Source organism: Megalops cyprinoides, chromosome 25, assembly GCF_013368585.1.
Source record: "Megalops cyprinoides isolate fMegCyp1 chromosome 25, fMegCyp1.pri, whole genome shotgun sequence".
NCBI classification, from domain to species: Eukaryota; Metazoa; Chordata; class Actinopteri; order Elopiformes; family Megalopidae; genus Megalops; species Megalops cyprinoides.
Window position 1 is genome coordinate 3,616,752 of NC_050607.1, and position 288,358 is coordinate 3,905,109.

The 288,358-nt window shown below is 43.0% G+C and overlaps 13 protein-coding genes across 36 annotated transcripts in view; 7 read left to right on the top strand and 6 right to left on the bottom strand.

Annotated features, from left to right (window-relative positions):
- Nucleotides 1-47,350: 47,350 nt before the first annotated feature.
- Nucleotides 47,351-53,416, top strand: LOC118771773 (troponin I, slow skeletal muscle-like). Of its 2 annotated transcripts, XM_036519799.1 has the most exons (9): nt 47,351-47,414; nt 49,863-49,894; nt 50,023-50,026; nt 50,468-50,509; nt 50,889-51,020; nt 51,220-51,309; nt 51,664-51,834; nt 51,989-52,095; nt 52,918-53,416. In XM_036519799.1, the coding sequence occupies exons 2-8, from the start codon at nt 49,884-49,886 to the stop codon at nt 52,073-52,075; spliced, it is 537 nt and encodes a 178-aa protein (XP_036375692.1). In that variant the 5' UTR covers nt 47,351-47,414; nt 49,863-49,883; the 3' UTR covers nt 52,076-52,095; nt 52,918-53,416. The 2 variants fall into 2 exon arrangements, with proteins under 2 accessions (XP_036375692.1, XP_036375693.1); XM_036519800.1 differs by lacking the exon at nt 47,351-47,414 and having other exon boundaries at nt 49,048-49,894.
- Nucleotides 53,417-53,469: 53 nt separating this feature from the next.
- Nucleotides 53,470-60,782, top strand: LOC118771772 (troponin I, slow skeletal muscle-like). 3 transcript variants are annotated; one of them, XM_036519798.1, is made up of 9 exons: nt 53,478-54,001; nt 56,383-56,414; nt 56,532-56,535; nt 57,274-57,315; nt 58,530-58,661; nt 59,008-59,097; nt 59,660-59,833; nt 60,028-60,117; nt 60,319-60,782. In XM_036519798.1, the coding sequence occupies exons 2-8, from the start codon at nt 56,404-56,406 to the stop codon at nt 60,112-60,114; spliced, it is 540 nt and encodes a 179-aa protein (XP_036375691.1). In that variant the 5' UTR covers nt 53,478-54,001; nt 56,383-56,403; the 3' UTR covers nt 60,115-60,117; nt 60,319-60,782. The 3 variants fall into 3 exon arrangements, with proteins under 3 accessions (XP_036375690.1, XP_036375691.1, XP_036375689.1); XM_036519797.1 differs by having other exon boundaries at nt 53,470-53,534; nt 56,383-56,535; XM_036519796.1 differs by having other exon boundaries at nt 56,383-56,535.
- A 15,778-nt stretch (nt 60,783-76,560) lies between these two features.
- On the top strand, nt 76,561-79,637 carry LOC118771917 (troponin I, slow skeletal muscle-like). Its single transcript, XM_036520087.1, is given in 6 exon segments — nt 76,561-76,575; nt 77,091-77,132; nt 77,428-77,559; nt 78,304-78,393; nt 78,785-78,958; nt 79,551-79,637. Coding segments are annotated over 6 exon segments (540 nt in total).
- A 1,757-nt stretch (nt 79,638-81,394) lies between these two features.
- Nucleotides 81,395-83,667, top strand: LOC118772113 (bisphosphoglycerate mutase-like). Its single transcript, XM_036520375.1, has 3 exons — nt 81,395-81,468; nt 81,978-82,636; nt 83,244-83,667. The coding sequence occupies exons 2-3, from the start codon at nt 82,036-82,038 to the stop codon at nt 83,420-83,422; spliced, it is 780 nt and encodes a 259-aa protein (XP_036376268.1). The 5' UTR covers nt 81,395-81,468; nt 81,978-82,035; the 3' UTR covers nt 83,423-83,667.
- A 9,867-nt stretch (nt 83,668-93,534) lies between these two features.
- Nucleotides 93,535-146,490, top strand: LOC118771819 (non-muscle caldesmon-like). 6 transcript variants are annotated; one of them, XR_005004627.1, is made up of 18 exons: nt 93,536-93,881; nt 114,492-114,575; nt 122,237-122,343; nt 130,372-130,515; nt 131,592-131,988; nt 133,212-133,256; nt 133,340-133,384; nt 133,489-133,589; nt 133,919-134,177; nt 134,835-134,975; nt 136,441-136,484; nt 136,792-136,867; nt 137,055-137,192; nt 137,283-137,378; nt 139,929-139,997; nt 140,522-140,571; nt 141,740-141,776; nt 143,359-146,490. XR_005004627.1 is itself a non-coding variant. In XM_036519891.1 (17 exons), exons 3-17 carry the CDS (start codon nt 122,270-122,272, stop codon nt 143,370-143,372), a joined length of 1,683 nt encoding a protein of 560 aa, XP_036375784.1. In that variant the 5' UTR covers nt 93,535-93,881; nt 114,492-114,575; nt 122,237-122,269; the 3' UTR covers nt 143,373-146,490. The 6 variants fall into 6 exon arrangements, 4 of the variants coding, with proteins under 4 accessions (XP_036375784.1, XP_036375786.1, XP_036375787.1 ...); XR_005004626.1 differs by having other exon boundaries at nt 93,537-93,881; nt 143,356-146,490; XM_036519891.1 differs by lacking the exon at nt 140,522-140,571 and having other exon boundaries at nt 93,535-93,881; nt 143,356-146,490.
- Nucleotides 146,491-147,492: 1,002 nt separating this feature from the next.
- On the top strand, nt 147,493-162,011 carry LOC118771815 (troponin T, cardiac muscle-like). 11 transcript variants are annotated; one of them, XM_036519877.1, is made up of 23 exons: nt 147,493-147,578; nt 150,178-150,243; nt 150,403-150,410; nt 150,509-150,529; nt 150,725-150,745; nt 150,847-150,867; nt 151,065-151,085; nt 151,287-151,307; nt 151,502-151,525; nt 151,912-151,935; nt 152,112-152,132; nt 154,884-154,889; nt 155,003-155,026; nt 155,139-155,150; nt 155,245-155,266; nt 155,485-155,545; nt 155,777-155,893; nt 156,004-156,081; nt 156,340-156,453; nt 159,001-159,113; nt 159,350-159,440; nt 160,141-160,181; nt 161,830-162,011. In XM_036519877.1, the coding sequence occupies exons 2-23, from the start codon at nt 150,197-150,199 to the stop codon at nt 161,873-161,875; spliced, it is 954 nt and encodes a 317-aa protein (XP_036375770.1). In that variant the 5' UTR covers nt 147,493-147,578; nt 150,178-150,196; the 3' UTR covers nt 161,876-162,011. The 11 variants fall into 11 exon arrangements, with proteins under 11 accessions (XP_036375770.1, XP_036375771.1, XP_036375772.1 ...); XM_036519878.1 differs by lacking the exon at nt 160,141-160,181 and adding an exon at nt 160,433-160,470; XM_036519879.1 differs by lacking the exons at nt 152,112-152,132; nt 154,884-154,889.
- A 677-nt stretch (nt 162,012-162,688) lies between these two features.
- On the bottom strand, nt 162,689-177,461 carry LOC118771814 (dynamin-1-like protein). Of its 4 annotated transcripts, XM_036519873.1 has the most exons (20): nt 177,243-177,461; nt 175,013-175,157; nt 173,688-173,723; nt 172,736-172,782; nt 171,927-171,998; nt 171,593-171,679; nt 171,199-171,361; nt 170,505-170,625; nt 170,130-170,261; nt 169,350-169,556; nt 169,096-169,216; nt 168,855-169,010; nt 168,103-168,192; nt 167,879-167,971; nt 167,565-167,618; nt 167,005-167,079; nt 165,482-165,640; nt 165,074-165,183; nt 163,167-163,326; nt 162,689-162,880 (listed from the first exon to the last, which is right to left on the bottom strand). In XM_036519873.1, exons 1-20 carry the CDS (start codon nt 177,342-177,344, stop codon nt 162,824-162,826), a joined length of 2,187 nt encoding a protein of 728 aa, XP_036375766.1. In that variant the 5' UTR covers nt 177,345-177,461; the 3' UTR covers nt 162,689-162,823. The 4 variants fall into 4 exon arrangements, with proteins under 4 accessions (XP_036375766.1, XP_036375767.1, XP_036375768.1 ...); XM_036519874.1 differs by lacking the exon at nt 173,688-173,723; XM_036519875.1 differs by lacking the exon at nt 167,005-167,079.
- Nucleotides 177,462-177,861: 400 nt separating this feature from the next.
- Nucleotides 177,862-182,402, bottom strand: LOC118771980 (dnaJ homolog subfamily B member 9-like). The gene is made up of 3 exons (XM_036520191.1): nt 182,326-182,402; nt 181,034-181,263; nt 177,862-180,719 (listed from the first exon to the last, which is right to left on the bottom strand). The coding sequence occupies exons 2-3, from the start codon at nt 181,248-181,250 to the stop codon at nt 180,286-180,288; spliced, it is 651 nt and encodes a 216-aa protein (XP_036376084.1). The 5' UTR covers nt 181,251-181,263; nt 182,326-182,402; the 3' UTR covers nt 177,862-180,285.
- An 8,447-nt stretch (nt 182,403-190,849) lies between these two features.
- On the bottom strand, nt 190,850-192,246 carry LOC118771644 (arg8-vasotocin receptor-like). Its single transcript, XM_036519652.1, has 2 exons — nt 191,394-192,246; nt 190,850-190,929 (listed from the first exon to the last, which is right to left on the bottom strand). The coding sequence occupies exons 1-2, from the start codon at nt 192,244-192,246 to the stop codon at nt 190,850-190,852; spliced, it is 933 nt and encodes a 310-aa protein (XP_036375545.1).
- A 10,797-nt stretch (nt 192,247-203,043) lies between these two features.
- Nucleotides 203,044-216,238, bottom strand: LOC118771645 (USP6 N-terminal-like protein). The gene is made up of 14 exons (XM_036519653.1): nt 216,176-216,238; nt 215,773-215,842; nt 215,189-215,410; nt 214,224-214,231; nt 213,449-213,529; nt 210,132-210,239; nt 209,698-209,807; nt 208,195-208,243; nt 207,716-207,836; nt 207,174-207,268; nt 206,402-206,467; nt 205,900-205,999; nt 205,272-205,424; nt 203,044-204,349 (listed from the first exon to the last, which is right to left on the bottom strand). The coding sequence occupies exons 1-14, from the start codon at nt 216,236-216,238 to the stop codon at nt 203,265-203,267; spliced, it is 2,331 nt and encodes a 776-aa protein (XP_036375546.1). The 3' UTR covers nt 203,044-203,264.
- A 1,976-nt stretch (nt 216,239-218,214) lies between these two features.
- Nucleotides 218,215-260,146, bottom strand: LOC118771957 (receptor-type tyrosine-protein phosphatase zeta-like). 3 transcript variants are annotated; one of them, XM_036520150.1, is made up of 30 exons: nt 259,820-260,146; nt 249,036-249,104; nt 241,391-241,570; nt 240,975-241,126; nt 239,882-239,977; nt 238,701-238,767; nt 237,881-238,038; nt 235,373-235,523; nt 233,740-233,924; nt 233,153-233,279; nt 230,744-230,796; nt 229,916-230,492; nt 227,865-228,009; nt 227,331-227,422; nt 227,141-227,226; nt 226,076-226,096; nt 225,753-225,849; nt 225,527-225,609; nt 224,930-225,064; nt 223,778-223,912; nt 223,315-223,478; nt 222,948-223,083; nt 222,052-222,198; nt 221,482-221,575; nt 220,945-221,018; nt 220,721-220,849; nt 220,275-220,433; nt 219,790-219,932; nt 219,149-219,284; nt 218,215-218,867 (listed from the first exon to the last, which is right to left on the bottom strand). In XM_036520150.1, exons 1-30 carry the CDS (start codon nt 259,881-259,883, stop codon nt 218,724-218,726), a joined length of 3,999 nt encoding a protein of 1,332 aa, XP_036376043.1. In that variant the 5' UTR covers nt 259,884-260,146; the 3' UTR covers nt 218,215-218,723. The 3 variants fall into 3 exon arrangements, with proteins under 3 accessions (XP_036376043.1, XP_036376044.1, XP_036376045.1); XM_036520151.1 differs by lacking the exon at nt 226,076-226,096; XM_036520152.1 differs by lacking the exons at nt 229,916-230,492; nt 230,744-230,796.
- An 8,944-nt stretch (nt 260,147-269,090) lies between these two features.
- LOC118771894 (dihydrolipoyl dehydrogenase, mitochondrial-like) lies at nt 269,091-276,182 on the top strand. Its single transcript, XM_036520039.1, has 14 exons — nt 269,091-269,195; nt 269,875-269,950; nt 270,390-270,469; nt 270,860-270,928; nt 271,172-271,241; nt 271,671-271,771; nt 272,153-272,296; nt 272,647-272,748; nt 273,183-273,373; nt 273,650-273,820; nt 273,898-274,087; nt 274,194-274,331; nt 274,872-274,961; nt 275,064-276,182. The coding sequence occupies exons 1-14, from the start codon at nt 269,157-269,159 to the stop codon at nt 275,127-275,129; spliced, it is 1,527 nt and encodes a 508-aa protein (XP_036375932.1). The 5' UTR covers nt 269,091-269,156; the 3' UTR covers nt 275,130-276,182.
- A 2,233-nt stretch (nt 276,183-278,415) lies between these two features.
- LOC118771646 overlaps nt 278,416-288,358 on the bottom strand; it is an 18,862-nt gene continuing 8,919 nt past the window's right edge. Inside the window, exons 13-21 of the mRNA XM_036519654.1 lie at nt 283,107-283,206; nt 282,794-282,984; nt 282,314-282,477; nt 281,682-281,801; nt 281,363-281,445; nt 281,081-281,174; nt 280,520-280,600; nt 279,625-279,766; nt 278,416-279,046 (exon numbers count right to left, since the gene is read on the bottom strand). Of these exons, the coding sequence (XP_036375547.1) occupies nt 278,916-279,046; nt 279,625-279,766; nt 280,520-280,600; nt 281,081-281,174; nt 281,363-281,445; nt 281,682-281,801; nt 282,314-282,477; nt 282,794-282,984; nt 283,107-283,206 (1,106 nt within the window). The 3' untranslated portion in view covers nt 278,416-278,915. The remainder of the gene's footprint in view (nt 279,047-279,624; nt 279,767-280,519; nt 280,601-281,080; nt 281,175-281,362; nt 281,446-281,681; nt 281,802-282,313; nt 282,478-282,793; nt 282,985-283,106; nt 283,207-288,358) is intronic.

Consider the following 288,358-nt stretch of genomic DNA (forward strand, 5'->3'; position numbering starts at 1 on the left):
CCTCCCAAGGTGATTATTTACTCCTCAATGATGCCAAGCATGAGCACCTCATATTTTAATTCTGTGACTTACTCTGTAATTTACCATAAGAAACAACAATGTGATCATTTGAATCATTACCAATTAACAAGCAGAATATTTTTCCACTAACATGCATTTTCAAAAGGATTGCGTTTCCTCTGTTATACTGGAGTGTCATTGAAAATTCGTTAATGCGTTCTTGGCAAGACTGAATATTTGTTGTCCAGTAAAGTAAAAGTGCAGCCTGAGTTTTGAACACATTCCTATTGTAAGTAGTGGTGAGAACACAGAAAATGTCATTTTGTTAACATGAAAAATAAGTGAACTTCCTTCTACTCCAGCAAGCATGCAACAGCCATGACAGACTCCATTCACAGCTTGCTATTATTGCACAGTCTGTCTTCTTTCCATTTGTGTTAATTAACACATTCACAGTAAGACCTGCTGATCACTTTTAAGATATTAAAGTGTTACTGCTATAGCTTAAGCTGTCATTGTGGCAGCCTGACTATGAAAAGAGATGCGTAGGCTCTAATTTTCATGCAGTTATACTCCTGTTTTGTTCTGTAGCTCTGCCAACATCTGCAGTGAAGGCAGAAGGTTAAATTTTCCTCCAGGGCAGCCATGTTGTTGAGCTTTTCCCAGCATATGCTGTTTGCGAGCTGAGAAGCAGGCTGTTAGTGTATCCAGTGTTCAGGCTCAGAGGTTTTTGGGGAAAATTACTAGAAAAGGTCATCGATAGAATCTGTTTCATACAAAAACAGTGCTGTGTCCACAGAGAGAGGTAAGGAACATGAGTGAAAAGTCATCAAAGATGGCTACCATGTTGCTAATCAGCAGCTCCACCATGCTGATAGCCATGTGTGTGCGCACACACACGCTTTATACAGTAACTGTGTATGAAATTACATTCACTGCTAATACACTCTGCCTGAGTTAAGAAACTTTATTCTTCTCTGAAATCTAACTAAAACAGCCAGGAGGAATGGAGTTTATACAAACCTTCATTAATGGCCTCTATGTTAGCCAGGGTCTAGTCTGTCATAAAAACACATTCAGTAAGGAGTTTTTCTTGCCTGATTCTGTTACGGTCATCAATTCACTGACATGTAGCACAAGCCACTCCTGAAACTGCCTTAAGACTGTAAAAATGATTAGGCATGGAAAACATCTACATTACTGAGACTGACACACACACAACTACTAACTGGTTTCAAGAGCTTATGTTCACACTGCATTTATAGTTTCACAGCCTACCTACTTTCTGAATTTCAACAAACTCAGCTGGTGTTTCTCCACATGCAGTAGAGGGAGAGCAGAGCATGTGGAGACATCTTCACAGAGGTGTATTTCATGCACTTCAAACACCTGAGAAGAATGTAAAGAGTCCTGCTTGATTTACCTGAGTTTAATCATTGATGCTACATGAACAGCTTGTTTCTCAGCTTGATTTATCTGTGATAAATCAACACCATGGTGTTTTATCTGTAACCTGGTGAACCACATTTTACACAGACGTAACATTATTAAAGGTTCTTACACATCAACTTCAGCTGACACTAAAATTTAATGAAACATAGAGCAAAAATAACAAAAGCAATATTTCCATAAATCCACAGTTCACAGCAGCACATGACAAAGCACCATAGTGTTTAGATTGATCCCCCCTGTCAGACAGACATATATATATATATAGGCCTCTCAATGGAGTGTTGATGTGTAGATTAGCTTTGCTCCTGCAGTGTCTTTCTCTGCACTCCCATATTGCAGGACTCTGAGGGTTAGGACCATCATCTTCTGTTCATCACGTTCGACGCTGTAGTGTTTAGTTCCGAAATCGCTGTTTAGAGCAATCTGAATACTGCGCTCTGCTTCACACTAAATCCTGCCAGGGGAGCGTGAAGCAAGGTTTGATTTAGGAAAAGCCAGCTAGCTGAAATGGTCAGTCCTGAGGGATCCGTAACATAATTCTAATATATGCCAATGTGACAGTTTTTTTTTCCCAAGGACAGTGCACCACCTGCTGAGAAATTTGATATTATGTGCATGTTTATGTCCATTTTGGCACCGGAGAGCCTGGAGACTGATAAATTGCGGTGTCTTGAAAGAAATCGGCCCCACCAACAGACATATCGCTGCATCCATTTATCAAACTGTCACATCAGATAAGCTGAAATACAATCTTTAGCATACAGAGGCCAGTGTGTTTAAAGACAGAAAAGGTATTGAAATACATTGATACCATACACCAACAGACAGATATATACACTGAGAGTAAGAGTGGCAGGCGAGCAGACAGATTCATGAATAGGTGGATATATGGACGTGTTAGAAAATGGTGAATTCATTATTTCTGATAAAATATGCAGAAGATTTTAGAATGTATATGTTTGTGTGAGTGGTAAATATGTATATACTGGTAATTTATATATTTTTTTAAATGACAGGCGCTCAGTGTTGTGTAAGTAATTGGCCTCATGTGGCTTCTTCCTTATTTTTGAGGCTCCTCCTTGTTCCTTGAGTGCTCTTGATGAACTTTGTCCTTGAACATTATATGAACTGTGACTGATGTCTCCCATAAGACATCTCTGTGCTGAAGGGAGGCAGCCAGGGAAGAAGCTCATCCTTCACTATTAATCAGCTCATCAGCCTCGTCACATCCCCTGCCCTGATTGACAGCAGGATATTAGATATTACTATGTGTAACGCATGAAAACATAGGTCACTTGTGTGTAAATGAAAAATACCTGTATCTGTAAGAGTACGACAGCCACTATCTCATGGTATGTTGTTACTAAAATGAAATTTGAATGACCATACATTACTCTGACGATGTGGAGCGCTACTCGCCAAGACATATGGTTTAAAATCAGTGTGATATAATAGGATGATAACTTTCATCACAGGATAAACAGGAATTTAGATGTATTTGAGATGGCACCCTAACCGAGTGTGCTTGAGATGTAGCCTGCTGTGTACAGATCAGGCTCAAGTGGAGAGAGGGAGAGGGAGAGAGAGAGACAGAGAGAGAGAGAAGGAGAGAGAGAGAGAGAAGGAGAGAGAGAGAGAGGGAGAGAGAGGGGGGAGAGAGAGAGAGAGAGGGAGAGAGAGAGACAGAGAGAGGGAGAGAGAGAGAGAGGGAGAGAGAGGGGGGAGAGAGAGAGAGAGAGAGGGAGAGAGAGGGAAGGAGAGAAAGAGAGGGAGGGAGAAAGAGAGAGAGGGAGAGAGAGAGAGAGAGAGAGAGAGCGAGCGTGCGCGCGCACTGGTAAGACTTACCCAGCCATGTTTACAGCAGTTGAAAATGATACAACACGCAGACGCTCTTATCCTGAGGCGTTTGCTTTGCTTACATTTTTTTACATTTATACAGCTGGGTATTTTTGCTAAATCTATTCAGGTGGCGCACCTTGCTTAAGGGTACAACACCCCTTACGCACTGTGGAACTGACCTGCCTGCAACCTTTAAGTCACAAGCCCAAGTACTTAACAAATCTACCAAACTGCCAAACACACACATTTATTCTCATCTCCACAGTACTGGTGGAACATAAAACATTCACTACACAGAACAAGCTCCTCCCAGCGAGACACCAGAGTTAAGCAAACAAATGTTACTTAAATGTACCCAAAATGAAAAGAGCTGCAGCCTTGAGCAAGACATTATTCCTATGGCAGTAGACCCAAATTAGGAAGGAAACCTTGGTATGGGGAAAAAAATCTCCACCACTGTGGTAAATGTGAAATTTTCTTCCAATACAAGGTCATACATATTCATAAAGGGCACACCCTTGCCCTGACACCCACCTCTCCCCATACATGTGCTCCTTTAATGAAATCAGGAGGCTGACTTAAATGCTATATGCTACGCCAAACCGTTTCCATTGTTCCTGCCTCGCAACCTTCTAGAATGTTTTGAAATGGAATTATGCAGATCTGAACAGGGTCCAGGGTCATCCTTGGCACTTTGGCTTTTCAACTCCCCAGGGAGCGCGGACACTTTAAAGCCTACAGTTTTTTGATTTTTTTTTCCCCCTTTGATGGTAATAAAGGAGTGAGTGGGTGGTGTGGATATATGGCAATGCTGTTTTCACCTTGGCTCCTTGGATGCTTTAATGAGCGTGTGTACATTTCAGGCATGCTTTCAGCCCTTATAAAAAAGGTATTCTGCTTTTAAATTAGCCTCTACGCTACGTGTAGGGAAATTATTCCAGCATGAACGTGAGCCAAAACTAAGCTATTAAGAGTTCTTCCGTTATACTGTATATTTAAGCCAGGATCTGACTACATGCTGAAAGCATCAAATTGCTGCATTCATCATGTTCGGCAAAGCGACACAAATATTACAGTAGTACAAACCCCTGCCTTCTTTACAGTAAAGAGAGTCCACCAAAAGTACAATTCTGTTATTACATATTAAACATAGTGAAAGAATTGTGCACTGGCATTTGGTTATGTATGAACACATGATGTCTTAATAACTTAGACTCTACTCCAACTGATTATGCTCTAAACCATAACACCAAAGCTAGACCTTACCCAAACCGTGAAATCACTTCTAAATCCAGCATCAAAACCTGAAGCCGAACCGTTATTAAATCCCACAGTATTTGCTTACAAGCACTTCGCTCCCTTGAATGTGCAGTGTCCCCGCTGCCCGCTTAAAGCAACATGTGACCAAATGCACATTTGGCATCTCTGGGTAAACACTTTTCATATTAATTATAATGGCGCTGCTTCGCAAACACATTGCTTTTAAGCTTTATGTTTCAGCCACATCTGGAAACACACACAGTCTGCAAGTATAATTTTCTTCAGGGTCCAGTGGGTTCACACTGGTATAATTACCTCCCAGTGTTCTGAGAGGTCTATTCTTGGATAATTATATCGTTGGTCTCACTGCATGCCGGTCTGAAGTGTGAACCAGAAAAATCAGTTTGCCCTTTATTGTGCTTCTACACCGCTGAGGAAATCTGGGTCTTAGAAAGCCAGTCATGTTTTAAGAGGTAGCTTGCAGTAATGAAAAGGAGTGGGTGACTAAATACCTTTGTATTATAAAAGAGACAGCTGAACAGGCAACAGCAATACAAAACATAACATGGCTAAAGGTTATTCATATATGTTTAGAGGCATCAGAAAAAGAATTGCTTATGGATTAGTGAGTGTTTTAACTGTGGAGAATTCAGCCAAATTGAGCTCATTTCACACAAATACAATTTACAGTGAAATGCAAAAGTCCATCACTATTCTGGCCCCAGAAAAAGAGGGTCAGTTACCACATGGAATGACGCTGAATAAGATTAATGAGAATACATTTTTAAAAGAACACTAAAAGTAACATTAATTACATGTTAATAAAAGGCTAATTATCTGATACCCTCCCAGCAACTGTGACTTTAAATAGTTTAACACAAGTAAGGCTACCTTCTTCAGTACTGAAATTAAAAATGCATCACTATTATAACTCAAATTATTGCAAAAAAAGTTAAAACTGAAATAATTTTCCTTAGAGAAATGAGGCAATGAAATCTATGGAAACAAAACCCTGGATAGTTGGACTGAAGTGACAGTCATTTTCTATACCCTATTTTCCATACTTCACTTCAGACATCAGGATTTCTGCCTTCAGCCATTTCTTGGCTGGGATGCATAGGATTTACACTACAGAAGTGTTGACAATATGGAGTCTTTTGAGAATATATAGTCACGTATGAGGATGTGACATGCACTTAAGACCAGAAAACACAAACAAAACAAAGCCTCACCAGTTTAGGGAATCATTTTCAATGAGTGCTTGTAAGATAATCATAGATGTTTACTTGTTCATCAAAGCCCCAGACTATAAGGTGAGAAGATGGAGTAACATAGAGCTCCATAGAGAGAGGGAAAGAGCAGCATCACAGAGGATGAGGCTGTACATGCCGCTGCATCTGAAGACCAGACTGTTTCTGCTGAAGGGCACAGAAAGGGCACGTTTCCATCTGGGCAACAAAAACACACGTGTATTTGAATTCACTGGGGAGGAAACAGGGAAACTGATAGATAAGCTTATGTTTTTGGGAAATGCTCATTTGTCAAGCACTTTGGATTGCAGAAAACTGAAAAGTGTGATATAAATAAATTCATTATTGCTGTTGTTATTCTTTTTATTACTATAACTACTAGTACTACAACTACTGTTGCTATTACTACTACTACTACTACTAATAGTAATGGCATACAAAAGCATATATTCTTACTGTTTTTTTTCCATGATTTCTCAAATGGAAAGACCTGTCTGCATGATCCTCTCACATTATTCCATCTTTATGTTTCTGACACTCAGATAAATTTCTGGTATTCTTCATCAAGCGGAAATGCACTTGCAGCTCTCAAAACTTTCACCTAATGCGCAAAAATACCCAATGAAGAAAATAGTACAGTACAGTAGTGTATTACATAAAGAGCCATAGAGTTTTAACAGCTATATATAGCAAAATGATCAGTCCTTAGAGCAACTCAACAGATGTGTCGTCCAATGGGTGACAGATCGCGGAAGCTGAAACGCTTAATTAAACTGTCAACTTTCTCCCATGTGAAGCGCTCTGTTTTAGAATAATGCGGTTGATTCATGGGTCATGGTGTGTGTGTGTGTGTGTGTGTGTGTGTGTGCGTGCGTGTGTGTGCATGTGTGTGTGTGTGGAAGCATTTGTGTGTATGGGTGCGTGTGTGTGTGTGTTTGTGAGTGTGTCTGTGTGTGTGTGTGTGCATGTGTGTGTGTGTGTGTGTGTGTGTGTGCGCTTTTGTGCCTCCTTTAAAAGTAGAATCTAAAAAAGAGGCACTTACATCAGCAGTGCTTAATACTGACGCATCTTTCATCTGCGCAGGAATGTGGGGACAGCACCGGTCACCACAGGAGACTGCTACTGGAGCACTCCTCCACGCTGCCCAGGCTCAGAGCTGCCTGTGGAAGAGTGTAGCAGTGCAAATGCACAGCCTCATCAGGTATTTAAGACATTCCATTCTTTTCCTCTCACTTAAAGATCACAACAGCGATCTCTCCTCAGTAATTCACTCAGCTCTGACGATAAGCAAAATCTAAACTTACAGTGTTACTGAAGAACATTTTACACGCTGTGCGCAGAGATCTCAAAGTCATTAGAGTGCAGTGCCGTTAGGATGTGGGAGGCTGGAGGTAATCACTCATTGAGCTGATGTCTCTTTTAAACAATTAGGAAAGTTACACTCACATGGGGAAGGACATTTGGGACATTTAGGGCCTGTATGAGGTCTGAGTGTGACAGTGTGAGTCACTTGAGGTGGACAGTGCACAGGTATTGTCAATCCTTAGATAAGACAGGTGTGAACAGGGCAGTGGCAGTGTAGACTCTGTTCTCAGATTGCACATGCCATCCTGCAGCATATAGATTGATTTCCTTTCATGCACACACAGAGTATTCACTTGTCGCTTGTTCAACTTTTTAATTAACCAAACCAAATGATAAAACAGGAAGGTTATTTTGGAAGTTTCACCATGGGTAACATTCTTGTGCCAGACAGCAATATTGTATGCGTACCTTGACTTCACTAAAATGAAACGGGCCACCTACAAGATGTGCCAACAGCCCAGACATTTCTATGTAGACTGAGTAAGAAGAGGAGGCTCACTTTTATATGTCACATTGAGCATGAGCTGACCTTCTCATTGTTGGACTGCTTCCCTGGCCTTTCCGTTGGTAACGAGAGAAACTGCTCAGGAAAGCACTTTTGAAACCCTGGGTTCAGATCCCTGTGGGGTGCAGTGTGAGGGACTCCAAGTAACTGCACCAGTGCCAGGGAAAAACAGTGGACATCAGCTGCATATTTTGTCCATTATATAGAGGAGTGTAGTGAGAATGGCCTGGGAATCCCAACTGATAAGAATGTCAGAATACTCCAGCACAGGTTTAGAATCCTTTATTCATCAATCTGTACCAGCAATTATAGAGCTCTGGGGACTCAGTCTGGTCACGTCAGGTCAGAAGTGTGACTCAGGGTCTGTAGGTGTGCTCTTTGTATAGTTTGGGTTTGCAGAATCAATCAGTGGCATTGTGTGAATGTGATAATCGGCAGTCAGGTGTCTGGGCTTCAGTCTTCCTCATTAGTCAGCAGTCTGCACTGTGTCTGGGGGTCTTTGTGTTCTTGGTGCTGTTTGTCTTCCCCTTTGGTACTTCTTGAGTGATTATTGGTTCTTTCTGATGAGTCATCTTCACCTTTGCTCTCATCGATAAAGGCTTTTTAAAAAGGTTTGACTCAAAAAGCAGAGGAACCACAACAATTTGCTTTTCATTTAACACATTTCCCTGACCAGAGCATATCTTGAAATTATGACATTTCAAAAAAAAATGTATATGTATTTAATGGGAAACCCAAGAGAAAATGTTTACTTAGAATGTACTACCAGGCATTTCCCTTTTATTCTGAGAATGACTTGAGGTGCTTTTTACCAGTGCAACTCCATCTGTTACCAATAAGAGATTGCACCAATGCAGAGACCCATTTCCCCCTCCAATCAACAGCCACATCGACTCAAACCGTGAAAATCCTGGTATTACTTGAAAAGAAATAAAAACTGGAATGGAATGTTGATGATAACTTTTTTTTGGGGTTACTTCAGGCCATTATTATTATGATAATGTGTTTACAAGCACACTCACTGTGGAATAATACAATTATTTTTGTTTATGTACTATATACAGCTGAGTGACCCAAATAGTCAGTCTGTCCTTGGCAGTATCTTAAGCTAAATACATGTAAATAAATTTTTCTGTTGAGCAAATTCCAACAACTCTATTAGGGGAACCAATTTGATAAGGCATAAAACTAAACCATATTTTCATCCTTAAGGATGCACCCTGAATTCAGGGTGAATTATGTTGATGATAAGTTTAAGATAACAAAGACTGAATTAACAAACATGGATATTCCTTTTTCCGCACAAATCAGACAGGTCATTGTCTGACTAGCATGAAAGAAATGTATGAATGTGAATAAACAAGTCCTCTATCTTGAAATAAAAAAATGACACTTACATTGAAACTATGAAAGCCAATATAATCATAAACAGGTCCAGAGAATTGTACTTTGTAGATTACCTGTACAATTCTACAAGTTCAAACTTGTCCTTTATTTATCATTATTTACTGTTATTACTCATTACTTAGTGTTAAAAATGATTATCAATGCAGTATTACCATTTTCCTTAATGGCCTTTATGTCACCATTATTAATCTGCATCTGAACTAGGTTGCTTTCCGTGGGTTTGTTGAAAACCTGTGTACAGTTTTTAAAACTAGCATTTTTCTACTTGTTAACTTTAGCAGGATTCAGACATATTAAATGCAGGCACTGTCGCTTAGCCAGGCAGCTGAAATATAAGTTCATTCAGTCGCCATCCCTTGGCTAGGAGTTCATTAACAGGTAAAAAGCTACATAGCATAAATTGCTAGGCAGCTGACTATATCCATTGCATTTTGTTCTTTGAATTATTATCTCCTAACCAATGCACTTTACTGCTGAAGAAAACAAAATATGTTTTTGGCTCTCTTGATGATTGCCTTGCCATTTGTAATTGCCCTGTGCAATGTATAGCTAGCTGCTGAGAGTGATGCCAGTGAAAGCCACAGCTAGGTGTTGATGTTGTTAACTGGACAGCTTTCCAGACCAGCGACAGGTTATCCAGTTTGCATAGCAAGTAGCAAGCTGTAGCGTTGCCTGCTTAGTGTAGTTTCTGTTGGTAACACAGCTCTCAACCTGTTATGTTTAATAGCGTACCATTGATTTGTATCGACAGACAGGTGGACAGACAAACAGGTACACTGGGTAATTACAGGGCCTCTGCTCCCCCTACTGGTTGCAAATGGAATGATCTGCAGTCCAACAGGTCTCGGCTGTCAGTTCGTAGTGCCACGTTTGTGAGAGAATATTTAAATAATTTAGTGTAGCGTAGTACATTGACCACAAATGATTTACTAACTCATTATTTTGCCTAAAAACAATTTCTTTCCCAATCAGTCAGTACTTGCCACTGTGGCGTTACGCAATGGTTTTGACTTATTAACTTGATTTCTTTTTGTGTCACTTCCATTGCTGTTGAATTACCTCCTGCTCCATTTGGTTTATCTGATTGATATGTTCATTGTTCACTTGGTGCAGGGGGAACCAGAATTGCTTAATGTACTGTAGTGCATGGACGTGTTTTATACTTTCCGGGATTTAATGGTCACTGACAGCAGCTTCCTTCTTCAGTGTAGGGCAGTGTAGTGGTTTTCTCTTGCCAGCAACTGGCATGTTTTCCTTCTCTCTTATAATATTTAATTAGCTAATAATTGCTCCTTCAGATGGAAGCCCAGTGTGACTTCTGTTAGACTTCTCTCATCTTGAATGGTCTTTCAAAGAGCAACTTTCAGTTTGTTTTTGCAGGTCTTTACATTCTAAAAGGTTTTTTTTTTTCAGTAATGTAGGCCAAAATCCAGTTCAGTCATATATTTTTCATGAGCTACAGTGCTGCGTGCTGTTTGGGGAGCAAGGCATGTAACCAAAAGGTGCTGTTGTACTTCTGAGAAAAACGCTTGCATTGCTTAAGGGAATAGCCTGCTGAATGAAACACAGACATGTAAGCGACAGGAGACTACAGAGGATGGTTGGGAGAGTCTGTTGAGGATATGAATAAGTGAAACATTAAAGTGGAATGTTATTTTAAAAGAAAAAGAGAACATCTTTTCATAATGCTACCAGGCTCTCTGCATCTCAGGTGCAGTGAAAGAGAGGCCATTCACATGCGGGCAGAAACAGGACATAAACGGAGAATCAGCCAGCGCGGGTCTGGCCGAGGTCACCGCGGTCACACTTAGCATAGCTTGGCTTGACAGCTACTGTTCTCCCGCCTGCCAGGAGGCAATGGTCCCTCCGATCCGAGGTGTTGAAATGCAGATGTAGCTGTTGTAATTCGGAGGCCAAAGGAGACTACATCAGTGGGACCATTAAATGGGATGAAATTGCTACATTTCAAGCAAAACTGTCTTTTTCCCATTCTGTTTAAGTAATTTTATTCAGGTGCATAAATTACCACTAATATATACAATTTATAGAGCACTTCTTATATTTGGTTTGCAATTATAAAATTGTAAAACTTGTAAAAAGACCACTTCTGCTTCAACCTCAAGCAGACAGCTGGTAGAGTTTTGCAAATATTTTAAAATCATTTATCTTTGGTATTCAGTACTAATTAATACAGTTAACTGCATGCATGAACTTTTAGCCTTAGTTATAACTAGACGGCTTGTGTAATGACGTAGATGTTCACAATATCAGATCTCATCTCCCTCCCTATCTCTGCCCACTCTCACCACACCCATCAGGAATGATATTCCCTCATTCTTAGTTATAGGAAGTGATTTCTCTCAGAATGATTCAATTTTAACTTACGTAAGTGTGACTCAGTCAGGTCATATACCATTGTAAGGAACTGAGGTTTCCCGCCTCGTGGTTTGGCTGTAGTAAGTGTTCATCATTATAGTTCCAGTCTTGCATTAAGTAGCACAATCCCCGACAGTGCCTGGATTGTGAACTGATAGACAGAGAGCAGTGAGAATCTTCCTGGAATTATTGCTTTCATTTTTTCCATCCGCAGACATTTAATTGCATTCAGTTAAGCTTGGAGGAAAGCTGTAGGATGATTTATAAAAGCAATGAACGCCATTTGAAAAGAGTAAATCTACCGCAGCCCTCATTTGCAAATGTTCAATGTATGGTGATTATGAATGCACAATTTACACAACAGTAATGCGGATTCATGGGGACAGTAAAATGTTTCCATTGACTGTGGGAAATAATGGCTGAAGGAGCTGGATGTGCTGTTATCTGGGTGGGCTCAGAGTGTGAGATACAGGACAGAAAGCGCTGGCAGTCAAAGGCCTGTTTACACTCTACACATGTGCAAATTTGTTTTCCAGCCAGTTTAAGGCATTCAATTAACTGTAAGGTTAATGTAATATACGGCCTCTTCCATTAATCTGTGGCCACTTAGAACATTCCACAGACATGGGGTTTGCTGTACTGCTGAGAGGAAGTGAGAGCCTCATTACATGGGGAATGTTTCAGCGGTGTCAGTTTTGCACGGTAGTTCCACACTCCATCGCAGGAGAGCATTAACACGCTCTACAGGTAATGCTAGACAAAAATAAAATGAATAAAAATAATCAGAAAAGAGAGAACTATTCCCTCATACTTGCAAAAGGTAAAGCACCAGATGTTAACACCTCCCATTCTATCTCCAAGACCACTCCCTTCCCCACCAAGCTCTCTTCCTCCAGCAACCTGCCCCATTAGAGAGGTTCAGAGGAGAACACCAGAACACACATTCACTGGGAGGATGGCCGAATGAGGGAGCCCTTATAACCTCTGCTTTAATTATGGCAGAAATTTAAAAAAAAGTCCTGTATGTAGTAGCCATATGAGTTATGCACTATAGAATTTCATCGTGGCATTTTCATGATTGTGGGAAACATGAAATCCTCAATTAGATGGCAACTTAGGGAATATTACATTGTTAGATTGCTTAACTGCTTAAGTTAACTTACATCTCAACTCCACTGCAGATAGTCAAGTTGAGATGCAAAATAAAGCCATAATATAGTGATTTGAAATGCCACTTTTGTGGAAAGAATATTTGAGGAGGAGATGGTCCTATTTTGGCAGTACTATACATCAGGCACTGTAGGGATGGGTACACTGCTGCAGAGTATGTCATGTTATTGAGAATCTGTTGAATGTAATACCAGGCCATCAGTACCTACTTCTTCTCCTCAAGACTGATGCAAAAACATAGACTTCACTTCAGAGTCAAACTGTACTCACACCCAGCAGGAAGTTTCATTCACCTTCTGGCCTGGCAGAAATAATTAATAAATAAGAAATAATTATTTTGACTGCGGGGGCTTTAAATGACAGTGTTGCATGGATTTAGATTATCATTTTGTGTGATATTAATAGAAGTTGATATACATTACTCGTACAGTATCTCAGCCTCTCTTTGTTTCGACCCACTGCCAGCCTCAGCAATGCTGGGATGAATTCAGTGTTACCAGTGTGATATCTCTTAAATCTTTGACAATGAAAAAATATTGAGAATATTGAGCACAAATGAAAGAAAATAACTTCATGGAAATAATGCAAAATCTCTGGACTCCTGCAGTTTCCCCTCTCCTCTGGCTGTTGCTGTGACACAGTGCACTTACACAGTGATAATATGAAACATCAATGAAACTCGCAGGGGGCAAATTGTCCTTGAAACAAGTAACAGTGGCATAAAGTAGAATGTATTATCCACCTCCAGGGCCTGGCAATATTAATTTATCTGTCAATCATTCTGTGGGCAAGGACCACTTGGGCACTCCCTTGAGTGGGTTATAATTAAGGTGCTGTCGCACTAAACTAAGAAGCATTTGGTGCATAACAAGACAATATCTCCAAAGTAATTATCACGGACACCAGCTTGCCTTATACGATCATTAAAGTGACACTTTGGAAAGACTCCACAAAATAAACTGTTGATGTCATGTCATGGCCCATAACTGAGAGATTGCTCATTCATAAAATAAAGACAGATCAGTACACTGTTAGGAATCCAGATATTCAAGTCTAATCTCTCATAGCACCTACCCCCCCCCCCCCCCCCCCCCCCACACAAATACATACGGATACACAAACACAAAGTTACACCACACATTTTTAAAAGACAGCCTACCATTAGTAATATTAATATATTAATATTTTAATCATTCAAAGCTGACAATCAAAGCATATAGTCCTTTACCAGCTTCTATTACAGATGAATGTGCAGGTAACTCCTTTGTGTGGTGCTTTTTGTACTAGAAGGTTATCTTTTCCTCTTTGAATATATTAAGGTTTGTTCTGTGCATCTTGTTCTGTATAACCTGACAGTAAAATGAGGCTAGCTTCCTCAAGGGCTCCTGCCTGGTTCAAGTACTAATTGAAAAAAATAAAAATAGTATTGTGCAGCAGACAGGGGTTAAATCACAGAAGACGTGTTAGGGCCTTTCCCTCTTATTTTAATTTCAGGAAGATTAATTACTTTAGGGACAGCTGGTGGGGAAAGTCCTGTTGCACAGGTAATGAATTTCAGTATCTAGCTACCTAGCTTGACTGAAGTAAACAGGTTTCACATGATCAAATAAATTCCATTCTCTCAACTAAACCAGCAGACCATGGTTTATTTTAAGGTGATTAAACAACAAAGATTATTCCATAAAGTTTTCAATAGATTCATGTTAGGCTCTCTTTGCATACTATCCTGGTATTTTGATTAGTAGAATGATGGTAGAATAATCAATTAATGGACTAAAATCTAATAGAGTCCCACAGACTTTTTTTTCTCTCTCAGCCCCTGATTTGATGACGGTCGCATTTCTTCATAAAGACCCTGTCAGCATGTCACCCATTTCTCCAGACATGAAGGGTTGATAATTAAATTATCATGGATTTTGAGATGGTAACTACTCAACTTTCATCAACTTTAGAACACACAATGCAGTCATGAATTTATCATCCCGTTTAAAAGAATCAACACACAGAACAGTCCTTTCAATCCATAAATGATGTAATGGATTTCTTACAATAGTCTGTTGTATAGTCTCTGTTGCCTAAATTTCCAATGTAATAATACTTTGAAAATGTTAGTAGAATAGAAATTGTAACAAGAATGTCCATTGCAACAGTGTTCAGTGAGCAGTTTTAAGTATAATCATCCCTTAACCCTTTACACAAAACCAAAGTGCATGGTGTAAAACCAGTGTTTACAGTATTTTGCTCTCATATTTGTAGTGGATTATAAAATGGAGTTTGTTGCCATGGACACAAGGAGAGCATAAAGTATCTCATGCGTCAAGCCTCAAGACTCCCAACACAGTTGCAATTCCAGACTGCAGTTCTGCATTAGAGATCAATAACGTGACCAAGTGAAGGACAGTGGTTGGGAAAAGAACATAAGAACAAGACGTTCAGCCCTTAGTGTGTCATCCATATTTATGACAGAATTCATTCACATGGGCGTACTCCTGCATCATAAATGGCAAAATATGACCTTATGCATGGAAAATAAAACGAGAGCAATGCAAAATCCCGTACACTTAATACTAATGATTAGAAATCGTTTGAGAAATCCATAAAAACAATGAAAAGGATTAATGATTAGGGTAAACGCATGACTTCATCGAAACTTTTAGAGCCAAATGTGCTCTTGGAGGATCCAAGGATCCCCTTCTCTTTAACCACCCCAAAGGGAGGGAATTATCCAGATGGAGTGAGGCTACTTCAGGCAGGGAATTCTCTGGGTTGCTAGGCACTGCCAAGTGTTATTGCTGTCAGCTGATTGGCTCCACCATCCTTGATTTCATCCTTGATCCTGGCAACATTACCCTACTGAAAGCATTCGGAGTCTAAACGTGTATGCTGTCACTGATGTGGCTGGCTCTACCAGCTGGATCAGAATTTGAGTCTGTTATCAGCAGCTGGTTGAAAAGATCCTCAAGGTCTCCAGAAGCAGGAGTCGATGACACTGTCTAACAGCCTTATCCAGCCCAGGCATGTGCCTGCAGCTTAGCAGATACAGCAGCTAAAAAAGCTAAATCAGTGCGATGCAGTGCATTGTGTATAAACCCTGTACATGTTGTATTTGAAAACCGCTGCAGTCCCTACAACATAACATGGCAAAGCTGCTATTCAGCAATAGCCAAGGCATGTGAGTGCCTGAATAGATGCTCTAGAGCTTAAGGACAATAGGGGACATGTGCAGCCTCATGCCATTCTTAATGGCACTGACAAGCACCCAACAGCACTAACTCATTTCAAAAATCCACGACAGTTCATCGACATTAAAATGATGAACATATGGCCTGACAGCTTCAAAAGGATGTATGCTACATGGAAAATAGCTTCAGATTTATCACAGTGCAGTAAATGGGAGGTTTTAGACAATCAGTGCTTCCTGGGAATGTCACGGGATTTCATTATAGCTGAATCCCTGTTAAATGTGAACAGATGTCCAACACACTAGCAGATAAATCATGCGTTCATAACATTATAATATGTCAGCTACTGGAGCATATTTATGGATTTATGGATGGAAAAAAACGTACAAAAGAGTACCATGGAAAATGTGCTGCAAAAACAACTATTTGTGATACATTTTTATTTTATGTTTTAAAATAACTGTAAATAACTGAGGAAAACTATAAATGACTATTTGCATGGCCGATGTGTATGCATAGCTTACATTTTTACACACCATGCATTTCTGTTGCTGGATTTGCACCCCCACCCATGATTTGATCTGGTCCTTAGCAGTCACAAGTACACAGACCACAATGTCATCTCCATTTCCATGACTTACACATATATGTGTCCAATCACAGCCCTCATGAAGCTGGTCATGTGGCACTTGTGCAGCAGGCAAAGTCCTTGGAGTGTATCATGATTAGTCAGGAATGATCATTTCATTAATTGGTCAATACATAAAATGTGTACACATGTATGACTGTGTATGACTCTTCAATAAGACCAGTAAAATGATATTGTTTGCTTTTTGGCCATTGCGGTTTCACCTTTTTATTGTATCTCATTGGGCTGCTGCCATTGCTATCTTTGCCATTCATTTAAAGACCAAATTTGACAAGGAAATTGTCAGTAGCAACAGGCATGATTGCATGTGGTTGCATCTTAACCATGACTGAATCATTTAGTGTTAACCACTGCAAAACCACTTCCTCATCACACATCAGAGGAATGCTGCTAGTTCTAGGCATGAATCTGAGAAATTCTATCTGTGGCACAATATATGTGGGAGTAAGATTAATTATAAATTTAGAAGTAAATTGCCCTCTCTTTCAAGGGTTTCTAATGCATAGTGACAGGCAACACACTACATCATTTAAATACCTCCTGCTTATTTATGGCCTTTAAATTCATAATGTGTTTCTGCTAAACAAAGCATCTGTTGTCTCCTATAGAGCTTCACGCTGCATAAAACAGCGCAGCTGGCTATTTGTGGAATATTTTATATTCACAGCTTAGCTGAAACAGTTGGAAGATACAGCAGAAATGGCTGCTAACAATCACTTTCCCTCCTGGAAGTATTAGCCCTACTGCCACGTCAGCTGTAATATAAACGGAAAGGCTGTTGATGGTACAAATGTTCATTTAATTTAGTCTTTGAATTATTCCTTACACTTTTGGTAAACATTTGAGGAAGGATCCAAACCTCCTTAGTCTAATTTGCTGATACATTCAGGTAAAAACACTCAGATCTGTTTGATTACTTTTCATCACTGTGTATTTTAATTCATTGCAGGGAATGATGATTTAAAAAATGGGCCATCAGTTTTGTGAGGGAACAAAGCAATCATTCTTCATTCTTTACAAAGTATGAAAAATCTGGCATGATTTTACAAACAATCATATAAGTAATTAAAATAATAGATTTTTCTAATTACAGTGATATTTTGAATGAGAGAGACTGCTTTAACTACAAGATCAGTCTGAACTACATATTTTAGTGTAATATCTATATAGAAATATCAGCATATTATCTTGTGTGTACTTAAATTAGAGAGAATGTCCTTACAATCCCTTTCTGCACATTGACCTTCTCCAGTAATGCATGTAAGCTTATGTATTATCCAGCATCAGGGGGCCCTGTGGAAATGATAATCAGCAGCAGTTTGAAGGGAGAGCTCTAAAGATGTGATCACATGTACCTTCTGCAAGCTTTGCTTCGCACCAGAAGTCATTGATTTCCAATTGGAGCCCTGTGTTGCAGCTTGAAGCCCCTGTCATTTTGATGTCAGACCTCACTTTGATTTTGGGCGCCAGAAATGGGCACTGGGATGGTGTTTTGGCCCTCCCATCATGCTTCAAATGCCCCATAATGCCAAGCAACCAATCAGGAGATAGAGAAGGATGTCTGTTATGATGTGTTCTGTAGTGCTAGTTTGTGAGTGATGGTAACTGATATATGCCCACAAAAGCAACGTCTCGCTTCAACTGATGCTTTTGATCTTTTTGAGTACAGGACACAGTACATTTTATAATTAATAATACTGAATATCCCCAAACCCCAAGTACCCTTCCCAGTGTATCTGACCTGAGCAGCCCCAAAAAGGAGAGGCCTACCTCCCCTGCAGAGAAGCCTTATTTTGGAGAAAACATCAAGCACTAAGGGACTGTTTTCCACAAATTTTGAAAATTCAGCTGTGTTAAAATCAGTGTCTGTAATGTATGTGACAGACACCTAACACTTGGTACTTGTCAGCTGACACAAACACACACACACACACATATATATATAAAATGTATAAAAAATGTCCCCATCAGAGGCAGCTGGTAATCCTCACATGTGCCCTTTTCCAACAGGCCTGAATAACAGGCTAAAGCAGCCGCATGCCCGCACAGCCGTTTCCTCTTTGCCGAAAGCACACGGCATGTGCCATGCTGATTTATACAGTCCATGAAGGACGAGGCGCACGCAGAAACGGTGATCTGTGCGGATGCGTTTTCCTCAAAACCTCCGTGTGCAGAGTCTTTGGGGTTTTAAAGCAATTTGTTCATTCAACCACAGGCTAATATTGTTTAACAGTATATAGCGGTGGCGGAAATCTAGCATGCAGCATCTTGCCTAAGGCTTTGTTACTAGAAGAAAAATGTTTCTGCTTATTGCTTAAACACTGAGGCAGAGATGGTGTAGGCTTTATTATTCATGTGAGATGGGCTTGTGATTCCCGAGATTAATTGGCAGTAGAGCCAAAATAAAAAATCACTTTGGTGGTTGGTTCCAGGGACTCAACATGAAACCAAATCTTTAACACAGAGCAAATGCTGTGTAATTTTTGGTTTATCTTTGGTCTATCTCGCATACAATGCACACACTCATTCACTCACTCACACATACACACAAACGATCTTATGAATGGATAACAGTAAATCTTCATCCACAGAGAAGAAGAATAGCCATATTGTCTATGTACAAAAAAAAAATCACTCTTAATTGTCTATTAATCTGCAATTCATTAGTATCAATTATGGTGAAATTAGATAAGCAAATGTTACATTTTCCATGTATGATATCGTATGGTGTGATGGCCTAATTTACAGTCAGTTGAGAACTTAATGAAATAGCGCTTCTCTCCAAACCTCTTCATTACTAGTAGATGTCAGCTTGAGTGGGAGGCTGTAGAAATTCATATATGTTCAGTTACTCCCAGCTGGGTAAGAGAAACTGGTTAAAATGGAAGCAGAGAGAGCCGTGGAAACGCAGTGGTGTGTGGATGCAGTGGGGACATTTAGGTCCACAGTCAAAGCTACTGCTACAAACACAGTCCTGAAAGATGGTGCAGTATTATCGTTTTGGGAAGAACTACTACTGAACTCCAGCCATACAGCAATTAAATATGTCAGCATTTCCCAACCCTCTCCTGGAGGACCCCCTGCCCTGCATGTTTTAGATCTCTCCCTGCTCCAACACAGCTGATTTAAATGATCAGTCTGTTGTTAAGCAGCTGGAGTGAAAAATCAACAAAGAAATTTAACAAAAAAGAAAGTTGAGCCCCTACCTGCAGTAAAACGGTACATGGGGGGGGGGGGGGGGGCAATGAGAATAAAAATAATTTTGGAAAGAAAGTAAAACCAAAGAAAGAGTTACACCTGAACAAAACCCAGCAGCGGTCCTCACATGCTAGACTGCAGGTGAACCATCCCAGGCAAACAACAGTTCCCTGGTTGCTAGGTAACACCCTAGATCAAGCCATCCAGCAGCTGAATTAATTTGCTAATTAATTAAGAGGATGCACCTTTCACCCGAAGCAACAGTACATGTAAAAACGTTACATAGCAACTTTAACACCCTGACCGTTAAGAAATTGTAACACCATAACAGAACATACATTCTGATAATATTGGCAAAGGGTACATACACACAATCCAAAAAGACTTACTGTAGTCTTACAGCATACAGCTGTGCTATGCCATCTAACATGCACAGATGTCATTATAAGATCTGTGCTATAACTGCTAACATCCTTCCAGCTATAGGGTGTATGTTACCCAGTCATTGCAGGGAATCAAACCAGCAGCCTTTCAGTTATACGCCCTGTGCCTTACCAGTACGCCACACTACTGAATATGTAGTACATGTTGGGCATGAGAAACACACGGTCAGTGTGGAGGGGTCAGAAAAATGCTGAAAACAGGGTTCTGTCACACAATATGCCTTTGGATTTCCTCCATTACTTTCAGTTAGCGGTAGTCCAGCTCACATAGACTCCTTTAGATAGACGCCTTTTGGTCGGTCTGCTGACGTTAGCTTGCGTAAGACTTTTCCTTAGTGAGCTTGTGGGCTTATTCTGCTCACGGATATGACTGTCAGGCAGAAAAAGGAGTATAAAGAGAGACGAACGCTTACAAAAGCCATATCAGAGGAATCGTTTCGAAAAAGCAGAGTTATTCATAATTTAATACCTGAATGGCTTTTAAGTGAGCCCAGACATTCCTGATAATGCATTCAGGATGGTGATACTGCAGTTTACAGCTGTTGCGATCATACTGGGGTATAATGAATGCATGAAGGCCTTGGGATACATTATAGAGCAAGAACAGACCTTGAAAAAGATAACCTTGCAAAAATACAATACAGAGGTACAGTGTTTGTATAGGCTTTTATGCCAGCGAAGTGAAAGCTCTGTACAGTGAGTAACTCACCTCAGCCATTTAAAATGAAAATAATTCACAGTCCCCTGACAAAAAGCATATTCCCATTCTTACCACCATGTTCATTTTAAAGAGGAAAGCATGCAGCAGACCTGACACAGTACCTACTGTATAAAATATGGATAATTATACTGTCACCAGTAGTGACAGCCAGGAGCCGTGGTACTGTGGTCAGTGAACGCATGTATAAATATCACAACCACATTTTAAACATATAAGTATATAAGCCTTCATATTTTCCCTTGCTCTTGTCTACATCTGGACTGTAAACACACAGTTTAGCACCAGGAGGTTGCTCGTGCCTGTAAGTGTAATGTCTTAATGATGTAACTCTGCCTTGTTCCTGAATTATGACGGTTATGCCCAGTCCCCATCACAGTTGGAGGTGTTGTTTAATTTCCCCACACACTGCTTAAAGCAACAGAAACTGCTGCACGCCTCTGATTGATTTCGCAGATTCAGAGATAATCGCTAATGAAGGCCCAGCTGCCTGCTGGCTTTTTACAACTGGGTGTTTCATTCACATCTAAACGACAATGAAGCACAGCATTAAGACAGGCATGAACAGAGAGTGATAGCATCGGCTCTGTTTCCGGCCCAGGGAGCCAGCCGACATAACGAGACCACAGGAAAAAAGAAACAAACAAACAACAGCATAAAGCAATACTTCCATAAAACAGCGGTGGTGCTCCCCACCAAATCCTCACTCTAATGTACATTTACTTCGGTTCATTTTTACCTCCTGCGTATGTATCATTAATAAATAGTCACGGTGTGTCTGAGGGGCTGTATTATATGTAATATAATATACTGTATTATATGTAATATAATATACTATTAGTATAATATACTAATATATATACTGTATTATATATTTTGTGTAATTTACTGACTGTGTTGTAACTTCATAGTGTAACTGCATAAGGGCTTCGTAAAGCATGCAAAGCTTGAATTGAGCTTTGAGGGTGAGTCTGATGAAGCAGTTAGAAGCACATGTTGTTCTTCCAAATGGCTGATACAATGACATGGTTTGTTTTTAAAGTGCATCTTGTATTTTTTCTATTGCATGCCATATGTCAATATCATCCACCACAGAGCACTACCACTGATTATGAATACATTATAAATTAGTAAAGCCATTCACATGCAGATGTTCCATACATTTGTAAGCTTCATGAAATTGATTATGATATATGTTATGGGGAGAGCCGACATGAAGAAATTAGTATTTCTCTTTTTTTTTTTAAGTATTAAAATGTGGGTTATTATTGAGTATCCCATTAGGGTAGAACACACTTCAGCTTTTAATAAAAATCTCAACAAGTGAGAAGAATGTATCGCTACACATGGTCCATCGAAGCAGACATGCACTAACCAGCATCATTAAAAGATGACTTGATTGGAATGGAATTAAAAAGGTGAGGGGGAAAAAAGCCTCAAAGATACGCTGCCAATATAATGAGAAAATTATGTGCAAATGTATGCAGATTACATTTTTCATTGGTGAACAGGTGAACGTAAACAGAGGAAAATCATTTATGGGCAAATGTAGATGTGAAGGTAAGGCTAAATGCATACCCCATGCATACATAATTTTTCATGTGAAAATCAGCTTTTGACAGTGAGATTAGCTCACAGAAAGGTGACATGTTAATTAAACTCTGACATACCCCTTACTACGGTCATTGATTTCCTTGGGCACTATTAATAGCTTCTGCTTGGCCTCGGTAATTTAACATGCAAAGGAGCTTGTAAAATATTTTACAGTATTGGTTGGATCGCCAAAGCAATTTGCATCCACCTTCAGGACTGCCAATCTAATCAATTACTTTCTGGGCTGAAATACAAGCATGTTAGATTGTGACTTCAGCCAGAAATGACCTTTGCAACAATGATCCTTTGAAGCACTCGTTGGTAACCTAATTAAAAGGAAATGTCACGGCAGTAATTACGGTGCACACTGTGAATAATCAGGGCTGGAGCCTGCAGCTGGAGTCCTGTGGAGGGTCAGGGGGTGTGGGGAACTCTCTTACCCTGTGTGGGTGTGATATACATCATGCTGTACAACCTGCCCGCTTGTGTATTTATTGTATTTATGAGCAAATAATACACTTTTGAGAAATTTGCTGGAGGAGCTGGATCTCAGATGTCGAAGTTGTCTAGTAAAATTAATACATAAATACATTCAACATGATATGATTTCACATGTATGGAATATGGAATTCAGCGTGGAGTTTTATAGATAGTAGCTATATACACTGATGAGCCAAAACATTATGACCACTCACAGGTGAACTGAATAACGTTGATCATCTCCAAACAAGGGCACATGTCAAGGTCTGGGTAGATCAGATGGTAAGTGAGCAATCAGTTCTCGTAGTCAATGTGTTGGATGGGTGGCCATGTACATGTGTACCGTTTACATGGGGAACTGAGGGCACCGGGATGCACTGTCCGGCCCTGGGCCCGGCCATTCATGTGGACGTCAATTTGACACGTGCCACCTACCTAAACATCGTTGCAGACCAGGTACACCCCTTCATGGCAATGGTATTCCCTGATGGTAGTGGCCCCTTTCAGCAGAATGCGTCCTGCCACACTGCACACATTGTTCGGGAATGGTTTGAGGAGCATGATGAAGTGTTCAAGGTGTTTCCCTGGCCTCCAAGTTCTCCAGATCTCAATCCGATTGAGCATCTGTGGGATGTGCTGGACCGACAAGTTCGATCCACGGCGGCTCCACCTCGCAACTTACAGGACTAGATGGATCTGCTGCTAATATTGTGGTGCCTGATACCACAGGACACCTTCAGGGGTCTTGTAGAGTCCATGCCTCGGCGTGTCAGTGCTGTTTTGGCGGCACACAGAGGACCAACAGCATATTAGGCAGGTGGTCATAATGTTTTGGCTCATCGGTTTATGGCTAAATGCCTGATGCAGCCATAACTTCATCTAACAACAAACAGAATTGCCTGGTTCAGGGGTCTACGAGTTGCACAGCTGACTGACTCGATGCACCACTATCCAGAGCTAAAGATGTCCTGTACTTGGACTGCATACAGTCCTCGTCTGAGGGTACTGGACACTCTCTTCAGCTGTGGAGTATAAAGCATTTTACGGCTCTATCATGCCATACACTGCTCATTTCCTCTAGTCGTTTCTCTAATTATTTATTTCTCCTACAAACCCCCTCAACAAGAGGGACACCTCGCTCTCCTGTCACTGACTGCAAGTGGTTATTTACAGCACAAGTGACAGCACATTTACATAATCATATAGGGTACATACAGTTTAATTTTAACAAGTCCTGGCAATAATAACTTAGATCTCCCTTTAGTGCAACATGCATGGTGATACCGTTTATAACAATAAACACAAGAATTTTCAGTGCTCTCTTGGAAAATATCGTGACAGGATTTTTTTTCTCCCCTGAATGTGTAAGAACAGCACTCTCACAGATGGTCAGGCTACTTCTGTCTTCCAGCTTGGCAGATGGGAGATCTCAGCTACAGTACACAGCAGTAGATTTAATTTATTCCCAGTTCCGCTTCTGAGTTAACTTTTGATGCAGAAAACCTTGTTTTTACTTCAAAACTTCGCACCCGCTGGGGGAAGAAGCACGCAGATGTCGCAATCTACGTCTTTAAATGAAGCAAACCCTAAAACTACGCAACTCTGACCTCACAATGTTGTGTACATCAGTATATCCAAAAATAGTCCAATAAACAACACCAAATCCCAAACTGACCACATATAGGACAGTTACACAACATGAAAAGATTGCCTGTAATGCCCGTTTCCAGACCTGATTTGTACTGTGTGTGCAGTTTATATTTAAGGCATGATTTGACCCTATGTTGATCTTTGTTCCCAGCTGACATCTTGGGGCAGGGATCATTTGAACATTTTCAAAGTTAAAACACAGGCACACAGGCAATGTTGTATTTAACAAACGAGTCATTGTCTCCAGCTGAATATATTCTGTTCACTTTGAATATGACAAAAATCATGTTTTTATGATATCCTTTTCCTTACTTATTGTTGCTGTTTGTACTGACCTATTCCATTCTAGGAAAATAGTGCCATCCGTCGTCTGATGTACTGTACATTGGGGTCAACATAACCCAGCGGAGCAATGAATACATGTGACATGGTACTCATTTTAAAATTCCAAATCCCATTATTTTCTTTGCATTCAGAGTTTTCAATCTGAGCCTTGTGTAATGTTATATTTTCCAATTTTTAATGACCTAAACTTTGCACACATTAAGGCCATTTCCATGCTAAATGTACAACTGACACTTACATGAGCTACTTCCAGAGCAGTTGAACAGATAAGGTCAAGTATGTGACCAAAATAATAATACAATATAATATAACAATGACAATCTATGCTGCATAAATTAAACCAGTATATGACAGGCTTAAAATCAGCACCAAATGTATAGTTACCGGAGTCAGTGTGAATATTCAAACGCAGTTGAATATTTCATAACTGCAGATGAAAAGAAGCTCATGACCTAACTCTGTTACAATGCAGGGAGCACATCAGCATGTATGTTAAATTTGCACTTTGTCCCTACCGCTCAAATTTAAAAATGGCCCCAGAGAAGAACACAGAGTGAGCAGATGTAAGCAGCTCATTTAGCTCTGGCATAAAAACAGAGCTCGGTTTGGGGGAGGGGGGGTGGCAGAGTAGGATAAAGAGGACCAGCGTTATTTTAATTGCAAACATATTCAAAAAAGGTGGCATTTAGCCGGGTTCACATTCTGAGTTTATAATCAGAGCAGCGCAGCACAGCACAGCAAGACCCCACTCTGATTTGGAAAAATGTATTTAATGGGTTGATGCCAGATCTCAGTTCACTGGAGAATAACAATATTTCTATCAGGGACGAAACAGTAGCACTTTATTATTCAGTGACCAGCAGTTGAACAGAGCGAGTTCAGCATGACTGAGGACAGGGAGCCAAAACTCCTGCTGCAGTAATTATAATTATCAACTGCCAGTTGATACTTGGACACAAAGTTTACATGACGGCTTGTATTGTGGGTGGGTGTGGCAGTGTGGCATAGTGGTAAGGAGCAGGGCTTATAACTGAAAGGTTGCTGGTTCAATTCCCCGCTGAGGGCACAGCTTCTATACCCTTGGGCAAGGTACTTAACCCAGAATTGCCTCAGTAAATACCCAGCTGTATAAATGCATAAAACTGTAACCTATGTAAGTTGCTGTGGATAAGAGCATCTGCTAAATGTTTGTAATGTAAGGTGATTGTCAGTCAGAGAGGGAAGACAACTGTTACTACTGACATGCAAAAGGGGGGTGGGGGGGTGGGGGGGATTCAGACAGGTAAAATCAGCGCAGGAGAATGGAACCTCAGGGAACAGGCATGGCAGCGGACAGGAAGCAATCAATCTGACAGGCTGGAAACCATGGCAACGGGCAGGTGTCCACCTGAGGGCATGTCCAGTGGAAACGACAACAGTACAAGTAAGAGCAGCACCCTCGGTCTCAAGGTCATTCGAAGGGGCTAATCGATTTTCTGCTCATTTCAGTTACCGTCGGACTCACAGTGTCATGTCCTTGCATTAGTTAATAAGACACTGCTCAGAAGAACAATGGGCATTGCAGTGATAGCATCATAAGTACAAAGTATTTAAAATTTCAAGAAAGGCATCACAATTTAGCACAAGTGATTATGCATGCTGTCTGTTCCTCTCCCAGGGAAGGTAGAATAATGCAAAACGTCCCCAGAAAAATCAGTTTGCCTTCGCATCTGAAGCATAATGTCCAAGGTGTTCATACACGCAGGAACGGCCCAATCCATTCCCAGTTTATTCAGTCTTAATTACTGTAATTATTTCCCTCCTGAATATGTGGAGAAAGAATGTAACCCAGCTTGCATGAGGTAAAAATCAGGTTTGTGTTTTCAACAAAAGGCAATTATATCCAGGGGGAAAAGCGCGCGGCATCCGCAACGCTCCCAGCCCCTGTTGACTGACAGATGCGTTAATGCTGGCAGAAGTTCAGTAAAATGGATTTGACTTGGGGGCATTCGAAACCCCTTTCTGTTTTAATTAACAGACAGTGGTGATAAATATTTAAACCTTCAGCAGTGACATTGCCACAGTAGCAGACTAACAGCCAAACAAACTTGTGTTTTTCTGCGTTTCGGTTTTAGGTGCGCAGAGGGCACCATTCATATTCACACTTTAAATCTGAGGGTTTGCATTGGGCAGTGATAAAAATCTTGCTTTAACATTTTTATAGTACATAGTCAGACTCCAGACAGTTTAATCTTTCTACATGTTTGGCTTTTGCTTGTCCTGATTATACATTTGGGAGAACAAGAATTGGAATTCATTTGCAATCTGTCACATCGAGCTTGAACAACCATGTCAACAGTGTACTCCATCAGAGACATTACTTTCTCCACCAAATTGAAGCATAATTTAGACTAATTTTAATGATCAGTGTTTATGAAGTCACTGGGGACACTCCAGACAGTGGCGCAACTCTCAAAGTGTGTGACAGCTATTAGTTTCCCTTCTCCTTGGTGGGTTCTTTTTGAGCTGATGACTCATCTTCTCTTGTAATACTGCCTCTTTGAGCCATAAGCCAACCTCTTGTTATGTTCAACAGTCTAGCTCTCTACACGCACGGTTAGCCAGACTGAAAAAGGCAAACCTATCCTGGGCACACCTCAGTGAGAAAACATGTAGGAACACTCAAAAACACAAGGGAGTGTTACTGAAATACTCCTGTGGGTGGGTCGGAAAAATTTAAACAAAACTGCATTTTAACGGTCATTTCAGTGATTGAATCTGTCTGTTATAATGTGGTTAAACAATGCCATTGTGACCTGTTCCTGGCTCCAGTCAATGCTCTCTATGAGCAGGCCCCTACCGGACCCTGTTCCCAAAGGTGAAAACTGTACTATGTGTGTGCACAATACAATAAATTGCACAAAGACCTTTTCAGTTACAGTTCAGTAATTTAGCAAACGCTGTATATATGAATAAGTGCATGTATTTATGAATAGCGAGGTAGCTGCATGATCCTGACCCTGATCCGAAAACCAGTCAGTAAGAAGGCTGTTTAGTTCTTTTTAATTTTTTGGGGCGAATGTAAATGCGTTGTGTTTTGTTTATCCATGGGTTGTAATGTAACCACCAATGGTCAGCCGGAAGTCCTACCTTCTACATGCACCTGTCTGTAACTTGCTATGGATATGAGTCCCTCTTACCTTACAGTCTGTGACAACACTGGTTCATAACCGCAATATCATGCATTATGCATGTACTGTTATCATACACAGTTTTTCAAGGCTTATAAATTTATCACATGCAGTTGTGAACATTACAAAAGTCAATGAGTACTGCTGTGAAGGCTTATAAAGGTGTACTGCAGCTGGTATTCACATTTCCTGATGATCTGTAAAGATGTACCTAAGCTGTTTAACATTAATAGTGACGCTGTAGTGTGCACATGATGTAATGCTCAAATTTAGGTTGGGCTGCCAAACAACTGACATTAATTTCTTGAACAGACTGCAAAGAATAAGTCAGTCCCTTCATCATATCATCCTTGACTGTTTCACATCTAAATTCAAAGCTAATTAACTAATTAGACAAGTTAGTGAAGGGAAAAAAAGCCTTGTCCCGCTACGCTCAAATAACTGCCAACTGTCATCAGTTCTCTTCGGAACAAGAGCAGAGGGACTCTCATCCGTGTCTGACTGCAGGGGTTCCCTCTTCCACTGTAGCTCTGCATTAACTCAAGCAGAGTTTCACTGAAGCAAGTCTCGCTGCACATCCAAGAACATGCCAAGACACTTCCGAGAGGTTGCAAATGATCACTGAGCTCTCTGGCTGCGCTGGACACATGAGAAAACCTACATAAAATACATCCTTTCATGAGGAATAAGCTGTGAGAAAATATCAACATATATGCATGGCAGGTCTATATTATTATTATTATTATTATTTTTTTTTTTAGCAGTAGTATTAGTATTAGTATTAGCAATAGTATTATGATTACAGTTACTTATACTACTGGGAGTAGTATATTGTCTTACTACTGCTAGATGTTGCAAGAATAAGAGCACTGGTACAGAACAGCAACTGACACACCAGCAACAAAGCAGCCACCTAAAAACCAATTCTGAACAACAAGAAGCACTCAGCCAATCTGATACAACTGTATACATTCAGTAGTGATCATAAGGAAATATGTAATGAAATATTACATAGCTGTATGGATGTTCACCCAGGTTCACCCAAGATGTGTATTTGGGGGTAGGTGACTGCATTGATAGGCTTGTGAAATGAGACAGTTTGGACCCCGCACGTATTTTGTCTTGTGAACAGTTTATTTTAGAAGCATTCCTTATAAGGCATTCATTTTAAGGAACGTGACTTCCAGAGAGTTTGCTGATGGTGAGATTTCGTCAAGAGTTTCTGACGTCAGTGTTTCGGGCATGTGTCCCCGCTGATTGAATGCTATCTGACATGTCATTTGGGGCTTATAAACATTGGTTGCTGATGGAAGCCAGCACTCCTCAGGGAGATCCAGAGGGGAGCCCAGCTGTATGCATGTCGGTGTTTTGAAATAGCAATATGTTCTTGGGACAGAAAAGTCACTGGAAGGTAGAACCAAATGAAAGCACAATGCATTCACATATGACATCCATGTGATAATATACAGAGAGATGAAAGCCGTATCTCACTGAAGTATCTGTTGTAGCGCAGCGGGTGATTTATAAAGGGCTTGTCTGTGACTGGTCTCTTCTCGTACATAGCCTTCCACTGAGATCTGAAGCATCTGAAGCCTCTGTGTTAAAGGACGTTTCTGATTTATGCACAGCAGGTTTGTAACAGTGTAACTGCGCTCTCCTGCATGCCTCGCATGTCTGCTTTAGCCTTTGCAGCAACACGCGCAGGTTCAATTCCTGCATTGTATGTTTGGCCTTTATTTATCCGTGTGTGTGATGCAGAGCCTTGCTCTTTCCTAATCTCACTGGAAAACTGAACACTCTTTACTGCCTTGACACAGCACCTGAATTATGATTGCCTGCCAATCAAACAACTTCTTATGAGAAAATAGACAAATGGAGATTTATTAAATCACAAATTAAGCCATGGAATGGGGACTTGATTAGCCCACTCCTAAATTGGTGTATTCTGGGTAACTTTATAAATATTGTGTAAATTTCTACACTACATGTTTTGAAAAAATATATAGATGTTGATTGTTTTTTGCTTTTCTAATTGCTTTTTATGTGCTATGTGTACTTGAATGTCTACTGCATGTCTTTTGAATAAAAAAAATATTATGATATAAAAGGTGAAACTAAAAATGAGCAGCTAACATGAATTAGTTTTGCAGATAACATGGGTATACATGCTGTAATATAATGGCTTCTGTTATTGAAAATGAGCCGAGTGTGTAAAGCACTTGGCACAGTGGGCATGGCTGCCGTAGGCACCCGCTTTAAGCTGCATGCCAGAGTGCTGTTTTCTGCCCGACACCTTTCACTGCATATCATTTAATGAGAATCACATTTGCACGTTTTTGCACTGAATACCACAAGCTGCCTGCTCAAAATTAGGACCCACTTTGCACAGTTGTGATATTCTGGGGTCACCTACATCTGGATGAATCTGTCCAATAGTAGAAGATGTCAGCAAAGGAATCTGAAGAAATTCACAAAAGTGATCACTGAGACTCAAGACAGAGAGGCAAAATAGAGAATCTATGAAATATGAAAATCATTTTCAATGAAACACTGCCTGCACTCCTGCTTGAGCCAAGTTGAGGACCCATTTATTCATCTCAAATAAAAAATTCTAATTGGATTAAGAGTTCAGGGGGGGATTTCATGAAGTGGAAGTAATAACTTAGCTGGCCAACTTTAGTAATTGTTTTTTTAAGAACAATTTAGTCTTTCCAGCTTCACTAATTCAAGTGTTTGCCCAACCAGGCTCATTACACATCTCTCATTACTCATCATGTTTGAACCATGGTACCATTTTGTTGGTTGACTAGAATACTGAACTATGTGCACATTGTTAAAATTTGATAAAGAAGACACATTTTTTTTTTCCTAAATTAAAATCCCTGAAACTGTAGTAGTGTTCGTACTGGCCCAAATTCTCAGTGATTATTTGTCATATACATTCCACATCTCCCACTTTCTGACAGCCTGTGGTGATATATTCTGCCCAGGCAGCTGCTGCTGTGTTTCCGTGTATTTATGATAAGATGGACGCCAGTTCCTTGGATCTGCATATAAATTCACACCGAAGCTGTCGAGGTCTCTCCTTTCATTTACTTTCCTTCTTTTTTACCCCCTTTTCCCTAACTGGTGATCACCATCTAATTTGCTGTTAAAATGTTAGACACATGTACACAAAGTGCATTTAACATGCTCGGCATAAGATAGCTTTGATCATTTTAAACTAGTTTCATTGAAATGAAAAAAAAAAACCCGCCTTGGATTATCATGTTGATTGAAGGCAGATGACTTTATGTCTAAATTTGTGAACCAGCTTCATAGGATGTTCTGTTCTGAAAAGAGGTTTCAACAGTAATGTGTATGCTTATATTTAACAGTGCCACATAAACTTAAGTCTTATCAACTAAATGAAATGACACATTGTCACAAATGTCCTTCCTGAGAAGGCATTTAATTTATTACCAATCAAATGGTGCCCAAGGATATTTCAGGAGTACCAGGCCTTTTTGTTAATGTTGAGTGTGTCTGTCTATTTTTCTGTAATTTATGAACAAGGGGCATATATGAGCCAGCACTGTAACATTGCATTACAGTCATTTAGCAGATGCTCTTATCCAGAGTGACTTAGTGTGGGAGAACATAAGTGCATTCATCTGATTTATATGAGAAAGAGTGCCAGACATGGCTAATAACATTCCTAGACCAGCGAGTATATATGGGACATCACTAAAGCCCTAATACAAGTTAATTTTGCTGACCAGAAGTCACCCTGAGCCCTGAGCACAACCCTGAGCACAAACAGTAACAATAATACGCCCTAATAAGAAAAACATAAAACTATTTGAACCATACGATTAATATTCTGTGACATCATACTGTCTGCACCCATGGCATCGTTCACCTTGATACTTATTTCACCATTTCACAGAATGATTAATATTCTGAAAGAAACGCTGTCTAGTATTACCAAATAATCAACTACAGTATCACATGAGGATCATCTAGTCTCCTAAAGTAGGCAGAAGCAATCTGAAGAATAAATACATTTTGAACAGCGCAGTAATTCGATTCTCGGGCAAAGGTTACTTCTGTCTTGCTATGTAGAAAGCAGGTCTAAATTCAGATCTGGGTAGTCCCCGGGTAGGTGAAGAAGCACTGAGGCACGTTCCTCTCCTTCAGGAAAGTCAGGCTTGATAGGAACGTGATCATGTTTGACCCTAGCATGGGTCGGGACACAGGTCAGTACCGGTTTCCAAACCTGGCTGTGATAAGTTCAATGCCAGTCAAATCGTAATGAAGAGAGACATCTTCTGGGTTTGCATTCACTGGAGAGGTGCCTCTCTGGCCCTGGCTTCGCCAGAACCATCCATATCATGCATTTGGATTTATGACCCAAAGCACGCCCTTCAACTCGCTATTTTCGGGGAAGGAGAAAGCCCTAGAGATGTGCAGTAGTAGGTCACAACATCTCCGTATTTGCAAAGGAGAACGTGCTCAGAGAAAGGTATCTGCCAATAATCCTCTGTATGCACAGGGCATGTATAAGATTACATTCTCTATAGCTTTGGCAAATACGATTTTCCTCTTGTCTCAGTTTATGCTTTCCTGCCATTATGGTTAAGGTGTGGTTCGGTGTACAACAACACTGACAAGCTACTGTTACATCATAATACATATCATCATACATCATAATGGAGAAGTCATGAGAGAAATTATTACCATAGGTAACCTTATTCAATGGGAATGAAGCCTCTTTGGCTTACTGCAGGACCAATACATTACCATCAATCCTAAAGAGGTGTGAAGCGACATACTGCGGGGCCAAGCTCACACATAATGACAGAATCTCATGCAGTATGACATTTAGAAATCATGTTGTCATATTAGAAATGCAATTGACTGTTTATTCTACCCATCCTTTAAGTCTATTTACCGATTCATGGCACAATTTATGATATTATTGTGACACATATTACTGTGTCCATCACCATCAATTACTTCAATGTAGGGCTCTCCCGGCTATCACCAGTCTGTCTAAATGATAACTCCATAAAACGCATTGCAATAAAACGTGATTGGTTCCGTTTATTTTATTGTATTAGCCAGCAGCTCTTCAGAGAAAATTAATCACTTTTATGGTTTGTTGAAGCAATATAAACCAGGGGCTGGAGGCCACACTTCATGGAGATTGCATGGTGCTGTCCCAGCCCAGGTTCACTCTTCTGAATCCCCCTTCAGCTCATGCCTGCTCTCACGCCTGAATATCACTGCAGCGTCTGCGTTCGCAGCTCCCTGACATGTGCGTTTGGATAGAAGTGGTAGGAAATGGTAAAATGTTTGAATGAGATCAGGCCATGCTCATGAGCGTACAGGGTTCTTTACTGCACTTGCATGTTAAAAGGGTAAAGCGAGCAAGATGCGTCCCATTAAAAAACAGCCAATGCAAAGCCCGACAGCAGCACTTAGCGAAAATCCCCTCTGTCCGCGAACAGATAACGTGTTGGTTTTTGAATGACCAATCACCCTTCAGCCTGGTGCGGGGACGTGATGTAAGGCGAGGTGTTTGGCTCCCCACTTGACATTTCGTAATCTCTCCCAAAACCCTCTCAATGAGGTGAAAGATTAGATGTTCAAAATCTTGTGTTTTATTATATTCCCCAATTTCAATTTCGAGGGAAAACACACTCCCCAATGAGCCAGTGTCAGCTCAGTGACAGCTCTCTGAGAGCTGAATTAATATGTAGACTAAAAGGGAATTCAGTGTGAGACTGCTAGGATTGATTAATGTTGAGCGTGTCTGTCCATATCAACTGGCTGCAAGCTCATTAGGGCAGCCCCACTAGAGATTTAAAATTATTTTACCCTAAATAAATACTAGATCCCTAGATTTATGTCGATAAATGAAAATGATACAGTACATATCTCTGATTTCAATTCATGTATTTCGTCTATTGATCATGGGATAGCATGGCAATTTAGCTTTAAATAAAGCGGGAGATTAAAGGATTTTTGGGATTTATATTCTCTTTCCCCTGACAGTGACTTAATTCATTCAGATTCAAATTAAGTTGAATGCCGTGACAGTGGTGTGACGGGGGCATCATAAGACACAGCCACACATACCACTTTGTTTGAAGTACGAGGATTACATTTTTAACCACAATGTTCAACAACCTTAGTTTAATATTTAAATGTTTCTAAGTGAGCCTGATTAATGTTCCCACCAGAGAACTGCATTGTAATTTCATGTTAATCATATCATTATTTAAAGCTGCATGCATTAACAGTGAACTGAGGTTTCATGAAGACCTGTGGGGGAAAAGACCATCTCCCAGAATCTCATACAGTGGTACCCTGAGGAAGTGTTTTTTTTATTTAGCATTGCAAAACGGTAACTTATTTATCAGACTCGATCAGGAAGTGTTAAAGTTAAGGTGATGCAGTTCATCCCTCTGGTCCTGTCTGCTTCACAGAGCTGTTTAGAATCTGTGTGACACACATTTGAGGGAAATAACGTGCACATATGGTCAGGCATCAGCACGTTTGGTTTCTGAGCAGAAGTCATCTCTCAAGGGCCTCTGACTGAAATCCAGCCCTGCTGTACTTTTGACCCGTGTAACGTTATGATCACATAATCCACATTGTGGATTCTTGAGGTGGGATTTGGTGCCTCAGGGAAAGATATGATCTCAGTTTGTGCATGATGGACTATATGGTGAAACTAATCAGAACTGAGGAGGAAGATCAATTAGTGAAATATCAAAGAGAAATCGCTTTGGGCCCCCTTGACCGAAACATTAAGTACAAACATGTACAATGTGTTTCTGTGCAGTGCTGTAGAAATGTCCTGTCGCTCACTTGAACTGTGCATGTGACATTTAAAACAGGATCAGATGTTGCGATGGCCTCTGACACTTTCATGAACATGCGCTTGTTGTGACCATTTTATCAGCAGCTGTCACTGTTGATGCAAAGTATTTTAATGGGCACCAGCTACACCCATCACAGATGCAGATAACCATGTGACACAGAGCAGTCCGTTAGGACAAGCTGCCTGCCCAGGCTGTGCATCAGAGCACGTGAATGTGCTCAGCACCGAATGGAAAAACCTCAGATATGAAAATAAGCAATGCTCTTTACCCAGTGTTCAAGCAGAGGCTTTCTCCAAGCAGGTCTACATGATGGGGCAGCAGAGTAGTACAGTGGTAAGGGGCAGGGCTCGTAACCGAAAGGTTCCTGGTTCAATTCCCCGCGGAGCACCACTGCTGTACCCTTGGGCAAGGTCCTTAACCCACAATTGCCTCAGTAAATATCCAGCTGTATAAGTGGATAACTTGTAAAAACTGTAACCTATGTAAGTTTCTCTGGATAACAGCATCTCCTAAATGACAATAATGTAATGTAATATTCGGCCACTACTGAGGGCAGGTCCACTGCAGACACACAGCTGGCAGGCTGACGATCGTCCTCAAGCGGAATCACACTGACTCCAGAAGACATCCCGGTCAGCCTGACCTTTCCGCTGCTTCTGACCTTCAGCCCACTGCACTGGGCTTGTCAATGAAAGGTCAATGGAGGCAAATTAAACTTGTAACGATCCTTAATTAAGGGTCTGAGGGAATGGTGGGGGTCAACATTGGAAAAGAAGCTTACAGCTTACGGGGTCATTAGGCTGGTGTTATCAGGAAACTCTCTAACGTACACACAGTAGCATTACAATAAGACAAAAGTTCTCCTTACTCTGTTGACAATTTTAAAATGTATTTAAAATATTTTAAAATAAGGTAGTGATCTTGTAGGATGTCCCAGGCATTTGAGCAGAAATGTGTAGCTCTATTAATGCAACTCGGGGTCTTGACTTTCTGTCGAGCTAAATTCCATCAGCAGTGCCTCGCTCCGAAAGGGATGCACAGAGAATTCAAGAACAAGTGGTGGTGTTGGAAGATCAATACTCTACACTCCTTATTAGAGCGAGAAGTCCAAACAGCACCACCTCATTAAAATAATGTGTGTCTGAATTTAGTCTCAGTTCTCCGAGTTGTAAATCTACTCCATTAGAGGAAAGATGCTTAAAAAGTTTTGGTACCAAGTGCTCTGTGACAAGATAGAAGCTAATTTTGGTATTAAGAATGTCTCTCTGTGCACACCAGTTATGCATCATAATGAGTAAATATACATTTTGTCCTGAATCCTTAGTCTAACACACACACACACACACGTACACGTCTATGTTACTAAGAGGGGACTATCACCCTATACCTGGCAAGAGGGGACCATGGTTTCTAAACATTTTTATGAAACAGAAAATTACATTTAAGTTAATTGTTCTTAATCTTTACTGAGATAACATTTTAAATGTTTTTTTAAGCTGCCACGAGGGGACCTGAACCATCCTGCATTAGGCCTGTATCTATGTCTGTTCCATGTTCTCCACAAATCCTTTGTTTACTTTAAGAAGGGATAGTATTGCTTTACATTTTCCAATTACACAAATATTTTGATACAATAGGTTTAGTTTGAATAAAAAATAAACCACCATGAACATTCTCTGATTTGTATAATCCATATATATTAATAATTCTAAATTCAGTGATGCCAATAACCAATAAAATAAATAGTATAGTGTTCCCTCTAAAGGATGTTAAACATTGCAGATATTTTTTCAGTGCTTATGTATACACGCTGGAGTGTGAACGTCACTCCACACCACCCAAGAGAGGACCTGTATCACTCTGTGCCAGCAAAGAGGGGATGTCATTCTCAGCATCCAAGTATGGACCACATTATTAGGAGAAATCACACACTCTGACCCTGGTTGAGATGTACTGTAGACTGATATAATCTTAAATATGAGCAGTCACTGTTGACCAATGATAGCCAATCAGTCATTAAAAAAATTAGTTGACTAAAGAATCAGTATATTAATCAGATGTTGTTTTCAGTTGTTTACCATGGTGTTTGTTATGAAATTCCTTCATTAATACAAAAGGGCATTAAGTGTAGAATAACGCAGATTATGCTGCTCAGAACACGGAAAGTTTTTATAGATATTTGAAATTGTGACGAAGGAACATTTTTATCTTAAATATGTTAGTCGTTACTGTCAGAGAAAAAAATACTTCTCAAAATCTCACAGACTTTCTTCTCTGTCCCAATTAGGTCATAGTTTGTAATCTTTTGGGTATTTTCAGAGAGTCCTAAACCAAGTCATAACAACAACCAATAAAAATATGCTTTAGTTATAATTTAAACGGTGCTCATATATACATGCTGGAGTGTGAAGGTCACTCCACACCATCCAAGAGAGGACCTGTTTCGCTCTGTACCAGCGCGCGCACACACACACACACACACACTTCATTTAAAATATATTCAGATGTAAAATGGATAATGGGAACTATGCCAGACGTTAGAGACAATTATACTGCAAGGCAGGTGACAGGACTATCAGTATGCAGATCTTAATACATGGATATGCTCTAGAGAAATGTTTCAATATTAATGTCCTAAAAAAATGCAAACCAATTCTGTCATTTGTTTCGAGTTGCTATTCTATTATTTGTCTATATAATGAATTCAAAGCCTTAATATGGAAACACAATTGTATGCTGCAGCATTTCAGGAAAAGTTATGTTACAGTAAGAGACAAATTTTTTTTAGGAAAAGTTGTGGTCTTAGGAAGTTTTGAGCATAAGAGTCAGAGTCAGAGCTGTGTCCTGCTTCAGAAGAGACTGGGATAGGGTTCAGCTCAGTTTATATAACATTTGTGTCAAAATAAGTACATTGATTCATCTTGATTCTTTAATTAGTATTTAGGTATTACTTAATAAGCATATTTCTCCTGCTTTCAGACATGAAAGCATGTCGATGCTAAGTGATCTCCTGAGAATGCAAGATGTCTTGTTTACATGAGGGGAAAAAGACACATAATGTCAATAAGCTTTTAATCTGCACAAGAGTGACAGTAAAGGACATTACTGTCAAAGACAGACTGCAGCACTCTCTTATTAAACATGGCAGTCACATTACAAATAAAGCAATACAAATTACTAATTGAAATTAAATAACAGAGATGATGTGGCATTTCTGCACTGAAAAATAAAGGAAATAAACTGTTGTGTCAAAATCACAGGAAATACTTGTGCTGTCAGCTGCATGGCCTTGATATGTCCAACACAATATACGGACAAGTTTTTACTGAAACCTGTTTGAAAATTCATTTGCTATGTGTGCATCATGCCTTTGTGTTTTTACAGTGGAATGCAAGGATGGCTGAATACTGACACAGAACATGAAGATGACTGTGAAGGCCCTCAAGCTCAGAATTCCTTCAAAGCCGCTTTGTGAGTAATTCTCTTTGCAAAAGGTGTTACACGAATAAGATTAGATTGAACTGAACTGAAGAGAGATTAAATCATGCAAAGGCAGACCTTTGCATGAACGCATGTCTGAGAAATTCAGCCTTTTTCTTTAAATAACACATTGCACATAGCCATGGCATTGTATTGCTTGGTTGGAGGATGGGACTATTCGTACTGGCCATGACACTCTGAATGCGAAAGTGAGTCACCGCTGTCCTTGGTGCTGAAATGTAGTGACAGCATCATATAGCAGTTGCCATAGGATCTCAGCACAGTGAACTAAAGACATCACCCTCCCTTTCAGGTGCATGGATCTATGAAACGTACTGACTGTTCCTCCAAGTAAAAGACAGCTTTCAGCTTTTTCAACAGTACATCTTAATCTGACACAGTGTTTGGGTAACAGGTACTGTAAATCCATATAACCACAGCACATTGGAGGATCAGTACACATTTATTTGGGGGAAAGGTATAAAAAAGGGCATTAAATTAAATGATAAAATATTGATATTTTCAGAATGAGAAAGGACCACCTCTTGCATACACGGTTCCTATTTCAGCTGTATTCAGATAAGGCCGTGTTAGACCATCTGTGCGCGCTGCTCAACAAGCGCTCTCTGATCCACAAATGCACGGTCTGACTTCTCACCAAGCAGAACGCTTTTCCTGCTGTTCAGCGAGAGTCTATCACTCACTGTCTAACATTCCTCTGCACGGCGGACTGAGACTTCTCCATCACAGCTGTATAATACTTAGACAAGCTTAACTGGCATAAAGTGGCACGCTATTCATGTTAAAGTATAAACCCTCACAGCAAACCAGTCTTATACCCTGAATTATCTCTGCATGTGTTTACACCAATATTTTATTCTCTAAGACTTCTGTTTGTCTCTGTCACTGTAGGGAGGTATACATACCCCCATGGTTAGCATTAGCAACTTTCACAGCAGCAAAGTCACTCTCACCTTCTTGGTAGCATGATCTCAGGGATCAGAAAAAGCCCACATATCCACTGTTATTTAGATCCAATATTATGACAGAGTAAATAACCATAACAGAGATAAAACAGAGTAAAATAGTCACTGGAGTCTGACTTTAAGATCCCTCTTAATGTTCCATTATTTTAGCTTCCCTCGCCTGACCTGAATTTTACAATAACGATTTTGTGGTTAACACAGGGTAAAAAAAAATGAATCTTGCCTGATAAGAATACAGCGATCAGAGATAAAAAGCAAAAATTCAAAGGCTTCTAAAACACAGTTCTGCAGCCTTTTTACAGGATAAAAGCCTTGCCACTGATGGGAGAGTCGTCATTATCCTTGAGAAGCTCATAGTTCAAGGCCTTGACGAGAACAGAATTGATGATAAGTGGTAGCACACTACGTGGAGAGACAGGCCCCAGCTGTGGGCAGCAGCGGAGCTGTGGGCAGTCTGCACCTCTGCTGAGGTAAGGGGGTGCTGTGACAATTCTCGGGGTCCTGTGAAAGGCAGACACAGCATTTGTGTTTTTCGGCAGACTGGCCACACCCTCGCGCAGGAATCTTTGAGAGGAAAGCCGCTGTTTGCTGCAGTTGTTTCAGATGAACCCGAGCGGTTTTCACAAAAGCGCGGCTGCGAGGAGGCTCCTCTGGAGGCACCATTTGAGGACTGCTGTAGTGACTCAGGCTGACTCATGGAGGATTATGAGACCTTGAGAAACAGGATTTGCTTTCTATTCCAAACTGTCCTCCCACCACACGTCCCCATTAACCTCTTCCGAGCAGGGACACACAGGCCACTTTCATCTCCGATAATTGCAAAACCAAGGGAAATAACAGAGGAAGAGAGAGCTTATACAGTCTCCTGTGTTGCCTGGAGACATCACTGTACATGCTGTCATTATATATGTATATGCAGTGTGTTGTGAGTATGGCAACCGATCTTCAACAGTGGGAGTGAATTAATTACTTAATTATTCATTTACAGAATTTCACAGTTGAAGTGAAGAAGTCTAGAATATATAGGGTTGCACAGTTTATATGATTAGCCTATTTATAGGTGTAGGTGAACATGTGTACTGCTTCTCATTAAATAAAAACAAGCATCTTCCGTGGCCACGTATTACATGTATCAAATATTCATAAAGTGCACAAGGAGTTCTAGGGCACATGTCAGTAAATGTGTGCCTTCTCAAAAGATCACCTCCACACAAAGACGCTGTGAAGAAGGTACTGGGTGCTGAAACTGTTACTGATAATGATAACATACAGTAGCTCCTGTTCCACACAGCAACATTAGAGGGTGTAAACTGTATAGCAGTGTGGTGTAGTGAAATGGAGAAGGGCTTGTATTCCCCACTGTGGCACTGCTGCTGTACCCTTGGGCAAAATACTTAACCCTCAGTAAATATCTAGCTGTATAAATAGATAAAACTGTAACCTACTGTATGTAAATTGCTCTTGATAAGATATGGAGTTGGTCCCCCAAATGACAATACTGTAATGTAATGTATACTGATAGATATCACATATAGTATCTCCTGTTCCGTACATCATCTTAAGAGGGTGTTTTGAATCAAGCCGGCCTCTTCACAGAAGCCTCGACCTGGGCGAATAGAGAGAGATTGCTGCTGCTAAATTACTGCTAATACATTACCGCTCATTACGTTACATAAAAGCATATACAGCAGCAATGACACCATTGCTGTAGGCGGGGCATCATACCATGCTTACAGAGACACCCTATGGAGAAGGTCAGATTTCAGACTGCCAGTCTCTAGCAGGACGTCCTAAACTGTGGCAGTGACGGTGCATCAGAATGTGTGTGTGTGTGTGTGCTGTTCAGCGTGTGTGTTGATGAGCGTCTGGCTCCAGCTGCAGCTGTGCTTGGGCAGTTCGCACCGCTCTCCACAGGACTCATCAGAAGGCACTGGCTCACGCCATGCTTCCCATCAGCACTTCACTCTCTCCTGAAGTGGCCTCTCCTCACACAGTGGCCCACAGCCACGTCCAGAGGAGCTTCACGTATCAGAACCGCTCCAAACCCAGCTTCAGATCGGAGGGCTCGTAATCTCTCTCAGAGCTGCTCGGTTCAGATGGGGAAAGCCGCCAGATTAAGTGCTTTCCCATGTAAACGCTCAAAGGAACAGAGACGGACGCTCGTTACGTTTGGGCGTGAAAACAGCGGGGAGCCAGAACAGTGCGGCCGCCGTTCCCGCGGTCTGCAGCCCGCATTGTAAAACCGACCGCGATGCAGCCGGGCTGACCCAGTGGAGCTGCTATATAAATTGGACCGTGACCCAGGTCAGGCCCGGATGGCCCTCGCCCGGGCATTCTGAGGGAGAGCTGCTGTCACTCCAGGCCTTGGCCCTGGTCATGCTAATTATCTTCCCTGGCTGTGAATGTCGTGTGTGTGTTTACCTCATTTACGTTGTAGCTCCCACGTTCCAAACCCTTAACAAATTACTGCACAGGACCCAGAACACTGAGGTCAGGGGGTTCTTAGCGATCGCTGCTTTCAGCGCGTCCCTGTGTGCGCTGTTTTTACAAGCGGCTCCGGCGATGGGTTTAACCAATTAAAAATCAATAAATCCGCTCCGGGTGCTGCAGTGGAATAGACAGCATGGTCTGGCTGATAAGAGGCTCTGCAGGTGTGCCAGCTCCACAGCCTTCCCGTCTCACTGTAACACTGCTGCTAAACTCTCTGTATCTGCGCTATCGGCACGGGAAGCAGGCAATTTAGCCGGGGTTAGAAGCTAATTAAGCGACATCTCATGCTCCTCTCCCAAATGAAATGTGGAAATATCTATATAATTTTATCTGGCGCTTCTGCCTCGCCCGGCGGGCGTCCGAGCCGGCGCGTAGGAATGGGTCCCTGTCCGCACAGACAATGCCCAATCAGGCGCTCCGACCATTATCAGCGGAATTCATTTGATCCGCCGGCTGATTGCATTTGAATTGATCTGCATTCCGCTCCGCCAGCACGGCGGGCCAAGCCAAGCGGCAGACAGACAGACTCTCAGGAAGGCGCTTTCCCTGGTGCATCCTCCCGCAGCCCGGCGTGTTCCACCCGCCCGCAGGGTTGAGGGCGCTGACGGCCCCTCTGAGGCCCTGCGGGACCCGTGACCTCGGCCGAACCCCCCAGGCCGGCACACCATCCCGAGGGCCGCCGGTCCCTGTGACAGCACAGAGCACCTCATCATGGCGGGACAGCGGGGGCCTGTGAGGGCCAGAGGGGTGAGCCCTGCCACTGACAGCCTGGACACAGCCATGCATATGCAGTGCAGACTGCAGCACAGCCCTGTAAAGGGAATAAAAACGGCAGGCGAGTACGCACTGCAGTGTAACAGTCGCCTGTGTGCGGATCAGAGCCCGAGGGCGGAAGGTCGTATCTCCTCGCGGGCGTGACGGCTGGCGCGGGGTCAGCGCTGCACAGCCCGCAGCCTGCCCGCGGTGGACAGGTGCTCCTCTGCCAGGGCCGGGCTCCTCTGCTGTACCTCACAGCTCCGAGTCTCAGGCAGGAGCACTGAAGCAAACACATCTCAGTGCAGAGCAGTGCATCAAAGGCAAAAAGGCATATAACAAGAGTGAAGCACTTTTGGAAAGCAGAATAGCTTTTGTATGTTCAGCTGATGGATAAAATAAAAATTTTCCATCTTTCTAAATAAATCAAGTCCAGTCTCTCCGGTCTGGAGAAGCTACAGCTTTCTGTACAACTGTACACTGATGGCAGAGTGTTCACTGGTATCCCTTTATTCCAAATACTGTAAATCAGTATGTCTGAGAGTTCCCATCTTCACGATAACCCAATATTTATTCAGCTCTGCCCCCTTGTGGCCTTACATAGTAATGCATGTCTGTCACTGTTAAATCACTCCTTGCCCATGATAAATCCATTAAGTGTTGCAGAAGAGACACATTGCTTTTGAATGTGTTGCCTGTGTTAATTACATATGCTTGCAGCAGACTCTGAGAGGTGAACACATGTATACTCAGTAATGAAAGCATTGGTAGACCCACACACATTCCCACCAGCTTTATTAGCTACTGTTGGATGGCTTTGTATTGCTCTTGAATGTGTAATCAACAGCATTATCCTGAGCTTGTATATGGCGCACAGAGGACCATTATGTGCCGCACTGATTAAAATGAAATTATATTTCAGGGTGGTTAGCTGCTTGATTGATTTTCAAGTGCATCAAAAATAAATTAAAACAGAATTTTAATGAACAGCTCTGAAATAAAAGTCTATACATCTCCACTAGTGATACAGGGACAACAGGCAGATGTGTATTTACGCCTTTTGATGCATGCCTTCCTCTCCTTTGAGCCTCGTAATTACAGAAACAGCAGTAAAGATTTACAGCATACACGGTATGCCTCCATGAATATATTAATTGAATGCATTCAGCTAATGAGAAGAGAAGCATGTTATGCACTGCATACATGCATGTCTTCACGGTGGTTTGCTAGCTGAAGGCTGTGGATAGTGTACTTGCATCAGAGGGATTTTTTAAAACTCTCAACTCCATTTGAAGGTCTTTGCCAAAAACGTCCTTTGTGTAATGATCAAGTGAAACTTGTTGTAAATAATTCAATGCTTGACCCCAAACTCTACCTCACAGATCTCATGTGAACATGTTTCTGGGTCAGTCAGACCAGAACAGAACTTCATATTTTGAAATCAGCATTAAAAAAAAGCAGCACATATCTAAAAACAAGCTAAAACCATTAAAAACCCACCGTTGAAAAACCCACAAGCACATGGAACAATGACTGAACGCTCTCTGTCTTCATCTAGTGAAGAAATTTTCACTCAATCAAAAGCAAGCATTTCTGCATGTTAAATCATACCTGTTCTGTGCAAAGAAGTTGTTCAGTTCAGTGTAAAATGTGTGGCACAGTTAATCTGTTGTGTGGTACAAACTGCATTTCATTTGATTATTCAAACAGGCCTGCTGAAGTACAAAGGAAAGGGGGAATGTTTTAATGTTTAAATGTACAAAGGGCTACCTTACTTTCTTTGCAATAAAGCCACCATTATTAATCTACTGCCTTTTCATGCACAGAATTTCACTGATCTGCACATATGTGAAGACTGAATAGTGATAATAAGGTGGGGTGTCATTCTGTGTCGGCTGGGAGTAGCTGTGTTTAAAAATAGACACCAGTAAGCAGCTGGTGAAATTCAGCTTCTCTGGTCCTGACACACTGTTAGGAAGTAGGGAAGCAAAGCAGAAGAGTGTTCAGTTCAGCTTTAAGTCCGGTGCTGAATAATAATAATGTCTGTGTCTGATCCCTGTGCTTCCTGTGTGCCCATACAAAAATGAAATATATTGTAATATACAAAGACATAAGATGTTCGGCCCAATCTATTGCAAATATATTTAAAATATATTAAAACAAGGTAGGAATATATTGCAGTATACCAAAAGGGCAAATGATTGACCTATTCTCTGTATATTTATGGAGATAAAAATTGCAGACATGTTTTCAGTGTGACCTGACTGCCACCCACTTGGTGCAGCAATCAGCTTGGACACAGTGGGAATAGTGTCCAGGTGAGTCAAAGGGCTGCAATCTCCCTTCCTGACAGCAGAGGGCACTCAAACCAAACTGGACTTCCAAGCATACGTAATCGTTAATGCCCCCCTCCCAGCCAATTACCACAACACCTAAACAGGCTAAGGAACTATACACAACCCATACAAACTATTCTGAAACACAGAGAGTGGTGCAGTGCAGGTAATTAACCAAGGCCAAAACTGGAATCACAAATTTCAAATAAATGAACTGATAACAGTATGAAACCAATTAAAGAAACCCATCTTACACCAAAAATTGATTTCCACAGACAATGTCCTACAGAATAAACTAATACCTCAAATTAAAACACAATGAAATCAAAACAAAACATATCCACTGGTGATCCATAGATGAAACTCTGTACATTATTGGTCAGTCTTGGTGTTGAATCCTAACTGAAGTAAGCAGTAGCTGTGCAGAAGTTCTGCTAATCCGAGTGGCCGTTCCTGTGGATTTCTAATGGATTCCCAGCTGATGTGGTGATTAGTTTGCAAACCTTCTGCGGAGGATCCACGCCAGCATGTCTTCTCACAAAGGAAGACTGATCCACAAAAGGCACTGACGTGTTTGCATAAATTCAGCGCTGTCACATTGCACATACATTCAGTAGGCTATTCCAACTATGACAGCTTGAACTGACAAATTCCGAAGGTTCATGAATGTAAATGTTTGGGTTATGTGTTGGATCAGGCTGAATAGCCGGCATGATGACAGGTTTCTGCGATGAGCCGCGGGTATTTTTGCATTTGCTCGCTGGCGCTAAGGCTTAGTCTCTGGGAATAAACGTGAGCCGGGGGCAAATAATTTGCAAAGAAGGGTACGCACAGTTCAAAGATCCCTGTGTACAGATCAATTTACACCGCATCAAGGCAGACTTACACCTGCTCTGCTAAATAAATCACGTGGCAGATTCAGCGGATTTGTTCCAGGTACTGTGTGTCCGGCATTAGGCTTAGACACCTTCACGTGATACATTCTCAAAATCATTAATGGGGGGAAAAAAACATTACGGTGTCTGGTTACAGGACGTGCCAGTACTGGACTGTCTCTGTCCTTGTTGTGAGCACAACTGTCTCATGTATTGTAGTGTGGCATTTCAGCACTGCTGACTTTACTGGCTTGACTGTGCTGTCTGTATTAGAATGGGAGGCAGTGGTAATGAGTATAACTCTTAACCGAAAGGTTTGTGGTCCGATTCCCCGCTATAGCCTAGCTGATGTATCCTTGGGCAAGGTACTTAACCCAGAATGACCTAATAGCTGTCTAAATGGATAATGTGTAAAATTGTAACCTGTGTAAGTCGCTCTGGATAAGAGCGTTTGCTAAATGACAATAATGTAATGTAAGGTGATGAATGTTTTGTCAATCCGCTGGTATTCTCTGTATAGCATCACTCTCCAGCTCTGTAGCAATGTGGCAGCTGAAATATGAATGCCACCTACGTCATTCAGAACTATTTCAACTCTCTGTCAGACAGACAGACAGACAGGCCCCAGAGTTAAGTCTGGTCCCGTGATTCTGACCACATGTTTAGGAATGTTTCCCCTTTACCATTGACCAACGGCTTACCTGCCATTGTGTTTCATAGCGTCACAGATATATTTATCTGAAATTATTTCCACACCACTGAACTCAGAATGGGAGAGCAGCGCAATTATCCAGTGTTACCAAAGTAATTATATTGATTTACCTCTGAAGCACCTTATCATCAGGAAATGAGAATCATAAAAGACAGGTGTGTGTGTGTGTGTGTGCGTGTGCGCGCGCGTGTGCGTGTGCGTGTTTGGACAATTTTTATACTTTATTTTTACTATTTTCCACATTTTAGAATAATAGTGAAGACATCAAAACTATGAAATGGCACAAATGGAATTATGCAGTGACCAAGAAAGCGTGAAACAAATAAAAAATCAAATCTTATATTTTCTATTCTTCAAAGTAGCCAGAAAATATTTTTGGAAAGAAATTCATACATAGGTATCAACTTCAGTATTTATATTTGTCGAAGAAACAAATTTCAAGCATTTAAGCATAAATTAATAAAATAAAATTTAGATGGCTTTGAATGCATGTTTCCCATTATCATAATCAGGTGTGTCCAAACTTTTGTCTGTGTGTGTGTGTGTGTGTGTGTGTGTGTGTGTGTGTGTGTGTGTGTGTGTGTGTGTGTGTGTGTGTGTGTGCGCGCGTGCGCGCACGCGCGCACATATTTCTGAATCTAAGTCAGAGGTCCAGGACAGCGTCAGGGAAAGTGAAACAAAGGTGTTCGGATGTTCTGTGGCATAGGTCAGAACAAGAGGCGTAGCAGGGGGTCTATTTTAGTGAGCCATTCACATGAGGGACAGAGGCCATAAATCTATCATTCATTATCATAAAATGACTTTTCTGCTCCGACCTCCCAGCACTGCTCACTCTCCCTGACTGTCTTCACCTTAAAGGTAAGTTTGATCAGCTAATCAGGCTCAGCTTTGGGGTACTCTACAGGTAACACAAGGCAGGAACAATTGGGGAAAAAGAAGGCAGGAATGTGTTCAGTTTACTTTATCAGTACTATATTCAGTCAGGTCTAGAATGGCTGAGGAAGTTAAGAAGTATTGCTTCTTATTACCATTATTATGTATGAGATATTATGAGACTGTTACCCAAGGCAACGGGAAGTACAGCACAGATAGTAATGGGACAAGTTTATCTTGTTAAAAGCAATTTCAGAGGACTTTCAGAGAAATGTTTGCCAGGAGCAGCCGCTGGCTGACTGAATTTGTGGCTCCCTCGGCCTCCATGTGAAGGGATGTGGCATAGCAGTGTCTCCATGACACAGAGGTCACATTACTGCTGATATTTCAGCTGAGGAAATTCTTGTAATAAAGCAGCTTTTATTGTTCTTGGAGCACGTGGTTGCGCAGTGTAATGGTGTTAGACCCCTCTAACCCCTCCAACCTCTCCAACCCTGCAAGGAGTGCAGTCTGAATCTGGCAGGTGTCCTCTGAGGCACCTGCTCTCCCCTTTGCATGGAGAGGCTCTAGGACAGATGAACGGTTTAAACAATGGGAGTATGGACAGGTCAAACCTTGTCAAACCTACTGCTGTTTGCTACACACTGGCAACCTGCTCTTACTGACACAGGCATGGACGTCATTCACTCTTTTAGTAGAGTCCGTGGCCTTAAGGACATACACATCTTAAGATTAAGCCATTAGTGGTCTACATCCCAAATAACTTTAAAGCGGTCTACAGCACCCCTGAAGAACCGGTCCCAAGTCCTGGAAAGGAACTCTTGAAGACCTCTACACTCTTCTGATTGGAGCAGGGGTGTACTGCAAGACTGCCACCCATATGAGAAGGCCACTCCACAGACCCGCCCGGCCTTTAAGGTGATAATCACAGCTCACCAGGCACAGGTGACAGTGTGTGACACCAAAGCCCAAGTGGTCCGCAGAAGACACTCATCTGCAACATTTGGAATCATCTAGAGGCATTTGGGCTGAATACCTTGGACTTGGATCTCTTGGTATCCAAAAGGACATTTTGCAGGCAGACCACTCTGGAAGTAAACCCAGCACAACTGTCATCCTCGCTGGCTTCCTTTGGGCTGCCTTCTGTCCTTTACAGGGCAGCGGCAGAGTGACCACTCCTGAGCTGTTTGGCACACCACAGCAACGGCCTCCCGTCTGAAGCAGCAACCGCAGGAAACAAGGGTCTCCAGCTGGCTGCTTCTGGGAGCCTGAACCCAGCCACCCAGAGGTGGCAAAGGGTCTGCTGGCATCAGAGGGCTTTCAGGCCTTCTCCTGCCACTTACTGCCTGCTCTCACACAGCAGGGCCTTGTCTGGAAGAGGCCAAGGTCACAACTGCCACTCAGAGCGTGAACAAAGCAATGCAGCAGTGCGTTCAAATATAGCAGCGGCCGCGCTTCATTCCAGCCCTCCGCAGCAGGGCCGGACAGAAGCGGAGGTCGCAGGCCGCAGCTGCCTTGGCAGGTATATGAGGCTGTTTTATGAGCGTATTCCATATGTGACAGGGCTGCCCAAACTCAGTCCTGGCCCTCCCTCTGTGTGCTGCTATTATTTCCTACCTATGTTTTAATCAGGAGGACTGGAGAAAGGAATTTAAGTGCCTCCTTGATTATTATGGGCTTCAGGCTCACTGTCTTTAAACGGAATGTAGGTTTGCCTCATAGCGGTCTGCCTCATTTCTGCACTCTTGTTTTGTTAAGCTTCTCTCATTGGGCATCCACACAAGACTCAAGACTCCTGCACCACAGTACCCATCAATCCGTCTGTCTGTCTGTCTTTTTACCCACCCACCCATCGAGACGTTTTAGACTTAAGTCTGAAAACTGATCTGTGTCAGTCTATGCACAAATACCTAGAGAGCAGGATAGAGATCAACCGCAAAGTACCTCTGGGGAATTGCAAGAATGGTTGGATCTAAAGTCAGCATGCACATGATGGCCCAGGGAAACTCTGGCAGACAGTCACCCTTTGGATAACCATAAAAAGTCTGAAAGATCTGAAAGATCTTTTTGTTTTCCCCCTCCATTTCCCATTCTGCACAGAACTGATCTTCGTGGCTGTACAGTTCCTGGGCTCTTCTATTAAGTAAATAATGACAGTGTCAGGGTCATGCACTTGATGTCCTTGTCCTGTCTATGAATAACTGTAATGGTGCCCTCTCACCAGCAGCAACACCCTTCAAAGAGAGCGCAGACATCTTATTTACACAAGTGATAACAGTATGACAAAGATGTTTGCCTTCTGTCATCTTTGTCCTTTGTGTGCGATCTTTCACGTTTACGTTACAGTAATTTCAGTTAACAGGTCATGCGACTTTCAAAACATTTTCACCACTGACTAAAATTTCTTTCTATCTCTCTCGCTCCCCCTTTCAGGGCACATAAACAAGTGCAGCCATGTCTGAAGGGTAAGCGCTTTCGTGAAATTATGTGCTTCTTAATCACCTGTTGACATGTTACTGCAAGTGCCTACAGCTGAATTACAATCTTGTTTCATTTTGTTTATCTGTTCTATGCCAACCCAATGCGGAAACAGACCAGTAAGTCAGTTTGCATTTATGTGTTGAGATATAACTGCCTGCTCGTTGTGAATACTGAACACCCAGTCATGTAGTGAACTACTAATCCTTTACAAATATGCTGACCTGTTCATTTGAGTCAGCAATGGATATGGCTTCCATGTTAAATCCCTCTGCTAATTTTCTGTTCTATTGCCAGTGATCTCTCATTTTATTTCTGAGTGATGGTCAGAGCCAGTGGAAACCAAAGTCAAAATAGGCATGATTTTATGACTCAGTGTGAAAAACCAACAAAACCCAGTTTGTCTATTGCAACCTCTTAAAGCTTATCCGTACTTAAATTTCCGCAGGCCAGCATGAAAATATTAAATACTGTTGAGTGTTATAAACGTTTTGAAAATGAGCTTGTCTAGACACAGTATGAACTTTATCTCTGTACTTAGCGGCTGCTCTCTCTTTCAGAAAAAGGCAAAGTTCTCTGCAACACGCAGACTGCTGCTAAAGGTAAGATTTCCATTATTTGGAGATACGAGAATCTCCATCTATGTTGTAATCTCCTGTATAATATAGCTCTTATAGCTTAGGCAAATTACTAGCTTGTAGCCATATCAGATTGTGCATGTACACACCACACATACATACACCAAACAAATCCTTGGCATACTAATACTCAATGTATGAAAGTCAGGCCTCGTGCTCTGATTACAGTTATACCAAACCAACTTCTCTTGATGATGCTTTAAAATCCATTTATCTTCAGGCACTGCACCGTCAGTATTCCATGCATTTTTAAGGACAAACAGGTTACCAAGGCTTGATTATGATGGGTGCACTGTGAATTCAGCACTGTTTCCCTGAAATTTCCTGCTGCTCTTTATCACAGGGCAAACTGCTGAAGAAAGCAGGGGCCATGCTGCTGGCTGAGAAGGAGGAGAAGAGGGTGGAGAGGGAGAACACCCTGAACGAGCGCGTTCCCCCTCTCAAACTGGCGGGGTTATCCGTACAGGAGCTACAGGCAGGTTGAATGCAACCCCACCAAATATACATATATAATATACAGTACATATACAACTTTAAAGCTAACAGCAATTTGCTTCCTTCAGTGTGCAAACCTCCATTACTCTATTAAAAACAGTGAATTTAACAGGCTGAAAAGTTCAGGCAGATACCTTTCTTTTCACAAATTGACCTTTCCAGTCTTCTCCTCCTCACAGGAACTCTGCAAAGATCTGCACCGCAAGATTGATGTTGTGGATGAAGCTCGCTATGATCTTGAAGTTAAAGCGGCCAAAAATGATAAGGAGGTAAAGAATTATTATTCATAAGTTATGTTTTTAATAATGAATGTCATGGATGTAGATTAATTCCATAGCTGTATTTGAATACATTTTATCGATGGAACTTCTGAATAGTGTCCAAAATGTGGTGTAGGAAAGTGCAAACAGCCACACAATCTCATAAATTTATCCCCAGTCACTTAGTGCAACCTTTGTGCCTCAGAACGACGATGTAGTATATATTTATATATAGTAGACACACACTATACGCTAATTAAGCCCATACCATGTTAATGGTTAAAAACCAGTGTCAAAAAATGTATTTTGTGTGATGTTTTTCTTGAAGACCTTACGTTATTGAAAAAATATCCTTTGTGATAGATTGAGAATCTGACTCACAAGATCTGTGAGCTGAAGGGTAAAATGAAACGACCCAACCTGAAGAGAGTGAAGATCTCTGCCGATGCCATGATAGGGGCTCTGGACTCAAAAATCAAGAAGTCTAATGACTTCAAGGCCAACCTCAAGACAGTCAAGAAGGAGGAGGAGAAGGTAGGGATGAAGCAATGTGTATTACTGCCTGCAGTCAGGAAGAGCCAAATAACCTGAGTAAATACACCTGGTTTCTGTTTGAAACTCATGCAGTGAACAAGGTCTGATGATCCAGCCAATCCATACATGTAATCACAATTGTCTCAATCCACAGAAGGAGGAGGTGACTGACTGGCGTAAGAATGTGGAGGCCATGTCTGGCATGGAGGGCAGGAAGAAGCTGTTTAATGCTGCCCAGTAAAAATGAAGAAAATCAAACAGGTAGGATTAAACTCTTAAAAAACAGAAGGCATTAGCTTTTTCCATTGATACCTACTTTGAAGGAAAGCGAAGTCCATATATGGAAGTTGATTTGTTTCAGTTTAAAACTCAGTTTAAAGGCTGGAATTGTTTTCTGTAGCAAAATTTTCACAGTTTACATCAGTATAATAGGGGGAAAGATACTCTAAGGATTATTCTCACTCTGGACACTATAAAAAAAATGTGCAGTACATGTGCTACAACATGACAGCCAAGGGAACACAACATCACAACACACCCACTTTTGCTTGTCATATTAGTGAATGTAGGTGAACCAGTGACAATCATATGCAAAGACTGCCAGTGCTTATAAAAACTAATTTCTGTGTTGGCCTCAGTCCCAATCTATGGTATGGTCACTACATTAGCCTGTTAGTGAAAACACCTCATTCCCTCATCCTCATTTTATTGTGATAGTAATAGGCTCTTCTGAAGTACACCTCCCAAAAGACTTAGGCTTTGTGTTTTTCTCAGACATAGGTCAGTCAAAGCTGACAACGACCACAAAGATTTAGCTACAGCCTGTGCAGAGCGCACATCCGAAATCTCCTCCATGCTTTGAGTCAGAGACCACTTTAGCCCCTCAGATGCCACACTACTGAAAGACATTACAAATGGAGGTCAACAGCAGGAAACAGACAAACCAACAGAGGGGATATGACAAGCCAACAGGAGGCGCTGTGGCATTTAGCAAGGAGAGATTGCCCAGATCTCTGTGCAGTTACCACCTAGGAGTCGACTGCCTCTAAACTGGATCTAAATGACATAAAATATCTTTTTCAGGTTCTACAGAAAGTTGATACCTGAACCTGGAAGAAAAAATTTATCAACTGCTGGGGGAGACATTGTCAGGAAGAGTATGACCCTTTATCCTGTGGAGAATGACATAACGTGTTCAAATATTGTTATCTTTTTTAGTTTATTTGTGCATTTTGTACAAAATCATTGTCGTGCTCTGACTGACCAAATGTCTGCTGAATGGAAAAAAAGAATGTAAAATGATGATGCATTTGTATGTAACTGATCCTTAGAGTGTGTACTTCTTGTTGCCAAACCAAGGCATATTTTATTGTACTAAAACCTAGTCTGTGTTTGCTGTAGCTGCGTACTTCAGCTACACACTGTATCTAGTGCAGCTGTATAGGTGTATGTAATGCAAGTATGTATGATAGTGGTAAGCCTAAAGAAAGATATTTATTTAAAAGTAAGGTGTTTCTGTGGTGCTTGAGCTGTTGTTTTTGACTGAATGGTGTCATAAAAATAAATATATTGGGTAAATTCATAAATAGTCATTGTTTTTTGTGTGGCATCCCACAGCTAAATGTTACTGCTGCATTTAAGGTTGGCTGGCCCTTCATCGGCTGCTCCTTGGCATGGCTCACAGATTGAAAGAAATTATGGTAAATACCCTGCAATTCATACCTTACATGTAAATGTAACAAATACTGACCACTTATTAATTTCACCTCTGAATGGCTTACTGTATTCTGTGTGTATCTGAGTGCTTTTAACCATCCTACCTTTGACTGGCGATGAGCGAGACCCTTGTTTGCCTCTTGTTTACTTGTGTTGGTAAAGTGTAAAGGGGACAGCAGCAGACCTCCTTCTGACCCTTCCCTCCATACAAGGCCAAACCATGAGCCGTGCGAAGGTTGAGGACCTGGCGAGAGAGAGGGAGAGGGAGAGAGAGTGCCGAGAAGTGTTTTATGCTACACACTAAAGACAAGGGCAAGGGTGTCGTAGACAGGGGTCTATTTTAGTGAGCCATTCAGATGCAGGAGAGGAACCATAAAATATGAAGCAGTTCCCCGGTCTGCTCTCAGTCCCCCTCACTGCTCACCCTTACAGGTATTCCTCATCAGAAAAGGTATGTCTCCATTCCTGTTCTTTGGTAAAATAGGAATATATGGTTATACATACACTGAATTTTATAATAATACATAATAGAAATGTATATATATATTGAATGAGTTTTACCATCAGCTGAATGACATGTTTGACTTCACAACGTTGGGCAAGGTTAATTTATTAATTTAAGAAAGTGTTCTTTCAGTTGATTTTGCTTTTGACTTATTGAGCATATCAAACCAATTGCAATTATACTAATCACTAGCATGGTTTGCCTTGAGAAAATGGAAATTCGAAAACTAGAACATGAATTTTCTTAAAATAATAATATCAAGGAAAACTGTCAAGTAAGTGCCCTGTTTCTTCTATGAGGAACAGAAAGTAGTTTAGCGGGTCTGGGGCTGAAGTTAATTGTGGAATGAAACAAAGTCAGAAACGGATGAGAGAACAGTGGTCACTCTTGTATCCACGCCAGAAGAGATGGGGTCGGACCGTTTTCACTTTTTATTCTGTAGTAATAATGATGCTGGATGTAAAACTGCCTCATCAAAGAGCTCAGGCTGTAGAGGGCACACTCCAAATGTGGGAGGACCAACAGTGAGTGGGATTAAAATTCACAGGGTCCTTCTTTGCTCATGGCTTATATTATCCCTATTTTAATTAAAAGGAACCAAAACATATCACCAATTTTAAATTTAGCCTTGGCAGGATTTAATTTATATTGTTAACTGTGGTTATCACATAAGTTCAACTGCCCGATGGGGGGAAAAAAAGAGATAAATTAAAAGACCAGCTGAAATTCCTACAGCTGTATCACATTTGGTTAGAAGGCCTCTGGCACCAAGAAACGAAAGACATTGCATTTTGGAGTTTTGAGATTCTCTGTGAGTTTGACTATTTTTGCTGGTGTGGGGCAGCTGGCTTGGTTTCAAACGCTGAGTAGATTCCGAAGGGAGCTGAGATATGGAGCCCTTTAACAGGCTGGGCCCAGCTGAGCCAAATTGCAGTTTAAGCAAGCACTGCGTTCCTGCTATGAGTACAAATGAACTCATTTTTAATAATCACTGCTCGTAAGGACAAGCCAGCTGTGATAGACAACACCATCGACTTAAAATTTAACGCTTACTTGAATAGCAATCAAAATGCATAATTTTATATGCAGGATAATATGCGGTAAATACTTACATCCACATTGAAACAACGGGATGAGAGCCGCCACACTCCTCTTGCACTGTGTGATGCGTCTGCGATGTCTGCTGCATCTTCAGCTTCTTTCTGTATGAATTCAATGAGAAGAAACTGATGAGTCCCACAGCACCCGTTTTTTGCCTGTGACGTTGCAGCCCTGGAAATAAATACATCACTGTCTTCCCCACTGCCTAACTGACTACTTGATAGAGGAGCTCCCCCAAAGTAAAAACAGTACCTTACTTTGACCACTAGACGATCAAACACCAGTAATAACTGGGCAATAACCCAAGTAGTCACAGGCCCAGAATGAAGCCTGTGCTTTTTATTTTTTTCTATTGACAACTGGTCCCAAGGACAAGCATGTGTCATGCACATATATCAACAACACGCTTTGTGCCTTTGAGTACAAGTCTTTCTGCAGAAATATATACTGCGGCAAATTCTTTTTTAAAACCTGTCACATATCTCTTCTTGTAGGATATGTGAGGAATGTATCCCTCACATATCCTACAAGTCATCAAATTTTAGATTTTGACCAGTTCACAATCACATCCATCAAAGTTTTAAAAAATAAAGACAGGAAATATTACAGATAACTTTCAGAGGTACAGAAACATTTGGAGTGTATCTTTATCATAGTCATGATTGTGATTTTAGATACTTTATTAGAATTCTTGGCTGTGCTCATCTGTCGTCTAACTGCACCATTTTACTTTTTAAATATGAGCTTCGCACAACTGAATGCTGATGAGCTGATGTTAAAAGGATCAGGTTTTGAAAGCATTTTTTTCTTTCAACTTTTGAACTTTAGTTCCCCTGCAATTATTTGAAGAAACAAATTTTGCCAATATGAAAGCTTAGTTTTTGAATATGTTTAAATACAGTAAGTTAGTATTTTAAAAATAAAATGCTATATTTGATTCAAGCCTGTGGATCCCCTGATGTGTGTATGAAGACACACAATATCAAAAGATTTAATTTAACACCCCACAACAGAATCACTTCCATGTGTTAATACTGACAAAGTAATTACCTCTGTAGGCATGAGTCATTAAAATGCACTGAATTGAAACTGTACTACTTTCAGTTGATAATGAATGGTAAGACTTGACCAACAAAACATGTTATGTAATAGGCAGGATACTTACTGATTTTTGTTTCCCTGTAAGTTTTGAACACTTGTACTGAATGCTTCAAACTGTCTTGCAGGAAAGATAAACCAGCACTACCATGTCTGAAGCGTAAGTTGGCTACATCTGTCATCATGTATGCTTTATATGCAATTTTTAATGTTTTATTTGTCGAAATGTAATGGCTCATGCTTGTTTTTCTCCCCCATTTCATCCAATGCCAAACAGCCCGGTGAGTCAGCTTACCTTTCACTAAAATACTATCTATTGGAAGAGAATGAATTCCTATTGTCAATACACGCTGTCTACACACTATAATAAGAGGCATATTACAAGAAATCATAACAGAAATATTAGGCTATTATTTTAGAATTATTACAAAACATGTCTAATGTGATTTTTCCTGACTGGGATCATTGATTTTGCACAATATGAAAGTGTCTACAGACAAGAGACTTTACTCCTTACATGGCTTTTAGCTTGTGTTGTACTCTGCCTCACTTGTAAGTCACTTTGGATAAAAGTGTCTGCCAAATGAATAAAGGTAAATGGAAATGGAAATGTACTCAGAATCTTGAAAAGACCACAGTGAATATGAAGCTACCTGAAGAATTTGATACTTAAGGTTATTAGCACATTAACATAGTATTTCAAACAGCACACACATGTACTTCACTGTACATGCATGTCTTTAGTGTCTGTGTCCCCATTCATATTTGTGTATATTTATCAAGTCTCAAGACTGGGAACTGACAATGCGGCATACTAGCTAGTAAACTGTTGGTACACCAACTGTCGTGCTGTTGAATGTATGTGTTAACTGACAAGCCTGCACTCTCATGTAAGTTTTACTGTTTTACACTGTAAACTGTGATTATGACATTGGAGAAAACAAACTGTGGAAGCGATTAAAATGCAAACACATGCATTTCCAGCAGTTCGGTAAACTGTATTCCTGTCTCCCTTTCAGAGAAAGTCAAAGATCACTGCATCTCGCAGGCTCTTTTTAAAGGTACGTTACCAGTCAGCAACTGTAAAACACATACAACATACTGAGACAGCAACAGAGCTTACACAGACACACTACAGTCTAGAGACCCGCAATATCACAGTTGTATTAGATATATACAGAGAGCTTTGATGTGGGAAATATACTGGCATAACTCTGTTCACACTACTGCAAATCTCCCCTTGTGTTAAAGGCAAAGGAGCTGCACCCTCCTATAAAATGAACACAATGTAACACCCCTGTTGCTTCAATTACATGAAGCATTTTATTAAATAACGTCCAAGTCCAATACTACCCCCTGCTGAACAGTAATCATTATTAGTCATTTAAAAAACTGAAGTGAATGATCTTGCCTCACCTTCCCTGTTCTAGGTAAAAACTGCTGTTTCTAATAAAGAGGTATATTACAGAGATACAAATGTTATTATAGTATTTATAGAAGAGGGGTGAAATGATCATGCTGGTGTGTAATACTGTAAGTATCCTCTTTGTTCTACGTTTGTAGGGAAAGGTTTTAACATGGGATTAGATACTGGCAGAATCTAAGGGGGCACCATGTTTTTCTTCTTATTTTCTTGTTTTTTTTTTGAAACACATGTATAAGCAGCAGTGTCAGAGAGCAACAGGTAGAAAATAAATTTAAAAATGCAATATGCAGTGAAAGGAAAGCAGGCCACTGCAGTGCATGGGAAGCATTCTGGAAAACACTGTGTGCATGTCTGAGCCATGCCACTTTGTAAAATTCACCATGTGAAGGTTTCCAGTAGATCTGCATTATGCTTGCAATATAAATGTAAAATCATATGAAAATGAATTCTCTGCTGCATCAGTTCCAAATCCTGAGAAGAGTAAACCGGGCATTGCTCCATGATGTCTGTTATCACACAAAAGCATCTTAGTTTTTGGTTTACATCAATACTGAAATTATAGATGCAGCAAACAAAATTTATGCTGGTATATATAAATAGCTGTAAATATATAATATATATATATATATATATATATATATATATATATATATATATATATATATATATATATATATGTAAATATATTTATATTTTCAAAAATGTACATGCAAGTAATTGTAAATTTAGTCTTGTACTTACAATAAATGGTGTATAGCTTCTACCATGCTATGTGTATGGGGCATACTGTCAGGCCAGCTTGTGGGGAAAGGGTGAAGTCTGTATGAAGGCTGCTTTGTTTTATCACAGACCAAACTGCTGAAGAAAGCAGGAGCCATGCTGCTGGCTGAGAAGGAGGAGAAGAGGGTGGAGAGGGAGAACACCCTGAACGAGCGCGTTCCCCCTCTCAGCCTGTCGGGATTATCCGTACAGGAGCTGCAGGTATGCTACAGATGTACAGCTGCTGTACTTGTCTCAAGCACACTTGCATGTTACAGGCACACCAGATGCAGTCATGGTTTTATTGTTTTATCTGCTTATCAGCCGTTAACTGATATAAAATTCAAGACATTTCAATAGTTTCACAGTTTAAAGAGTCTCTGTGTTTACATGGTGAGGATGCAAGTCCCAGACTGAAAGCTTTAAACATGTTTTAGTGTGCCAGTTAAACATTACCAGACTTAATATGTATTGCTTCACAAGCATATAAAAAAGCACTAATATGACTCATTTTGTTACTGCTCTAAATGTTATCTATTGCCTTTCCTCAACTGTTTTCTCTTTGCAGGCTCTCTGTAGAGAACTGCACCACAAAATTGATGTTGTAGATGAAGAACGGTATGATATTGCTGCCAAAGTGGCCAAAAATGACCAGGAGGTATTTCATGCACTTTTATGGCAAAATTAGGCCTCTCTTCAATCCTCTGCTTCACTGTTAAATATTGAATAATAAGCAAGCTTAGTATGTTACTTCTGACACCTTTTTTGATCATTTCAACTGACAAAACCATAAATGTTGTGTATGAAAATTAAAAAGGAACAGAGAATAGTGTGTGAAACGGGGGAATTCAAGTAACAAAGCTAAATCAGGGACAAAGCTCATTGCAGACAGGGAGCTATACATTATTATAAAAGGTATACATGTATAACAGGTTCAGATAAATGCAGTGACTGCCACAAAGGTTAATGAGGTTAGGGTAATAACATTATGTACAGTATAGAGGACATTAATCAGTTTTAAGATCACGTTAGTCTGGGCTTGTAAATTTACCCAGAATCCTGAACTACACCAGTTACACTGTAAAACAACTAACACAAGTTCGACTGTAATTCCTAAAAATTGGGTGAGGTGAATTACAAATAATTCACAGGCAGTATTTGTAGTCTGGCTGTACTAAGGTGTCTCAGTCTCACTGAAACATGAACACATGTTGCTACAGATAGAAAATCTGACTATGAAGATCACTGAACTGAAAGGCAAAATGAAGAGACCCAACCTGAGGAGGGTGAAGATCTCTGCAGACGCCATGCTGGGGGCTCTGCTCGGCTCCAAACACAAGGAGTCCATCGACTTCAAGGCCAACCTCAAGACTGTCAAGAAGGAGGAGGAGAAGGTCAGGCTGATGAGACTGTTAATTAAGCCTAGCTTGGCTGGCCAGCTCCTCAATTTCACATCCAAAAAACTTCCTCTTGCTTAGAGATTGAAACATTTGACATACCTGTCTTAATTTACCTGGTCGTCCCCCAAAACTACACACCAGTCATACTGATTTTCTCTTGATATAATCATAATTGTCTCAATCCACAGAAGGAAGAGGTGACTGACTGGCGTAAGAATGTGGAGGCCATGTCTGGCATGGAGGGCAGGAAGAAGCTGTTTGATGCTGCCCAGTAGAAGGTGATACTGCTGAGTCATTTCCTGTCTATTTCACGAAATACTGCCCACACTTTGCTTTGTTGACTGGATGCATTCAATACATTTAACTTTCTGATTTATATGACCAGCATAAAACATTACAGTTTCTATTCTGGTCATTTTAATATTTACTGTATGTGTCAGGTTAACCAGTCTAAAGCTGAACCAATTGTTCTTTTTCAGACTTAAGATGAGTATCAGAGTGTTCAAAGATTAAAATGGAAGCCACAGCAAAGAAGAAGGTGCTGCTCTGCTTTGGAGAGGGACACAAAGGGCTCTTAAATCTCTCTGTGATATTTACTACATGTGAGGCACTGAATAGTTACATCCTATGCCATCCAAAAGGGAATTTTTAGATGACCTTAACAAGTGATGTGTAAAAGTCTTAGCACTGCATTTCAGCTGTTACCACATATATGTTAAAGCCTTTTGGTCTCTGCTTTTATTTACTTGCTTTGTCAGTATTTTACGTAATGACAAGACTATACAGTACAGTCTTTGCATTACATTACAGTCTCTACATTAAGCTTAATTAAGCAAATATGCAAAAGAACATGGGCAGTTGTTTACTGTACTTGAAAGATTCTTGATACCGCTGCCGGTGTAGTTTAATATGGTACTCCCTGTGTAACTGTGTAACATTAAGTCCTGACATATCTGAAACCCTTTCCTTATGCAAATAAAACATGTGATTCTACTTTGACATTTTCCTCAGGTTTGGTCTTTTTCTCATGATTTTTAATTACTTTTTATGGATTCAAAGGGGCCCCTCTCATTTAGATTTTTCTCAAGTATCCATACCAATGAAACACAATACCAGTTCTTTTTGACCTGTTGTGTCACAAAGCCAAAACAACTGAATCACCTTTGCTTGCACTCCTTACTACCTCCTTTTTTAACAGTTATCCAATATGAATCTCAGTTCTTTGTTTTGTGTAAGTTGTAGACAAGCCATTTCAAAAGCGAGAGCCACGCTTTTTAAACATGTCTGCGCATGTGTCAAGAGCTCAAACTAAAGGTAAGAGGAGACAATTCCTCTGGAGGTGCCTCTCACAGAGAACATGTCCACACAGAGCACAAAGAATGGACTCCTGGCAGATCAGTTTACCATGAACAAGGACAGAGCCACACCTGTTAGCTATTTTAAATCAGGAAATAAATCATGCAGCAGATTTATACTAATGTGTTTCTCATCCCCGGACATAAGCATACCGTGTTTGAGCATTAGCAAGTTACTACACTTCCACCTGATTATATTCAAACAAAATTAGTAATTTAAACTGCAGGGTGTTTGATAACAGCAAGGTGACAGTGATCTATTTAAGAATGTGATTCTGAGGCCAAACTGTCACATGCTTGAATTGGCCTCTGTTAGACTGTCTATGCTGATATGAATATGCCTTTTATTCCTCTGGAAATGCAAGACTTCAAAACAAGAAGTCAAGCACAGGCACAAGAAGTAAACATCTCTTCCAAATCCCAATGTCACTGTAATGTCATCTGCATTTGGTGCTGTCAGATTGTATTGGAGTGTTAAGTTCAGTCATCTGATCTCATGTTTATTGACACACTAATCTTTGTTTGCATTCAGTTTTACCACACAATATTGCACCTGGGTTGATTTACACTTGAGACTCAGCACTCCACATCAGCTGTTTCAGGTAGGCGCACAGATTCAAATATATGATAAGCTGCACATGAAGATTAATCAATGCTGTAAGTTAGTAAACAACAAGACCATGTTTACAGTCTGTCCATAAAACTCACTTTCAATAATGCAAAAGCACATTGGCCATTGGTGTTAACTTGTATTATTGATTTGGACACATCACTAGCTCGCTTACCCCGTATTGGCCAGAGGCAGATGGGCTTCCCCAGGCTTCTGCTCAAGGTTTCTTCCTTATAACTCAAGAGATTTCCTTCCCCTTATGAACTTGGGCTTCCCCTTCTGAACTTCTGGGTGTTCAGGCCCAAGATCTCTGTAAAGCTGTTCTGTAGCAAATGTCCTTTGTGAGGAAAAAAAAAGCTACATACACATTTTATACTGAACTGAAGGATGTTCCTCATAACATGGTTTCACTCTTATATTGACAAATGCCATATTTATGATCAATGCAAATTACTGGCTCTTTATACCACTGATGCTGTGCACTGATATGAAAGTTCATAATTAAACATATAATTACGTTCAACTCCAGAAAAATCAAAGACCCATTCATTAAGCACTTGCTATGATCCGACTAAATCAATTATGTATCTTTTCAAAATGTTCTACTACTGCCCCCTAATGGACAAGTTGTGATCTGCTTCAACACTTGTAGCTAAGCCTCTTCATTATCACTTTAAAGTTTTTAGCATGCTCTAATTGTTAATTATGTTACAAAACATCTTAAAACTTAAAACTATTTGATTAGCTTTTGAGACTTAGGTTTAACTATGATGAATGAGCAACAGGAGCCACAGTTCAGGAGTGGCTCAGTGGATTAAGTGGAGTTTGATTCCCATGTAAACTGTACTTCTTGTAGTGTTTTCCCAATTGTCCTTTCAGTTTGCAACCTTAACTAAGATGGATGAGCAAGTGGTATCAGAGCTCTGGTGGCTCAGTGGATAAGTACTGGGCTTGCCCCTCAGGAAATTCTGGGTTTGATCCCTACCTTGTCCTTTTTGCAACACTCCTGTTGGACTGTATCTTCAACTATGATGGACAAGCAGTGAGTGTTATGGCTCTGTGGATAAATACTAGAGTTTCCATTCAAGAAATTCCGAGGTCAGTGCTCACTTGACTCTTTTTGCAATTGGCCTTTCAGATTGTAGCCTTAACTGTGATGGATGAACAAACAGAGCAAAGGACTTCAGGTGGCTCACTGGGTAAATGCTGTGGTTGCCAGTCAGGACGTCATGGGTTCTAGTCCTGCCTTGACTGTTTTTACAATTGGGCTTTCAGTTTCTGGCCTAAATTATGATGGACCATACTGTGGGTAGCCCACTGAACCACTAGAGGACCAAGGCAAAAATGATAGATTCTCCTTGGATGGTGGTCAGAAGCACTGTTCTAATTAAATTGTTCAACCACTAGTGGGCCAAGGCTGAGAATCAACAGGCTATAACTGCAAGGTGATGAGAAGCACTGTTGTAGGTACCTGATTCAACCACTGGAGGGCTGAGGCTGAGAAGGAACAGGTTTTCACTGGTCACTATCAGATGTTAAGTTTGTAGACAAGAACTTAATCCACACAACTCAAATCCACAAAGTTCTTGGGTGGCTGAATTTAAAAACCAGTTACAAACTGTTTTCACTGACCTACAGATTTGTGTTGATATGACACCTAAGTAATTTAATTTGGAGAAAGGCAAATACTTTTATTTGGATCTTAAGCTGATGTGGAGAGGGTGAGCTCAGAGCTGCAGGGCTGTGGTGTGGCTCAGGCTGAGTATGGTTTACAGAGATGTGTCATAGAGCTGCTCAGATGGCATAGGGGTAAGATCACTGCCTTACACTCAGTAGATCCAGAGTTCAAATCCAGTTACGAAATTTTAAATGTTTCAAGTTTCTTTTGTGTTGATCATGGTAGATACTGAGCAGAAAGCTAAAACTCACATGTCCCAGGTAGTGCAGAGGTAAAATGTTGGGCTAGTACCCAAGAGGTCCTGGGTTCAATCCTGACATTTTCTTTTGTTTAAAACATGGTCGATGTTGACATAGAAGAAGGCAAGCAGAAAACTACACTCTACATCTATCAGGTGGTGCAGAGACAGCATGTTGGGTTTGTGGCCAGCAGGTCCTGGGTTCAATTCTCATTGGTTTTAATTATAGCAGATGCTAAGAATGAAGAAGGAGAGGAGACACAAATACTCTGCATCTATCAGGTGTCATATAGGTAGAACACTGGGCCAAAACACAACAGGACAGACCAGGACAGAATCATAATTTGCCCTTAGGTTAGTATCTTCCACACCTGGACTCTATTTCATTATACAATTGGCTCATTTCAAGAGCCTATATAAGGTTGGGTTGCATCAGGAGCAGCTTCCCAGTCAGAGCATACTTGAGGCAGGAGAAGACACAGATGGTACTCTGTTGAGGAGAACCAGAGAATAAGATTAGTGAGATCTGATGCAAACAGATGGGTGCATTGCCATCTTGCTTTTCATTCTAGCCTACATCGTGCTTGAGCATGGTTTTAGTATGAGGGCTATTGTTTCCAAAGGTCATATGATTAGTTTATTGAAGTTTAGTTGCCTCCACATAAAGATGCAGGACTACCTGCTTACCTCATGAGGGTCCGGTTTACCTGTCGACTTGCTCTTCCCAAGCAGGATTACACCTTCAAGCTGCTCTGGCCTTCATTCCCCTCTGCTGAACACGCAGACCTGGGAAATCCAGTCAGAGGAACAAGGCCATGAACTGAAACTGGTAGCTTCATTTCAGTGGCCAATGAGTAGCACAAAAGCTCTGAACAAATTTCATTTCATTTAATTTAAACTGCTTGCTAAATTGAAGGATTGATATAAACATGTTAGACAGCAGGACCACTTACCCTCCACCCTGCAGAGGTGGTCGCTTGCTCTTCCCTTAATACCTGTCTCCAGTAATTTCAGGGCTGTTGGCCTACTTCGGCCTGGTTATCCGTCGGCCCAAAAAGCAAAGAAAGTGATGTTACCTCCACAGCAAGTGCTCTCAGAAATGTTCCCTTTGAAGAAAATTCAAACAAGGATATTTGCTTATGATTAAGTCAAACTTTTGGGGGAGAAAATCTAACTGACGGTTCAGTTCTGTAACTCGATGCAAAACCAGTGAAAATCCAGCTAATTTGGCTGGAAAGAAGCTAAACTTAGATCCCTGGTGCTAACTTGATTCAAAACCAGTGAAAATCCTGCTAATTTGGCTGGAAAGAAGCTTAACTTAGATCCCTGGTGCAAACTTGATTCAAAAACGGTGAAAATTCTGCTAATTAGGCTGGAAAAAGCTAAACTAAGATCCCTGGTGGTAGCTTGACTGAAAAACCTGCACATTTGGATGGAAAAAAGCTAAACTTAGATCCCTGGTGCTAACTTGATTCAAAACCAGTGAAAATCCTGCTAATTTGGCTGGAAGGAAGCTAAAGTTAGATCCCTGGTGCTAACTTGATTCAAAACCAGTGAAAATCCTGCTAATTTGGCTAGAAAGAAGCTAAAGTTAGATCCCTAGTACTAACTTCATGCAAAACCAGTGAAAATCCTGCTAATTAGGCTGGAAAGAAGCTTAACTTAGATCCCTGGTGCAAACTTGATTCAAAAACGGTGAAAATTCTGCTAATTAGGCTGGAAAAAGATAAACCTAGATCCCTGGTGGTAACTTGATGCAAAACTAGTGAAAATTCTCTAAATTTGGCTGGAAAAAGCTAAACTAAGATCCCTGGTGGTAGCTTGACTAAAAAACCTGCACATTTGGATGGAAAAAAGCTAAACTTAGATCCCTGGTATCTTGTGCTGAAAGATTAGGGTCTCTCAACCACAACTGCTCCTGGAACAGGTGATATCCATTAACATCTAATCAGTGGCTCCAATGAAGTAATTAAGACCTGAAGAGACCAGAAACATGTGACATTATGGGAAAGATTTCACTGTTGTCTCCCCCTGCTGGTACAATGACTTGTGTACAACGAATGAGTTATTGAAATCAGCCTTCACTACCCTTAACAATGACAGATACTTTAGATCTCTGGTGGCTCAGTGGGTAAATGCTAGGGTTTCCACTCAAGAAATTTTGGGTTCAAGCCCCACCATGACTCTCTTTACAAGTTGGCCTTTCAGATTCTAGCCTTAACTATGATGGACGAGCAGGCTGAATCAGAGTTCTTGTGGCACAGTGGTTAAATACTAGGATTGCCACCCAGGAAATTATTGGTTCTAGCCTCACCTTAGCTCTTTTTGCAGTTGGACTTTCAAACTGTAGCGTTAACTACGACGGACGAGCAGCTATACAAAAAGCTCCGGTGGCGCAGTGGGTAACTGTTAGGGTTACCACTCCCTATATTGCAGGTTCTAGCCCCACCTTGACTATTTTTACAGTTGGACTTTCAAACTGTAGCCTTAACTACGACGGACGAGCAGGCTGAACCGGAGCTCCTGTGGCGCGGTGGGTAAGTGCTACGGTTACATCCCGAAAAAGCGTGGGTTCAAGTCCCGCATGTGCACTAACCTCTCGGTGTTGTTCCTTCGCAGGTGGCGGTGGTGGTGATGCTGAGGCCGGACCAGGCGGTGTCGGAGAGGAGCGGCCAGCCACCAGGTAAGTGGGGAGGGGGGGGCCCCCCTGGGGGGGTTGGGGGGGAGGGTAGGAAGGGGGGCGCTGGCCCCCCGAAGGTGGGAGGGAGGAACAGAGGGGGTGTTAGAGCAGGGTGGAAGGAGAGGAGGGGGTGTTGGAGCAGGGAGGAAGGAGAGGAGGGGGTGTTGGAGCAGGGAGGAAGGAGAGGAGGGGGTGTTGGAGCAGGGTGGCAGGAGAGGAGGGGGTGTTGGAGCAGGGTGGCAGGAGAGGAGGGGGTGTTGGAGCAGGGTGGCAGGAGAGGAGGGGGTGTTGGAGCAGGGTGGCAGGAGAGGAGGGGGTGTTGGAGCAGGGTGGCAGGAGAGGAGGGGGTGTTGGAGCAGGGTGGCAGGAGAGGAGGGGGTGTTGGAGCAGGGTGGCAGTGGAAGGAGAGGGGTCTTGGGGTGGTGGCACAGCTCTTAGGGTTTTGGCCCTGGGGCCAAGTTGTTAATAAGCAATGGGCAAAACTATTACCAGCTTGGCCACCACCCCCCTGCTCTAACACCCCCTCCTCTCCTTCCACCCTGCTCCAACACCCCCTCCTCTCCTTCCACCCTGCTCCAACACCCCCTCCTCTCCTTCCACCCTGCTCCAACACCCCCTCCTCTCGGTCCACCCTGCTCCAACACCCCCTCCTCTCGGTCCACCCTGCTCCAACACCCCCTCCTCTCGGTCCACCCTGCTCCAACACCCCCTCTGTTCCTCCCTCCCACCTTCGGGGGGCCAGCGCCCCCCTTCCTACCCTCCCCCCCAACCCCCCCAGGGGGGCCCCCCTCCCCACTTACCTCCTCTCCGACACCACCTGCTCCACCACCTGGTCCAGCCTCAGCATCTCCACCACCGCCACCTGCGAAGGAACAACACAGAGAGGTTAGTGCACACGCAGGACTTGAACCCACGCTTTTTCGGGAGGGAACCGCAGCACTTACCCACCGCACCACCGGAGCTCTGGTTCAGCCTGCTCGTCCGTCGTAGTTAAGGCTACAGTTTTAAAGTCCAACTACAAAAACAGTCAAGGTGGGGCGAGAACCTGCAACATCGGGAGCGATAACTCCAGCACTTACCCACCGCGCCACCGAAGCTCTTTGTGTAGTTGCTCGTCCGTCATACTTAAGGCTACAGTTTGAAAGTCCAAATGCAAAAAGAGTCAAGGTAAGGCTAGAACCCACAATTTCCTGAGTGGCAATCCCAGCATTTAACCACTGAACCACAGCAGCTTTGGTTCAACATGCTCATCCATCACACATAAGGCTACAATCTGAAAGACCAACTGGAAAAAGAATCTACCAGAGCCCCTTCTGTACCTCCTCGTCCGTCATAGTTAAGGCTAGGATCTGAAAGGCCAATTACAAAAGGAGTCAACATGAGATTCGAACCCACAATTTCCTGAGTAGTCATCCCAGTATTTGTCCACAGAGCCACGAAAGCTCTGGCTCCACCAGCTTGTCCATCACTGTTCAGGTTGCAATCTGGAAGGCCATTTAGAAAAAAGAATGTATAAGAAGTACAGCCGACATGGGAATAAAACCCACACTTTGTTGGGAGGTAACACCAGCTTTAACCTGCTGAGCCACTGCAGAGCTCTGGTTCATAGCCTATAGTGGTATGCACAACGCACAGGTGGAATCAAACCCACACCATTGTGGCCTCACCAACAGTACCTCACTCTACGATCAGGAAGGCAAACAGGAAAAACATTTGCTTCACGTGCATCCAAAGAAGGAGCTGGAACTAAGGTCTCTCCAGTGAGAGACAGGTACCTCAGTTCAACGCTGGAACTAACGCTGGAACTAACGCTGGAACTTTTGTGTTGATCATGGTAGATACTGAGCAGAAAGCTAAAACTCACATGTGCCAGGTAGCGCAGAGGTAGAATGTTGGGCTAGTACCCAAGAGGTCCTGGGTTCAATCCTGACGTTTTCTTTTGTTTAAAACATGGTCGATGTTGACATAGAAGAAGGCAAGCAGAAAACTACACTCTACATCTGTCAGGTGGTGCAGAGACAGCATGTTGGGTTAGTGGCCAGCAGGTCCTGGGTTCAATTCTCATTGGTTTTAATTATAGCAGATGCTAAGAATGAAGAAGGAGAGGAGACACAAATACTCTGCATCTATCAGGTGTCATATAGGTAGAACACTGGGCCAAAACACAACAGGACAGACCAGGACAGAATCATAATTTGCCCTTAGGTTAGTATCTTCCACACCTGGACTCTATTTCATTATACAATTGGCTCATTTCAAGAGCCTATATAAGGTTGGGTTGCATCAGGAGCAGCTTCCCAGTCAGAGCATACTTGAGGCAGGAGAAGACACAGATGGTACTCTGTTGAGGAGAACCAGAGAATAAGATTAGTGAGATCTGATGCAAACAGATGGGTGCATTGCCATCTTGCTTTTCATTCTAGCCTACATCGTGCTTGAGCATGGTTTTAGTATGAGGGCTATTGTTTCCAAAGGTCATATGATTAGTTTATTGAAGTTTAGTTGCCTCCACATAAAGATGCAGGACTACCTGCTTACCTCATGAGGGTCCGGTTTACCTGTCGACTTGCTCTTCCCAAGCAGGATTACACCTTCAAGCTGCTCTGGGCTTCATTCCCCTCTGCTGAACACGCAGACCTGGGAAATCCAGTCAGAGGAACAAGGCCATGAACTGAGATTGGTAGCTTCATTTCAGTCAACAAAGAGTAGCAAGAAAGCTCTGAACAAATTTCATTTCATTTAATTTAAACTGCTTGCTAAATTGAAGGATTGATATAAACATGTTAGACAGCAGGACCACTTACCCTCCACCCTGCAGAGGTGGTCGCTTGCTCTTCACTTAATACCTGTCTCCAGTAATTTCAGGGCTGTTGGCCTACTTCGGCCTGGTTATCCGTCGGCCCAAAAAGCAAAGAAAGTGATGTTACCTCCACAGCAAGTGCTCTCAGAAATGTTCCCTTTGAAGAAAATTCAAACAAGGATATTTGCTTATGATTAAGTCAAACTTTTGGGGGAGAAAATCTAACTGACGGTTCAGTTCTGTAACTCGATGCAAAACCATTGAAAATCCAGCTAATTTGGCTGGAAAGAAGCTAAACTTAGATCCCTGGTGCTAACTTGATTCAAAACCAGTGAAAATCCTGCTAATTTGGCTGGAAAGAAGCTAAACTTAGATCCCTGGTGCTAACTTGATTCAAAACCAGTGAAAATCCTGCTAATTTGGCTGGAAAGAAGCTAAAGTTAGATCCCTGGTGCTAACTTGATTCAAAACCAGTGAAAATCCTGCTAATTTGGCTGGAAGGAAGCTAAAGTTAGATCCCTGGTGCTAACTTGATTCAAAACCAGTGAAAATCCTGCTAATTTGGCTGGAAAGAAGCTAAAGTTAGATCCCTGGTGCTAACTTGATTCAAAACCAGTGAAAATTCTGCTAATTTGGCTAGAAAGAAGCTAAAGTTAGATCCCTAGTACTAACTTCATGCAAAACCAGTGAAAATCCTGCTAATTAGGCTGGAAAGAAGCTTAACTTAGATCCCTGGTGCAAACTTGATTCAAAAACGGTGAAAATTCTGCTAATTAGGCTGGAAAAAGCTAAACTAAGATCCCTGGTGGTAGCTTGACTGAAAAACCTGCACATTTGGATGGAAAAAAGCTAAACTTAGATCCCTGGTGCTAACTTGATTCAAAACCAGTGAAAATCCTGCTAATTTGGCTGGAAGGAAGCTAAAGTTAGATCCCTGGTGCTAACTTGATTCAAAACCAGTGAAAATCCTGCTAATTTGGCTAGAAAGAAGCTAAAGTTAGATCCCTAGTACTAACTTCATGCAAAACCAGTGAAAATCCTGCTAATTAGGCTGGAAAGAAGCTTAACTTAGATCCCTGGTGCAAACTTGATTCAAAAACGGTGAAAATTCTGCTAATTAGGCTGGAAAAAGATAAACCTAGATCCCTGGTGGTAACTTGATGCAAAACTAGTGAAAATTCTCTAAATTTGGCTGGAAAAAGCTAAACTAAGATCCCTGGTGGTAGCTTGACTAAAAAACCTGCACATTTGGATGGAAAAAAGCTAAACTTAGATCCCTGGTATCTTGTGCTGAAAGATTAGGGTCTCTCAACCACAACTGCTCCTGGAACAGGTGATATCCATTAACATCTAATCAGTGGCTCCAATGAAGTAATTAAGACCTGAAGAGACCAGAAACATGTGACATTATGGGAAAGATTTCACTGTTGTCTCCCCCTGCTGGTACAATGACTTGTGTACAACGAATGAGTTATTGAAATCAGTCTTCACTACCCTTAACAATGACAGATACTTTAGATCTCTGGTGGCTCAGTGGGTAAATGCTAGGGTTTCCACTCAAGAAATTTTGGGTTCAAGCCCCACCATGACTCTCTTTACAAGTTGGCCTTTCAGATTCTAGCCTTAACTATGATGGACGAGCAGGCTGAATCAGAGTTCTTGTGGCACAGTGGTTAAATACTAGGATTGCCACCCAGGAAATTATTGGTTCTAGCCTCACCTTAGCTCTTTTTGCAGTTGGACTTTCAAACTGTAGCGTTAACTACGACGGACGAGCAGCTATACAAAAAGCTCCGGTGGCGCAGTGGGTAACTGTTAGGGTTACCACTCCCTATATTGCAGGTTCTAGCCCCACCTTGACTATTTTTACAGTTGGACTTTCAAACTGTAGCCTTAACTACGACGGACGAGCAGGCTGAACCGGAGCTCCTGTGGCGCGGTGGGTAAGTGCTACGGTTACATCCCGAAAAAGCGTGGGTTCAAGTCCCGCATGTGCACTAACCTCTCGGTGTTGTTCCTTCGCAGGTGGCGGTGGTGGTGATGCTGAGGCCGGACCAGGCGGTGTCGGAGAGGAGCGGCCAGCCACCAGGTAAGTGGGGAGGGGGGGGCCCCCCTGGGGGGGTTGGGGGGGAGGGTAGGAAGGGGGGTGCTGGCCCCCCGAAGGTGGGAGGGAGGAACAGAGGGGGTGTTAGAGCAGGGTGGAAGGAGAGGAGGGGGTGTTGGAGCAGGGAGGAAGGAGAGGAGGGGGTGTTGGAGCAGGGTGGCAGGAGAGGAGGGGGTGTTGGAGCAGGGTGGCAGGAGAGGAGGGGGTGTTGGAGCAGGGTGGCAGGAGAGGAGGGGGTGTTGGAGCAGGGTGGCAGGAGAGGAGGGGGTGTTGGAGCAGGGTGGCAGGAGAGGAGGGGGTGTTGGAGCAGGGTGGCAGGAGAGGAGGGGGTGTTGGAGCAGGGTGGCAGTGGAAGGAGAGGGGTCTTGGGGTGGTGGCACAGCTCTTAGGGTTTTGGCCCTGGGGCCAAGTTGTTAATAAGCAATGGGCAAAACTATTACCAGCTTGGCCACCACCCCCTTCCACTGCCACCCTGCTCCAACACCCCCCTCCTCTCCTTCCACCCTGCTCCAACACCCCCTCCTCTCCTTCCACCCTGCTCCAACACCCCCTCCTCTCCTTCCACCCTGCTCCAACACCCCCTCCTCTCCTTCCACCCTGCTCCAACACCCCCTCCTCTCCTTCCACCCTGCTCCAACACCCCCTCCTCTCCTGCCACCCTGCTCCAACACCCCCTCCTCTCCTTCCACCCTGCTCCAACACCCCCTCCTCTCGGTCCACCCTGCTCCAACACCCCCTCCTCTCGGTCCACCCTGCTCCAACACCCCCTCCTCTCGGTCCACCCTGCTCCAACACCCCCTCTGTTCCTCCCTCCCACCTTCGGGGGGCCAGCGCCCCCCTTCCTACCCTCCCCCCCAACCCCCCCAGGGGGGCCCCCCTCCCCACTTACCTCCTCTCCGACACCACCTGCTCCACCACCTGGTCCAGCCTCAGCATCTCCACCACCGCCACCTGCGAAGGAACAACACAGAGAGGTTAGTGCACACGCAGGACTTGAACCCACGCTTTTTCGGGAGGGAACCGCAGCACTTACCCACCGCACCACCGGAGCTCTGGTTCAACCTGCTCGTCCGTCGTAGTTAAGGCTACAGTTTTAAAGTCCAACTACAAAAACAGTCAAGGTGGGGCGAGAACCTGCAACATCGGGAGCGATAACTCCAGCACTTACCCACCGCGCCACCGAAGCTCTTTGTGTAGTTGCTCGTCCGTCATACTTAAGGCTACAGTTTGAAAGTCCAAATGCAAAAAGAGTCAAGGTAAGGCTAGAACCCACAATTTCCTGAGTGGCAATCCCAGCATTTAACCACTGAACCACAGCAGCTTTGGTTCAACATGCTCATCCATCACGCATAAGGCTACAATCTGAAAGACCAACTGGAAAAAGAATCTACCAGAGCCCCTTCTGTACCTCCTCGTCCGTCATAGTTAAGGCTAGGATCTGAAAGGCCAATTACAAAAGGAGTCAACATGAGATTCGAACCCACAATTTCCTGAGTAGTCATCCCAGTATTTGTCCACAGAGCCACGAAAGCTCTGGCTCCACCAGCTTGTCCATCACTGTTCAGGTTGCAATCTGGAAGGCCATTTAGAAAAAAGAATGTATAAGAAGTACAGCCGACATGGGAATAAAACCCACACTTTGTTGGGAGGTAACACCAGCTTTAACCTGCTGAGCCACTGCAGAGCTCTGGTTCATAGCCTATAGTGGTATGCACAACGCACAGGTGGAATCAAACCCACACCATTGTGGCCTCACCAACAGTACCTCACTCTACGATCAGGAAGGCAAACAGGAAAAACATTTGCTTCACGTGCATCCAAAGAAGGAGCTGGAACTAAGGTCTCTCCAGTGAGAGACAGGTACCTCAGTTCAACGCTGGAACTAAGGTCTCTCCAGTGAGAGACAGGTACCTCAGTTCAACGTTCTATTTCTATGCTAGGTCCAAGCGCATGGCTGTCATATTTAAACCTTCACTTCCAAACGTGAAAAGGGAAAAACACATAATGTGAACCCACAGCTACCTGCATGAAAAACTAAAACTTACCCATCAAGCTACACAAGAAAAGCACCTAGGAAGCCTCGTCTATCATATAATAACCTTTATTTGTAGAGCATCTTTAATTCCAAGCAACAAGCTTGGAAGCAACAAGGTTCAAGTCCAAAGTTTTTCACAGTGAGATAAAAAAGACAGTAAAATACAAATGAAATTACTTGCAGCACCCAACACCAAACCAACCCATAATCACTTGTAACATATCCTTACAACTAAAACACTATGCAGGTGTGTGCAGCCTTGCACCAATCAGAAGTTTAGGGCAGGTCTGAGTTACTCAATTCCAGGTGCAATCTGATGAGGTCAGGCCTCAGAAGGCTTTGGAAGGTGGTGAGTGAAACTGTTGCTGGTAGCTCATTCCACCACTAGGTGGTGGTAGCTGAGAATGAGCATGCTCTGGTTGAAATGTGGTGAGTGGCACTGTTTCACATAATTTGTTCTACCACCAGGGGGCTGAGGATATGAATGATCAGGCTTACCTAAGATGCTACTATCACCACTAGAGGATGCAATAAAGAGCCCGCTCCTGCCTGATCCTGGGAAGGAGTGGGCTCTGGTTGGAAGGTGGTGAGTGGCATGTCAGAGGTTACCCTTTGTGTGTGTATGTGTGTGTGTTTTAAGCGAATTAGAATCAGAATCCACTATTAAACAAACTGATGATCAACTCAATTCTGGGAAGGAGCAGACTGTCATTGTAAGGCTGATGAGTGGCACGATTGTAGGTAGCTTGTTCCACCACTGGGAGGCTAAACCTGAGAATAAGCAGGCCTTTGACGGATGGTGGTGAGTGGGGAGGTTGTAGAGAACCCATTCTACCACTGGGAGGCTAAAAATCAAAATTCAAGAGCTTCTCCTTAGAAGGTGGTGAGCATCTCTGTTCTCCTGCTGTGCTCCAACACCAATCTGTTCCTCCTGCTCTAGCATCACTGTGCTCTCTTTTCTTAGTTGATACCTCTCACATCAGAGAGAGGGTAAAACCCTCCTAATGTGCCTGCAAAAAGCCTGGTTTTCCATACATGAAAACATCTGCAGAAAAGTTCATGATGTGACATCAACACCAGATGGCGCAAAAGTGTCAAACAACACAACATCTCACACAAGGGCAATAAATTACAGGCAAGCAAACATATACCACTGAAGTAAAGGAATTGTTTGTTGTGATTCATTAGCTTTGCACCCCTTTCATTCTTACCCCCTATACACACTCACAGGAGCTTCTCAGCACCTACAAGCAGAACACGGTTTTGACCTTCACACAGACTGCAATTACTTCAAATTCTAACAATAAAATACAGAGTTATCACAGTGCTATTTTACATCACATCACATCACACTGCATTCCCATTATAAATGTGGCAGTGCAGGAGGACAGATTCTGAAGCAATGAATGACAACCTTAAAAGCAATTGTAATCTGCAAAGAGCCTATAAGCCAAGTAACCTCTTCGTGTCAAAATGCTCTGCAGAATTCTGTACCCGACATGTCAGCACGTCAGTCATTTCACCCCTCTGAGCACATGACATCACCACACAGTAATTCGTACGGGACAGGAGAAATTCAGGCCGTAACTCAGGCATATTCATTTGGTGTGTTCGGTCTTGTTCTTCAGTTGTTGCAACCCTGGTTGACACCTCCGTGACTGTGGTGTAAGGAACCTATTTTTCACGCTCTCCGCCTGAGCCATTCCTCCCATATAAGGCCCAACAGCGTGCGGACTCAGAGGCTGAGGAGCAGATCGGTGAGGAGAGAGCTCACACAATTCCACACTGTTTGGGATGTACAGCATTTCACAGTAAGACTGATGGAGACAGGGCTCTATTTTGGTCAGCCACTCACAGGAGGGATAATAGAGTATAAATCTACACCGTTTCACCTGCCCGCCATCAACCCTTCCAAACACTCTTATCACCTAAAAGGTAAGTGTGAAATACATGATGCAGCTGTGTGAGATAGAGCTTTCCATCCTTACTGCAACACAACTCACTCTCTGCCTTTCCTCTATTAAGAATTTTTTTCAAGGATATTTAGTATGTTGGTCAAGATTTAAACAGTTCTTTGCTCTGGTTTATCAATGGCAGGTAGCTGAAATGTCTGTAAATGAGACAAGCGGAGTTGTGGTAGTTAGGACCTACTTTTTCAGAATAATTATTATTAATTTATTGTGCCATTTGTATGAACCAGGGACCGAACCTGCAAACATCTTGCACTGATTTGCTTCAAATTGCTCCTCTGCCTGTCTTTATTTGAAATCATATTATTTACAACACAATATCTCTTACAAGCACTTTTACAATATGATAATGTGGTGGGAAAAAGGTTTGGTCATGCTTACCTAATTTAAAGATAATTCTAAAGTCATTTTGGCTCATTGACAAAAAACTCAGGTGTTTTGATACAGGTTGCTGTTGGCACAGAGATGAGTTAAGATAAGATGAGACTCTCTCCTCTTCGCTGTTGTCTATGGCTGAGAACTACTCAGCTGATGTTAGATGCTTATATGAACATGACACTGTTACACTGTTACACTAACTGTAATTCCCTTTTCAGTAATAGTAACAATAGCTGCGACTGGTGACTTCATGTTAAGGTGTCATAATGTTGCCCTTCAAACACAGCAATGTTTAACTGAATAAACATTTAAAGATTTAAAAGTAAAAGAAAATATGTTCCCCAGTAGTTCTTCAAAGCAAATTGGAGAAATAATCACAACCATTTTTGTGCTTGGTCCAGATTCTGAAAACCTCTCAAGAAGTACTTGGGCGAGTTAATTAAAAATGTATGATCCAAACATTTCACACCAAGAACTGTGATCCCTGAATGTAAATTTTGCAATTTTGCGCAAGTAAAAATACTTATCTAAGAACCCATCTAAGTAATAGAATGTTCCCAAATATTTAATGTTTAATCTTCCACATCTGTTGAATCCTCCATATTGACACGGAAGATTAAACATGGAACATTTTTGGAGAATTGTTGTAAAACTGTGCAGACTCTATTCTTAGTACTGAAACCTTTTCCTTTGGCCATCAGCTGTTAAAAGAGATTATCTATCTATGATTTTTACCAATAATCCAACTAAGGCATGCGCTCTGAAGACAGTTAATGTTTCTGACAAAATAGATACTATTGGTTTCTCTGTTGGTACCGGATGCTTATACTAACAAATATTCTGACTCTTTTAGGGCGCGAAGGAAGCACAGTCATGTCAGAAGCGTAAGTATTTTTCTCACTGTCTGCTATGCAGTCAAATGCTGACAGAATATTCCTGTTGAAAATAATACAGTATGTGATAATCTCTTATTGTTTTTCTTTCCTGTCCTTGGGATGCTGAAACAGACCGGTAAGCCAGTTTTTATTTTACTTATATATATTTTCTAATAAAATGGGGAACTCCACGTAATGGAATTGGCATAGACATGATTGCATAAAATCCACAGTGAAAAGTGCGCTCATTTGACACACGGTATTAATCTGCAGAAGATTTTCCCTTTTTCTCAGTGCAGACACTGTTTTCCATTATCAGCAAAGCTTTCAGTCCCTACAGCTGACTCAGGTTATGCAGTGCAGGAGTGGCTTCAAAGTAGCAACAAAGTACTGTCATTAAAAGGAACAGGCAGCACTCTGGTTTGTCCTCTGCCTGCTATAAGCCTCTCATTAATACAGAAATATTAGAGATAAACTGCAACTAAAAGTGTATCTCTCCCATCCCCCCCCTCTCTCCCCCTCTCTCAGAAAAAGCCAAAGATCTCTGCGTCTCGCAGGTTGCTTTTAAAGGTTTGTTTATCTTTAGTTTTAATGGAAAGTTCCATTTTTTAATATTAATATGATTTTTTTCATGTACAATGCATTTATGCCAATGTTGAAATTCTATAAAGTTACTTAAGTATAGATAAAAATGTTTCTCTGCACAAACAGATATAGATCACTGCAGCTGAATATTGCATCTTTGATCTTGCATTTGTAATGCAGGCTATTGTAAGGTCTACCATTCTACATGTGGGACATACTGTCAGGCCAGCTTGTGGGGAAAGGGTGAAGTCTGTATGAAGGCTGCTTTGTTTTATCACAGACCAAACTGCTGAAGAAAGCAGGAGCCATGCTGCTGGCTGAGAAGGAGGAGAAGAGGGTGGAGAGGGAGAACACCCTGAACGAGCGCGTTCCCCCTCTCAAACTGGCGGGGTTATCCGTACAGGAGCTGCAGGTGCATTTTATAGCTTGCTGTCCCACAGGTACACTAGCTTTAGTGATGCCAGGATGTTCATCATAACAAAGCCTAGCTGTTCGGTTAATTTAAAATTGCTGCTTCTGTTCTTTTGTCACTCTGGATAAGAGCATCTGCTAAATGAAAATAACGTAATATACTTAAGAAATCTGCTGCTGCATATTTGTTGTAGAGCGTGTACGGCAGCCAATTACAGGTGCACTGTGTGCTCTGCTGTTATATCCACAGCTACAGACCCTTAGCGCCACAGTCACTCCTTTTCACTGAAATAAACTGAAAACAAATTCTCTGGCAAATTAACTGCCTGCATCTATAACTTACACTTACTGTAACGCTTAATATCGGATGAGATTACTCTAGGAAGCCAGGAATTCATATACAGTTAACCTTCGTGACTCACTGGCGGAATGCTTGTTTAAAACAGGACTCCACAGAACAGCAGACACCAAAGAGAGATGCCAGGGGCAAGCATAGGAAATTATTTTGGTACATTAGTGTTTGCTTTAAAAGTTTTCAAGCCAAAGACAACTAGGATATTAAACAGTACATTATGGCCAAAGGACATACAGCAAATGGTTTGACTGTTCTGCAGTGTCCCTCAGTATGTAGTGGTATACTACTGTATACTTTTTGTTACTAAACTTGCGAGGTTGTACATGTAAGTGTTTAAACCAGATGCCTACCAATGATGCATTGCTTGTTGTTTAATCTTTTTCTTTACAGGATCTTTGTAAAGAACTGCACCGAAAAATTGATGCCGTAGATGAACAGCGCTATGACATCGCTGCTAAAGTGGCCAAGAATGACAAAACGGTATTCACTTCTGTTTATAAATTATAATACATCTATGCTTTACTTAATACTGTGTTTTAAATCGAAATTTTCCAGAGGAAGGGTATTCATTACAGCTGTCCTATACCGTTTAACTACAGAATGTGTCCATTGTCTTTAGAACATTTAGTTACTTTCATACATGTACAGACAGATAATTCTGCAAATCAGATCATTATGGTATATTAAATAGCAAAAGCCACCTTAGTACATTGTTCTTATGGGCAATACAGCTATAGTATTGGATGCAAAACATATACATATTGGTGTCAATACTAATAGTCTGCCTGTTTATACTTGAAAGCTTCCAATTATGTCTGAAGTTTTAGTCATGTTTCATTGAAATCTGACTGATGAATGCGTGTTGCTTCAGATAGAAGACCTGTCTCAGAAAATCACTGAACTGAAAGGCAAAATGAAGAGACCCAACCTGAGGAGGGTGAAGATCTCTGCAGACGCCATGCTGGGGGCTCTGCTCGGCTCCAAACACAAGGAGTCCATCGACTTCAAGGCCAACCTCAAGACTGTCAAGAAGGAGGAGGAGAAGGTCAGGCTGACGAAAGGCTGAGAAATGCTGTCAAAATCAAGATATCGTGACATGATAACCACAACTTTAGTGTCGTGTATGTGTGTCTGTCTGGCTGGGCACTAATGGGGGATGCAACATTACACATATACTGAGGAAGATGAGCAGTCAAGACTTTGTATTCTTGGCTGGAGGAGAAAGATGAAGTTAAAAGTGGTCCACCCTCACACCAGCGTAAAAGGACTATTAACTGACACCTGTCATGTGACCTGAAAATGATTCTTTCATTCATGACATCAGCACTGTTTTCCAAAACCACGATACATCTCCACACTATCCCAAAACTCATCTCAACGCTTGTATGTTGGGGCAATGCTGGTGGATTCCAGAGTAAGTTATTTAACAAAAATTAATGCAATAAACATCCAGCTACGGTATATAAACGGATGATATATGAACTATGTAAGTCATGGAATAGTGTCTGCTGAACAAATATGTAGCATAACATGAAAGCATCTCAAAAACCAATATACAGTAGATACAGTTCTCCTCCTGAGTACAGTATAAAGAATCATCAGCTCTCTGTTGCTCTGTGCTCTGTTCATTACCACAGAAGGAAGAGGTGACTGACTGGCGTAAGAATGTGGATGCCATGTCTGGCATGGAGGGCAGGAAGAAGCTGTTTGATGCTGCCCAGTGAAAGGTAAAAATGTTCAGTACTGAAGTGTCACTATAACGTAGATCTCAAGGCAGAACATAAATATTTTATTTATTCAAAGTACATCCTGCTCTCTTCCTTGTACAGTGTATTTATGCATTAATTAATCTTAATTAACGAGGGGCCTCTTTTATGCTGCTGTTTTTCAGCACTTAAAAGGTTTGCTGCAATAATCCTGTTCACAGATAACCCGGTTATACATGTATGTGAACAGACAAGCCTTACATGACATACAGCTTTGTCTTTTTCAGATACCTGAAGAGGGGAAAGGGGAACTACATCTACCTTCCAATATATGTTGTACAGTCATTACAGTGTCTTGTTCTAATGGATATATTTAAATAAAGTAGGTAGTATTGGATAAATATGCCTTGTCTTAATATATACCTTTATTGTTTCTTTTTAGTAAAGACATACAGTTGTAAAACAAAAAAAAAGTAAAAAGGGTCTGAGTTAATTAACAGTGTGTGCATGTGTATGTTTGTGTCTGTGAGAGAGAGACAACACATATTTACATATTGTATACTGTACACCTGTGTGGCAGCTCTACTTGTTCATTAATGACAAAAGAGGACCATGCCAACAGTTCATGAAACTAACGGATGTTGCTGTCTGAATGGTTTCATTCATGAAAATAAAAAATAAAAATAAAAATATGAACTGAGGGTCTCTGTGTCATCATTTATGGTTTTATATAGCAGTCAGTAGTTATTGTTGTGAGTGAAGACTATAGCTATTTTCTTTGTGTTTCTCTGAATGGGATATGGTGAATGTATTGTAATTTGGATTAATGTCATTATAAATCTGTATTTCCATTCTCGTTACATTCACCTCATTTCATATGTAACAGTGCTGACCAAAGTCTTTTTGTCAGCCCACAAAAACTGAACCTTACAAGTCTTATAAGTGAAACACACTTAGTGGGACCTCTTGAGCACTTCTTAACAAAACCACACAGTGACCCCAACAACTCTATTTGGGCAGGAAGTGTTTTCCAGATGAAAGGAACTCATCTCTACAGTTGCATTTGCAATTGTTGTTAATGAGCACAATGCACGATACTGGAAAGTTGCAACGAGAAGCAACCTGGGGCCCACTGTCATACAGCGATTCTGCAGAATTATTAGTTTCCCCTCTGTGAAATATTCTGCTGATATCTGATTATTTATGAATAGCTACCAGCAGAAATGCTGATGCATTAGAACATTAGCCTCTGGATTCAGGGCAATGAGAAAGCATCTAAGTATGGACATTTGGGTAGTTTTTCTAAGGTCCAGCATCACTTTTTTTCTCTTTTTTATCTTTTTACTGAATTATTAAGTATGTGAATAAAAAATGACTACCATTATACTGACTAGGGTGGAAAGATATTTATGATTTACTGTGTGGCATGGTTGTTATGCGCACACAAACGCAGCCATCTGGCTTACTTTTTTTGCAAAGAGTAATCTGGTGGAGTGCTTACAGTTTGTGGTTGCAACTGGAAAGCCTGCGACAGCAGTTTGGGGAATCTATTGCATAATCAAGTTTCGTGGCCCAGCTTTCAAATATTTCTCTACACTCCAGAATAAGCGTTAAGTCGAAGATCCCCTGCTTCCTCACTCCTACTCTAACTTCTTCAATCCCTTGGATGTGCCGCAAGCTTTATATGGCAGAACAGTAGGAACGATACCGCCCCTGTGTGACGTTTACACTCCTGATTGGTCTACATTGCGTGCCTATCCAAGCACAGCCGAATACTAAAATACATAACACAAATTCCTGTCAACGGACCGCACCGATCTGAACCGGGGCGACCACACAATTTTACTCGGTGAGCTACAATCTTAACAGATGCATGCATCGCACTTTATCTGTGGTATAAATGTTTGCAGAAATGCTGCTTTCTCTTCGCAAGTGACGAATATATATTTTCCGGTAAGGTTGCTAGTGCCGGTCACAGCTAGCAAACTGCTCGATAGCCACCTAAATAGTTTGACGGGTCAGAGCGTCCTGATTGACTGCACGATCAACTAACTGTTGATCATGCAGGCACGTGATCTTATTAGCTAAAGATCAATAATGAGCATTTTCTGTACAACGCCATTAGTTCCCCGCCTTTAAAGTTATTACACAGCCAGGTTTTTAAAAGGACAATGTATTAATAAATACTGCAATAAATAATGCAGCCACATATGTAGCTGCCGGTTTTGTTGCTAAGTATATGGTTGCTATTTTTTGTTGCTACTTTAAATAAAATAAAAAGTGCACATTTACTTATTTTTGATGTACTCTGTTGCTAACATGAATGGGTATTTTCTTTCTTTGTGTATGCGCTGAAAGTGACTCTGAAGCCAAAAGGCAGGGTAGGCTTCTGTGACAGGCTCAGACAGGCTCTGTGATGTCCCAGCACAAACTGTTTCTCCTGAGGCACGGAGAAGGAGCGTGGAACAAGGAGAACCGCTTCTGCAGCTGGGTGGACCAGAAGCTGAGCGAGGACGGGGTGAAGGAGGCGCAGGAGTGCGGGAGGCTGCTGAAGGCGCAGGGCTACAGGTTCGACCTGGTGTACACCTCCATCCTCAGCCGCTCCGTGCAGACGGCCTGGCTGGTGCTGGAGGCCATGGGGCAGGAGTGGGTGCCCGTGGTCAAGTCCTGGCGTCTGAACGAGCGGCACTACGGGGCGCTGATCGGGCTCAACCGGGCCGAGATGGCCGCCATCCACGGCGAGGAGCAGGTGAAAATCTGGAGGAGGAGCTACGACGTCACACCCCCTCCCATCGAAGAATCCCATCCCTACTACTGTGAAATATACAACGACCGCAGGTACAACACCTGTGACATGCCCAAGGAGAATCTGCCGCGCGCGGAGAGCCTGAAGGAAGTCCTGGACAGGCTGCTGCCCTACTGGCACAATGTCATCGTGCCGGAGATCAAGAGCGGCCGCACCGTGCTCATTTCGGCTCATGGGAACAGCTGCAGGGCCCTGCTCAAACACCTGGAAGGTACCGCCACGAGCAGAGAAAATAAGCCATGCTCCTCCAACTGCTTACACATTGTTTCATTTACATTGACTGTTTTATATATGGCAAATATATCAATAGCTTTCATATAGTTTCATATATTCCATGGAAATCCCGGGTTGTGTTTCAAGCACAGCTTTTACGTCACCTTGCTTTCCTATTGAGGACCTTCTGGTCACTCAACTAGGGCCACCACTTCAGGTTCCTAAAATGGCATCTGTGACCTTATCGCAAAGGGCAAAAAGCTAGTATTACATTGGGCCTGTGCTCTTGAGACACATTCTGACCTTTAAGCTCAGATCTAGTGCTTTAACTGTAAATGCTGAAGTGAATGACACTAACTGTACCTCACTGACAGCTCCTATGGATTGACATAACAGGAAAAGTTGAAATTAAATCTTTACTCAATATTTAATGAGTTCGCTTTTTTATATGCACCAGTGAGTGCCAGAAATAAAGTGATCCTTGTGTACATTAAAATTACTGTATTGTACATTCATCTGAACCCAGTACAGCACAACCCAGTACAGAGGGCCCATGACTCTGAATGTGCCTTTGTTCAGTTGTGCACCTGTTTTATTTTCAACAGGGATCTCGGACGCAGACATTGCTGGTGTAACTTTACCCACAGGGATACCAGTTTTGCTGGAGCTGGATGCAGATCTGAAGCCAGTGAAGCTGCATGAGCTCCTGGGAGATCAGGCAAAGATTCAGGCAGCTATCAAAAAAGTGGAGGACCAGGGGAAGGCCGCGCCAGCAGGCAAATAAGGGACGCGATGGCAAAGAGGCGTCAGAGTGGTTTCACTTTTCACGTACAGGTGCTTGGCCCTGTTTAGTTCTCACTATATGTATGTGCAGGTGTTTTATGAAATAGTTTGTCTAAGCTATACCTTACTATTATTTTTCAGCAGTACGGTACGTGCTGCAAAGATGTGTAAGGACTGCAACAAAATGTTTACAGTAATATTGTTTGGTTACACTTTGGTTTGTCTTGCACGCTGTTGTATGTTAAATCTGGCCATATTTATTTTTGTGTGTTAATATTTTAATGTATTTTTCATTTTCTGGGTGAGGAAGTCACATTTGTATGCATTTGTTGAAATTCTTGAAAAGCTAATTTCAATTGTATGTGATGTATGAAGTGCAATACCCAGGTCATGAGGGATGGAAAGCAACATATTTTCATCTTTTTTACAACACTGGGTATATTGGTTTATGTATGTTCAGATATGTTTGTTTAAAGAGGTCTTATCAGGAGGATGACAGGTGCTATTATGCCTAGTTATGATGACTTTGAGGGTGAAAGGCCTTGTTTCTAAGTCAGTTACTTTAAGGGGTTTTGCATGTAGCTTGGAAGCCGCTGCAGCATCATACAGTGTAACCCTTTACTGGCAGCTGTCCTTATACGTTGTCATACGGAACGTCGTATACACTAAAACCAGGAAGTGATGCGCTGATTTCAGCCTGTGGTGGAGAAAGGGAAGTGTATAAAGCTGCCATGTATCAGTTAATGACTGTGATATATTACCTCTGTAGTACATTTGGAAATGGGTAGTCAATTCTTTTTTCCAGTTGTTTCCATCTGTCTTTCTGACAAAAAAAAAATATATATAGATTAAGTCAACAAATTCTCACTGTTGAGATCCAGCACTTACAATAAACAGTTCATTAAACTGAGACAAAATATTTGAATATAAGAGCACTGAATGAACAAATAACGCCTCATTTGTAATTTGTGGCCACAGGGATTCTTACAAGAAAAATATATTTATAGCGTGTTTTGCATATTTGACCATGATTTATATTTATATAACTTAGCCTATTTTGTGCCACTGTTGAAATATCAGTACAAAAAAATATTTGGAATTTTAGTAGTAGGGAAAATCTAGAATTCAAGAGTTATTCCTTATGAGGCAAAACTGAGTTATCAACAGATTTCATGAATAATACTTGAAATTACTCGTAAAATTCAGTTTTGAAAGTATTTTTATTTCATGTCTGATAAAAGATTTATTTTCCCATATGATTTAATGTATTCATTCACAGATGTATATCTGTATGTGTAGCTATTTATTCACACAGCTCGTATTGAAAGGGGCTCTGTATGTCTGCTGTTGCTCACATAGATAGGGTTATCTAAAATTGCTTTAAATTCATGTGTCTTCATTTGTCTGTAGTTAAGTCATTAAACATTTGTTTTGTTGTATCGTCTTATAAGGGAACCACTGTGACTGTTTTATGCAGAATAAACTACTGTTTACTGTTGATGTGTATTTGATTTTCATGTTGTGTATCATAATACATTAGAGACCGTGTCTAGCAAATAAACAAGAACAGAACCTGTGATCACTTTCAGCGTTGCACAGAAAAGAAGTGTAGAGAAAAAGTTTTCACTCAATGCCAAAGCAACATGTCTCCACCAGAAGACGTTTTGGGTGAAAGCTGTTGAAGACGGTAGGGGGCAGGTGTATTGAGAGAAATACAGTCACACAGTCACCTACATTCAAACTGAAACAGAACGTTCAAAATTAAAATACTTGTACCTGGAACAGTTTCAATGAAATTATTTGTTGCTCTTTTATGAGCAAATACTGCTGGTCAGAAATGGTCCAAATTACCATAAGGAGGCGCCAAAGTACTGAGCTTTGTTTTCCTTTTTTTAAAGTAACCCACAGGGTACCTGTTTTATCTAAATGCTTGTAACATAATTCATTCAAAGTACGAGTGCGGTCGGTTCACAGAACATAAATGTCTTTAATGACGTTTGAGGGTTTCTTCTCTACCAGTACAGTGCAAAACATTACTATGACATCACACTGGTGGCAGAATGTTTTTCACTTAGAGTGGAATTGAAAGGATATCGCTCCCCACAGTGTAGAGAGGACAGATTGCAAATAATGATGCATTCAGACACCCCTGTTGCTGTCCCAGCCGATAAAGAGGCGTTCAGTTGTACAGAGGTTTCCCAGTGCGCATTAGCCTCGCAGCTGAAGGGCGGGGCACAGCCATGTAAAGGAAACGGGCAGAAGGAAGGGAGTGTAGAATATTGCATCCTCTGCTGCATAGACACAAACACACACACACACAGGCTGCTCAGACACGCACACACACACATGCACACACGCTGCTCAGGCATACAAACACACACACAGAGGCACACACATAGAGGCAAGCTCACACACACACATAAAGACTCACATGCACACATGCTGCTCAGACACACACATACACACACAGGCACACACATAGAGGCACACTCGCATACACACGCATACACACACACACACACACACACACAAAATGCTGGTCATGCTGAATACAAGGTGTAAACCTTGACAGCAGACCTTGATAGCCATGTTATTGGGAACACTGGTATACATAAGTGCCTTACTGTGTGTTATGATACAATAAGTCACCTAGCTAAAAAGAGGATGCCAGTACAAAGAGCTTATACCTTTATTTTATCTTTATCTTTGTATTATGTTGTAATTCTGAGCATTAAAGAAATCAGAAGTTTAATCTGAACATGGAGCCAGTATCTGGCAGCTATATGTTGCATCATTTTGTAGTCCTTATTTGCAGTATGCTTTGCATGTCCAGAATCTACAGATCTAAAGTCTTTCATGGGTAGCACACAGACCTACATGAACCATTTCCCTCCAGCCCTTTACACAATAGGCCACCGTAAACTCTGGGCAGTGATTGGTTTGGCGCTTCTGCAGGTGCATGTGATGTACGGTGTCTGTGTTATTTCTCACTCTGAGACACCTGGAGAGGCCGCATAGATTCTGCTGTTCATTTCCATCATCTATCACAAATGGATTTCTGCAAACTCTGAAACAGTGGGCACACTGCCTCGTGATCCAGCTATCTGGCAGCTGAACAGTCCGTTTTAATAAATTATAATTTTAATATTGCACCATGCTCACTTGCCAGCTAACAAGCCTGGTTCTTATTTTATGACACATATAAGGGGTACAGTTAGCCTGTTCTTTTTCAACTTCTGCAGATGGCAGAGCCGTGAGTTTTATTTTAAAACAAACACTGTGTTGTTTGATCCAAGAGGAATGATTTTTCTTTGGCTCGCTGCAGCCAAACAGCTGGATATGCAAAAGCCTGATGCACAACAAACATTTCTCCAACTGGTATTACAGTGTTTTTGAGATTATGTCATCAAATAACAAACCATTACATTTATACACAGATCTACAGTAATGATTGAGGTATTTTACTAAGTAGTTTTTGATTTGATGAACAAGATTCTTTGTCCCAGTGATTTAATAATCATCTCAGTTAATAACAATTTTTTTTTAAATATTTATTGTATTATGGTATGTCCCATTGGTAGTTATGTAACTAGGAAATGGTTCAAATTTTCAGATTCATGATTGAGTCCAGATTCTCTCTCCATGGTCACATTAAACATAGTAAAAATACAACAGTTAAATTATCTTATGGTGCATCCAAAGTTTTTTTGTACTTTATGTAATGTGGTGTCTGTAAATTTAATTTAGGTCAGGAAACTCAAGAAACAACCTTGAAATAAGTCTACAGTAAACTTCCCAACATTCAAATTCCCCAATGTTACAAGTCCTCTGGATCAAAAAGTAGTGCATATTATATTTTGTTCTACCTTGCATCATACATTCCACACAATAGAAAAACTATGGAAATCTTATGATGTTATATAATAACCAGAAGAAAACAACTGGTTTTGTTTCTATATATACATATTTTTGCCATGAAAACTATATGCATAAATTTGTATGTAATATATAAAATTGTGGGACAAAACTGAAATTACGCATATATAGTAATCCACGACAGTATGACTGTCCATTTGATTACTGCAGATCAAATGTCACAGCTAAGATATAAACTCTGTATCGAGCAAGCCTTGACTAAAAAGAAAAAAAAATTGACACAGTTGCGAAACAGCACTGAAAAATGGGAAGAGGCTGAATCTTTATATTAGCTCTGTGTCTATTTTAAGCTTGTTTTGGAGTCATTTTATAACATAATATTTTGTCCCAGGCAGCATTCTGGATCTATCACTGGGGAAGAAAGTCAACTTTGCTACAGTAACAGTGACCTGGTAAGATATGGAGAAAAGCCACAAGGAGTGAGGCCCAGAGCCCAGGAGACTGGGGACTGGAGGGAGGGAGAAATGTGAATGATAAGATACTTTACTACCCCCATTGGGACACTCCTCGCGTAATCATTCAGCAACATAAACGTAATGAAAACAGAAAACACAATAAGCACAACCACATCGTGACACACCAGATCACTTATGCGCCCAAGCAAAACAGCCAGCAGGCACTAAGCATTAACAGCAGTAGCTGCTGTGTGCTCCTTTGTTTTGGAGTGTGTTAATTTCATAATGTGAAACATGCCTTTGTCCCCTGCCATAACTTCATTCTGTAACTACACGGCAGATACTGTATGTACAGGAGAGGACATACAGTGGCGGGGATAACTGCCTTTTTTGCCTTAATACTGCTAAGTTTTGGGGTGTATAAGCATCTCCTTGAAGCAACACTTTCATGTTGTTGGCATAGGGGGTGTTTATCTGGGCCCCGGGTCTCTCACTCTTGGAGACCACTGAGCGTCACTGGCGACCACAGTTGGATGCTGGGGGGAGTGGCCCTGCATTGCTGGCATATTTTAACAGGGTTTCTGACAGTGTGCACAACGAGAGCGTGCCAGACTCCATTGCTCCTGACAGTGAATTTCGGCCTTTTGTGCGAAGGAGCACACTGTGCAAAGATGAATCTCCCCTATGTCTCCGTAATGGCTCCGGATGCATGCTTTCCAGTCTGACAGAGATGCTAATCAAAGCTGGTGCCATAGTCCTTTAAAGCAGTGCCTTATTAACAGACTGTGACATTGTGGAAAGAAAGAAATGTAACATGTACAGGGAGTTTGTGTATAGCCTTCACGCCAGTTCACTTTCCTTTTTTAAATAACTTAATAAGGCAATGGGCATGTTGTAATTAAAGTGAACAGGGAAAGTAAAAAGGGAAAAAGACAGAGAACAGAAGGGGGTGAGGGTGACGAATCGGCTGTGAAGGCTGGAGACTGCAGGGAATGCATTACTGCCTCAGCCAAGCACCTCGTGCATTTTAAACACGGCACCTGGAGAAAACTGCCTCCACAAAGACCTGCGTGCACAACCAGGTGTGAGGCTCTACTGAAGCTCACCGAACACAGCAGGACTCAGGTCACGATACTGTACTGTAAAAACTGGTATCGGTACTTGCCATTTACACTAAACACGCTTTAGTCGACATGTGTAAATGTACTTACTGTATAAACTCACTCGATGATATGACACAGCTGTAGAGGCCTAATAATCTGGAATGGGTTTAACCTATGGTGTTTCCCTTTAAACTCAGAAAATGGCAATGTTTGTGTAGTGTGATCCAATGTAATAAATCTAATGGTAAATTCAACTACAGATAGGAGTTATGGACTAAGAGGTCCTGAAAATCTAACAAGCCTGAAAAAAAGACCTGTACATTTGGCATGTATCTCCTGCCAAAATGTGTGTCATCAGATGGGTCTGAGGTGAGCCGTTTCTGTTTCCAATCACAACTGCAGCCTGCAAATTGACTTCTGCATGAAGATTTGAAAAGTTCTAAAAATAAAAACATGTTTGAGCTTAACAAATATCACGATTTCCTATTATGGTGGAGTTCTTTCTCCGTTTCTTTTTTTTTTTTATTTAATGTGGTCATAAGTTGGCAGTGGTTACTTGAGCATTGAGAAAAAGCACCTTGCTGTCTCTTTAACTTTTTTCTCAGATTCCATTTTGATGACAAATACTTGTAGTTACCATAACTTCAAGTTGACTTAAGAGTAATTAGATTTCATTTGATAGCGCACTCCAGTTGGCGTTTGCCAGTAACACTGACTAATGGTAATTTGTCATGCAACGAACGCAATAATATCACCTAACAGCTACGGTAATTACGAATTTAACTTTTTCAACTTAATTGGATCAGTTACAGTCATAGCTCAGTATTTTTCTTTTTTCCTTCGAGGCTAAAATAACATTTGCACAGTCTGCTATTAAAGCCTGCGCGTAGAAGTGCTCGTATAAGTAAATGGACATGTTTTCTTTAGGCTTAGGCCTGCCGTTGCCTTACTCCCTTTGGGTCAGAACCATGAGCCCTCGGACAAGAGGAACAGCCAGATCCTTGCCAGGTGGGTCAGAGTTCGGATTTAATCTCTCCGCGGCCCAATAGCACGCAACACATAATTGATCTTAATAAATCATTTCTTTATTATGGAATGGAAATTATTACCTATCAAGGAGGTCAGAGGGGCTCGAGCAGGAAAAGTTCAAGTCCTTATTCATCACGCTCCTTTAATCCCAGTGCCCACAGAGGGTCTTCTATTTCACACAGCCGGAGGGAGATTTATTTAGCGGCAGAACAAAAGTTACTTGCAAATTAAATAAATCTGCAATGTATTTTTTGTTTGTTTTCTCACTCTATTTCATAACATTTTCTAATCAATTTTAAGTGCGAAATGAGGTTTTTATGCATCATATTCATGTTCAGATTTTCATTTTTATTGTCGAGTGCACCCACTGCTCTACCATCAGCCATTGCTGCCATTGCATTTCAACAGGAGAATAACACTGATTTGGCATCTGAGGTCCCATCCAACCAGCTGACTTCCTCTAACTGATTATTCCTTTGTGTTCTCACCCTGACAGGAGGGCAAATAAAACCATGCATTAACAGCAAAGCGATGAAATCTGTGTCAACTACAGAGGGGAAAGCAGGACACAAGGGTTTCATCACTGACTGTAAAAGCTCTGCTTTAATGCAGGCCTGACGATCAGCACGGCCAAAAAGGGAGCCTCTCAAACATACTCTGAGAGAACAGCTGCAGGACTTCTTTCAGAAAACTGCCAGTCACCACACCTGCACTACCTCAATGTCCCAATACGTGTCAAAAACAAAATAATAATCAGTGTGAGGATGGGCTGTGATGTGATGTAGGACCAGAAGAATAGGGTAAGAGTGGGAACACAGTTGTGCTATTTTTTTGCATTGTTTTCTGTTTTCTTTGCAGTTTCTTTGCCTTGCACAAACTTTAAGTATTTTCCTTTCTAACGACAGTCTGACTCCTTCAGCCACACAATAACCAAATAATTGTTCTGCATTGTTTTACATTTAGAGGGTAAAATGTTAACACAAATCCCCCTATTTCCATCAGGTCTGCATTTTGCAGTTAGTGGGTAATTTAATAAGGCTGCTAGAACAAACTGCGGTGAAATGACTGAATTCTTGTTCAATACTTTCAGTACTTGTACATTTTTTGTTGTTTTTTGGCAACTGGGGAAAGCATTGTTTGGATAAAACTAAGTGCTATGATAAATATATGAGAACAGGACATAATGAGAGACTGAAAAAGAGTCTCCAGAGCAAAAGGATTAAATATACAAACTAAAAAGGCTTTTTCACAGACTCGATGTATTCAGTATAACACCCTTCATGTGATATTTTCTGTGATACATGACATTGCAGATGTTGGAGTGCCCCATATTTTGCAAAGGGTGTGGAGCAGGCTATTTTGACGCTTGAGGGGGTGATTATGAATAGATGACATAGTGAAAACTCCTACTTTCTCAGCTCCATGCAAAGACAGAATTAATTTAATTTAATTTAGATTAACTCAATTTAAGTATATCTGGACCTCCTATTTCTGTTAACCTGTTAGCAATCACATTTATATTTCTCTCAGAAAAATGCCCCATAACTTTTCAAGTTATGAAACAACATATGCAGAATAACATATATTTTGAATTATAACTGGAATCACACTCCCACAGATGACCATAAATCTGTGAGAATGGGTCATGATACTAACTCTCATGTAGTGTACTGTTTATGTAGAGGTTACTGTGACTTCTTAATATTTCCCTTACACACAGAAGGCAATAAAAGTGTATGGCATTGTAGTAGCACATGAACAAGAATCAGTGCCAAACAGAGCTAGACACACATCTGTGATCTCAGCGCTATGTTTGGCACTGATGCTCGTTCCTATGTGGTTAGTGGTGTCTTGTGGTTAGCGTATGTTCCCCTGGATAAGAGCATCTGCTAGATTACAATATAATGTAATCTAACAGTACGGACACATTTCAGATGGAACTGAAGCCTGTTGAGACCCTCTCATTGACCCAAAGGTATTGATTCCGATCTCAATCTCAAACGCGTTACCGCTTACAGTGAGTGGTGAAAGTTACTTATTGAAATTTATGGTGTTATTTATTGAAATGGCTAATTCATACCTTGTACCAGCCCAAATGATAATCTAAAGCCACATCCGGCAGCGAAAATTACAGATGTGATTCACTTCTTCCTGTTCTTGTTTACCAAAACAGCTTGTTTCAAAATTACGGATGCCTCATGTAATCATGTAATCACCAATGGTGTGGGCAAGACGGTTTCTGCAGTGTCCTGTTATAGAATATGTTTTCACACATGAAAAGCCGTGCTAATTGCTGGTGGTCTTTCGAGTATTTAATTATCTTGTAATTACAGTTTACGCATGGCGAATGGCATAAAACAAGCAAAGGGTTTTGAGGAATTTCATTTGTCTCAATGCCATGTCTCTTTATAGAAATAGGAAACATAATTCACAGAATGTTCCTCTTCAGAACACAGATGTGCACACATGTGAGGCAGAGCAGTATACATGTTGGGAGAAAGAGAGGGAAAGTGCATATTAAACTCTCTTATGTCTTATGTCTCCTATAAGCCACTTGTAAATTAGAATAACTGGTATTGCATATTAAATGGCAGACAGTCACAGTTACAGCATGGGTGTCCTTGTAAATAACATATATAATACACATATACATAAATAAGCATATCCTGAAACTTGCACATCAGTGTAAGGTCAGGGGATCGGGTCTCTCAACCATGTTATATATTATTTCATTTTAAACTGGTGATGGCAGGATCTCCTGCTATGCACTCCATTCTTGCACTGAGTCGCTTCCAAAATGACAATTGTTATTTGAATGGACAACTAGGCCTTGCAGAGGTTGAGGACCATTCATTGATTGCTGAAGACGCATAAGCATTCACTCATTTTTCTTAGAAAACAGAAAAACACCACAAAAGCTTGTGCAATGAAATCAACAAAGTATGTCTCCAAAAACAACGTTCTCAGACTGAGCACTAAAAATGACAGTTCTCATGATACTGTGGTGGTCATGATTATAACCACTACCAGGGTTAACCTTAAACAAGCGAAATTTCAAAAACCTACAGGCTCTTGCTTCTTGTTGAGAAAGGAAAGCGGAATGGATATTATGGCAGCATACATACAGTTGTTGGTAACAGCAAATTGCTTCAGTCTTGCAGGTAAGGGTTTTCCAAACAAGTTGCTTCAGACATGACACACTGTCATGTGCAATGCTTAAAAAAAAGCGATGGGGGGGCGCTTTCCTTTATTCCATACTATACATACATATATATATATATATATATATTAATGTGGAGAATAAATTTTACAGAATATATTTTGCCTCAATCAATACATTTAAAATATGTACATAATTTCTCTTTTGGTATATTGTGATATATTACTGACGCACATTAATATATTTAGTTGTATCTGCTCTATATTCTTGGGCTAAACAGAATATGTCTCGATATATTGCAATATGTTTTACTTTTGTATGGGATTTCTGCTCACAATCCCCCCTGCTTTTCAAAGCGTGGAGACTGACACACCCTCCTCCCCTCCCCTTTTTTAACCAAGATTAACATTTCATATGATTGTCCCTGACAGAGGATTTTCTTTCAGAGGCCCCGTGAAGGATAACCAAAAAAGGGCATACTGCAAGTCAGAGTTGGCAGCTTGCTCGAATTTTCAAAGCTTTTTAGGCCTTGGTATTTTTATTTATTTATTCCCTGCAAACTGAAGAACGGCTTCTTGACCTGGCCGGTATAACTGTAGGCACTTTGATGCATTCTTTAGGTCAAACCACAGAGCAGCTATAGGCTGGAAATTAGAATAGCGTACAATGCATGTAAACATAAGGAGATGTGACTCAATGATGTTTTCAATGGGAGGGGCTAGGACTCGCCTGCAGTTTTATTGAATCAGTCTCCTGCGTCTGACTGCGCTCCTCTTCGCTCTCTCTGCGCCTGTTTCCAAACCCGTCCAAGCACAAATTTGTTCCACGGCGATCCAGGTAAGTTTACTCCTCATAAGTATTCCGGTATTTGGGGACTTCATACTGAACGTTTGGACATAAGCAGATTCGTTTTGCTGGGATTCTTTAAATATTAGATTAGGCACGTAGACAACGCAGTTCGCATGCTCATCCAGATTCCTCGTTACATTACTGCCAATGCCAGTTGTCTGTTGAAATCGATGCTTTGGTGCGCTGGCGCACGAGAGTGATATTACTTGGCATTTTAGTGAATCTGAAAAGTGCGACCAAAGCAACATCCGAGTCATTAGCCGGCTTTACATGTGTAAGATTCTTTTAAAGTAATGCATATGAAATCAAGTAAATGCAGGTGATGCTTTTATTGTCCTGGTTGATCTTATAGCTGGTATAAACTTGTGGTACTACTTATTTGTGGTAAAAAAAAAAAAAAAAAAAGTCTTCAACCTACAATGCAACACATATTAATGTTTTTTTACGAGTTTGTGTTTGCACTTTATAGTAATCATTCTTCTACTGATGACTGTGCAAGTAGAAAAGTTGTGGATAACCGCTATGGCGCTATCGAAAGCACTGCGCTTACACAGGCGTTCCGTTCGGAATGTGATGTTTCTGCGCTCCCACTTTCACCAACGCGAGCGAGAGGAAACGGTCTGGCGCCCCGGTCTGCCAGGCCAGCTCAACGTCAGCTCTTTATGCGCGATCGGGACAGTGCGAGCCCCTATTCTTGCAGCACACCAGGGGCGCTTCTAGGATCAGACCTTTAAGGGGGCTCAGCCCCTAATGACAATGTGACATCCATACAGTGCCTTGCAAAAGTGTTCAACCCCCCTGCTAAATCACTCATTTCACTGGATAACAATTCATACATTAATATTTTTCTATATATGATATTTTAATCTACAACAATAATACTTTTAATGTATAGTAAGTAACATGAGTTTTACTCCACAAAATATTTTTCTTGCTTTCTCTCTCTTTCTGCTGACTCCATCCTGCTCTCTCTCCCTCTCTATCCTCCTCTCTCCCTCTTTGTGCTGTCAACCAAAAGGCAAATGTAACAACCACACATAGAATTTATAATCTAATAAAAGGTATAAATTGATCCATATCAATTTATAACAATGTTCTAATTGAATATTGGGTTGCTGTGGGCAATGCAGTGAGGTAACATCATTTTGACCTTACTCCTGGCTGTTTTCTTAAAAAAAAAAAAAAAATCATATATCCATCTATGGAGAAACAGTCATTTCCAGTGAGTCAGGGTTAGTTCCAATGCTTCAATCCACTGTCCATAAATGTACTGTAAATATACCATAAAGCCCAATTCTGTCATAATAAGAAACACTGTGATTACTTTAACTAAAATAATAAAGTGCATCAGTTTGCTCCTTAGCTGGCAACTGTGCAAGCAGATAACCAGACACTTTCTAAATAAGGAATAAACCACAACAGGGTGGTGTGATGCGGCCCCGCGGCAAAGCCAAGGGGCCGTTAACCACCCTGAAGTGGTTTATTTCCTTAGAACTGCACCGCCAGGAGTGGTTTATTCCACTTATACCATGGCTACTTACCAAAGAAATAATTCTGCACTCAAATTAGGCTACTATTTTATTATTTTTGAACAAAAATATATATTACAATATGTGCACATCTGCAGAATATAGTCCATTCATATAGCTAGCTTGACACATCCAAACTTTATAATAACTTAACTTAATAATTTAATTATTTTAAAATGTACTATATTAGCCTACATTAACTATCACTATACATTATGCATCTATGCTCCGGCCACTGAAACTACAGTAACTAGAAATTTCTGATATAGCCAGCTACACAGTGTCTGCTTAGCTGGTGAAGTGGATACATTCATGTGACTATAAGCTACATCGTACTCATTTATTGAAATTAAATCAAACGTTTCCATTTATTGTAAAATTTGACATTGAAAATGGTAGATCAAACGAGGTACGTGGGAGAGTTGACGTTTGGAATTCTGATCTTGCTGTGGTGGTTGCCATTGCTTCATGACTGGAACTTGAAGGGTGAGCATTTGTTTCTGTTGATGACAGTACTCGGCTCCAGTGTTTCTCTCTGTGACAGGTGGTGCCCAGTAGCCCTCCTCTCAAGGCCAAAAAACCTGAGACTGTGTACTCTTGTCCAGTTGACGTTGAACTGTTCCGTAAAAGGACCGCAGCATCTTGTTAAGACCCTCAGCATTTAATGATTCAAAATCATGTTTCTCGTTTTTGACTACCCAGTCTCTTAAAACCCAGATTGCCCATGTTGTTGATTTCTTTGTGTTGTCCTCGTGTTTCCCTTCCTGTTTTATTAATTTCATCTTCATTGATGGTTTTATGTCTTTTGTTGTATTTTTCCATTTGTTCCCTAATTTTTCTTTTGACAGGCGCACCTCCTTGTTTTGGATTGTCCAGTACGTTGGTTTTCATCCAAGTCTCAAAAGTCTCCATTCTTGCCAAAAAGGTTAAATGTTATTTCTGAGAAATTCTCCATTTTAAGTGGCAAATGTCACAGTGTATTGGCGATGTGACTTTGTTGATGCTCTAGCTATGTTGTTGCTGTTAACTGTAACGTTATTTAATGTTATTACAATATTGCCCTCTAACGTGAAAGGGCTAAAAATGACAGGTGTGCTTGAGCACCCCTAAAAAGAGTCTAAAATCGCCAATGCAGCACACCCCAGGGGCCAAGGTTTCATTACACGTTTAAAGTAATATTATGAATGACAGTATGAAACAACACTGAAATGCCTTTTTTGACTTATTTGAAGTGGCATCACATGGAGAATAATTTGCGCGCGACTGGCCAGTTATCCCGCGTGTGACACTGATAATCACAGCGGCTGAGCGACAGAGTTACAGTTTAATACAACTAATTACTCCGTTTAGATCAGCTCAAAACACTCTATACTGTAAGGCCTATGCCACTGGTCTTTTATTCGACATAAAAATAACATGCAGCATATATCAATTAAATATGTTTACTGGGGAGATAACATCTCGCAGGGAAGTATTTTTTGGGAGATCAATTTTCATTTTACCGTCTGCTTATATGAAATGCAGACATAATGTCTAAAAACATGATTAGATCTTTGTCAGACAGTCAATCAATAGCTGTGGCATAACTAAATACAAACTAGTAGTCTGTTAAGTATATGCTTTACTGCTCACAATTAATGACAGAAATTACCTGAACAACGGTAAGGTTCACCATATCCTCCTCCTCTAGTATAAACCCTTCCACATCCTTAAACACCATAATGCACTGGAGTTTCCTTCATATACATAAAGCTTTTGTTTGTGGGTCCAATATTTATGTGAATACAAATGCACTACATGGTTGCATTTGATGATGCTGTTTTGTGCATTTTAGAGACAACATCTTATTTTCATTTAATCTGACCCATGTTTCAACTCAATGGATAAAATCTGTCTCCTCCCAACAGCCTATTTCTGTGTTTTGCTGTTGCCAGTAATATATGTATTACTGTTTGAATGCATCACTTTTTAAATTTTAGTCTTCAGATTTTCTGCCATGTAAGTGCCATACGTGAGAAATGTGAATCAGAGCACAGTTAAAGTATAACTTACACTTTTATAATTTATATTAAAGCATTAAAGGTTCATGTAAGACTGCATGGAAATAATATCAGGTAAGTCACAGGAATATGATAACTGCTTGAGGAAAAAATATGACTTTTGTTTGTTTACGCTTCAGCAGACATCATTGAAATGATTGGCTTTTTCTAAATCAATGGTCTATATGTTTTCTGTCTAGTTCCATATGGAGAAACCAGTCCGATTTCTTTCACTTCTGTGATGAAAACCATTAATTATGATTACTTTCCAATGTCAGACATTGAAACAGTATATGTATTCACCTCCTTGTCAAACATCATTATATTGGTACTTAGTGGTGGGCAAAGACCCCCCCTCCCTTTATGCTTCTAACATTATTTTATGTTCATTTAATAGCAGTGAACATTCCGATCCTATTTTCAGTTTGCACGATGAAATACTCAGACATCTGGCTTCACTTCACCCTTTGTTTGAAATAACTTGCATAATCCTTGTCACAAACCACAGAGACGTAAGTCACAAAAATGCATGTTAACACAGGCAGCTGTAGCAATCATTCAGACTAGTCGAACTAGACTAATCTATAGCAATTTTGTCCTCAAAAACCAGTATGTCTTCAGTATGTTGTGGGCATGGAGTCAAGACTTCTGAGCTTGCTTTCTAAATGACTGCCTTTCAGTTTTGCTTGGCTGAAATGTCTTCTGAAAATCTCTGGTAACAGTACAGTCACGCAAAATAAATCCATGCGCACTTTCCCCCGGCGGAGTCTTCTCTCTTTCTGAGGTGAACAGTAGTGAGGCTTTGACCCAGGAGGCTGGCACCTCTCCACTCAGCAGGCTGTACCTCTGTCCGCACCCGAGGCCCAGCCAGCAGCTAAGCCAGCTCTCAGGGACCAGCTACACCCGACATAGCACTGCTGCAGTTATACAACTGAGACGGAAAGTGAGAAAGCTCCCCATGGACTTACTTGTTTAGACCCAAATGCAAAAAGCAAAAGGCTTTTATTAGTTGAGAGGGAGGAAACAGTTCTTTAATAGCCCTTTTAGCAGTTGAAAGACCACCATGCCTTTTTTTCCAGCACGCCAGTATGGAACAGTGTGGATGTGTTTTAACTAGCACAGAAAACGCTAGAAAAATACATGGAAATGTATTTAGTCATAATATGACGAGATTATAGGCATCATAATGCTAAATGATGTAGACAAGTGTTCCAGGAGACGATAGGCCTCCTAATTTATTGGTTTTCCTCTATGAATTTGCATTTTATTATGACTTATATTGTGCATAATTTCATGGAATAAGAAGTGCCCCCATCTGCCTGGAAAGAAAACCACACTGGTGTTTTTTTTTTCAGCCAAATGGCAGAGTATGAGTGAAATTGTACCTGATAATACGGTGGTGTTTGGAAAATATGAGGAGAATGCGCTGGCCTTATAAGGACCAGATTGAAGCCGGTGACAGATGATTGGAACAGCCTTTGGAATGCTCAGCAGAGCTGGGGTTTGCCTCTGTGGGTTCTGCTCCACAGAGAGGAACCTAGAGCTAATTCTGCAGGGTGATAACTAGGGCTTGGCGCAGGCTCGGGTCCAGGCAGGATGTTAGGAGCACGGCCCTACGTTTCCGGAGTCAGACGGCCTGGCTGCTGGGATTGGAAATGGGACTCTGATGGATGCTAGGCCAGAGAGTGTGGGAGGCAGGGCTACAGTAGCACCCCGTTCCCAATATGAGCACCCTCATGTGCCAGCTCCCTCTATGCAAAGCGTAAAGCCATGCCTGGGTCAAGATCCGTCCTGTTAATTGCTTGAGCGCTTTGCCTTACACAAGATGGTTGTGCTATTGAGGCTGCCAATAGGAAGTCTTAAGGGTTCAGTCAACTGGAACCTGCGTCTGATGCAGTGAGTGTGAAATTTGTTGAGTTATCTATTGGAGACGTCGATAGATGTCATGTTATCTGCTGTCCGAGCATCAGGTTGACATCCAGCCTGGAACCAAATGATGTGGCACCTTTTTGATGACCTTTCAAAGCTAGGCTTAGTTATTATAATCAGTCATTGTAACCCGTGTGAAGTAATGTATGCATTATGACCTGTGGACCTGACACAGCTTTAATTTAGTGTGAGAGGTCAGGTCTGGAACAGACTGGCAGTGAGCAATGTCAATGAAGCAGGATGCCAGAAAAGGGAAAGTATGATTTTCTATGAATTATTGCCTTGTTATTGTTATTATAAGTCTTATATAAAGCACAGTAACTTGCGCTGCTTATAAATGCAGTCAGCGCCTTGTTAGAAACTGTTGAATTTCACCCCGGTTATTCAGCAATTTCCCTACAGCATCCTGCCATTATGAATACAGTATCGCATTCATCACCCTCCTCCATGTTTCCCTCTTTCTTCCTGGCCACTTTTCTCATTCTCCTTTGTTTTCAAAATTCCTGTAGTTACACTGATTTTTGGCTTTATTTGCTGACTACATGAGAAGGCTTTTAAATGTTTTTCGAGTGCGGCTGTTTGTCTGTATTACTTCACTAACAACAACCATTTCAAACATGGCCTCCTATTTGTGCATTCAGCATTCCCATCATTGCAGATATTTTTAATAAGCCATATGATTAATATTTGCACATAGTTGTATGCCCTCATTTTGAATGGAAGTCCATCATTTCAGATTCTGATTTTCTCATTTCTGAGTTGCAAATTGACCACCTGAGGGCCATTTTTAGACCTTTAAGCCAGAGTGAGGGCCATTTCTTTCTTGGTTGCTTGCCTCCTCTGTAATATTTTGTCTGCTTTTCCTCCCTTGAATAACTATTCACAACATTCTCAGATTTATCTCAAATATGACACACTTGCTGGTCGTTGCTGGCTATAGTCTGTAGTGTGTAAAATACATTTTGTTCCTTTTGTCCTTGATCCAGATCCACAAACACCAAAGGCATTTTTCCCATTTTTATAGCACTCATTCATTCAACTAATACTAGCCATATTTCACTGTCTCTAGATTTACTCTTGACTATAGATCATGTTCTTTTGACATTTGACTTGAAAGGCTCGTGGCGGTCTGCAGCCTCTGCTGAAAAGTTATTCTGCAACTCTTATTATGCCATTCTGTCCCTTCACTTGAAAAAGCAAACCCAAAAATGTTCCACATAAAGTCTGTTAAACCTGTTTGACAGTTTCAGCATGTTTCAGTTTCTTGTTGCCCTCTAAAAATCTTGGAAAATGTCATAACGCAAATTGAATTTCCCCCCACACAAAAAAAGTCACAAAGAAGTACATCTTTTCGCTCCAGTTCAAGAATGTCTTCACGAGTATAGCTGTTTGCCCTACTATAAACTGTAGCATAGTTAATGCTGTCCTGACAACCATCATTTTAAGAACTTTAATATAGTGGCTGTTGTTGAGTTAACTTTATTTTAAGTATTCCATGCTAACATCATGCATTCACGCTCAATCTCAGAAGCATCTTCTGGCACATTGTGTTCTACAACTGCACAGTGGGTTGCACAGCTACTTGGAGTGCACTGGAAATGCGGGATCTGCATAACTTGTGGGATTGTCAAGAAAAATGGGAGCATTCCTCAGTAGTGAAATAAGAAGCCCCTCGTTTTGTTTATGTACAGTAGGTCCCTGCAAATATGCAGTGGGTGCTTTGCAGATGCTTTGTTTGTAATATAACATTGTGGAGTTCCTCTGGTTTCCTTGAGGTTTGTACCTTCAAGCTTTCCTTCCTCAGGAAAGGAGCCCATGGTGAATTTGGACTTTATGTACTACCGGTCATACATTAGGCGGGCAGCCCGCTGTGGAAAGGCTCTGTGGCGCAGCAGTAATGCCAAGCCAGGGCCCTGCTCCTTACATGGTTTTCAGTTTGGCTCAAACCAATTGACAGAAATCTACTGCTTTCCATTTCAGATTTCTTTTCCTATTTTTAATGTCTCTGTAATTAGGCAATCAGTTAGGGCCTTGTCCTCATGCTCCAATCTCTGTAGCCCTCACAATCCCAGACTCCCACATGGAGTGGTGGTACTCTTAAAACAGGGCACTTGTAAGTAACAGCCATGTTGTCAGATTAGGTAATGAGGAACACTAAGGACAGGTACCCAATGACAATCCACAAAATTGCCTTTCAATTGTTGCTATCCTACAACAAACAAGTTCAGAGGTGCTGAATTCCAATTACAATGTCAGTGATAAATGCATGAAATGGAATGAGCAACCTTCCAACAGTGTGTATTAGATGGGCATTTGTAGAACAGGACCACGGAGGTACACCAACAGTTGTAGTTTTACTCACACCTTGCGGTGACACTTACAGTGGCTTCACCCCACAGGCACAGTCTGGCTCTTGTCCACACAGGTTGAGCCTTCAAAGTCCAGGAATGACCAGCACCACATGCATGATATCCTCTCTCCTAAAAATGAGAAACACGCCATACAGCTGAGAAGGGGGTTGCATGTTCCCGCTTCTGTTGTGAGATAACAGCACAAGTTTGGCAAATGGAAATACAAGTACGGTGTTGCATTTAGTGTTGCCTTTGTCTTATTGCGTGATCTACACGCATGTGACACACACAGTCTGCGGGTGAGGTCATGGGCTGTGTCCTCTCTGCCTGGGTCTCTTGCTGGGTTTCTTCACAGCCAGATTAATGTCAGAGGAATGCAGTGCTCTGCTGAGGGAATAAATCTTAACTTCTACCCCTCTGTGCTGTGATTGGCTGTCATACTCAATGGATTGACCCAGTGAGACTTCCATCAATATGTTTGTGATTAGTACTGTTAATTCATTAATGTGTTTATTTGCCTGACAACCACTCCAGTCTGACTTACAAGACTAATATGGCATGAAATATTAAATATCCTTCACTTAAGAAACAAGAACGATAGCATGGGTCAAGAACAGCCAAGTAAATGGGCAGTGAGCTGAAAACCAGTGCCAGAAACACGCAAAATACAAATGCACAACAGCAGACACACTGGCTTGCAATTATCCTTGAGAGTTGCACCCATGCATCATGCGAAAGTGAACACATAGTCTAACAAATGGTCTTTAAATAGTGTTTACATGATGTCAAAGGATACACAGGAGCAACATTAACTTTGCATTATGCTGCCATTTGCAGTCTAACCTTGCCTGCTGTGCTGGGATTCAGAATCAGAGATATTGGACTGGGAAACACTGCCGTCCCTTTACTGTTCTTCTTGATGTAGTTTTTGCCTGATATTACTAAATGCAGGAGTTCTATTTTTCATTTGTCACTGGTAAGATTTTCATTCCTTCAGGGGAACTGTGCCCTTTGTCACTCCCGAATGGTTGTAATTCATATTCATATTCTTTTCCAGAGTAACACAGCACACAGGACATTAGTAAGATGGCTGGGCAGGACTTTCTCCCAAGGGCAGCTTCTTAATCTGATAAAACAAGTACAGGAAATGTCTTTGTGAGGACGTTTGCTCTTTATTTTCCTTTAGTTTCTTCCCAGGAGGATCCCATGAGCTCTCCTCACATTTACCTCTCTAAAGAAGAGAGTTCATTTTGATTTTTTTACCCAGAATTATACAGCCACCTTAGCACCATTCTGACTAGTGTCTCTTGGTGTTTCTAAAAACTGGGAACAATAAGAGCAGTACCTGGTAAAGAGATAAGTATAGCACCACAGACACAACATGGAAATCCAAAAGTCTGCATACAAGTGTGAGATTTGCTACACTATAGTCAGTGTTATTTCGGAGTGCGTTACGAATCTCCAGGATTCCTCTGGGACTATGAAAATGCAGGAGGTGAGAGTGGCAGTGTGGAGGTGCTGGGTTTGTGCTGAATGCTGCTTCTCGGGGACTGCAGCGTGTGGTGCACAGACTCTTCAGTAATCACATTTAGTTTGTGTGTTATACTGCAGCCTGACGCTGTGATTCAGTATGGTAGGAGAGGAGTGCTGTAGAGATGAAGACGCATGCAATACCAGTGCAATGCCTCACATACTGTATACCCTGATTCATTCTAACCACACTGCCCTTTATACTTAACTTCAGTCGAAAGTTTCTTACTTTGTAATTTACAGTATTAAGGAGTGTCACCTTTTATTTCTTTATTTACATTTGGAAACAAATGAAAAAAGGTTGTGTAAGAAACACCAAAAATGCCTGAAATTCAATACTCAAAACTAAGGACAAAGCACACACAGAAGCCTTCGCTGTCTGAGCACACAGTCCCTTCCCACTCATGTTTAAAGCGCATGTGAATAACCAGAACATTGATGCCCTGGTTCACAGCTCTTGCGCTGAACTGAGACCAGTGAAATGAAACCAGTGCTAGTCTCCATGACCTTGATCTTGAAGACCTGAATGGGACTTGTAGTTATGTCAATAAGATTAAGGACGGAGAGGACACATATGACTCGTAACTTTTGAAATGGAACATCTGTTGCATATCAAGGCATTGCACATCAAATCGTCTTTGAAAACGATATGTACAATATGCAACGCTGTGATGTAGCAAGAGCCTTCTTCCTGCCTTGTAATGTTCTCTACCTTGTAATGTTTTTCTTTTATGAGTTCATTTATTCAGAGCAGGCTCTGGTACGGTGTAATCAGAAACATACTCATAACTTACGAGTCCTCCATGGTCTCTCCGGAATGTATTACATGCAGCACGGGAATGCGTCCGACCCGCTCTCCCGCTGCACATGTCATTGTGAGGCACTGGGAAAAGGCAATTTAACTGGAACATCAAAGCCTGACACTGGGGGCCGAGTGGGCTTCCCAGTGGAGCATGCTGGTGCACACCGGCATTGTGATGTTGGATGAGTACATTCGGAAGACAGGGTACACCACTGTGTGTGGCAGGCAGCCTGTGTTTGTCAGCCTGGACTCGTTCAGTTCCGGCAAATCAATCATCGGCTTACCTGACCGTGTCCTGACAGAGCAAGCAGAATAACTGCTGTCAACAGCACCGACTTTAAATTGGAGTATGATCAGAAATTCAGCACAGGCGCATATGTTGGCACAGGGGCGTTTCTGTACCTTGTGAGAAGGCTCCTACACCGCATAAGATTCGGTGGAAGGCACCTATTGATGACCGTACCGTTTCATAACTGCCAATGCTTCTGATGTTGGTAGAACGTAATTCCAATGCAGCTGGAGGCATGACAGTGTCGTGGATGAAGAGAATCAATAGGAGCAGAAACCTCTTCGTAATGAAACGAGAGTAAGCCAACTGTGGAACTGTGTCAGTAGCCGAAAACCACTATTCATTACAAAATCAGAAAAGCTGCTGTTGGTCATTCCCTCTCTGCAGACTGGAGCACATAATGACAGGATGCATATGGATGCCATTACGAGTGTTATTAATACTGTCGATCAGATAATTAATTCCATTCTCATAAGGACTAATAACTTCTCATATCGATGTAGACTCACTTTAGAGCCATGGAATGAAATTCTACAATGCAAGCCAGTCTTATTCCTGCAGTTGTGTGGAGAGGGCTGGGGGAAGCAAAGTGGCAGACCTGCTGAGGGTGTGTTTAAGGAGTACCACAGAGAAGCAATGAAAACGGTGAACACTTGTTGAGGCTGTCCATCAGGAATGGTGTTTTAAGTGAGTATCTGGCTTTCTGCAGAGCTAAGGCAGAAACACGTCGCTTTTTATTAGCCAGGCCTGTGTGGGACCACCTGGACCCCTTTCACAATTCACAGCAATAATGAGCAGTAAAGTTAGGCCTACATTCTGCATTCTGCGGCTTGGACCCATCTGAAATGAAACGACAATCACCCAGTCACTCAGTAGACACAGGTAAGCTTTGTTCATCAGTGCCATGTGCGACACCACCACATGTGAAGGGAATTATTTTTTACACATACAGACAGGAAGCAGCAGCCAGTGTGGGCAATGTGATTAAAATGTCATTCGTTTTAAGGGAGCAGTCTTTAAGTCTTGGCTTGTGCCTCCAGGGTCCTGAGGTTTCATAATCTCATTTCCATTTTGCCATAACAGAGAAGCCCGGAGGAAGTATACTTGCTGCAAACATTTAAAATTTCATGTCAGACTTACAGTAAATACTAGTTTTCAGATTAATGAATCGAAGTACCATGTGGTAACTCAGGGCTCTACTTTTTCTTATAATACTCTGTATAAAATTAAGAGGAGTACAAACAAACATGAAGTGATATGTGACTGCTTTTTCAGATTTTTTTACTGAGACACCAATAGAAATGGAGATAAAGCAAACATTTACAATTTACAAATGATAATATGGAGCACTCTGACCCAAAGACTACACTTTGTGGAATATGTAATCAAATGTCTCATCACATAAAAGCTTTCATGTAAATATTATTGGAACCAGCATGTTTTAAGGTCATTAAGAATGATAATTTATATGTGTAGAGCAATTTTAAAGCTCTTAAACATCTCCTGGGTTTCTTTGGATCCTGAGTATGTTGGACTCCCAGGACAGTGATTTTAATTTATTAAAGACACTTATCACTCTTGGAGAACTTCCACGGTGGATTTCCTACTTATTTCTGTGCTGTATGAAACAGTATTACTGGTTCTCACTGCCTTTTAAAAGTTCACGTTTCTGCAGAGGTCGATAATGCAGCTTTCAGAGAGGCACTGAAGGACGAAGGAGAGCAAACTCACCATGAAAGTTCCGAGACTTTCCAAAAAGGAACAATGAGAGGCAGAACGCTTTGTTTTGTCTGACAGAGTCCTGTCTCCAGGAATTCCTGGCAGCAAGTCGATACTTAAAGCCACAGCGGGAAAAAATGGTGAGGTTTCTGGAAAGATAAATACAGCGTAGGCCTATTTATTAAAAAGAATTGCCTCAATACCTTTGATTGATTTGAGCAAAACTGTTGCTGGGCTAAAAGGAGTGGTGATAAGCTCTACCAAGCTGGCTGCTTTGACTAGATTCTCCTGCCTCGGGGCCGTGAGTTTGCTACTCTTGAAAGTTGGCTATCTGCCAAGCTAATAATAACAGCGAGCAGAAATATGCAGAAAAATTGGATCTGGTAGCGTGGCGGCGGAGCTCTGAGCGCTGAGGGCTGGGGGCTGGGAGCGGAGGCTTTGGGAAGGGGGACGGAGAGCCGCAGGCAGGAATGCGGGGTCTGCACAGATTCCGTTCACATCCACGGAAACCGGCCTACCCGGCGAGTGTAGCAGGGTACCCTCTCCTTTCACTGCCCAGTTTCATATCCTCCCGGTCAGTGTCAGCTACACAGCCCTGCATTCAGTGCGTCACGGTGACAGGCCGAGCCGAAACAGACTGCTAATTTACAGGAATGTGTTTTAGGCCGCTCTCCAGATCTTCCCCCGATCTGTCATCCCTGCTCTCGTCCTCAGTAAGGAGCAAAACTCACCCCTGGGCTCCAAAGACATTTATCCTAAAACTTCAACTTACCCTGAATAAATGCAGCCGCACTTTTTCGATACATCACAGTTTTGGTCATTATTTCGGTGATCTCTCACTGTGTCATGCTTGTCAGTGATGTAATCTTACTGTGTCCAGTCCTCTCTGCACAGGCCTTGAGATCCCTACTACGAAATGCAGCCAAAAACACTCAATCCTTTCTCCCCTCTGTTGGTGCTTCTGTCCAGCCAGGGGGAGACTTATAAAAATATATTTGGATAACCACCTACAAAAATCTAGATTGTTGTAAAAATGAAAACTGAATATGTAAATATTTAACCAGTAAATCCACTGGCTATGCGGTGAGCACTGTGTTAACAGCACAGAGGTACAGTGGTACTGTCATAGGGGCACATGGTAATGGTACTAACTATTTTGCAAGCTGATTAACTTTTTGCTGGTGCTAGCTGGTGCTGATGGTGCTATAAGGTAACTATGATTACTGAATGAAACAAGACTTTGCCATTGATTAATATATTCATGTAACATCGGCTGTTATACTAAGGAGTCGGTGTGAGGGCTTCCTTTTGTCCAGGAGACTGGGATAAAGAGAAGATATCTGGTATATCTGGTACATGCTTGTTATGTGTCAGATGCATGGTTGTAATTTCATCTGTTTTTAACAATGTGTATGTATGTGCACAGGAGCACAGAATTTCCTGGGGTCATTTTTTATCAGTTGGTTTTCTCAAATAATGACTCATTTTTCCACACTGATGCAAAAGTATTGTTAAAATGCATCTCTGATTTGGTCGTTGAAACTGAGTGTAATGTCCACAAAGCACAACAGACAGTATCTTAGATACTGATGAAAACCCTTTCACATTTGTGAACAGATACACAGTGGTAATCTGTGAAAATTACTCCATCGATGTTATATCACAGCCTGCTAAAGAGGAAATGCATCATTCCTGAATCAGCCTCTCACATTATAAAAACACAAGAAATATTCAGTCAGCCTTTTCGACATCTGTGCTTTCATACCGGTATTATTACAAGCTACAATGATACTATGACAAATGCAGCTCAAACATTTAGCAGAGATATCAGGAACCTCTCAGTTTTATAAGCCATACATTTTATGTTCCATACAACATGCTCCATAAAATGTTCCAGACCGAACTTTATATTTTGCTTTCATGAATGCATATGGTGCCTGAAGTCTGACTGTGCATGGTTTACAGAAATGAGGCAAAGAAAGAGAGAACAATTGAAGCCATTTAATCTGAGAAAATATTATAATGCTCTCTGTTTATAACAATAAAAAATAAAAGAGTCATCCTCATGCAGTGATAAGAAACACTGACACATCATCATGAATCATTCCTATGATAATTTGGTTTATATTTAATACTCAACTAACCTTAATGGCATGTAATAGGAGGAAAAAGAAAGAGTGAATCTGGTATGACATGTTCATTTCTGCCGACTAGAGACAAAAGGTTATGCAGTTTATCTCTTGGCTAAGAGCCTAGCTACCAGTCAAGAGAGCAATAAAAAGAAAGATACTTTCAAAGTATCTTTTTCAAAGTATTTTAGACAAAGTATTTTAAACACACCAAAGAGAAAGAGCTGAGAAGTTGGCCGTTACAGTCTATATGGTTTAAAATTCTAAAAGACATGAATAACAAAGAAGGAACAGAAATGTGAATAAGCAAAGCAACTTAGAATGAAACGGACAATATGAATTTACACAAGTCCTGTTTTCCCTGTTGATTGTTGACGTGTATACAAATGACAGACTAAAATCTAGAGCTGACTTTGGAGGGCATGGGTGCATTTAAAAACTAGTAAATATGGATGGTGTTACAGTGCTTTAAGAGGGCACCAGAGAACCTGGTCTGCATCAACTTTGGATATTTGCATTATAAGCAGTCTCATGTTAAATATCACAAATAATCTGACTGTTTTATATTAAAAAATGCCATACTGAACAAAGGTGTCCAAAGAGGGGAGGTGGCAGTGAACTTAAAGAAGTAAGACAGCCAGTTGTGCTGTGAGGAACAGTAAGCGTGGTGCTCACAGGACAGGGGGCTGAACCTGCCCAGCAGATCCCGGGGGTCTTAGAATGACTCACGTCTGGCGTGATCTGCACACGCTCCTCTCGGGCTCTCCCACTGGGCTCTCCCAAGGAAAGCTGGCTTCCGGAAAAAAAACGAGCCCCTCAATCATTCAAAAAAGCTGCTTTTGCAGCCATGAACAAATGACACATTCTGGGGAAGGGGGAACGCGAAAGAATGCGAGGGAGGATCTTGTGAAATGAGCGACTGTTCCTCGTAGCCGGAAACATGGTCCCGGCCATTGCCCATTTCCCCTTCTATTGGCCGACACACTTGACAGCTTCTCGCAGTCTCCTCAGCAATTTCTCACAGCAGTGCACGGCTCCTGACTTTATTTTACCAAAGGCAAAGCGTTGAGCCATTTCCGAGTGTGAGGAAACACATTCTAAAGGCAATGTGTGCTTCCATTTGTAAAAATGAAAATATAGCATAGATGCATGAGAACCCCAGCCAGCTATAAGAGTTAAACCGAGAGCACTGATAAGCACACTTTCCTGTCTGAGGGAGCAGACACAGAGGAACACTCATGCATAACATGGAGCCACTTGTATGGTTTGCCTGCACAGTATGGTAAGAACTGATCACAGAATTGTCTGGCATGTTGTCTCTGGTTAGACCTTCTTCTCTGGACAGTGCACAGGGGTGAGAGTCATGTGACACAGTCTTTTGTAAACTGGATGGAGTTTGGCTTTTCTTACCATATTTGGTCATGTGGAGCCAGGCCAGTAGGCAGCGGCCTTTTGATGTACTGTACACACATCCCAGAATTCCCTTTTTTTTTTTTTAGGAGTGTGCATTCTGTTTCTGTCTGATAGGGAGTTTGCTCATTAGCACCGTCTGAGGGCGCATTTTGAGCACCATGCTTTGAACAAACCGCAAACAAAGCAGGGAAAGTCTTTTGTAGCTGAACATCTGTTAGTGGTCAGCTGGGTTCATGTCTTAAGATGCATTCCTTCGAATATGATTTGTGATTCCAACTGTAATACCAAATGCTAATATAAATTATGTATTTGAAAGAATATAAAAACTCTTTTTGTCATCATTTTTTAAATAGTTGATAAATAAGATAATATACAATAAACTTAGACTCTTTCATGTTACTTTACTTGAACTCATGAACTTTGACATTGTACAAATAATCTTTGAAATTAGCTGTTTAAAGCAAAATCACAGTAATGGAATATTTCCAAAGAGAACAAGAGATCACTTAAACTATATATGGCGGAGTAATGTTTTTGCTGTTAGCAAGACACAGGTTTTATGACGCTTACAGGCCCAAGTCCAGAGGCGCCTTAAACTGAATTCAGTCTGAAGTTGATGCAGGTGCGTGTGGATCCCTCTGGGTGTGATCCTAAAAAGCACAGTGTGGAGGGAATTCCAAGAGACTTAACAGCTTTAATGCAAGGGATACAGCAAATCTGAAATATGTGCAAAAAACGTATATGGATCAAAGCTAAGAAAAAAGGCGTAACCCACACAGTGACCGATGATGCATATATACAGACTAACATCTCACATCCAAGTAATTTTCTCAGTTCATCAATTAATAATGTTGCTGGATTTTACTTCCAATCTGAAAAGAAAAAAAACATGCAGTAATGCATGTATAAATACATTACCTCAGCAATAATAATTACATTCACATTCCAAATATTTAATGACCTATAAAGTCTTGGTTTTGGTGAGCAAAATGAAATATGCAGTGTACTCGTAGACTACACTTAAGAGAAATATATTAAAACACATTTGTTTTGCTTTTCAGTGTGAGAGATAAGGAGCTGGATTTGCTTCTGTGGTTGATATTTCATTGCAGTAGAATAGTTTACAGATTGTTTTTGTGACTGTGATATGGGAACTATAATTCAGAGGAGTGAGCTGAAATGGCTATTTCCACAAAGCTCTCCTACAATTGATGACCAGTTCTGTGTCCCTGCTGACTGGACTCCTTCATCACTAAGTGTCTCCTGATCACAGTTGTTATTTTATAGGAGGAACAATGCATTCCCATTGTTCTGTCTGGTTCAGCTAATGTTTAAAATGTGAAGCACAGGGCCTGCAGTGTTTCTGGGCCTCAGTGCGGCCTGTCCTTTTTCCAAACTTTCGATTTTGGGCCGGTCAAGAGACCCCGAGGAAGTGCGTTAACCCCCACACTTCTGTTTGTTTTTATGTAACGCACAGTACTGTTGTAGAGATTCGTACAAATGTGTGAATCCTCTAAAGCCGCTACTCGGCTTGCCTGAGTGACCCCTGTATGCAAGTCTGCAGAATTTGTAAGATGAAAATTTGGTCTTGGTAATTGAAGGGCATTAACAGAGCATTCCACAACTGCCACAACATTAAAGTGGACATACTAGAGTTCATTAAATAATACTGTTTCTCTAAACTATAGAGTAAAATGTTCAATGTCATTAGTTTTCACTTTTCTCATGCAAATTCTCAAAATAATATATATTTTTTAAATCTGGTAAAACAATGACAAAAATATATGCCCACTGTAATATATTCTGTGGGGTACAGTATTTGATATAAAGTGCTTGATGTCATGGCTGCCAATCTGTCCAGTAATCTCAGTGTACAGCCAGGAGATAGAGAGTTAATTAAGGATGTGATTCACAAGACTAGTCTGGGAATGTGAACCAGTGTCTGGGAATGTGGGAGTCTCCTTTTTCATCCCAAAAACTGGAGCTCAGTGATTTGGGCCTACTCGCTGCTAACATGAGGATTCCACAAAGGCTTTGTATTGTCAGAGTCCTAAGCTTTATTTTCCCTGAGACTTGCAAAATATTGGCATCAGCAGTGGGTCATTTTAGCTCTTCAGTGTGGCTGCGCTCTGTGTTATTATTCAGTGAGTAATGTTTTCCAAATTCAGATAATTTACTCTCACACTAGTTAACTCCAGATCTGTCAGGAAGTCAATACGATCAGGAGCAGGTACCCTGTCAGTACATGTACAGCAGATGGATTTAAAATCTGGTGCCCACCATGAGCTCTTTCCTGGCCTTTTCTGCCTTCACACAGACCTGTCTTCATTCATGGGGCACCTCAAAGAACCTCTCTATCATGCCATATTTTCTTACGATAGGTGGCATTTAATTTTCCTTTATATGAAGTACTATATTTTATATTCTCTTCTCCCTTAGTAGTGTACGCAGCAATCTAACCTGTTCATTCCACTCTACGAGAGTTCACATTGTCTTGAAAAAAAATCAGCTGAGCTCTGCAGTCATTCTAAAGTGATACTGGTCATTTTTCTGTCTGGCTGAAATGTTCTCAGAGCTGTTGAAAGAGGGATAGCAACCAGCTCCCAGCCGATCCTACCGATTACTCACGCACTGCAGTTAAAACCATGACTGGAATGCTGTTTCTCCTCAAGGACGTACATGAATGCATTTTCCTGCTACAGCCTAATTTTTCGATAGCACAGCCTGTCACCACAGCTACGGTAGTGCATATTCATGGATCCGTCCGGCCTGATCACAGGCTGGCGAATCACTATCGGATGGTCGGCATTCTTAAACCAGCGAACACAAAAGAAGAGCGGCCGCTTTGAAGGAGTGTGACTCAAGCCCTTTTTTTCTCTCTGCGGATTTACGGCCACAAGAGGAGAGGGCAGCGTGCCCAGGAAGTCAAATCAATTGCAGATGTGAAAATTAGAATGTTTCTGCAATCTCCTTCATATGGAAATGATTTGCTGCCTCGATTTCTACCTTGTGGTAGTCAAGCTGGACATGGAAGGGCTGGGAAACATACAGCACAGGTCTACTCTCAGAGTAAGAGTGAGACTCTCTGCTAAGTTGTCAGGATGTTCTGAAAGGGAGCGGGACACTGGAGCAAGACTTATCCTGTTATATTGTCATCCTCCAGACGTCCTACACAATTGCATGTCTGCTTGGTGATGGTCTACAGAAGTCATGCCCTCATACTTGGAGGATTACAGAACAAATCTTTCCTGGATAAAAGTGCAGTGCAGTGTTAATGCTGGTAACAAACAAGAGTATCAAAAAAGATTTATGATATACTGCATTGTATGAAGGTGCGGTCTATTTGTAAACAGGGGATACAAAGACCTTTGGCTTTGATGAAAGACCAGAACTATTAGTTCAGTCACTGAAGATTATATTACTTAGATACCAAAGATTTCAACTGAGCTATAAAACATAAAATGGGAATAAATTAAGATAAAACAGATTGCCACTGTCTTAGGCTTTCACATTTTGAACTGCACAGATTTCATTAGTTTCTGTGATCTTCAGGGTTTCCATATATTTGAAGTAGATTGCTGTAAATATGTACTAGCTGATATAGATTTATCATAAGCAATGACATGTAAAATGGAACAAATTCCACCCATTCACCAAGGTGGGAGGGAATATAAGACACATTCACTTGGTTCTCAACATGTCCCATGGCCATGAGCCAATGTTTATCTTAATAAATGTCCTTTACAAACATTCCCAATGCCATGACATCACACATTACACAAAATCACATAAATACATGTATTTTTGGGTCTATGAATGTAAGAGTCATATTTGTTAAATATTTATGCGTCAAGGATTTCACTGTTTGAGTCACAGTGTAATGAACTTGTGCCTTTTGTAAGCAGAGGGCTGTCTCCTTGGAGACTTGCTAAAGCTGGGGTCAATGGAAAAGACCCCATGACCCCAGGCTAAACATGAGATGCCCAAGGACTAAACGATGAACAACTCTGCTGTTGTTACTGTTGAATTGTTATGGTGCCCGCCATGCATCAAAAAAAGTTCTGTAAGGGACAGCCAATCATGGCTCAGTTTGCCCTCATTTTTCCCCATGTCAGAACTGGATTCACCAAAGATGGACAGGTGTGTCACTGCTGCACTGGGATCAGTGCGTGAGCTGTATAGGGGTATGACGAGGAATGATACAACACTCATCTGGCGTGCCGCTGACAGGACACCCCCCTCCCCGGGAAGCCTCCTCCCCTAACCCCCCACCCCCCTAAACCGACGCCGCCACCCCCCCATGCAAACGCTGGCGTTTTCAGCTCGCCACATGCTGCACCTCTCCCATCCAGGCAGAGGATTTGCACCAGCCCTGCCTGCCTGGACCCCTGCCAACCAAAACAAGGCCGTTCCAGTCAAAGCAGCCTTCAGACGCGCGCGCTGTTAGCCTGCTGGAGCTGCAGTGTCGACCGCACCGTTTTACTCTTAACACCCAGACACACAGAACAGCCTTTGTGCCACAGCGGGGCTAATGGCTGAGGGGTAACTGCAGCTGCCTGGCCGTCCCGCGTCTCAGCCACACTGGGAAGAGAGCGAGAGTGGGCTCTGGAAGACTGACACACAGCCGACGGGAGGCTGATGCTGACGAGGAGCCCCTTGGCTTTCTGAAGCGATACCCGTCAGCTCTGCCGCGGCATGCGAAAGCTGAGGCGATCGCTATCTCTGCGCTCTCTCTCCGACTGGAGGAAGGGCCGCTCTAAACATGCCTGTAATTACTCCTGTTCTGCGGGACGGAGTAAACAGGATAGGGATCGGGGAGTGTCTGCGCAGGGTAAGAGGCTCATCTGCTGTGTCCTGGCTCTCCGCAGGAATCACCCCGCAGTCCCACACACAGAGGCTGAGCAGCGGCCGTCTCACCTGGCAGACCCACCCACTCTCTGAGACTCCTCCAGGTAAGCCTCTGCCTTCCCCTCTCACCCCACTGTGTCATGTAGCTATCGCCTTCCCCAGAGCCCTGATTTACACTTTCGCCAGTGTATCAGCCCTTACTGTTTTTATCTAAAGCTGGCAAATTTTGTCTGCTTTACAAAGAACTGTAGGGGCTTATCAAAACATTAATAATTACTAAGCACACAATCAATGCAGCTATAGAAATATCGGTTGAGATGAGCACAATGATGATGAAGAAGATGATGATGATGAAGATGATGCTGAAGATGATTAAACTGATAAAGGTGACTATAATGCTGTGACTGCTGGCCAAGCTGACCTTGCTGTGAACAGGGACTGGATGTGATGGTGCGCTCCTGGCTAATTCCCAAACAGAGCCAAAGTGCACATAGCTGGAATAGCTGCTGTATCTGGTAATGAGAAAGCTACTGTGTGCAATAAAGGATGCTTGGGGTGTGTGTGAGTCTCTGCTGCACAAATCAATGTCCTGGTAGGATGCAGCTGCAGGGGTTTGTTTGAATATCTCCAATACCCAGGAGTTCCCTACACCTGGGAGACAGAGAAAAGGCTAAGTTCACTTGTTTGCACATGCAACGCTTCACACAGAGGCAGCCGTTCTGGCCTGATCCACTGCATTTAATGTAACCTCATGGGCAGCAGTGTGGCATAGTGGTAAGGAGTAACCGAAAGGTTGACGGTTCAATTCCCAGCTGGGTCACTGCTGTCGTATCTTTGGGCAAGGTACTTAACCGACAATTGCCTCAGAAAATATGTATGTAACGGATAAAAATTGCTCCTGAGCATTTGCTAAATCACAATAATGTAATGCACTGTGTCCATTTTGGTAAATGAAAGGTGCCAAAATTCTGAGGGGGCACATAAGCACCAAAAGATAGCAGCTGCTTTGGTAATGCTCTCCATTTTCCATCAGAAGATGTACTTCCATGTCCAGTAGTTCAGAAGACGTCCAGAGGTTGTAATCCAAAAGCTGGTGGGCGGAAGTTCCAGTGCATTGTAATCTTCCTAGATTTACACATCACAGGTCAGGCTGGTTTGCTGTTATTTCTGAACGACTGCCTCCAGCTTGTAATTTGTCTTCTCATTGTGTAGGAATGAAATGACAAAGCGCTATTGTTCAAGGAGAGGATTTACACGTTTAGGCTGCTGTTAGTAACTGCGGGCTTCATATGTGTCTCATTGTTGAAACTACACGCAGTTCCTTTCCCAACTCGGCTGTTTGGAGACTATATCCTCCCTAAACATTCCATGTAAAATAACAATCATCCCTCAATTGTTTCTAAATGTCTGAACGGGTGAGTAATGACTGTGTGTCCAAGTTTAAAGTGGAAGCCATATTGATTGTGTCACAAAAGGCCGTAATTCTGGCATTACTGGGGAAGTGTAAACTTGTGTGCATTAGTGTACCACTTGAAGGGACCGCACAGATAATCTGGGAAGTGATGTCACAGATATTGAAAACACTTATGTGTGGGTGAAGGGTGTGGTGACCAAAGTCACAGGAAACAATCTCAAGCACTGTCAAACATGATGATGCTACATATACAATTTATCCACAAAAAAGTGTTCCAGAAACCATTAATCAGGGAGCCCTGGCAGAGGAGATTCAGCCATTACTGAATTCGTTAAGGAGTTTCCATGCTATAGTTTGTTTCACACATATATATCTTGTTACTGCAAAGCATGTAGCACTCTGTATGTTTCTGGTAGTAAGTCCCTTACTCAAAGGTACAACTGAACCTGTAAGTAACTGAACCTGTAAGCTCTGGGTTGCATGCCCAGTTCTTCAGACACAACCACTGCAACCACAGAGGAATTACTACTGCCTGGTAACATACTGTAGGGAGGGGGAAATAAATAAGGTTTGGGTAACTTTAAGAATAATTACAGGTCACATGACCTGATGCGTTCTTTTTATCTCCATTCCCAAATGTGCAGTTTCATTACAAGAGAGGAACGAAATCTTTTGGTAGCACAACAGTACGTAGAGCACAAAAGTTCACTCTCTAAAGTCTCCCAGCATGGTTCCCTGTGTTTATTGATCTGCACAGCTGTGGAAATACAGAACATGCGTGAACAGTCCTCCCTGCATTCTAAAACACTACTGTATCTGAGGGAATCCCATTCACTTCTGCTCCCTTTTCTCACTCTTTTAGCATCTTACTTCAGTTGGTGGGCTGTGTGCGATATCCGGCCTGCCAGAAAAGCAGCAGGTGTTAAACACGGCAGTTTCACACACCGTAGAGTATAACTGTCTGTGCCGTACAGGCAGGGTGCCCTCCAATATTAAGGGATTTATCACACTTACAACCAGTACAAGTAACTCTCCCTCCAAATTTTCATTCTAATGCATTTCTTCACATGTGTTTGGATTTGCTTTTTTTTTTTTTTGGGGGGGGGGGGGGTAGTTTGGTGATAAAATTCCACAATACATTGTTTAGTTCTGTTTCCCGAAAGTAATTACATCCTGATATGGGCTGTAATGATTCTGAAATAATTAATAATGAATTCACCCGGAAAATATGTAGTTAATAAGCTGCCAAACTAAACTGTAACAAAAAAAAAACCCTTTTTTAAATAAAGTAGCTTTTTCCCTCCGAGTGTGCAGCTTTGCTTTGTGCTGTCTCCCTGTGCAGGGCAAGGAGGACACGCCGCTGCTCTTTTGGCTATGTCTTCAGTTGTTCTCATGAACTCCTTTTGACAAAAATGTAGGGGAGTTGCAAGTGTCCTCAGTCAACTGATTTGCTGGAAATCTGGTGAAAAACATCTAGTGGTTTCCAAGCCCAGTGTCTGGCCTTTATTTCTTGCAGAAATAGGCCCTTAAATGCGGACCCAGCCACAGTAATTATATTTTTATAAATCTTTCATAGGAAGCGTTTTAATTTGCTATTTGATTTGTAGGCATGGGAATAACAGACAAAAAAAGCACAAACAATACCACTACATAAGAGACACCCCCCCCCCCACGCACATTTCTTTGGGGCGACGCTTCCACACCCCGAAACCCTGGAGGAACACTTAGCCAAACCGTGAAATCCAAAAACACATTTATCCCAAAGGGCACAATGAACTAATAACTCACACCAGAGTTTTACACGTTAACCTATTTTCAGCCATCTACAAATACTGCACACTCTAATGGAAAGGAGTGGACAAAAACCACTCCTGTTCATGCTTAGGGCCACAAGCACATGTGCAGGGGCCACTGTATGGTTTAATATGCGTGTATTTTGTATTTTAATTTCATGCTTTCATATATGACAGTGTTCTACAGACAGTATGAGATGTGCACTGAGGTTTGGTTGTAAGGGATTTTATTGGTACGGAGGCGTGCCACAGTGATTGTATATATGTGTGAGCGTGTGTGTGAGACACTCCTGCTGAAGTCCTGCACCTGCCAGCCTGGTCTACACAAACACCCGCACTACTGACCACAGCCTCTGAGCATCACAGTCAATATTTACTTCCCCGTCGTGAAGAACTGGCACGGCTCTGGAACAGCCACGCTGCCACACCCCCCAGACCGGCACCCTGCTGAAAGGGACCCCAGCAAAGAGGCAAGGACGATACGGTCTGCTGGCGCCAGGCTGACAGTGTCTGGGAGAAACAGCGGTGTCCCCTGAAAGGAGGATCTCAGCTGGGTCAACTGAGAGTAACACGGAGGCCTCTTTCTGTACAAACACAAGCACCAATGAGCAAAAAACAGTAGCTTGTAGAGCTTCAGTATATAGTGAGAAGACGCATACTTCAGTATGTTTCTGCTCTTGTGCTACAGCCTATATTCAGGTTGAATTTAATACTGGTTCAGCAGTACTATATCAGCGCTGCACAGACAGCTTTGGCTCTGATAGGGGCGATACCATGATACTACAATTACTGAATTATGAAATAGTAAAATCATGAATACAGCTGTATTCCATCACAAATAAAGACATCATAACGCATGGTTATGATGGTCACATGGTCGAAGCACAACCTTGTTTCACTGCACAAAACATGAATGCAGCCAATTGAAGTGATGACCTCCCTCCCTCCCGAGACAGACAGACAGGCCCAGCGTGCTGTGAAGCTTTAATACCCGTTTCAGGTCGAGCCTTGCTGCACATGTGCTCTCAACAATGCAATATTTTCTGTGGGATGACAGAATAAATTCAACCCAAGTACTTTGGAATCAGATTTTAGCTGTTGGAAGTTTGGGAGTCTGATATAAGCCATTTGAAAAGGGCAAAATATAAATCAACATGTTACACGCTGAAGAAATGTGTTGGAGGAAAATAATGTTTCCATAGAGTCTTAGCTGCTTTTAGAAGGTATGTCAAATGTGTTTTTATATACAGCATTTCTGTTATTTTGATAATCGGAGCAAAGTTACGGTTACCGTATTGTGGACTTGTCCTTTTGCCAGCCTGTTTTCTCAGCTGCTGATGTCAGTGTCAGGAATACTGCATGCCACCCAGCACCCGGGGGGAGATATGGGGAGATATCCTCCGGTGCTCAGAAATGCAGAGGAACTCCAACGGTAAACACAAATGCACAAAAGCCAGCGGACATTTATTTTTATTAGGTCTCCTAGCCAGAATGTCTGGAAGCAAACTGTTTCTGTACGGGTATCTCTTCCTTCCTCCCCTGATCTGGACCAAACTCAAACATGGCATTTTCAGTCCTCGGAAAATACAAAACACTTGTAAATGTTTTTTAGTTCTTAACCCCCCACTGCCCGCCACTGCCCCACCCCCTTCCCTGTACTGCTACAGCATTGCGGTCAGCTTCCTGCCAGCCACTCAGCTGAACACATTACCGGTGGAAGCTAATCTTGTGAAAGACTTGTGTCAGTGATACAAGTCAGAGATAATTCTATCAGCAAAACCTTTAAGTTAATATTGAGTACACAAGAGCACCAGAACCCCGGCCAGTTCCTGGAGCAGATACACAGGCAGGGAGAGAGACGTTCAGTCTTGTCCTAGAGCACTCAGATGGAGATTCGGGAGATGTCACTCTCCTAAATGTGAGATAGGCAGGGTGTCCATTATCCTCTTTAAAGGATGTTAGCTTTAGTGATGCATGGGTGGTCTCCACAAGGATATTCCTATGTTTTACGTAAGGCCAAGTCAGGAACTTTCTTGTCTTGAAAAACAGTGGGCCTCTTTTTATCCCAAGAATTTTCCCCCAACTTTGGCCTCCTGCAGAGAAAATGTCTTGTCCCGCAATACACTGTGAAAGCTAATCTTGGCAATGCAAGCAGCTTTGATTAACTTAATTAGTGGTAGACTAAAAAAGCCAATAGTTGCACGTTTCCACTGCCAGATTGAAAATGGAATATATGTCCCTTCAAAACAAAACTTTACAACCAACAATGAAACAGGGAACATAATATTGATTACTGATTTACTGTTTTACGATTTAGTTATCTGGATGAAACATACAGACAATAAAAGTATTAATTACAGTTTCAATTTATGTCAACAGCAGAAATATAAGTTGAACAATAATTTAAGAAATAAATATCTTGAATATGATGTCAATATGCAAAGAACTGTGCATATATCAGAAGTGGCCATCTTCCAGCTCTTGCACAGGATTTTCTTTGAAAGCAGTCATAAGGGGGAATGTGATAAGGAGAAATACATTCAGCTTAACATTCAGAATTTCATCTATGTGTGTACTCAGTTTTGGGCACTACCCACAAGTGGGTACAGAGTGTGAGCTGGGAAAGGGGTTGGTAAGCAGTTCAGTATTGGATGCCAGGGGAGGTGATCTATGCACTGTGATGCAGGAAGCAATCTTTGGGTCGGACTTAAATGCCAAATTCCAGTTTTGGCTCACTAGTGACAGCTCTGTAAACAAATCGGGAAGGAAAAGAACTGGAGAGAGAGGGAGGAGAGCGAGCTGGAGGGGGAGAGAGGCAGGGAAAAGTGGGCTTTGCCTTATCTGGTAGTTACAGCCGCTGTGAGAGGCAGAGGGGGACCGGTCTGTGCTGCAGCGCTGGGGAAACAGGAGGCAGACCGAGGAGCTGTTAGGGTGTGAGAGGAAGGGGAACTGCTCACGGACTAAGCATCGCCCAAGCGAAGGTACACCAGGCTTTCTTGTGTGTATGTGTGACTGCTGAGAACGGAGATTTACGATGTAAAGCTCAGTGTTTCTTGGGTGGCCGTCTAAGGTGTAACGTGTCCTCAGTGTGTTAGTGTGCTTCTGCTGCTGGCTGAGCTAACTTCCTGCTCTTCTTCCACTCCCCTTCATACTTTTCCTCTGTTTCTGTTTCTCAGTGCTAATGTGTCCTTCAGTGCTCTGACTACCTAAGAGCCTATAATGCACAGAGGATATGCAAACGTGTATTGCTATTGAGTGAGGTGTGACACCGCCACACAATTGTTAACTGTTTCACTGCATGAAATAAAATAACAAATCCTGGCAAAGGATTGATTTTGCTTTAGCAGAAGCTAATAACGCTGCTGAAATTCAAGGGTGATTGGGCAGATTGTTGGAAAAGAAACATAGCTTGGGTTGTCATGCTGCTCAAGTGATTGTGAGGTGCTTGTTCGAGCAAAATAATAGTGCATTGAAAGAATTCTTTTTTGAGACACTCAAAGGTAACAAATTGTCAGTAAGGAATCAATCAACACATACCGCACAATAGTGTCCTTTTTCACTTGAGTCTTCAAAATGTTTACTCATTTTGGAGATATTCCACCCTTGCTCAGCTGGCTGTCTAAAATGTCTAGGGGCACATTAGTATATTATACTAACCTTTCTCACACAACTTTATACAGGCATCTAACTTGAGCTCTCAGTTTATTTTACATCCAAAAACAAATCAGTGTTTGTGATCAGGGAAGCCAGTGATGACTACGAAACTGAATTTTGTTGATTGATAACCTGGAAGAAGAGCTGTGTGTCCATACAGAATAGGCATGGCCTTCCACAATGCCTCTGCCATGACATCATTTGACAAAAATTCAACGGATGGATGTGAGTCTTTTTTAAAGGACAATTAACAAACCAAATAATATGTCCAGATCTTAGGATTATCAATGAAGTAGTTGGATCTATCAGTGCCTGCATTTCCTGTACCAAAGGGAGGGACACAAAAAAAAACAACAGGATGTTGGATGTGGGCAGAGGTTTTCTGTGTGAGAATAAATACCAGATGCTTCCAAATGAACTACTAAAGAAATGCATGTCATTAAGAAGTCCTTGAAGCATGTTTTTGCATGGAATAATGCCACATTCAAATCAAGCTTTTTTCTAATGTAGCTAATGACGGTGAAAGTCCTGCAGTCACAGCCTGAGCACGAGGGAGGGGGCGGGCTGAATATGGTTAATGTCATGACTGATCGAGGGAGGACTGTGCAGTGTGCAGTCCACGGGACTGTCGGGTTGGATGGGAATTTGTTGCATTCGTTCTTGGCACAAAACTCTAATCACTCCCTGTGACTGGTTGGCCTTCTAAAAACGTACAGATCATTCTCTGTTTTTCCCCCTTCCAAGTGTCACCGCAGACAGGGAGGATGTGTGTAATTGTTGATGAATCCAAATTTTGTGAGGGGGTGGGGTGTCCAGAGTGGGGTTGTATTTATCCCTGACTGGAGCATTGCTGTGTGTTTGGTCAGTTAAGGCAGCTAACTTGTGGCCTCTATATTCCTTTCAGCGTGATCGTGACAGCCATCCTCCAGGACCCAGCATGGACGAGGACTTCGAGCGTCGCAGGGAGCTGCGGAGGCAGAAGCGTGAGGAGATGCGCCTCGAGGCGGAGAGGTGAGCGGCCTGCCTCGCACTCCCCGTCTGCCTCAGCACCGAGGCTCCTTTCATCACCTGAACCCAGGTGGAACCGTGGACGGCGCAGGAATGTGCTGGTACCTGCATGCAGTGCTCTGTGTTCTCAGAGATAGAGCGATAGCGTAGCCTCTGTGTATGACCGTTGTTTTTCTGCTTTGGCGGAGCAGAGCCCAGAGCTGTCAGAGCTGATTTCATGCTCACTATCACTCAGCTGTCGTGCTGTACAGATGTATGCATGAATATGGATTAAAAAATTCATTCTGAAACCTCTATGAGGCAAATCTCAAGCTCATAGTGCATTCAGGTTGAGTCAGCGGGAAGCACTGATCATGTAGCATGAGTGTGTTATGTTTGCAGGCAAGGCAGTCCTACTCTGAGACTCTAAAAGTACTTTCAGATGAAGGAAAGTGTGGCCGGACTTGGTTAGTATTCAAAGAGACCTCTACGGAGGAACCAAGCTGGTTCCTGGAAGTGCCGTTGGTTGGCCAGCAGGGGATGGTCTTTCCTCTGGACTAAATCACAAGCCATTGGAGTGCTGATTCACTGTGATCATTAAAAATGTGGTGGCTTCTATCACTATGAATAGGATCTTCCTGTGTCCTGGTGAAATTCTCAATCAGGCCATGTAACCCCTCCCTTTCCACCTCTGCTGATGTGGTCAGATTTGTGGTGCAAAATGGCAGTCATGAACCAGTGAGGAGGGTGCTACACGTTGCTGAAGTGAGTCACCCACCCCTTTCACTGTAAAACACTTTAAAATCCTTGAAATGGAACTTTATAATTGCAACTTCTTGCTTTCCTCCTCATTACATTATTGCCATTTAGCAGACACTGTTACAAGCAGAGAAACTTAAAATTTCTACATGTTATCCATTTCTACAGCTGGATTTTTACTGAGGCAATTGTGAGTTAAATACCTTAACCAAGAGTACAACAGCAGTGCCCCAGCGGGCAATCAAACCAGCAGCCTTTCAGTTACGAGCCCTGCTCCTTACCACTATGCAACACCGCCTCTTTCCTAAACCGGACGGGTTTAAGAGCGCTCATCCCCTGCACCCAGTGATTCCCCCTCCTGAAGCCCATTATGTGCGGTGTTTGTAGTCGTGATGGTGCAGCGAGGAGGAATGTGGGATTCAGCCCAGGACTCTTCATCTTACGGCATCACCACAGGAGCTCTGGTGCTGCACCACGGATGTCTCGCGGGACAGGAATGCCAGAGGGGTCACCTCAGTTACGTTTCAGCTCAAAGTTCACGCTGAAAGTCTAGAGTGCAGACTTTCATCCCGTACTCCCATAATTCAACAGCTGATTTGCATAAGCGTCAATGATTGGCTCCCACGTTAGCCCAAAGCTGAATGCTAACGAGCAGGAAAGGTAGAGCTAATCTCTATGGGCAACAGTAATGCAAAACTTTCCCAACTGTGCCTGAGACTGAGGAGTATAAACGTGTCCCTGTCAGCAGTGATAAGTGCCTTGCCAGCCAGGAGCCTCAGTCTGGAAGGTCACTTCAGTCACTGGGACCGTCAGCTCTGTGTGCTGACTGTGGGTGCGAGTCAATGATTAACTAGAAAAGGCCTTAAACTTTGCATTCAGTTTTCATATTTAGTATGCAAATTCCCTTTTCTTTGGGTGACTGTGCTCCAAGACATGCTGTAGCAGTGGTATTGGTTGCATGGGATACGCTGTTGAGGTGTGTTAGTTGAGAGAGCTCTAAACTTCACAGACAGAGGACACAGATGCTCCGCAGAGATGGATGTGACTTTTCATTATATGAAGAGTGATCTTTCCGTGAAGATTGAAGGCACATGTGGCAGTGGTGCCAGCCAGCCATTCAGTATCTCCAACATTTCCGTAAACACTGGATTCATGTTTTAAGTCTTGATTACATTAATGTACTACACAGTCATGCTTCTAAATAAGAACCATTATGAATTGTGTTTACCTTATTTGCCTTGCAAATGACTTTTATTTCATTTATTTTAAATAGCAGTTAAAATTTGGAAGGAGACTTACTGCAGTAATGTTTACCTTTTACAACAAATGAACTGAGCACATCCAATGCCAAAAAGCATGTAGCAGCCTCTAAAATGTGCTCGGTGTTTTGTTACACGCACATGAAACATTAATTGTTAACGCAGACGTAGACTGAACATGGCAGTCTATAAATTAGACTCATTTACTTGCCTGATTTTATGGCACGTCATGAAATCAGTTTTATTTGTGTTATTGGCGCTTTGAAACCACACAGTAAAAACTAATGCAAGTCTGAGTCATACACTGCATGCCAAATTTGGAATTTTGCAAAGAGTGTCATATTTAGTCATTTATATTATTTCAGTCATTTAAACTTTAACAGCAGCAGGAGATTGTTAATTTAGATATACTCCTTTTTAACTGTGGCCCTACATTATGAAGAGGTTAAAGGCTACTGGCAGGAAAACAGCTCATTTCCAAGTTAATTTTGGTGATAAAGGAAAAAGTTACTACTGTACATTGGCCTCGAGTTTCTTCAACTTACGAAACTGAGTTGGAGCAACCATTATCTCCAGGTCCCTCTCTAAGCTCTCTCCATAAATGTGCCTTGTTTTGCTGTCCCCATCTCTTCAGCCAACACAAATATTTTCCACAAATATGAAACCATACAGCATGAGCTCTTCTGTGCATTAGACGCAGTGACGCTGCCAAGCCCCTCGTATTAACAGGGTTTCCCCCAGGGTGACAGGGCTGTGTCCAGTGTGCGGGAGTCTCCCTCCTTGCTGAAGGGGAGATCTGATAACACGTGCAGTGGGTGGGAATGCTGACACACTGCAGAGCCTCACAGGCCTTGGACGGACGTCAGGCCATGACGCAGCAATCAGCACCTCCACCTCCCTTACTCACTACAGCCAAGATCCTGCTCCTGCTGGTCACAGCTTCCCCATCCTATGGACCTCCCCCTGCTTTTTGTCAAGGCTTAACTTGTGTTTCTCTGGACCGATGAGGCTTCTACTTGCTTCGAGAGCAATCTGCAGTCTTCCTCTCGGTCAGAAAGGAGCCCTGTCTTCCGTGATTGTTAACATGGCTACGAGATGACCTCACTCAATGCCAACAAGTTCATTTATCCACGGCATTACAATGATGGTTTATTTTCAATGGTCAGCGGTTATCAGATGGCATTTTAATCAATGGGGAGCGTAAAACCGCCCCAAAGCTATGATGTTCTTTTTGTTTTTTCAAGTTAAGCAAAGAAATACAACTGTTTTCCATTCTCTTTTTGAGACGTCAGGCTGCCACAGGCTGCCATGTGTTTTAAAGCAGGCCCAGAGAGCGGGTGACTGTTTTTTTTTTTTTTTTTGCCTGAAATGCCAGAGTGGCATTTCTGTAAATGCTGCAGTGATTGAAGAACAAAACCACGAACAAGGGGATATTCCTGACAGCGTATGATGCAGGCTTATCCAGGTTCCGCTGCAGCTGTGGAGAGTCCTGCCCGGCACATGTGTGTCTGAGGCTGTGTGCTCCGCTAAGGACAGCGTGTCGCACAGCTTGGAGCTAAAGTGAAAAACAGAATGGTTTCCAGACAGGGTCGTGAGTTACAGTGACACATAGACTCGGCCAAATCTACCCCGCCTTTTTAAATCATTGCCTAGAGCAGATCCATTTCATCCATAAGACCGGCAATGTCTGACTCAGCAACGGCACAGCCAGTTTGATACTGGGTAGGGAGGGGATGAAGGGAGGGAAGGAGGGGGAGTGAGAGAGAGGGAAGAGGACCCATGGTCTTACACTGAAAAGGACAGGACCTAGTATGGGTCCTATTCTATGGGCATAGGATATGTTCCGCTGACCTGTGACTCAGCCAGAGTGCCTTTTATCTGCAGTAATACAGCCTTTATGGACACTTAGCAGTAAAACATTTATCTTGTGTGGGCCTTGCTAAGAACATCTTTCACCATTTTAAATGTCACCTCAGTTTTCATTATCTTTACTTAACAGCATTTATGGAGTGTTCCATCACTGTTTAAGTACCTGAATCCGTTCCCTCTGATGTCCTGGTAGAATACTGGTAGAATAGAACACAGATGAGGAGCAGATACAGTAGAGTGATGCAGTAGCGCTGTACTGTAAATGTAATTTACATTTGCAGCTGCTTATCAGACACTCTCATACAGAACTTACATACAGTAGATCAACTTACAGAGCTTACAATTTCTACATGTTATCCATTTCTACAGCTGGATATTCACTGAAGTTGGTTAAGTACCTTGCCCAAGGGGACAAGAGCAGTGCCCAAGTGGGGAATTAAACCGGCAACCTTTGGGTTACAAACCCTGCTCCTCACCATGACACCACTCTGCTGCCTGATACAGAGACCGTGTGCTCCACAGTCCTCATTAACGGATTCCATGATAAGCAGAACGTTCACTGAAGCCTCTGTGGGATCCAAGACAGGAAGTGACACGGCTGCTTCCGGGTCGCCCTGATCTCGGGGTGACTCTTCAGTTTTGTGCTTTAGGAATTAGCTCGCCAGATATACCCTTCCTGTTTAGAGCGTGTTTGTGTGTGGAGATATTTTCACTGTACGGAGACCCAGTGCATGTCATTTCCAGTAGGGCTCAGTGAGACACCAGCTCTCAGCCTTCAGAAAGGCACTGTACTGTACATTGAGGTGTACCCCCTGCTGTTGAAATGACTGGATGGTTTAGCTATATAGTGCCACTGAAACACTTTTTTAAACTACCTGCACGCAGTGGATCATGTTAACAGTGTTGCAAGTCTTCTTTAGCATAGAAGTGATGGGGCCCACCAAAATGTCTGAGCACAGAGCAGTATTAAGGAATGACCATTGTTTCAAATCTCCCCACAGATGTGAAAAATATAAGCCAATTAGAGCACCCAGCCATTGGGGCGAGCTTTTACTTATTTGTTCAGCAGTTGAGTACACACATTATTTGAACAGTCTGCCGAAGTCGGGCGCTGTTTGGTGTGGAAAAAAGGGGCAGGCTGTTTCCACGGCCCTCACTTTCACACACTCCGCCTCGGCCCCCAGTGACTGCTGCCTGTCCCACTTCTGCAGAGCGCGGGGTCAGGCAGACTCTGGAATGTTTTCACTGCTGTTTTTATTTCACAGCAAAAATATTCTGTTGGAACGTTCTGGAGTGCGGCGTCTGAGGATTCTTTTTTTTTTACACTTCAGGCTGCACAGGCCGCCCTGACCCTCTGTCCGGCTTCAGATTACAGCCTCAAACTGCAGCGATGATGTGTAGCAGTCTTAACGGGCCTACGGCTAGGTTTCTCTGACCAAAGCGATGATGGTCTCTGGCATCATCAGGTCGGAGGCCCGAGTGATGCACATCTATCCCACTCTCCTCCATGTCTGTGGTTCACTGTGGGAGGAGACCGCAAAAGCAGAGGAAGTACTACCCATCCTCAGCTAGTAGGCTGTTTCAGACACCCCCGGTTCGTAAATTCGGTGCCGTTGTGGCCCACATACTCGTCAAGATGCTGCGATGAAAGAACACTGTCCTTAAATGTGCACTTCCTGTCAAGGACTGTTTCTGATGAAATAATGCTTTACATAAATGTGAATTTACTTCTCATAAATGGCAACTTCCTGTATGAGAATGGAAGAGCACTTCCTGTGAATGAGAGCTTCCTGTAAAAAATGGTTTCTTATGGAAGAACACTTCCTGTAAATGACAGCTCCCTGTGAAGGACTGCTTCTTATGGAAGAACACTTCCTGTAAAGGAGAGCTTCTTGTGAAGCATGGCCTCCTGTGAAGGATAACCCTCACAATAAGGAGATCCAAAGGCACTCGAAGCATGAGGCAGAGCACCGGCCGATGGGGAGGAGACTAGGCGGAAAGCGGGAGAAGGGTAGTCGTGGGAACAGGCAGCTCACTGGCAGTGCTGTGCTGGCCGGTGGAGCAGGGTCCCGGATGGGGCTCTTCCCCAGGGACCTCCGCTCTGTTTTCAGTGTCATTTGTGAGATGTTTGACCACGGGAAAAAATATTTGCAGACATTGTTTTGTAGACTTGAGTTGGTGTTTAGACGTATTCCTCTGGTCCTTTTTTAAACTGATGATGTATTTGTTAAATATTTCAAAGCGCTGTCTTTTAAGAAACCATTTCAACTCATTTTGTTTTAGTAATGGTGACAGATATAATACAGTGCTGATAAGATTAAAGATTTTGCTGAAGGAGCTCCTACTATAGGTAAAATTTAGCAAAAAACCCTGTTTATGGAGCCAAGATCGACTTGGCTGGAAAGGCTTAGTTGGTTTTTGCATTGTGGTGCAGCGTTACATGAATCAACAAGATTCATGTATGGTGATGCAAATGGAAATGCAAAAGTACTGGACTTTGGCCTTTCAATGCCAAGAAACGGATAGCTCTGAAGCGTTTTGATCTTGAGACATACCGTATGATTTATACACGTGAAAAGACTTGCACAGAATGTACCATATGAAATGAGAAGGTTGCATTTTCTGAAAAAATGTTTGCCAAGCTGTATGCGCCACTCCCCATAGAATGTATGCCAGTTTTCCCTCAGTGGAAAAGGCCCAGCTGAATCCTGCAGCAGTTGAGAGAATGCGATCCTTTCCACAGAGATATGTGGTTTTGGATGTAAAATGGGCTTCCTTTCTGTCAGTCCACCCCAGTCTGGCTGGACCTGAGCTTCTCTGTGACGGTATGTGGTCCACAGGAGAGGAAATTAAACTGGAGCCCTCAGTGATGAACTGCTGTGGTCAAGTGTTTGACTAGTGTTGGAAAGTCTCTGACTGACAGTAATCTTCATTTATCCTTTCACACTTGGTATTATTAACATGTGAAGTTTCATATAAAATGTACCATTGAGTACATTTTTCCCATTCAAATATGAAATCAGGTGATAAGGCAAAAGGTCCAACAGGCACTGAAAAGTGCCTATGGCCATCCTCTCATAAATTCATCGGTGGTTTACTTTAAAATTGTTATGTAAAATCTAATATATCTAACTGGAGCTTGAAACGGATATAAAGTTTTTTTGGAAAAATGAATACTTGAACTCAAGGGAAAATGTCCAGTTGGACATAGCAAGCACACATAAAGTAAGCAGCCTTCATGATATTACTGGTGTTCATATCTGAAGAGGCACTTCTAGCAGTGCAGGAGAGAGCTCAGTGCTGTAGTTTAGCCCCCAGCCTAGCTCTCCTGGCACCTGCTCCTGGGCTTATCTGTTCTGCAGTGTGAACGTGTTGCTCTGGTACAGTGCAAAGTGTGGGCTGGGGCCAAAAGCCATTTTCCCTCAGAGCCCTCTCATCAGCGGCCAAGCCCCATCTGAGGACAGCGTTTTGATGTGGTGAAGTGAAGCAGTAAAAGTAAGCTCCAGGCTGCAGGCCTCAGTTCTGCCAGCAGGGACGATTGAGCTCTGACTTTAACTTCTGCCATCCTGACATGGCCACTGGTTTTCTCTTTTAAAAACCTGGGCAGAAAGGGGTGTGTTACTGTCTCAACATTATGTCTCTCTATACCATCACCAGGGAAATGGCGATGCAAAGCAGTAGTGTGTCAGCGCTACAAAGGGGGGCATTAATGTCTTCCAGCTCTACCATATCATTCTCAGTTAAATTCTCAGATAAATAGGCAAAGCAGAACATGTGATCTGGTGGCAGTTATATCACCCACAATGGGTTGGCTCAAAAATCCTATTCTCACTTTACAGTCAGATACCAATGGAGTTTTTGTACTGCTCAGACACTCTGCTCTGTGAGTATTTTTGGACTTTGTAGCCTTGATCTATATTGATGTTGCTGTGAATTATATTTTATATTTTTATCCATGTATACTTGCACTGTATCTCTGTTATAAAATGATTCTTTTGTGTAACTCTTGTGTAACCCCACATGGCTGTTACAATGAGTGATACTTCTCTGTGTACCCGTGGTTTGTATTGCCGTGTGTTGGTCATGTGGAGCTGTGGATTTTGTAGCTTTGGGGATGTAACAGGATGTGTGTGTGTGTGTGTTTGTGTGCGCGTGTGTATTATAGGCTGAGCTATCGGAATATCGAAGACGACGAGGAAGAGGCCGCTCGAGAACGCCGCCGCAGGGCCCGTCAGGAGCGACTGCGCAACAAGGACAGCGAGGAGCCGGTCGCCGCGGTGATGGACAGCACGGAGCTCAACAGCAACAGGTGACCTGGGTTCGACGTGGCTGCAGATACAGCAGCAGAGCTAAGACCTGGGAGCTTTTTTACATTTCGCTTGGATATGACAAAGCACTCGGATATCCTAAGAAGTCTACAATGCAGATCGATAGGGTAGAATTACAGCAGCAGTTGAGTGTGCCAGGCTTTGACACCCTGTTCAGGCTGCTGTTTCTGGACCATGCCCTGTGCTGTAGGGCCTGGCCTGGCCTGCCGCCTGCTATCTCAGTAACGCCTGTGTGTAAGGAGGTCTTCCGGAGGGAATACTCCTTCTGCAGTAATTTTATCCCTGGAGAACCGAGGCTCCAAACCTCCTCCTTTCCTGTTGCTCCTCACCACTTTCAGCAGAACAGCTGGACTGTACAGGCACTGCCTGATCCCAGATCAGTAATAGATGGTGCATACTGGGCTGGGCTAGCTCACCAGAGTGGGTGCGGCGGGCTTGATTAATATCTGTTCATATTAGACAGCTTCTTGTGGAAATGCTTTTGCTATTTAGAGCAACAGACAGCAGGAACCCATCATTACACCGATATCTGAAGACAACAGCATTGCTATTGCTAATTGTTCAAACTGTAGGCAACCAAGCAAACTGTAGAGTCAGAATGTGTTAACCTATGGTGTGAGCAGTAGTTAAACGTGGACCCACAGTCTACTTCAGGTGGGTAGCAAGTTAATCAAGGAATGATGCAGATATGTTAGCCCTGGTGTCAAAAGTCTCCTCCCTGACCTACAAGCTTTTACTAGAAAACATAAACAGCTGCATTCCACTAAAATGTAAAGCTATCTGGTGCTTTCAACCATTTATTGTGCTCTTTTTTCATTCACTGTGTTTTTGTTTATGTAATTCATAAACACAGACAGAGTGAACCTTAAGGTCACTTCATGACGTCGGAATTACAGTCTGTTTTTAGAATAAAAGAGGGAAAAAAGCTTAGACTGGGATATGAATATGGCAGTGAAGTATTTATCGTACAGCGCTTCCTGAAAAGAGCATTGCGTGGGCGGCTGTGTAGCCTGTCCGTGCTGAGGGAGATTCTCCTGTCTGTGCCGGCTCCACACAGCATGGCAGAGGCGGAAAGGACCGGAAGCTCTGTGAGCTCGGGAGCAGCCAGCGAGGAGGACCAGGCCCTGCAGGAGCGGCTGGCCAAGCGGGAGGAGCGCAGGCAGAGGAGGCTGCAGGAGGCGATGGCCAGGCAGAAGGAGCTGGATCCCACCGCCACTGACGGCACAGAGAGCAACCAGGAGGAGAGGCACCGCGACGCTGAGGAGGAACAGGAGCCCAACGACAAGGCCCCCGAAAACAACGCCTGGCAGGAGAAAGAGGAGGAGATGAAGGAGGCGAGTGAGGAGGATCAGAGGGAGGAGGAGGAGGCAGAGCCAGAGGAGCCGGAAGAGGAAGTGGAGGAAGAGATACAGGAGGAGGTGGAGAAGCCCAGAAGATCCTACCTGAGAGAGGAGGTGTGTTCATTAGTTTTCCTTACAGAGGTGTGCAGTGTCTTTTTATCAGATTTCTTTCACTTTTGTTTGAAAATACCTGCTGTTGTATGTTATTTGTTAAAGGAAACTATCAAAGAAACTCTAAAGAAATCACCTATGAGAAATGAAGTATGGCATTTATTTATAATTTTAGCAAGATGTCTGGGCTTTGGGTCACTTATTAAGGAAAGAAAGAAAATTAAACTTAATTTTATTTTATAGGAAGTCGGAGAAATACTTTTCATTTCAAATAATGAGATAGAAAATCCAATAATCTCAAAGAACATGGTGGAAGAAGAACTGTTAATATCAAAGAATGAGGTTGATGAGAAGGTGGTCATTTTAAGAAACAGACTGAAGAAAAACCTGTAATATCACAGACAGGTTGAAGAGAAACCTGTAATATCAGAAAAGGTGTTGAAGAGAGACCTATAATAAAGGAAGATGTTGAAGAAAAACCTGTACTATCAAAGAAAGAAGGTGAAGAGAAAACTAAGAAAAGGAAGGCAGTGGTAAGATTCTCATTTCAACACAATGAGGTCTGCTTGAGCCAATCTTCACCCAAAATCCTGGATAACTCTAATTTTATTACTAGCCCTGTATAATGATATTATGATTGTTTCGAAATATGACTGAAATATGAAAAAATTCCAGAAAAGTGAAAAATTTCAGAATTCTTCCTTTGAGATTTGAGATATCCAGCCTCCACTTTATTTCTTTTCTTTTTTGCTGAGTGTTTTTGATGGCACTTCACTGTTTAAAGCACCGGTGCCTGAAGAATAAGGCGTGCTGTTTTGCTTCAATGACATTTGAAGCTGGGATGTAAGGAATGTCACAGTTTGGTCACAGTGTGTGATTTCGCTTCAATGACAGTTGAAGCTGGAGTGTAAGGTATGGTCACAGTTTGGTCACGGTGCATTTGCTTCAGTGATAATTGTGTCGCTTCACTTCACCATTGCACAGAGTCACTTTGCAAAGTTGGTTGGTTTGAACAGGGTGTGTTAAAATAACATAAACCCTGTTTCCTGCATGTATCAGAGCTTGTATTATATGGTAGACCTCTCCAGCTGTTCCCACCTTCCTCTTTTATCAAGGAGTAGAAACCTAATTGGTCCTTTACGAGGGAACAGGTAAGATAATAATCTGTTAGCCTGTTTTATCTGCTTTTCACTATAACTGACTCAATTAATTTTATTCTACAACAGGAAGTGGTGGAGGAGGAGACGAGACAGTCATTTAAGAAAGAAGAGGTTAATATTACTCCTACATTTGCATGCAGTCTGTTTAAAGCAGTGCATAGAGGCTCTCATTAACACCTTCCTCCCCCCTGCAGGAAGTTGCTGAGGAAAAGCCATGGAGATCATTCAAGAGGGAAGAGGTAAGATTACTGTTGTCATATTTATACTTGTCATCCTTCTTAGACACAGTATTGTTTCTTTCCATGCATACTGAAGAGAATGAATCTGTCATATGAATCTGAAGGTGACCAAGGATGAGGAAGTCACTCCACAACCAAAACAGCACAATGGAGCTTTCCATGACAACACCACTGCCAAACACAAGAAGCCAGAGAGGACCTCAAGGTAGGAATTACAATGGCCAATCCAGCCAAATTCATCTACTGTTCCGAGAAAATCTAAAGCTGAATTCAAAGTGCACCACATTTTAACCAAAGGAAAAAGCCCTTTTGTATCCACAGGATCCTCTCAGCTCTGTGCAGATTTCTAGAGCAGTCCTGGTGTAGTTTACTGTGTTTCACTATGCTACAGTACCATACCAGCTTACACAAGCTGGCACTGAACTCTTACTCCAGTTAGACCGGTACCTGAGAGGTGCTGTGGCTCACTCAGAGTGTTCAATATGTGTGTGCGTGTGTGTGTGTGTGTGTGTGTGTGTGCGTGTGTGTGCACAGCCGTGGGAACCTGCGTTCGCCAGAGGCAGAGGACTCAGAAGATGCCGCCCGACTGGAGGCGGAGCGCAAGCTGGAGGAGCTGAAGCGTCGCCGTGATGATGCGGAGAGTGAGGAGTTTGAGAGGATGAGGCAGAAGCAGCAGGAGGCGGAGGCGGAGCTGGAGGAGCTGAAGAGGAGGAGAGAGGAGAGGAGGAAGGTGCTAGAGGAGGAGGAGAGGCAGAGGAAGCAGGAGATGGAGGAGAAAAAGGCCAGAGAGGAGGTATGCAGGTGGAAATAACTACAAACACATTAACTATGAAGCATTAAGAGGCGCAGCCTCACCTGCAGGGAAGTTATTGTTATCTTTGGGACAATGTGTTATGCTGTAGCACACATTACATTACATTACGTTACATGCATTTAGCAGGCACTCTTATCCAGAGCGACTGCCAGCACAATAGAACATAAGTGTATCCACTCAAGTTAAACGAGCACCAGACTAACAGCACTCCAGACCAATGAGTGTGAGCATAATACTATTTAAGCCCTACCACAAGTTACCTTGTGCAATGCGACTAAGCAACAGAAACCAAGTATACTACAATACATCAGTCACTAGAACACAGAATCCAAAATACTTCACAATACTACACGTAAAACAAGCATCAAATACTAGAGGTAGCAGGTGTTAGGGGGCAGCGTTAGGGGGCACACAATATTAATTCATTAAAAGTCTATGTAAAACAGATGTTTTTGTGGTTCTGTAGTTGAGGCAAGATAGTAAAGGTCTACTGTACGTGTAAATGTAAGAGGGGGTGGAGGGTGCTGAATGGAGCAGAGGTGGAGGGAGCGGTGCCCTGAGGCAGGGTTAGCGCTCTGTGCTCAGAGTCCAGCGAGGTCACATTCTCCCCCATTCTCCCCCCTGCATCTCCCGCAGGAGGAGAAGAGGAAGATGAAGGAGGAGATCGAGAGGAGACGGGCGGAGGCAGCCGAGAGGAGGCATAAAGTGGAGGAATCCGCTGACGGGGAGGACAAGAAGCTCTTCAAATGTGTCAGCCCGAGGGGATCCTCCCTGAAGGTCAGTCCGTGGACAGGAAACAGGAAACACTCCCTGGGTGACTGGTATTATCTCACCACATCCCGAAATATGTCTATTGAGACATTCTTCCTGGGAAAGCTATTAAGGGTACAATACTATTCACAGCTCGGAAGCTCTAAGGAGTTTTACTGTTTTTGCTTCATGTAACAGCAGTGAAAAATGGCAGCTGGGTCAGTCAGTCCGTCTCACTGTAAGGTAATCGGGGCAGAGAGCCGTGACAGGTTATGCATTTCAGTGGCACAGAGCAGGTCAGCTTGGAGCCCACGCTCTGAATGTGTCTGCCCGTGGGGTTTCCACACAGGGAGAAAGTCTAAACTGGGCGAGCTTGCATTTATTTCCTCTGGGTAACCTTCTCTGAGGTGGTCCCTGTCTAATCTCACAGACTGAGGCAGTTTTTGGGCTGACGCGTTCAGAGGGGTTTCAGCTGTGTTCATCCTGTGTCCAGTCCTGGTCAGTTTGGAAGTGTTGGTGGTCTTGTTGGTGGGCTCATTTTCACTGCATGTACAGCACACTCCCATGCACACATCCAGATGTAGAGAAACTACACCATGTTATTATGTCTGTTTAAAATGGCACATATCAGTCCACTCCACTATGACTACCATTCAATCCATCAACGCAGATGATAAACACAAAGGGTTTTTTACAACCCTTAGTCTAAATGTTGCTGTAGTATTTTTGAAAAGTAATGTATACTGCAAAATTGCCAGGAATCCCAGCTGCAAATGTGGTGTCCTGAAACTAAAAAAACAGAACATCTTATGCTGTTCACTATAAATGTAAAGGTGAAGGGTGTTCAAGAAAGTGTACTATTTGCCTCGGATGCTAGCTTCGGGGATACAGGAAAGCAATTACCCTAACAGAATTAGCTGTGCTCAAATATGGCCATACCAAATTTGCTTGAGATTGGGGAATTTCCTGTGAGAGGGGTATTTTAGGAACTCCCACATCCAAGAGCAGAGAAGTGAGAGACTCTTTTTAGGGTCATGTTTTAGGCAGCAGAGGAAAACTTACTTGTGTTGTCATTTATCATAAACACCATCCCACAGTTCCCACAGCTGTAAAGACTGCAAGAGATCTGCTTTTCCTGGCACCGTTTCAGTAAAAATCAGACTAGAACATTCAGTCAGACCTTCTGCAGCGAACTGAGAGAAGTCAGAGCAAAAAATGCACCTCAAAACTTTACAGCCGGAATGTCATCTATGTCAAAGTTAGGAGTGGTGTGTGTGTGTGTGTGTGTGTGTTTGTGCGTATGTGTGGTGAGTGTGTGTGTGTGTGTGTGTGTGTGTGTGTGTGTGTGTGTGTGTGTGTGTGTGTGTGTGTGTGTGTGTGTGTGTCTGTTTGCCTGTGCATGATGGTGAAAAATAAGGTTTACACAATTACCGTAATGAAATCAGTGTGTCTGTCCTCACCATGTGCGCAATTTTCTGGCCTGTATTTCCAGATTGGGGAGAGGGCAGAATTTTTGAACAAGTCAGCCCAAAAAAGGTGAAGTATGCAACAGTTGTTTTCATTGTTTGTATTGTCACTTTTCAACCATTACCGCATGTAGTTTTTGGAAACTGATCTGGAGTGTTAATAGAACAGTTGCTATGAGAAGGCGATGATACCACATTATACGCTACCCAAGGCCCCACACTGCAAGCCTGCATGCAAAAAACTGCTCAGTAATTGCTGGCACTTTCAAGTCAGCAGAACTCCAAAAGTCTCCAGACTGACCCAGTAGATATTCGGTAATGAGCGGTGCATCTGCACAGTAACACTAAGGACGGATGTTGTCCATTGGCTCCGGCAGCACTGTGAAGACGTCACACATACCCGTTGTCTCCAAGATCGACAACAGGCTGGAGCAGTACACCACAGCACTTCAGGTAAGCGGCTCACATGAGCATCGGCGCGTTCAGTCTTAAGGCATGTTCCTGTCCTGTCTGCACACACTGTACACTTCCTGAATAAGGCCGTTGTCTACATGACATGATAGACCCACCCGGTCGTTAAAAGAAATGTCTGTGTGTGTGCTGAGCCCCTGAGCAACACACACCCCTCCTCTGTCTGCAGTCCAACAGGGAGGCCAAGTCCCCGCGCTCCGCAGCTGTGGACCTGCCCACGGTGACCGACGGCATCCGCAACATCAAGAGCATGTGGGAGAAAGGGAACGTGTTCGGCTCCACCGGCAGCGCGGCCAGCATCAACAAGGTAGGGCTCTGTCCGCCGGTTCCTGCCGGGGGCGTCTGCAGCCTGCTCCCTGAGCTCACCTCCCTCCCTCTCCTCTCCTCCCCCGCGCAGGAAGCAGCTGCCATTAAGGTGGGCGTGGCCGGCCGCATCAACGACTGGCTCAACAAAACCCCGGACAGCGGCAAACCGACGGGAGGGAGACCTGTTGTAAGTCGTCCCCATGGCAACCTCTGCCTTTCAGAACACGCTGTGAGGTCATAATGGGAAACAGGAAGCTGCCCTGGCAGAGAGGGTTTCACACCTCTGTCCGCCACTGGAGACTCCTGACATTTCCTGTGATGGGCGGGGTTATTCTCAAATTCAATAAAGCCAGCAGACAGCTCCAAATACTGATCTGGGGGACTGAGGTGGTGTTACTGTTGAGTTTCTGCAAATTGCAATCAGCACTGCCTCAAAACAGTAAAGAAGTGCTCATTAAAAGCAATACGATGTACGCTTTAAAAAGGTATAACAGAAATAATCTGTTTAAAACTGTTCAATGGCAAACCATTAGTCAGATCAGTGCAGTCAGAAGCACTGCTCTGCAGCTGCTGTGTGATGGAGCTGTGTAGCAACATCTAGTGGAAATGAAAATGAGAAGATCAAGCCGAGCGAATGTGAGAGATAGAGTGAATGTCCCATTGTAAATGACACTCATCATCTGGACTTCATCACAAAAATGGCCATGCTCCACGGTAGCTCTGCTCTTGCAAGAACACTATGACGTTTGACAGACAGGGCTCATTTTCTGTTGGACATTTGTGTAATATGCACTGAAAAAAAGGATCCTCTCAGAGGCTCAGACACAGGTTATGAGAAGGTCAGTCAGCCAAAGCGTTTTTTTTTCACAGAGCAACAAGTGGCAAGACTCCAGCCTATCTATCTCCCTGTCCTCACTTCACTGTTCTCTTCTGCATCAGTTCACCTGGGCCCGCAGTTTACTGTGAGACTTTCAGACTGCTTTCAAAAGCATACACTGATGTTTATCAGACACCAATGGGAAGCATACACAGATTACGAGAATCCTGAGGTAAACACGCTGTTGTAGATCATAATGACACTGTGATTCAGTATTTGGCCACTAGAGGACAGTCCCCATGATGACTCGCATAAAACCAGCACAAAATGTCCAGTCACTGTTGGCTGTGGGACAGTTTGCCCATTTTTCCCGTAATGCTATGAATAGTCTGTCAGGGGCAGTTTTTATACTAACTTGGCTCATCGTGATTAGTCAAATGCAGTCTGGGAAATTCTGGGAAATATTTAGCCTCTAAACTTTTGCCCGCAACTGCAAATATAGTCTAATAATTTATTCATCACCACCAGACTACCCTCTGGTGGACAAACCCTGTACCTCATTGCTACAGTAACAGAACTGTACTTGCAACACAGAACATAAAACAATCAAGCAAGGCAGACATTTAGCAGACGTCTTTTAAAACGTTTTCAAGACGAACCTTTGATGAAATGAAGATCATTAATTGCGCAGCATTAATATAAAGTGATGTTAAACATGAAGGTAAACTTCAGTGACGTTCCGACGGAGCCTTGCTAGCGCACCACTATTTTACGCTGGTTTTACTATGCTTGCTTCACCCTGTATTTTCCTCCTTTGCTAGCTATCACTTCTCTGCTTGGCTCTCCCTCTCTGGGCTCCTTCTTCCTGGAGTCCCCTATGCTCCGCTGTCCTCACTTTGCACTGCAGAACAGGTACTGTGCTGAACAGACTTTGCTTTCTGTCTTGCCTTTATTCAGTGCAGGTGAGCTCAGAAATCTCGCTCATGGAAATGTTTATCCCTTCATTTCAAAATGAGGCTCTCCCAGTGGGAACTGTAAGCTTTGTTAGAGGAGCTCATAGGGCTGATCCCAGTACAGCCTTCTCTGGTGCCTGTTTGCCATGCTGTGCTTTTACTGCAGCGCTGGATTTCATTTACACGACTACTAATATGAAAGAGACATCACACTCCGGCCACTCAGAGCTTTGCTTCAGCTCAATACCCAGTTTTTAGCTTGATGCTGCACAGCAAAATTAAGTTCCAGTAGTTCTAATACTGCCAGACGGGTTAGTACTGTTGTCTTTTGTTATCCTATATTTGTCTCTGTTGCCATATTTCAGCTCCCAGTTCAAACTATTGTTTTCATTTTCATTCTACATGGCATTTGGGATATTTAAGGCAAGGAAAACATTCACAATAGCCCCTCCTGTCCTCAGCAGATCTCCTGCCGCCACCCTGGTTATCTGCAGAAATAGCTCTAATTGTATGATTGACAGTTACAGTATGTGATTCTGGGGCAGGAAGCACTGCAGGATGAGAGGGCTCTACATGGGCCCACAGCATGGCTCATTTCACAGACTGTATACAACTAAAGGCAAGCATGACTGTGAGTTCCTGCTCTTTCTCTGGCCCTTTTCGGGCTTACAGAAGTCTCTCATCTCCCTTACTAAACTAAGACAAGGAAGCCTTTTTGTGACTATAGTATTACCACTGTGAGAGACCAGGGAATATTGTTACTGCTCTGTTCAGCTCATTCAAATGTAGCTTTTGGCAGGATTCGGTTTCCCCTTGAAACCAGTATACTTTCAGAGACATTTTCCCCATTTCCCCTCATATCATATCCTGCAAGCAGATGAAAGTGGGATTAGCCTCTTGCCTATGCAGTGACTTTTTCTGGCACTGAAATGGCAGTTGACTTGCTGTTGTATGCTCTGCTTGGCAGGACCTGAAGCCCGGTGATGTCACCAACAAACGCAGCCTATGGGAAAACAAGAGCTCCTCCCCTGCCAAGGTGAGTGGGCGCAGAGTCTAAGGCTGCATCTGCATGTTAATCTGATCAATAAAAAGTAATTATCAGAGACAATGATTTGAAAATTACACTCAAAAACAGATTCTGTGGAATGGAGCAGGAACAGCTTTGTTCAGGGGTAGACAAAGGTTGTGGTTCCCCTTATGAGCACCATATAGTGGTAAAACTGAGGCACTGTTGTTACTTTGGGGGAGAAAATCAGTTTGTCAGAGAGTCAGTCAATAAGTCATGTTTAGTCATTTCCCAGAATGCTGTGTTTCTTCATTAAAGAGTCAACGTTATATTTTTGGGCTTATTATTATTGATTATTTTATGTTCACTATATTTATGATCAATGAGAAAAATGATATTATTATCCCTGCTGTATTTTGAAGCACTGGAAATTATGACTGATGTACAATTACAGATTTATTTGGCAATCCTGTGTAGCACTGCTTAAATGTCAGGTGTGGAAATCACACCTGCTGGATAATAACAGGATTGTTGCCTGTTTGTTTCACCTGAAGCCCTCTCTCAGTTAGCTGACTTCACCTTTAAATCTGGATGAGCAAAAGAGGTAATCCTTCAAAATGAACGCAAATGCAAAACTGTCTGCACCTGTCCTGGAGTTAAAACACACTTCATTTGAAATTTTAGTGAACTCAAACCTGCTTTTGAAAGCTCCATCTGATGGGGGACACGCTCAATACTAATGACACTTATGCAACCAAAGTAGGGTGGATGCCTTTAGGATATTATTCACTTCAGTCATGCTCAACTGCCCGCACACTTGTCTGTAACGTGCCAATCATTCGTTTCTATAGTGACCTTGGGAGGAGGAATGGCATCCGCCAATGACTGGGCACGTCCAGTGATGTGGAAGAGATTTTATACGGGGCCATATTTCAATAAAAGTATAATAATAACAACCTGGAGGGGTTCAGGAGAACAGTTCTAAATCTGAAACCAGCACATCTAAAAGGCACTGCCCAACCACAGAGTGCCAACACTAAATAGGACTAACAGGCTAACAGGCTTGCTGAAATTGCCCAGCCTGAATTCAGCCCCACGCAGAGGCTGGGCTGGGTAGCACTGATGTACAACAGCACAGAGTGGGAAAATGAGGGGCTAGAGGCAACACTGTGTTTTTATCATTAAATGGTATGGGGGTAAAGGACATAGACACTCTTGCACACCAGGGCAGTTCAGATCACTGAGGTTTGGGAAGATCGGAAAAGGCAGAGATGCAATATTACACAGTCCTGTGATATGACGTGGCCCCCGATATTAAAACACGAACATGTCACAGTGGATCAGGCTGATTCAGTTACAGTCGCACACAGTGAGCTTGGGCACACACTGGAGCTCAGTATCTACACACCTCCTTTCACTTCCATCTCCCCTGCTGTTTTAACACACTGCTGAGGCTCACAGGTTAATAGCACCTGTGTCCCACACCCTCCTGAATTCCAGCCCTTCACACTTTTGGCTTGCACACATAGAAATGTTAGCAAGAAATGCATGATGAGAAATTTTGCATAATTGGTAAGAACGGATGAATGAAGCAGAATATATTAGCAGGATCTAAAGCACGACTTCCTCAGTGCTGTGTGAGGCTAAATGAATCTGTTCCACACACTAATGGCCTTCAGTCTGAAGGGTAAATGTGCACTGCTTTGACAACACACTATTATGGAAGCAGACGGATATGCTGTGACTTTCTCTGTGTGTGACACCTTTTCCAGATTACGGTTGGTGCGAAGAGTAAAGCAGTCAACAATGGTAAGTGGGAATGGTCACCTGGAGAGCTGTGTGTGTGTGTGTGTGTGTGTGTGTGTGCGAGTGTGTGTGTGTGTGTGTGCGAGTGTGTGTGTGTGCGCATGTGTGTGTGTGTGTGTGTGTGTGTGTGCGCGCGAGTGTGTGTGTGTGTGTGTGTGTGTGTGTGTGTGTCTCTGCCACTACCCCCCCTGCCCTGCCATTGTCTGACTGAGAGACAGTGAGGCGGGGAGGAAGTGCACACTCTTAAAAGGACAAGGGTGAGGAGTGAGAGTCAGAGTGAGATTTACAGGTGACCATGTGGCCCTGTGCCTGTGTTCCCTCACTGTAAATCAGAGCTGTTCCCCAGGCTTTCTGGGTATGGCTTTTTCAAATGTCACCGGCGCATTGTGCTCTATATATAAAGCAGCCCACTTGCTGTGACCTTGTGTCTGGGCGTAAAGAACCTCCCCTCCTGGGACGTTGGTCAGGTCTCTGAAACGCGTGCCCTCCCACCTGGATTCTGGCATACCTGGCCCCGTGCCAGCCGGTGGGGCCGCATGCCGAAACGCAGCTGTCTGATTGTCACATTACGCCCAAGCGCGGAGGAAGATTAGCGAGGCATTATGCAGCGAAGCGGAGAATGCTGCCGGAGGCTAGCTGAGGTGGGAGACGCCACTGACACAAAGCTAGAGAAGTGACCTGAGGTATTCCCCCCTGAACTCCCCAGGCCAGCTCTAATCCAATCAAAGGCCAAGGTTGCTTCATTGAGGAAGACCACCCCTTCAGCCCAACCCCATCTGAAGTGAACGGAAAAGCATTATGTGCTGGGTGTCACTCTAAACTGGGCTAACAGTCCCAGCCCCTCCCTCCTCTGTGGAAATAACTTGTGAGTGAAGGGCAAATGACAGCATAGCAGCCATTATTCAGCCAGGAGAGTGTCGCAGCAGAGACCTCCGAGTATGTGACTGCTTTGTGAAACAGAGGCAGTGTGTGACCACTACACGTACACTCGCATGCACACACACGCACACACGCACACACATGAATACACACACACACACACGAATACACATACATGAATACACACACACACACACACACACACACATACGCACATACATACAAGTACACACACAAACACACAAGCACACAAATCCAAGCATACACACAAACAAACACGCATGCACACACACACCAAAGCACACAGAGACACACACATTCACGGAACAAAACAGAAAGGGTTCTTTGCCAGCTGTTTCTTTAAGCTCTATGAATAGACGAAAAATAGCACTCAGCAAACTTAACTAATGAGAAAAATGAAACACTACTGTGTGTGCATTTTCTTCTCACAAAGACTCATCTGCTTTAATGATGCCATGTGTGAAACATGTCAATATGCATGGAGAAAATTTGTTTCCGCTAAATTAAGTTACTAGAACAAGAAAGTCAAACTCTCCACTGTTCACGAATGCCAAATGCGACAGATTTATGGTTTCTCTCTCTTGTAAAAATAAGGGTCATGAAAACTCGGCTACACAAGCTGATCTTTGTCCCCCTGATGTCTGTTTTAAGACTAATGATAGGCTCTGTTTCTCTTTCTCAGCAGGAATGGGGCACTAACCGTGCGAAGAAGCTGAGAAGGCCAGAACCAACAAAATGCATGAGTCCTTTTTCCTATGTATATTTCCAAGACCAAATAGGAGGGGTGAGAGGGAGTGGTTGCGTATTTGTAATTCCAGGGGGGTGGCTTACAAAAGGAAACAAGATGTATATTAGCACTGTATTTAAAACCCACAGTCTTATAGGGCCATGTTTAAAGTATATACTGGCTTTGCACAAGACCTTATACCTTCCTTAGAAAAACTATGCTGTGAAGTGTGAACCTTTAAAATGACTATATATTTTTACTGGTTTTATATGAAACTGCAGAATCAAATGAAAGGAAATGTATCTCACCCTTCTGGTGCAGACTTTATTTCTTTTAAATTAATTATTCTATTCTGAATCTGTACCCTAAAAGAAAGTGTCACAGGGCACTACATATATTCCATGTTTTACCATGTTTAAACCATGATTTTGTCTTTTAAAGACCATGTTGTCTTGAGTATCGATCTCAGTTCTAGTGTTAGTCAAGCAGTGCTTTAGATTGTAATTTCATTTAGGTCAGTTAACAGTGAACTGATATTAGTAATTTTCTAAAAGGGTCAGCACAGAGATATGAATTCATTGCTTCAAAGTGTTTTGCTTCATGGTGCTTTTGGTGGTTAAATGGGCCAAACTTATATGTTAGTACCTATATTTATTATTGAAATTTTCCAATATATCTCACAAGTTTTTATTTGATATCTGTGCACATATTTTGTATTCAGAGTAACTACAAGCCAGTAATAGCATTTATGGAAAAGTACAAAGGTTACAAAGGTCATTAAAGTACAGTTTTTTGTATGACATTTTAATTATGTGGATGGTAGATATTTTCCTGATGTTTTCTCCCTCAGCTGGATATGGAGTGATTTACCTCTCCATACTTGATTTTTTTTTCGAATGGTATTTCTTGACAGTCCCCAGTTTGAGTGACACAAGCTGCAGTCAACTCCCAATCATCCAGGCTAATAGAGGGGAGCTCTGGAATGGATAAGTAAAAACATGTCCAGCCTGCAAACTGTCATTTTAAGTATTTGCCTTTTATATTGAATAACATTAAATAGACTGCTAGTTGGGGAACTAGCTAACAATCCATTTGAATACTGTACACAAATCTCAATTTGAAAGAATAATACCACATAACTAACAGCATCTAACTAATGTTGCCATGTATCATAACTTGCTTACAGGTTGCTAGCTAGCTAGATTTGATGAATATTTGTGAAACAATCAGCTGTGTAATGTGGCTGTATTTTATCTTACCGTTTTATTGGTTGCATAATTTGCTGTCTTCCTCTGTGAAGCCGTATCTGTTTGAATACCTACAGAGTGTTAGACTTGCCCCTACACCTAGCATGAACAAGTGGAGAAGGCAAAAAAAACAAAAAAAACTTAACAAAAACCGTAAACATCTTCAACCAAAGGCACTGATGATCCAAAAACAAGATAATCAGGAGCTGACTGTAATTCCATTTCAAAAGAAGCTCAACACTTTACTCTTTACTATGCAGATTGAAGGCCTAAACATGCAGCTGTTTCACCTGCCGATAAACATTCCATGGTGTGGGCCTCACCTCTCTTTATATACAAAAATGTTTGACGACGCTTAGTGACAGCAAAGGCTGATATTATAGACGTGAGCAGAAATCTCCAGTAATGTACTTCACTGATGTGTTTCTGCATTGCCTGATGAACATGCATGGAAGCAAGCTGCAGAATTTTTTTAATTGCATTGCATTTCCTGGAAGAGTAGTGTGCATCCATCAAAATGTACTCATCAAAGTGGTGACTGTTCCACATATGAGCAAAATGCTCATGCAAGCCTTGATATCAGACTCAAACTGCACTTGCTGCAGATCACACACTGCCTTGTGTATTTCAATAGCCACTGAGGATCTGCATAAAACGCAAACAGACTTAAATGTGACAGCCCCATGTTCACCACAAGAATGTGTCTTTGATAGTGTTACTGTGTGAATGTGTTTCTGCATGCAATTTCTGGAATGTTGTGCCAAGTTCTGCGCCAGTTCTCAAACTGAACCAAAGTTTTATTTCTTTGAAACAATTAGCCATAAAAAGACTCTTGAGAGAAGTTGCTGTTATCTCACTTTTGACTATTTCTTACTGCCATATTGAGATCCAAGACACTACAAAACTAGAAGTTTGTGACAGGAAATAAGATGTGGCTGAAATGATTTGTGTTGAAAACTGAATATACCTCTCAGAACAACATCATCGATGTGAGAAGGGAATATGTAGAATTGACAATGACTCGAAATCTGGTACGTTTAAAGGGGAAAATATCTACTTAATTATTATTTTGAAAGTAAATAAAGTTGTACAACCAGAATTAAACTTTTAAATAACTTAATGTGTGGACTAGGGTCAGGTTTCAGGTCCAAAGTTCATTTAAGAAGCCCAACATGGTTTCTAGGCTTTGTCCACACTAATGTAGTTAGAACAACATCTGTGTAGTACCGTTCCTGAATTGGATGCATTGTACATTCAGTAGATGGCACATTATACAGCCAGTCTGTGAAATGTATTCAGATCCAGATAAGAAACTACACACTGCTTTTAATCCCTTGTTACTCTTATAGTTCAAAGAACTATAAGAGTAACAAAGAACTTCTGTTCTGATGTCAGCTTCTTCAATAATTTTACATTGAACAGACAAACAGTGTCTTGTTATTTTAACATTAACATGCATATGTAGAGTACAGTGCTAAATTTTCAATAAATACATCTTAAATACATTTTAAGTTGGGTTCTGTCAATTTGGGTTTTTTCATATATGCAATTGTGACCGTTCCAAGATCTGCTCAGCACTGAGCACAGGAGCTTAAACAATCCCATCCAAAGACTTACTTCAGCTATGCTATGAAAACATTTGAAATTGTTCTGGTTTTTTTCTGTGTTCATGTATTGTGTAGGGAAAAAACTATGCAAAGTGCATCTTTACATAATCTGCATCTTCTGTTATGTTATACACACTCTGGGTATGTGTATTGTAGTGGATAGCTTCATACAAGATGAATGTTTAAACATTATATCATTGACTCTGCAACAACAATAAACCCATAAATGTCCAAAACGTGTCTTGTGTTTTTTCCCCTATGGTATTTTACATGTATGTTTTACAAGTGGACTAATGAGCCATATTATCATGATTCAGCCAAATACGGAAACCAGCACTAAAGATGAAGACAAACGCCACAACTTTATAAATGCAAACATCAGTATAGAGTCAGTAACTTTAGTGAAATGCATAATAATGGGTTCATTGTGCGTTTTCCTATGCCTTCTCTCAAAAGCCTGACACTATTAAACTCACTTCATCACAGCCTTACACATAGCACATACTGTTCTGTATTTTGGCTACATTGTAGTACATATATAAATCTTACATTCTCCACTACATAGCAAGGCTGCATACCAATGATAACCGCCATACTTCCAGTAGCTGAATCAGTTCTTTTACTGTAAGGACTGTCCAAAGTTCACCACTACTTCAGTTCTGTGGCATCTCCATCATAGTTTCAGCAGAGACAGGACAAGCACTGTTCTTAAATATAGTGGGCCTGTCACTGGCCAAATTAGTGCTACTGTCACACATTATTGTTCTAGTAACATCATCATCTGTTGTTCTGCACTGTTTCGCCTCCTTTCCAAAACTGGATATTGCTGCGTAGCTACTTCAGGTCTCCACTCAAATCAGCCTCTTTCACTGTGATATGCCGCTACACATTTTTTCATTGACACAGCTTACTGGGGGAGACAAGAAGCAAAATGTTAGCAACACTCTTTTCTGAAAAACCCATATCAGAATCACAAACATAAGCACTGAGTTGAATCTGACACCAAATTCCAAGTTTAGTGTGTTCTTGTTCACCTCCATTACAGGCTTTTGATTTTTCTTAGAATAGTGCTTTTACTAACTGGGGGAAAACCAGTCAAGCTTTAAAAAGACAGGCTGAAGATTTAGTTCTAGAATCTCATTGAAGCCCAGTTTGTACTACAGTCTAACAATAGACAATGCCTTTATAACACTGACCAATCACAGAGCATGGGAGTCATGTGAGCAGGAAGGGATGTATTATGTGAGCCTTGGTGGCTGAGTCAAGCTGTCTGAATTCTGCAACTCAAAGAAAAAGAGTCACTGTCTCTCCCTCAGGGTCCCAGGTAGGAGGACTGAGAACAATCCCCTTACCTTTGGAGTGCATGCCTTCACTGTATCTGTTATGCCTTAGCCAATGGAATCTGCAAGGAATTTTACAATGAAATGGCACCTGAAATGATTTATGTGATGATAAAATTATAACTAGGTACACCATTTAACCCAGACCAGAAAAAGTACCATGGAGAAATTGAGGACAAAGAAGTGTTTTTTGGTGAAAGCTGACCATTTGACAGGATGTTGAGCGCAGGTAGTGCTAATGATGAGGATTGCATGCTTTGAGGTTTTGAGTTAATGCTGGTTTTAAACCACCATCCTCAACATTCCGGCTCCCTTTGGCTGTGTTATTCCAGCCATTGACATGGGGTAAGAGTAATGATACATATTAATGCAACACATTTAACACCACGCTCAGATACACTGGATCTGCTCTCTCCTCTTTGCAGACTGGACAAGTGCATTTCAGCACAAATCCAGGACACAGACTGCCACTGTGCTTTCAAGGTTGCTTCATCAATGTTCAGTGAAAATGATTTTTGATTAAGCATACCGGTCCATGCAGATTGATTTTTTTTTTGCCATCTGCCACAAATTTGTTACTTCTAATAAGAATCCTCAATCTGTTTTCCTCTTCCGTTGAAGAACAGTACATCACAGCTACTTCTGTACGAAGGGGCATGAGTGAAGAGCAGAGTTTGTCATTCTGGTGTCATTCAGTGACAGATTGATGTCTAAGGTCGAGGAGAGAGACAGTGCAGAAAGAGAGTGAGCTTCATAACAGCACAGTAACAATGTGATGGAAACACACTGAGATAGATATGGTCATTCTGAGTTATGGCAATCATTACATATGCTCCTCTAATTTTTATATCATTGTGCTCTTGGGCAAGTCTTCCTGCATCTGTTTTACGCAGACAGACTTGCTCCTCAAGTGTCTATTCAGAGCCTGGAAGCACATAACACAGGACATATTATAGCAGTCTCGTATCCGCGATTTTAGCTTTGCCAATCAATAATGTACAGCAAATAATGGATAGGTGCACTTTCACAGTAAGAGGGTAAAATACAGATTTAAAAATGTCAGCTGTGACAATGTGGGATTATCCAGAATTTATGATCGTCATTTTAACATTCCCACGCAGAACATTCCATCTGTTTGAATGGTGCGCACTTGTTGTGCGCTGCGTGTGAACCGATGTGAGCAGTGTGATGTGTGGTCAAAATTAGCCCCGGGGGAGCATGTGGTGTGATTTACTGTCTGACTGAAGGGGCACTGGGTCCGATCAGGCAGCTCTCATTGTTTGGAGGAGAGCGTCACACCTGTTCTAAAGTGTGCTTTATTATTCTTAAAAATAGCTCAACAAGCATCACCTGCTGCGAATACTGCATAACCGTAGCATGCATTTCTGTATGGAACGAGGTCACAAAGATGCCTCATTTGGATTCCCTCTGAACGTCGTTTCACTTTGTAACCTCTGAATATGAACTTCCTTCAATCCCCAGAGTTATCTACTGAAACATTTTATTTTGATCTAAGTGTGTGTGTGTGTGCGTGTGTGTATGTATGTGTGTGTGTGTGTGAGTGAGTGAGATAGACAGGGAAAGTGTATGAGTGGTCAGACAAGCATGCGTGTTGTATGAATATGGGTCCTAAATTAGTTTTGCACTCCTCCTATCATATGTGAGAACCTAGAGCACCACCCTACAGAATGTCCACTGTTGGTCCAATGAGGCAGACACCGTGGCAGGTGACGGCCCTCTTTGTCCCTGTCTAAGAGTGTCAGTCTAGCTTTGTCACTGCTGAGCATGGTTACGTCAAGGTCAAGGGACCTACACTGGTTGTGTGACCTCACTAAGTGTACCAGAGAGGTACATGATAACAGCCCTCACTCACTCACTCACTCACTCACTCAGTATGTGGCTCCCCCAGAGTAAAGACAGTATTTTTACTTCACCACTAGATGACGAAAAGGAGCTTGAAAAGGATGTCTAGCTCTTTAACAGTAATAACAATACAGCAAAACAAGCAGCTGTCTCTCTTGTTTAGGATTCGTAATCAATTCTCATTCAATGTCTCAATGCTCGATGCTCGATGCTCAAAAAATTTCTCCCACTCAACCTGCATTCCTCAGGTCAAAGAAAAAGACAGACAATCAAAGCAGCCCACATCAGAAGAAGAGTTTTGGTGTGGCACATAAGCAGAGATTCTCTTTGTACCCATTAAAACACACATGCCATTCAGGGATGCATTCACTGCTGAAGAGTTTGTCTGTAAGCTACATATTTCCCAGACAGGAATACCCTGCAGTGCCAACAGGAAATGGTTGAGGTTTAAATTAAGAGCTGTTTAGAGCACATGGGGTCCATGGCTGTGCTCAGGCAAGCATAGGTCTCCAAAAATACAATCCTCTCAGAATCAGATCATTCCAAAAGACTTTGTATGAGCTAAATGATTTTACTGAATTTTTATCAGACAACCATCCAACTTCCAAAGTTCCAGTGGCTAAATATATAAACCTATGTGACCCTCCAAGACTCAGATTGATTAGATATTTGATATTTGGGTGTGCATACATGTTCATACTGTTGTAATATTTTTCACAGTGTTGGGTAATTGGCAGACATGGCTGATACAGAACAAGTAGTGGAGGAGGTGGTGGAAGAAGTACAGTAAGCAACTTTCTTCTCTTTTTGTTATTCATTTTGCTACTGAACTTACATTAAAAATTATATCAATCTTAAATAAGTACATCATCATATTTTACAGAATATTTTCATAAGTGATTCTATTCATATTCTCTTTTCTCCCAATGTGCATTTTTAATATAGGGAAGAAGGTAAGGCTGATTACACTTTTTTAATATTTACTCTCAAATAATAAATCGCAGCTTTCACTAATAGCTACTTACTAATTAATCTCCTGTTCACATGCTAGAGATGCCTGCTGCTGAAGAAGGTAAAGATCTGGGTGGATGTTAATGTCTCTGAACGTTGTCACCTCCATGTTATCACATTATACACTGTAAATGTATTATAATGTATTATAAGAAGGTAATATATGATGCATATGATGTATTTTCAGATCATATATTATAGCTGTTACTAATTGCTATACCCATTATAACAAATTAATCTCCTCTTCACTTGCTAGAGGAGGCCCCCGCAGTAGAAGGTAATAGTTTGGGTGAATCTGCATTTGTGTGAAGGTTGCATTCTTCAAGTTGCACTGAAGAATGAAGTTATTCACTAATTAATGTCTTGTTTGTGTGCCAGAGGTGGCCCCTGTGGAGGAAGGTAAAGCTCTGAGTGGATTTGTGTGAAATCTGGAATCTGCATGCTGCTTCTCATGACAGTATGTGATGTAAATCTAAAATGTATGAGAAATAAAAAAATGTCAAGACCCTGATACAGAATGTATATACATATCATGTTAAAAAGCGTTAATAAATGGCTATATTTGTTGACTGATTATTCTCTTCTTTACATGCTAGAGGTGGCCCCGACAATAGAAGGTAAATCTTTGGGTAGATGTGAATTTGGGCGGGGGCTGTACTGTGCATGCTGCATGCTTTTACATTTTACAGCATAATTGTAAAATGTATTCAAAGGTAAGACCCTAGCATATGATGCATTTTCAAATCATATGTCAGAGCTTTTACTGATGGCTGACTATCTTTGTTAACTAATCAATCAATCTCCTGTTCACATGCTAGACGTGGCCCCACCAGCAGAAGGTAAACCTTTGGAGAGATGTGAATATTGTCTATAGGTTGTGACCTGCATGCTGCATAGTAATAGACAATATTTATAAAATCATAATGAAAGATCGTAGCCTGTGGTTAATTTTTATAACAACAATAAGAGCTTTAATTCATGGCTGCATTTAATAAGTAATTAATCTCCTTTTCACGCTTTTCACGCAATGTAGAGGAGGCCCCTGCAGAGGAGGCAGGTAAGCTTTATGCCAAGGCAAAAATTGGCATGCTTTTTGCATATATGCTTTATGATATATTATATATTTTATATATATATATATATATATATATATATATATGTCTCCATAGATGAGTTTGTCGATTCAAATTGGGCTTAATGCCATGGTATATTTGAATTGATGACAGAAGCAGAAGCAGAATTTCAGACACCTAGCAAATTAAATTATACCTTACCAAATGTAAAGCTCTACAGGAGAGTAAAAACATTATAAGGCAGGGTTATTATGCGAGACACTAAATTAGAGTGTGCACAACATGACAAAAATCAGATAAAATAATGAGAGCTTTTCCTAATGGCTATATGTATCTGCATTAACAAATTAATGTCCTTCCCACATGCTAGAGGTGCCGCCTGCAGAGGAGGAAGGTAAGCTTTCCACCTGTGTGAGGGTTTAAACTTTCCATCTGCATGTTACTACACTTTCGTCTAACATAGGAAAGTGGCTCTCACGTATATATATATATTTGTTTTTTTCATCAAAAATGAAAGTTTATGCTAATGGTTATATCCATTAATGAATTAATCCCCTGTTCACATGCTAGCGCCCCCTGCTGAGGAGGAAGGTAAGTTCTAGGTGGACCCATTCGTATGAGGGTTTAAATCTGCATGTGCAAACGTTTCAATCTGCATGCTTTTACACATTTATCTGTCTATCGATCAATCTGATTGATCAATCAATAAATAGATAAATATAACCATAAGAAAGCGAGACTCCGGTTTATATAAATAGACACATTAAAAATGAGCACTTTCACTCATGGCAATATCTGCTAACTAACTGTCCACATGTTAGAGGCACCACCTGCGGTGGAGGAAGGTAAGATGGATCTAAATATTTGTGAAGGTTTCAGTCCGCATGCTTTTACTCTGTTATCTATCAGCATTTATCAGTGAATACACATACTGTATATAATCATAATAAGGTTAAGACCCAATATGTTTACATTGTTATCTATCAATCTGTTCATTCAATCTGTTCAATCAATTCATCAATATATACACACTGATAAATTCATAATAAAGTTAAGACCCCAGTACGCTGGTCATTTTCGGATCATGGTTTGGGGCTTTCATTAATGGCCGATTCATCTCATGTTCGTATGGTAGAGGTGGCCCCTGCAGAGGAAAAAGGTAAAGCTTTGGATGGATCTGTTTCCATATGAAGGGTGCAGTCTGCATGTCACTGCATTTTAAAATATAAGACATTATAAGACATATATTTAGCCTTGAATCATTGCCGTTTATCAAAAAAGAGAAAAAAAGGGCCCAGAATTAATCAGGGTTCATCCTGAAAACAGCAATCAACACATACAGATTAGTACTTAAAATGTCTGGCAGCAAACCTTGGAACCATTTTGGAAAACAATAATAAATTGTATTTACAGTATTTCACTTTGCTGTTTCACAAACCTGAGCACAGATAACAATAGTTATCACAACCACATTCAGATTGACTGACTCACACATTCTAATTGTACCATTGCCTGATAAAGAAAGGCTGGTCAGATAACTGTAGGAATATTATAATTAAGCTATAATAGTATAAAGGACAGCTTTCTAACTGTTTACCTAAATTTAACAGCACTTACACTGCTTTGATTTTGCTGGTTAAATGCTTACTGCCGCTTACTTGTTAATCATTACAATAGTTTCAATTGTGACTCATTAAATGTAATTTGTGAAAATCTCAATAATTCCCTTTACTCATTACAAATGAGCAAATCTGGAAAAAACTGTTTTACGGATAAAAAATGTTTTCATCTAAAGCAATGGAGGCTTACATATATCATACAGATGAGGGCCATTTAAAGTTGAAAAGCAGCCTGACAAATTACAATTACTATTTCCACAATTCTAAACCATCAACCACTTTAAATGGTTGCAATTTAAAGTTTACCATTTACATTTGTCTCCTTAAAAACTTTCCTTTCTAACGTTTTCTCTGACCACTTTATTTTGTTGTGTTTTGCTTGTTTCAAAGATTTTTCTTTTTCATTGATTTTAGTCATTCATATATATTAGCGGCTTGTTACTGTACACACACATGATGTGTGTATTTGTACACATATGTGATTGCTTTGGTAAAGATATACAGATTTTTTTGAACTTACTAACTTACGTATGCATGTGCTGCTGCCTGTATAACTGCATAACTGATATGCTAGCTATATATACCATCTTTTGCATGCTGTCTTGCACTGCTGTCTTGTGTGATATTGCATTGTGTTACTTGCTGCCAGTAGGTCTAAACTTTTTTTTACTTCTTTGAATTGACACTCTACTATTTATACAGTTTAAATAATCCACAGGTATTGACTGTTGCATACTTAAATTTTGTGGATGAAAAATGACCAAAAAGTAGTATTTGAACTGAGAATGGCTTAGAACGATGTTTTCGATCAGCATCATTAAAGATAGGGATTCAATGAACCAGTCTAAACCAGATTCTGGCAGCATTTCAACACAATGTCATTGTAATCACCAGAGTACCACTGCTGGTATTGCAAAGAATTTTCGCTTGCAAATCGATGCCAACGCGCTGCCTTTATGAAGTCGGTAACTCTCTTGCCTCTTGCCTCACACTGCTGCCTGTCTGTCACGCGCAGTGGCTGAAGTCAAAGGTAATCATCACCGCTTCGCTGCTCTGCTTTTCTACCATCATTACTGCCTCTCACATTAATGGCCCTTCAGTTTCACCCAATGCCACAGCACAGTTGCCTACATAAAAATACTTCCCTCTTTAAAGACTGTCGTGCATCTTCTCTGTAACTGTATTACATGGTAGGGATGTGACTGTTATCAGCAAAATAATAGACAAACATGCATTTAATTCAGTGTTGTCTGAGCTACCTTCCCCCCGCATACACACATTCCTCATGCTTGGATAGAGAGGTTCTGACAATTTAATTACACTCAGTAATTACATTAACCCAAATCAATAAATTAACTCCAATAATAAAATTATGTTAATGTTAGATGTGTGCTCTCAGCCACTGTTGTCCATTACCACAGGCAATCAGGAATCACACTTTCCTCATTTCTCCATGCCACAGCATTCTTTGCTACCTTATTTTCACCTTTGGACCCATATTAAAGTGCTGTAAAATTAGTTTGCGTGACTGCATATTTTACCTCCCTCTGGTGTAGCTTTAGGTAGCTCCATTGTCCTAAACACTCATTTGAAAATTTTATATTCTTATCAAAATCACTGTGTGAGGGAATGAGTTGATGTTCTGTGTGGCAATATTTCTCCTGGCAAATTTCACTGAAATGTCACTGTTTATCTTCATTTCCCTTCTGTTATTACCCAGCAGAAGAAGGTGTGTAACTTCATTTCTCTCCATCATGCACAGTGAAATTATAGCTGCTGGTGATGGATTTGTATTCATGCAGTTCTTTCCATACTCATTTGTCCTTTTCCTTTTTGCAATAGCTCCTGCTGAAGAGGAAGCCGCAGGTAAATTTTGTCAAAAAGTAAAATTGTCATGACAGTGCATCTCTAGTTTTTACTGAATTTGCTTGTTGTAAGATCATATGATAATCGTTGTTTCCATGCTCTTGATTTGCAGAACAGGCAGAAGGTAAGTTGTCATTGCTCAGATCTCTAATCTGTGTTATACTTTTTATAATTTTAAGATAGTACGAAGCTCATTTTTTCATTTTTTGTCTTACCAGATGAGTCAAAACCCAAACCAAAGTAAGTGCACATTTCCTCCACAGGCACCGTTATTTAAAAATGTGTTTAAAATGCATTATATAACTACAAAATCTTAAATTAAACTACAATCTTAAATTTGTAAAATATGTAAACATACTAAGAAAAAACAATACACTTTAGTATAAGGCTTGCAGGTTGTGAAGGTGAGACATGACAGCTTCAGACCAATTCATACAGTTGCATCTTCTAATTCACAGGATGTTCATGCCAAACATCGCAGCACCAAAAATCCCAGAGGGCGAGAAAGTGGACTTTGATGTGAGTAGGAACAATTATCTTCTTTTTTCTTGTCACTACTGTGTGTTCTGGGAATGTCTCTGAGCAGACCAGAGATTTGACACAGCAGACCTTCGTCTGTGATATCCGTATCTGAAACCTGGTGATGACAGACTGATGATGGACCTTCATGTGTGATATCTGTGTCGGATGGTGGCTTGTTGATGACAGATCTTCATGTGTGATGACGGTTCTCTGTGAACGGTGTCTCAGGACATCCACAGGAAGCGCCAAGAGAAGGACCTCCAGGAGCTGCAGTCCCTGATTGAGGCCCACTTCATCCAGAGGAAGAAGGATGAGGAGGAGCTCCTGGCCCTTGTCAGCAGGATTGTAAGTCCTCTCAATCCTGTGCATGCAAGCGAGCGATACAGGATGATGCATTATGGGTCGCATGAGCGCTGCATCATGGGTATGACTGAAAGTGACTCTTCTGTGTGCAGGAGAAACGGCGTGCCGAGCGGGCAGAGCAGCAAAGGATCCGTGCGGAGAGAGAGAAGGAGAGGCAGGCCAGGCTTGCGGTGTGTGTCACGCCCACATGCACGTGTGATATTAGACAGCCCTCACCAGGGTATCCAGCACTCTGCCGTGTGGCAACAACGCAATGTCGTCATTTTATCTACTGTGACACAGCCACGGCTTGACATTAGCACAGGCATAACAGTGTGATGAAGACCAACACTTTGCCTTCAGCACAGAGAAGATGTGCCATGGGAAGATGGCAGGGACATGTGTGAGTGAGTGTTTGGAGCTCATGTGTGCTTTTTCCTCTCCTGCAGGAAGAGAAGGAGAGAAAGGAGCAGGAGGAGCAGCGCAAGAAGCAAGATGAAGACGCCAAGAAGAAGAAAGCCCTGACCAACATGACCCACCAGTACGGTGGGATCCAGCAGAAGGTCAGATCACATACAACTCCTGACAGACATGACCAACCATTAGTGGGATCCAGCAAATCGCAGCTCATCCCTCACAGCCACATTAGGATCCATCAGAGGGTCAAATCCCAGCTCATGTGCTGGATGTAGAGTCTATCAGAGGGAGTTCAATCACTAGATATTGAATACACTTACAAGGGTGCGTATGAAATACAAGTTATATATGTGGAGGAAATGGGAAAATATTTCTAGGAATTCACCTCTACACTTGAAGAAAACTCCCTGATGAATATGGCTTATAAAGACATATTTACTAGCCATTTGCAACATATAAACATGCATATTATTCTAAGGCTTATTATTTTCATTTTCCATATGAAATGTTGCCATGAAGCATTTCGTACCAGAAAATCATAACTGAAGTGTTACCCTCCGGCTATGCGTCTCAATTCAGTAACCAGTCTGACAATCAGCTTTTCCTTTTTGCCAAGAAACCCCAGTTTTTATGGTCTCCCTAGGACCACAAACATGCACTCACCACGCATTTACACACGCCGAAATTCTCTGAGGTGTAATGAGACTATGTTCTGAAACAAAAATAGCTCTGTATGTATTTTAGACTTGTGTTAGATGTTTTTTTCCAAATCTGTTTGCCTTACATTAATTTTTCTTAAATGCAAGAATGAAACTTTATTTAGGAGCATAGACAAACATGTCATAAGTGGCAATATAAAATTAATCATTCATCTGTCCTATAAAATTCATAAATTGCACTGATTTATGATGCATAATACCGAACTACTAATTGACAGAGTGTGACACATTTCTGGTAATGTTTCAGGTGATAAGTGGGTTCCATCAGCAGTATGCCTATGTCTTCAGAAACATGGCAATACGCCAATACAAATGTACAGCTTTAAGGTTATAAAATTATTGCGTAAAGTCGTAATTGCCAGCACTTACTGCTCAGTTAACATTTCACCAGTTTCTCGTTATTAAACTTTAATTTGCTCACGGGGCGCTGTTAAACTGATCTAATTTACCTGCTGCTCTCCGCGGCGTTTCCCACGCTGCCGCTGCCCTCTCTCTGCCACCTTCCATCTTCCATCCGGCATCTCTGTCAGGTCCGTCTGTCACATGGAGAGAATACGAAGTGCTGCGTTTAATATGAACACAAAAAACTCCAGAAAACTTAACACTCAATACGACAAGCATAGCAGAAAAAAATGAATATTGAAAATAACTGAAAACACTACATTACACAATATTCGTGAAGTTGGCATTTATGTGAAACACACAGACAGCTTGCATGTGAATATACACGAAAGCCTTGAGACTAAATGCAAATGGGACTTGGCCAAATTCCAGGTTACGACAACATGCGGGGCTGTTCTTCAAATCCTTCACAACGAGCGAGGACGCTAACTGCGCTGTTTCCCTCACAAACTGACCTTACCGTACTTTAGACTAAGAAGCAAGCCAACAAGAAAGGAACGGAAATAAAAAAACGTTAGCCAGAAATTGCCAGGAGATGGCAGCATATTATAGGAGGTCGCTACATTTTGATAAATGATTTTCTGTTTTTTGTACATCAGCTATAGTGCATTAACGATTAGCAAAACCGCAAAAACAGCCTGAGGGAGATTTTAGCGAGATAGCTATCCCTAGGCTAGCTAGCTAACTATCGGCCAGCTTCATATCCTGACGGTGACCTAGCTGGGCTAATTTACAGGTAACTTAACGGTTAGGCAGATAGTAAATTAGAAAAGATAACTGAATTTAGATAAACAAACGAATTTGGATATTTGTTTCGGAACAAATATGATAAAGAGAGAATATGCCACAGTGACGCTCACTGCGTATGAAAAACGCCAAACTTGTTATCTATATAGTGCCTAAGCAGGGTATTTATTTCAAAAGAAATTTTAACTATTTTAAAAATGCGATATTAGATATTGAATTTCAAACATTAACAATATGGCTTACTGTATTTGTAGTTTCCTCAAAGTAATTGAGAAAGACAGCATGTCAATACGCCACCGTTAGCTTGCAAAATGACAAACCTGTCCTGGCGACCAGGTGAGGCGCGAGAAGAATTCAAAAAATTCCTTTCAACTGCCATGGGACCCCAGCACTGTATTTTACCACCGCTGAAAACATTAATGTAAAACAGTAATGAAGTGCTGCACAAACCCAAGCTTTGTAAAAATGATGCCAACTCTTAAAACGAGGGGCAGAAGACTCAATCCGCAGTTTCAATCTCTGTGCAGCTGGGATTGATTAATGATGCACAGCTGTTACAGTGAGAGATTAGCACATCATTTAAAAAAGGGCCTCAATAGTGCCATTAGCCATTAGGTCTTTTACAAGGATGAAAGCTTTTAATCACCCTGGAAACGTCTTTAATCTTTAATCCCGTCTCCACACCTGTGCCTGCTTATGAAAAGGAAAAAGCATGCAGACATTTACTAAATGTTCAATTTCACTTGAAATTCAGTCTAAGTGCAGGGTGTATTTTTAAAGGCTTCATGCTGTTTGGTTGACTGTTCCTCTGTGTCTGGCTGGCAGAGTGAGGGTCGCAAGGGGGCCAAGAAGCAGACGGAGAGGGAGAAGAAGAAGAAGATTCTGGCTGAGAGACGAAAGCCTCTCAACATAGATCACCTCAGCGAGGATAAACTGAAGTACGCAGTTGTCATAATCATCTATACTTTATATTTCATGCATTCATGTCTGGGGAGTTATGTAATTTCACTTAAGTGGCACTCTTATCCTGGGTGATTTAGGGACCTTACATTATGCTCGTTGCCTGTAGACAAAGACAGGTATTTACCATTCATATATAAATGGTTCTAACGGTCAGTTCTAATAAAGAAGAACTGCCAAATGGTGATGTAACGCGCTGGTTGTCCTCCGACAGGGAAAAGGCCAATGAGCTTTGGCAGTGGATGATGGAGCTGGAGGCAGAGAAGTTTGATCTCAGCGAGAAACTGAAGAGACAGAAATACGATGTAAGTAGATGCATGCAGAGTTACTGGACACTGGTCTGCCACTGCCTGTTCCCATGGTTCCCTAGTGTTACGAGCGAACAAAATTCCATGAATACAGTAGCATATACTGTAAAATTAATAATTAATAATTAAAACTGTAGTAAACCCCCATGCCCTATATTAGTTATTCTAATATTTGTATAAAGTGTACTTACTATTATAATCTGGTGTGATAATTAGCCTGTAGGCATGGCAGATCTTGTGCTGCTCAACTGTTGGTAAAAATCAGTAAAAATCAGAATCAGTAAAAATCAGTAAAATCAGAATGAACTGAAAGATATGGAGTGCGGTAAATGTGTGAGCTGGAAGTGTGTGAGCTAGACATTTTTATAGTTCATACTTTGTGGTTCCTCAGGTTTCTCACATTGTCTGTTTTTATGATGTTGTACATGTGCCTTTTTTCAGATCCTGGGATTTGTAAGGTGTACTCACCACTGTTCTGTTCATTTCATTTATGAAGCATTCCATATGCATATGAATCTAAAATCACCGTTTTAGAATATCATTCAGAATATATTGAATAACTTTATTATATTCAGGATGTACATGCTAGCACCACACTAACCCACATCCAGCACCACCGTACACATTGAAATGATGTCCACGAACACCTGTGGACAGGTGCCTCTGCGATCAGACTAAAACTCTGACTTGCTTACAGATGAATGTGCTCCAAACCAGAATCAATGAGCAGCAGAAGTTGTAAGTAACCGGTCTGAGGGTGTCGCTTCATTGCTGTGTCAGTGCTGTCAGTCGCTGTGTCGAGAGTGAGCGCTCGCACCCAGGGCCGAGGCGGTCTCAAGCTCACGCTGCACCGCAGGGGGTCGCGGGGGGGTGACAGGTGACAGGTACTCGGGCGCGGCAGGCCACACCTGGAAGGATTCCGCAGGTCCCCTCAGTAGCAGAAATGTTCCACAGACACTTAGGAAAGCCTCCGTGTGTGTCCTTTTCAGATTAATCAGCTCCTTGCTCGTGTCCAGGATCACCAGAGGTAAGTGTCTGAAGCTGGTCATTCCCCCTCTGTTTAAAGGGTCTGAGTGATCCAGGCTGGGGCGCAAAGGTCAAAGAGCATCATGGAGCGAGCTACCTGCTCTCACTTTACCCTTTCACTTATATTCAGAAAAGAGGAATTTTCGCTGCTCTGTCATCATTCAGAACTTGAATGCAATAGCCAGCCACAAACAGGTGGTTTCACCACATTCAGGTACCAAAGAAATGCTCTTGCGTAAACACAATTGATAACAGTGATGAACTGATAAAATGGCTCCATCAGTGTTGTATACCATTCACTGGACAGAGCCCATGTCCTGCTCCTGCTTTGACCTGCTGGAGGTATCCCCACCTGCCCACATCTTCCCAGGCCCTTTAAAGTCACATGATCTCCACTTGACCGTGCTGTGAGACCATGTGACTGGGCCTGCTCCAATGAGCAGGCACAGAGTCAGTGGGAAACCATTAGGATGTCACTGCAACATCCTAATATGACCAGTACACCTCGTGGATCTGTCATCACACTTCATCTAGAACACTTCATCTAGTAGCCCCTTACAGCTGGAATGATCATGGTCCACAATCTGATCAAAATTGGTAAAAAAAAAAACTACAAGAATTTTGTTGGTCAGAATCCCCTTCAGTCAGAATGCTAACAGTTCATTGCCATGGACTGGCTTGCAATTATCATTAATCAGATTCAGAGTTTCTCTGGGTAATTACAAGTCGTAATAGTATAGTAATAATGAGATGAGCCCCTGCAGTGGGAGAAAATGGCCATGATCATCCTTACTCCTGGTCTATTCCCACTCCAGCCCTGTAGCCTCATCCATCTCCATATCAGCGCCTGCTCTGTGCTTGCATTCTGTGTGCCGCCTCGTCGCAATGCATGACACCTCACGGTCAGAGCCATTTGGCTCCTCTCTCTCCACGACTGCCCCCAGAGGAACCCAGCCGCTACTGTAAGTGGTCATGAAAATGGTCTGCACACAGGATGTGTTCTGACAGGAGCAGAAAATGACAGAGCAGTTACCAGACAGATTTCAGTGCAGATGCATGGAACCACAGTGGGCCATGAACACATTAGTTGGAGGTCTATTCTAAAAGGATAGTCTCTTTACATGTAAAACTGTATAAGGCCCTTTAGGGGAGTAAAATCTCACTGCCACGTAAGTAGGAAGGTGTTTCTTTGCCAGCCTCTCATGCATAGATCCAGTCCTGGCAACCAGTCCCAACAGGAGTGCAGCAGGACCAAACTTAAAAAATACTGCAATATAGCGACACCTGCTGGTTGGACAGGCACATATCTTTTTAACTTTGCACCAGCACAAGATTTGACTGCCACCGTTTTCTTCTTCAGTGCCAAAGGTCGCGGGAAGGGCAAGGTGTCCGGCCGGCTGAGGTAAAGGGACCATGGCGGGCAGCGGAGGACAGCTCCAGCGAGAGGCAGACGACTGTGTGTTTAGCTAGATACCTACATACCGGGAGGATGCACCATCCGTTTGCTGTATCATATGTACAAACAATAAATGAATCTCTGCACTGGCTGAGGTGCCTGTTTTTCACATCACAAATTGATGACTGCTGGTTTTGCATAGCTGAGATGCTTAACTGTTCCAGGCGTTTCTTGCTCTTTTCTAAGGCTGGGGGAAATTGTTGGCATTTTTGTTTTTTCTCTCAGGCTAAATGTGGATAGACTTGAGGAGTAACAGATGCTACTGCAATTATCTCCAAAGAGATTCATAAATTGGTTCATACAGAATATGTGGCATACACTTCAGGAACTGTGTAATTTTCCAAATATACGAGATACAACCAGCAAACTGATTTCATTTTTCAGAATATGATATACATCACACTCTTGGGCACAATCAATTCAAATTCAGCTGAATGACCACCTCAGATCAATCACTATATATCTATGTGTCTAATGTCTGCACATATCTATGTCACATAAGGCCAGACATGACTACTGTAATATGCAGTGTGTCTGTATCCCAATTTTAAAACATGGAACATTTCTTTACAACAAAACAGTCATTAATTTACAAATTTCTCCAGTCCTGTAGGGTTGTAACTGCTTAAATATTTTTACCAACGCAAGTCAGAGAACTGTAGTTTTGCATTTACAGATTTAGTATTACACTCCGTGAGTTTCACATGATCTTTATTTACTTACATATCGTATGAAAGACATTGGTGAACAAGGAGTTCTGCTACACAGGTCAGCGGTGATATGCAATAGCCTTTGCATCTGTACAGTAAATAAAATTATATTCATTACACAACCATTTACCACAGTGCATTTTCAAGTTGGCGGTCTTGCACATCTTGCATTGACTCGGGGCGGGGTTTCACCACAGGTGGGTCTCTCTGATCTCAGCAATCACCTGACTGGCTTTCTGCAAGGCCTGAAGGGAACATGGAGGGGGTCAGTAAGAGCGCAGCGTCTCATAGCCTCCCCTATTCACATGTGCAAAGCATACAGGCAATAACAGTCAGAGTATGTCCATAAATCACATTGCTTCTTTTCCAAAGCAGCCTCCTCAAAATGAAACCCTGGCTATTAGGAAAAGCCACTTATCTGATTACAGTGAGTGCAACCCACTTAATGTCTTGCATACAGTACATGTCGCAGTAAAAACAGCAGCTTTTACTTTGATTTCGTATGGCAATCTGCACGGCGAGGCTGGCTACCTTCAGCATGTCGGCGGCTTCTTTGCGCCGCTGAGCCATGTCCTCAGACTCCGTCAGCAGGTCGTCCAGCAGCCCGGACTTATAGAGCTGCCCCACCAGCTCACTCTGCAGGCTGTCCTTCACATGGTTCACCAGGAAGTGCATCACAGCTTTGGGCACACTGGACAGGGAGAGAAACAGGCCTGAGGCACTGACACTCTGCAGAGACAGAACTGAGGCACTGACACAGCAGGGGGACAGAACTGAGGCACTGACACAGCAGGGGGACAGAACTGAGGCACTGACACTCTGCAGAGACAGAACTGAGGCACTGACACAGCAGGGGGACAGAACTGAGGCACTGACACAGCAGGGGGACAGAACTGAGGCACTGACACAGCAGGGAGACAGAACTGAGGCACTGACACAGCAGGGAGACAGAACTGAGACACTGACACTCTGCAGAGACAGAACTGAGGCACTGACACAGCAGGGGGACAGAACTGAGGCACTGACACAGCAGGGAGACAGAACTGAGGCACTGACACAGCAGGGGGACAGAACTGAGACACTGACACTCTGCAGAGACAGAACTGAGGCACTGACACAGCAGGGGGACAGAACTGAGGCACTGACACAGCAGGGGGACAGAACTGAGGCACTGACACAGCAGGGGGACAGAACTGAGACACTGACACTCTGCAGAGACAGAACTGAGGCACTGACACAGCAGGGGGACAGAACTGAAGCACTGACACAGCAGGGGGACAGAACTGAGACACTGACACAGCAGGGAGACAGAACTGAGGCACTGACACAGCAGGGGGACAGAACTGAAGCACTGACACAGCAGGGGGACAGAACTGAAGCACTGACACAGCAGGGAGACAGAACTGAGACACTGACACTCTGCAGAGACAGAACTGAAGCACTGACACAGCAGGGAGACAGAACTGAGACACTGACACTCTGCAGAGACAGAACTGAGGCAGTGACACAGCAGGGGGACAGAACTGAAGCACTGACACAGCAGGGAGACAGAACTGAAGCACTGACACAGCAGGGAGACAGAACTGAAGCACTGACACAGCAGGGGGACAGAACTGAGACACTGACACAGCAGGGGGACAGAACTGAGACACTGACACAGCAGTGGGGACAGAACTGAGGCACTGACACAGCAGGGAGACAGAACTGAAGCACTGACACAGCAGGGGGACAGAACTGAGACACTGACACAGCAGGGGGACAGAACTGAGACACTGACACAGCAGTGGGGACAGAACTGAGGCACTGACACAGCAGGGGGACAGAACTGAAGCACTGACACAGCAGGGGGACAGAACCGAGGCACTGACACAGCAGGGGGACAGAACTGAAGCACTGACACAGCAGGGAGACAGAACTGAAGCACTGACACAGCAGGGGGACAGAACTGAAGCACTGACACAGCAGGGAGACAGAACTGAGACACTGACACTCTGCAGAGACAGAACTGAAGCACTGACACAGCAGGGAGACAGAACTGAGACACTGACACTCTGCAGAGACAGAACTGAGGCAGTGACACAGCAGGGGGACAGAACTGAAGCACTGACACAGCAGGGAGACAGAACTGAAGCACTGACACAGCAGGGAGACAGAACTGAAGCACTGACACAGCAGGGGGACAGAACTGAGACACTGACACAGCAGGGGGACAGAACTGAGACACTGACACAGCAGTGGGGACAGAACTGAGGCACTGACACAGCAGGGAGACAGAACTGAGACACTGACACTCTGCAGAGACAGAACTGAGGCACTGACACACTGCAGAAGAGGCACTGACACTCTAGAGACAGAACTGAGACACTGACACACTGCAGACGCAGAACTGCAGTAGATTTGGAATAGTAGCAGCAGTAAGGAACGTTACAGGACGTTACCTGTCCTGGATGTTTTTTCGTACGATGAGGAAGTAGGATTTGATGAGCCTCTCAATGACCTCACAATCCCGCTGCTCCCGAGCAGAGAGCTTCCTGGCAACTGGAACAGGCTGCAAGGGAGGTGTGTCACGGGCCAATCACTGACCGACCCATTCAATCACTGACTAACAGAACTCATCTCACTGAATTACAGACCATCAGCACTCATCACACACAACAGACGCACACATCTCTGCTGTCCCTCCTGCACAATATGGAGATGAGTGTTGCCCTTACATGCCAGGGTAGGGCAAGAGTGTAACAACAATCTTATTGGCTTTCCCAGTGCTAACTGCTGTAGTGGACACAGAATTCACTGGACAAAAGTAACCCCGCAGTCACTGCGTCCGGGCTGAGGGAGGGACCCACCACATCCAGCAGGTTGACGGCGTGGCCCTTCTGGGGGCTGGCAGGGAGAGAGGCCTGGAGCTTGCTCTTGTCCTCAGGCTGCCCCTCCTCCTTCTTCAGCATACCCCTCCAGCTCCCCGTCCCGGCCTCCTGGTCACCCTGAGTCCCGCCTCCAGCAGCCTGGGAAAGGGCACATAAAGAGAGAGACCAATCAGAGGCTCAGCCAACCAGGATGCAGCACTCACCTCCCACACATAGCACGCACCTGCCACATTGATAACATAGGAGTCAGAGGAACAGGCATCAAAGGGGTATTCAGCTTCTCTGATGAGAATAATGCAGTCCATATGCTTAAACAACAAGCTTAAATAACCACACACCTAAGTACCCAACACACTGCATTAATTCAAGAAGGACCACAATTGCCTTGTTTCTAAGTAGCCTTATTTAAAATGGCAAAGAGGAGTCATTTATAAAAAGTCAATGCCACTCATCAATTTAAACACTTCATTAATGTAGCAAATGTGTGGGCTGCTTCAAGCACACGGCCGTCTATCTTTCCTGCTATTCACACCTTCTGCATGTGTGAATTTCAGCTCACACCCACAGCTGTAGAAAGCACACTCTTCATTTAACTCCATCACTCACTTGCTTAGAATTATTACTGATTTGCTTGTTAAACACCCTAATCCAGAGTAATTTATCTTAGATGGTATCCATTCACACTGCTCAATATTTTACTGAGTCTGTCTGGATTAAGTATCTTTCGGTAGGGTACAACACACTTGCCCCATGAGGGAATCAAAAATTACATTACATTATTGTCATTTAGTAGACACTCTTATCGAGAGTGATGTATATAGGTTACAATTATTACGTTATCCATTTATACACCTGGATATTTACTGAAGCAATTCTGGGTCGAGTACCTTGCCCAAGGGTACAGCAGCAGTGCCCCAGTGGGGAATCGAACCAGCAACCTTTCCGGTACGAGCCCTGCTCCTTACCACTATGCTACACTACCATCTTCCCACCGCAGTTCCTTCCCCACTGTGGCACACTGAGGTTATGTGTGATTTAAATTCACAGTGTTAACACAGAGTGTACACAGTATTAACACACAGCTCAGACAAAGAGGAGGTCTTCTTTCCCCCAGAGGGAACCATGCATGTGATACAGGGCTACAGGCGGTGCAGTGGGCATGTCAAACCATTCGCTCAGGGGTAGATCAACAATGGGGACATTCCATTATCACATGACAAGCAGGACAAACAGTCAGGGATTGGGTAAGAGCTGGATCTAGAACCCAGAGATGCACTAGAATCAAAGGACACAAGACAGAGCTCTCCCCTTGTGTCGCAGCTATTCATTTCTGAAATACTAAAAATATTTAAACTGCTAATTTCTGTGCAATGTGGCACAGTGATGGTGCTGGTGACAGCGTCAGTGTCAGAGTGAGAGAGGCAGCAGTGTCTGAGGGGTCAGAGCTGAAACAGAAAGCCCTGCAGAGCGCATGCTGACAGCAGGCAGCAAGCACTACACACCTTCGCGCCCTCCCCCTCCGCGGGGGCGGGGCCCTCGCCAGGGGGCGGAGCCGGCCCGCCAGGACCCTTTAAAGACTGAAGAGAGAGGGAAGGGCAGAAAAAAGACTGAGCAGAGCTAGAGGTGACATCAGAGGAAGAGGCAGCCAGTAAAGACGGGGTCACGTGCTCCTTTGAGCACATCGACCTCGACGACCTGTGCGTGAAGCTATAGGGTGGCCTCTGAGAGACAGACAGCCAATCACAGACCATCTGGACATCAAACATACGAGCATGAGCTTAAAACACAGTAAATCCAGACCTCATCCCTTGTGCCATTCTGCTTAAAACTGCACTAACATGTGACTAAATTAATTGCTATGAAATACATAATTACATGAACAAGGAGCAAATCTATCGTTTCTTCCTGAAAAGCACAGCTCTGTGATTTGACAGTCCGGAACTCCCAGGTTAAGGACTGATGCTGTTTTCCACGGCTGCCTCGCACTACAGGTGTGGTGTGGGCAGTGGGAGGGGGGAGGGGGCGGGGGGTTGGAGGGTAATGACAGGCTGAGGAGCGGTACCTTATCGCGGGGCACTGCAGAGGGCAGCTCCCTCATTCTGTTACGCCTCTGCTCCTGGGGGAGGGTGAGAGAAAGACACACTCAGAGCACACCTAACGACACCCTTTATCCTGCTTTCAGGGAGTCATTATGTGGGAGGACTGAATGAACTGGACCTCTGGCAAGCGCGAAACATGACTCAAATATTAATTTGTGATCGAGCTTTCGAAGCAACTTGAAAAGACGGCCCGTTCCGCTGGTGTTGTCTAATGTCCACCTGTGTCTGCATTTACCCCCCCAGCTCACAGAGAGGCGCTCTTCCCCTAAACTCCCACCTCTATATTGTTGTTCATGAGGCCACAGGCATCGGCGAAGTCAGGGTGCTTGGTGTTGATGTAAGCCAGTTCGATCGCCACCAGGTTGTGCACCTGTAACAGATGACGAGTGTAAGTTAGACTGGCCTTTCTCCCGCTTTCACCTGTGGGGACAGGTATCTGGAAACAGCATGCTCCAGCTGTCTCTCACATCCTGTACGCAGCAGAGGAGAACAGTAGCTCACCATCTCGTTGGTAACTGGCAGTCTTTTCCTGAGGAGGGAGGTCACGACCTCCACAATGGCATCATGCAGCTTGGGGAATCTGAGCAGCTCCTGCAGGAGCAACATCACATCAGAGCTCAGGAAGAGACAGAGCTGCACAGACTAAAACAGATGAATGCACAGTGCACACATCTGTGTGCTGGATTTACTGCAGGCTGTACCTGTGTGCTGTAGTTGCTGCAGTGTGTACCTGTGTGCTGTAGTTGCTGCAGTGTGTACCTCTGTGATGTAGATAATGCAGGGTACCTGTGTGCTGTAGTTGCTGCAGGGTACCTGTGTGCTGTAGTTGCTGCAGTGTGTACCTGTGTGCTGTAGTTGCTGCAGGGTACCTGTGTGCTGTAGTTGCTGCAGGGTACCTGTGTGCTGTAGTTGCTGCAGGGTACCTGTGTGCTGTAGTTGCTGCAGGGTACCTGTGTGCTGTAGTTGCTGCAGTGTGTACCTGTGTGATGTAGATAATGCAGGGTACCTGTGTGCTGTAGTTACTGCAGGGTACCTGTGTGCTGTAGTTGCTGCAGGGTACCTGTGTGCTGTAGTTGCTGCAGGGTACCTGTGTGCTGTAGTTGCTGCAGGGTACCTGTGTGCTGTAGTTGCTGCAGTGTGTACCTGTGTGCTGTAGTTGCTGCAGTGTGTACCTGTGTGCTGTAGATAATGCAGGGTACCTGTGTGCTGTAGTTAATGCAGGGTACCTGTGTGCTGTAGTTGCTGCAGGGTACCTGTGTGCTGTAGTTGCTGCAGTGCTGAATGATCCTCTGCATCTCCTCGTGCACCAGCTCCACACAGCGCAGGCTGGGCTCCTCCAGCCGCTTCACCTGCCTCTTCACCAGCAGCTCAAAGGACACCTCTGGCACGAAGAGGGCGGGACGGGGGCCCTGCAGGGGCACAGACACACCTCAGCCCGGCGCCCCCCCCCCGCACACCGCAGAGACGGAGACAGAACCACCCCCGCCAGCTCACCGTGGCGTTCCGGATTGCGGTCAGCACATCTATGGTGGTGAGGCCGCCCAGTGGATCCACGGATTCCAGCGTGCGCCCGAACGTCTCATGGAAGATGTAGCAGATTCGGGCGCCTCCGCACCTGCAACATTGCAAAGGCGACCACTTCACAAACGTCTAAGCATCACAGTGACCGTCCTCGTTAGGTCAGGAACACACAGCAGCAGAGCACAGAACCGGTCTGCAGACGGGCGGAGCCGAGGGTTCGGACTCACAGCTCGGCCGTCTCGATGTACTTGGCGGTGCCCTCGATGGTGTTGCAGTACTCGGCGGCGAACTTGGTGATGAGCTGCAGCAGGGTGGCGCTCTTGTCCTCCACGGGCTCGCCGTAGCTGCTCAGAAGGGACTGGTACTGCGCCGCCAGCACGTTGATGCGCGTCTTCAGCTCCGGTAAGCAATCCCGGATGTGGTGCATTAGCAGCCTGCAGGGAGGAGGGGTATCGCAAAACACCACAGTCACACAGCAAGGCCCGGGCTAGCTGCTGTCCCAAGCACGGCCCCCTGGGAAACAAGCATCGACCAGCGGAGGAACAGTTGGCTGTCTCGTCAGGATAAGAGGCGTGCATTGATTTCTTTTCATCTACCTGCCTTTGTGTATGTCTTACGTATCTGCTGAAACACAAAAGCAAGCCTTCGTTTCAGGTTTGGGTAGGCGCTGTATTGTAGCTTAGTTTAATTCGCTAAGAGGATCACTACCCTCTGGGTCATGGGATGTTTTCTGCTTCGTTTTCTCTCTGAAACTTTTTTCTTTGTGGTTCTATTCCTCAGGCCTACACTGATTCCAGAACAACAGAACTAAAATAGGATTACTATTTGGAGCTGTCCCGGGGGAATGAGACAGCCCCTCAGATTCATAATGCAACTGCAGGCCGTTCTTTTTAAGGCCGCTTTCTCAAGGTTAATTGAGGCCAGTAAAAGAGAAGGCAGCCTTGAGAATCGAAATGAGTTTTCCAGTCTGCAGAGGTCATTCCGGCTGCTGCAGCAGCGAAACGCACCTGTTCAGAGTCCTGGCCAGGTATTTGGTTCCGTTTCGGTTAGCCAGAGAGGGGTACTTCTTCTGCAGGAAGGCGTACTCGTCCCGGATGGCATCTGCCACGCTCTTCTTATTGTTAATGTCCAGCTGACTCCTGCAGGGCGATACAGGGAGGGGCGTTCATGGAGGAGCAATGCATGATGGGAACATGCATGAGGCACAGGGATGGAGCACGAGTGTGTGCGCTCTTTCTAGTGACAGAGAATCGGAGGAGTGTGATGTAATGAGACGTGATGTAATGTAATGCAATGTAATGTAATGTAATGTAATGTGATGTGATGTAATGCAATGCAATATAATGTAATGTAATGTAATGAGATGCAAAGTGGAGAGCGACCTGTTCACCACCCCAATCAGGCCCAGTTTCACAGGGATGACTCTGCCCATCAGCACGTCCATGGCATCTGTGCCTGCGTCCATCAGGTCCAGCTTAGTCACCACTGCCAGGGTTCTGCGGCCTGTCCCACACAGAACAGCACCATGGGACACAGAGTACCCTCCCTCCACTACTTTATATGACTGTTAGCTGGTGTGGGGTGCTTCCGATAAATCAAGGGCAGGTGCCTACAGGCATTCAACAGCTGCGGTTCTGCAGGTTTTAAGGGTTTGCTTCCCCCAGAATGTTTCTATTTGTAACTGACTCACTGCTGGCTCAGCATGTGGAAACAGGTCTCACAAACAGACTACAGTCAGTAGCTGTAGGGGCTGGGGCTGAACAGCAGCATGCAGGCTGTGTGCCTGTGTAGGGGCTGGGCTGAACAGCAGCATGCAGGCTGTGTGCCTGTGTAGGGGCTGGGCTGAACAGCAGCATGCAGGCTGTGTGCCTGTGTAGGGGCTGGGCTGAACAGCAGCATGCAGGCGGTGTGCCTGTGTAGGGGCTGGGCTGAACAGCAGCATGCAGGCTGTGTGCCTGTTTGAGGAAAGTGTATTTTGTGACTGTGAGGCCTGAAGTGCATGTTCGGGGGAGTGTGTGGTGTTCGGGGAGTGTGTGGTGTTCGGGGGAGTGTGTGGTGTGGTGTCCCCCCGCTGACCGTCAGGGTCCACTTCCCGGGCCACCTTCAGCGCCTCGGAGGTGGCCATGTCCGTGTTGGCGGCTGTGACGGCCAGGATGATGCAGTTGGGGTTGCTGATGTGTTTCAAGATCAGCTCCCTGATCTGGAGCTCGATGTCTTTGGGCTGATCTCCCACAGGCACCTGCCAAGAAACACGGGGGGGTTCCATTCTCAATTACGCCTTAATAAATACTGTAGGACCAAGGGTCTATTCGCTGACCATTCTAACGGGGCTAATACACCAGTACATTTACATGGTAGATTCCTAAATGTACTATCTGCGGGAACAGGGAGTGAGAAGGGTATATGTGACATTTATCTCAATATCAGACTAATGCTACTTTATTTTTACTAATCCATGCAGGACACATACCTTTGTGATGCCTGGAAGATCCACCAGAGTGAGGTTCACCACATGAGGAGAGAAGATTTTAAGGTGAATGGGCTCATCGCTGATACCCTGAAAGAACCCCATTGTGACATCAGTCACCATCATACACACAGCCAATGAAAACAAGGCACTTCTCCTGAGGGTGGCAACAGAGACAAAAAGAGCCTTTACATGATCAGTTCTAGAACTGCACTGCACCTGCTCCGCAGAAGAAAACATGCTGGACATTACCCTCAGGAGGAGCGATTTCCCTGCCCCAATAGGTGTCTGTAGTTTTGTGAAACAGGATACATGATATGCCTGTTCGTTCTCTCACCTTGTTATGACCAGATATTCTTTCGGTTTCATTTTCAATTTCTTGCCTGATTTCGTTAAAGTCTGTGTAGATCTGAAAACAGGAATTCAGTAAAGTTGAGTTATCATTCTATATGCTGTCAGCAGCTGGCAACAAGTTTTGAACATCAGAGAGGGCTAAGGAAGCCACTTACGATAATCAAGTGAAGCACAAATCACTTTTCTGAATCATGGGATTAAAAGATATTAATTCCACCTACATAGCGAGAAGCGCAATAAAAAGGTCCTATGACACTCCTCCGAAATCAATGGCATTAGTGAAAAGATTATAAATCAGCTCCAGTTGAGAAAAGACCCAACTGATCACACCACTGTTTACAAGTAGACACATTTGGAATTCACATAAGAGTTGACATAATTTGAACCAGGAATCTCAGCACAATAACTGCCATTTACAGTGCTCCACAAAGCCCTCTCTGTGCATGAACAATCTAGGGCAGAAGAGCTCTCATATTCTGATGTTTTCCCCAGAGAATACGTGACTCACGCACAGGTTGCACCACTACAGTGACATGGGCAAAATTGCAAACAGACAACAACTCACAAAATCTTACAAGAGCAAACAGGGACATCTATCATGAAGGCTCATTGTTGCCTCAATGAAAAAAGAACAGATGGTAGACTTTTGAGGGAGTGCATTTCAGAGGAATTCCATTTATCTGGCAGGAGTGTTCATATCTGCATCTCTTATTCTGCAAATGCCTTTTAAATGACTCACTGTACTCTACCAGTTATGCCATAGCTTTGCACTCTAAATAGAGTGAAGCATACCTTGTTTTTGGTGTGAAGAAACTTGCCCCATTCTTCTCCTTCCAGGCCTGCGGGAAACAGAAATACACAGTTGAGAACAGCGCCCCCTGGGGGGTAAATGGATGCACCTGCTACGCCAGTTCAGCGTAGAGGTGCGGCCTCAGGGGTGGCCGGCCTGGCGGGTGAACGTGCTACAGGCCCTCTCGTCCCGTTCACTGTCTCCGGGGGAAACATTACGCCTGTTTATTCAACCAGATGTGCATCTGTGCATCAGGGGACCGGGGCCATTAACCCACAGTGAGGGTCTGTTCCCCAACAGGGGTTTGGAAAAACAAACACTGCGGCAGGAAGCTCTGCTCTGACGTTAAAGGCGGGAGAAGCGCGTGTGAAACAGGGTGAGAGAAACGCTTTGCATCACAGAAAGCTCAGACACACACATTCTGCTGATAACACTGCAGATAAACACAGCGTTTCTATACAAAGCTTTTCAGCTGAGATAATCTGCTAAAAAAAGAATACGCAACCCAAAAAAAATCAAAATGGCAGGTGCTCACTACTCTGCTGAAGCAGCATGTGAGGAACTATTCAGAGGCGCTTGAACACTTTCAAATCTCAGCTCTGAGCTCTGAGTCCCATCGGGGCTGTCTCACTGTGGTTTGTGTGCCTCGTGAGGACAGCCTCGAGTCTGTAGACTCCAATCATAAGTCCTTCCGACGCCTGGACTGCGAGATGGACTGCAGTCCTGCACGCATTCCACCTCTCTGAGCATACCGGCCCATTCAGCAGACTCCTCTTAATGCGATTGCATGGATCAATTTGAGCTTAGCCAGTAATTTCAGCCTGCAGTTAACAAGAAGGGAAAAACAGGGGCTGGGAGGTGTGGGAGCCAAGGGTGAATAAAGGAAAAAAAGAATGAAAGAATGAAAGAAGGAAAGCAGGCAAACACAGATCAGAAACAAGAGGAAAAAGAGACCTTTGTTAAGGCGCCCATTTTTCCATGAGTTGGGGTCTGCGGTTGAAGAGAAACGACAGAAAAAAGCATTAGCTACAGCATCTGAATCTCTATGCACAGCTATTTACCCCTCAGTGTTGCTGGGACCGCCCACTGAACATGGGGTTTGGCTTTCCCTCCAAAGTTCCCTGAACAAACAGGAATCCAACCTCAGCCCAACAGTGTGGGAAACAGCACAAAAATTTGTGGTAAATGCAAATACTAGGTCTGGTATTGTAAAGCGATATAAATAAACAAAAGCATTTGATTTGAGGTATTTTATTACTCAAAACAGCGCATTGCTCATGGACTGCATGCAAATGTGGAGCCGCTATTTGTTTGTTAATCTCTTCCCTCCATGCATTTGTTAAACAGTGCAGGCCCTGCATGAGTGTTTTCATAATCTGCATTTCTGAGGTAATGACTCCCAACTCCCAACTCCTGGTTCATCTGCACTCACTTTCTGTTGCTTCTGCAAAATTACACCATTTTATCATCACAGTCCTGACAAGCCTATTTCTCACAAACTTGTAGGACCTGTAGGGCTCCCTGTACACAGTTCAGCTGCTTCTTTTTCCTGTTTTTCAAGATTCATTTCCTCCCAGAGTGAATATATCAATTATTGTTACATTACCACTCACTCTCAGTGCATATTCAGCCCTGCTGTGACCATAGGACCAGCCCTGCTGCAACTGCCAGTACAGCTGAAACATGTCCTGACAGCACTGTGCTCTTCCAAAAACCTGACCACCAGAATAACACTGAGACAGAGGCGTGAGACAGTGATATAATGGACACACACACACGCACACGCACACACACGAACACGCACACACACACACACACACACACACGCACACACACACACACACAAACACACACACACAAACACACACACACACAAACACACGCACACAAACACACGCACACAAACACACGCACACAAACACACACACACAAACACACGCACACAAACACACGCACACACGGACACACACACACACACGCACACACAAACACACACACACACGCACACACAAACACACGCACAAACACGCACACACATGGACACACACACACACACAAACATGCACACACACAAACACGCACACACGCACACAAGCACATACCCAGACATGGACACACACAAACACGCACACACGCACACAAGCACATACCCAGACATGGACACACACACGCGCGCGCATGCAGCACAGGACAGTGAGGTTCCTCCCAGAGAGCAGTGACAGTAAAGGACACAGAAGGTGACGCTGCCGGACCGGTCAGCGGTCCGAGCGTTGGCACACCGTTCTCGTCGCTGGCCTTCTTGTGGTCCTCAGGGTCCACGTGCACCAGCTGCAGGATGAGGGGGCGACGCGTGACGATGCCGGTTCCCCGCGGCAGTATGTCTCTCCCCACAAGGCTCTCCAGCACCGAGCTCTTCCCACTGCTCTGGGAACAGACAGCACCACTCATCACAGAGCAGCCCAAATCGCCCAATCTGGCAACCTTCATCCTCTGCACTTTCAGGCAAAGAAAGGGGAAATTGCCTTTGACTAACTACACACATCAACACATCATCTAATTCAGTACTGCAATGCAACAGTGCGGTTAGCGGTCACACCCTGTACACAGAGGGAAAAAAGGTATTTCATCCTATAATAGGCATAATGCATTCTAATGGGCAATTATTGGGAAATAATGGTTCATTTGGCTAACATGCCTTACTGAATATTTCATCTGGAAAAAAGTTTTGAACAGAATCATTCTCTCATCCTTATAAACAGTGTCTGTTGCGACATGATCTTAATCGCATTCAAGGGCTTCATTGTTAGAGAGAGATCACTTGATCACTCCACAGCTGCAGAATATTTCATCCCAAACTCATGCAGTATATTTAAATATGATTATTCCCCTGAGACAGAACAAATCAAAGGGCTTAGAGGGATTTCCATTCTTTCCAAAATTACTTCAGTGCAAGTAAGCAGAATAATTTGAGTTGCACTGAGGGTGTTTATCTGCCAATGGGACAACACTGACATATGGGACAACCCTGACAGAGACGGAGAAGGGCAAACAGAGACATCCACAGGTTCTCCTTATGTTGCCATGGTGCTATCAAAGTATCCTGGCAGACGCTGTGAGACATCCACATCTCCTTAAAGAGCAGTCAAAGTTTACACTGAGGAACAGGACTTTATATCTACAACATCTGAGCAGGCTCTGAGGGAAACAGAGACTGTCACCAATATTCAAACAACAGTAACAAGTGCCAAGTGTCTCTGTCTGGTGTTGGTGTATATTTCCATCAGCTTCTAAGGAGCATGATAGAGTCTGTGGACAGTCATTATTCTCCTCAACTGTATCCTCTACCAATAATCTGTGTAAATCCAATGGATGTGCTGAAATGCGAATATGAGAATGCCACAAAACCTTCCACATAGGTGCTGGTATTTCTGAGATTGTCTTCAGGATTTCCCATCAACACCGATGGAAAATATTCTTTCTGGCCCAAATATTATTTCTGGCCCAAAGTTTCTTGGGCAGAAAACTGTGAACAGCGTGACACAAAAATGGATTCCAGCTTCGTATCACACAGTGCATGACACTCAAAACCTCCACATTAAACACACAAAATGTAAAAAAAAAAAAAAAAAAAAAAAGATATAACGACAGTAGTGCTGTTGACAGTTACATGCGCTTTGATTTCGCGGGGCCATGAATAAATGCCAGGCCAGCTCTGGCGTGTCGCAAACTGTGCCGCAGACCACATGCCAGAATATGGCACAAATACCAAGAGAGCATGGGGCCAAGGACAGTACCCCCTAACTTTAATTTCCTGGATTCATACAGTAACGACGGTGCGCTGTACGCAACAATATACCATGCGCCGCCAATTCCAAGCCATGTAGGTAAACGCAGCTCCATAACCCAGTCTTCTGCTACTAACCGTCAGCTGTCATAGAAATGGCAGCTAGTTAGCCAAGTGGTTGCATGCTCTAATCTGAGAATCGTGGTGTCCTTGCAGCATGGTCGCTAGTTATAGACCAGTTGACTTAGTCGCTACCCTGGAAATAGGACCTGTCAGACTGAATTATTCCCATAGTGCAAGCACATATCGAGCCGTGGTTTGCTAACTGGCGAGCTTCTTTACATCTCCCTTTCGCTTTAATTTTATCTTAACGTTGGCGAACAGCTGGATAAGGACGACAAGGTGACTCACGCTATAACTAGCCCGCAAACTACCAAGCTATTTAACATGACCGCTAGCTAGCAAAACAGATGCAGGATAACGTCTTTTGCGGATCAAATCCAAGATAGCTAACTAACTAGCAAGTTAGATCCTCTTCCGCCTAATGTTCGTTTGGATGTAATTATAAAGCAACATCGAAGCAGACAATGTATTGACTGCAACAATAACATTAGTTATTATACAGAAGACAGCTGGCTATGGATATAGTTTATGAACAGCAAATGTACATTTAGCAAGCTAAACAGCCAGCTAGTTCCATTAATAAAAGGAAGATGCCCTTTTACCTGTGTTCCAACTACGGCAATCTGTGGCAGTTGGATAATATCAGCCCCCACTGTATTGAAGACGTCCTGAAGCTTGTTTATAACGGGGATGAGAGCCTCCATGGTTCAGCAAAATTGGCACCTGCCAAAATTAATGGACCAGACAGCTAACCACCCTGTGAATTACTGACACAAAGTCATCCAGCGTTCCTCGTAAAGGCACCATTAAACCTACCCGGCCCACAGGGTAACTGCGCACTACGATGCACCGAAGCAGCCTGGGTATTGCAGTCTCTAAAGCGGCAGTTGCTCGCCACAGAATTCCACGTTGCTTTAAATAGACTACATTTACAATCACTGACAGCATGAAAATGAAAATAACTATATGTGGAGGTGACGTCAATCAAAATGTCTTTAGCTTGCAGTGTATATTACAGACAAGGAAAGATTTGTTCAATGCTTTACAAAGCATGTGCTGTATCATCATATTTACAAAGCGCGCGCGCTCACATAGACACACACGCGCACACACACTATATATATTTAATGAAGAGAAATCACCACTATTAACAATGAAACAGATATTTTCTAAAGAAAATAAATGATGTTGTGTAAAGATGACACATTTCTTTTCCCCCCGTCATATTTCCCCATTTGGCAACCAGCATTAGTCACATTTTATTTAAAAATGTTCCCTTAAAAACTGTCACACAACATACAGACAATTTATTATATCAACATATATTTAACAAAGACACACGAAATGAGCCAGAACCTTCTTTTATTTTCATAAATGCACCATAAGCCATGACTCTCCATTCTGTTAAATTTACATAAATTCTACCTATAGGCTGAAAATAAGTGCAAGATGGTTCAGCTGTATGTGTACCACAGGTAAAAATGAGGCCAGCAAGTAAAAGAAGAAACAACATGTTGGTAAAGGAACAGGGAAGAGCTGGCTGGATATATTGCACATTGTGACACTACAAGAAAAAAAAAACACTCTACAGAGATCGTATGAGGTAACACTTACTATGTTAAAGTAGAACAGAGATTTTATGGATTGTCTTTTGTACTGGTAACATTACAGGCAAAGGGGGTACATTTCCACAGGAAATCCTGGGAGACTTCTGGACTAAAAATTCAGCAAAGACATATTTTGTTCTTTTCGCAACATTCATTCCAGTGGCAATTACCCGTTTCCACTGAAATGATGTGAAAACCACTTGCTCATTTGCAAAAACACACACACGGTTTGGAAACAGCAACACGGTTAAGCGACACAATGAATAAAGGGTTACTGTTCCAATGAAAAGGACTCCTGTCTATTTGTCATCAGTGACACTTTATCAGACAGACTGAATTACTGATTTTTTCTTTTATGTAAGGCAAAAGTAAGCAAGGCGCTAATATTATGTTGGAAAAACATACAGAAGGTGCAATTCAGCATTTTAAATCCAAAGAGTTTTCCCATATGCACTGAAAAATAATCAGCAATTAAGAAGGCTCCCTGACAATTACAATCAAGAATGAACAGCATCCTAACGGCACAAATTCAAACCTTGACAGGCACCAGCAATGAGAACAAGATGACCAAAGCCAAATTCAGAAGCTAGTATTCCACTTCATTTTGGCAAAACAAAGAAGCACATTAGAAACTCAATCAAAAAATGATTACCATCAGCTACTTTGATGCTATTACCTAGAATTTTAATCAGCGTCAAATGAATTACAACTAGGGAACTTAATGTATAATCAGTGCGTTCACACCACACTTGGACCGAAATTTCAACAACAAAAACCCAAAATGTTCTGCAAAACAAATGTCCATTTTTTGATTTCCTAAGACGTCAACGGACTTATAGGCATGGAAGATTCACAGAGAAAATATCTGAAAGACCCTCTACATTACATGCTCCATTTGGTGCTGTTCAGCACTGGAACCAATTGTTGAAAAAGGGTCTTCTAAATGAGGATAACCAAAAGACATTTAGTTATAAACAGACTGGTAACCTAGCAGCTGAACTGAAGAATTTAAATATGACTGAATTCCATTCATTGACATCCACATCACCTTCTAACAAGAACTATTTCTACCATATTGTGGAACCATGTTCCAATTAGAACAACTATTCACTTCAGGTTGTATTACAGGCATATATTTCCCTTTTTGGAAACAGCGCAAGGAGTCTATATAAAAACTGTTATCCTTGGTATTAAATTGTCTGGCACACCCAAACCATTCCGATATCACTCAATAAAAGCAACTGATTATAATCAAACACAGAGAAAGACCCTCACAGATGAGATCAAACCAACAGGCCTTGGCAATACTCAAAAATATAAATAATTTTGAAAAGATCTTGAGGTGATTCTATGCTAAAATAAACTTGGGTACGGTGTTGGGTAAGTTGTACCAAGCCCTTAGAATTTTTTCTGGCAGTGGCTATTGACCATTGCAGGCTGAGACTTTATCTCATGGATCCCAAGCTTTGCATGTGCTTGGTACATCCCACTAATGTGTATTGCTTTTTTAAGAAACATAATCCCTGTTAAGTAATAATTGTGAGGTAAACCACTAGTTATTTTGTGGAGAATGGCCTTAGGCAGCTTTCAATATTACTTAAACTTAACTTACTCTGCTTACTCACTTTCTCCTATTAATACAATTTTGGCACATAAGACATAAAACAATATTTGAACTCTTTTAAAATAAATTGAACACTGAAGAATCAAAGCTTGTTTAATAAGATGGCAGCATCTCTGAATCACTTTTTATCATTTTTCCCCTTTTCTGACAGTTGTACATTAGGCTCATTTCACTCATCTGCCTGCCTCTGAAGAACTCAGCCTGCACTCAGAATGAGCACATTAGCCAACCACACCACTCGGGAGCGCCACTAAAACATTTTATCCCCAAGAAATAACAGACTTCACTCAAGTCACAGCAGGAAATTAAATTAATATTTTTAAAACAAAAACAAACATAAAACCCTAAACCCCCGATAAGCCTGAACCCCCAGTAACAGCCAGGGGGCGCTGTGTGTGTTGAGGTAGTCTCCCCTCAGGGGCCAGAGCAGTCGGTGTAAGTGGTGACCATGTTGCCCCTGCGCTGTGTGACAGTCCTGCAGTGCTGTTTGGCGGAGTGCCGGAATGTGCTCTCAGTCCGCACCCTGTGGCCGTTGAAGCTGAACATCTTCTCCATGTTGTCGAACACGTCGTCGAAGATGGAGCCCCCGAAGGCGTCCTGGAAATGCCTTCTATGGCGGCTGTGGGCTTCCTGCTGGGGCCGGAAGTGGCTTTCGAAGTGCTTCTTCTGACGCGCGTGCTGGCCCTGGCCAAAAAGGTCAAAGTCTTTGAAAATGTCGTCAAAGTTGAAGTTGAAGGCCTGGTGGAAGTGCTGGCCCTGTCCTCCTCTCGTGCCCTCATTAGAGAAAGATGCATGTCCAAACTGATCATACTCTCGCCTCCTCTTCTCATCTGACAAGGTTTCATATGCTGGAAGAAAAAAAAATTATGATGCATTATTCAACTGACACAAAATGTATCTTACATCCCAAAGGCAGGCTAAGATCTATGTTAATATTAACTAATACAGCAATATCAGAAAAAACAACTGCAAATACTGCTAACACTAACTGAAAATTAATAGCTACAGATAAATCTCACAATGGTGTCCATAAAAGGGTATTTTAGACATGAATAACCAGTGTTGCCAGAGGAAAAAAAACACATTTTAATGATTTACAAGTACATGCACAAGGTGTTGACAGCTTATGAAATATACGGAAGTTAATTAGTACAGCACTCACCCTCCGCAATTTCCCTGAACTTTGCCTCGGCATCAGGGCTCTTGTTTCTGTCGGGGTGATACTTCATTGCCAGTTTATGAAAGGCCTTCTTAATTTGGCGGTCAGTGGCGTCTCTCGGCACACCCAGAATGTCATAGTAGTCTTTTCTGGCCAGTATCAGTTCTGTTATCATCAGAATGCACACTGCGAACGTTAAAGCTGACTGTGCAGTTGCCATGTTGCTGGTTATGCTGAAGAGGACGAAACAAAAAAAAATGCAAACATTGCACCGTCAGATAAAAAGCACATTTTAAATACACAAACTTTTCCGGGGGTTAAAAACAAAAAAAATATTGACAGATATGGATCACAGCATTTTGCCTCTATCAGCCACATACACAGAACAATCGACACAATATCCATCTTCAAAATATGGTAGAAATTGTAATTCAGATTTTAAAAGGAAGCTGATTAATACAGAGTACAGCTGTGAATGTGATATACAGTGTGCTGTGTTCACGGGTGCATTGCATTTTGCCAAAAGCAGCCAATGCGACCAATGAGCACAACACAAGCACCAACAAATTTCAAAATCACTTACAAAATGATCATAATTGTTACGCACTTAACATACTGAGGACGTTGCTAAACTGGGTCTGACGAATGCAATGCGTAATACAAATTGCACCTTTGCTTCAAGTGGCTAACTGCTGCTCACACAACAGACTATTTAGCAAGTAGCTTTAGCAAGTGAATTTGGTAAACTGACAGATTAGCTACGTAGACTTTGAAAGCGCAAGCGTTGCAACTGTCAGTCGTTAAGTCAAAGTCAAGGGAAGTAGCTAAAGCATTTAACTGACAGACTAAACCATTAAATTAGCAACGAATTCAAACAATAGTGGGGTCGCCGACGGAAATTAGGTCGGTAACATGCGTTGACGTAAATAAAAACTTGTATAATTCTGACTCAAATACCTTACTATCCGGGCAGCTGCCACTTCAGGCATACCGATTACTGTACAGCGACAACATCGGTTAAAGTAGCAAACCCATGTTTGGTCGGAAACGTGTTACTGCAGCCATGCTATGAATTATGAAAACAAAATTAGCCAACTTTAGGTCCGTTAACTATGTGTCAGAAAGTAGTTAGCTAACGTTATAGCAAGCGGCTATAGCTAGCTGGATATCCAGCTAAGTAGCCAATACAGAGCTACCGACACATCTTTTCAATATATTATCCCCCAAGAGATATCGGGATGTAAAGATGTCGGTATATAGATATAAGAAATTGCATTAGAAAACTTTGAACTTACCTTTAAGTCACTCCAAAGACCACTAACTTAAGAGTGAGCTTGCAGCTGATGACAGCCACTTTTTCGCTACATTCCTGTGCGGAAACACCACGCTTCATAACTCCATTGGCCTCTCTCTGCACACGTGGTCAAGCATGTGGAACTGTTGCACTTCGCAAACGTCACATCCAGGGTTGCCAGGTCTCTTTTACATAATTCTCCTGTTAGTAGGTCACTAGTCAGCAGTTTCGGGAGGTTTTCACTATTTTTTCCCCCATGACCCCACATCCACACCCAAGTAATCAGCTACCTTAATATTAGACATAAGGCAATAAGGTATTAAGACATATTTGGTGCTGTGAAAACGATTTAATTACTCATCTAATCAAACGTTGTTAATTACTTGGACTAATCATTTAATTAATCAGTTTTCTGTATATGAAACACTTTAATCTTCAAAAATGCCAGCTGGTTTATTTTAAATAGCAATAATATGATTCCGTATAATATGATTCCGTATAAACGGATAGGTTTTCACTGAATGTTTGAATAATTTTGTTCTGGTTTTCCTGACCTTCAGCTGTTCTCATTTACATTTACATTTATTCGTGTGACGGGTGCTTTTATCCAAAGCGGCTTACAAGTGAGGCAGAGTAAAACATAAGAAAAAGGCCACATAAGGAGTCAACAATATTAGAAGCGCTGCATGCCCAAATTTCAATAGTTGGCCAGACAAGGTAGGCTACATGCTAGCTGGTAGAGATAAAAGTGTAGTGCATATACATATTACATTGCTAAAGTCAATATTATACGTTTAAAACTCAAAGAGTGGATTCACGTTTTAACAGACAAAATCGTCTCACGGAATGAGGGAAAAGATTGTGATTTTGTTTCCCCATTAAAAATGTGAATTCATCCGTTATTGATCTAAAAATCCCCATTCAATACAACGACTCAGTAATCTGGCAACATTGTATTAGACGTCATCACCCGAAATTAGGATGTAATGTAAAGAAAATCGAATTTGAACAGTTGCAGGTGGTTCTCTGTTGACGGAAGTCATGGGCCGCGGCCACTGTTTAACACGCCTCCTTACTGTACAGTAAAACTATGGGGGGAAAAAGTGCGGGTATACAGGCAGTGCAGCGTTAGCTAAATTAGGGAACTATGGCCAAAAAATTGTGAGTGTGAATGAAGCTGTAGTTGGCAAGGCACGTCGCTATTCTGAATAAAAACGTTGCTATATAATCGTTTAATGTTACTTAGCTGTTAGTAGACCCCCGGTCCTTCTTCAAAGTCTGTTATTTTTAGCGGCTAACAGCCAGAGCATTGATATCATCGTTTTAGTTGGCTACAAATAAATGTATCAGTTTCCTCGGCACTGATTTGCACATAACTGAGTTTATTTTGTTCTTTGTTCTCCTTTGGAAGGTTTTGTTTGCGAGGTGAAGCGCGACTGAAGACATGACGCAGGAATAGTGGACCCCATGTCGACATCAGTACTTGTACAAGGACTCACTTGATATTCGCTGGGGTCTTAGACATCTAAAGTACCCGCTATAGTGTATCCACCCTCTCTCCTTATACGCTGATATAAAGCTATGAGTTATGGTCACCTCCTTCACTTCAAAGTGCTTTGAGGTCATTGAAAGGAGCTATGCCAAGGTGATCTATAATAATAATAAGAAGAAGAATATAATAAACGTATATAGTATAATACTTTTTATCTGAAATATTTGGACTGAGAAACCATTTTATTATCAGAAGAAATCAGGTTATGTTCAGAAGCTGACAATGTCTGAAGCTGGGAATTTTTGCTTTTGACTCCCATCTGTGTTTTTAGAGATTAAAGAAGCTGGGGTCCTCTGTTCCATCAGAGTACCGTATCACGCTGATAACATACCGTCTACAGCCACTTGGTGGCGCTGTATTACTGAGGCAATATTTACATTTACATTTATTCATTTAGCAGACGCTTTTATCCAAAGCGACTTACATAGGTTACAATTCTTTACAATGTTATCCATTTATACAGCTGGATATTTACTGAGGCAACTGTGGGTTAAGTACCTTGCCCAAGGGTACAGCAGCAGTGTCCCAGCGGGGATCGAACCGGCAACCTTTCGGTTACGAGTCCTGCTCCTTAACCACTATGCTACACTGGAAAGCAGGGATGAATGACATAAACGTCTAACTCTTCCCACGGCATCATATTCTTGGAGTTTTCATTAGTTAGTATTGTATTTATATTTATGCTATTATTGGCTGTACATATTTTACTTATTCCTTCATGAATGCAGGGAGGGAAATTAGCCTTTACAGGTGTCTGCTGTGCTCACCTCAGCTATGAGAGGAAAATATAAGAAAGAATAATGAATTATTATAATGGGAAACTGATTTGTAATTACAGTTTGGAGGCTCCAGGATGTATTTCCCACTTTTATAGGTGAGCATCACCTCCACTTTTCAAATTAGTCTTTTACAGTCAGGTTAATTGGCCGGGATGAGAATGGTCAGCTCCAACTCTAAGGTTTTAGTTACCCTCTGCAGAAAAGTGAAAAACTCTCTCTACGTCAGATGATCGAAACTGACCTCACAAGTGGATGAGTCAGAACCTCAGAGTTGTGTGCGGTAGGATGACAAGTGTGAGATAATTTGGCACATTATTTACTCTTTAGGATGGAGAGGAGCCAGCAGGAAGGATCTGGGTATCTAGTGTGCATGGCTAAGCTTTCTTTTTACTCAGATTGTCCCACTAGACCCCAAGGACTCCCCAGTGGCCTGGGAATGTTTAAGGACCCCTGGAAGATCATTTGGTCTCCTGCTATGACCTTCAACCAGGCAAGTGGACTGAAAATGAATGGGTAAATGGATGCATTATGCTTAATGGAAGTGTTTTAAACCTGACTTTGGCAGCTTTTCAAAGAGGGAGAAGAACAGAAATGACCTCATGCATGAAATTGGCTGCCTGCTGACTCTTCATACAGCACAGCTCATATAACAGCAAATTTGTGCCCTGAGAAGAAAAGATCACCAGCTTTGTACGTTTGGCATGAGTTGAGACTGTCGAGGAACAATTATCCCGCTTTGTCAAACTCATTCCACAGTTGGGGTGTTTTAATTTTAGGTTGACTTTTTACTTAAAGTTCTCGTTATTTAAGCAAACAATATTTCAGTATAATTCAGTACAATGTTTGTTTTTGCATTTACCCTACAGTCAGAAAATTGTACTCAGAGTAAACTTCCCATGAAACTCTCAGGTCTGTAATGGCATTGCGGCATCAGAAACGTGCAGATTGTGCACATAATACTCGCTTCCTGGAATCACTAATGAGGGAAACTTAATCGATGAATTGGGACAAAGTGATAAACCTTTTAGTTTGGTACATGAAAACAGGTAAGCCCAATTTCATATCACCTTAAAAAGAACTGTAGACAGTAGTACCCGTACAAAATGGTTTATATTTATCAAAACTGTGTAACATTCGGTACTGTAAGTGCTTGCATTCATTCGCAGGTTCACTTTAGGTTCATTATTAGACTTTTTATTGGTGCTGAGAACTGCTTTTACCTTTTCCAGTGTGCACATTCCTTTTGTCTGCGGTGACAGTGATTGGCTATGACAGGGGGCAATTTTTGTGCTATGCAAAATAATGCAAAATTAATAGAGAAATGTTTTATTCTGAGTGTCGTTACTGTGCTGTTTTGTTTCTTTTTTCTCATTTCTTCTTTTTGATGTCTGCTCTTTTTTTCAACTTGTGCTTAAAACGGGCATTATTTTGCTTCTTGTCACCATGCGAGTGTGTTTCATATTGCATAAATATAAAAAATTAAAATGTAATATCAAGCATGAGCTTGATATTACATTAGCACATGGCTTTGTTCTGCTGCTGTCAAGTGAACTGCTGGTTTGCTGGCTCTTCGCTGGCGTGCTCTAATCCCATTTCGGCCTGTTATTTGTCCTTCCCTGGGCTGTGTGGCTGCAGAAAGAGGAAGGAATATAGAAAGAAAAGGGTGCAATCTCTGCTTGTGTGGGGAGGGGGAGCAGCAGTGTGGTGTGGTGGTTCATAACCCAAAGGTTGCTGGTTCAGTTGCCGTCTTGAGCACTGCTGTTGTACACTTGGGCAAGGTAGTCAACCCAGAATTGCCAAATACCCGAATTGCCTAATAATGTGTAAACAGATAACGTATAGGAATGTGTTACAATGTAGGAATTGGAACGTATGTGAACTGCTCCGGATGAGAGCAACTGCTAAGCAACTGATATGTAATGTAATGTAATGTACTGTGTCAGAACAGGACATCTTAGGGAGATGGTGAGAACAGAGCAGACTCACAGCAGAGACAACAGGCCCAACCAAACTGCAAAGGGGGCAGGAACATTGCTCCAAAAATAACACCACTGAAATGTGAAAATCAAGGGAAATCAAGGGAAAATCATGTTTTGGTGAAAACGTATTAAAACCACTCATTTTCTAAGCAACAGGTGTTCATTTTGTACAGGCCGAGGGACATTTTTGGCTAGGTCTTGTATCTCAAGGGAGATTTTTTTTTTTCAGTTGAATTCCAAACTATGACAGATAGATGGCACAGGTGATGTTTTTAAAGACAGCCAGCCTGACTCCTGGAAGCGAGCACTTACATCGTAATTATTCAGGCTGCACTGACAACCTTTCTGCTATTGCCGGGCTTATTTCTGGAGGCTTAGATGTCAGAATATGTGCATAGACGTGTTTTATGAAAGGGTGAGTTTATGCGGTACTCTTTCTAATGGGTCACGGGCTGCACTCTCAGATGTTTGCATAGTGTTCCATGTGCCACAGCAGATGCTAGTGCCATCTGGCACCGATGTCTAAAAACTAGTACATATACCAAAGAGTGATGCTGGCATTGTTGGATAAGATCAATGGATGTAGCGTTAACCAAAAAAAAAAAAAAATACTATGGACCTGTCTGCAGGGATAGCTATTTTCTGAGATGGTGGTGTAAGATTTCATGGTGCTCAGACCCAAGGTGCCGCCTTTCTAAGATCTTTAATGTAAATGAACTGAGCAGCCTGTGGTGCTATCCTTTTGATCCCTTGGTGTGATTGGCAGTGGAGTTTCAGGTAAACTTGCCATGTTGTATTTTGTGAGTGAGAATTGGCATATTTCATATATGTATCCGTCCGTATGGAGATTGTATAGGTCGAGATCATTCTGTACTGTTTATCAAACCACTGAAATTAAGTGTGGTTCAAGAGCACAGGAGCCCAAGCTGATAACAGAGGAGGGATTCTGACAGGAAAATCCTTTGTGTTCACAGTGAGTGGCAGGGTAGATTGCTGTGAAATGATACATACAAGACATCTGCCAGGATTTGCGTTCTAATTTTAGAAACTAAATTAACGCACTTTGAAGCTGGCTCTGACGAAGAGAATGAAAGATAGTATAAAAGCACAGTACCTTATCGTGAGTAGACATGACCGGCCTTTAATGTGTGACTATACAAACAATCACAGGGAAAAAGTGCACAATATAAAAAGTCAAACACCTTGTATTTTATGCACTGCCCATTCCCAGGCTTTTGGGTGAGATAGGATGCTGGAATTCCAAAATGTCAAAGAACAAATACATATGCAGGTGTTTTATAAAATTAGACATGCTAAAGGCTCACCAAAGATATCATGAGTCCCGGCCAGAGGGGATAACACAGAGCTACATGTGACACTAAATCATTTCCTCAGAGAAGAGAAGTAACCTTTAACAGGATGCCAACAAAGCCACGCAACATCACCATGGGAACCACAGCAAATCTCTTTCTTGCGCTAATCCCACAGCAAGTCCTCAGCTGTGAGGAATTACAATGAATTGTTCAGTAATTTGAGGGAAATGGCAAAGCTCTTCATTTACATGTATGTTGTGGTAAAACCTTATGGAAATGATAGAGACTGGGATGAAAAGACCAAGGACAACACTACATTTTTTTGCCTAATATGGCCACTTGTTGGAAACGAATGTTGGGACTTCTGGTATGATTCACTCCTTTTAGCCAAAGTTAGTTCCATCTCAAGATTATAAAGTCAGGCTGTGTTCTGTGTATCTACCGTATAGCACAGGTAGCAGAAACATTTCCTCTGGCAGATGTTGTCAGTCCTGTTGGTGGTAATCCAGGGTGTCCGCTGGTTTTTGTTCCAAACAAGCTCTCAATGAATTAGGTTACAATGAGCCGTTAATTGAATGGTTCAATCAAATGAAATGAATTAAAAGCTCAGCTGGAATGAAAAAAAAAAAATGCACACGTAATTGGATCCACAGGAGCAGAGTTCTGAAGCAGTGGCATGTTATGCAGTAATTGTGCGCAATCATACCTTAAACCTGGAATTTAGCTTTTAGCCATTGTGCTGTAAAGGCTATATCAAAAAGAGCACCAACCATCAGCTCATTATGTAATTTACCATATGGGAATCATTTCAAAGGAGTCACTGTGATGACGGGCACAAAGGCAATGCTTTGACCTATTGCAGTGCTGTTATCCATATCCCCGGTGGACGGAGTTAAGCTTTCAAGCTATTTTGTGTGTGTTTCTCTCTCTGTTTCAGGTAACATTGATATGCCCTTGCTAATTCATACACTGAAGTTCAAGGGAGTCCTACCTAAAATGACAAAGGATTTTTTCCTGAGAGTCAGGTAAGAATGCCTCTAATGTAATGTTCAGGGGCCTCTGAGCTGCAGGCATAGCTGGAGTCAGAGAGCAGAAGGCTGTCACAGGTGATGCATGTTTATGTATGATTCAGGCAGCCTTTTCAAATTGGTCTGTAGAGTGCACCATGACTGTTCTGGTGGATTACAATTCTGAGGTCATCTGCTGTGTGTACGGCTTGGTCTGCAGACCACCTTAATGACACTTTAATACCTTTTGACATGAACTCTCCTTTGGCTCATATTATTCAGCTACAAAAATGAACTCTCCTTCCCCTTTTGAGCAGTTTTACAGTACGTTGAAGTTTTACCGCAGTGTACATTGTGGTTTTTCTGGTAGGCATGTTGTACTCTTACTCCAGGGTAATGTCAGCGCACGAATGCGCTAGTGATCAGGACTCTGTGGAGCTGGCGTATGTTCAGACATCATCAGCAGTGCCCTGTAAATGCAGTCTTCAATGCCGCTGTATTAGATGCACTTCATACTCGCTTTTTGTGTGTTTCTCTGGATAAGAGTGTCTGCTTAGTGAAAACTAAAGCACACCATCAATGTCTTTATTGAGATATCAGATGATACAAACCCCACATGTACAAATGTTCACATACTAAAACAATATAAAATACAGTTGTCCATAAATTACAAATAATTACAACCCATGTATTAATAATGGGTACCATTCACGTTTAGCCACTTGGCCACACCCCTTCCTCCCTTCAATGCAGTTGCATCCACAGGGTTACCACCATCCAATAATAATCACAGATAGCTTAAAAGAGTTGGAGGCTAGAACAATAAGGGGATAGACCAGGCTTTATTCATACACTGCCTACATTCTTATAATGACAGAATTATAAACAAATTACAGTAACTGCATACTACCAAAATACTCACAGTTTAATATTTAAGTAATACGATAACAATTTCAGCTTTCATACCTACTGTATTGTATTTTACTATAGCAAAATAAACATTTTTTACAGTGGATTGAAGTTACTTTCTCATATACAATAGTGCATATATTTATATATATTATGTTCAATGTACTGTATCCTCACTTAGGCATGTGAGTTCTGGTGCACCTGCAACTGCAGCAGCGCGCATTCATTTGTTGATATGTGAGGTGCTGCCTAATGCGGTCTCACGTATATTTTCAGGCGATCTATCTGGAGCGAGAAACTCAGTGTCCGCGCCGGGGCGCAGCAGTGTAAGGCCATCCGATTCCGATTCAGATTCCGTCTCAGTTTTCCTGAGCACTCTGTCCCCTGCAACCCCAGCATCTAAAAAGCGGGGTAATAGCGCAATGCAATATCAATGCGTTTAATATGAGCGTGAACGGCTTTACAAGAGAGCGGTGATTTTTATAGCCTAACACATCGTATACTTATAGGAAAACACACACACGTGCACAAACGCACACGCACACACATTCAATATATTCAATATGGTATAAACTAATAAAACCTGGAACAAACGTTTTAATCCACACGCCAAACATTAAATCGCAGGCTAATGGTTCCCGAAGCGGTTATAGTGTTGATGACAAACTGATATTTTGTTCATAAAATAATTTACAAACGATTCCGTGTCTGTCAACCGATTTGTATGCATCATTTATATGCTGTGAATCCCCGCACCTCTGCTCCAAGTGTGGGAGATGCAAAAAAACACAGCTGAATGTGTCCCTTATGTTATGTATGCACCTTATGTAGTTTAAAGCTTCCTTTACCCCGTCATTTATGATTTTGTCACAGGTGGTGCAGCTGATACACGGGGTAGTTGAAGTCATAGTCAGTCTCACACGGTTCTGGATGTTCTCGGAAACCGGGAGCGACTCCGTTTCAGCCGCCACTCCCCACAGACGCAGCTAGCTGTAGTATAGGTAAATCCAGGGGTTGGTACAGCTGTTAAGACTGGCAAGCAGCATGATTATAACGAACGCTGGACCTGGAGGAAAAGGAATCAAGGAATCATAAAACAGTTAACATAATCACTGATGTCAGGCTGACAGAAGTGGCCTTAGCTCTGAGCATTGGGGACATGTTCCCTTTTCAGACAACAGCACAATTATTCGCCCTTTTCTAAATAATGACCATGTTACACACTGTCGGCCTATACATTTTTCTTTGTTTTGACTCCATCCAACGCAGTATATGCAATAGATAGATTTTCACACAAAGTAATAGGGCACAATTAGTTAACACCGCATCCAAATGCTGTGTTCATTAAGAATACAAGCTATAATTAACCTTATCTTTTAACGAGCTTTTTAATTGAAATGTTTGGAATTAGAATTGGTTTGCGCTGTCTCTGCAGGTGAATGTGTTGCTGGGTTTCATAGAAAATAGAAAATATAAATATATTTATATAAAATTATAGCATTTAATGCGGATTAAATGTGGAGGACATACCTTCACTTGGCGCAGTGCTGGGACTCCACACAGACCACAGCTGGACGACGAAAAAGGGACTCCAGCATATAGTGTACACAATAATAATAACAAACGTCATTTTCACAGTCTTCAGCATGGCACTTGATATACCCTTAATTGACGCCCGTCCTTCGTTAGTTGACTGTAATGCTTTTCTCTTCATATTAAAATAAATTCCTGAACAAATTTTAATCTGACAAAAGAGCAAAATTAGAGCCGGAAAAACAAAGACGGATAAAGTAATCCAAGTTATATATGCTTTGCTGCCCCACGGCTCAATGAAGGTCGCCCAGCAATCGTACACGTGTTCCTCAACTTCTTTCAGAGAAAAAATGAACAGTTGCGGGGTGCTGAAAGCGAACGATATAATCCACGCTGTTCCTATCGCTACATACCTGCGAAAGGAACCTCTGAAAAAAGAAACCATGGGTCTGCACACAGCATTGTAGCGGTCGATTGTCATAGCAACGATCATGTATGATGAAGCGAACATCCCGACGACCTGAAGATATTTCACAGCCCTGCAAACAATATCTGAGCCTTTAAAACGGTCCGTTATCTCTATAGAGAGCTGCGGAAGGACTTGAAAGAAAGCCACCACCAGGTCCGCGAAGCACAAGTGGAGCAGAAACAGCTGCGTCCTTGAATTTCGTTTACGTTTCCTCCAAAGAACATGCAGCAGAAATACATTTCCGCATGTGGCTGCCACAAAGATGGACCCCAAAACTCCAACTTTAACAAATGCAAAGTGTTCGTCTTTGTCTTCACATCCCATATTTTCAAGGTCTTCGCGCTCTGAGCTCATGTTGCTGCAGTTGATCCAAGCATTCATTTTTCCTCAATATTCTATTGCAATAAACGTACATCTACAAATAACTGTGTTTTTTGCGTAATTTGGGTATTTGCACTCTGTCATAATCGGAGACGCATTTTGGCAAGCTCTTCTTGAAGCTCGTGTCCTTATCCCGCGCTCACAGTTAATGTTGCGTCCGCGCAGTTCCAGCAACAGGTACTTCTGTCCGTCGGTGCGCTGCAGGAAGCACTTCTATGAAACGCTTGAGTCATTTCATGTGACTTTTGAACTTCGAATATTTTTGGACTGTGTAATTGTCAAAGTGTGTCTAAATGTGCATTTACCGGCACATTCATTGACTGAAGTAAAGCTTTCTTTCTTTCTTTGTCTTTTGCAACCTGGAAATCTGATAAACTGCCTGCGTTGGCGGTCCATTATGAACATATATACATATGAATGCATAACCATCCGCCCATAAAGGTTTTTTGATTTAAGGACAGAGATTTTCTTTGTTGAATCTTGCGCGCTCAGATCTGCCTCCGTGAATCTTATAGCCTTTTGACCACGTCACTTAAGTTTAAACTGACCAATCACACGGATTGATCTGGTCAAACCGCAATCAAATAACTGCATGTCCGTCATATAAAGAGTAGCCAATATGACAAAAAATGGCGCATATTCAAAATTTTAATTCTTGACCGGATACCCCATTCCATTAAGTGGTTCTTCAGTTCATATTCTAAACCGAGAATATGACCCCATTTTATCGGTGGCGAATCTCCTGTCAGGCGTGGTCATCTGTATGATGTGTATGTGTATGTGTATCCTGAAGCGGACATGTATTTTCTTTAGTGGACATTGGTGTAGTTTACACTCAGCAAGCGCTTGTTCGATGACCCCATTTTATCGGTGGCGAATCTCCTGCCAGGCGTGGTCATCTGTATGATGTGGTTATCGAACAAGCGCTTGCTGAGTGTAAACTACACCGATGTCCACTAAAGAAAATACATGTCCGCTTCAGGATATACAGCTTTTAAATATTCATTCATTCAGCTTTTATAATGGCCTATTGACAGTGTTTATTTCTATTCTTGTCTCTTCTGCACGGATTAGATAGAATCTGCACATTTGAGCAGCATGTGCTGTAGTACTATGTCCTAATCCAACTCATTGTTAAGGCTCCCCTGACTTTCCTACTTACCAATCAGAGCGCCATTGTGCAGGAAATCAGTGCGATTGTATCGCATCCTGTACCAAATTTTACTGATTCAAAAGAGGGGCAGTGCGTTGCAAGCTAGTTTTTTAGTGTGACGTTTGAAGGAATGAGTGAAAACACACTATTTTCCCCTTAAAAACACCAAGTTCTCTCTTCTCTGTTAAGAATGGCGATCGTTTCATAAAATGTCCAAAAAAACTGTGCTCCATCCTCTGTTTGATGCTGGTCTTATGGGCTGTTGTCTTGAGAGCCTCAGGTGACTAGGATACCTGCAGGCGTCATTCAGCAACATTAACCCTTTATTTATTCAACACCCTTCCAAGGTTCAGTTTCCTGGACATTATTATTGAAGAAGTTACCAAAGAATTGTGAGCCTGCTGATTAATTGCAACAAATATTGCAATAATATGAAACGATCCTCATACAATTACAGTACGCAAACATTCCATCAAAAACATCACTCTTTCAATCATGAAAAAAATGCAGTTTGTAATTTGTGATGCACATAATAATAAATGTTAAGATTAAGCAGAAAAGATGTTGTCGTAACCTGATCTGAAAACACAAGATGAGACAGGAGACACGCTGCGGTGGCATCAAAGTGGCCTGATATTAAAGCATTATTCAGACATTAACCTTTGTGCATGCTGCCAGTAGCTCCGGATGCTGGTGCAGCTCTGTGTGATGCTGTAGGATTGACATTCTGCTGCAGCATCAGTGGGCTACCTGAAAGGAGCATCACTGAAGGCCAGTCTGTAATGAGAGGCTCTGATGCTCTGCACAACATCAAACCCGTTAGCCGCCCCTCGAGAGGAAGTCTTGCCAGGCCTATGGGTAAATGTATGTCAGTCCCTATTAATGTATTAATCTGTTTAGCTGTGCATCTCCCTTGATTTCAGCCTCCTCCTGCTCAATGATAATTGAGTGCAGCGTTCTTAAGCTTAAATATGCATGTAATGGTTGAAAAGGACAGTTTATTAAATAAGGTTACTATACTAATAGCAGTAGAAGCTAAGAAAGCAGGTTTAATACCCTTATTTATTTGGCCACAAAATGATTCCTATTAATTGTATGTTTTTGGTCACAGGCTTAAGTGTAAAATCTTTGTGAAAGAAAATGAGAGGTCTCTGAAGATTCTTGTACTAAATGTCAAGCTACAGGAAGTTGTATTTGAAATTACTTGAAGTAACTGCCAACAGATTCTAGCTATTTATCTAACCTTTGTTTATCCAGCATTATTCTATCAGGAATAAAATTAGCCTCTTAGTTAAATGCTTTCCCCCTAAATCCAGTCTTAATTTATCTGGGTATGTACAGAGCCACATTGATTGGGAGTGAAGCTGGTATATCAGTGAGTGAGAGATAGCTTCCCTATAACACTGGTGTACCATTACATTACCTTACATTCACTGACATCTCATCCAGAGCAACTACCAGTACAAAACAACAGAAGTATGTCCATTCAAGCTGAATGAGCAACAGTGTCAGACAAATGAGTGTCAGTGTGAGACCAATGTGTCATTAGCATGGTGGTGGGGGAGATCCAGCCAAACTTCCTGTATAATTCACAGTGAGGCTTCAGTGACCTAGCATGCTTTGTAAATGTAATATCTCCAAGCTGAATAGTAAACAGCAGTTAGACTATAGCCACTGTAGTTGCTTCCTAGCTAGCTAGTTTCTTGTAACTAGAGAAAACAGGGTTTGTTTCTATGAAGACCCTCTTTTATCTCCAGCCATGATGCCTCCATGAGGTGAAGGACTTTGTTTTGCACTGTTATGTGTCATAAAAAATGCAATAGGCTAAATATATTTATCTGTATGAAGATGAAAGCTGAATGGATGAGTCTGATGTAGGACCAGCTCTCTGGATGCTGTCCATGAGATGAAACAGATGCTAATTGAAGCTCTTGGAAGGTATAGCTGCTATTCATTAGAGGATCTTGAAGCAGGTATGAGTGAATGTGACCTGCTGTTTAATTTTCATATTTTTAAAAATAGGAACAAAAACATGTTATAAAAGCAAAAATGTACCTATTGGATAATTCTTTCTATTATCCTATTGTATAATGGCACTCTGCTTTCTTTGTGATGTTATAAATTAATTTTAATTAATTTTTGTGCTTATGTAGCCCAGGGTAAGAATAAGTGCAGAGGACACTGTACATATCCAATAAGGAGACACATCAAAGTCCTCTCCACCTTTTAACACGCATCTTATCCCTTTTTCCGCAGATCGCAGTCTAAATTTACTTGGGATTTGAATCATTTTAAAGACAGTATTAAAAGACAGAGGGGTAGTGGTGGCGATGGTGGTGGTTATGGGCCAGAAAGGGAAAGTAATTTTGAATGCATTTATGAATGAAATCGCGTGCTCTGCTGCTTTACCGGCACCTTCATCCAGTGTTCTCACAATCTGACACGAGCCGCCGCTTCCATGGCGTGTTTGCTTCTGCTAATCAATCTTTAACAGAGGATCATGCAGCTTTCTGACCAGGGTGCTATGGGGACGAGTCATGGTATGAGCATGCCATCGATTTTAAGGAATAACAAATCACTGCACTAAGGGACATGCCATCAACCGCTAAATAGTACTTGTTCTCTAGTGGAAGGACTCTGGAGAGCTGGGGCTCCTATAAGACTGCTTGCACAACTCAGTAAATCTATAATGAGCATCCTTCATATGTCAGACGTAATCCTCTTTCTGGTCTATACCTGATTTTATCTTTTCCATAACAAATTCCTGTGAATGGACCCGCATCGATTCTATGATATGGAGCGCATTCACTCAAAGCACGCATGAGAATTGATCAACACAGAGAGGCCAGTTATAATGTACAGGAGGCGGCAGCGCACAGATACAGCCTCACAATATCACGTGGATAGATTATTAATCCTGTGCTACCGTGCATGATGTCAGAATATATTAATAACATATCAGTTTCACAACTGCTTTCCGTATGGACAGAGAAATACAGCTGAACCTGAACTCTAGCGGGGACAGAGAAATACAGCTGACTGGTGTACTAAGCATGTGTATGAAGAATACATATGAAATCTGGTTTAAAAACAAGCTAAGCACATCCATGTGGAAAACACAGGATTGACTGCAGTGTATTATTGATGGAAATTCAGACATTTTGAACCTTATTTCTACCCCACAAAACACAAATGAAAGTGAAAGATTTGATGGTAGGGAAGAATTTGATGGACAGTCACTATAGTGGTAGTTCAGTCTATGGTACTTTGTCCTTAATTCTGAGTAACAAATCTAAGCAAGTAGGCCTGTTAGTTCCTATTATTACACACCATCACAAGTCGAGTGGCCACAGTGCTGGCACAATACAAGAATAGAAATAGCTGATACATGTACATCTGAGTAACGAAAGCATTACGCAGACTCAAGGGTGAAGTAGTATGGAGAGCTGAATGAAAGTCAGGAAAAATGACATCCTACTAAATGTCAATGAGGCAGCAACATTACACTTTATTACTCAAAATGACATATGTTTTCGTTACCACGCGCAACAGCGATGATGATGAAAATAATCATTATAACAATGTCATATGATATTTTTGGTTTGCCCCATATGTGTATACTGCACAGATCTAAGGGTTTGTTTTGAATGTTTTTTTTTGGGTGGATTGTTGCCCTCTGCGATTTTTTCACTTTTTATCCAGTTGTGATGTAATGTGAGGGGAGAAACTCAAATGAACGCTTTGAGCTCTCTGTTCTCTAATGGGGTTTCTTGTTATTATGACTCATAGCCTCTCCTCCAGAGAGAGACCACCTTCAGTATTCAGTGTGGTATGTAGCTTATAATTATCAGGTGAGCCATTTTTTTTATTATCCCTGGCAGAGTCTATTGGAAGCTACTGTTGTGATGAGAGCGTGTCTAAATTCAAATGCCGTAGGGTGTTTTTTCTTCCCTTTCTAAAGTCATGGCAATGTATTTTAAAAGGTGAATGTTACACAAAATGTGCATGTTGTTTAAAAATATGAATTTTCTTGTATTAAAGTGAGATGTCCTTGATATGTGATGTATGAGCTTACTAATGTTAATAGTAGAAGTAAATGAAGGCACATGTACACAGACAGCAAATACCAGCTGAATGCCAGATGGATGCGTAAGCAGAACCCAAAGAGTAACTGCATAATTTTGTGAATGGCATTAAATGAAGAGGAGCCGGCCAATTAAAAGCCTAGCCTTGGACTGGCTGTTCCTTTTTCAGATTCATTATCTCATAACACTGGGACTGTTACTTCCCATTTTTCCCTGTCTTTTCTCATCTTTCACGTGTTTCTAAACCACATGGAGTGCAGAGTCAGGACTGAGTGCCGGGAGCTCCAAAGTGCAGGAAAAAACTGGACTGCTCTCCAGGGTACTGAAACACTGACTCCCCTGATCTGACTGCCATCTGACTCATGAGTGAAGCAAATGACCTTTTCAAATAAATTGGAATGGAAGGAATCTATTTCTCTCTCAGCTCTCTCTCAACTCTTTTTCTCGCTCTCTCTCTGTCTCTCTCCATTTCTCTTTCTATCTCAGCTCTCTCAACTCTCTTTCACTCTCTTTCTCTCTCTCTCTCTCACACACACATACACACACACACACACACAGATAGTTAAAAAAAAGAATTTTATCGAAAAAATATGCTGAAAACTAATGAGACAAATCAGCTTTGTGCGGTGCTTTGTTCAAGAGGGTATTCTCAAAAATGTCACCAAAGTGCAGCTCTGCTCAAACACTAACAACAATAATTAGTCATAATAGTTTCTTCCTGCAGAATCTAGTGTCCACCATAGAATTGTTACCTGATTATGTAATTCCAATTGATCTGATCTATTTTAAATGCATAGCAACCTGGTTCAAAGGTAGCTGTGTGATTCATTGTTCTGAGTTTCTTTGTGAAGAGAAATTGTGACCATTGTGAGACACGTAAGCACAAGCCCCAACACAAGCTCACCATTTTCTGTGGCCAGGAAAATTAGTCACTTCACCTAAGAGCATTCAAAGCAAATGAAAGCTAAGAACTATAACCGTTGAGTTCATAGCCTTATGGAGATATATAGCAATAACATGGAGAATAAATACATATTATCAGCCAAACAACAACAAAGGAAAAAATGTAGTATACATACAAGTGCTTGAAGCTTTCTCTGTTTGTCCACATGACTCGTTAGATTTATGTCCAGGGTAGTACTGCATTGTCCCTGTGAAATGGAATGGAAAACAGATGTTAGGAAACACTCTGCTGCAAGAACATTCTCTCAAGGCAAAACAGGCACATATCGAAAAGGAATAGCTCCTACAGGAGCAGCTACAGGAGTTCATAACGAGTTGATCACTTGAATCAGCTGTGTTGGAGCAGGGAGAGATCTAAAACATGCAGGGCAGGAGGTACTCCAGGAGAGGGTTGAGAAACACTGCTGTAGGGTACTATATTCTACCACTGGGACCTGCTGCCACCTAGTGATACCAATGCTACAGTGCAAGATGTCCTGCAACATGTTCACTTGCTGCTGTCCCTGCACAATATGCGCGCGCATGATACGTGTTATGCCGATGACGTTTTTTATTGTTGTAATATAATTGTCATTATTATAAACAGTAGCTGAACGCTGGTCGACCCTTGCCAGCCAAAAAGGTTGCCGGTTCGATTTCACACTGGGGAAGTAAGTACTCAGGGTGCTACATGTACATGTACCTGTGTCTGTGTGTGCACGTCCATGCGCAGGCATGTGTGTGTGAGAACAAGGGGGAAGGAGGGTGGGGGTAACAGGAGCGGAAAAGCACTGTGTGTGTGTGTGTGTGTATGTGTGTGAGTGAGAGTGAGAGAGAGAGCCAGCAGGGGGGAGAAAGGTGAGAGGGGCCTGAGAAGTGGAAAAGTACTGTGTCTGTAAATTGTGTCTGTGCGTGGGCATGTGTGTGTGAGCAAGGAGGGGGGAAAAGGGTGAAGGGGCATGAGTCCTGATGAAAGATAACTTTATTCAAACATTGAAACAAATATTACGTTTTTAAAGATGGTATCAGTATCTTGGTACTCTGTTGGGCATTACATTGTATAGTTTGTTAGACAGCTTGTAACCTTAAGCCGGTAGTGTTTTACCAAGCGAGCGATGCTGAGGTAACTTTATCAGCAGAACATTGTCGGAGACGGACTGACAGGATGATTCAAAGTCACGACATAAAGCTATACAAAATGAATATACAAAACAATCGTGTCCATTCATTATTTAGCGAGCAAGTTCACCACAAGCCACAGACGCTATTGTTATGGCACAGGCCGAGTAGCGATAGTAATTTGCCAAGCGAGCGATGCTGAGGTAATTTTATCAACACAACATTGTCATAAACGGACTGACAAGACTCTTTAACGCCACGATATGAAAACTACGCAAATGAATATATAAAACGATCATGTCCCTTCATTATTCAGTACTTAATTTCACCACAAGCCATATAAGTTATAGGCTATACAACGGTCTCACCCGAGCGATGCTAACGTTTGTGAGACATAAACACAACATCGTCAGAAACGGACTGACAACATTATTTAACGTCACGACAATAAAACAATACACACGAATGTTAAAAACGATCATATTCATTCATTATTTGTTATGTCATTTCACCACAAGCCGCTATAGTTATCTCTTACCAAGCGAGCGATGCTAGCCAACCGGAGACACACAATTAGCGTCAGTAAGGCGCTGACAAGCTATTATCATGTAACTACACGAAAAACAAGCACATTATCGAGAAAAAAGGATTAGGTTCATTCATTATTTAGCACGTAATTACACCCAGGTTGCCTGAGAGACCAGCCAGTAAGTTCTCTCATATCAGTGAACTGAATTAGCAGCGAACAGTAACGTTACTGTAAGCGAGCTAACTTAAGAAAACATCTGGCGATATGAGTGTAAATTTATCCTGTGGTTGTACATTCATCCCAAACAACATATTTTACCTTGGATCGATGAAGAATACGTGTGAAAAATCGCCGCGAGTCGCCGCTGACTTGTCTAATCTCAGCAGAAGTTCGCTCTAGATTAGAATAAAAAGTTCTCAAAGAGTGCGCATCCTTAAAAAATCGGAACAGCGCCAAAAAGTGATAGCGGCCAAAAATATATTACATCCGTAGTGGTTTAGGACTACCGTTGAGAATGAATGGGAAACGGTTTAGGGCCGTTTAGCTAAACTATTTTCGGCTGCCGCGCGGGTATAACTCGGGACTATGAAGCGAGAGGTCCCAGGTTCAAAACCGACTGTCTTTGACCTTTTAAAGGCCAAAGGAGGTCTCCAGAAGGGCAGCAGGGGGCAGTGCAGAAGGTTTGCGGTTCAAGCCCCCGTTGTTCTCCGTTTTCCCTGTGCGCTCACCAAGTCGCTTGTCAAGCGCGCAAAAAAAAGGAGAAAAGTGCCAAGGTGTCTGCTCCTCACACTAGTGAGGTTGTGGGTTCGAATCCGACCAGCGGCCCGGGGCAAGAGGAAAGGGGGGGAACTCATACCCCCCCGAGGTTTCGGACGATGGAAACTGGGGGTTATGCAGCCGGGCGTGAGAGCCGGCTGAAATTTTGCTGCACACCGCAGCAGCGTCGCGTTGTAATAATAAGTTCACCACCTCGTACTCTCCAGGTACTCTCCATGCACTTGGACACTGGATGCTGTTTAATACACCTCCCCCCCCCCCCAGAGGTTTCGGAGAGGCGGAAGCAGGGGGTTATGAAGCGGGCCGCGCCGGCCGGCTGGGGTTTTGCTGCGCGGCACGCTACGCATTGCATGTGGGGCCAAAATGAAAAGCGAAAGCGAACCTGCAACCTCACGGGAGCGAGGTCACAGACCTTACTCCGGCCCCACATGCAATGCGTAGCGTGCCGCGCAGCAAAACCCCAGCCGGCGCGGCCTGCTTCATAACCCCCTGTTTCCGCCTCTTCCGTGCCGCTGCCGGCCGGATTTGAACCTGCGACCTCACAGGAGTGAGGCGCAGACCTTCCAACGCCACCGACACAAGGGCGCCCTTCACCTTTTTTTTGCGCACTTGACAAGCGACTCGGCGAGAACGACTGGAAAACAAACGACGACCGGTAAAGAGCAAAGAATAGAAAGCAACGGGGGCTTGAACCGCAAACCTCACGCGAACCCAAGCGGCTTAGCCCTCCACCCCAACAACCAGGACACACTTCTTGTGCTTTGTTCATCAAACTTGAAGATGTCATGTCCAATAGCCAATAGCCAATCACCAATCATCACCAATCGCCAATCATCACCAATCGCTAATCGCCTGTGACTGGGTCAGCTCGCTTCAGAGCAGTGGTGAGCTGGAACGTATGTGGAAAATGAAATTTTGCAGGGTGCAAAATTTCTCTAAGTAATATATAAGGCATTTCTTTTATTCCAGGGGAGTGTGAAGTGCAATACTGCTCTGTGAAATTGTTTTACAGTTGTGACATTTTGCTTTTGACTTACTCTGGCCACCAGATGGCAGTAATTTCACAGAAAAAAATGTCTGCTGTGTACAATAAAACTGTTAATTACTTAACATTTCCACCATTTCATGTTGTATGGTGTATCAGATGGTAGCTAGTGGTTTAATAACACAAAGCATGTGCACTTTCTCTGCTGAGAAACTAATCAAAGGCATCTACGTCATCTACGTTCTCAAAGTGTGGTTCACGGATCACGAGCAGTTATTCCAGTGGACCACCAGCTGATATAGATTTTGAAAATAAAACCTGAAAGGCCTATAAAATAATTTTACATGTAGATGGTAGCTACCCTGAGAAAATAAAAGTACATATATTATTGTCTTTACAGTCCTTTTGGATCATCAAAAGCACCTTGGAAGATGTAGCAGAAGCTACATCTTCCAAGGTGGTTTGTCACTTTGAGTAGAGAGAGCCGCATGAGCCTTAAGGTCTCCTGTTTGGAGCCAGTTTGGGTCCCTTTGCACATACCTCATCCAAAGCGGCACCATTCATTCCACTGGGGTGGAAACTGGGAGAAAATGGCCTGCGTGCAGTAGTGTTACATGGCCCACGGATATTCTTCCACCAATTGAGTGGTCCGCCACCTCAGAAAGTGTGAGAATCACTCATCAAGAGCAGTGCATTGTGGAGCCATATTGTTATTGCCATATTGCCATATGATTTTTATTGAACAGTGCAAAAAGCAAAAAAAAAAAAAAAAACGTCAGAGAAAAAAAAATGTTTCCTCTTATGGGGAATAAAATTTTGAATTTAACAATACAAAATAGCTTGTACAGAGGAAATGGTAATACCAATTATCATTTGCCAATAAAACAGAGATCTCTTGAAATGTTACCAGCTGCCGGGCCACAGGGTTGCACTATATAGTGCCAGTAATTCCTGCAAATTTAGTCCTTTGAGTCCTTTGAGAAACCTTCACTGGTGCCTCATTAAAATGAAGGCTCTTTCAGCTCACATAAACCACAATATATAATAATCACAAACAGTTTTTTTGTCTTTTGGAAAAAGAATTATTTGGAAAAAAAATATATTCACAAAATATATTTACATATTCCAATAATATTAGTGGACCTTTACAGTACACATGTGAATGTAAACCAGTAAAAAATAAAAGGCTTTATAAATGAAGGGGCTGGATACAGGATACAGTAAAAGCTCATTACTCTCTTCTGCTCATCTGATGCTAAGAATTAAAGTGAAACCAAAATCTTCAGCCAGTTTGTCGAAGAACGGGATCTCTGGAACCTATAGAGGCGCAATATCATCACGTGTGACATATGTAAGACAAGCGAAAAAAATGAACAAGAGAAAAGAGGAGAGCTGTGTGTGTTTGTCAAGGTGCAGGAAGTCTCTCTCTCAGAGCAGCCTAGATTCCTGCTTGCTGAACACTTCCAGAGGGTGCCTGTAGTGTGGTCCTCCTAACACTGGAGGGAGCTGCTCCTCATGCTGTGCCCTGCAATGTTGCAGGCCATGCAATTGGGGAGGGTAACGGGTGTACTGCGCAGGTGTTATCTGAGCCCTCTGGAAGCTCTGTGACTTCAGTACACCACCCGGAGTCATAGAGGCGTCAGCCTCACGCCCACCCTCGCCAGCGCCACGCCCATCATAACAAGACAGCGCCTCAGGTGGGTACACTGAAGTGCTAATCAGCCTGGTGGGAAGTCTCCGGTAGCTGCTGTAGGGGCTGCTCATGAGGGCCTTTGGGGAGACGGGGACTGTGGGAAGGCGGGCCGTGGTGCTGCAGCCCTGTTCCTCTGGCCTGGGCTCCAGTGAGGTGCTGTAAGGGGGGCTCCCAGGGCGGTGCAGCTGCAGCGGGGTGTTGGGGAGCCCCATCGCTGTGCGGTCAGTGCTGACGGTCTGGCTCCGGACTCTCCCGCTCCCCCCTCCCTGCTGCAGTGCCCGGGTCCCGAAAAGCGCCTGGGCGGTGACGTGCAGGGCTCGGGCGTGCGGCTCCGCGACCCCGCGGTCCGGCACGGGCATGTTGTCGTACTGCGACACGTTGGAGCCCCTGTGGGAGAGCGGCCACCGTCGAGGCTCCTCCGGGCTGGGGGGGAAGGCCACGCCCCACCTGCTCACATCCACCCTCACCTCCGGCAGCTTCAGCCAGTAGGATGGCACGTCCCGCCGGGAGCTGGAGGCGGCATTGGAGTTGTGATTGGCCGCAGCGTGGCTGTTTGGCTTGGCGCCATCCACAGCCACGGTCTCCGCCTCCTCAGAGTCCTGCCCAAGCCCCTCCCTCCTCTCGGCCCTGAGCGCCAGCGTCTCCAATGGAGCCCTCCTGGCCTGGCTCCCCTGGGCCTGTTCCAGTGACGTGCTGGGCAGTGCACTGGCCCTTTCCTGCGTGCCACTGTGGCTCTGACCGTTTGCAACGTGCTTAGCGGTGCCCAACGTTTCGGACGGAAGCTGGCCCAGGGGCATTGTGGGAAACTCCTCCTCTTTACCTGGTGAGACAGAGGCAGACAGGATGCTCTTTCAGTCTGACTGCAAAAGTTAGAAAATATAGGCATATATGACAACAGCAGGTACCAAAAGACAATAGCACATGTAGCTTTTATGCGTAAGTTTAACCTGGTATCTCTTTCCACATCTCTGACCATGTCACTCAAACCTGCCCTCTCTGGATATGACTTACACTGAACCTGTACAAAAACCTGTACAAAAATTGCAGACTAAAAACAGCCCACATAAACAAAACTATTAAAGTACTCTATTCACAAATACAGTATTTACTGTAAAGAGAGAAGCAAATGTAATTTTATTCATGTACATCTATCCATATCAAAAAGCATTTCTTTCCAATTTCAATGAGCATTGGAGACCACAAAAAATGACCTGATGTGAAAAAAAGATAAAGATGACGGTGACAATGATGATGACATCTCTAAATATCCATGACAGGACAGTTGAGGGTGAGACATTCCACAATCAACACTTATTTATGCAGGGTGTTTAGAGCAGGTATAAACGTCACAGGAGGCCGACACAGTCATGGCTATGCTGTGAGAGTGTTGTATGGTGGCTGGGATGGACACCCTGACGCTGACAGACGGAAGGGACACAGGGACAGCACTCCAGCTTGCCCACCGTTTGCGGCCGTAGGAGGGGACATGTGCCCCGTGCACGGTCACAGTGCCAAAGGTTGCTCCAGGGACAGGGAGAGAGCAAGAGCGTTAATCACATACACCTTTAACAGCAGGAACAGGGTGGGACTGTGTACTGTATGTTTGTGGCTGTGTGTGTGTGTGTGTGTGTGTGTGTGTATGTATGTGTGTGTGAGAGAGAGAGAGTTTCAAATGTAGGGGATAATTGCTGTGATTGCAGAGTGGTGTGGAGCTGTTGACAGTGTTTGTGGAGGGGGTATACCTGGGGGCGGCAGCTCCAGTTTGGAGCGTTTCAGCTCTGACATTGAGCTCTGCAGCTGCTCGATGACAAAGTCGTCCTCATAGAAGAAGTCTTTGGACAAGGTGACCTGCAGGAACTCAACCAGCTCCTCCATGGAGAGCTTCATCAGGTGCTCTGCATGCACACAGGTGTGAACAATGAGAGGGACAGAGAGATGAACACAGGTGATACAAACGCAGGGGATGTACAGGGGAACATTCAGCCAGCAGACTATGGTACACACTGCTGCACAGAGTGTAATAGTAAAGTCACATCAACAGTCCTGCTGTCGAGGGCCCTGACCTCTGCTCTACTCTGTCACCTACAGGCAGAACTCTCCTCTACACTACCAGCGAGAGGCAGGGCTCTGCTTTGCACTGCCACCCAGCTTTGAAAAACAAGCAAATGTACCACATCTTTCCTTTATCAAAACTGAACGGTCATTAAACCATGACATTCCATCACACACACTCTTTGTTAACAAGTTATAAAGCCTTTCATATTTTACAGTAGAGGTTCTGTCTGCATCATCAATGGATCCATTCCCAGTACCCTGTAAACAGCTGAATTAATCCCTGACCCGCAGCCCAAAAACAGGGCAGGATCTTACTCTTGTGCAGTTTGAGGATGGTGTAGGACATGGCAATGAGGACCTTCTCTCCCTCCAGGATGTAGATGTCCCAGATCCTCAGAGTCAGAGTAAAAGGTGTCTGCAGGACAGAAACGCAGACGTACCACATCGTGCACTGCTACCCTTCATTATTTGCTTGTTTCACAGATGTTTCTAAACCCTGTCACACTGTCACAGGGCATCACTTAAGGAGCACACTACTATAGACACACTATCAAAGAACTCCAGGACAGATCTCAGACCTGGTGCATACAGTGGAATAATTTAAATGAATAAATAAATAAAATACCAATAAAAAAGACAGCAAAATGATAAAACATCACAGCATGATACTGCATGATAGAGTTATAGATAAAGACTTAAATATAAGTAAAAACTTGGGCATAAAGACAAGGAAGTTTGAAAAGAACAACATCAGTAAGCATTTTGTTTGTGTAAGATGAAAGGAGAGAGTGAAAAGCAAGGGGGGGGGGGGACCCACTCTGTCAAGAAAGCACTGGAAGAACCACTTCATGGTGTACAGGGTGGTATAGACCTCCTGGGTGTCCTGGAAGAGACAGAATAGTGTTACTGAATAAGACAGTGTGGTCATAGAAAGCGTAACACATCTAGGTGTTCAGCATACGGTGCAGGGGCTTCACTGTGGACTTGTCTGGAGTTCAGTGTGGTCACGGCACCACACACACAACACCACCCTTTTATCGCCACTTTCCTGCACTTTCATCTGTCACTGCCTAGGCCTCTCCTTCCCAGCCAAGCCGAACTCTCTCAGTGTCAGCCCTAGAGTCACTGTGTAGTGGCCACTGAGATTTATCATCTGTTCTAAAAAAGAGAAGCATGTTTGTTTCCCCGCCAGTACGCCCACATGAGTAATGATTATATACTTATAACTAAGACTAAATGACACTTAGCAGAACAAGACAGCGAGCACAGAGACAACCACTCTGTGTGTGTCTGTGTGTGTGTGTGTGTGTGTGTGGTTTAACAATATACGATATCTCTATGTCTCTCCTCAGTGCTCTGTTCGGTCTCCTTTGACTACTCCATTAACTGTGGTCACTTGCTGCCTTTCTGTCTCTGTTCAGTCTCCTATGACCACTCCACTGAGTGCAGTCACTGGGGTCCTGCCTGCCTCTGAACAATGCTTGATGATCACTCTGCTAACTGCAGTCACTACAGTCCTGCCTGCCCCTGTGCACCCTTCGGCTACCACTCCGCTCTGAGTGACCAGTGCAGTCTTTGGTATCTCTCACCAGGTGCTGCTTGAGTTTGGGCATCATTTTCTTCATGATGCGGTCGTGGTGCTCCTGAAACCTCATCAGCTTGGGGAAGCCAGGAACGAAAAACCCTGCACGTGGGGAAGGGGGGGGGGGGGGGGGGTCAAAGGTCGCAGACTGTGAGATGGGGGGCAGTTTAGCGCCTGTGGACTGAATATGACCGAGGCACTGTATGTGAAATGAAGTTTATGTTGTGTGTTGTAAGACTCGTGGCCCGCTTGTGATGTAATGTTGCCATCCAGACCGTATAACGGGGGTCTGGTTCTCTGTATTGTCATGTTTATGCCACTGTGTGGCAGTGTGGTAATGTAGTCAGACTATTCATTGATGTGAAGGAGTACTCATATTGACCACATATTCTATGGCACCGTCACAGTGTGATCCTCATGACCGTAAACACTGTAACAGTGTGGTCATGTTGGTCCTGAATGATGCGTCCATACGGTCGTGGTGACCGTTGCAGTGGCACAGCTCTGTGACGATGACCGTAAATGGCACGGCAGTGCGGTTGTGTTTACCGTGCATGGCGTGTTTCTGACCCAACAGCAGCTTGACCAGGGCCCAGAAGGCGTCCTCCTCGTTCATGTAGATTAGCAGCAGGGCGGTAATCTGGCTCATGCCCTGACAATACCCAACCTCCTGCAGGAGGAGACAAACAGGATAACACCTGCACCACCTGCCTCCCTTTCACCTTACCCCTCACTCTCCCTCTCTCTGTTTCCCTCTCACCTTCCCTCTCACTCTCTCTCTCTCTCTGTTTCCCTCTCACCTTCCCTCTCACTCTCCCTCTCTCTCTGTTTCCCTCTCACTTTCCCTATCACTCTCTCCCTCTCTCTTTCTCTCTCTTCCCCAGGTGTCTGTCTCACAGTAATCCACCCCCTTCTCATACGCAGGACCACTCCACTTGAAAGGGGGCCGGTTCTGCACGCCTCTGCTCTGCAGATACAGATCCCTGCAGACCCTGTGAATCGAGTGAATCGTAAGCAATCTGACTCACCCTGTTGTACACGGAGTAGGCTGTGAGCACGTGGAACAGGGCTTGCTGCCTGGAAGAGAGCCAGACCAGAGTCACCACACACGTCCACAGCCCACTTTTAAAACCACAGCCACATCAGCAACCCCTACACCTTCGCTCTGGGCTAACGCATCCGCACTGCAGGAACCAGACACATTTCTAATTCAAAGCCAGCTGCCAAACCACCCTGTAGCTCCTTCCAGCCTGACGGCTGAAGCTAGGCGGGGCTGGGCTTGGTTGGTGCCTGGTACCTGCTGCGGTAAGTGACGCTGTTTGGGCGATAGATGACAATCTTACCTAGTATTACCTGTACAACAACGCCCCTGTGCATCAATGGGGACACAGTGCACAGAAGGTGCTGTCTTTTCTCTCACCTGAGCACCTGAAACACTTCCCCCTATCTCCTACTAAACTATCAAAATAATGTAATGGTTTGGTTGTAATGGTTTAACACACTCATTAGCTTTACTTGCTAGTTTGTACCTTGTCTGGCCATCCTTTGGAACTTTGTCATGCAGTACTTCTAATATTTTTGACTATGTATGGTTTTTTGCTTGCTAAATGTAAATGGAATAAATTCCGGTTTCTGAGTTCTTGACTCACTCTGGCCATTAAAGCTCCCATGGCACTTATCACAAAGAATAGAGGGTTGCCTAGTGTACTGTCCAAATTCCCTGCAGGCTCTTTCAGTTGGCTTTTTAATAATCCCCCAGTTTGAACAGATACAGATAGTAACATATTCTAAGTACCAATCCTGCTAGCCAATCGCTATTCCAGTTAGCTAAGTCCCATTCCAGTCACCTAACCATCATTCCAGTGAAATAACTCCAGTGATCTAACCCCCATTCCTTTAAGACATCTTAGAAATATTATATCTGATTCCACTAAACAGCTATAGCAATAATCTATCGGTAAATGTTATTTAGAATATATCAATTATAAATGGCTTAAAAGATGAGCACTCCACAGAACTACAGAAAAAAAACACAGTAAATAGCAAACCTCTCACAGCAGAACAAAATGCACTCCCACAGGAGATTGGGATCAACAGTATATCAGGCCTCACAAAAAACAGATACATGAAGTGAGTGAAATGTGTTTCAAACCAATTAAATCTGTGTGCAAGAGCTTCTGTGCCTCTGTAGTGTGCAATTAAGATTTACTGATGTAATAAAGACTGTGTGTGTGTGTGTGTGTGTGTGTGTGTGTGTGTGTGTGTGTGTGTGTGTGTGTGTGTGTGTGTGTGTGTGAGAAAAACAGTTGTAATTAGGGCTTCTCTTTGGGAAAATTTGGTTATATAATCACTGAAAACTCAAAAGGTTTGTGCAACTCCTGTATAGTACACAGTACTGCTCTCCCAAAGCAACAGTTATAGTAAGTGCCAAGTGTGAGGGCAATAGAGTATCTGCTTGATACGGTGTTGGTAAAGTACTCACTTGGTGAGGTGTAAGTAGACCACTCCCCTAATGTCTTTACAGTACTCACTTAACGTCGTAACGATGCATGAACATGATGTGGTCGCGGTATGTGCGGTTCACATCCAGGTCAATCTGACGGACGTCTGGAGACATACCCCTCGCCCTCTGCTTTAGCTTCTGCCACAGGAAGCATGGGAGGGAGGGGGGAGAGATAGTAGGATAGAGAGAGAGAGAGAGAGAGAGAGAGAGAGAGAGAGATTGTTAGAGAGAGAGAAGGAGAGGAAAGACAGGAATACAGAGAGGATAAGAGACAGAGGGAGAAAGTAAAAGAGAGGTAGAGTGTTATCAGACGACATTTAGTCAAAACAAATGTTAATCACTTTGAGAAACAAAAATCCTCATCACAACTGGGTGTGTGTGTGTCTGTGTGCATATGTGTGTGCATGCGTATGAGAGCCATAGGCAGAGCTAAAGCCTCTATGTTTCCTGTGTGTTAGGTACCTCGTAGAAGTCCTTCTTCTCCGCCTTTATTTTGGGGATATCCAAGAGGAGACCCCACACCTCTCCCCGCAGCTGCAGCGGGATACCTTTATAGATCCTCCTGACCAGCTGAAAGGAAAGACCCACAACATTCTCACATCCAGTGGCTTCTATACCTGCAGTCTGCAGGTATAGAAGCCACACACACGCACACACGCACGCACGTTTTCACTACAAATTCACTACTCTTCCTCAGGGTTAATGTTTTATTAGTAATTTTTGTCCACCATTTCTGTGGAGGTTTCCGGAGAAAGTAAGTTATAAGTATATTTCACAACCAATAGTGTTTGGTACTTTATTAGTCACCATTGTTCAGAATATGAACATGTATGCCTAATATGTTATATGTGAGTATGTAGGGAGTCTGCCAAAACATTATCTCAAGGTATCATTTTCGAAGTTAATACATTTTGCCCAATAACTTCTGCAGCACTTTGAGCATATTGATTGTAATTCCACTGCTTATTTAAGTGGAATAATAATATTTAAATAATTTTAGTGAATGGATTTTGGTATAATCCTTTGTAGCTCATTTTCTCACTGGGTGAAAAATACTCAGTTTGCAGTTTTAGAATAAGTGCCAGTGTCCTTCTCACTTAGGAACAAGAGGATGAATTGTCTGTTCGATCATTTATTCACAGGGAAGTATATAATATCGCTTTCTAAATCCCCCTCAACACTCAGCGCTTTGATTAATTCATCAGCACCTGCGGAGGGTTACAACCCAAAGGAACATGATTGATTTTAGTAAGTCTACGAACTGTGCCCTTTATTGAAATCAATCACAGCGGATCTCTCTCCCTCCTGGAGTCATGAGAGTGAGGGAGGGAAACTACACACAGTGAGGAAGCCTCAGAATCCTCTGCATCAGTGAGGTTCAGTGTTCTAAAACTCTCAACTGAGAATTCCCACTGTAGTTAAACTAGTGCCACTGACAACTCCCAGCTATGTGATTTACTCACTGAAAAAGAAGGTGTCCAAACCCAAGTGGGTGCTACACTTTGGAGTTTCAGGTGAGTCATCCTCTCTAACTGTAAAGTGCTCTGAGATGCATGACAGACAAATCAGAACTGCACTTCACAATCACCATCACCATTTCAATCCACTGGAACAGCAGTGACTGCCCCTTTAGAATGCCATCAAAATAAACTTAATTGCTGCTCACGTCTGTTTAAAATGGAATTAAGATCGACAGAATTGCTACAGTGATGTCTTTATGGCTGTGCTGCTGTACTGCTATACTTTACATTATATTATTGTCATTTAGCAGATGCTCTTATCCAGAGAAACTTACAAAGGTTACAGTTTTTACACTCTATCCATTTACACAGATATTTACTGAGGTAATTCTGGGTTAAGTACCTTGCTCAGGGGTAGCAATGCCCCAGCTGGTAATCAAACCAACAACCTTTCGGTTACAAGCCCTGCTCCTTACCGCTATGCTACACTCCCACCCCGCTTTACCACTTTACCATCTCTCCTGCTTTCCCACTATGACGACTTGCTAAACAGTTGCTAAAATCCCTGAAACGATTACATTGTATTACAAGTATTACACTGAGTGGGCTGTTGAGGTTGCAGATAGAGCAAGTGTAGTTAATGACTTACACCTGCAGCTATCCATTTAGATTACAAACACTGAGAGTGCAATTTGCAGAGAACACAGTGCTGCTCCAGTCCAATTACATCCAACTCAGACAGAGCACTAAACATCCGCATTTTTCATTAGGCATCAATATTTAACGGACGCATTGAGCCGGTGTATTGATTCAAACCCAAGACAAAGTCCTGGAGTGGAGGAAAGATCTGGCGCCCTGTACAACCATTGATTATTAAAGGCTGAACCTAAAACCTATTCCCCTGGATCTCTGTCAGCATGCAGTGTACTCAAAACAAGCGAAGGTGGAGTCACGGGTAGCTGTGTGGAGCAGTAGGTAGAGAAGTAGAGTTGTGAGTAGGGAGGTAGAGTAGTAAGGCACAGTGTGGAGTAATGGTAGGGCCATGGATCATGAACAAATGGTTGCTGTGTGAATCCTGTGTGGTTGTGCACTTAAAGATATTTAATTGGTGTTACTGCAGAAACAGAACCTAAAGAACACATGCTCTACACATTGTCCTGATCAAGCAACAAATAAATGAACAGCTTTAAAAGTTGTCAGTTGAAACATTCCAGATGACAAATGCTCAGAGCCCACAGTCTCCGTGGTGACAACAGCTCTCCAATGAATGAGTGATGGGAAAGTTAATTCCTCCATCTGTTTTCATTAATCATACATCAATCAAGAGGGGCACACCCCACAGACGGGCTCTCACACTCCTCCACTGACAAAATGGGCTTGACTTTAATGCTCACATGGGCTTAGAACCAAAAGGTTGTGGGTTTGATACCTAAGCCGAGCATTGCCATAGTATCCTTGAGCAAAGAACTCAGCATAAACTGCCTCAGGAAATATCCACCTGTATGAAAGTAAGTTATGCAAGTCTTGATTATTCTCATGATTACGATAATAATATAACAACTTTAATATAACATATAATATTAAATCAGTTTCTGCATTGCTGCTACATTAATGCCACTGTTTGTACGGTTTCTCATTCCAAGCCAAACTACAAAGGAAGTCTCAGGCTGTGAAATTTAATTGATGTTATGTAAGCACTGAACAGCATATCTGCATATAATCAGCACTGATAGCAGCAGGCTTAGCGTTTTGGTCTCTCCAAAACAGGAATGACAAAACCTCGAGAGTCAGGGTTTCCCCTCCCACCACAGGAGAGCAGGGGGGTGAGTGTGCGTAGGCGGTGCCAGGAAAGTTCAGCTCTGAAGCTGTTCTGGGGTCAGCGGCACTTGAGCGGCAGGGGAGACTCCATCAGTTGCCATGCCAGCAGCCATGCAGGCTGGCGAACACACAGCTGTGCTCTCCCGTCCTGGGCATCAGTCTGGCATAGCCAGTTAATTCAATCATTCTTTTTATATAAACACGTAAGAGTTATTTTTATAGAGTTTCGGGTTTTCTACAACCGAAATGGTGAAAAAGGTTCCGTTAACACATTCAGTTCAATTCAATCACTCATTTCAACTCAGTTTAATTCCACTGCATTCAAGTCAGCTAAACATCATGTCCAGTAAATATGTGACTGCGTTGCTGAAGGACGCAATCCTTTCCTTTTAAAATTCCTTTTAAAGAAACATGTTATTTCTTATAACGCGCTTTTCGGCAGGGATGTAGGACGCATCAACCGTAACAGTCACATGATTGGACATTTCCCTGTGTGCTCACCTTATCACTGTTCTTGTATTTGTCCCAGCTCTTCAACATCTTCAGCCATTTTGTGGTCCTTTCCACCTCCTGCTGTTTGTGCTGCAGGGAGAGAGAGGAAGAGGAGTGGCTGGGCCTGAATCATGATCATTAGAGCGCACTGACGGTCTTGCCATGGTCATTAGAACAGCTTACTCAGCCTGCTCGTCCGTCGTAGTTAAGGCTAGAATCTGAAAGGCACGAAAGCTCTAAACACTAACATTCATTTCATTCCATTCGATGTAAATGGCTTGCTATAAAGTGAGAGCTTGATATAAACACATCAGACAGCAGGAACACTTACCCTCCACCCTGCGGAATTGGTCTCTTGCTCTTCTCTTAATGCCTGCATCCAGTAATTTCAGACTCTGTTTAAAGCTCTTTGCCCTGGAAATGGCTCAACCGTCACTGTCCGTCAGGGCTGTCGGCCTAATTCGGCCTGGTTATCTGTCAGCCCAAAAAGCAAAGAGCATGCTGTTCCATCCAAAGCAAATACTCTCAGCAATGTTCCCTTTGAGGAAAATTCAAACAAGGCTATTTGCTTATGAATATGTCAAACTTTTGGGGGAGAAAAGCCAACTGACGGTTCAGTGGTCCAACTGACTGCAAAACCAGTGAAAATTCGCCTCATTTTGGCTGTAGAAAAGAAAAGTTAGATCCCTGTTAGTAAGTTGATGCAAAACCAGAGAAAAACCTGCAAGTTTGGCTGGAAGAAAGCTAAACTTTGACCCCCGATGGTAACTTGATGGAAAAGCACCGAAAATCCTGCAAGTTTGGCCGGAAAAAGGCTAAACCTAGATCCCTGGTGTCTTGTGCTGAGTGACTGGGGTCTCTCAACTACAAACTGCTCCCGGAACAGGTGATATCCATTGATCCAATTAAGACCTGAAGAGACCAGAAACGTGATATTATGGGAAAGATTTCACCGTTGTCTCCCTCTGGTGGTACAAAGACAAGGCACAATGATGTTCACCAGGAGAGTGGGGCCCAAGCCCTTTCCAGAGCACATATGTCATCATGGTAATTCTCATCAGCGCCCACGATGGCAGACCTGAGCACAATGAATGACTTACTGAAATCAGCCTTCACTAGCCTTAACTATAGCAAGTGAGTCAGGGCTTTGGTGGCCCAGTGGGTAAGCGCTGGGGCTGCCAGCCAAGAAACTTTGGGTTCAAGCCTCGCCTTGACTCTCTTTACAAGTTGGCCTTTCTGATTCTCGCCTTAACTATGATGGACGAGCAGGTTGAATCAGAGCTCCTGTGGCTCAGTGGTCAAAAGCTGTAGCTGCCGGTCAGGAGCTTGTGGGCTCGTTCCTCACCTTGACTCTTTTTGCAAGTGGCCTTTCAGATTCTAGCCTTAACTATGACGGACGAGCAGGCTGACTCAGAGCTCCTGTGGCTCAGCGAGTAAACGCCGGTGCTGCCGCTCGGGAAGTTGCGGCTTTGAGTCTCACCTCAGCTCTTTTTTTGCAAGTGGCCTTTCAGATTCTAGCCTTAACTATGACGGACGAGCTCCTGTGGCTCAGCGAGTAAACGCCGGTGCTGCCGCTCGGGAAGTTGCGGCTTCGAGTCTCATCTCCGCTCTTTTTGCAATTGGACTGTCAAATTGTAGCCTTAACTACGACGGACGAGCAGGTTGAGCTGGAGCTCCTGTGGCGCGGTGGGTAAGTGCTGCGGTTACATCCCGGCGAAGCGTGAGTTCGAGTCCCGCGTGTGCACTAACCTCTCTGTGTTGTTCCTTCGCAGGTGGCGGTGATGCTGAGGCCAGACTGGGTGGTGGAGCGGACAGTGTCGGAGAGGAGCGGCCAGCCACCAGGTAAGTGGGGAGGGGGGCCCCCTTGGGGGGGGTTGGGGAGGGAGGGTAGGAAGGGGGGCGCTGGCCCCCCGAAGGTGGGAGGCAGAAACAGAGGGGGTCTTAGAGCAGGGTGGGAGGAGAGGAGGGGGTCTTGGAGCGGGAGAAGAGAGACGGAGGGGGTCTTGGAGCGGGAAAAGAGAGATGGAGGGGGTCTTGGAGCGGGAAAGAGAGACGGAGGGGGTCTTGAAGCGGGAAAAGAGAGAGCAACAGACAGTGTGACGCTGTTTAATTTATGCAGAATTTTTTGACCAAAACACACACCCCACCCTCTAGTGACCTGTTCCCACTCCAACACCCCTCTGTCTCTCTTCTCCCGCTCCAAGACCCCCTCCTCTCCTCCCACCCTGCTCTAAGACCCCCTCTGTTTCTGCCTCCCACCTTCAGGGGGCCAGCAACCCCCTTCCTACCCTCCCTCCCCAACCCCCCCCAAGGGGGCCCCCCTCCCCACTTACCTGGTGGCTGGCCGCTCCTCTCCGACACCGTCCGCTCCACCACCCGGTCTGGCCTCAGCATCACTGCCACCTGCGAAGGAACAACACAGAGAGGTTAGTGCACACGCGGGACTCGAACTCACGCTTCGCCGGGATGTAACCGCAGCACTTACCAACCGCGCCACAGGAGCTCCTGCTCAACCTGCTCGTCCGTCGTAGTTAAGGCTACAATTTGACAGTCCAATTGCAAAAAGAGCTGAGGTGAGACTCGAAGCCGCAACTTCCCGAGCGGCAGCACCAGCGTTTACTCGCTGAGCCACAGGAGCTCTGAGTCAGCCCGCTCGTCCGTCATAGTTAAGGCTAGAATCTGAAAGGCCACTTGCAAAAAGAGTCAAGGTGAGGAACGAGCCCACAAGCTCCTGACCGACAGCCACAGCTTTTGACCACTGAGCCACAGGAGCTCTGATTCAACCTGCTCGTCCATCATAGTTAAGCCTCTAATTGCTTATTGATACTCGTACATAATACTGTATGAGCACAGCCAACACTGAACCCTGGATCTGTTGTGTTTTGGTCTAGGATTGAACCAGGAATGGGCTGTCCGTTGGCCCGGTGTTCTACCTGTATGCCGTCGGAAAGATGCAGAGTGTTCATGCCTTCTCTCCTTCCTCAGCCTCTACTCTGAGGAAAACAAAACAGGTGAGAATTGCACCCAGGATGTGTGAGACACTAAACCAGCATTCTGTCTCTGCACCACCTGCAAAGTTTGAAGCTTGAGTTTCTGCTCTGTCCATGTCTACTGGTATGACTCGCTTGAGCCCAGAGCCTGCTGGATACTAGATTATTATTCTGTCTCTGTACCACCTAAGACAAAACAATATGTTAGCACTACATTTGTTACAGAAGGTTGTTTGCACATTATTTGAACCCACAGATATACAAAGAACAAAACCTTACTATGGACATAATGCACAACTATTGTCAAATCCACGTACTCATTTAATTTAAGGTATCCTTTACTACAAATTTGAAAGCATGAGTACAACTCATATTGGTTAGATTTTAGGATGTTATATTGTATGTCTTACAGATATACAATATGGTTACATTACCATAAAAAATTAATTGTAGTACATAGATAAATAGTATGTGATTTGTGGCTTGAACTGTAACCAGTAAAACATTTTAATGTTTCAGTTAAAAAGGTAAAAAATGTTTTGGTAAACAACTGCCCTTTGTTGGTTGCATAATGATATTAAGTTTCTGTGGAAAAGACAGAAAATGCTAGAAAAGGTAAATACTGCCATCTGGTGTTTAAATACTGGAATTGAGTTTTTGGTTCAAATTAATCAAAATTTGAACTACTTTATTTAACTTATCTTACCCTTTTATTGTCCTCACCCGGGTTGTACAATAAATCATAAATTATTTACAAGATAATCCTATGTTTTGAGATGGATTATCAACAATTTGCGCCTGAATATCCTTTTAATTCTCTTCTTTTTCTTGGCCAAAAATTCTGTGAATGTCACCATTCTTTACAGACCACAAGATGGCAATGATGTGTCCTGTGAAATATTTCTTCAGTGCCATATTTGTGTTCTCTCACAAAATACTTTTGGCATACAATGTACACATATACCACATTTCAGGTGGAAATAACATATTTTCCATGTCATTAAAAATAATATATTTTTACACTGCCACTCAAAGTATTGCCATCAATAAGAGGCTAACTTACAATCAACATAAGCCGAACAACCTATACCCTGGAGCTTCCCCCACAAAGCACTGGTAGAAGAACCACGTCAGTAGCATTTGAAGCAGGCACATCATGACAGCTACCGCTCCGCCTGTGCAAAACAGTTCAACTACACAAGAACCTATCATTTTCCCACACAACCTAGATGAATATACTGAAAGGCTGATACCTTTCATTCCTTTCTCTGAGACTGTAGTTCTGGGACATGTTTGTAACGAACGGCCTTCACTGTGAGCTTCAATGTCTTTATGACCTGACAATGCAATAAAAAATGTATTCCAAGGAAACATTTTGTTTTGTTATTAAGAAACTGAAAGAAATGACATTGTTCGACTCTGAATGTTACTGTGTTCAGCATCATTTGAGTAGCCCCACCCATTATTCACTTCAGGTTCACTGCAGAACAAGGGAGGAAGAAGACACCACTCAAACCATCATTTTTTAAAATCTTATTTAATCCTAATTCTAGATATGCAGAAACATCTCTGATGCACAGCTAAAAGAATTGGCAATGTCCCATGTGTCACATGAAGTTCTTAAAACAAAAATGCAGAATATTTTAATGTCAGTAATTTCACAAACATGAATCTTTTCAGCTAAATTATTACAACAATTCCAAATCTTAAACTTCAAAATGACTAGAAAAACAATTCTGTAGTAAAATATAAAAATCTAGAAGTATAAATAGAATTTTGGTCTGTTGACATATTCGGTGTAGTGCTATTTACATATTAGAATATTATTCCATGTTCCTATGCTGCTCTGACCTCACATATGAAGTCACTAAAACAGTTTTATATACAATATCTATATGTAAAACAAAGCATCGCTCAAATATAGGCTCTCTACAAAAAATAGAATAATAAAATATGTCATTAAAAAGTTTTTAGGCTTTTTCCCTTTCGTTTAGCTGTTTCTGCTGAGAGAGAGAGAGAGAGAGAGCAAGACTACAGTCCCAATAAAAAAGAACACAACAACAAAAACATACACAACATCTGAAATTAGTCTATGATGGAATCATTTCAAAGCGGTTAAAAGCACAACATGAAATATGTAAAGGCACACATGAAAATTTCATACGGTTATGGGCAGCAGTACAGTCAAAACACCCAGAAACAGAGTAAGAAGGAGAAAAGCTGAAGCCCGTTCTTTAAAATGCCCATACAGACAGTGGAGCCTTCTAGAATGTGCCAGGTGGCTGTTGCCGTGGTTACACCAGGGACTCCAGGCTCTCTGTGATGTTGCTGGAGCTGGCCAGGATGGTGCCGTTGTTGTCTGTGGACTGACGTGTTCTCTCATCCTCCTTGGTGCTCACCAGACTCAGGATGGCTTTGTAGAGGAACTGGTACTGCTCCTAGGGGGGTAAAAACGAACACACAAACAAAAAAACACCTCCTTTTCAGAAAGACAAGTCACCACAACCCTCTGCCTGGAGAGCCACCTAAGCGCGGCTACTATGGAAGTTGCCAATACTGCAGACCTTTGAAATCTAACAGATCCAATCATCTCAGAAAATAATTGAGACCATTTAACCCCGACAGGATAAAAGACTGATATGTAAGTAAATATAACAACAGGGAAAACACACAAAAATGCTGAGCATTTTGTAGTATTTTCAGGGCAGGAGCCACTCACAATGTCAGCGAAGACTCCTGGTCTCATCAGATTGGTCATCTTGGCCACCTGATACACATCTATTGAGTTCTCCGCCTCCAGTTGGTGCAACAGCGTTGCCAGGGCGCAGAAAGTGCCTGCGGTGATGCCGCCATATCTGTCCAATCAAGATGAAATCCTTCAAGAATGTCTCATGGAGCAATAATATGTGATCAACTGCGATGTTGCTCAGCATCGTAGGTGCTTATTTGCAGGAAGCACTACTGGTCGTTTGACAACTGGGTTTGCGTGTCTTGGTACATTGGGGTAGCTGATGTTCTTCCCTTGTCTCCTTTTGCCAAACCAGAAGTTTTTATTGAGGCTATTATCTTTCATATTCAACTGAACACATTAATTTCTTTATATATTCCACAAGACATTAGTGTTTGCATGCCCCCTGTGGTGGACAATGTGGTAACAACATGCCACAAATACATACAACCGATTGGCCGCAGTACAATAAGCGCCCACATTGCAGCTGATGACAGAGCTTTGACCTAACAGATCTGTATTCCAGATATTGCAGCTGCTTGAGTGAGGAAGTGACTGACTAGTTTCCCCACGGTTTCAGGGCAGTGTGGTATGACATGCTGTGAGGTATGGGTGGGATTAGAAAATCTTACTGGTCCTGGACCACCATGGGCCCGTCTCGGCCTCCGCTGGCTTCCCTGATGATGTTGATGAGCTCGAAAGTGTTACTGATGGGGCTGTCTGGGTTGGGCCACCGTGGGGCCCGGTACTGCCTCACCTCCAGGACATAATCATCCTGTCCAACACACAGAGGAACACTGTGCTGAGAGAGAGGAGCTGAGTGCATGATGTGTGTTTGTAAATCACCTTTATGGGGAGGGAAGACTAGGCGCATGCTTTGTCCAAACAAAGATGTTCCTCATGTTTTTTTCCCCTCACAGAGTGGTTCCTATTAAATCTGGCACAGCATGGTGATTATAATGTAATGATATTCTTGATAAGTAAAAGAAATCTGTGGTCTGATAAAGTTAAACAAAGCTTCGCAGTTTGTGCTCCTTATGGTCAAGATTGAGGATTGCTGTTCCAGTGAGTGCTGGATCAAGGCGAATGCCTGCTCTTACTTGTGTACTGCTCTTACCTGTGTGGCCTCCAGGATGAAGTCCTGTACCACCAGCATGTCCTCATTTGACAGACATATGTGATCTTCACCTCTGAGGGCAACCGTGAACATCTCACAGCTGATTGGCTGTTCTTTGCAGGGCCAGAACACACACTCCTCCTCCTGCACATCCTCTGTCTGAGTGAGAAGGAAACAGGTAGGAGGGTGATGCTCCTCTCTTTCGTCTGAGCGAAAGAACCTGACCATTTTCAGACCAGTTTCTCTAAGCCTTCAGCTACCGAGTTTGGATGTTTTTAACCTCATCATTGTATCAATGAAGGACACAAAAGATTTGATACTGTGGTGAAGCAAGATTCCAGGATAAAGGCAGTAGCCTAATAGGCATTGTATGGTTGCCCACCAGGCTGCCTGGCAGGTGCCGCATTACAGCCAAGCTTCCCATTTGGCATACAGCAGTTACCTACCTGGCCCTGTGTGTCTGGCAGTGTGACGATGACCTGGGCATTGTGGTCCCACACCATTCTCCAGAAGTCCTTGGTGGTGCCGGGAAGCGGGGTCTGAGTCATGATGAACTCATTGCTCCGGTGGTACCCCTGAAAAAGAGGGCGGGACAGAACAGTCAGAGCTCAGAACCAGGCCTGCACTCCACCACCCACTGGTACCGGCTCATTTCCTCCATCGCTCTTACCGTGATGTAGGAAGCGTTAATGTAGTCCAAGGTCTCTCCTGCCACTGTGGACAGACAGACTCTGGACCTCTCCACTGCAATGCAGAAATAACGTCGAAACATCTTTCAGTCACATGGCTTCCAGAACTCCTGAGCATTGGCCTGTGAGCTGTTCTTACTGCAGAACAGGCACCTCTTATGTGCAATAACTATGTAAGTGTAATAAGCTCACTTGGTGCAATTTTATAATATGTTATAAACACATTATTGGTGCAGTACTTCAATAACTCTTACATGTATGAATACATGCTACCTGCATTTTTAAATGTTCAAATGTTGTGTGCTTCTGTTTCCCACATACTTGACTGTTGGCAAAGCAATCTTTTTGGATTGATAAAGTACTTATCTTACCCTATCTTATCTGATCTTATCTTATCTTATCTTATCATATCTTATCTCATCTTTTATCGTTTTCAGTCACATTAAACCCAGAGCTCCTGAGAATTGGCCAATGAGCTGATATGTGGTCATGTGTGATCTGATGTCAGTGGTACGCACCGGGCATGAGAGAAGAGTTGCGATTCTTTTCTCTGTTGCACTGTTTCAGGGCCGCAGAATAGTCACACTGCTTAGCGTTGGACTGGGTTATCAACTGCGAGAACATGGGGCAGTAATATCTTAGGGTACTCATCAGCAGTCAACGCTGTCAGTCTGACCAAAGGCCCATATTCTGTGCAAATGCAATGCCTTTCATTCCAAACTTTAAGCAACAATTGTAAATGTATTTTTTCAGTTATTAACATTAACTTAAAAGGTGTGTAAGAAGTGCAATAAACATCACTAAAACCCGTTATTGAAAATTCACATGAAGCATGCTGTGTTTAGATCGAACAAAGGTGTGAGTGTTCTGTTACATTGTGCAAACAGCGCAAACTGAAAAGTGTTATTTATGTAAAAAAAATTCTAAAAAAGTTTGTATGTAGATAACATAAAGAGTAGAAAGACTACACAGGAAAAAAATGAATAAAAGTTGTTTGAATTTGATGGGTGGGTTTCTGGTGGATTCACTGTCTTCAGGTGAATGCTCTCAGGTGCTCTCAGGTGAACAGGTGTTCATCAGGTCTTTACCTTGAACTGCCTCTCCAGGCGCGTTCGGCCGGAAGGTCCGGGGGTCAGGAGGTCATTGACGTAACTGTGGATACGGGAGGAGGGAACCTCTGTCTCCCTGCTCAGGATGGCCTCCACCAGAGCATCATGGAGGAAGACATACTGTTCCTAAGAGAGAGTGAGAGAGAGAGAGAGAGAGAGAGAGAGGGGGAGAGAGAGAGAGGGAGAGAGAGCGAGAGAGAGAGAGAGAGAGAGAGAGAGAGAGAGAGAGAGAGAGAGAGAGAGAGAGAGAGAGAGAGGGAGACAGAGAGAGAAAGAGAGAGAGTGAATGCTGCGAATTCAAAGATATCCGGGAGGAATTCTTTCCTGAATTCAAAACAATCTACCCAGACTTTGAAAAGTTTGAGGACAGTAAGGTTCTAAGAATATTACTAGGCGAGGAACAAGATAGTGCCAGAGTCACAGCTAGGTATGTGGATGCCTGCCACAGAGAAAGAGAGTCACTCCATCAGTAAAACACTTCAAGAAATAAATACACACACACACACACACACACACACACACTCACACACACACACACACACAAACACACGCATTCACACACCACACACACACACAGAGAGAGAGAGAGAGATAGAAAGACAGAGAGAGAGAAAGACAGAGAGAGAGAGGGAGAGAGGGAGTGAGAGAGAGAGAGGGAGAGAGAGAGAGAAAGATCATGGGAGTGGGGAGGGGGGGGAGTGTATGGGAGTGAGAGAGAGAGGAAATGAGGGAGAGAGAAAGAGATATTACCAGAGGTACCCTCAATAGCAGCAGCATTTCAGAGGGCTGTGAGGACTTTGCTCCTATTAGGTAAATGCTGTTACTTCAGCCTGTCCTAGGTAATGTGGTTTTGCTGTGGGAGACTGTGATCTTACCTCAGTCTGTACCAGGTAGTTTCTCTGACTGCGAATGTGTTTCAGGAATCCCAGGATGTTGACTGTTCCCTGCTCCTTGATTTGCCGTAACATGCTGTCCAGCACAATGTAGGTGCCAGTTCTACCAACTCCAGCACTGTGAATAAATAAAGGAGACCTAGACTTAAGCTTCAAGCAGTCTTAGTCTGTCTCTGTTCCTCACTATCACTTGTTAACATGCTGAACCCTGAACTTGGTGGATGACTCTCGCAACATGATCCAAAGAGAGCAGTCCCTTTGAAGAATTTTTAAAGTCATGGTGATGAAAATATATAGAAAAGAGATTTGGAGAGGGGCGATGAAGCTGGCGTGGGCGTGGTGGACTCACCTGCAGTGAACCACGACAGATCCCATGTCGTCTGTCCTGGCCTGGGAGGATTTCCGCACAAAGGTGAGTAGGGGTAGGGTGTACTCCGGGACGCCCATGTCGGGCCACTGGGTGTAGTGGTATTGCACCACAGTCTTCTCTTGGCCCCGCCCCTTTAGGGAACCCTAGGGGAAGAAAGATGCCTTAGTGGAAGCAGTTTTCAAACACTTTCCACCTGGACTGGAAATGCCAAAGATGTCAACTGACAACATCTCTTTCCACCCGCTCATACGGTGTGAACCATATCAGATGACAAGTGGTCACTAATCAAATCTGACAACAGAAAAAGCAGCAAGTGCTTCTCAGCTAAGGAGTTCAAGTTGATGTCAAGGTGCTCTGGCGTGGAAAGGAGCACAGGTCTCTGAGCACTCATCTAAGTGTGCACAGCATGACATCTTGTTGCTGTAGAGGATCTTTGACGGACCTTTTTGACCTGGATGTTCCTCAGGGTGAAGGTCCTGCGGGTGTAGTGGGCCAGGACCTCGGTGCTCTTCAGCGTCAGCAGGAAGCAGCCATACTCCTCCACGGTTTCCAGGGGCCAGTACTGGTCACACTTCCTCTGAGGGACACACCCAAACCAGCGCACCAATCAGCCATCCCTGCAATCGCTCATCACTCACTCTGATGACATCACACTCATTTGTCTGACATCACAGTATTTTATATAAGGCATCACAGTATTTTATATAAGGCATCACTTCTAAGTGATGCTGGTTTAGAATGTGGGCAAGAGATAACCCAGGCTACAGTTTACACACGGAAAATGCGTATTAATTCAAAGAATATTACTTATTAATTGCTGACATTGTCCAAGTTAGGTTCCCATATAAATGTGTTAAAAAAAACAATTTTGAACAAATGTGAAAATTTGCATCCACTCTGCAAGGAAAAAAACTGCTTGAACACTTGTCTCTGGTCCACTGTCCTTACCACTCCAAACCATGATCACAAATAAATACATTAAAGCTGTTTAGCAGTTACCCATCCAGGAATCAGACAGCAAAACAAAGAACTCCTCATGAATTTGCCCCTCCTTTACAAATCTGACACAAGCCAGATCCTGTACATCGACCGAAACACCAGCTGCCTCATCCAACTGAAAGAGCAAAAAGGGATCTCAGTTTGGTGGTTCGCCACCTCCTTTGCCTTTCCTGGTCAACGTCGTGGGATCAAAGTCAGTGGATCGGCTGTTTTATAGTATTGTTCTGTCATTAATAAATCACCCCTGTTAATGGCTCTGATCCTGACTAATAGTCTTCAGGGATGAGTGACGGCAGGACAGTTATGACACGCAGCAGGCTGAGCTGAGACACATCCAAACACCAGCAGCAGCACGCCTGGCTCAGAGCCCTTCCACTCTGCTACCCAGCACTCCCAGGGGGTGCTGGGTAGGGTAAGCTCTGTGTTATGGAGTGCTGTTAGCCTGGTCTGACACTGTTGCTCGTTTAAATCGAATGGATACACTTATGTTGTACTGTGACGGACGTGGCTCTGGGTAAGAACGTCTGCTAAATGCATGTAATGTAATGTTATATAATGTAATGTAATGTAAGGCGGAGGAACCATGTTCACTCACCCTCCCATTCTCCACCAGGTTGGTGATCATGACGATCACGCCCACATTGTGCTCCCACACCATCCTCCAGAAGTCCTCCGTGCTCGCCTTCAGCGGGCCCTGGGCAGCGATGTATGCCCGCGGCCTGTTAAAACCCTGCCCGGGGGAACACGCCCGTCTGAGGTTACCCACGGCAACAAGACAGAGCAGCTGTGTAGTGCAGTGGTTAGGGAGGCTTGGTTTGTTACACCAAGGATCGGCGCTGAGGTGAGGTGCTACAGTTTCCTAACCTGCAAGGCTTCAGTGGAATACGCATCAGAATAAATGGATAATTACGCAAGCAGTTAAAAACAGTTCAGATATGACCATGTGAGCTATGCAGGTCTGCCGGTGTAATGTGACGTGATCATGTTTTGTGCATCGGCCAGATACCACATGATCCGGACGAACACGCCGGCTCTGAAACACAGCCATTTTCTGACGCTCTTTCCTTATGCAGGTTACAGAATACTATGTGCTGTGCAGCAGTCCGTACAGTATGTTCCTCTGAAAGAGGATCGATGCCAGTGGAGTGCTGCTGGTGAGTGTGTACCAACAGCACGTATCAGAAGCTCTTACGTCCACGTAGTTTGCGTTAATGTAGTCACCGTCCTTCCCATCTCTGTCAGGAGGGCAGGAGAGGTGGACCCGGCTGTGGTCATCTGTGAGGCAGAAACAGGGTGATGTCAGTGAGGACTCTCTCAGGATATGCCGCGCACACGCATGTGTGTGTGTGTGTGTGTGTGTGTGTGTGTGTGTGTGTGTGTGTGTGTGTATGCTCGAGTGATCGAGCTGTGTCACGTACAGGCCAGAATGTTGACGTATCGGTTCTTGCTCTTGTTATCCGGGTGATTGGAGCCGTCTGTGGTAACAGCCAGGTCTGCAGCGCATGCCTGGATCTCCTGGGAGAGAGGATTGCCATAACAGTCAGTGACAGTAATGGTTCCATTCCCAGAAGGCTTTGCAGCACCCACACACGGCAATCACGTTCTATACAATAACCGTACACACTAAAATGGACAGTGAGGGCACGAGACAATTACTCTCACACACTCTGTGAACACTCCATCAATGGAAATGAAAAAAAAAACAAAAAAAACTGAAAATAAGAAGGGAAACTGGTCTTACCTCGTAACACCCTTTCAATATCTAATGGGAGAGTGAGAACGCAGAAAGCACAGCCATGAAATTCCAACACTGACACATTGAACAAAAAAGTGCAAATACAGAAAAGTACATTTGTACAGGAGCAACAGGATCACCTTAGGATGGTCGTTCATGCATTAACAGGGCAAGCAGCGAGACAACTGGCATGTTGCTTTTCTCTTCGCACACAATGCACGCTCTTCTCTGACTGGTCTTAGTGCTCCGTGTGACCTGTCTCGACCTATCGCTGATGAGTGCGCATTCTGCGCGCAGAGAAAAGCAACCGTATGGCAGTGTCTGCCTCACAACGCATGCTATCTGAAATCTCTCTAACACACATGCTGAGGAGGGACAGCAACGTTACACCAAAACACGTGACAAAAACACGTGACATCTCCACATACACAGAACCCCGCTGCAGATAGGATAATAAGACATTCGACACACATCCCTCGTCAAAAATCAAAAATCCCTCGTCGAAACTGCCCATAGACCTGGTTTAGCATCATTAGCTGGTTTGTCAAAAAATGTAAGTTGATGACATTCAACAGCACTAATAACTTGATGAATTAGAGAAAATCTCGATTTTCATGAGACCTTAAAATTTAGATTAGAATCCCATTTTCGGAATCAGCTTCCATCAGCTGCACGGAACGTCTGGTTTGTGACTCACCATAATTATTATAAGTGTCTCAGCATTTTAGGAAAGGCAAGGCCATCACTATCTAATGGCTATTTACTGTTCAAATCGAGCTGGCTTAGGGTTGCAGGTAAATGTGGGCACAGCAGCAACATGTCATAGACAGTAACCTTCTGCTGGACCATTGTGAAAATGACTCTACTGTGGTACAGAGGTCCCTCACATCTGCTGCACAGTGCATTGTGGGTAAAACGTCAGACAGCACTCTGGCACTACCCCACAGCTTGGTGTTAATAGCATTTGGAGGTGCAGGGAGGTGCTGTTGGGGGGTTCGGGGCGGGGGGGGGAGTTGTTTGCTGACAGTGAGAGAGCAGCATGTGAGGGTGAGGAGGGGCATCAGGGCGTACCTCAAACTCACGCGAGAATCCGCCCGAGTCGTGAAGCTCCGCCACGTGTCTGACGAACTGCTTCACGGAGAGCGCCGCGCTGTCCTCTGAGAACAGAGGCAGAGAGCTCACCAGCACAGGAAAAGCCAGAGGGGCTGCATAGGATTTAGCAAAAACACATACTCAAAAACACCAAAAGGTGTGTGTGTACCTGATGCTGGCAGGACAGGTGTGGGTGGGACAGAGATGACACGGGGGGACGTGTCGTCGTCGATGTAGAAGTGAGCCGTCTGGAAGCACTTCCTGTAAAACACGCACATGGTCACAGTGCCATCCTGATGTTCTGAGCCACGCCTTTCCCACACATACCCTCAGCCGTGTCATAACAAACGTACAATCACTTTCTTTCGGCAGCGCACAAAGCATTACATTACACTACATTATTGTCACTTCATAGACAGTCTTATCCAGAGCGCCTTACAATTTTATCCATTTATCCAGCTGGATATTTTCTGAGGCAATTGTGAAACAGCAACCAGCAACCAGCAACTAGCAACCTTTCGGTTACAAGCCTTGTCCTTTGCCACTGTGCTACACTGCTTGTCCAATGCTTTGACAGAATGCAGGGTACAGAGGCTTTAAAGCACTATGAGTATATGGACGACAGCCAGCTTCGAGGTTAAAGCACAAACTACAGCTCTGAGGGTGAGGGTTAGGTCAGTATGAGGATGATGAGGATATTTACCTCCAGTAGATGAAGATCCCCACCAGCACCATTAGACACAGGAAGGTAAGGGCGGACACAATGGCCAGAGGCACCACAGCTTTCCTCTGCCTCTCCCTGATGCCCACCTGACCAATCCGAGACTCGTGACTGCTGTTACTGGCCTCTGATTGGAGGGGAGACACACAGCTCGTAACTTTCATTCCCAAGGCCAGGTTAACCAGTCATGCACCCAAAAGCAACACTCTCATACAAGAAACACACACACAACCCTGACACACACACACACACACACACACACACTGATTTGACACACCCCCTCTCACTCTATACACACAGCTACAAATTTTGTGAAAATACATGTAACACTGCACCATATAATGCATACAGCATTTGACAGGTATTGTTGTGTTTTAAGCATATCAGAGAAAGAGTAAAATGATGTTGTGTTTATGATACTGAATTAGATCATTTGCAAACCAGTGGAAAATGAAAAGAAAACAACCAAAAACATAAGGGTTCAAAGCTTCAAACTCACCTTTGCAAAAAAAAACAAACAGAAAGAAATACGTAAAATATGCAAAAAAGTAAAAAGAATGGCTAGCAAGAATACGAGCAATTTTTCCAAAATATAATTGTGCTTTCCCAGTTGTATGCACATAAACGCTGGTATGAGAAAGAGAGGAGGATATGAGAGCAAGAGAGACAGAGTGAGAAAGAAAGAGAGAGAGAGAGAGAGAGAGAGAAAGAGAAAGAGACAGAAAGAGAGAAAGAGAGAGAGAGAGAGAGAGAGAGAGAGAGAGAAAGAGAGAGAGACAGAGAGAGAGAGGGAGAGAGAGAGAGAGACAGAGAGAGAGAGGGAGAGAGAGAGAGAGACAGAGAAAGAGAGAGAGAGAGGGAGAGAGAGAAAGAGAGAGAGAGACAGAGAGAGAGAGACAGAAAGAGAGAGAGACAGAGAGAGAGAGAGACAAACACATGCTGTTTTATAATGAAAGGGCTAAGTGGTTTTTCTAAGCTCACAAATGAAAAACAAACAGGCAATCTCCATTTCAAACAGCGCACTACAGATAACTGCTCAATCGCTCATTGTGTGCAAAAAGAGCAGGAGTCGCCAGGGATACTGGAGTCTGAAGGGCTCTTGTTGCCCGGGGACGGCACCCTGCCTGGAGTCATTCTCATCCTCCTTGCCGACCAAATCCTCCATTTCCTTGACGACAACACTATTGATTCCATTGTCCTTCTGGAAGTAGAGCGAGGAGAGATTCTGGCCATCACTGTCCTTGTTTTTGGGCATTATCTTTACTGGAGGCACTGGCAAGGGTGTGGCTGGAGGGGTGTGGCCGGAGGGGTGTGGCCAGGGTGGTTAGGAAGTTGTGCCCATCACCAGAACTGTGGTTTGGCCTCAGTGCTGGTGGCACCAGGGAATCGCAGCAAACTGGCATTGTGGTAAAGTTCTGGGTACTATTATTGCCTTCATGCACAAGCTGTTTCAAGGCTCTGTCCAAATTCAGTGTGAATATTCCCTGAGGCAGCAGATGCTCCTGAGTCTGAAATCAGGCCGAGTAAAAACTTACCTTCACATTGCTCCTTGTTAACTGTTTTGAACCTGTTATTGATTCTTTTCTGTAATTAGGTGTGCCAGTTTATAGATCATAGATCATCTATGATATAGATCAGCGTTTCTCAAACCTCTCCTGGAGTACCCCCTGCCCTGCATGTTTTAGATCTCTCCCTGCTCCAACACAGCTGATTCAAATGATCAGTTTGTTATTAAGCAGCTTCAGGAGTTCATAACGAGTGGATCATTTGAATAAGCTGTGTTGGAGCAGGGAGAGATCTAAAACATGCAGGGCAGGGGGTACTCCAGGAGAGGTTTGAGAAACGCTGATATAGATCATCCATCAGTAGCTGATTCCTCAGATTGGCCAGAAGGGGGCAGAGTGGGGAGGGTCTGGGATGACCCAACTATAATGGAGCAGGACAAGAGTGGGTACGGGAGCAGAGGGGTGGGGCGTCTGACAGTTCCATATTTGGGGAGGGGGGGGGGGTCTAGGGGAGAGGGCAGGGCTCACCGTTGAACAAAGGCTGGGTGGTGTAGGACAGCATGTCCTTGACAGTGGAGGTGGAGGTGCGTCGGGTGCTGGGGCCGGGGCTGGTGGGGCGCTGTGGGGTCTCCCACAGGGAGGGGACAGGGGTCGCAGTGACGGGGGTTTCGGGGTAGGGGGTGGCCTCTGTCACTCTGTCTTCGGCTACAGTTGGGGGAGCCACCCGGCTGTCCCCTGCAGGGTCCTCGAAACTTTTAACAGGAGGAGTGACATTACCAAGGGCCCCTTCATCAGGGAGTGATACGGCTGTAGTCGCCGTGCCAGCTTTGCTGATTGTACTACTGTCACCAGAGTGAGCCCTTGGGCTGGTGAGAGAGGTCTGACTGGTGCCAGGCCTTTTTGCAGGCTGTCCCATGTGGTCTTTGGACCAGAACAGGAATGGGCCCATAGTGGTTCTGGTGTCAGGAAGCAGGAAGCCAGATCCATCTGTCTCTGGGGTGACTGGAATGGAGGATTCGGTGATAAAGGTTCTGGTAGAGGGTTCGGTCATTTTCCACTGGTTTGGATCCCCTCTGCCCTTTGATAGGTTTGGGTCATAATCCTCCTGAGAGACACAGAGTCAACAGTTCTACGGGGAACCACAGTACACATGACAAAAAAATACTTAACAATATTCTGTAAAAAAATTAACCATCCAGAAATGGTACTAAAAGCATATGATCTCTATTAGAGCAATACCTCCAGAACGGAATACCAACCAATCTGACAGGTCCTCAGCGCTGTTTTTGAATCTCTGAGGTATTTACAAATTTTACAATAAAATACAATACGACAATCAATTCACAATCTATTTACCTTCCAGTCATCTTCGGTTTCAGTACGGTCTGAAAAAGGGACGGAATCTGTTTCTGAAATAGGAAAAAAGGACATGGATAAATAACTACCAAAATTCCTTATTCCAAAGTCAAAACACAAGAATTGTAATTTTAATTGATGTCAGCAGGGTCACTGAACATGCTCAGATCATCTCAGAAACCAAAACTGGTTCTCAAGATGTCAGATCTGAGACAGCAGAGCAAATGTTAAATGAAGCTCTGATGGTACTTCTGGGAAACGTCTTTTAATTAAAACGATCTGATGTATGTTATTCCACTTTCATTAATAACAAGTGCGTATGTAGTTTATACTTGCAGAAGAAAACATTACAGCCATAGAGAAAGACTGCACATACAAATACATTTAAAAACATCAACGTGAAAACCACTCTGTGTACCATCTGCATATATTCATTTTGACTGCAGTCCAAAACACAAGGCTGGCAGTTGACGGAATTGATTTTAAAATCATAATTAACTCCAGACTGGTCTTCAAAAGACAAATTTAACAGGACCTCTTTCATCTGAAGCTTGACATCCACAGATAGCATTACTTAACCATTTGGGGTTGGAAGGCAATGTCCAACTTGCACATGCCAAGTGAGTTGCAAGTGTTTTGCTTGCATGTTTTTTGCACATTTCTTGCAATTTGAAATGCTAATTTCAGCCGCTTTCCTGAATGACATGTGATAAGCAACAGAAGGACTCCTGCTACGCTCCTTATGAGCAAGCTGAGCTAGACTGATGGAGGAATCTCCCAGAATCGTTTACTGTGGGTTCAAACATCAGAGGAGAAAGAGGGGGAAGATTCACCACACCACCCATGGGTCCTTGAAGGTCATAATCACGCAGCACACCAAGTACATCCAGGTCATCAAGGACTGTTTGAAAACACCGCATCACAGAGGAGAGTACTTCCAGGTCACCACATACAAGACACTATAACACAGAGCAGTATGACCCAGAAGCTGCAAGTCATTCAGTCAGAATCAGAAGTCATTCTGGGTCATCTCATACAGTTGTATCACACAATGAAGGTGAGAGACCCACAATGCACCTGGATTGCCCCTGACAAAGACAAACACACACATGAGGAGCTTTAGGATGATTATGATGATGACGTCTCTTACCTGTCGAATGGGAAAATGCTACACAGAATGGTGTTAAGATTCCCACGGTCTTATGAAGTTCAGATCAGATTCACCCAGGTCTGACAAGGGTTCTTAAATCAACACACAGTCCCCAATGACATATTGGGGTAATGTTACAGAATGTTGGGAGAATGTTATGCGCTAGCTGGGGTCACCATCTGCGCAGATGCCACAGTCAACAATGGTTTTCAAAGTCTTAAATGGACTTGAGATACTGTACCAAGGGTTGTTATCAGGAATGTGGATTAGTTTATTATTGATACAGTCATGACATACATATTTCACATCATTTTCACACAAAATACATGCAATCAGGCACATTCTCACTGTGAGAGGCAATTTTTAAAAAGGAAGATGTTTAATCATTTTTTTACACAGTAAACCTGGAGTTACATTTGACCTCACAGCACCTAAACAACACATTTCCCTCACTGACAGAACCTAGACAAATCAGGGACACAGAAAACAGGTTTGACTCCAGATGAACAGGAAAAAAAATTCAAAATAACAAGAGCTACAAGAGACTGACAGCACACGGGATGCCTTCATGTTTTCTCATATACATGTGAACAGGGCTTGTAAACATGCAAAGAGAATGACAGACAGCCCCTATACCTTTGAGGGAGATTCGAGGAGCATGTAAGGTCTACCTAAAAACCAGCCGCAGTCCTTGTCAGAGGAAACACATCTGGGGACTAGATTCTGCACCATAGTCCACAGAGGTAAACAGACTCTGTATGAGTCTTTAGCAGAATCGTTGTAACATTGCATCATGCTAACCCTCGGTTTGTTCCACCAACTGCATACGCCAATTGAAAGCATCAGTGCCGGTCATCACAGCAACAAAATCCTTGCTTAATGTCTTACTATTATATTTACACTGCATTCAACAGATTAAATAAATATTTCACTAGACTGCATAAAATTATACCGCATTCAAACATGTGTTATGGTAGCAAAAAGGGAAATTTTTGCAATTGGTGTAGCTACTTGCCTTCAGCTGTACAGCCAGCCAACACTGCTACTGAAGCAGGCTGAGAGACTGCATGCTTCCCTGGAAAACACATTCTGCTCAAGGACATTGCCTGCGCAGGTTTTTAGGTATACCTATGAGATGCAGGAACTGGTTTGCAAAAGATTATACTACTCTGCATGACAGCATCGTTTTGAATGCAGTGAGGTGCGGGGTACGTGAACTGCAGAAAGTAGCAGGTGTCAGAGGGCAGTGTTGGTCTTACCAGGGTCGTCCAGGGGCATGTCCACGATCACCTGGTCACTTGAGCGTCCATAGAGACCGTTAGCGCACACGGCGACGACCTGGACCACGTAGCTGCTGTTGGCCAGTAGGTCCTGAATGATGGCCCCCTGGGGTGATCAATAAACCAATAAATCATCCAATCAATCAATTAAATCATCAAGTTATGTTGCTTACCCTGACCTAGCACATACGTGCTGTGGCATCTATGGGTGAATGGTAATCATAAAGCAGTCGCTTTGTGCTTGATGTTAGCAGCTAAATCCTTTAACTGAGATTCACTTCAAATACTCATCCATTATTCTTCCAGAAATTAAGTTCAAGCTCCAATCAGATATAAGTTTAAACAATGATTGAAAGGAAAAGTACTGGTCCTTATTCAGACAGCTCATGGTGGCCTTAAAGATCAGGTTTATCTACAAACAGGGAATCAAGTTCATTTACACTGGCCTTATCTTCAACAGATTGACATTTCCACTGACAGACAGCATGTAAGGACATTACCACTGGCAGACAGCATGTAAGGACATTACCACTGACAGAGGAACGGACAAGGTATAAGAACATTACCACATCCTGGTCTCCATCTGTCAGATACTCGAGTTTGGGTGGATCCTTCCCCTGCAGCCGCTGGTAGGTGACAGAGTACCTCTCGATGGCGATATCATACACCACCCGCGGCCGATCCCACGTCACCAGCATGCTGGTGTAGTTCTGAGGGTCTGCCTGGACGTTCTCTGGCTCTGAGCTGCAAACTGTGTGGTGATATCAAAAAAATAACATTAAATTTTCACCGACCACAACAGTGCCATTCATGAAAACATACCACACAATACACCGCATCAGAAAGGCCTCTTGGGTGGCCCTCAGAGACTGCAGCACCTCCGGCTGCTAAAAGCATCACAGAATGGGCTAACACATCGGAATCCAAGGCCGCAAGCGTCAGGGAGAAACTGCAGGGGACGTGAGTTTTAAATGCAACTTTGTCAATGGTGTTGAGCTACATATACAACATTGCAATATTGCCAGTAAAACAGCAAGTCAGTTTTTAGAGGAGGAGGATAGGAAGTTAGACCAGTCAACAACCCAAAGTGCTTTATCAATTTTCACCACAAGGGGGCACAACAAAGCATTTCACATAGGGACCCTTTTTCTGACTGCAAAAGAAATGAACCTTAAACACCAACACTGAGCATATGCTATCTGAACTCATTTAGATCTTTGTGATTCTTCTTGCATAATTTTAATTGCTGTTGGAGAATCTGTGTAGCTTAATATGCTATTAGCATAGCATCTTGTGATTTAATTGACAGAATCTCCATTTCAAAAAGAAAATGAAAGAGTCGGCTCGGGTAAAAGCAAGTCCAGCTTCAGAGAAGGGTTACCTAGCAACATAAAATAGAAAAAAAAGAGGAAAATAGGAAAAATGCATTCACTGTTCAAAACTAGAAGCATATATATATGTGTGTGTGAGAGAGAATAACCGTACCATTACAAGATGTGCATGTCAAGTATTAAACCTGATCAAGATAATGCTACATTACAGAGCATCACCAAAATGTGTATGTGTGCATGTGTATGTGTGTGTGTGTGTGTGTGTGTGTGTGTGAGCAATTTATGTATCTCATCAAGACACAGATACGTATGTGTGTGTGATTTCTGAACTGTATTTTACCAATATTCATATGCATACGTTTGCATGATTTTTGCTCTTTGTCAAATTGTGAATGCATCTTTTTCACAGCATCACCGCAGACACTTGAAGTCACGGGGGTGATTGATTGGAGGGCCGCATGGTGCCATGGTGCGCTGTAACACAGTGTGCAATTCCCCACTGCGTGGCCCGGTGTGCGAAAACACTGCTGACCTTTACGGAAACCACTCCGCCGGTTGAGCCGGAATGGCCCACAGCATAAATAGCCTTAAATAGGGCAGCAACATGTTGCTAATGATGTGTGCGTGTTTTTTTCCTCATGGCTTCTTAACAGCCTCAGAACGAAAGGCTGGAGGCAGATCATCACAGAGTCAGCCTAACACAGCGCAGTGCACTCTCCTGTCTGATAAATAAGAAATAGGCTTCTGATACCGGGCAAAATGTGTAACATGTCAGTAATGTGAGTGAAATGGTGGGTATAGTGCAGGGTAAGTTGTGGAGTTAGCATAGTGAATGGTAAGATGTGCGTATGTAGCAGAGTATTCATACCAGGGGAGAGCACTTCCTCTGTTCCTGTGTAGGAGGAGAAGACCTGGCCCATGAACTGCTCCTGCTGCCCTCTGTAGTTATTCTGCAGGTAATCCATCAGCATCACAAACCCAGCCTGCTGCATGGTCATCACCTCACAGAAGACCTCCAGCTGGAGAAAACACACACACACACACACACATGCACGCGCACGCGCACACGCACACGCACACGCACACACACGTTATCATCATATCATAACCTCATACTTGATGAAGTCATTACCTCACATAAAAGCTGATTAAACATCCCAACCCTTACACACAAACTCACAAAGATCATCTCTCAAAACACCTCTAGCCAAAACATACGAGATATTAACCGCCTCATGAATTCACTTCCTGTAGAACACCTCCAGAAACACAGGTCACACACAAGCGCAGTGGTTAAACCAGGGAATAATAATTCATCACATTATTCATGTCAGAGGAACCATGCTGTGTTTGTTGGTGTTTCAGGGAGGGGGCAGACTGATCCATGATTTCACACTTAATCCTTTGCGCAGCTTGCTGAATGCCAGTTGCCAGATTTAAGATTTCCCTAAAGTTCAGTAAATCACAGCTTGGAGATCACACCTCTGTGTGGCAAAGTAAAACTACAATGACCTCAGTTTGCATGTTTCTTAGCTATAATCCCATTCTGACATCTCAGAGTATATGACATTCAGGACTGAACTAAGAGAGAAATACAGACTTAACTAAGAGAGGTACTTCAGAAAATTCAATTGGCTTTTCAGATTTAAAAACCTCATTTAAAAAATCTGAGGGTTATCACAGCTTTTCCTGCGTATCCCCAACTTGATTAATGTTTAGTGGTTAAACATTAAACATTGAACAGCGATTAAACATTAATGATGAAACTTTATGAAAACCGTACCAGGACAAATGAGCCCACATTTCATAGCTCTCATAGATTAAATGCATCAATGAATAAGCGATATGCTATGTTATCAGGCACCGGCACACGCCTAGTGGAGTTTCAGCTTGTTTGCCTTGATGGACATTAAATTGATGACACTTTTAACATCCAGAAACTCTAAAGTGATTGGAAGTACGAAAAGCAGGGATGCTCTCACAGAACAAGCCCTTAGGCTGTTAAAATACAGCAGTCTATTGACAAAAGACAGTGGACAGGAACGTTAAACACGTTGAGAGAGGTAAAACAGAGTTTGAAAAGAGTGAGTTTGTGTTCCCCCTCTGCCCCCATGGCGTGCTCGGTCCCCCTGAGATCTCGACCTGCCCGCGCAGTGAAATATTGATGCAGCTCGTTTCCACTCGTTCTCGTTCTCCACACAGACTTTAAAGGGAGTCACGAGCGCTCTCTCTCTCTCAGAGCTCTATTTCGGGCTGCTTTCCGGAGGCCAAGATGTGCGCTGAAAGCTTTTGGTAGGGAGGTAGGAGATGGATCGCATGAGCGAGGAAAACGCTATGGCCTGACCTCTCTTTCCCAGCATCCTGCTCTCCCCTCAAACTCAAACAGCTCCGTCACAGACAAATGGAACAGCCATCTCTCACACGACAAAGACACACATGGCTGTGACTGGCATAGATCTCACTAAAGCAGAGTTTCAGTAGTTCAGCAGTTCTACTCCATGTTACAGTGTTCGCCATCTGATTACAGACCATAATAACTGCCAGGTAGGCACACTCAGGTGAGTAGGCATACGCTGAGACAAGCCTCGGGTTGGCTGACTCAAGTGGACTTGATTGCTTACAATGTGTCTGGAAGGCAATCCTGGAAGGCAATCCTGAATCCTGCACCTTCTCTGCTCTTCTGTGACACATTCTCCAAGAAGGAATACTGGGGTTACATACTGGGGTTACATACTGGGGTTAACTCTGGCCATTGGCTCTGGCCTCAGTCACACCGCCCTGCACATGTACACATAAATCCATTTTTCTTTCTTTTTCATAACAGGTGGCAGCAGCTCTGTGAAATGCACACTATTGTTACACCCTACACTCTCCATAATTGCACCCATAAATCTGCACTGCCGAAAGTACAATGGCCCGTGGCTGCAACTGTCATTTTTTTCTTATTGCCATTCAAACTGTGCAATTTAGACTACATGTCTCTGAGGAGTCATGTTACAGAGAGATCGCTTATTCTGTAAACCCCTATAAAAGATTGATCAAAAGCATTAAATTCAAACAACTGATGAAAAATTCCCTCTTAAATTATAAGCATAAAATTATCCTATCCTGGGAAGAGCTGCAGCCGAGAGGGCAGGGGGAATGGCAGGTACAGTGACAGCATTTCACTACCTGAAAGAGCTGTGTGTGTGTTCGCCATTCAGCCCCCAGGGTATCTGACCTGAATGACTCTGATTAGAATAAACAAATTCCTAGATTGGGACATGTGCACACAAACACTTACTCACACACGTGCGCATGCACACACATACACACACACATACACACACGTATGCATGTGTGCACAAAAATGCACAGCCCGTACACACACACTCACCTGAGACTCAGAGATGAGCGCAGTGCTCTTAAACACCACCCACTCCACAGTCTCTGAGCATGGCGGCGTGGTCAGGGAGCCATTGTAGACGAAATATTTCTCTGTTGAGTTTGGGAGGAGACCCAGCAAGGAGAAGGGCTTCACATTGCTGCTTTTACCTGGAAACAAGGAACATTATTGTTATTATCAGCACCATCACCATCATATCTGTTACATCACTACAATACAACAACACTACTACTCCCTTATACTGAATATGATGATGATGATGATGATTTGTACTAGTTGTAGAAGTAGAGGGTGTACAACAATAATTTCCAGCTAACACACCTTAATATTTCTAATATTCAGTATTTGTCCCACATTTGATGTAGTGTATGTGTATGTATGTCATAGGTGGACTGTGGGAGACTGTGCATTATTAAAGAACTTACATTATTAAAGCACCAGCAGTATGGCAGCAGATGCATAAAGGCACTTGAGTGAGTCGCTCCACTCAAACATGCACTCAAAACAAATATGTTATTGTTGACAGATTGCTTGTTACCATAAAGACCTTGAAAGACACTGAGAGTGGTTTCATGGGAAAATAAAAGCAGGAAAAGCATTTGAGCGTTTAAAAATCTGTCTTGTAAGAGCCGCTGACATGATATGCACACCCTCCTAATCGCTTTCCCTGGGGCCCATTCACAAAGACGCACTGACGTCTCAATTAGACAAGTTTAACGATGACTGCGAGATAAACTGTGCATAATTAGTAAGGAAACAGTCCCAAGTGTCGGTAAGACATGCAGACATGCATCAAAGTGCAAATACGTACCAAATCGGCTCACAGAATTTACTCCGTCAATAATGGACCTGTAGTTCTCGTTGTCTTCAGCACTGGCCTGCATATGAGATGAACAGAGCTTTACCAATTAATACTCCGTTACACTGGATGAACAGAACCGCACAGTGCACTGGTGTCTTAGTGTAGTATAGTGCACTGTTGTAACCTTGAGCAAGGTACTCAACCCACAATTGCTTCAGTAAATATCCAGCTGTATAAATGGACAAAACCGCAACCTATGTAAGAGTGTCTGCTAAATGATCAATTTCACTTCATCGCAGCGTTGTTACCCACAATCCATATGTATAACAGTGACTGCCAAGCAGAGACCACTTCAACAATTTATTATTTATATTTCCTAGCTAAATATGATCCATTTAAACAAAATATGCGAGACAGCATGTCTGTTTACTGGTGTAGATTTGCACTGCTCAGTTTTAATGAACACACAGCCACTGCCATTTCCTGATCATTGAGGAATGACAAAGACATTATGTGGAGAGGCGTGTTTTTTCCTGTGTTACTGCTGATCTGTCATACTGTCAGCCACGTCTGACTCCCGTGTAATCCCTGCAAAGCCTGATGGGTAAATAAAGACACCACCGCGTCCCCCCGCGTTCCACTTGGGCAGCAGACTGAGACCAAGCTAGGGTCACCCCCCACCCCCAAATTCCACCCCTCCATATTCTTCCAATCAGCAGCCGCCAACACAGACTGCACCACTGTATCTGCTGTCTTTAATATCCATGAACTGAAACTCCATTTGCCAGGCTGTAATCTTCTCATTCTACAAGAAGCATTGCCCACGTTTCTCTACTGCCAAAAAGCCAGGCATCTATCTCAACTCAGTGCCAATACACACTCTCACTCTCTCTCTCTCTCTCTCACACACTCACTCACACACACACACACACATACACACTTCACTGACCTACATTACATCTTAACATTTCTACAAGTGTACTTTTGGCACTGATATCAACAACTCAACCAGTCAAAAATGGAAACAGTAACATTAGAATAATAAAAACATTCCATACAGCTTATCTTTACCCGTGAATTAGTCTGTACGTACAACGTTAGCAATGCTGAACAGCACTTGCACGGCACTCCTGGTGCATAAAGATTAAAGACAGGAAACTTCCCATGCACACAGAATGACTCAAACTCACCTGGAACAGGACCGACAGGGCGGTTATCCTTCCCCCCTCTTTCAGAGCCTCGTCGATGGTTTCAAACCTCTGAGCCTCATAGCAGAAAATCTGCATCTGCATGAGAGAGAGGAGAAGACCTCACACACCAGCCCAGACACACATCTCCACTTATAACTCTCCACTCCAGCAGTTAAACAGTACCTTCTTCTGTGTGGTGTGAATATCTACCTGGACTGTGTCCCTCTCAAATAACATATTAGTGTATTTTCCAGCTGGATCGTTATTAACTGTACCGCAATGACCATTTAAAGGGGTCTTTCGACACCATTCTGTCTTCATAATTATACACTTTGCTGCAGTGGTGATGAATGCTGTGTTCTGTTTTCACAATGTACTGTGGCCGTTCTGCACACATTACACAGTGTGCCGTGGTGCCTGTCTTCTACACAGAATCATACACTGTGTTGTGGAAATGATTGTGAACTGTGATTCCCCTTGCAGACCACTGTGCTTTGTCCCTCTACACCAGCGTTTCCCACACCTCTCCTGGACGACCCCTTGTCCTGCGTGTTTTAGATCTCTCCCTGCTCCAACACAGCTGATTCAAATGATCAGCGCATTATGAACTCCTGAAGCAGCTTAATAACAAACTGATCATTTAAATCAGCTGTGCTGGAGCAGGGAGAGATCCAAAACACGCAGGACAAGGGGTCCTCCAGGAGAGGTTTGGGAAACGCTGCTCCACACAGTGCCGTTGTGTGCTCTGTGCTGTAGACTGTGCTGTTCTCTGCGCTGCTCTGTACTGGGTTAGCCTGCAGATCTGTACTGTGTGCAGCAGTGTGGTGTGGTGGTATAGAGCAGTGTTGCTGGTTCAGTCCCATGCTGGGGCACTGCTGCTTATACCCTTGGTTACATAAGCTACATAACCAAGAATTGCCTCACTAAATATCCAGCTGTATAAATTGATAACATGTAAGAACTGTAACCTATGTAATCTGAGCAGGATAAGAGTCTCTACCAAGCCACTAAATGTAAATGTAGTGTACTGTGCTGCTCTGTGCTCTGTGCTGTGTTGATCCGGTGCTCTGGGCGGTGGTGCGCTGTGCTGTACCTCCAGGGGAAATTTGAGGCCATTGAGGCTGTGCTCGGAGCCATCCGACGAAGCGTTGCACCTGCCCCAGTGAAAGGTGATCCTACCCACCCTGACCTTTGACCTGAGCGCCCCGCCACTCACATAGAACTCGCCGTTCAGGTCAACCGCAACTGAAATAGACAGAACACCATATCATGTTTTTATTACAGTTTATACCTGATATTAATTATCATCAGAGACCGAAAGCCATGGTGGCTTAGAGCTGCTACACTCCTACAGAGGGGCTCTCACTTTGTCTACTACATGGAGCAAGTGAACAGAGGAACCTCAAGGAAACAAACACAGTGATGCATCATAATATCACAGGCACACACACTCATAGGATAAGGTTACAAAAATGTTGTGAGAATGAAAAATTACTATTGTGGGCGCACCTGTTTTCCCATCATTCCTGATGGTGGTGGTGTCCACAGTCTCCTGGTCCCAGCCCTCGAACCTGAGCTGCTGAAACTCAACTTTGACCTGGGTGAAGTCCTCCTCAATGTCAATGGGTGACTGTTTGGCACTGTTGCATGATGGGTACTTTTTAGCCCAGTTATTTTGGTTTAATGTTCCTGAAAAGAAGAAGAAAAAAAAAACCAGAATATAATTATTGCTGTACAGTTCTTGTTTACATACAAATTCATTATATGTCAATCAAGAAACGTTTACAAAAACCTATTTACAGCAAAGTAAATCGAATACATGCATTTATGCTTTTAAACAAAACACTAAAATCTCTCCTCTGAGAGGCTGAACAGTGGCTTATCTCAACATTACAGGCAGAGAAGCCTCTCTGAAAAAAGCACCATAAGACAACTTTCTGTCGTCTCTGTTGTTTCTGCAAAGCTAATGTGCCCGAGGTACACCCTCTCTGTGGAGTGTGAATAACTCTGGATAAAATGCTCAAAGACTGCTTTTATCCAACCGAAGTTGAATTTTGGGATAAAAATGTTTATGTACTTAGCATTAACATTTAAATAGTCCTAAATGGACATGTAAACAGCATTTTATTTTTAAAAGTTTAAATGGATTTTTGATGACAAAATGAAGGGGAAATAAAAAGGCAAAGTCGCTCTCTGTCTGGCAAAGTAAATAAACCCCCCCAAAATCACTGCAGAAAAGAAGTATGTTCAATCTAATCTGTGAGGAGACAGATTTAGATCTGAGATTAATTTGATCTAAAATGAACATATGTGCATGTCTGCTTGACACGTGCACACACACACACACACACGCGCGCACTTGTGCACACATGCGTGGGCACAGAAACGCACTCTGACAGGTACATTATAGAGGGTCACTTGAAGGATTGCATCATAATCCCGATGACCTATAGTGACGCTTCCGTATTGGAAAGACAATGGGAAGAGAATGAGGTCATCCATTGTTCTGGGTCAGCATCATTAGCATGTCAATAGGTACAGAGTACACTGGAGAGCAGCCCCTCAGTGCAGTACACACTCCTCAGTCTGCAAAGTCTCAGCAGCATTAAGCCACAATTTAATGAACTCCACCACTAATGAGTCATCTGTCACCCAGGCCAAGTGTGTCATATTCACACACAGAATAGACAGTCTACTGTAAGTACATTTAGGAATGCAGGATTCATGAACATGGCATGTCTGACTCACACCAAGCAGGTTGGAGATGTGCTGCTTCTCAGTGCGTATGTGAGCAGTTTGGGAAGACTCTGGTGTATAAACCAAGCTCACGCAGTGCCTCTGTGCCCCGCACAAAGCTCTACCTCTCTCCCAGCGGCGTTCACCTACAAAGGAAACTACACTACTTTTCTTCTGGAAGAAATCTATCCTTTACAGGAATGGGATTTGTGACCTTGGTTTCTGAAGAATATTTTGTTAAACACATAAATTATGAAAAACCCTTAAAAATACTTTCAGATGAAAATGTTTATACTAACCTATGAGTGATTGTGCGTGTTACAAGTTCAATTTCTTCTTAGACATCTTAACATTTTGCCTCAAAAAAAAAAATCTTTGAAGTTGTTAAGGTGCTTAACCCCCCCCCCCCCCCCCCCAAATTATTCTCACATGAAATTGGTGTCTCTGTGACAGCAAAGTGACACAGAGACACCAAGGCCATGTTGACCTCCTATGTTCTTCCTGTGTCTTGACAAGTGGTGCCATGGCAACAAGATGCTGCCACGGCGACAAGAAGGCATAGGGGTCTGGAGGAAGTCAAGTGGATGGTGGTCAGACAAGTCCACTAGGATATCGACACTTAATGAATTCATCACAGGGTCACAACTCATGGTATTTTTGGTCTGCAAAAAACTCATCAGATTCAAGAAAAGCAATTAAAGTAAATAAAGAGCATGTTAATTAGCATTTGCTGGAATTCTAGGGCTTATCACTATTCAAGGTGCATTACTACAAGGTAGAAAAAGCTGAGTCTCATTAAGAGTATGTAGAATTATGTTTTCAAACCATGTGATCATGAAGTGAGAACTCTGAAATGTGAAAGGACAACAGTGAGTTGTAGTAAATACAGTAAAATGGTATGCACGAATAACAGAAATGTACTGCAGTCTGTACAGGGGAGTAGCAACATCACGTCAGCAGCAAAAGCTAAAATAGAAAGAGTGTGCAATAAGAGGCATATTCTCAAAGATGTGAGCACTACAGCTGCAGTTCACTGAGTATTTGTATGAGATTTGGGTATATAGCGCACTGTATATTGAGTTTAGTATAAGAGGCTTATTCACTAAGCTGTAAGCAGAGTATCGCTGAGCACAGTGAGCGGCGTCCATGCGTATGTATGGGTGTGTGTGTGTGTGTGTGTGTGTGTGTGCGCGCGTGTATATGTGTGTGAGTGTGGAGTCAGCCTGGATCATCCTCCTAATCCAGCCCTTAACCCAAAGAGGGGATGTATGCACTGATTAACGGAGCTGGACTAGCCATACTCAGCCCTCACACTCTGATTTGGCGGGGGGGGGGGGGGGGGGGGGGGGTGATTGCTGCTTGCTGATTCATATGCAGCCTGAGGAAGAGCTAATTACTCCTGTGCACACACTGACACAACGACACATATGCTAAGCACATGTATTCTGCAAAATGATAACAAATGAGGAAGTGGCTTTGCGGAATTGCATCCCTTCCCTGGAGATGAACCCTCCTTGAGGCAGGAATTTGAGAGGCGACTAGTACACGCCTTTCCCACTGGAGACAGAGGCAAACAGGGACAAGCGTGAGCCAAATCCCGCCGACCCAATGCAGTACCACTGCTCTTCTATCACATCAGCCTGCAACCTGAGCCGGAGCAGATGACATCACAATGAATGTTGCCATCCGCCCAGATCCAGACAACAGACTGGACCCCATCAGCAGTCCAAGGCTGAGGTCTTCTGGGGAAAAAAACACTAGAGTCCATACTGTTTCTGTGTCTGGCTGTTTGGTCAATGATGGGTGTGATCAATGATGTCACCATGCTCCTTCCTCCCTTCCCTCCTCTGCAGTGGTATCACAGCTACACAGCTGGCTGATCCTACCTACAGCGCAGTTAGCAGAAGGCTGAGCCGACACTGGTCAGTATTGCAGATAAAAAAGAGAAAATCCCTCACAACCTGAAGTGAGCCAGAATGGTGTCTGATTTCCGTAAGAGCGCAGCCGTGAGGGGAAAAAGGCAGCAAAGGCGGTCTCCAAGCTCACTCATAACGCTCTTCCAACATTTCAGTAAGGTTGCAAAGCAGTGTCACTAGTCCAGGCCAAAAGTAACTACCTGTCTCTAGGCAATGTGTGTGTGGGTGCGTGTGCTGTAGGTATGGGTGTGTATACTATGACATGCCGTCACCATAATTGCACACAGGAATATCTGCAGGGCAAGAACGTTTCCTCTCTCTCTCTCTCTCTCTCTCTCTGCTTCAAGGCGTCTGCACTGACTTACCTGTTACAGTTTCATACTAAAACAGACTGAAATTAGTACCCTTTTCCAGGGCATAGACACCACCTCTGACACTCCTCCAACAGACAATGTTTCAACAGATACTCTCACAGAGCCAACATTTGCTGATTCATTCACGCACTATATAATTTTAAGGGCAGCTCTGTACAAAATCAGAATGACTTTCTGAATGATTTCGCTTTGAGCTTCTACTGGTTATGTCTATACAAAATGGTCAGAACAATGACAAAGAATATTAAGCCTTATATTTGTTAGTTTAGCTCAGAGCAGGTTGATTGCCAGTTCCTTCAGAAAAGCACACAGCAAGTCAAAACCAAACAATGATTATGCAAGTGATCATTGTTATGCCATGCTAATTTCTCAGCTGCCGCTGAACACCTGTAGAGGGAGTGATAATTGCAATTCCCTGAAGCATCATAGGAGAAAACAGTACGCATTTATTATTAAAAATTCTGCGCACTTATGCAAAGATGAAAAGCTGCTGTTTATTGTTCCTTCGGTGTAAAAACACAAACAGACGTCCCTGCGCCGCGGATAATGAGCCTCTGTTCCTTCCTCGACACACCGGGAGCAGATGAAAGCTCTGGAGGCCGTGAGTGATGGAATTATAACAGCACAGCTCCGAGCCTAAACAGAACATCACTCTCGCTCAGTCTGCTGTTCCCACACTCCCTCACCTCGTCAGTCACCACAGCTCTCCGAGTCTGATTCCCTGCATCACATCTTTGTCACCTTCTTCAACCTTGTGTTCTTCCTCATCTTTTTATCCTTCTTTGTTTACTATTATTATTATTACTATTATTATTATTATTATTATTATTATGTATTTAGCTTGAGACACTTAACCATGGACAAAAGGACATCTGTAGGCACCTCAGTACCAATCCTTTCCCTAACCCCATTCCTGACCCAATCCCTATGCAAACCCAAAACCCAATTCCGAGCCCAACCCCAGCCCTAAGCTTTCCCAATTTTGTGGAAACCAGAGAGAGGAACATCAAATCTATGGACAAAATCGCTGGGAGGATGTTGACTTTTGGGACAGACCTGCCTCTTATAATCAGCAGCCAACACTGATTGGTCAGCGTGGAGAGGTCAGTAACCCCCGTTCGACTGCTGCGGACTCTGAGCGCAGCCTATAGCCCTGAGAGAGACGGAGCAGAGAGAAGATCTCAGAGGGAGTCACGCACAGCAAATTGAGCACACACAAATCATGCGCCTCCGAAGAGTCGTTCCCACAGAAGATCGTTCTGCAAGCTCGAAAACATCTGTTGACATGCAGCAGGTCTGAGTGCCTGCTGAGGTGTTTATCTGAGCTCAGAGCGTTCTCCCTCCCTCCTCTCACTCTCGATATCTTTCTCTCTCCTGTCTCTCTCCCTCTCCCTCTTTCTCTAGGTAACTGTGCATAGAGCTGCACTCTTAAGTGATCTTATTCACATGTAAATTGCCTTATTCACGCCTCAGTGCTCCTATTGACACGGAGGTCTTCCAGCATCACTGTGGATATGACAAACAAGCCCTCCCTGCGAGAGTGACATCCAGGCGACCGCAGAGGGAGCGCGTTTTGCGCCGCTCGAAAACAGCATCCCCCCCCCGTCAAATCTCCTGGAGCTCTACCAAACCAAATCACTGCAATTAAAACTTCAGATGCCACCACTCAGCCTCCGGTGAGATTTCAGCTCGACTAAACATATCAGGCTCTGTGGCAAAAGCGGGCGCAACACACAGGAAAACCATTCGATCTGCATGTGCTTTTGGTGTATTGTAAGAAATGCATGAATAAGATACTACTAAAAATGCAAAAATACCACCATTGCTAATACCATCTCTTGCCGAGAAGACTGAAATTGTGAATAAAACAGATATGAATGACAATCATTAGAGAGTGGGTGGGGGGGTCAGGGGGAGCTACCCAGCAGTTGGAGTCATGGCAATACAGAAAGTCCCAGTTTGCCGGGTCTCCCTGTGTTTATATCTGCACCCCACTATGTGCTGTGTGTTGTGCCCCTTTCCTGTCACCCCACCACTGTTTGTTTGTTGTGATGCTGCCCTGGGCGATTGAGGAGGCATCCATACACAAAAACCAGGAGTTTTGGTGGGATAGAGGGGAGGAGAGAGAAAGAGAGAGAGAGAGAGAGGATACAAACTTAATCACCCACACGGTAAAGATTCTACTTCTAAAATTTCAACAGGCAAATTTAAACAGTTGGGGGGGGGGGGGGGGGGGGGTGTAGCACACCACAGAGCGTCTATATTTGATAAAAGTGGGGTAATCTCATTCTTAGAACCTGCAGAGCAGTGAGCTTCAAGTAGGACAGAAGGAACATTGAGATCTGAAAGAGAGCCGTTGGGCACCTTTGGGTCACTGCTGGTTCCTTTACATCGCCTCTCACAACCCAAAGACTCCTGCAGTTTGTTCAACTACAGCTCCTCGTGAGTGTTTTAAAACAAAGAGCTGAGTTTCCCATCTGTCCTACTTCTAAAAAAAGGCCTGGACTTGAAGCCAGGGAATTCTCCATGTTCTAAAAATATGACACGATAAAAAAGCAGAAATATGTCACAGACAAAGACAGTGATTTGGAATCCTCTAAAACGCTCAAATTGTGCTCAAAAGCTCAAAAATGGCTGTGTGATGTCCCATTAGCAACATACTGTGCTGCAAATCACCATTTAAGCCCTCACATGCTGATTCATGTATTCATTTTATGCAGGTTAAGACAGAGATGTCAGAGATACTGTGAAGCTTATGTTTTTTCCCCTCTTATCTCTTTTTTTACCATATCGTACTTGCACACAGTAGGATTTCTTGTAACTCGGTTGACAACAAAATGACAGGGAAGAAACCAACTTCCTATTTTCATGTAAGGTATAAAATAAGGTGGAAGACACTTCTATTAATTCAGATTTTCTTGGAACCGTGGAAGGTGTATTTATGTTTCTTCGGGTTATATTCTGAGTTACAAATTCCAAGCCTTTTCCTGGATTTCCGTGTGTTCTGTGACGTATAGATGCAACGCATTTGTCTTGTGCTGTTTTGGGGTTTGCGTTTCAGAAGCAAACGCACACCCACAAAAATTCTAAGAAAGTCCACACCCTCAAACCGCAGCCAGTGTTATCTGTGAAAAAAAGGACAAGCATGGAGCCGTCAGGCAGGCCAATGCAGAGTAAAATCCCTGCCTTTCAGGGTGGGGGACGAAAAGAGTGTTTGGAAGGGAATGCTGTAGCTCCACAATGTGTCAGTGCTTCACAGGGCAAGCCCAGTCAGGCCCCTCAGCTACTCTTTTGATGACAGAATGACTCTTTTTTCAGGATTGAGTAAAACTGAGGCGCCCCGGCTTTTCAGCTCAGCAGTGCATGAACTGGCAAGAGTAGACCCACTGCCTCCATTCACTCTAACACTGGAATAAGTCACTCGGGAGCTCATTCAGACACCCGAGACAGTACAGTAACACCTCGGGGTGTCTTACGCACACTTACCTAATCCTTTATTAAGCTCGGCGGTAAATTGCACAACAACGCTGACAAACCACCTATTACCATTCTCAAGCGTCCGTTACCAGCATTCATAATCATTCATGAGCACGCGCAGCTGCATGTCAGGCGGCTGACGTCAAAGGTTATAGTGCATCATACCGTCAAGTGTAATAAATGGCTATAAATGCACGTACACATGTAAGCTATGTAAGCCACCCCAGATCATGCCATAAGGACTACATAGCAATAGTAATAACAGGTTATGAACACTGCTATGCAGTTACTCTGAGAGCTGAGAGCTGGTTAAACCTGCTAGAGCACTGCCTGCAGGACCAAGGCTGAACAGCTCTGTGTTCAGGCATTTAAATCATATATTTCAGCTGTGACAGACCTGCCAACAATTGCAGGCATGGACACCAGCAAAGCCTGCTTCAACCAGGCTCTGCACACAAACAGAGGCAAACATGAAGAAGGGATGGTTCGCTCTTTAAGTTTACTGCAAAAGAAGAGGGTCCATTGAGAAAAACTAAGTCACCGTCAAACAGATACACTGACCTCAGAGCCACGTTTGGAAGGGAGCACATCACCTGGAAGGTCTGACATTGTGCAGCACGACTGACCTCAGATCAGCTGATGTGTGCTTACCTGCATACGACCATTCGATGTCCTCGGTGAATTTGCGCTGGCCTCTGAAGTATGCATGTGCCACATCAGCTGAAACAGAGAGCAGTAAATCTTTCATAAGCAAATAATGGTTAGCATCATTAAACAAAAATATGATAATTGCAATGGACGGGTACTAATGCAACTATTTTTTTTTACATTACATTATTGGCAATTAGCATACATTCTTATCCGGAGTGACTTAGATAGGTTACAATTTTTTACATGTTACCCAGTCATACAGCTGGATATTTACTGAGGCAGTTCTGGGTTAAGTACCTTGCCCAAGGGTACAACAGCAGTGCCCAAGTGGGGAATCGAACCGGCAACCTTTAGGTTAGGAGTCCTGCCCCTTACCACTATACAACTAATTATGGTGCCTTGTTATATTCTGAGACAAAGAGAGGAGGCAGGGTTGGTCTCATGTGGCCTTGTCCAAAAATACAGCACTGGATAACTCCTGTCCTGCTAATAAAACCAGTCTGAATCCATGAAATCCAGCTTTTTTTTCCTGTCACTGAGCACCTTCCCATGAACCACCTGGCACACGTCCAGACTGACAGATCCTCTTAGGGGGCCCATTCTGTCACGCTTTGTGGATCAGTTCAGCCAAGCCTGTCACCAATCTCTCTCTTTCTTTTCCTCCACCAACCCGTTTCATAAATAAGACAGGTAAAGATCACCTTTATAACTATCATAATATGCATCTGCGTGAGTGTGTGTTTGTGTGCCTGTGTGTCTGTATGTGTGTATGCCTGTATATGTGTGTGTACATGCATGTGTTCATGCCTGTGTGTGGGTGCATGCTTCTGTGTCTATGTGTGCATGCACGTGTGTGTGTGTGTGTGTGTGTGTGTATGTGTGTGTGTTCACAAATAGAGCAGAGACGCAGCAAGTCCTGGAACAGCATGTCAGCAGTGCGATTTGGCCCAGATGAAAAATCCCATCTACAGCAGCTCACTCCCTGAAGACACAGGGGGAGGATGGAGAGAGGTCCTGTCACACACAGGAGAAACTGGAGCATGTGCCTGTCCCTGCAGGATACTGTTCTCAGATCAGTCTGAAGACTTCATTACCTTGGTAAAAGGCTGGAAATGGTCACATCTTTAAAGATACTCCTATCCCAAGCAGCTTACATGGCTCACATTTCACCCACTATACATAAGAATCTTCACTAAAGTAATTTAGATGCTTCACTGAAGTATAACAGTAGTGGCTCGTCAGGATTCAAAGCTGTAATGGTCCAGAATCCTTCAAGAGCCGTCCTAAGTCTACTCACTGCTGCCCAGTGTTACGTCTACCCTAGCCAACGTCTAACATTCTCACAACATTGTGGCAACATCCCTATGATGTAGTGTGCACCAACAGCAATCAGATTCAGGTTTTTAACTTTATCACTTCACAAATACAGTTTGGTAATATTGTTGACTCCATATGGTTTTTCACTTGTGTTGTATCTCACTTGTAAGTCACTTTGGATAAAGGAGTCTGCCAAATGAATAAATGTGCCAATGTGAATGTGAACATTGAACTATGGGTTTCGGAATGGACAGGCCTGACCCAAGTCCAAACTGTCTTCACTAAGTTACAACCATTCCTACAGGACAATACACAATAGAACTTCTCCACTTACATGTCTGTCTCTTTTTGCTGTTTAATTTTTGTTGTTTAACTCGAAATGGCACATTGTAATGGTTTCTGGTAATACAATTAAAGTAAACAGCTTTTGTCTCCTGTGTGGATAATTAATTCAAAACAGGATGCACAAAGCTACAGTTGCACGCTATTTAGGAAGAAAAGCTCTCGGACAGAAATGTCTCATTTACATACAGAGTACTCAGCACCTGTTCGCTCTGGGGTACATGGGTTGGAAATGATTTGCCCAGAGGTTTTATTCCCATTTCACACGAGGGAGACCATCGCAGAGCTGGATTGTACTGATGCAGTAATGATGCTATGATCTCTAGATCTCTACCTACAGATTTCCTAATTTCCCACCCTAATCCAGCTCCTGTCGCCTGCCTCTCCTCTCTCGTGTCTCCTTTCTGAAACAGATGCCTCTCTCTCTCTCCGGCTCTGTCTCCCGCCCCTTCTCTCCCACTCCTCTTCCCCATTCGGCGTTGGAGCTGCCCTGGCCGTGACTCTGTTCGGCTCAGACGATTAACGTCGGTATCAGTGTCACATACCGCCCATCGCAAAACTTCCCATCATGCCTGCGAGCTTCCTCTCCGGGACCGCCGGCAGAGAAATGAGACACGGAGCGGGCGAACGCGCTGGCAGCTTTGGGGTTTTACGCTGTGATTAGTGTGTAATTACCCATTACCACGGCTGTTCCCCCATTTCCTCTGTAGCTCTGTTTGGATCCTTGACTGAGGGTGGGCTTAATTAACCCGCCGCTATCGACTGGACATTTCCCTCACTGCGTAAACACATACTGTCACATGAGCACAACCAAGAAGAGGCCCGCTATAATACATCATTAGTGATGGCAAAGGGTCCCTCTATGCAAAGCCAAAAAGCCTGATGTTCCTGTCTGTGTTTCTTTTAACATTTAGACATATATCAACCCCTGCTTTCAAAACTCGCCCTCCGGCCTTCCCTGAAGCATCCACTCACATCCCTGAGGAATCAAACACACATACGACCTTACCCCTCTATGGCAGACTGACTGTCACGTACTGACTCATTAATCACTCAATGACTCATATGCACAGAACGCATCTATTGTCAAGTATTTCAAGGAGTTTGCCTCAATCGCCCTTCACAAGAGGTCATAGAATGTTATTTTAGTTTTTCCATTAAGTTTCACTTTGCGTTTTTTTCCTGTTTTTTTCACCCCTCTGAATATATTACCCTGTAAAGGTTTCCATGACAATATGAGTACAAAGCACGCTATACCAAATAAAATGATTGATTGCTTGATTGACCCCCGTGAAATACAGAGCAGCACACCGATCTTAGAGCGGTTAATATTCTGTGTATGCGGAGAGGCTGCCAGGCGTTAGCCTGGTTTGTCGTGCTGGCCCGTGACCAGGTTAATTGGCCTGGATTGCAGACGCAGTGTTTGGTCTCCCTGAATCCACGGGCCATTGCGTTTATGGCTCTCGCACATCTCTGGCTTCCTGTTTATTCAAACAAACTTTTACAAACACCTTTTGTTCAAACGCATTTTACACGCACTCTTTCCGACGCTCGGCTTCAGGCAAGGACTGCATACAGTGCGAACACGCTGTACACGTCTTAGCTTAAGTTTAGTACTGCATACAGTGTGCACAGCCTATACCAATGGCTTCATTTATGGATGGCACACAGTGTACGCAGTCTATACACTCGGCAATATGCAACACAGACTCAGAAAAACCCCCAGGGTGTCTGTGGAGAGGAACCCTGCACAATCACAGGGAATCGATGCTGCAAAATTCTGTTTGTACTGCAACTGCAGACTCTGCCAATGGAAAATGCTTGTTGATTGGGTGCTTTGTGGGGCTTTGTGTGTGTAACGTCAACGGCGTTGAAGGAGAGGGATTTCGCCTGCGTGCTGCGTGGGGAGGGACTCTGTCTGTGTGCGCACCGGTGAGGGAGCGCGTATAAAACCAGGCTGAAGATGACTAAAAGGATTACTGGGCTCCGCGGAGAGACTTGGCCTCGGCTGCGAATGTGTGCGAGATTATGCTGTACGTCCAGTGTCCGTTTCTCGGATCACAGAGCTACTTCTCAGGGGGGAAAATCCTCTCTGGAATTTTCATCAAAGGAGTGATGTATTCCTCAAACAGCAAAGGGAAGATATGCTACATACATATCACAGCTGGGCTGTGGGTGCTGGATGGGTGGGTGGGTGCTCCCTGGCATCAGGGAGGCCAGCTGTTCCCAACTGTGCTGGTGGGCAAACTCTATTTAATTCACACATGCATGCACCCACACACACACACACACACACACACACACACACACACACACACACACACACACACACATACACACATACACACAAGCAGACACACTTTTGCTCAGGATTATGTCAAAGCCTACACCTGTTCCTTGCACTGCAGACAGGAAGATGGGCCCCCTCCACAGCCCAGAGAGGCAGCACTGGAGAAATCCTTCAGAGTGGGAGCAATGTGAAACATTATACGCACACCAGTCTGCACTGGTTCATAAGTCAAAATGGAATGGCAACCACCCTGCTGACCACATTAAAACCATTCTAGAATAGATTAAATGGAATGCACTAAACAGCATTCTTCAAAAAGGTAAAGAATGCGGAACTGACTTTAGTCCTAATCCATGCATGGTAGCTCTGTGGGTCTATGTGACTTTGCCTGCATTATGACCCAGCTGGCGGGTTCTAGAACCTGAGACGGGACATACAGTAACCGTGGGAACGATAATGCAGAGGAACAGCTGGGGTTTAACCCCACTTCAGAAATCAGCCTCTCCCCCTCGCGACCAGGTTGGGTTTCAATCAGCCCTCTTCCTCACACTCCTTAACTACGACACCAGTGCTGCTGCAATACACTCTACTGGCCCTATTTAAGGGCCAACAGATCTTCAAATCGCCTAGACGGCTCATCCCACCCATTGTGCATACTGCATCAGATGATCCACACACAACGAAGATCAGAGTATCTGCGAAGCCAATGTGCAGCACGGCGGCCTAAAACACGACCATGTTTTTCCTTTGCGGCGGTTTCAGAGCACAAGCCTGGAGGCCAAAACCTCCATCAGCATGCAGGATGCATCAAACCTGAGTCCCATGGAACAAGCAGGCCTCCTCATGACTGCCCACCACAGTGGCACCCCCCGGTCTCTCAGTCATTACCATGGACACAAAGTCAAACCCCCTTCTTTTGGCTGCTGGGACCGGTGTGTTTATGTTATTATTGCTGGCAGCGGCACAAGGCCAAACTCTCTGTCTCCCTCTGGCCCAGAAATCACACTTCCCCCCCCCCCCCCCCCCCCCCCCCCCCCGAGCCAAATCCGCCCATCGACCTTCTCAACAACAAACATCTTTTCTGACTTCACACACACAAACTCAGAAACACACAAATACAAAAACACACAAACATGAACACACACACACACAGTCTCTGCTGCTGTTGGCTGAGTTTAGCTGATGAAAAAGAGAACACTGGATTTATCCACAAGCACTTTCTTTTCACTCAGTCGTTACTGTGTGAGCATTCATTAAATATTCACAGCAGGGCTGCAGATGTTCAAACCACAAACTGTATAGCTTGTAAAAGGAAATGATTTAAGTGACCAAAAGGGTGTTCTTCACCACAGCAAAGCCAAAATGCTTAAACTGGATTGTATTTCAGAAATGACAGAAAAGAAAGAGAACAGAATCCATGCCGTACACTGTACTGGTCACATTCTCATTGACAGGATAATGGATCTGAACTGTGGACTTGGTCTGACATGCTGAAGCCCTTCCACAATTGAGCAATTACTTTTGTTTTTGCCCATTTATTCATGACATCTCATTCATTGTAACATGGCAAACATGACAACCTCATGTAGAACAGTTGTGTGTGGTCTGTGTTTAGCCTGAGTAGAGCAAGCTACCACTGAGCACAAACAGCTCATTCAGCATGTAGCATCTCTACACCACAGTCCACAAGCACAGCAGCAAGATTGTGTCATCGCAGTCTTTAAAGATTTTTTGGATGCAGCCGTATGCTGAACAACTGAATAACACAATTAATCTCTCAGATATGATTCTGAAACCAACAGATATGGAACTATCCTTTAAGATGATTTTTTCCCCCTCTAGTGTGGCATGAAGATTCAGACTGAAAACTCTATGCCAGTCATACACGGTGATGACTACTTCAACCAGTAAGAGGACACACTGAACTTATGCTGATATATTTAGTTTAGTTTACTCTGTTTGTGTTGTGGTCCACACTCACAGATACAGGTCTGTCAATGTTCTCAGAACACACTGATGTTTTTAAAATATATGGGGGCAAACACAAATTATAGTCTAGGGCATTGATAGGAAGTGTTATCAACGGATGTTCTTATCTATACTAAATTATCCCTCCCATCTTTCACTAAACAATTACCCAGAGACTCGTCTGATGCAGTATTTTTCTCGAGAGAGAGGCTTTAAAAATGAAACTTGAAAAGGTAAGGGAACAACGTCCATGCCGTCCACAGCCTTAGTCTAAACACATGCAGAAACCAAAGTGCTTTACACCACTTCAGCTGTGGTTGGCCTGCTCTCTGTTCTATTTGAAGGGTCCATTGAGCAGCTGTGTTTTTTTTTTTCTTTCAAACTCACTGGTTGCATTTCCTCAACTGAGAAAGAACCTTTTGTCACTTCTTTGGAGAAGTGAGTTATAACTGATTCCCTATGCTTAAGTTCACCTGCGTTAAGCATTAAAACTAATGGAACTGTAATGCGGGAGAGTCAGATTCAGTTACAGTCCTGCAGGAGGTCTGAAGAGAGCCAAATCCTCTGATACACTCGCATGCAGCCAATGGCTATTTTTCTCCCTACTACAAGTCCCACAGTGCACTACAGTGCAGTGGGTGCTGATTGGAGGATAGGTGCTACTCCACTGACATAAGCCAGAGCAAACTGCAGGTGCATGACAAATCTCAGCATGCACTTCCTCAGGAAATCCTTTCATAAAACAAGTGCCCCAGGACAGACTGTAGGAAGTACACAGCACCAAAAAAGAAAAAAAAACTGAGAGGGAATGATAAACTCCTTCATGTCCCATACTTTATCACCAAATAATTTACCAATCGGCACTGATAGTGAGCAAGAAGATATAACATTGTTCAGATGAGAGGGCAAACCCAGGTTCACCTCATGGGTCTTTTTAATAAAATGGATTTACCCCAGGGTGTCCAAGTCAAATTCCCAAATCAGCTCCCAGTTCTGGCCACCCACTGAGACTCCCTGCAGTTCATATAAAACCCATCCTATTCCTATTTTCTCTTCATCCCCCAGAGAGTCAAGTTCAGTGTTCAGTTTCCCGTTTGACTGAAATAGGTGCATATTAGAGGAGGATGAAGAAGATTGGCAACTGACACTGGGGTCTCCAAATTAACCCTGTTTGCTAATTGCCTTTCACCCGCGTTAAATAAGTGTCATTGTCTTTGTTCAGGGGATCTAGAAGGGAGAAGGCGATTAATAAGGGAAATCAGACTGCTTAATATCTTCTGGAATTTGCCTCTCCCGTTACAGGATGTCTTTGGGTGACCTTGAGGACCGTAGTGACTTGCTATTTTAAGTGATATCCTAATTGAGGAGAGGCAAATGTTAGCTGGAGATAGGGCTGACACAGGAACCACTGTTGCTGTGGGTAACAGTGAAGGCCTACTCTATGATTGGCTGACCCTGTTGCACTCAAGGATGAGTCAAGTCCATGGCCCTACCCCCATTTTTCCATTATAATCCATTATTATACAGTTAAATGTGCATTGCTCAGTGCCTTACTTATTACTAATACTATGCATCAATGGATATATGATGAAAATCAGGTTGAGTACCTCACTCAGTGGTACAACAGCTGGGTCTCAAACCAGTGACCTTCTGGTCACCTACCCTGTTGCCTCACCCCAGAACCTGCCAGTATCTTGAGTTTTTTTTTTTTAATCATTTCCCACCAACAGAGAAGCTGTCCCCACAGGTGTCGAGAAAATGACAACCCAAAAGTTCTATTTCCACTTCCTGCTTCCACTTTGCCAAAAGCTAAATTGTTGAGCCTACACGTGCATGTGTAGGTATGTTCATATAAGGGATAAATGTGAGATGCTGTGAGCATGGAAAAACATTTACTACAATTACACTTACATTTCAGTGACGACCTTTGTGTTATGAGCCAAGCTCTTTAAACACCTCTGCCACACCACTAGCTTTGCTGTTTTATGAAATTTAGAACAAAACACGATTTTTATTACTTGTTGCACTTTTACTGTAAACACGTTCAAGGCCAACAAGCTGAAGCAGAACCGCTGGAGCTCAGAGAGACCACACGGGAAGAGGACGGCAGACATTCACCCACCCCGACAGCCATGGAAGCTGAGCCTCCTGTGATGTGGTCAAAGTCCTTAAATGCACGATATCATCACTGAGTGCTAAAGTTATAATAAAGACACCTAGGGGTGCTCTTTGGGAAGATAAAAACCAGGAAAAATTCACAGGACTATTAAGGATTATTAAAACAGTCAACAGAGCATTAACTTTGAGTGTGTTCAGTAAATAGTAGCAGCCACTGGTATGCATTTTACAGAAAACCTCAAATTGTTTCATTTGTTTTCCAGTTATTGAATGATACTGTTCCACTGAACATGTAAAATGGATTGAAAGGAATAATGGAAGATTTCAGATATCGAAAAGCATACTTTGACCATAACCTAAACTGGGGCACCTATAAAAGCAAACCAGAGTTGATACTTCCTTCAATAGCTGAAACTATTCAAGGTGGCTTACAAACGGACGATGAAGCCTGTAATCTCCTTCTGTTTCATCCTACAGGATAATGGTGACATCGTTGCTGAAAAGGGTTGACATGTTTTTGACACAGCCCTGTAAAATTTTTGGCACTGACGTCAAAGATCTACGTCACTTATCAACAAACAATACTTGCCTGAGTGACTGTCATCTGAAAGGAAGAAACCCCTTCATTAAATCAGTCTGTGACATTTAGCAGATCAGGAAGGACTATGAAGCGGTCTAAATGCTATAGGTTTGTCCTCTCAGGTGCAATAACATTCTTCAATGAGAGACATAGCAGGCATATCATCTCTGAAACTTATGTTTTCTTAAGACTACTAAAATATTTCTAAATTTCTATACATTCTCTCTCTTTACATATTCTATACACACATACACACATTTGCTGTATTATGTAACTGATCTGATTATGTATCTTGAAAATGGGCATTTCATTTTTCACTACCCGGTGTACGTTCTAGCGTTACATGGCTATTATGCATTGGGGACTAAATGTTGGCTGGATGTGCAAAATGTTCAATAATGTATATGCTGCACCAAGAAAGCATATTTCATGGTTCACACCTGACAAATAATGACCCAATTCTATATCTATTCCCACACATATTCATCTGTATTTTTCCTTCGCTCTCAGTCTCAATCTAATTTTACATGTTGTGGATAAACAAGAAGCAGCACCGTCAGGGCCAGCGTGAGACCACACACAGACAGACGGTTAGAGAGGGTGAGAAATCAATAACTCCTTACCAGCCGGTCAATAGAGCTCCTCTTGTTCTCCCACACGGCCTCATTACAGCCAGTGCCTTTAGACACATGACGGGCCACCCCCTGACCACTGTAATTAATTATCCGGTCCATCATGAGCATGGGCATCATTGGCTGAGAGCCAAGGGACCTGTGTGGACTGTCACAACAGGTCGGGGGGGGGGGGGGGGGGGGGGGCAAAGACTCAAAGGAGAGACAGACAGACAAATATAAATCTAGCAAGTGGGAGGGAGAGAGACTGGGCAAGACAGAAACAGAGCAGGAGAGGAGACAGAGAGAGAGGGGTGGAAGGAGGAAGACAGAGGGTATGCCAGGCCAGCCATCCATGCATAGGCAAACATTGTAGAAAGAGTGAAACATGTCACCATATCACTTTATCCCTCCCTCCCTCTCTCTCTCTCTCTCTCTCTCTCTCTCTCTCTCTCTTTCTCTCCCCCAATGCCAATGACAACCCAGCATGTCCACCTGTGGGGTGAGGTACTTCAGCTCTCCCTCTCCACAGGAGCAATAGACTGTGAGAGGGGTGAAGTTAACTGCCCACTCCAGGCTAGATGCACTGTCTACACTGCCGAGTGTATGAGAGGTTCGCAAAAGTGAGGATGACACAGCCCGGAACGTTGAAACCGACCGGGAGCAAGGTTCAGAACGCACGGTTCTGGTTCCATTTCGCGTAATTGCGTGATGGTCAACAGACGACCTAAGACTGTCAAGGGCGTAATTTGCCTAAAAAAAGACGCCTGAGCGCTTGATTTATTAATCACACCACACACAAAGCATTTGACAGCGTCGCTTTGGATGCGCCAGGGACCCTTTAAATAAATAATTTCTCAGCCAAACATCCAAGCAGGTGACTACACTGTACGTGTAATTTAAACGTTTGGTCTCAATAAAATGAGATTGACCATGCAACGATATGGGTTACACTCATTATTATGACGTTGAATGTTCATCTTTGATGGAAGGTTGGATGCGATGCCGTTTTTCCATTCAAGTACACGTAGTCAAAGTCTGTTGTCCAGAATCTTGTTAAAATGTGTTACTTGGTTTGAGATGTTGTACGCCTCTAATTAATATCAGAATCAATATGGGAAAAGATATTATTTACGTCACCAACGTTACGGAGAGTAGGACAATAATCCCAGTATTGCTCACAAAAGCTAACTTACTCAAGACGGAATAATCAAACTGCGCATAATTCCTTCAGATGTCGTCTCAGATGTGGAACTCCTAATTTTGTGCGAGTAATTTTTCGTAAAGTACAATTATCATCAAACACCCAAATGTTTAATCCGTCACTCGAGAGACACAAAGGAGCCTCCTCGAAATGTGAAAGAATGGTCTTACCACCTAATTTAACGCGTAAAGCGTTCCCACGGCTGACATTTCCAAGACACAACAGTGTTTAATGCAGCGCAAATTCGAATGCCCCGAATGCCATCGGTCCAGGGAGTAAACGTGTTTTTTATCAGCCGCTGTGTTGTTTGTTGTAGAACACACAAAGAAACAGAGGCAAACTCCGAGTCCTTACCTGTATGACAGGTGAGCAAGAGCTGGGCGAGCAGCAGAAAGCTCCTGCTCGTAGTCAGTTCCATACTCTTCCTCTCAAACACCAAGACTAGCGCAAAATATATTAATATCTGCAGGTGAGAAGAAGACTGTTGAATCAGGGGAACAGAACTCCCAAGGTGCGTGGAGATGCTATTCTTGATTCATTCCGACGGCGTTTTTGCGTCTCGATGACATTCGCTCCGGAGCGGATGCGCGGATTCGGAGACTCGCGGTGCGTGTGGCTGTGTGAGTGCGCTTGTGTACTCGCAAAGGGTTTGGGAGCGTGCGCCGCCCACAGCCCACAGCAACGCGGCTGTACTAAGCACTGGCTCGACTATTAAAGAGCCACTTAAGCAGAACCACTTAACTATTCCCAGGGAAATGCGAACCCGAGGAAACGTGAGGGTCCAGGATTAAAATCGCATGTCACCATTTTGTTCTATGCAAGTGGTCACGTGGATATTGTTTAATAATTAGCACAATATGACATATCCTCCAGTGGAATGAAAAACTCGCGGCAGGGCACTAAATCAAGACTTTTGAAGCTGTTTCAGATATAAGTGACCAGCTCAAAAGAACCAAAAGAAGATTCGGATGCTTCAAGACTTTTAACGCATGGTAAAATGTTACACTGCATTCGAAAGACAATATAATTGCATCCTCACAAATACTTTTGCAAAGAGGCATATAGAATGAAACAAGAGATCAAGCAGAAATCAGCATTTTGAGTGTTTTGAGCTGACTCTAGGTGCGCCAATAAAAATGCAAGATTACACGCTCGGGTATAACTTGGGTTTCCAGTTGTGTGTGAGGCTATCTGAATACGTCAGCCCTGACACGCATGATTTAATGGCATGGGGCGATTTAGGGGCAGCAGTGACCTCTTCACTGGAGAGCAGGATAAACTGGTGAAATGGAGGGGGTCTAGACACAGGTCAGCAATAAATCTGCATAAGTGATGGCTAAGCATGGGAGTGGAGTGAGGCTGAGGGGTAAGACTGGTGTTGGTGGTGCTGGCTTTGGGGAGATTAAAGACTGTATTTCAATGAGGCCATGTAATCCTCTGGGGTCACAGAGGGAGATGGGGGAAACATGACATACCCACTCTAAAACAGACACTCAGCACTGAGGGTCGAACTAATGCACATGATGTTCAGGGCCTGTAGTGCTGAATCTCATGTAATACACGAGTTTGCGTGCACGTACTTGTGTGTGTGTGTGTGTGTGTGTGTGTGTGTGTGTGTGTGTGTGTGTGTGTGTGTGTGTGTGCACGTACGTGTGTGTGTGTGCGTGCGTGCACATTCATCGTCCTGTTTGCATGTTTGTAATTGCTACAGTGCAATCCTGGACAACAGCCTGGCTTGCTAAGCAGTCACTCAGCTGTAAGAAAGTAGCTGTCAAAGTAAAATACATGTGATTGTCATGTTAGCTGGGCCCACCATCCTCCCTTACTGTACCCCTCTGAAAAGAAGATGCAAGCTTAAACAACACAGTTGCATTTATAGATGCCATTTTTTCTGAGACACCAAAGGTCGGAATAAAGACGCTAACATGTTTATTGACATGCTTAGTGACAAATCAGAGGTACAGGCAGCATGTCTGGTCAATGTGAACACACCACTTTGCTGCATTCGTAACATCCACGGTGTTCATATGTCAAATCAGCCTCAGCTCTCATGCTAACGTGCTCCACTTCTGATCTTTTAGCAAAAACCAGTTCACTTAAGCAGGATAAAGTAACCAATGAGATTTGCATAACATTAAACAGTCAGGCTATCCCTGGGCCAACCACCCCCCTCTCCCATGAGGTTTGGGGTAAGCTGTTTAATGTAGACCAAGATTAAACTCCATCTCCCGTAAAACAGAACTAAGGCAGGACCAGGTTAAGTGTAAATCCGCGCAGCACACAAAAACATTTCGTTTGAAAATATATACACCAATACTCCACGCTGCACTATGTCCTTAAAACGAAATTATGATAACATTTAATATTGGATGAGGCACTTTTGTGTGTACTTTTCTGTTGTACTTTCCTAACTGTAACTGATGAGACTCCATCTACCTCAAGCTTCTTGTTCACGGTTCCAGTATTATTTGATAACTGGTTTTACAACTTCAATAACATGCTGCCTTGATGTTCCCCTTCCTTACTCTTTTGAATAAATTTACATAATTTATCCTAGATTATCTCTAATTTATGCAGGGGTCTGTTCTTCACTTGTTGGAATGCATGTTTGTAGAACACTACTATGACTGCTTTTAAACCAAGAAAACAATCCGGTTTTTGTGTGGTAATGTACGGTTATGTGAGTTTAAGTATATGTAGCAGTTGTATACATGTGTGTTTGAATGTAATTAATCCTTTGCTAAAATAAATACCACCAAGCATAGTACAGCACAGTGCATATACAAATTTCAAATAGAAAGAAATTCATAGTGAAATACTCCGCTTCGTCTCGAAAGGATTCTTCTTCAAATGTAACTGTCACTGACAGGAACTATACTGTATTGGGCTATAATCAATAATGCAAACGACCTGTTCTCTCTTTCCTTGCTCAGAACCTTTATCAGAGCATGTTTGATTCCCTCAGTGGGACAGAGGAATGTTCAGGGTTCGTGAAGCACCATCTGTTTCCTAGGAGCAGAGACTTTATGGGCACAGATGAGAAACAATGCCAAAGCACTATGATGTCACACTCTGAAAGAAAGCGAGGAGGGAGGGGAAAGACAGTGAGAAGAGACAAGGCCGCTCTTGTGTCTTCTATTCCCAGCATTCTTAGCAACATTGAACACATAGATCTGAATGGCCACAAGAACAAAGAAAACATATCAGGAACTGAGGGATCATAAATGCTTTATAAAAGCAGAGGAGATATGGATATTTCCAGGGAAGACTTTTCTGAAGGTTTCACCTCTCTGTAATCCACTGGAGTGAATCAGAAGGATGTGTGGGTAGTGCTATTGGTTATGGTTTCAGGTTTGCTAGTGTAAGCTTGAGCAAGGCACCTAACCTGAATTTTCCCAGAAAATTATCTAGCTGCGTAAATGGACAATACGCAAATGAATGCTTGCAGTTCGGCACTGAATGCATGGCTGCTTGCGTGACTGAAGACTTAGCTATGTAATGTTGCAACAGTATTAGTATGCAATACCCTCATCACACATTCTATCCATCTCAGTCACTACAGTGTCACAGATGCACCATAACTTTCCATATCCTCGGGCTTAACATTACAGTTACCGTGTGGATGAAGTGAGAGTGCACATGTCTTTGCACAGTTGACACCAGAGTTTACAGCATAAAATTAATGTTATCGACAGCTGCTTTCGTCGTTCGAGGTCCAATATTTCAACCGCCTGGGTGCAAGGGGGGAATCGATTCCTGTCAGTCACGGTCAATCACAGTGAATGATGTCAGAGGATCTATTCTAACCACAGGACATTTCCATGGTAGCAACCAGGCCATGGAGTGCTGTCACCCACAGTCAATTGGCAGGCTGGCATCCATAAAAAAGATACAAAGGTGACAAGGCCTTGGGTGGGGTGGTGGTGAATGTGAGTTATGTATTACATAATATGAATATTCTCTATTATTATGTATTTGTTATGCAGTGTCAATTAAACAGGATGAGTTATATAAATTGTAAGTGCATATTATCCATTTATACGGCTGCATATTTAGTGATCCAGGTTAGGAACCTGGAAAAAAGGGTATGAGGGACTCAGACCTAAAACCAACTGATTATCATTCCAGTTTACCCTGGCCTTTTGTCCATCTGAACACCGCCTGTTATTTTAATGGTTGAGTCACTAAAAGCAACGACAAGGCAGCTACATTGGACAACATTTCTGCAGCCATCAAGTAATTAGTGCTAATTGGCTAAAAACAGTTCAGACATGTTTCATAATGCCATCACTAGCGTATGTCCTGCTTCAGACTTCAGGAGAGGGAGGAAACAAAAGGAAGTTTTCAGCTTCACCAGGACAAAGCATATAGATATTTCTGTAGCTGTAACAACAGGCTATGAATGTAGGCCAACACTAATAATAGAGAGAAGTATGTTAAATCAATTACACAAGTGGAAAACAAAAGGGAAAGGATTTTTGCCAAAATGAAGGCACACAAGATATAGCCTGTGTTGTATTAAAACAATCTGAGTTCTTGAAAAAGTTCATTCAGAAAATAGTGGTTTGAGCAGCAAACCCTGTTAAATGACACACTGTTGTGGAGCCGTGGGATCTGAACACCTTCACCTGTCACATGACTAAACCCATCCACGGCCTGCAGTGAAATACATGCAGTAATGAGTAAAATAACTTGCTGATACCTTTCAGTGACCGAAAGGTACTTTTATACTCATCTTTTTAACATTCAGAGGGTAAAATCTAGGGAGAGGGTCACATTCACAAGGCCAATCAGAGAGTTCCAAGAGCAATTCCTATCTTTTTTGGTCCCTTTCCTGAAGCAGCCTGTGCCCACATTTTGACATTTTGACAATGACAAACATTTTCTTGACTCATGGCAAGAACGTTTTAGAATGCCAGTGTCACTGAGCATCATGAGAGATCAGAACAGGACACAGAGCAGTGTTTCCACAGGGGTTCAGCTGAACACCTGCTGTTCCCATAGTACAGCCTCCTCATACTCTGCAGGACGGGGGTCTTTTCTCCAAACTTTAGGCACAGTCCGCTCCAGCAAGTGCAAAGCTCTCTAAGTGCCACCAAAAAACAAACCCCTCCTTCAGAGCCCCAAGTTTTGGCTGTAAATCAGAGGGTGGTCATGTGACATCAGACTCCCTAATTCCAGAGAGGAGAGAGAAGAGAGAGAGAGGACTCTAAGAAGAGCTTTTATCTGGACTTCAGTGACAGCTCCAACCCTCAAAACCCTCCCCATCACACACACACACACACACACACACTGGGGGGAAGAACTGGGCCAAGCTGCTGATCTTGATAATAACCAGGACAGGAATGCACCCAGACTCTTTCTCTAATGAGCTTCCATTCCAGTTCACGTTAAGTCTGCTGCTGTCCAAAAGCTACAGTCAGAAAACATCCACACCACAATTACAGGCGGCCCTTTGTTCAACAAATGGGCAAAATTCATATAAAGCCCAACGGAGCAAAGGAGCACTTATGAGGTATATACAGTATAGGTGATATTCACATGCCACAAGTATTATTTTAAAACATAATTATATAAACCAACGGGACCAAAATAATGGTAAAGGTTACATTCCCATTTGTCGTTCAACGAGATCAACTTTCTGAACAGTCTAATAAGGGCTTTGAGTTTCCAAAACTGAAAAAAAAAAACTGGGTGGAAGTTCATTCCTGTCTACAGTAGTGATTGAGAGACGGATTTAGCTTTGGGGAGCCCTGCCTCCCGGGCTGACACGTGAGGCCCACACCACAGAGTCCGCTCAATGAATAAATATCGATTAATGCCATTCCTCTGACGCCATTATTATTCATTAGATCAGAACAAGGCCTGTGCTTGCAAAGCCAAAAACAGACTTGCTATGAGCAAACAGTGCTATCATCAAATGACCGCCCTCAACATCAATGATCATATCCATTGTACAGTACATCATACCTATGATAAAATAAAATGGGATTATCACTACTTGCCAGATTGCTAGATTATCAGTATTTAACTGATAAAATGGGATCCGTCCCACCACTCCCAGAGAATGGTACAGAGAGTTCAGACCAGAGGGAACAGGCAATAGTGTGTGTGTAATGTGGGTGTTAGGTGCATTGGAAAGAGCAACCTAAGAATTCCAATATAAGCAACAACACTGTCGTGCAAAGACACACACTCGTTTCTCACTCTCTGACACGACACTGAAAGAGGTGCTGTACATTTTACACTTACGCAATAAAAGAACCACCAGAAGAGCATGCCAAGGTCCGCAATGCCCAACGTGAAATGCCCAAACACACCAGGAAACACACATTCAGACACCATTCAGCACAGTGATTGAGGTTTTTTTTTTTACAAAGCTTCTTCTAATTGCGGGAAATGTTGCGAGCCACGGCTCCACAGAAAGTGCCAGCAGCACTCAGCCAGCGTACCCGGGTTTCCTAGCAACAGGCGAGTGGTGGGGAAGAAGGCAGAGCTAAGGTATGGTAAACCACACACAGTTAGAGAAGGCACAAAAGGGCTCCAGTTCGTCTGATTGCAATTCTGAAACAAACAGAAATCCAGAGCCTAAAAGTTATTCCCCTAACAGGAAGCCTTCGCTTAGCGCTCTTGTGGTACCTGGCTTCCTCAGGCTATTTTACACGAGACACAAAGACCAAAACCCAAGCACATGCGGACACCCATACACACACACACACACACACACACACAGGCTCTCAACCCCCCCCCACCCCCACCCCCAGTGCACCCGTCAATGAACAATGACTCAAAACAAAGTCCAACCACAATCAGGGATATTGTGAGAAATCAGGGTTACTCTCTAACATTACTAAAATATGGACAGACAGTGAAAATGTGTCCCCAAAAAATCAAGATGCTTAAATGAAAGCAAACATATTTGGGAGCCCTTTTTAACTTCTATCTTGTCCCATTTTGGTCTTCAGATCGACAGAGGGAATGCCAATTTGTTAGGGTTGTTATTTCCAGCGGTATTCAGCTATTCTCTACTCAGATTTCCAGCAGGAGAGCCTTAGACAGCCGCTGTAAGTGCTCTTTCTCAGGGTGACCCGCCTCACAATGGACTTCCTCGACACTCACACAAAGAGCCGTGTGCGGTAAGCCTGGGCTCAATGACATTCCTTGCCACAATCGACCGCAGAATATGCCGCTTATTTTTATTTTTGCTCGTTGGAGGCGGCGGCCATGTCGATATATTACAGCGAAGAGCGGAGCACTCCGCCCCCACCACACCCCCTCAGCCAGCATCCAAACAAACGCTAGTAGCATTCATGGTAACAATATAAGACAATACAAATGCAATAAAACACCAGTTAATCCCTTTGATTTTTACAGTTACAAACAAAGGGTGATAAACTGACAGATTAACAGCGCCCGCCCCATTGGCCCCCTGCACACAAGGACCTCTGGGAGGTTTAAGATGGGACATGGCAGTGGGGGGGGGGGGGGGGGGGGCAGCTCCGCACACATCCTCGGTCGAGCCCGCCCAAAGCCCTATTGTCATACCAAACAACGGCTTCTTTTGGCATCCATAGTGCTTAACACCAAGCAGCGGAAGGGTTGGGAGTGGGGTGGGGGGTGTGTGCGTGTCTGTGTGTGTGTGTTGGGGTGCGCCTAAGTAGAGAAAAACTGATTTGGGGTGCGTCACCAAGGGGGCTGTTCTAAACCTTGTCCGTCTGTGCTGGGAGGGCTGACAGCACAAATCAAAAGGCATCTTAAGGCATCTTAAGCCTAAAAAAAAAATATTTGCACCGGGGCCAATCACAGTTATGTTACACTACAGATGTCATTCTTACTTTCAGCTGAACAGAGACACTTATTTGAAATGTGAAATGTTGAAATGTCCACACATAGACCACAATTTTTTGCTTTTCACTTTTCTGTTGCATACTCAAAACATCTATTTATGCAATCTTTGTCATAAATACAGCATGTTTGGTCACTCAAAAACACTGCATAAATTATTAGTTGCTGGGAGTTACACACTGATATTTGGTGAAGGTTATATCACAACAGGCAACACTTTTGTTATGCAAGATAGATATCGCAATCCCATAGTTACACTGCCTCACAGACTGAAACAGTAGTGAAGGTGAGGCTACAGCCTTTTTGCACCGCTCCCACATTATTGATGCTTTTGACATGAGTCTTTTTAAACGAGCAACTGTAAAACTGATGGGAATTTGTTCTATAGTTTCCTCAATGATCATCACAATGCTCTGACAATGTACATAAAACTAAATATAAGGAACATTTTCTCTTTTTCTGAGCAGAAAATACGGATTGGTTGTACTCACACTATGAAAAGTCAAACAGTGCCCTCTAGTGGATATGACTGTAAAATTGCATCAACACCAAAGCATGCTACTTTACAAGATAAGACAAATACAGCTTGCTAGTAAACACCAATAAGCACATTTTATATTAACCCCACCACCACCCCGCTGCTGTGAACTCTGAAATGTTTCAGTTGTTGAGTCAAAATAAACTTTTAAGAGAGAAAAAAACAAGCCCATCAGATTCTTGTGAGAGATTAAAGTTCAGTGTAATGACAGTTTTACTCTGATCACAGTACAAAACATTCTTCCAGTGACGCATCCACATGGACATTCTTGACAGGACATTGCCTAACACAGATCCAACAGTAAACACAGGCATGACCACAGACATTCTGTTGTGACCAGATATTCAGCACAGATTGGTAACAGAACATGCTGGTGCACCTTCTTAATATATGGAGCAGATAGGCAGCTTGGTGGATTCAGCAATGAGCTGAAAATGCTGTCTCTGCTACTGTTGAAGCTCCAGGAGCTCTGAACGGAAGATCTAAATGCTCTTGAAAAAGGACAGCAGAGAAGAGAACATTCAAGACTGAATGCATACAACACATGAACCTTCTTCTACAAACAGGAACCTAGACAGAGAACAGAAGCAGTTCAGTAAATGAATGAATATACTGTCATAACATCTGTAGTTGTTGGGGTGTTCTGTTTTAGATAATGCCCAATCAAGACTGTTCACAAGGAGACAGCAAATCAGAGAACGACAGAGGCAGACTTTTCATTGTATAACACACTGAGTTGACTATCTGGTCCATATGAATGAATCTGCGTCTGCACAGCTGAAATAGTTCAGGACACCATGACAGTAGATCGGCTCTGTTCACGTCCCATCAATTAAAGGTCCACTTCACTTCCAGCAAATCAATCGCTACAACACAGATTAATCTAAACGAGACCAACATGTAAACATTTACACATTCAGCCCAGCCCAGATTTATTCAGAGCAGAAGTTGCTAACCAACACTGTGATTATGTTTCAATTATTCTAAATTATTATTTATGGCTCGTTCAGGTCAGCTAACAACAACACATAGCATTCACAAAGTAGCATTCGTACACCAGCTCTGGTAAAATTGTTTTGTAATGCCAGTATAGTGATATATTTTGTGTTGACAAACACTTTTTTCAATAAATGTCACAAACAACTAAAGTCTAGCACGTATGTGATATCATACCTTGCGTCAGAGGGAGGCGACGGAGACCACGTTTCCCCTCGGAAAACTCTCCTTTTGCGCATGCGCTTATGAAGGAGTCCTTGGTTGCACCCACTGCCATAGGATAGATTGTCAAAAAAAGGGACGCAAGTCAAAATGCAGAGTTGGAGCCATTTATATCGTTCTGTAGCAAAGGTAAATGCCCACGATGCTAGAAAATTTATATTCTGAATAGCGACAAACACGTGTAGGAATACACTGTTTTATTAGTGTATGTTGCTTGATTGTTAGCTACTTGCTCCAGTTGCAAAACAAAGCTACGGCCTGTGGGAACTAGCACTCGCTAACCTTAGTTCCGTAACTGTCAAAGCTACTTCGCTAACCCTAAACTTCACATCATTCTCAATGTGTGCCGATGTCTGGCTCTTGGTGTGCACAAAGATACGTTGCCATTTAGCTAGGGAGCAGGGTTAGCTAATTATAACTGTAAGGTAGAGAAAATGAAGTAGAGTTTAAATCCAAGAAGGTAGCGGGCTGTCTATTTCCAGAGAGTCAACTACGTTGGTCCAGAAATCTTGGTAGATAGCAAGCATAGCCATGATGTTTAGCTTGTAGAGAGCGAACAGCTGTTTTAAGGGCACATGAGGGGAGACAGAAATTGACGTGCACTGTTAATGTAGCTTTCTGCGATAGTGCAACTGCTTGGGTAAAGTAGTAACACACCTCTTGTTGTAACATATCTAGCAATTCTAACGATGGGTATTAACATGTGTTGGCTATATTACTACTTGTAACCATGTTGAACGTCCCTCATTTCTTGTATTTTGGACTTCTCCAGTAGTAGACCTCTCATGATTCCGTCACTGAATTACAGGGGGGGCCTCGCCTTCCAGGCAAACTCCATGGTGCGTCGATCTTATCGGTGAGAAAATATGCCGACAAAGCGCAAAGTAAGGAATCTTATCTCTCTGATGTAGTATTAACTGAGGCAGTGTTCTTGTACAAACGTTACATGCATTTAATCCATTGATAAAGGGCATCTGCTGCTTCTCAAGGTCTGCAAGGGGTGCATAAACCTTCGTGGGCTGTTCTCTTAAAAATGGCACTAGTCTTACAACTACCTTTAAACTTGTTTTTGATTGAAGCTTTTAAGTTCATGTGAATTTTCAGAAGTAATATATCAGTAAAGTGTTTTGTGGGACATTGAGCAAATTGCCCATACAAGCAATGCATGAAACGTTAAACGTGGGTGTTGGATACATCCAACTAAATGTTTTCCCTGAGTTTGACTTTTTCCCTCCTACCTGCTGGGTTTTAAATTGTATTTGTTCTTGCTGCAAACACAGAATTTGTATCTGCACATCATTAAAAGTTTGTTCTGTTCTGTAGTCGATGCTGACGTCACAGTGGTAGGATCCGGTCCTGGAGGGTATGTAGCCGCCATCAAAGCAGCCCAGCTCGGGTTTAAGGTACTGTGATCCCGTGTCCTATTCTGCAATACGAGCGGCAGTACAGGTTACTGCTAAATGCCAGTAATGTATAAGTAACGTACAAAACAGCATCTACTCGTCTAATGTATTCACAGACTAATGTTTGTAAGTGAATAATTTGGTGTTTATCATATATGAGGTGGCATTACCATTAGGGAACTGAGCTTATAACCACAGGGCTGTAGCTTCAGAGCTGAAGTGGGGCAATTTAACCTTTGAACAGAGCTCTTAATCGGAATTTCTTCAGTAACTTTTCAGCTGTGTGAAGCTGTCACTTTTACTGTAGTTTGCTTGGATAAGGTAATCATCGTCGAGCAGTTAATAGCAATTTCCACCTGAAGAGAATAAAGGACATATTTGTCATTTCAGACAGTATGTGTGGAAAAGAACGACACTCTGGGGGGCACCTGCTTGAATGTTGGTTGCATCCCTTCAAAGGTAAGACAGTATACATCTTGAGTATTCTTGCAAGGCCCATGTTGTTCAGAGCCATCTTGTGACACAGTGTTGAGTGGATACCATGGTTATTAGTGTGGCACTGCAGTCAGATAGCTGGAACTGTAATCAGAACATCTGCATTTCCTCAGTAAACATTCAGCAGCATAATGGACGAAGTGTAGAGTATACACCCTGTGAGTCACACTGCAGATGTCAATCAAATGCATCATCTTTCCTTTGCAGGCTTTGCTGAACAACTCTTACCTGTATCATCTGGCACATGGGAAGGATTTTGAAAACAGAGGGATTGAGAGTAAGTTCCTCAAAATAATATTGATTTAAAAATGGCATAACTTTGTTGTAGAATTATAAGTAGTTAAACCACTTGTGTCTGGCCAAGTAAACAATACCTGGATTTTGGCATGATGTTTACAAAAGAAACAAAAGGTAAGCTTATGCCAGTGGGAACCTCCTTCAGCAGTGTCCTGAGAAAGAAACTTCCTGTCAAAAGCACACTATACAAGTACACGAGAGGACTGACAGACAAAGGAATCAGCCGTTTCCAGTGAAAGGTCTATCCCTGCACTGCTGAATCCTAAAGTTCCATCACCAGGACACACAGCACTGGCATACTTAGTGGAGATATTTATACAGCGACCGGAACTACTTAGCTGGAACAGGAAGTTCCACGGAACATTCTGGTAAGCGCCCTAGTCTCCGCCCCTTCTTTCCTCCGCTGCAGTCTCAGGAATCAAGCTAAACCTGGAGAAGATGATGGCGCAGAAGAGCGGGGCGGTCAAGGCTCTGACTGGAGGCATCGCACACTTATTCAAGCAGAACAAGGTCAGTGACGTGACAGGTGCGCTGCAGGCACAAACTCGGGGTGCTATATGGGCCCATCAGGTGGCCTCAAGCAACATCTTTTTTAAACCTCAGCAATTAACCTGACCCTGTTGTTATAGTTTAGCATGCATATTCATTTGGACCTCAGTTTCACTTGACATTACTTCTTTTGCTTTCTGGAAAATTTCAGTAATTAAAGAATGAGCCTCAGGAAACAGTATGACTGAATAAACCACTTATACAACTCATTAACCCATATCAGACTTATATATAGACACTTTCTACAGTTTTTTTTTCTTCCACAACCGTTGGTGCCTTTCAGTACAAGAGTCCTTGGATTTCCGATGTTTTGACTGTACTTTTATGTTCTGATTTCCCCAGGTGACGCATGTTAACGGCTTTGGGAAGATTACAGGGAAAAACGAGGTCACAGCAACAGTCAGTGATGGCAGCCAGCAGGTCATCAACACCAAGAACATCCTAATCGCTACCGGGTCAGAGGTCACACCCTTCCCAGGGATTCCGGTACAGCTTCAGCTTCACTAATAAAAAGAATCAGTGTGCCGATTTCTGATCCTAGAACACAAACCTCAGGTTGAATCAAGAGATTTGTAAGCCCTACACTATCTTTCTGTTGGTGCCAGTAACATTATTCTGTTTAATGAAACAGCAGTTCAGTATATCTGAGTAGCCATCCCGTATGGTAAGTGGAACCATACACAGTTACACAGAGTGTTTTACAGAGGTGCTGACAGAATTTGAAGTCCAGAGCTGTTGTAAAAGCGCTCCACGGCCTCTTGTTGACTTCACGTCCAATCAGCATCAATGCTCGGTGCTCACCTGCAGATTTCTCAGGGCTTGTGTCTCTGCCACAGATTGATGAGGAGAGCGTAGTGTCCTCTACCGGGGCACTCTCCCTGAAGAAGGTTCCAGAACAACTGATTGTGATTGGCGCTGGAGTCATCGGTGTGGAGCTGGTGAGTGGCGTTTCCCGCAGTGGAAATTGATATTGCGAAAATCTCAAGCAAGTCTCGTTACCAGCCATTGTTACCACCCAGCCATCAATCGGTAGCAATAGCCGTCTAAAGAAATGCCATTTGTGACAATGCCCCAGTCATTTTGTCAACAACAGCCTAGTGATTACTGGTCCTGATAATCAACAAGATATTCTGAATGGTCCTATGATTACCAAGAACAACGATATCATGTGATATGCATAGAAGGCGGCTAAGATAAAACAAAGAGAGAGAAGAACAAGGATCATAGTCTTCCAGCCTAAAAAATGTATTCAAGTTAATTATGTGTGTAAACAGAGTGTTGTAAAAGTCTGAACTATCAAGCTGAGAACACTGCCCCTGGTTCTCACTGTTGTTAATGTTGAGTGTTGACAGATCTGGTCCATCCCCCACAGGGCTCAGTGTGGCAGCGTCTGGGCTCCAAAGTCACAGCGGTGGAGTTCCTGGGCCATGTCGGTGGGATGGGCATCGACATGGAGATCTCAAAAAACTTCCAGCGCATCCTTCAGAAGCAGGGAATGAAGTTCAAGCTGGGCACCAAAGTCATGGGCGCCATCAAGAGGCCGGATGGACTCATTGACGTGGCGTGAGTTCTCCCGTTAAAGTGCCACTGAAGAAATGGTTATATCAACTTTCTGTAAATTAAATGCAGATGTTCTTTTTATAATGTTCTAGGAGGAAATGTTTTTGAGAAACAAGGGTGTGTGGTGAGGAGAGCACTGTACGTGTATGGAATCAGCAAAACTGATAGGGATATAGTTAGTAAACCTGTAGACGTAGACATGTCTGCAGAGGAAAGCCTTTATGCTGATGTTGGCATAATGGCACTGCACTGACGAAGCACATGTCACTTCCTGTCCAGTGTGGAGGCGGCGGCGGGGGGAAAGAACGAGACGCTCACCTGTGACGTGCTGCTAGTGTGCATCGGCCGGCGACCCTTCACCCAGAACCTGGGCCTGGAGACCGTGGGCATCGAGCTGGACAGCCGGGGCAGAATCCCCATTAACAACCGCTTCCAGACCAAAGTGCCCAGGTACCCGCGATTCCACATAACATCCGCACCCCCTCCACCTGACCTCCTGACCTCTGACCTTTGACCCTGTCCCGCAGCATCTACGCCATCGGGGACGTGGTGGCGGGGCCCATGCTGGCCCACAAGGCGGAGGACGAGGGCATCATCTGCGTGGAGGGCATGGCGGGCGGCGCCGTCCACATCGACTACAACTGCGTCCCCTCCGTCATCTACACCCACCCCGAGGTGGCCTGGGTGGGCAAGAACGAGGAGCAGCTGAAGGAGGAGGTGGGAAAGGCCGCGGAGGAGAGAGGAAGAGCAGGAGAGAGGGAGGGAGGGAGTAGAACCTGACAGGCAATTTAACAAAACCTCTAACACAGTCTTTGTTCCTCAGGGCATCCCTTACAAAGTTGGGAAGTTCCCCTTCGCCGCCAACAGCCGAGCGAAGACGAACGCGGACACAGACGGTCTGGTGAAGATCCTGAGTCACAAGGAGACAGACAAGATGCTGGGAGCTCACATCCTGGGATCTGTGAGTGACAGAGGCGTTGCTGTGCCATCAGGCTGCAACTCTGAACTCATTAAGAAATGTTACCTTGTGCTTGTTTGGTTGTTTCCCATTAGTAAATAATTGTATGGAGTGAGTGAAAACAATCAAAAGTGAATTCAAATCGAACACTACAGAGTTTCAAGGAAAATGTCAGGTGACAAACACAGGCGTCAGTTGTAGCTTACCTTACAGTCGTCATTTAACATGACTAATTCATTTGAAATATTCTATAAGAAGTCAGCGCGTGTCTGAAACTGACCCCCAAGGAAAGTGCTCACCTGGACACCGCAGCCACATCCAGATGAAAGTAATAAAAGTGTAACACAGTTTAACAAAACCCTTGAAACAGCCATGAATAATGACTACTAAAATGAGTGAATGAATGAGCTGCTGGTCATATAGAGACAGGCACGTCTGCTGTGGGCTCGAAACCTCTGGTCTGGGAGTAGGGGTAGCACAGTGAGTGGCAGTAAGCCATGTTAAGCACACTGAGAAAGTGACGCACACCGTCTGTACGTCCAGGGCGCGGGAGAAATGATCAACGAGGCAGCGCTGGCCATGGAGTACGGGGCGTCGTGCGAGGACGTAGCCCGCGTGTGCCACGCCCATCCTGTGAGTACGCTCTGTCTGCTTCTGCCGTTAGTGCATGCCGCTGGCCAATGACGCTGCATGTTGCTCCCTCTGCTCACCCCAACCTTTCTCCCTCCCTTTCAGACTGTGTCGGAGGCCTTCCGGGAAGCCAACCTCGCTGCCTCATTCGGAAAAGCAATAAACTTCTAGAACGTGACAGCCCTGCACTTCCTGCCTTCGGAACTGTACTTCCTAAATGCACATTCTGGAGTACGGACCCTGTTCACATTCTGGGGGACACAGCAGGAAGGACGCTGAACAACCTTGTTGTCTTGTACCATAGTTAGTAGGTTATTTAAGTGTTCTGAATAAAGTGTCTTGGGTTCGAAGTGTGGACTGACTTGAAGATCGGTATTCATTTTCTGATGTCAGGGAATCCTTCTTCCTGCGGCTCACTGTGTTGATGGTTGAGTACGCGCTTGTTCAGCACAGCGCCAACTGCAGGAAGATGGTGGCAGCAGTGAATTTATGCAGCTGCACAGGCCTTCTGTGGGAAGCAAGTGGCAATGCTCTGTTCTCTTTGGGGCTCTGCTGATGCCCTTGGTCAAAGCACTTACCCTGAATGGCTTCTCAAAGTGTCCTATTGTATAAATGGATGATGTGTACAGTGTAATATACTGTATGTAAGCCAGTCTGCATAAGGACATCCACAATAAAAAACAAGCAGCACTTTCAAAACATAACTTAGTTAAGCCTCGTCACCCATCAGCATTGGAGCTACTGTTGAGTTTGTGGAGTTTCCTGATGTGTGTGCATACCTTAAACGATATATATCAATGGAGATCCTTTTATGCAAAGGGAATCCATAAAGTCTGTACTTTTCTCTCGACAACAGAGAGATCTTGCACAGTAATTTTCTACTGAGACATGCCAAGGACTCATTGTTATGTGAGAGTAAAGGACTCTTACTCTGGTGCAAGTGAGAAATGCCAAAGCAACAGTGGGTGGCTTTATTACTGTCTGTTGTGTTTCACCTCAATGGTTCACAATCCATACTTAAACTGTTGTTGTTATGGAAATAAACGTTCTAGATTGCAACAAGATGGAACTTTGGTTTGTGGTGTTACTTATGCAAGTCTTATTAGACTCTGTAATAACTGATTGATTGATTGCAGGGGTCTCTTGTCTTTAACTAAATTTGTGTGCTTTTCAGTCAACCAGCACAGAGCCATCTATCTTCTCCATCTTCTGTGAATTTGGATAACTTCGATCTACATTAGCAGTAGGAAAAACTTTTTTTTTTTAATTAAAGGGTATTTTAAACACACATTTGTCACAACCAACCTTAAATTCATATACTGAAATAATAAAGTTGAGGCATTATGAATATAAGATGTGTACAATCATGGGATTTGGCAGTAACATTTAATCGAACTTAGTGACTGATTCAGTTAGAGGTTCTAAGAAGTGCGATATTGCCTGTATCTCTATTCTAAAAGCTCCAAGTTTAAAAACGTTTCAGAACTTTCACGTGGACTCGCTACCAGCTGCATCTTACGGTGGTGCACCGCTGGAACAAATTGTGCTCAGAATCAAAACTGGCACCCATGTGGAAAACTTGTTGGCAGGATAAATAAATTTACCGTGCAGCTCTTTCAGGATGCGGAACACACACACAGAATCGGACGTTTTAATGTCACGGTTTAAAGTACATTTCATATGCTTTTCAGCACATGTTCATTACGTTGACTATGCTAAGCTTACACAGATGTTACAAATAAACGTTGCTACTCCACTCACAACGATCAGGAACGTAAAGCAAGAGATGCTCTTAAATACTACAGAAATGGCATTTAAATCTTGTAAAAAGCATTGAGATTTATCAAAGCATGAAGTCAGAAAAGCGATGTTTTACCTTAATTTTTGGCTGTTGGTGCAACCTCCTATCCTCAGCGTCGCGGAATCAGTGCGTGCAATTTTTTTTCTTACCACTACAAACCTGCGCATCAGGTTGTCCTCAGTGATTTCAAAAATCCCGAAGTGTGACGTCTTTCCGTCGGCTAGAAAAAAAAAAACGATAGAAACCATGGGCCCAGAATAAAAGATGCACCGTTTACTTTGGAATAAGACATACTAACCGCTGGCACAACTAACCGGACACTTAATAAACACAAATATGTCTTCTCATGAACGAGTCAATCGTAGGCCTATTGTTAAAACTCCAAATGCATGTTTTGTTCAGTTCATGCATTTTTTTTAACACCTGGCTCAATCCCACAACTCGGTGAAAATCGGTAGCAATTAAACCAGTAACGCCCAATGCAGCGCACGCGGTCTGGGAAAATGTGAAAATCTCTATTGGTGCACATACAGTATATTAATTACTACTATTCTCTCGATTTTGCTTTAAAAAGCGGATTCCAGACCTAGTAAATTTAGTGCATCTCTTTGCACATGTAGACTGCATAAAAGTAATGGGCATAGCAGATACTGAGTTTACAGAAGTACAAGGGTAAAGTGTGCTGTAGCCTACAGTCTTAATAAAAATATTGCTCAATTAAATATGACTTTGATTCTGTTAACTATTTGCTTTGATGTACGTTTTCACCCCCTGGGCAGTCATTTTTTTTTTCTTTTTTCTTTTTTCACACATTTTCAGTTTTTCTGTTCCTGTTTCTCATGATTCTATACAACGTAACCAGAAGTGATCACACAGAGCACAGAACCTGCCAAAGCGACATGGACCAAATGTCATCAACACACCATCTTCCAAACTTGCTTTCCAAAAGAAGAACCCAAAGCAACAATTCATTGAGTACTATACATAAACTCAATATTGCCACCCAGACTCATTTGCTCCTTCACACACAAAAAACAATGCTCGACCTCTAAAACTTTTTAATCACCTCCATGAATTCTTACGTTAAAATAATACACATAACATTTCCTACTAAATTAAAACTTGTATTTCACAGTTCTTTAAATCAGTTGGACAACCCATTCCATAAAACTATAATATAATTCCAGAAGTGATTTAATAATATATGACTCGCTTATCCAGAGTCATTACTTGGCTTGTTTTTGAGGCCACTGCCCTAAATACTGCTCAACAAAGCGAGCAAACACAGGTCCACCTCTTCCTGCAGGTCTTCTCTTGAGGGACACATCAGTATAACATCCACTCATTATCCACACGTCTATTCCAAAATAGTCTGCTAAATAGTCTATTAAAAAAATGTACCATCCACTCATTAAAAAAATCATTCTTTACTTTGTCCTGCTGTAATATTACAGCAGACTTTTCTGAGGTAACTGGCACAGAGGCACGAGTAAAGTAAAAACTATCCAGATGATCCACATTCAGGAACAGGAGCAGGAACTTTCACTGAACACACAATTTGGAAAGGTGTACATATCATGTATAACTATAAGGCCCATCATAGACACCTGGTGGGTTGCCAATGGGGAGAAAGAAGAGAATTTTCAACTTTCTGACTGCGCTGGTCCCTTTGCAGTTTAACATGTAATACAGCAGCTCTCACTTTACACCTTGTATGAAATCACTTTCGTTCATATCAACTTCAACTAAAGTTACAAAAAAAAAAACTGATCTTTTTTTAGAATCAAAATTATTTTATTCAATCTGATCACTATAATTCATGTTATTTACAGTGCTTAAACATTTAACTCATATGCAATGCTAGCACATTAGACACAACTACATAAAAGGAAATCAGCTGCACAGTAAAAATGATGAGCTCACTGATCACGAAAAACAGGTTCAGAACCAGTACTAATTTAAAGTCAAATTCTTGGCCTCCTTAATTGTAGTTCACTGTCATCCATAGCTGTGTATTATCGGAATACTTTCTTGTACATGAAATATCATAAACGTTTCCAAACAATACTTGGTGGTGTAAATGTCGCACACAAAGCCTATGGTACTGTTCCTGTAACTCGAATGTGCTCATTCTCTTCAAACCCGGCAGTGTGATGTCACAGCTTGGACACTGTGGCCGTGCCCGGGCTCTGATTGAGATGTTGCCGCAGGAACTCCAAGATCCTCCTCCAGGAGTCTTCTTGAGCATCCGCATGCGGCTTGGGGTAACCTCCCCACAGCATTACCACTGGCAAAAATCAAACGAACAAACCCTCATCAATGCTTTAAAATAGCCCTCCCACTATTCATAAACATAATATGTTACGTGTTAATATTAATGAACTGAGAGTTTTCACAGGAACTCTCAGTAGGGACAAGCAAGAGCTCTGCTGGATATCACTGGTAATATATTATCTCTTGTCACTCCATCTCTTAATGCGATGTATCAGCTCAGACCTTTGCATGGTAAGACCGCATGGTCAACCCCACAGACCAGTGACTGACCAGTGACATGATGCGATATAAAAAACAACAGCACTTTTATGGCTTCAAGTATCTGCTCAAATGACATGTTTTTGAGATGCCATGACCTTTTAATAATGCAGCACGCTAACTTACAGAATCACATTTTCACCATAGGCCAGTACTGTGAGTGATTAAAGCGTACCAGTAATTCATGTTTAAATGGCCTGGCAGACTCTACCTTTCTGCCCCAAGTGCTGCAGGATCATGGTGATCTGATAATGCTGATTACAGAGCGAGAGGAATCCATCTCCATAACGCAAACCTTCTGTACAGCTACTGCAGTGTCATTCTGTTCTATACCTTTCTCCCTTGTCTGTGTTACCACGAAGTTACTGGAGCGAAAGTGTGGGGTGTAGGGTGGCTCAATCAGGTGACCCGCCCCGGGGTACGACAGAGTGGTCAGCAGGTGACTGTTCCCCGCTTCCTTCATCATCTTCTCCATCTGGGGGAAGAGGACAGAGGTCAACAGGAAGCTCCATTCCTACACGGCCATGTGTTCATACAGCATATACATACTGATCTTTTGAACACCTTATGCAAGCCTGGGGAACCGGAGATTGGAGGTTTGGGGAGAAAACTAAGAGCATATGACAAGATCAATTATTAAACCCAATCTGCGGGCAGTATGTGACCACGGTCTCAGGGCTATCAGTAATTGCCATATTAACGGGAAAGAGCAAACTGTCTTTATCTATATGGAGTACAGGGTTCACAAATGTTACCAATGGGAGAGCACCTTACATTAGGTCAGTTTGTACAGAAACAGTACTAATATAACACTGTAATACACTAGCCTATGCAAATATGTGACCCAACATTACAGTCAATAGGACAACAGTAGCAAACAACTGGACACACAACACAGTACGCTAGTATGCAGTACGCTAGTACGCAGTACATTGTCTGTTTGAGGATGCAGTACTAGCTAATTTATACAACTAGTACTGCATCCTCAAACAGACTTTGCTCTCAGCTGAGAACTACTGTCTCATTGTGGAATTGTACACATCCTGTCCCCGTACTGTCGTTATACTTACTGTATGCACTTTTGTACATCGCTTTGGATAAAAGCGTGTGCTAAATAAATAAATGTAAATGTCTTCCACCGCAGTCAGGTGATGTCACAGGAAGTGGAAACTGCTGCACATCACTCTGTGATGTCATCAGACATGGACGCATACTGGACAGCACTCACGTCCTCAGCAGACTCCTCAGTGGGCCAGTTCTGATCGTCCAGTCCAACAACCAGCAGCACCGGACACTTTATCCTCCCAACCTGTTAGATGGAGGAAAAGCGTTTAACCATAAATGGAAGTAACACAGGTGTGGTCCATATCAATCCTGCTGGATGCAGAGCTACCTTTGAACCAGAAACTGATCTACCCCTTTCCAAACGTGGACATACTTCAAACGGCCTCTAACCAGTACATGACCGGGGGTATTCAGGAAGTTTCAAGAGGACAGCTGTGTGAGGCGGCTAAGGTATTCAAGCAATCACAGAACGAAAAGTCTTACTGGCCTTTTGTTTTATTTCAAATGATTCCACGTTGAAAAACTGAAGTGTGTGTGCTTGTATCGCTGAACTTGAGGATCCCTACTTATTTCTTATTTTTCCAGTTGACTAACTTTTTATCTACTCATCCCACTTCTGGTCTCGACATGGACAGATATGCAAAGGATGAAAGTATTGACTATCAAACAATAAAGAGCCGAGAACGTGAAACTCACAAACAGCAAGGAGAAACAGACCACTTACATCCACTTTGATCTCAGGATCAGTAGGGATGGGCAAAATAATGTCTCTCCAGATCATTTGATTGTTTTCATCCACCCGCATTTTGTGAGAATATCTGGAAATAACACCAAAACAGAGTCACCAGTCATGGCCTGAATCTCAGAGCTGCAGGGTCACTCATGCCACTTCACTGTCATCAACCTCAAACATTGCATCCGCATCCGCATCCACACACACACACACACACACACACACACACACACACACACACACACACACACACACGCACCCTGGAGGACTTACTTGCTCAGGTCATGAAACACTTCATGAACAGACTTATTGACAGGATGGACATGGCTTCCACTAATGCACACACAGCACTTCGGCTGAACAGGTTGAGAGAGAGAGAGGAGAGAGAAAGAGAGTCACCATTAGTGTCCTATATTTACACAGCATATTTTACATCTCCTTCAGTTCGACTTTCACTGTTCAGGCCTACAGTCCATAGAACACAAACACCTTCAGATTATGGCAGTACTGACCAGTACTGAGAAGGTAGTTTTCAGGTAAATTCATACTTCAGAGCAAAGCAGCAGAAATAAGACAAGTGAAGACAACTCACTTGCACAACTTCTGAGTGGGCTGCCACACACAAAGACACTGAAGTTCCGAAGGAAAGGCCAAACAGCGCCACACGGTCAGTTGCCACCAGGGGGTGCTCCCGCACAATATTAAAGGCCGTCTTAAGAAGAACAGAGGAAGAAGTACTATGTTCAACTGCACATTTATCAAAAAGACATAGGTTACTAAGCTCTTGAGCTCCTTCCATTGGGGTGGCAGTGTAGCATGGTAGAACAGAAAAGGACTTGTAACCAAAAATGTTGCCAATTTTATTCCCCACTGGGGCACTGGTGATGTACCCTTAAGCAAGATACTTCACCCAGAATTGCCTCAGTAAATATCCAGCTGTATAAATGGATAAAAAACCTGTAACACATGTAAGTCGCTCTGGATGAGCATCTGCTAAATGCCAATGTATCTAAATATAATGTTTAAGTACTGCATATTCACAATCACACTACTGCTGCACATGAAAAGAAAGCTCAACAACGCCCTCTATTGATTTTGTGTGAGATGCCATGACCTGGACTCTGATACTCAGCTGCAGTGTTTCACAACATTCCCTAAACAATTTCACAGAAGTGGAGAATAATTATTCTTTCTTTGTATCAGTGAAAACCAAAAAACATTTACCTCAAAGTAATCAAAGTCGACCTCAGAGGTCCTTAATGCATCAGGTGAAAGGTACTCCAGTGCCATGGAAACGTATCCATGTGATGCCAGGAGAGCAGAGCGATACTCCACCAGCCCTCCTCCCCCTCCCCACAGGTCCAGCACTCCAGGGAAGGGTCCAGGACCTCCAAGAGAACATCACCTTTACCCGTCTGACACCCCTGAATGCACACAGCTTTGAACATCACCTTTACCCGTCTGACCCTCCTGAATGCACACAGCTTTGAACATCACCTTTACTTGTCTGACATTCCTGAAAGCACACAACTTTGAACATCACCTTTACTTGTCTGACATTCCTGAATGCACACAGCTTTGAACTACACTTTTACTTGTCTGACACTTCTGAATGAACTCATTTTTAAACATTACATGTTTACCTGTCTGATTTATCTACTTAGTTCAATAAATGCAGCAAAGGTGCACCTAGGGCTGCATTACCTGGTGGCAGGAAAAGTGTCCCTCTGACCCCCTTTTCTTCAATGTCGACTCTGCGGACACCAGGGGCCATGTACCAGCGCTCGGCAACAGCACACGCTAAGGCCGGCGTCTCCCTAAAGCCATGGCTGATGTGGCCTCTGTACACAGAGATCTGCACCACCATAGGAGTGCAGACATTCATCTTCCTTAACCTGAAATAGTCAGGCGCATTTTAAACGTGAGAGAAAGAGCAAACCTGACTCCCTCAGGTGATGAGCATCTTAGGTGAACACGTGTTCGGTGAACACGTGCATATTCCAGGTGTAACGTTTACCTGAGTCCTGTTCGACTCCCTGGCACCGGCTTCATGCTCCATAGCAGCCCCATGGGCTCCGTGCCCTGGTACGAGCCTCCCACGCTCGCATCTTCCGCCACTGCAAACACAGTTCAAACGTTACTGCTGCTGTAGCTGGCTAATTACCAGACACGCTCACCCTCCACATCAGTTGAACAGTTGCACAGTTGAAATGTAAGTGAAACACTGTTCTCATCACTGCTACAGCTGACTCCCTGACTGATCTTCTATGGTATTTTATCATAGGATCACTTTAAAAAGTCTACTACAGCCAGCTCCCATTTGATGACAATCTGGTTTACAATGTTCCACCATGTTCAGCCACTGCTGCACCATTAACTGCTTTAGGTCACACAATCATGACCTACATCAAGACAGAGGCTGGAGAGCAAGGAAAAGAGCAAGACGGTGAAATAAAAAAAACAAGGCAACAAAAATTTTTCTCCATTCAAGTTCTTTGTTTTCAAGTTCTTTGCTGTCTTTCTTATTTTTGTTTGTTTGTTTCACAGCCGAAGATGATTATTTAACTTTCTGTGTGGATGAACATTGCCTGACTTGCTCTGTAAAGAAACACCTGTTCCATGATTCCACGTTTCACATTTTGCAGTTCTTCCCATCTCAGTCATGGAGTGGGTCACAACAGTGAATATTTTACTCCATGTGCAAGTACTTAAATATATGAATACTTATGAATATATTACATAATCCCATGATTGTGCAGACTTCTGTGAATAATTCCAATTTACACCCAGAGTGAAAAATAGGATTTAATTCCAATGGTCCGGTGTACGATAGGCTTTCCAGGAATGCACTCTATTTTCAAAGACTGTCTGCAGCTGCCATTCACACTTATTGAAAATACCAACATGGGAAGAACCTGTCTGACAGGTGACTATTTCGTCAACATTTTGTGGCAAACACTGTTGTCGGTGCACTGCTGAACATTAGAGATGTTCCTTTCAAATAAGGTAAATGGTTATTCAAACACTGGTGTTAAAAACAACTCCAAACCTATCACAGTTCCTTTCCCATCGCTGACATAATGCCCAAAAGCCTCCCAGAAATCACTGCTCTCAGACTGGTGGAGGGAATGCAAGGTAACTTCTTGCCTGGGCGGCAAGTTCTTCACCACAACCTGCAACTTTTCATCAATGAGTCCCCTGGATGGCTGGACTGTCAGCAGCGGGCTGGGGAAAACTGCAGACATTGCAACTGCAGACCTGCAAAAAACAAAAAACAATGCACCGTATCTTTCTGTGCGGTGGTAAAGAGGTTTGCTCACTACAACAAAACAAGCAAATAAGATACTGGAAGGGTGCAGGTTCAAACCCCTGATGGAGCCCTGCGGTTACACACTTGGACAAAGTATTTAACACTCTCGAACTTAGGTACTATAGCGAGAGGGGGTCTGGAAGTATGCAACCACATAGGCTACTGCAGAGCGCCTCCTAGCTTTGGTTTGACACTGTAGCCACCTCTCAAATTTGCATGTCAGTACGATTTAACAAAATACTGAGGAACTGGGGGTGGGGGCGTCATTACCAGATGACAAACACGTTTTACATCAAATACGTTTATAATCACTGTATTCTTATATTTGGTCAAATGTTATAAACAAAATATGTAGAACACATGAAACACTGATGCACTCTGGTAATCCAAAATCCTGAAAATTAAAGCAGTAATTAAATCTCCCGTAGCAAAAAGGCTACAAGCCATTTAGTGAGCTAGTCCAGCTAAATTACGTTGTGATTATTTTTCATTACATTCTTACAAATCGGTCATGCACAACTAAACCACGCAAGGCATGACGCAACAGCTGATAATGTGACAACCTAGACAGTTTGCTCGCGAATGCACGTAACTTTCGAGGTGCAGTTAGACTAGTTAACTTAGATGTCTTGCTAACGGCATCTCGCACATACCGATACAGTTTGAACCGTATATCGATTCCCTTGCGCTTTCAGAACAACTCCCGTGGAGTATATCACAAATGTAAATATAGAATTTTGGAGTTCCCCTGAGGACAAACGTCATTATTGGTTCACCTTCGTGTGGATTATCACAAACCCAGTTTCGCCACTATTAACACGGAGCTCGCTAGTTACCTAACGTTAGCAGCCAAATATGTGCAACCTATCCCCCCAAAAAATGCATTTCCCAAATGCGATCAGCCACTGACCTTCAATACATCACTGGAAGACGATTCACAACAGCCCCCTATCAACCAGGTCTTTAGCCTGAAAATGTAGAAGTCTGCGAGAATGTGACACTCAAACGGCATAAACCGGAAATGACGAAGTTGCATGACGTCAGCTGGTAAATGTGTGAACTTCTCAAATCGCGGCATTACAAAATGCCGGCACGGTGGAACAAAAGCGCTTTCATATATGAAAAGCCATCCGGACCTTGTCCCAGGAAGATATTATGACAGTTCCTGATGTGTTTTCCTATTGGACTGGTTTCATCGGTGACATCTCCTGGAAGAGTGTTTGGACACTGCCTTTAAAATATCTTCTAATAAAGTGAGGTCTCTTATAAACCTATACCTATAATTTATGTTACCCTGCTAAAAATTTTATTCTTAAAATGAAAAAAAGATCTAGATGATAAATGTTCTTTCTGTGAAGGGCCTCCTGAAACATCAGTACACTTCTGCAAACATTATGCACCAGCTTTAAGAATAATTTTGAATTTTCCTTTAAACATGTTTTACTTGGCTTCCATGACTTCAATCCTGGGGAAAAATATATATTTTACATTATCAATTTAATCTTTTTATTAGCAAAATACTTTATACATAAACGCAAGTATAATAATAGCAAGCCACTCCTCTCTATATTACTCAATAAAGGTAGCCTATATAACAACGCAATTCAAACCTCAACAAACCCAAAGGCTACAAAACAGTCCTCCTCCTGAACTCTTTTCACCTCTGTAAATGACCTCCTCTCTGTCGCTGTGTAGTTTTTTTTATGTGTTTGAATATCTGATATTTACTGTATCAGTGTCACTTTATATGTTAACTCTCTTGGCATCTTTGTAATGTGATTCCTGTCCATATATTCTGACTGTGGATGTACTGGTTGTCCAATAAAGTTAAAAAAAAAAAAAAAAGTTAGGCTTGACCTAATGCCGTGCCAACTAGTTCACAATTAACATCGCATACACTGAGTAACTGTGTAACCAAACCAGCCTTTAGGAGAGGAGTGTAAAACATGATTTTCCCACCTGCCCGAGAATTTGTCTAATGCGTAGCTAAACGGTACAAATAATCGGATCTAGAACCTATATCTAATTATCCAGGTAGCTTTCGCTGACGTACAGTGCAGGAAAGGGTTGTCATTCCTGTAGTAGTGCACGCAATAATTGATCTAGTTAACGTTAGCGAGCTGTAAGAGGAAACGCCTTACCTGTTAGTCGTTGTTTCCCCCACAAAGACCGAAAGTAACCTATTTAAGCGTCCAGCGGCCTATGCAAAAAGTACAGCTTGAGTTCAGGGGGTCAGAGGAACATGGTAATCACACAACAGGCTTGTGTAACACATTCCTTTACACGCTTGTGCAATCGAAGATAAACATCGAAACTGCGACTGTAATTAGCTCTTGGGGGCCAGGAGGGGGCGCATGGGGTTGTTAACCAATATCTTGGTTACTTAATTGAAACAAAATAACTAGCGTAATTATTTTAATGTAAAGCATGGAATCACGATGCAAAACTGCACACTTGAAACACCTTTATAGTCTACATTTACATTTGCGCTAGCATAACCTCACTTCTGGTTTTCTGTGCGGCTAATTTGTAAACACGTCAACGGAATATCACAACCTGAATTATTTGTTCTGTTATTTCTTTAGAAACCCGGCTGTCACCCAACAAAATATATCATACTCCAAACGTTTCTACGACAGAGCTACCAGGTTGGAAAAGAGGAAAACGGTGGTGTTGTTGCATACAAAACTTACATGTCCAAGGTTCAAATCTCTTCTTTAAAGCCGTGTACAGTACCTGTATCCATTTTAGTTTTTCACTGACAGGCATGATGTAACTTCTAGGGGGTCATTTGTAAGGCTTAGTATCTGGACAAGATAGGAGGGCCACAAGGAAAGAGATAACAGCTGGTAAAAGGGAGAGTAGAGAATGGTTGCTGTACCGTTCTGTAAAGTAAACAACTCCTGTATGATCATCACTGAATATATGTGTATATTATGGGATGCACAGAAATGATGAAACATGTACAGAATGCAGAGGTAAAAAGGAAGGTATTCCCACAGGTTCCATATGCATTAGGAATAAAACTGGCACAGAGAGCTCCTCAGTCCAAGTCTCTGGTTGGTTAAAAAAGGTTCTTCAATGCATACAATGTGCAACAGGTTTCGGTTGTTGGAGAACTTCCTAAATCAGCAATGGGGGTGGTAGTAAAGCATAGTAGTTAAGGAGCAGGACTCATAACCGAAAGGTTGCCAGTTTGATTCCTCATGGGGGTACTGCTACTGCACCCTTGGGTAAGGTACTTAACTCACAATTGCCTCAGTAAACATCCATCTGTATCCGTCATACAGCCATCGTCAGAGCGACAGTAGTGCCAAAGGACATGCCGAGCATGGCCACTGCACACCTGGGGGTGGTCTCTCAGGATGGCAAACGCAGTCTGCGCCACAAACAGCCAAAAATGCCCCCATCGGAAGAATTTTGTCAAGAGTGGGGTAACACTTTTTGTAACCTCCTCAGAATTTGGTAGACATCATGATCACTGATACAGAACTATATTAATTTTGTCCTGAAATACAGAGCTCAGAGCATTGATGTGTTATTCAAATGCGTTACACTGTTTCCAGATGTTACAAGAAACAGCAAGGAAAAGCAAAAAAGCATTCCTAATTGTAGTTACAAGTATCAGTTTGCAGATGCCAACACAATGTTTCAAAACACAAGAACAGGATGTACTGAATGGATAACTGAACCGAAAACTGGATACAACTGCCCACCTGAGCACAAACAACATCCTGGAAACAAACTAGAACGATCTGCTCAATAAGTAACACTCTCTGAAGATATCTCTTTTCTCAAAAGTACATCTGTATGTGCATCCAAATCTCTTAGAATCTTAAAATCGTGACGCTGTAAAATACACGGTTACTTCATTTTGAAGGTCATACATAATGAAAGAGAATATTTTTGGGAACATGCATGAACTCAAAAAATCAAGCTTTAATCATACTAACTCTTCC

What these genes read in the sequence shown, in the direction of transcription:
- LOC118771894 (XM_036520039.1), top strand. Translation starts at nt 269,157, where the DNA reads ATGCAGAGTTGGAGCCATTTATATCGTTCTGTAGCAAAG. An exon ending in ACTTATTCAAGCAGAACAAG is followed by an intron (nt 271,772 to 272,152) that starts GTCAGTGACGTG and finishes TGATTTCCCCAG; the next exon opens with GTGACGCATGTTAACGGCTT. An exon ending in GCGTGTGCCACGCCCATCCT is followed by an intron (nt 274,962 to 275,063) that starts GTGAGTACGCTC and finishes CCTCCCTTTCAG; the next exon opens with ACTGTGTCGGAGGCCTTCCG.
- LOC118772113 (XM_036520375.1), top strand. Translation starts at nt 82,036, where the DNA reads ATGTCCCAGCACAAACTGTTTCTCCTGAGGCACGGAGAAGGAGCGTGG. An exon ending in CCTGCTCAAACACCTGGAAG is followed by an intron (nt 82,637 to 83,243) that starts GTACCGCCACGA and finishes TATTTTCAACAG; the next exon opens with GGATCTCGGACGCAGACATT.
- LOC118771645 (XM_036519653.1), bottom strand. Translation starts at nt 216,238, where the DNA reads ATGATGGACGAGCAGGTTGAATCAGAGCTCCTGTGGCTCAGTGGTCAA. An exon ending in CCAAACTCAAGCAGCACCTG is followed by an intron (nt 206,468 to 207,173) that starts GTGAGAGATACC and finishes TGTCTCTTCCAG; the next exon opens with GACACCCAGGAGGTCTATAC. An exon ending in ACTGGAGCTGCCGCCCCCAG is followed by an intron (nt 204,350 to 205,271) that starts GTATACCCCCTC and finishes CTGTCTCACCAG; the next exon opens with GTAAAGAGGAGGAGTTTCCC.
- LOC118771773 (XM_036519799.1), top strand. An exon ending in CACGCAGACTGCTGCTAAAG is followed by an intron (nt 50,510 to 50,888) that starts GTAAGATTTCCA and finishes TCTTTATCACAG; the next exon opens with GGCAAACTGCTGAAGAAAGC. An exon ending in TCAAGAAGGAGGAGGAGAAG is followed by an intron (nt 51,835 to 51,988) that starts GTAGGGATGAAG and finishes CTCAATCCACAG; the next exon opens with AAGGAGGAGGTGACTGACTG.
- LOC118771819 (XM_036519891.1), top strand. Translation starts at nt 122,270, where the DNA reads ATGGACGAGGACTTCGAGCGTCGCAGGGAGCTGCGGAGGCAGAAGCGT. An exon ending in ATGCGCCTCGAGGCGGAGAG is followed by an intron (nt 122,344 to 130,371) that starts GTGAGCGGCCTG and finishes TGTGTATTATAG; the next exon opens with GCTGAGCTATCGGAATATCG. An exon ending in GCGCGGCCAGCATCAACAAG is followed by an intron (nt 137,193 to 137,282) that starts GTAGGGCTCTGT and finishes TCCCCCGCGCAG; the next exon opens with GAAGCAGCTGCCATTAAGGT.
- LOC118771772 (XM_036519797.1), top strand. Translation starts at nt 56,485, where the DNA reads ATGGCTCATGCTTGTTTTTCTCCCCCATTTCATCCAATGCCAAACAGC. An exon ending in TATCCGTACAGGAGCTGCAG is followed by an intron (nt 58,662 to 59,007) that starts GTATGCTACAGA and finishes TTCTCTTTGCAG; the next exon opens with GCTCTCTGTAGAGAACTGCA. An exon ending in TGGCCAAAAATGACCAGGAG is followed by an intron (nt 59,098 to 59,659) that starts GTATTTCATGCA and finishes ATGTTGCTACAG; the next exon opens with ATAGAAAATCTGACTATGAA.
- LOC118771644 (XM_036519652.1), bottom strand. Translation starts at nt 192,246, where the DNA reads ATGAATGCTTGGATCAACTGCAGCAACATGAGCTCAGAGCGCGAAGAC. An exon ending in CAGCACTGCGCCAAGTGAAG is followed by an intron (nt 190,930 to 191,393) that starts GTATGTCCTCCA and finishes CTTTTCCTCCAG; the next exon opens with GTCCAGCGTTCGTTATAATC.
- LOC118771980 (XM_036520191.1), bottom strand. Translation starts at nt 181,250, where the DNA reads ATGGCAACTGCACAGTCAGCTTTAACGTTCGCAGTGTGCATTCTGATG. An exon ending in GTTCAGGGAAATTGCGGAGG is followed by an intron (nt 180,720 to 181,033) that starts GTGAGTGCTGTA and finishes TTTTTCTTCCAG; the next exon opens with CATATGAAACCTTGTCAGAT.
- LOC118771815 (XM_036519877.1), top strand. Translation starts at nt 150,197, where the DNA reads ATGGCTGATACAGAACAAGTAGTGGAGGAGGTGGTGGAAGAAGTACA. An exon ending in GCCGCCTGCAGAGGAGGAAG is followed by an intron (nt 151,936 to 152,111) that starts GTAAGCTTTCCA and finishes TTCACATGCTAG; the next exon opens with CGCCCCCTGCTGAGGAGGAA. An exon ending in TGGCCCTTGTCAGCAGGATT is followed by an intron (nt 155,894 to 156,003) that starts GTAAGTCCTCTC and finishes TTCTGTGTGCAG; the next exon opens with GAGAAACGGCGTGCCGAGCG.
- LOC118771814 (XM_036519873.1), bottom strand. Translation starts at nt 177,344, where the DNA reads ATGGAGGCTCTCATCCCCGTTATAAACAAGCTTCAGGACGTCTTCAAT. An exon ending in CCGGGAAGTGGACCCTGACG is followed by an intron (nt 170,626 to 171,198) that starts GTCAGCGGGGGG and finishes TGTGTGGGACAG; the next exon opens with GCCGCAGAACCCTGGCAGTG. An exon ending in CGGAGGGGGAGGGCGCGAAG is followed by an intron (nt 165,641 to 167,004) that starts GTGTGTAGTGCT and finishes GCCCTTTCCCAG; the next exon opens with GCTGCTGGAGGCGGGACTCA.
- LOC118771957 (XM_036520150.1), bottom strand. Translation starts at nt 259,883, where the DNA reads ATGGAACTGACTACGAGCAGGAGCTTTCTGCTGCTCGCCCAGCTCTTG. An exon ending in CAGATGGAGACCAGGATGTG is followed by an intron (nt 233,280 to 233,739) that starts GTAATGTTCTTA and finishes TGATCACCCCAG; the next exon opens with GGGGCCATCATTCAGGACCT. An exon ending in ACTACCTGGTACAGACTGAG is followed by an intron (nt 222,199 to 222,947) that starts GTAAGATCACAG and finishes ACTCTCTCTTAG; the next exon opens with GAACAGTATGTCTTCCTCCA.